Below are 288,358 nucleotides of genomic sequence, written 5' to 3' on the forward strand. Positions count from 1 at the left end.
TTCAGGGAATTCTGTATACGTTTATGATGTGCCTAAGGGCTCGAAGGTCACCCTTGGGGTCATAACATAAGAAATAGGAGCAGGAGTAGGCCATAAGGCCCCTCGAGCCTGCTCCGCCATTTAATACGATCATGGCTGATCTGATCATGGACTCAGCTCCACTTCCCCACCCGCTCCCCATAACCCCCTTATCCCCTTATCGTTAAAGAAACTGTCTATTTCTGTCTTAAATTTATTCAATGTCCCAGCTTCCACAGCTCTCTGAGGCAGTGAATTCCATATATTTACAACTCTCTGAGAAAAGAAATTTCTCCTCATCTCTGTTTTAAATGGGCGGCCCCTTATTGTAAGATCATGCCCTCTAGTCTCCTCCATCAGTGGAAACATCCTCTCTGCATCCACCTTGTCAAACCCCCTCATAATCTTATACGTTTCGATAAGATCACCTCTCATTCTTCTGAATTCCAACGAGGCCCAACCTACTCAACCTTTCCTCATAAGACAACCCACTCATCCCTGGAATCAACCTAGTGAACCTTCTCTGAACTGCCTCCAAAGCAAGTTTATCCTTTCGTAAATATGAAAACCAAAACTACACGCAGTATTCCAGGTGTGGTCTCAGCAATACCTTGTATAGCTGTAGCAAGACTTCCCTGCTTTTGTACTCCATCCCCTTTGCAATAAAGGCCGAGATACCATTGGCCTTCCTGATCACCTGCTGTACCTGTATACTATCCTTTTGTGTGTCAAATCCAGGCACCATGAGACTACCTCCACCTGGAGGGCCTTGCACTGTTTCTTCAAGGGTCAGGTTGAGGCCTGCCTCTCAGGGCAAATTTTCCTCTGCCCTGCTCCCAGAGAGTACCTGGAAAAATAAGAACAGGTGCAATGTAGAGGATAACTGGACCCAGCCTTTTTTTTCTCAATCAATGCCTGAACTGTACTGGCCCCCAAACTTCTTTCCCACCTTTCCTGGTGCCTGAACCTGACTGTGCCAGAAGAGGGTGAAGGAATGGTTATCAAATGGCTCACTCTACACACAGAATTCCTCTAATAATGCAGATCAGGAACAGAGTGCTCACATAAACACTTGCCACTACTGATCCCTGAGCAGCTGAGTTGGTGCTTTCTGTCTTAAAGGGACAGGCTGGTATGGTCAATAAAGGTCATTTGTTTTGGCTTTAGGCATTCAAAGTGGTGTTGCAGTGTCAGAACATGTTGTGGAATCATTTTACACTCTGCTCAGTGCAGTTCCACTACCTATTTGGCAGTAAACGGGGTTTCTGCTGAAGGTACGAGAATATTCACCTCCATAGATTATATTTTCCCTTTCCCCCCCAATAAGCCACTCTTCATAATTTGGATCCTAAATCCCAATATCATCCCTGTCACTTTTTTTTGAATTCTTTCCAATGTGTCACAGTCATTTTGGATAAAAAAATGAATGCCTGGGGTGACCTGGAACATTACACGTGTGACTTCACCAGAGCTCTGCCATGGATCGCCTCCCTTTTAAAACCCACCTCTTTGGCCAAGCTTTTGATCACTCCTTTTAATCTCTCTTGTTTTGGCTTGGCATCTGTTTTTCCTTGTGCCTTTTGAAGTGCTTGTAAATGTTTTTCTAAGTTAAAGGGCACTACAGCACATACATAGAAACATAGAAATTAGGTGCAGGAGCAGGCCATTCAGCCCTTCGAGCCTGCACTGCCATTCAATAAGATCATGACATCATTCAACCTCAGTACCCCTTTCCTGCTTTCTCTCCATACCCTTTGATCCCTTTGGCCATAAGGGCCATATCTAACTCCCTTTTTAATATATCTAACGAACTGGCCTCAACAACTTTCTGCGGCAGAGAATTCCACAGGTTCACCACTCTCTGAGTGAAGAAGTTTCTCCTCATCTCGATCCTAAATGGCTTACCCCTTATTCTTAGACTGTGACCCCTGGTTCTGGAACTCCCCAGCAACGGGAACATTCTTCCTGCCTCTAACCTGTCCAATCCCATCAGAATTTTATATGTTTCTATGAGATCGCCTGTCATTCTTCTAAACTCCAGTGGATACAAGCCCAGTTGATCCAGTCTCTCCTCATATGTCAGTCCTGCCATCCCGGGAATCAATCTAGTGAACCTTTGCTGTACTCCCTCAATAGCAAGAACGTCCTTCCTCAGTTTAGGGGACCAAAACTCAACACAATATTCCAGGTGTGGTCTCACCAGGGCTCTGTACAACTGAAGTAAGACCTCCCTGCTCCTATACTCAAATCCTCTAGCCATGAAGGCCAACATGCCATTTGCCTTCTTCACCGCCTGCTGTACCTGCATGCCAAACTTCAATGGCTGATGTACCATGACACCCAGGTCTCATTGTACCTCCCCTTTTCCTAATCTGCCACCATTCAGATAATATGCTGTCTTCCTGCTTTTGCCACCGAAGTGGATAACCTCACATTTATCCACATTATACTGCATCTGCCATGCATTTGCCCACTCACCTAACCTGTCCAAGTCACCCTGCAGTCTCTTAGCATCCTCCTCACAGCTCACACTGCCACCCAGCTTAGTGTCATCTGCAAACTTGGAGATATTACATTCAATTCCTTCATCTAAATCATTGATGTGTATTGTAAAGAGCTGGGGTCCCAGCACTGAGCCCTGCGGCACTCCACTGGTCATTGCCTGCCATTCTGAAAAGGATCTGTTTATTCTAACTCTCTGCTTCCTGTCTGCCAACCAGTTCTCTATCCACGTCAATACATTACCCCCAATACCATGTGCTTTAATTTTGCACACTAATCTCTTGTGTGGGACCTTGTCTAAGGCCTTTTGAAAGTCCAAATACACCACATCCACTGGTTCTCCCTTGTCCACTCTGCTAGTTACATCCTCAAAAAATTCTAGAAGATTTGTTAAGCACGATTTCCCTTTCATAAATCCATGCTGACTTGGACCGATCTTGTCACTGCTTTCCAAATGCACTGCTATTTCATCTTTAATAATTGATTCCAACATTTTCTCCACCACCGATGTCAGGCTAACCAGTCTATAATTCCCTGTTTTCTCTCTCCCTTCTTTTTTTAAAAGTGGTGTTACATAGCTATCCTCCAGTCCATAGGAACTGATCCAGAGTCAATAGAATGATGTAAAATGATCACCAATGCATCCACTATTTCTAGGGCCACTTTCTTAAGTACTCTGGGATGCAGCCTATCAGGCTCTGGGGATTTATCATGTGTGGTTGGTGTGTTTTTTCAAATCTATTTTGACACACATCCTTGTATTCTGTTGACTGTATTGAGTACGTTCTTAGAATTTTGAATTAAGTTAGCAAACAAACTTGAGAGTGGTGTGTGTATTTCTATAAACTGTAGTTTTGGAGGAAGCCAAGAATGCAATATAGCAGCTTCAAGGGATTAAAGGGTTATGGGGAGTGGGGAGGAAAGTGGAGCCATGATTTTATTGAATGGCGGAGCAGGCTCGAGGGGCCAAATGGCCTACTCCTGCTCCTAATATGTATGTTCTTATGTTCAGCTAGATTTGATTAGCTTAGTTCATAATAGCTTCACGGTGGCTGGAAACTTGAAAACAATGCTAAATAACCATACCCAATCTGCCTTCCCCCACTTTGGCTGCTGGACATCCATTCATTGCGTACACTTGTCTGTTGTTCCTGTTCCAACGTGCTTTACTTTATACATATTGACATTAAAAGGTAGGTTCTGATGAAGAAGGCTTTTAGAGCTTATAGTTTTCATCCTGCCTGAATACCAACCTGTCCATTTCCCCATTACAGTATCTAGCTGTGTCTTCAGTGATCTGCATTAACTTTCCCTGATTTACTGAGATCAATCTCAGATATTCCGCAGCCTATCCACTCAATTATTCCAGATCACTTTCAGAGGCTATCATCTCCTTTATGTTTGTCAGCTGGCTGCATATCTTCACGCCAACATTAGATTTAATGATATTAAAAGAAGTGTCCAAATAGTGTCTGCAGCATACCCACACCCCTAACAGCTACAGTATGAAGAGATAAGTTAGCTGCCTCTCCTTGGGCCTGACCAATCCTCTGCCTATTTCTCCCATGCTGCAGTTCTGACAATGAACTTGCCCCAAGTTCTTTGCCTTAGTCAGGGCGGACCGATTGCCAGACCTTGCAGGCTAATGGCCTTCTTGCACTTTGCAGTCACTGAAATCAGTTTGTTCAGACGTTGCATGGCCCACTCAATCCTTAGTGAGTCACAATGGATGTCTGGAGTGAGGAGGGTTTGAGCCTGCTGATTTCAAGGTGGCTGCAAGGACAAGAACGCTTGGAAGCTCTGGGAACATTTCACCGCACTTTTAGCGAGGCAAAGACGAGTTGGGAGCAGGTTTAATGCTGGAATTGCAGGACAGGAGACGTGGGCAGGGAGAAGCAGGCATGGATCGGGAGTCAGCTGGTGTGGCGAGAGGTAAGCGGGGCACAGGCAATCAGCTGAGGAGAGGGAGAGAGACCTTCAAGCAAAGGTAGACAGAGAGAGGTGCCATTAACCACTGCCATGCCACAGATTGATGAGATTCTAATTGTCTGCATTGAGGCAAAGTGAACCAAAAGCCCTTTGGACAGGGAAGATTAATAGATTTAAAAGTATTGTGAGATGGGTAATATCATGTAAGGTTCTATGAGGGTCCTTCCTAAATTTGGGGTAGGCCCATGAATGGTGTAAACAGCTGTGAACCCAGAATTTAGCTAGTCATTGCCTGCCAGGCAGATATTTTTTGCCATTTAATATAACTTTCTTGCTTTCTATTTTGAATCCTGCTAAATCTCCTTAATTTAATGAGCCTAGTCTTCTGTAAAAGCCTCACATGTGGGACTTTATCGTATGCCTTCTGAAAATTCAAATAAATTATATTTACTTTCCTCTTTGACATTAGTAACCACCACAGAGAGATAGTGAGACATAATGTACTGCATCTAAATCCACATCGCCTACTTCTCGTCTCTGTACTCTAGCCTGAGCTAAAATTTATATCCCGCTCTTTTTTTCTCAATGCTGTGGTTGGTGCTGTTTTTGTCTCTTTGGACTTCCCTTGGAGAATAGTGTGGAGTAGTGGAAGGATTCACAGTCTGACAGGCTGTGACGTGAATGCTTATACCATGGCCATAACCGTGATTCTACCAGTCCATAGGGTGGTTAGTCCCATACAGTGGGAGGGGTTTATGGGCTCCCACAAACCATTTGATGGAGCAGGAGGTTCACCAAAGGCAAGTATCCCACTGGATGTCAGCCCAGCATTCAGAGCCGGAGGTCCATTCACCAGATCTGTCCGGAGTGGGGTTTGAACCCTGCACCTTCTCATTCAAGAAATGTGAATGCTACTATTGTGTCTGTAAGCACTCTAGCGATGACTCCACGAGGTAAGGTATTGCACTTGAACTGTTGTGACCTTAGTCCATTTATTGCAGCTCCTGAATGAGGGTACAGTAAGTTGAGCTCCCTTTTATACTTGGTTATCTGCAGTGTACAGATAACCCCTAGGTCTCCACCAGTTGCACCCTCTGGTGGTACAGGCATAGTGTATACAGTGTGAAGATACATTCAGTGGTCTTATGTAACTGTACATTGAGTGTACAGGGTATATACTTATATTATACATACACAACAGCTACCACTAAGCGAAAGGCTCACTCTGACACAGTGATGATACTTTATGGGCTGGATTTTTGGCTTTTAGGATTTCCGGGTGTTAGTGATGACGGGGCGGTCCTGGAAAATGTTTGCGCCTCAGTCAGCAATAGTCGGCAGCTGTGCCCTGAGCGTGGGGTGGAGCGCTAAGGGGGCATTGCACACCTCTCTTAGGTCGCTAGGCCGGTGAGCATGCAAAAATCCTCAGCTAAGCAGCTTACCTTGGAGCACTCTAAGAGAGTGTGGGGAGAAAAACAAAATCTGAAAAAAAACACCAAAAACATTCCCAATAAATAACTATTGCCACCACACCATAAATTGCAAAAAAAAACAATCACACTTACCTGAGCTGGACATCATCATCATCGTAGGCAGTCCCTCGGAATCGAGGAAGACTTGCTTCCACTCCTGAAGTGAGTTCTTTGGTGGCTGAACAGTCCAATACGAGAGCCACAGTCTCTGTCACAGGTGGGACAGACAGTCGTTGAGGGAAGGGGTGGGTGGGACTGGTTTGCCGCGCGCTCCTTCCGCTGCCTGCGCTTGACCTCTTCACGCTCTCGGCGTTGAGATTCGAAGAGCTCAACGCCCTCCCGGATGCACTTCCTCCACTTAGGGCGGTCTTTGGCCAGGGACTCCCAGGTATCAGTGGTGATGTTGCACTTCATCAGGGAGGCTTTGAGGGTGTCCTGGTAACGTTTCCACTGCCCTCCTTTGGTTCGTTTGCCATGAAGGAGCTCCATATAAAGCATTTGCTTAGGGAGTCTCGTGTCTGGCATGCGAACCATGTGACCTGCCCAGCGAAGCTGATCGAGTGTGGTCAGTGCTTCAATGCTGGGCAGACATTACTTACCTCACTGCAGCCGGTGTAGCTCGGGCCACTAGCTTTCACAGGCGGTCCCAGAACGGCGCTCTACAGAGTGCCAAGGGTCGGGCAGGAGCCACAAATCGAGCCGGTGTCGCAACCAGGGACGTTGCACACCGACCCACCTCTGCCGGGCCGCTGAAACCGGCCCCGAAACCCCCAGCAGGGCGCTGGAAGCTGGTCGCCCACTCAGGAGAGCTTACTGCTGCCATTGCCGCCCCAAACCCGGGGCAAAAACAGAGGCGGAAACGAACCGCGAATCCAGCCCAGTGCATCGAGTCCCCAGGTAGAGATTATGGCCCTGAGTGTCCACAGGATTCACCAGATCTTTGATATAGCTTTGGCAGAAGCCCTGGAGAAATGGTGCAAATGATCATTGTTAGCCATTTACACCATTTCTCTGGGGCTTCTACTGATCTTCGGCGGGATAGCCCGTGCAATTTTAGATGAGGTGAGTTTTACGGAGGGTGGAGTATAGGAGGCTGGGCGGGAGAGCATTAGAATAGTTGAGTCTGTCGATGACAAAGACATGGTCGAGGGTTTCGGGTGAAGTTACAGAGGTGGAAATAGGCAGTTTTTCTTTTAGAGAGGGTGTGGGGGCAAAAGCTGAACTTGGGGTCAAATAGGATCCAAGGTTTACATAAGAACATAAGAAATAAGAGCAGGAGTAGCCATTTGGTCCCTCGAGCCTGCTCCGCCACTTAATAAGATCATGGCTGATCTAATCATGGACTCAGCTCCACTTCCCTGTCAGCTCCCCATAACCCTTTATTCCATTATCACACAAAAATCTGTTTATCTCCACCTTAAATATATTCAATGACCCAGCCTCCACAACTCTCTGGAGCAGAGAATTCCACAGATTTACCACTCTCTGAGAGAAGAAATTCCTCGGCCCCTTATTATATAAGAACATAAAAAATAGGAGCAGGAGTAGGCCATACGGCCCCTCGAGCCTACTCCACCATTCAATAAGTTCATGGCTGATCCGATCATGGACTCAGCTTCTTTTCACTGCCCGCTCCCCATAATCCCTTATTCCTTTATCGTTTAAGAAACTCTCTATTTCTGAGTTAAATTTATTCAATGACCCAGCTTCCACAGCTCTCCGAGGCAACGAATTCCACAGATTTACAACCCTCTGAGAGAAGAAATTTTTCCTCATCTCCGTCTTAAATGGGTGGCCCCTTATTCTAAGATCATGCCCTCTAGTTTTAGTCTCCCCAATCAGTGGCAACATCCTCTCTGCATTCACCTTGTCAAGCCCCCTTATAATCTTATACGTTTCAGTAAGATCACCTCTCATTCTTCTGAATTCCAATGAGTAGAGGCCCAACCTACTCAACTTTTCCTCATAAGTCAACCCCTTCATCTCCGGAATCAATCTAGTGAACCTTCTATAGTCCTTACTACTAGGGGGATCAAGGGGTATGGTGAGAAAGCAGGAATGGGGTACTGAAGTTGCATGTTCAGCCATGAACTCATTGAATGGCCTACTCCTGCACCTATTTTCTATGTTTCTATGTTTCTATGTTTCTATGTTTCTCTGAACAGCCTCCAATGCAAATACAGAGACCAAAACTGCATGCAGTACTCTAGGTGTGGCCTCACCAATACCCTGTACAGTTGTAGCAGGACTTCTCTGCTTTTATACTTTATCCCCCTTGCAATAAAGGCCAACATTCCATTTGCCTTCCTGATTATTTGCTGTACCTGCATACTAACTTTTTGTGTTTCATGCACAAGGACCCCCAGGTCCCTCTGTACTGCAGCACTTTGCAATTTTTCTCCATTTAAATTATAATTTGCTGTTCTATTTTTTCTGCCAAAGTGGATAATCTCATATTTTCCCAAATTATACTCCATCTGCCAAAGATTTACCCATTCACTTAGCCTGTCTATATCCCTTTGCAGATTTTTTGTGTCCTCCTCAGAATTTGCTTTCCCACCCATCTTTGTATCATCAGCAAACTTGGCGACATTACACTCGGTCCCTTCATCCAAGTCATTAATATAGATTGTAAATAGTTGAGGCTCCAGCACTGATCCCTGCGGCACCCCACTAGTCACTGTTTGCCAATGAAAAACGACCCATTTATCCTGACTCTCTGTTTTCTGTTAGTTAGCCAATCTTCTATGCATGCTAATGGCCCAGAAATCTGGCCTTCCCAAGTCCGTACAGAGTGTGTACGGACCCGGGAAGGCATCGCAAAAACTGATTTTTAGCGCACAATGCACATCCGCTGAAAACCGGCTTTTCCGATCTGTCAAGCTCCAGCTTGACAGATCCTCCGCATCTCAGGAGCGAGGACATTTGCATGTGCAAGATTGAGGTATTTACCTATATCTTACCCAGCAAATGTCCTCAAAACTCTTGCGCCTGATAAAAGCAGATGCAGAGCTTATTTTTACAGGCGTAAGAGTTTTAAGACACACATAACATAAAAAATAAAATTAAAAACACACATTTTATTTTTTAAGACCCTGCCCACTACGTTAAATTTATTTTAAACCATAATTTAAAAAACTTTTTAAAAACTCGGAAAGCATTTTTTTCTCGAAGATATTTATTAACTTTAATTTTAATTATGTGAGGTGTGTTTTTTATTTTTTATTTGGCGTTTTAAAGCGGTATTGCTCCAACTGAGTCTTAAATTTAGAATCAACTCGTTGTGCAACCACAGGCCCATTTGTTGCCCATCAAGAATGGACATGCGTTGTGGCTGGACTGTCTATATCATGGCCTCACCCCACTGGAAGGCAGACACATGTGGTGGCAAGCCTCCGAGATCTTGCCCAAGTGACCACTTCTCATGTTTGAGCCCAGACCATGTCACCAAGTCACTCGGCGGAGCACCACAGCCGAGCCCAATCCTGTCCATGTGACAGCTACGGGCGCAATTTTCCTGGCCGCTATTTCCCCCCCCCAACCACACGGATGTTGGAGCCAATTGTACCACGTCTCATCATTAACCCTGGTGAGATCATCACAAACTAAAGCTTAAACACAGGGCCTTTTCAGTGTCCATGGCTCAGTGCCATCCAATCATTTCTTCCCAAAGTGTCTTCTTTAAAGTTTGTCCTTTGGGGTCAAAGAAGATTTTCTTGTTAAAAATGACCTAGCCTTCAGTATGACAAGGAGTTATTGACTAGTATTAACAATACAATAAGAATGTGATGTAATGGGCTAGTGAATTGCTCTCACATCTAGGGTCAGGTGCACTTTGACCTTCGGTTCGTAATGAAATCCGTTGGGCCAGCCTCATCAAACCGGCTACGGTAGCATAGTAGTTATTATCACTGGGCTAGAAATCCTGAAGCCTGGGCTAATACTCCAGAGACGTGATCCGGAAACGTGAGTTCAACTCCCACCATGCAGCCTGGGAAATTTAAATTCATATAATTAAATAAAAATCTGGAATTAAAAAGCTAGTGTCAGTAATGGTGACCATGAAACTGCCAGATTGTCGTAAAAGACCCATCTGGTTCACTAATGTCCTTTAGGGAAGGAAATCTGCCGCCCTTACCCGGTCTGGCCTATATGTGACTCCAGACCCACAGCAATGTGGTTGACTCAGCCCTCTGAAATGGGGGCTCACTACCTCCTTCTGTAGGGTAATTAGGGATGGGCAATAAATGCTGGCCTTGCCAGCAACTCCCACATCCCATGAACTAAAAAATGTAAAAATAAAAAGTTCTTATCAGACACAGTTAAACAACAAAAAAAGTGGCACAATTCAAGTACAAGTAAACCCAATATTTGTGCTGATAATACCTTATTTACAGCACATCTTCTACATTGTTGGTATGACTGTCAGTTTGCAAAAGATTATAAAGTAATAATAGATCTGAAATAGCGGAGGCCGCAATTAGGCTTGGGCGATAGTGGGTGAGGCTCCTATAGTATGAAAGTAAACAGAGCATAGAGTGGCTTTAAACAGAGTGCACTTAAGCAAGGAGTGGGAATTCGGAGAAGAGTTGCTGCTTTTTGCCTACAAAAGAACATAAGAACATAAGAAAAATGAGCAGGATTGGCCTTACGGCCCTTCGAGCCTGTTCCGTCATGGCTGATCCGATCATGGACTCAGGTCCACTTCCCTGCCATTCCTCATAACCCCTTATTCCCTTATCGGTTAAGAAGCTATTTGTAGTGCTTTGTGTTACAGGTAGATATTTAATTTCATTACCCATGACTTAATCTAGATCAAAGTAAGTAGTCAAGAAATTAAACTGAAACTGCGTTACTTAAATACAAATGTAATTAAATTTAATTAAATAGAAAAAGGCCATGTACGGATGGCAGTGCAGGTGGTGTGCCACAACTGCAGCATGTGGGAGTTTGTGGAGAGCATCATGATCCTGGACAACCACGTCTGTCGTAAGTGCTTGCATCTTGAGAAACTTAAGCTCAGAGTTGTTGAGCTGCAGTCCGAGCTGCAGACATTGCGGGGCATCAGGGAGGGGGAGAATTACCTGGACACTTTGATCCAGGAGGCAGTCACACCCCTTAGGTTAGGTAGTGGTACAGGTCTGGTTAGTGGTCAGCGACATGTGAGCATGACTGCAACTCAGGCAGGTAAAAGGGACCCCAGTTGCAGTGCTGGAGGGGCCTCGGCACTTGTTCTTATCCAACAAGATTGTTGCTGCCTGTGTGGATGAGGGGAAAGCCTGCAGGTCGGATGAGCAAACTGACCATGGCACCACGGTGCAGGAGGCCATTCAAGTGGGGAGGAGTGAAAGGGAATGTAGTTGTGGTAGGGGACAATATAGTCAGAGGGATAGATACTATTCTCTGCAGCCGTGACCGGGAGTTCCAAAGGTTGTGTTGCCTGACTCCTGCCAGGGTTAAAGACATCTCCTCATGGCTGGAGAAGAACATGGAGTGGGAGGGGAAGGATCTAGTTATCATGGTCCATATAGGAAGTAATGAAATAGGTAGAACTAGGAATTAGGTCGGCTGAGAGAGTTTGAGGAGTTGGAGGCCAAATTAAAAAGCAGAACCTCAAAAGGTAATAATCTCTGGATTGTTACCTGAGCCACGCGCCAATTGGCATTGGGATAAGCGGATTAGAAGGTTAAATGCGTGGCTCAAAGAGTGGTGTGGGAGGCAGGGGTTTTGGTTTGTGGGGCACTGGCACCAGTACTGGGGAAATAGGGCACTGTTCCATTGGAACCCGTGTCTTGGCGAATCGAGTAACTAGGGCGTTAGACAGGGCTTTAAACTAATGATGGGGCTGTGGGAGGATTCAGGAAAGAGTAAATTTAAAAGCAGCAAGAGAAATGTCAAGGCTCTAGAGCAGAGCAAAGTTTGGGGTAAAAATAAGCAGAGTGGGTCAGGAAGGGACAGAGAGAGCAACAAAGGTAATTGGGCATCAGTGACTAATGTGACATCAGGAAAACAAAAGTCAAAGGTAAAGACACTGGGGCTGAGATTGGCCATCTCCCTAAGGCCTGTTACCACCGCAAATCGGCAGCCATGCTGCGGAGTGGAGTGGCCGGTGACTTTTCGTCGAATGGCCGCTGATTGCCCAATTGCCCTTCCGAGGTTTCTCGGCGGTGCCCCGATTCCCCACCCCCCCACCGCTTCGCTGCTGCCGAACCATGTTAAAGTACGTCGTCACCATGCGCACCGCCGATCTACCCCATCCCCGATGGCGAAATTCCGCTCTGAAAACCTTCTGTCCGTCTGGCGGTGCCAAAACCTGTTTTTGCCCGGTGGTCCAGTGAGGCTGTGGCCTTCTGCAACGGCGGTGCGGCTTTCCTTAAAGGGGAGGGCGCACGGCTGCTGCCGCCATGTTTTTTTTTGTTGGCCGACTGTCATGTTGGCCCAACAATTATACCCCCGGGTTCGGCCGGGCCGCCAACAGGCAACCTGGCACCCCCTCTTGGGTGCCAGGCCGCTGGCCCGGCCGAAACCTTCCCTGGTGGCCCAGTGGAGCGAAGTTTTTAAATTGCGAAGGCTCTCCCCTTTAACTGAATGGGAGAGCCGTGGTGACGTGGCGCCGTGATAACGTCATCGCGGCGGTCACTCCGCACCGCTCCCAACTTCTGCCCCTCTCCTTTAGTCACCACCCACATTAAGAGCGACTTCCGGATCTGAATTAAAAAAATTACCAGAAAGAGCGGAATTTCGCTCAAGAAGCGATCTCAACCACAGCTATGGTAAAAAAAACATTGAAACGGGGTGCGTGCGCCCCCTTTCGGGCGGGGGCAAGTTTAGCCCCACTATATCTGAATGCATGAAGCATTCGCACAAAATAGATGAATTAATAGCGCAGATGGAAATGAATAGGTTTGATCTAATAGTCATTACGGAGACGTGGTTGCAAAGTGGCTACGGTTGGGAACTAAATATTCCAGGATATTTAACTTTTAGAAGAGACAGGCAAATGGAAAAGGAGGAGAGGTAGCCCTGATATTAAAGGATGGGATAAAGACAGTAGAGAGAAAGGATCTTAGCTCCGAAAATCAAGGACTAGAATCAGTTTGGGTGGAGGCAGAAAACATTGGTGGGAGTTGTTTATAGGCCACAAACAGTAGTTGTGATTTAGGGCAGAGTATAAATCAAGAAATTAGAGGCGCATGTAACAAGGATAATACAGTAAACATGGGGGACTTTAATCTACATATAGACTGGGCAAAACAAATTTGCAGTAATAGTGTGGAGGACAAATTCATGGAACGTATACAATATAGTTTTCTAGATCAGTTTGTTAAGGAACCAACTTGGGAACAGGCTATTTTAGATCTAGTATTGTGCAATGAGAAAAGGTTAATTAATAACCTTGGAGTAAAGGGGCCCTTCGGGAAGAGTCACTATAATATGATAAAATTTTATATTAAGTTTGAAAGTGATTTAGTTAAAGCCAAAACAAGGGTCTTAAATCTAAGCACAGCAAACTACGTAGGTATGAGGGGCAAGTTGGCTAAGGTATATTGGGAAAATACATTAAAAGGTATGATGATAGACAAGCAATGGCTAGCATTTAAAGAATGAATGCATAATTTACAACAAACATACATTCCTTTAAGGCACAAAACCCCACAGGAAAAGTGGTCCAACTGTGGCTAACAAGAGAAGTTAAAGATAATAAACGGGTCATTTTCAGGTTAACAGGCTGTAATTAGTGGGGTACCACAAGGATAAGTGATTGAGCCCCAGCTATTCATAATCTATATCAATGATTTTGTTGAGAGAATCAAATGTAATATATGGATTGGGGTGGAGAAAAATCTTCAGAAATGGTAGATATGCCTACTTTCAGTCTGGGGCAATTTCGGCCCCAAGATGTCTTACTGAAATGAAAAAGAGCACTGCTGAGACCGCACCTGGAGTATTGTGTACAATTTTGGTCTCCTTACCTAAGGAAGGATATACTTGCCATAGAGGGAGTACAATCAAGGTTCACCAGACTGATTCCTGGGATGGGGGGATTGTCCTATGAGGAGAGATTGAGTAGACTAGACCTATATTCTCTGGAGTTTAGAAGAATGAGAGGTGATCTCATTGAAACATACAACATTCTTACAGGGCTTGACAGGATAGATGCAGGGAGGATGTTTCCCCAGTCACAGAATAAGAGGTCAGCCATTTAGGACTGAGATGAGAAGAAATTTCTTCACTCAGAGGTTGGTGAATCTTTGGAATTCTCTACCCCAGAGGGCTGTAGATGCTCAGTCTTTGAGTATATTCAAGACAGAGATTGATAGATTTTGGATATTAAGGGAATCAAGGAATATGGGGATAGTGCAGGAAAGTGGAGTTGAGGTAGAAGATCAGCCATGATCTCATTAAATGGCAGAGCAGGTTCGAGAGGCCGAATGGCCTACTCCTGCTCCTGTTCCTTATGTTCTTACGTTAACTGAAGATAGAGAAATGTCCGTCTGTTTTACACGCGCCTGCTCCTTTACCTTTGTGGAAATGAAAATTGGGCAAGGTACAAAAACTATTTCGCTGTCACCCATTGTCTGCTGTTGACTGAGGCCAACTTCACCTCCATTTGTCTTATATATCCTGCTTTTAATGGAGAAATGCATGATTGGAAGGTGTAACACCATGCACTGCTGTACTGCTGATATCTGGAAAAGAACTTCACTAATACAGAGGAACAGGAGTAGGCCGTTCAGCCCCTTGAGCCTGTTTTGCCATTCAATTAGATCATGGCTGATCTGTATCTCAACTCCATTTCGCCGCCCTTGCTCCATATCCCTTGTCGCCCTTACCCCACAATTTTGAAAGCACTGATTGTTCTAGAATCCACAGCCCTTTTTTTGTGTGGTGGCGTTGAGGGGGGAAGAGAGTTCAGATTTTAAATACCCTTTGTGTGAAAAGTGCTTCCTGTTTACATAGGATTACATAGGATTTACAGCACAGAAACAGGACATTCGGCCCAACCAGTTCATGCCGGAGTTTATGATCCAGCCGAGCCTCCTCCCGTCTTTCCTCATCTAAATCTATCAGCATAACCCTCTATTCCCATCTCCCTCATATGCTTGTCCAGCCTCCCCTTAAATGCATCGATACTATTCGCTTCAACCACTCCCTGTGGGAGCGAGTTCCACATTCTCTGGGTAAAGTCATGAAAGGGATGGACAAGATAGAGGCAGAGAGGTTGTTTCCATTGGTGGGGGAGACTAGAACTAGGGGGCACAGCCTCAAAATACGGAGGAGCCAATTTAAAACCGAGTTGAGAAAGAATTTCTTCTCCCAGAGGGTTGTGAATCTGTGGAATTCTCTGCCCAAGGAAGCAGTTGAGGCTGGCTCATTGAATGTTTTCAAGTCAAAGATAGATAGATTTTTAAGCAATAAGGGAATTAAGGGTTACGGGGAGAGGGCGGGTAAGTGGAGCTGAGTCCACGACCAGATCAGCCATGATCTTATTGAATGGCGGAGCAGGCTCGAGGGGTTTGATGGCCTACTCCTGTTCCTAATTCTTATGTTCTTATTAAAGAAGTTTCTTCTGAATTCCCTATTGGATGTCTTGGTGACTATCTTATATTGATGGCCTCTAGTTATGCTCTGCCCCACAAGTAGAAACATTCTCTGTATCCACTGTATCAAAACCTTTCAGAATTTTCAAGAAAAAAGAGACCCAGCCTGTTCATCCTTTCCTGTTATGTATACCTTCGCATTTCTAGGATTATCCTTGTAAATCTTCTCTGCGCTCTCTCCAGTGCCTCTATATCCCAACACGGTGGGACCCTGACCTGCATGAGGACACCTCCGCAGGTCGGGGCTACAAAAAGAGCTGGAGCAGCATACCAGTTCAACTTCCAGCACGAGCTGCTCCAAGTGTGTGACAGCTTCGAGGTGGGTGACTGGATAATGTCATCAGGACCCAGGTCACCGTTTGGAGCATGGGCAGGAGCATCGGCGGGGCCCTCGTAAAGCAGAAGAGTGGGAAGGACGTGGCGGAGGTGCGGTGAGTGATCGAGACGGAGGAACGATGAGGGATCATGGCTGAGATTCGATGGGTGATCGTGGCGGAGGTCCGACGAATGTTTGGTGCGGAGATGTGGCGGGAGATCGTAGCGGAGGTGCGGCAAACAAGGGTACGGGGCCCAGAAGAGCCGAGGGCACGCACTGGGTCCGTGCAGCAGAGCAGGTCTCCAGTCATCCTGGTTAACCCTTACCACTGGATAAAGGCTTAGCTCTGTTAAGCCCGTGTGGTGGCTGATGTGCAACGGTCACCACACGTTAAAAAATTCCACGCACAGGCATCTTCCATCCCTTCAATTGGACTTCAGGACTGGAACATCGGGTCCTTCATTGAAACATCTGTGAACTCATGTGGAAGCAAGTCATCCTCGTTCAAGGCACCGCCTATGATGATGATATCCTTTTTTAATAATATGGCGACCAGAACTGTACGCAGTACTCCAAATGTGGTTCAACCAAGGTTTGATACAGGTCGAGCATAACTTCCCTACTTTTCGGTGGTTTCGCTTCTGAATGCCCTGGTTCTAATATTAAGATTGGGCTGCCTTGTTCTGTATTCCCCCACCAGAGGAAGTAGATTCTCTGGATTTGCCCTAGCACATCGTTTCAACATTTTAAACACCTCGATCAGATCACCCCCTCAATCTTCTATACTAAAGGGAATATAAGCCATGTTTATGCAACCTGTCCTCATAATTTAACTCTCAAAGCCCAATGTTCAAGTCAGTGCTGAAGATAATCCCCACAATAGTATTGATTCCAGGGATGAGGGACTTCAGTTACATGGATAGACTGGAGAAGCTGAGATTGTCTGCCTTGGAGCAGAGAAGGTTGAGAGGAGATTTGCTAGAGGAGTTTAAAATCATGAGGGGTCTGGACAGGGAAAATAGAGAGAAACTGTTCCAATTGGCAGAAGGGTCATGAATCAGAGGACACAGATTTAAGGGGATTGGCAAAAGAACCAAAGGCGACGCAAGGATAAACTTTATTAAGCAGTGAGTGATTAAGATCTGGAATGCACGACCTGAAAAAGGGTAGTGGAGGTAGACTTAATATTATCTTTCAAAAGGGAGTTGGATAAGTAACTGAATGAAAATGAATTGCGGGGCTACAGGGAAAGGGCGGGGGAGTGGGACTAGCCGAGAGTCAGCATGGACTCGATGGGTCGAATGGCTTTCTTTCGTGTTGTAACCATTCTAAGATAATATGATTTTTAACAGTCATCTCAGAGCTTTTTTTTGTGCACTAAATTTAGAATGAAATCTAATATGAATGTGTCAGTTCAGTTCTTGTGTCAATTAATTATCCAATTTCTATTACAGTAAGATTATCTCTCAGCAACGGTGCAAATTCGAATGGTAGAGGTCCATTTTATAGCCATTAAAGAGCAATGGAATAGACCTGAGAGATGAAGGGTAACTGCTCCATGAAGTACCTATTCTCTTTGCACAAACAATTCATTCAAGTTCAGCCGCATGAAGGAGCCGGTTTCTGATCAGGGGAGTTGCTCTGAATCAGTTCGCCCTGAAAGCTCGCAACCTTGAAATTGATGGACGTGACTTTGAATTTTTTTTTCCCCTCGGTTCCAACTTAACCTTCTTATTCTAAAAGATAGAAAACTCCCTGATGTCCTGACATTGGACCTCGCCAAATGAGAGTGCGGGGTTGCGATGTGAACGGTTCTGTGCATTAGGCAAGGGTATGGAAGTCGGCAAAACACCAACTGCAGAATGAGTTGGATAAAGAAACACATCAATCAATGCCTGTGTCTGATATGAAATGGTTTAATGTTCTTAAAAAAAAGTAACTTCACAAATGAAAATCATAATGGAATATTTGAACTTGTGTTAAGTACATTCTTGTTCCTAGTCCACTGGTTGCAAGTGCAGCCTTCAGCTGAAGCTATGTATAAACTTGCAGGGTTTTATTCTTTTAACCTTGTGTAAAGAAACCCACATCGAGATCAAAAATGAAAATGCATCAAGATGTTTTGCAATTTGCACATACTGGATTTGCTGCATCTAACAATTAGATGCGGATTATACTCTTTTCACAAGAAAGATATAGATAGCCTTTATACTTGACAATAAATTATTTTTTATACCTTTTTTAATTTTTTTTTAAAAAACAAAAAAATTCAGGAAAAAAAATGTGAAACATATAGAACATATATATTTTTCAGAGGTTATTTTACAAACAACAAGAAACTAAAATTCACTGAATATCAGAAAGCTGTGATATAAATAATAAAAGTACTGCCATGATATTCACAGAGCGACATGGGAGAGTTTTCACAGGAATGCTTATTATTAATAACAGTTACAGGGACCGGCAGATACCAAAGGAAATGTTTGGGTCCATACATAGTCTCTCTCTCCCCACACACATACAAAAAAAAACAAAATAAAAATAATAGAGGAGAACCAAAAAAAATATACAGACAAATTGTCGCGGACATGAAGCATTGTCTGGCTTGAACGCAAAGTCTGGTCTTACTCTTGTAACTTATAGCTGCAGCAGGTTTGCTATGTGTAAACCAATCTGTTGGAAAGGACCAGTCGACGATTAACAAGATGCATTTGGGGAATCAGAATACAAGCTTCTTTTGCTTTTTAGTATAAATCTGCTTCTATTTTCCCCAAAATCTCTCCCCTCCCTCCACCCACCCTTTTATAGTTTCCTCTGCTTTTAGTTGTAAGTCAGGTCGCGCGGATCTTTACGAAGGGGCCTTTTACCCGTGTTTATCTCAAAACGGTCTCGTCTGTTTAAACACCACCCGTTATAAAAACAGTCTGTCCACAGTATCAGCACTTTGACATGCCCCAGCGGCCTAACTTAACATATCACTGTGTGCCTCCAAATAATATAGAATGTAACTAGCCAGCAGGTACAAGATTTAAAGGATATTATGGGTTTAAAAAAACGCCAAGTCAGTTATGAAGAAATATCAGAATACTGTTGAAAACCGTAGGGGGTGCAGTCAAAAACATTGTCTGAACCAACAACTGATTACTCCTCATTGTTCACATCACATGCACATTTAAAAAGGACAATTATATCACATGCATGTTTTCCTGGCAGATTAGGATGTATACCATGCTCATTGTATACCATAACAGTTAATACTTATTGTGATCATTCATACCTCAGTCGTGCTTCAACATTTGCAGATTGAAAACAGCGTAAACAGTGACGAGGAGCACCTCAACGAAACGATCATCTAATTCCATAGCAGATTGGTTTCCCCCCCACCCACCCCGCCCAAAGGAAAACCGGAATTTGAATGCACCCCTACTGTTTTCAGTTTGTGTAACCCACTGGAAACTACTGCTTGTGTCGGCCTCAAGTGGTGGATGTGACGTTCATTTTTATAATGTCGGCTAAGGAAGGTGCAGAATGGGTTGGGTCTTAAAATCCTCTCCAGAGAGGATCATTTGTCAGAGAGCTGTGAGGACTCTGGCTGGGCTGAGATGGTCAATTTTTGTATGAATTGCTAGACATCTGTGGTTGTCCGGTTTGGGTTATGGGGCAAAACTGGAAATGAGAGAATCCGATTGCCTACATCAAAAGTCCAAAGCTAAGCCAATTTGCCTGAATTCTGACACTTCCGGCCTCTGTATAACCCTTCAAGAACCAACTGTCATGTTGCCACTTGAAAAGATGCAGCAAATATTTCACCATCTGAAGTTTCTAGACGGGGAATGACCCTGGATGTAACTGTCAGATACTTCTACCCTGCTCATTACAAAGCTGCAGAAATTCCATTGGAGTCACAAGAGAGTTAACATTGCACAATCCTGCTTCTGTATAATTAACATGCACACAATGATTTAAAAAGACACAGCATTAAAAGTAATGAAAACACAGGGTTGACAGCTAGAAGTGAGAAGACACTTGAAGTTTCTGACACATCTCTGTTGTAGTGACAGAAGGAACTAGTGCTGATTTAAGCATTCTATTGCAATTTTGCATAATTCAAATCTTCGGTAAGTTCAAAGAACTGGTTCCATCACTTTTGACAGCGACATAACCCTCTGGCTTGCCTTGATTTTTTTTAACAGTAGAACTTGTGTGATGTCTTAAAAAGTAGAGGGTTATGGATCGAGAGTTCAGGTGGCACTCAGCGTTCTTTTTATTGCGAAAGAGGAACTGAAATTGTCTGCAGCTACATTGACTGGATTGATAATGAAGTACACGATTAAACAGAAAAAAAACAAAGAGTTTATTTGAAAGAGGTTTTAAATGCGTCTGTTTCACAAACACAGGAAGATATCAGAAACTTTGACCTTTTGCAGGTTCAATGCTGTGTATTTCGAACATGTATGTATGGTAATCTGCATCTCCAACCGCTTCTAAATGTTGTTACCCCAAAAGATTAACATTGCCACATCATGTTTCCAATACAAGTGTCAATTCAGTGAAGGTAAGAATTGTACAACATAGAGGCTTGGTGTCACTGCAGCTTATGGCACTAAGTAAGATGATGACAAGAATATATAACCCTGTTCCAAATGGTCAGAAACCATTACAGAATCCTAAAGTAGAGAACAACGGAATCCTTCCATTGAAGGCTTTCGGCCTACTCCAGTCTGCCTGCTATCAGCCTGGACCCTATGCCCTGTGAATAGCCAACGGAAGGCACAGCTCAAGTTGAGTAACTCACTCCCCACCCCCCTCCGCCTTTCCTTGCCAAAATCGGTCACCTTGCTTCCAAGCAATCACTCCTCCAAATGTGCAGCTCAAAATTGACCCCAATTCCCTCCAAATGAGGCAGAAAGATTCAGACGAGAGCTATACTGAATGGGACGCCTGGTGCCTGGTCGAAAGGGGGAAATACTATGTTGCTTTCCCGAAGAGGTCGCTTTGCAGTATTTACAGAATACAATGTGGACCTACAAAAGCGGCAAGAAAAGTGATACTGCTCCTTTAAAGCCAGCAGTTTCATTGAACCACGTTGACCTAACTCAGTGAATAACCTTCCTGTTCCTCCACACATACGAAATACACTCCCTTTCGCAGTATTCTCACACAAGTTCACCTTCAAAATCAGCTACATAACTTGCTCGTTATAGATTTCCTCGAAAGACCGGAGGTGACAGCAGGTGCTTTATTTTTCTCCATTTAGTCCTTCTTTTGGTCTCTTTATAGAGGAAGGTTTGTTGAATCTTATAACCTATTGGGTCCCGTTGGAAACCACAGCGGTGAAACATTACTGAACAAGCAGCTCAACCCCCAAGAGTGATACATCTCCTTCATTCCCTCGTGTGAGCGTGTGTGGGGAGGGGGAATTCCACTTCTCCTGACCGACACTGAGTCTGCTGCATCCCACTCTGAATTCCGCAGGAACCCAAACTCCACCCCCCCCAGGAAAAATACCCTTGTATCTCGGACATTCTGAAGGAAAACCCTTATCTTATCAGGTGGTTTGGGTAGAAGTACTGTGAAACGGCAACTGGTGTACTAACTCCGTTTTCAGCATAAAGTAACATAAAGGCACCATTGATATCTTTCTGTGTTGAAATACTGTAGAAACGCTACATATGGCACATTAGTATTGTGAATGCTAACATTTTTTTTTACATATATATATTTTAATCTATAAAAACTTGTAGACTTTCTACCAGCTGCAAGATTCTTCTGCTAAAATAAAATAAAATGTTTAATTTAAAGTAAAGTATCCGGAGTACTTCATTATATAAAATAAAGTTTTACTGGTGCATCTATGTGTTTTTAGACAGCGATTGGGTCCTGGTTAGCAATTACATTGGACAGCCTGACTTGCAACTCCTCCTGTGTAGAGTACCTATTGGTGGAGTTAGTCCTGTTTTCAGCCAATCGGTATGCAGGAGCTGACTCTACACTCGTTGCCGTGGGGTTCTGTATGCTCAGAAATGGCGTCTCTTCCCCTATTCGCTCATCTTCAGTCTCACTGTCAGAGCTACTGCTCTCTGAGCTTGTATTGCTCTCGCTCTCCATTCTGTGGGAAATGTGGCCGTTAGCCTTTGTTCTTTTCCCCCTCCGGTTGCCGGCCCCTTTCTTGGGGGGCTCGAGCGCCGGCTCGTACTCCTGCGTGGTCTCGTACTCGTCGTCCTCAGCCACCCTCAGCGGGCTGGCCGGGGTGCCGGCGCTGTCCCTGGCGGGGCCGCGGTACTGCCGGTGAGGGTCTTGCCTCCTCTCCCGCTGCCGGGGCGGGGTCACCAGAAGCAGCGGCCTCTCCTCCTCGATCAGGGGGCTGATAGCCACTGACGGCATGGATATCGTCAGGCTAGAGACCGGCGGCGACATCTCCGAATCCGGCGACTTTGGGGACATTGAGGTTCTGAAGTCCACCGGCGACATTCTGGCTGGAGTGGTCATGGCAGAGACGAACCTGCAATGTAATTAACAGTGCCAATGAAGATGACAAAACAAAACCACACAAGGCCTGAGTTCATAAACATCTCTGTTGCTTGACAACAACAACAACTTGTATTTATATAGCGCCTTTAACATAGTGAAACGTCCCAAGGCGCTTCACAGAAGTATCATGAGATAAAAATTTGACACCGAGCCGCATAAGTAGAAATTAGCGCAAGTGACCAAAAGCTTGGTCAAAGAGGTATGTTTTAAGGAGCATCTTGAAGGAGGAAAGAGTGGTTCAGGCAGGGAGTTCCAGAGCTTAGGGCCTAAGCAACAGAAGGCACGGCCACCAATGGTTGAGCGATTATAATCAGGGATGCTCAAGAGGACAGAATTAGAGGAGCGTAGACATCTCTGGCGGGGGGTGGGGGAGGAGTTGTGGGGTGTGGGGCTGGAGGAGATTACATAGATGGGGGGGGGGGGCGCCATGGAGGGGTTTGAAAACAAGGATGAGAATTTTGATATCGAGGCATAGCTTAACCGGAAGCCAATGTAGGTCAGCGAGCACAGGGGTGCTGGATGAGTGGGACTTGGTGTGAGTTAGGACATGGGCAGCCGAGTTTTGGATCACCTCTAGTTTACGTAGGGTAGAATGTGGCAAGACCCATTTACAGGAGATACGATCCATTTTGTTGGTTAGCATGAGCCAAATTGTGGGATCAGAAATCAAGTCTTCAGTTAATTCTTTCTTGATCAGTGGATAGCTTCTGGGGAATGGTGGCACTCCTGGCTGTCACGTGGATTTAAATCCATTACATACTGATGGAATGAAACAGTGAAATGAGTCGCAAAGCTCCAACCCAGTTCCTGATATGCACTGTGCTTTCAGTGCTAATTAGTGAACTCAAAGAGGTCACAAGGATGGCTGGTGTGAGAAGTGTAACACTGGGCTGCAAGGGAAGGGACTCTTCTGAGGTTGGAGAAGAGTAAAAGGAGCATTGTGGGTGCAATTATTTATTTTACATCCACCCGAGAGGACAGACGGGGCCTAGTTTAACGACTAATCCGAAACACGTCATCTCCCTCAGTACTGCACTGAAGTATCAGCCACGACCCACGACCTTCCGACTCAGGAAGGAAGGGAGCTACCATGAGCCAAGGCTGACGCAAGTCAGTGCCGTGCCCTCAGTCCCGACAATTACAGTCAGACTTCCCCTTACAGTCGGAGCTACGCGCTCTCTCTTTACAGTTACAGTCAGACTTCCACTTTCAGTCTGAGTTGTGGCCTCAATCCCTACAGTTAGTCAGGCCTCCCCCTACAGTCTAAGCCAGATCTCCCCCTACAGTCAGAAACATAGAAACATCGAAAATAGGTGCAGGAGTTGGCCATTCGGCCCCTCGAGCCTGCACCACCATTCAATGTGATCACGGCTGATCATGCAACTTCAGTACCCCGTTCCTGCTTTCTCTCCACACCCCTTGATCCCTTTAGCCATAAGGGCCACATTTAACTCCCTCTTGAATATATCTAACGAACTGGCCTTAACAGCTTTCTGTGGTAGAGAATTGCACAATTCTCTGAGTGAAGAAGTTTCTCCTCATCTCAGTCCTAAATGGCTTACCCCTTATCCTTACACTGTGACCCCTGGTTCTGGACTTCCCCCACATCGGGAACATTCTTCCTGCATCTAACCTGTCCGATCCTGTCAGAATTTTATATGTTTCTCTGAGATCCCCTCTCATTCTTCTAAATTCCAGTGAATATAAGCCTAGTCAATCCAGTCTTTCTTCATATGTCAGTCCTGCCATCCCTGGAATCAGTCTGGTGAACCTTCGCTGCACTCCCTCAATAGCAAGAAAGTCCTTCCTCAGATTAGGAGACCAAAACTGTACAAATATTCAAGGTGTGGCCTCACCAAGGCCCTGTATAACTGCAGTAAGACCTCCCTGCTCCTATACTCAAATCCTCTCGTTGTGAAGCCCAACATGCCATTTGCCTTCTTCACCGCCTGCTGTACCTGCATGCCAACTTTCAATGACTGATGTACCATGACACCCAGATTTCGTTGCACCTCCCCTTTTCCTAATCCATCACCATTCAGATAATATTCTGCCTTCCTGTTTTTGCCACCAAAGTGGATAACCTCACATTTATCTACATTATATTGCTGTGCCCTCTGACCCTACAATTACTGACCTCCCCTACAGTCAGAGCTGTGCCCTCTGTGCATACAGTTACTGACCTCCCCTACAGTCAGACCTGTGCTCTCAGTTCCTACAGTTACAGTCTACACTACACATATAAATGACTGCAGATTCTACCTTTCACTATGCGGCGAATCTCGGAGAGAGTCCGGAGTGTCTCTGGAGTTCCTCACGCACGTAAGCATCTCTCGTTGGCCTGCCACACCATTGAGACGACCTCGGTGATTGATGGGGCTGGTCTGCCTGCTGGTTTCTATTGATGACGTCGCAAGCACAGAGCGGCTGTCTGAGATGACACTTTCTGTCTGGCCTGTACTCCAACTGTGGCCAATACAAAGAGAAACAATTTTAAAACCTGTAGTCAGGCGGCCTTTGTGAAGCACACAGCCAAAGTCATTATATTCACGAGGGAAATCTTCAGCAACTTTCCTGATACAAGTGGCATCAGACATTTGACATGATTTAATTTTTAAGAGAATAAATGTCCTATTGTCTACTTCATTGCGACACAGTGAGGGAGGTCAAGGAAGGTGCCTCACAATTACTTCCTGTGGGTGACAGGAAGTCCTCTCTGTATGATGCCCGTCACAGATTTAAATGGTTATGCTCAATGCCGTAGAATGGAAAGTAAAAAATGAACTTGCATTTATATAGCGCCTTTCACTATCTCAAGATATCCTAAAGTGCTTTACACCTAATGAAGAACTTTTGAAGTGGAATCACTGTTGTAATGTAGGAAACGCGGCAGCCAATTTGCGCACAGCAAGGTCCCACGAACAGCAATGAGATAATGACCAGATAATGTGTATTAGTGATGTTGTTTGAGGGATAAATATTGGGCCGGTTTCCCCTCAAATAGTGCCATGGGAGTTTATACATCCACCCGAAAGGTTATATGTCTCGGTTTAACGTCTCATCTGAAATACGGCAGTACAGCACTCCCTCAGCACTGTGGTGCCGGAGCGTCAGTCTAGATTTTATGCTCAAGTCTCTGGAGTGAGGCTTGAAGCTACAACCTTTTGACTCACAGCATGGGGGGGGGGGGCTTAGGCTGTGATCATGGCCTGGACCCCCTGAAGATCTGGCCAGGAACATTTTTTTCACATGGAGGTGCACTGACCGAGGAATTTTAGAGCTGTTGTCTATGACTGATAGATCCCTTTGTATCATATGTGCTACCCCATCTGTTCATTGCAAATCTCTGTCAGTTGATTCTTGTTATACGCTATTTGAGCCAAGAATGCGGTTTGATCCAGATGCCTTTACCTGTGGCTGGGTGTGTGAGTAACTGTCGTAGAGTGATGGGTTGTCGATGTGTAGTGACTTGTTGAGAATGAGGTTTCTGTTTCCCGCTCAATGACGTGCTCAGTGGATCCAGGGTTTTTCATTATATATTGCTGAAAACCAACAATACACAGTTAGAATACAAGAAAGGTCAGAACAAGAAAAGGTCATCGGGCCCATTAAGCCAACTCCTTCCACAGGCCATGCAAGTCTATCACCATCATGGACATCACCTTCCAACCAAGATCTCCCTCCTCTTTCCCAAACCTCAGGTTAGATCTGTTGAAATGGCAGCAACACAGAGCTCCAGTGATGGTTAAATGACAGGAGTCCATAGACGGGCAGCGTTTTAAAGACAAAATTAAGAGTTTCTGTACACTTAGTAAAAACTATGCCTTTCTTTATTGCGATGCACTGACCAGTTTAGTGTGCTGGTCGACATATACTGTTCACTGGCTATCAATACGCTCCAGGTGTAAAAGAAAATCAGACACACAAAAACTACTAGTCTGAATAATTAAGAAATGTCATTTTTTGCTACATCTTATGTCCTTGTTAAAGCCCCAGGCAGACTTTTCAATGAATACTAAACATGGAGCGAGACAATTACTAATTGCACGTCTCAGTAGTGAAAGGCTCAGAAACAAAACAGCTTCGCCTTTCAATGTGAATTGTATAACATGCAATATTTTGGCAAAATAATAAGACGTGAACAGTGACTTCACTTCCGCATGCTGAGTGACATGCTGAGAAGTGTCTGGCAATATTACAGGGCCTGAATTTTTTGGCTCATCATTGTGCATGTATCTATCAATTAATGAACCATTTGGATTGCGCTAATATTGGCCATATTATCCCCACCATTACTACTGACCTTTGTGGCCAATTATCTAACAATTCTTCCCGACAATATTGTCTCAAGTTACACAGTGCCGCACATTAACTTCATACCTATTGGAACAACATGGTGCCTTATGACCTACGTTATACCAAGTCCTGGCTCCTTATTTTGGTCTCAATAGTTGAAGCTGCCGTGTTGGTTCAGCAAAAGTTTAAATTACTGCTTCTCATTGGCAAACAGCTCCACCACCTCGGAGATAAGCTGCATGTGATGGTGTCCAGTCAAGAAGAGGTGGGACATTTTGACTGGCTCCATGTTGGCCAATGTACTTTAAGGGACCTCAGTATAGGGTAGGCATAAATCTACCACTGACGGCTCTTACTACACTGGTTGAAAATAAATGAGTTACAGCCACCTGGAGGTCAGGTTTTGTAAGGTGCTGGTGCGCTATGATCGTCAATAACTGGAACACGACAAACTTCTCTTCCAAGGTACTAAAATGGCACCTGTTATCTACAGCAGTGTCACACCTTGACAGGGATGTTGAAGGAAATGAGACATGACCAACCAGATTAATCATTACAGAAATATGCTGCTCTTTTTATGTCCATTTATTTAGTATACAATATAGTACTTGTTAAAGACTAAAAATATGGAAATGCAATGGAAACACCTTCAAGTCAGGATTGCGTAGTAGTAATGGGCTCCATGCACACTGTCTTACCAAATCGAGGGCAGGCTGGAAGATTGGTGAACCTTGACCTACAGCCTATTCCCACTTTGTAAAGCCACTCTGTGGGTTTTTACTTCAACCTCAATCAGTTCACTGAAGAAAACACCAAACATTCTCTTCAGGAATAAAACCTCCATCTGCTGACTCACGCCCACAATGATATAAATTCCTATATTGTATCTACTGACACAACACTGCTAATTCAACATTGTATCTACTGAAACTAATACAGTGCTGTTAATTATATATTGTATTATGCTGACACACTAACACAATGCAGCTAATTATATATTCTATTATACCGAAGCTAACACAATGTTGTTAATTATGTATTATATTATACCAAAACTAACACAATGCTGTTAATTATATGCTGTATCTATTGATACTGACTCAATGATGTTTGTCCAATATATCTACTAACACACTAAAAGAATGCTGTTAATCCTATGCTGTATCTGCCAACAACTAATTCTGCATTGTATCTGCTGAAACTAACCCAACGCTATTAATTTAAAATTGTATCTATTGATGCTGACACAATGATGTATGTCCAATATTGTACCTAGTAACCCACTAAACAATGCTGTTAATCCTATATTGTATCTATCGACAAACTAACAGAATTATAATTATATATTATATCTTAAAAAATCATTAATTTGTGGCAAACAAGAGATACGCCACGAGTTCCAATTGTCCACAAATTGCTAGACGATTATATTTTTAATCTTAATTTCTGTCTCCTATTCTCGTTCTTAATTTAAGCTCTTTATTGCTCTGTCGCTAATTTGACTGTAATTTATTCCATTTCCATCTCTGTTGATCGTTCTGTTTCTTTCTCTAGCCTCTTGTTTCATTGGTTAAGGAGAAAAACCGTTGAGGCCAACGTTCATGCTTCCCTGATGCCCCGTTGACCTGTTATCAAATCGAATTTCCAGCAACTCGTAGCGCAAAAATGATATGATCTGAAGGGTGAGGTAAAAGATCCAATTCGAGGCATTCACTGTGAGATGCCCTGCTCCAGCAATGCCTGGGCCATTAACACAATGCTATTCATCCCATGGTGTATCTACCAACACAAAGCTGTTAACTCTACACTGTATCTAATGATACTATTACCCCTATATTGTATTTTACTAACACAATGTTGTTAATTCTTTATTGTATCTGTGGACACAAAAACAATGCTGCTAACTCTACATTTTGTCCACTGGAATTTACTTAATGCTATTAATCCTATATTGTATTATATTGACACAGTAACACAATGCTGTTAATTGTATTATGGATTTATCAACACACTAACACAATGCTGTTAATCCTATTATGGGTTTATTGACACACTAACACAATACTGTTATTTCTATATTTGTATCTACTGATACAATGCTATTAATCCCATGTTGTATCTATTGACACATTAACACGGTGCTATAAATGTTATATTCCATCTAATAACACAATGCTGTTAATCCTATACTGCATCCACTATTTCTAACACAATCCTATATTGTATCTGGTGTTTTTGCCAACACAACTGTTAAAGCCACAGCACATCTACTAGTGACACTGATGGCCTCTGTCTATTACAGTGATGCCACCGATGGCAGTCTGAATTCAGCTGCTGTACATCTGGTCCAAAAGATTCTGCGGCCCAACCAAAGGGATTGATTGTTCTCAGAACCTCTGTCGTCAGCGATCATTTCTTCTGCACGAGAGCACTCATGCCGGTGTGCGCAGGCTGGTGAGGTCGTTGCTGTAGCAATATCTCTTATGGCCCTTCTGAAGAAAGGTGTAATGTGTGCAAACTGAAGCGCCAAACATTACTTCCAATGATCATGTGGGTGCAAACTTGCTCAGGCACACTTGCTGGTCAATTCTTGTGGTTTGAAATCTGCTTGACAATTCCACAGCAGGAGCAGCAAGGCTTCTACAGAATCACATCTATCTGGGGAATTTCTGTAACACACAGGAGGCATCACACAGACAACCCCCCAGTGGAACTAGCTGAATGCTGGTAAACTTATATTGTATCTCACAGTCATAGCGATACAATGCAGTTCATCATAGGCGGTCCCTCGAACGAGGGTGACTTCCACGAGTTCACAAGTGTTTCGATGAAGGACCCGATGTTCCAGTCCTGAACTCCAATTGAGGGGGTGGAAGATGCCTGTGCGTGGATTTTTTTTTTAAGCATCTGGTGGCCGTTGCACACCAGCCACCACGCGGGCTTGACAGAGCTAGGTCTTGGTCCAGTGGCAAGGGTTACCCAAGCCGACTGGAGACCTGCTCTGCTGCATGGACCTAGCGCGTACACATATCGCAGTGTGGGCTGGCCCGTGCTGCCCCTGGGCCCTCAGCTCTTCTGGGCCCCGTACCCTCATCTGTCGAACCTCCACCACAAACACTCGCCGCTACTTCGCCCCGACCTTAATGCTGCATTGGATATCGACGCTGTAATGTAATTGCTTCATGGGTTCTTTTCTTAAGAATTCATAACAACATATTGCTAATAAAAATTACTTGGTTTATTAACAAAGGTTTAACAATCACACTCCAAATTACCATTTCATCCACTAGGCTCTCAACTGCATACCTCGTCGTGGATAGTCTAGACTCAACTGACTGGGGTTTTATTGAGTCTTGTGAACACCACGTGACTGGCTAAGCCACTTATAATGCAACAGCTGTACAAACCTGTGAGCATACTCACAGGTGCATACATTACAGATGCCAACTCAACTTACATTTGCCAATTGAACATTGTCTGCCGGGGGATTTGTGTGGTGAGGTCCATTTACAAGGTTTACCATGTTGTTTCGCTCGGAGCGCAGACTCTGTCTTAGTCGGTCGTGCAGCTTTTTTCTCTGTTTTCTGTAACGGATGGCAGAAGCAATGCGATCAGAGACAAAAATAAACATCAATTATGTGACACGGTTTTCTGTACATTAAAAAGAAGTAAAATTCCAGGGATGAATTTTTCACACTCATTTCCTTCAGCACCAGCGTAGCATTCAGCCTGAACGCCCAACCCTTTAAATATGGCTCACATATTGGCCTTATTTTATCCTTCCTCTGCATCCTGTCCAAACCGAGTGTTTCTAAAAATAAATATAGGAAAGAACTAACTGAATGGAGGGTTGTACTGACTGAAAACATATTACCGTTTACAGCCATTTCTACATGGCACCGATTGTGTAATATATTTGCAAGCAAGATTGTCCAAAAGCAATTTCAACCCAATTATTTTACATAGAATTACATAATTACAGCACAGAAACAGGCCATTTGGTCCAGCTGGTGTTTATGTTCCACAGGAGACCGCTCCCACCCTACTTCATCTAATCCTATCAGCACATCTTTCTATTCCTCCTCCCTCATGTACTTATATTGCTGCCCCTTAAATACTATTTGCCTCAACTATTCCCTGTGGGAGCAAGTTCCACATTCTCACTATTCTCTGGGTAAAGAAGTTGCTCCTGAACTCCGTATTGGATCTATTCGTAACTATCTTATATATCTGTCCATTTGGACTCCCCACAAGTGGAAACATCTTCTATTTACTGAAAAGCATTCCTTTTCTCCCCTTAAGTAAACACTATGCTTTGAATACTAAATATGAATATTCAACGTCAGAATTTTGCAGAAATATGCTAGGTTGAACATAATGCACAATGAAAGTTGAAAGTCACACCATGATTTTTGGGGTAGATACCATCCAGGTTTTTTATTTCCACCTCCAGTCATTGCCCACACACAAGCTGCTGCTGAGAAGTTGGACAGGCAGCCTATTGCCGGACTATTGTGAAGTGGACAAACAATGTCCCCCGGATCCCCTTCTAATTCTCATCCCTGTCCTCTGGGGTGGAGCATGCCCTCTGCACTAGGTCTCTCCACGGTGATAGCTGAGATTGGGAACTCATTGAGGTGGAGGAAGGGTTACTACAAAGTAATATATGTGATGGGGACTGTCGCTGTTTTTAACAATGAGGTTTAATTCATTTGTGCAACTTTAAATTTAGAATGTTGTAAAACCTCATTCCTTCTGGTGCTGGTTGACACACGCCGGTGAAATTTGACTTTGGTGATGGCATGAAATGGGCTGGTGTGGATCGGCTGCCTGTTGTACAACCCGCCTGATTTTTATTTTCCATGGACTTCAATGGGCAACCAATCCGCTACCACCATTTTGTGCCCTCGCCAATGTCAGCCCCATTAACTTTCTATAGCAACAGCTTTTGTTCAGATTTCAAACTGCAATGATCTAAAGAAAGAAAAAATACACTCATTATCAAATTGCTGTCAAAAGTATTCCCCCCTCTGCCCCATGGGGCCTATGTGGCTACAAATCATTCACTGTCGGGGAGGGAGGCTGGATGCATTGAGCAGGAGACCTGCTCCCAGACTCTGCCAATGCCACTCTGAAAGAGTTTGGCCTAGAAATTCGTCTCAGGCGGTAACACAAAAGGGGCGATATGGGATTGGCCGCCGGTTATACACAGCGCCTGCTATTCAGTTCCATTGCAGTCAAATGAATTGAACATCAAGCGCCGCATATAACGGCCAATCCGATATCGCCTGTTTTGCTCCAGAGCCCGAGATGCATTTCTAGGCCATGGTCTCCTCTAGTAAACTCCAATTTATAGCATTCAGTCCCAGTTTTGCTTCTGTTAAAAAATATTAAAGTCATCGAATGTTGTGATCTTCTGGATAAAGGGTACCAGAACTTGGGAATGGAGCACATCCTGACTTGGACCACTCATGGTCAGCATCCAGCTCCCAGATCAGAGACAGCACAATTAGTTGCAGAGTCGAATTCCCTTTACTTTCTAAACAAGATGCTTCAGCCCAAACTCAGGAAAACCTGCCAGCACGTGTTTTTAAAAAAAATTCCATCTCCTACACTAGCATCCTTATAGCCTTTCTGAATCACACTATCAATTAATACCAGATTTTGGGCAGTTTTGAGCTCACTCGCAACTGGTGACTGCATATAGGACCTCTCCAGCTAACAAAGAGAAATCCCCATCCTTGGGTCCCATCAATAGAGGAGACATTATGCTGTCCAACTCCATCTCCTATCTTTTCAATTAAGCATTGCATTTTACCCTTTCGGTTGAGACGTTAAACCAAGGCCCTGTCTGCCCTCACAGGTGGAAGTAAAAGACCCAATGGCATTAATTTGAAGAAGAGCAGGGGAGTTTTCCCTGAATGTTCTGGTCAATATTAATCCCTCAATCAACATGACAAAAAACAGATTATCTGGTCATTATCACAGTGCTGTTTGTGGGAGCTTGCTGTGCGCAAATTGGCTGCTACGCTTCCCACATTACAACAGTGACCCCACTCCAAAAGTACTTCATTGGCTGTAAAGCGCTTTGAGATGTCCGGTGCTCGTGAAAGGCGCTATATAAATGCAAGTTTTTCTTTCTTCTTCGACTTTAACAAGTGACTCGACCCAAATTACAGGGAAATAGTTATTTAACAACTTAAGGCAGCCTTAATTTGCCGACTGCTTGGTTTTACCTAAATATCGTTCTAAGGAAAGGCTGGTGTTTAAAAAAAAGGCTGGTACTCAAACACAAGAAAAATTCACTTTGAGAGAGGAAAGAAACTAACAGACGAATTAGTGTTGATCAGATTGTACTGTATCTTGGATTTGAAAGAATGAAACTTTGGATTACTTTGTTTTGCAGTACGCCACCACACACATGATGCCAACCACTAGGAGGGCAATACAGATGCCCGTTATCGTCAGCACTCGCTTCTGGTACAGCTCCTCAGCTTCTGAAGAGGGAAGCAGAAAACAGCAGGTTATAGCCTGAGGCTAGCCGTGTAGCCAGCATGCCATGAAAAAGCAATCATTTAAGCTCCGTGGATGAGGAGAAATTGCTCGTACAGTTTCCATTTTCCACCTGCCGCGTGCTTGCAACGGAAATTAAAACGCACAAAATGGAAACTCACTGCAAGGTTTTTTTTTAAAAAAAAGGCAATTCTCAGCTTACACTAAGCTTCCTGTTTCATTTACGTTTCTTTGGATTCACACCGTGCCCGAGTAGAAGTGTAGAACCAATGTGGTTTTCTATCTTAAGCTGTTTTTTTCTTTAAACTGTAGCCACGGTATCTGCGCTGATGACCACAGGCGTCGATGACCAAACAGAAACATGCCAAGACGCATGTTGAGAGCCGTCAAGTACCAGCCAATCCAAATGACAAATGTGTGACCTCTTGCGAGATCTGCCTGTCTTTTAAAAATGTGCACAGCTTCATGCATTTAAATACATGCCAATCTTCTCGGTCGTAAATGTCACTCCAAGTAATAACCATGTGTGCCTTTTCCAATCAAGAAACACAGCCATGTTCCACTTGTTTCAAGCTTTCTACTCAAGCACAGGATTGAACTAATTAATAGAAAACTAATAAGTATTATATAAGCCAAACATTGCCTTTTTGAACTCCTGCAGTGCAACTTTAAAAAACAAGTCTTGACAATTATACATAAAACTGGAGTTAAATTGTTATTGGAGTTATTACTCATTGATGTTTCCTGCAGCATAAATAATGCCCTATATTAGATATATTTATAACCCGTTGCTCTATGTTCCAAGAAATATGCAAATGCTTGAAAAGATTCACGTGCCAAAATTTTGGAGCATTTTACTCATACTTCCTCACCTCCTCCTTGAAGCTGACTTCACGAGCCTTTGATCAGCCAAGAGGGATGGGCAGCAGTTGTTAAAGAAACAACCTTTTTAAACCTTGTTCAATGGGAGGTTTCCCTTTGAGTTAACATCACTGACAGAGAAACATCACTGAGTAAAGCACCTTTGAGGTAAATATCAGAATAGAGGCCAGCTGACAGGATTAGGGATGTTTTCCTCCTTACATTTAAAATAGAAATTGATTTTTGTTGTTGTTGCAAAGGTCTGTTATTATAATGATTATGGAAAATCAGTACAAAAATCTGAAGTTTCTCCCAAGCCAGATCGACTTCCTTTAAAGAAAAATAAAACAGATGTATAATGTGCTACTTGTAGCACATCATGGGAAATAAGATGCATGACGTTCAGTCAAGGTTCGAGCTAGACTGTGTGACAGAATTTCGATGATTGGCAGGCACTTTGGACCTTAAGCATGGCAGACTTGTGTCTTTTGCAAGGCGGGCCTTCAGGAGCTCAGTGAGATGTCCATCTAATGCCTGAAGTTTCTTGCGCAGGTCACATTAAGTCTCCCGGATTAGCCAGATTTGTTCTGCATTTATTCTTTCTTTTTGACAATAGATATAATTTGGGAGGGGGAGGAGAATTTTTTTTTAAAAAAGAGTAGCAAACAAGGCTGGGGAGCCAATCACGAGCGAGACTCCACTAAAATCTGCAGCATAGGTATGCGGAACAATTTAGCGGGTACAGGAATGGTGCGAAAACTTCAAATTCTTCCTGATTTTCACTCGTACAAAAGGAGCAACATTTTCTCAACAGCTGGCCATGATGTTTTTGTTTGTGTTATCAGCGTGATTTGCACCTTCTCCTGTACAGCCGGCCAGTGGCCACCCTGCTATTTACAATTACAACATGGGAGAGTCACAACAGATAGGTCAACACCAAGTCCATACAAGACCAAACATCAATTCAACTGGGATTGTTCTGGGAAACTAGTTTCGCCAAAGCAGCGAAAGGGATGTGTTTATATATATTTTTTTTTTACAAAAAGGAAGAGAAAGAGGATGCCAGAAGGGTAGAGAATTTTGATTTTTAAAAAGTAGTTTCAGGTTAACGAGTCAACTGTAGGCCTGGCGTAGCATGCTTGATAGTGGAAAATAAGAGAGAGAAACACTTGGAAGAAAGGGTGACTGAAGCAACGTGTGAAGGGATGCCCCACACAACATAACCACCGACTGACTGAACCAGCACAAGAATTCATCACAAGCTGCTTGGGTACTTTTGAAATGATAAAAAAAATAAAGATAAAAATGAAGATGATTTCAATCGAATTGGAGTTCAAGCATTTGTTTCCTTACTTCACTCGCAGTCAGACTACGGGCTAGTTGTGAATAGTAAGATTTTGGTTTAGATTAATATAGTGAATCTTTCCACATTATGAGTGCAGACAGCCTTACCAGAATTATGTACAAAGTACTGGTTTAAGTTAAAATGGCTGCACATTTTCCCCAATATCTTCTTAATTATCATGTCATTTTTTTGTAACTTTTTCATAATGGTGCAGCTAATAATAGTATATTTCCCATAGAAACCCCTTCCCCAATTAAATCAGTTCAAATCTGTGCAGATTTTGAAAGTCTCTGAGTGAATGCTTTCTTTCAAATTGTTGTGCTTACACATCCAAGAGTTGGGCTTCCCCCCACCCCTCGTAGCCTATGGACTTGTAGGCAAATCAATTAATTTACTTCCTGAAGATCAATTACAGGCCCATCACTATAGCCATAAGGTTGTGCTTAAAATGTCTTCAATTAAAACACAGCATTCGATAAATTTCCCGAGGCCTTCTGGACCTGATGGCTTCTATGTGAAAGAAGAAGCAATCTGTATCATTTATCTGTTGTTTCTCCACTGTTGGCTGTTCCAGATTTTATTTTGAGGGGGGGGGGGGGGGAATTATTGGAAGGACGTGCTTTGATGGCCTTGTCCAGTACATCAACACTGATCAAGGCCAGTTCATGTGGGAACACAGTGTTCCTCCCTTGACAGCAAAATGGGAATCCAGCAGAGGATTGCCATCATGTGCTAGGGGCTTACTACAGCCCTGAAAGGGGTCAAAAAAAATATGAACAGACATTAATTAGGTTCAGGATTCATATAGTGATCAATGGGAGTACAGGTCATTTAATTGCAAGATGGTTTTATTTTCAAAGTGGGATCAAATTGACCCAAACAAGTGGCCGTTAGTTTGAGCTAGCAATAAATGTTATAACTTATATTTAAGTTACACGAGGGGGGCGGGGGGGGGGGGAAACCTTTTGAATTCTCCAGAGCAGCAATCATTTGGTCAACCAACAAAAGCTAGAGATTTGAACATATGAAAGAACTCTCTGTCTCAAGAATCCTGCCAGCCAGTAAAGATCGCTTTCTATTATCACAATCTCCAGCCAGAAAGATTATTTACTTTTTAACAGGAATACTTATTATGCCTATAAATTGAGCCCAATTCCATCTGTAGCATTGTTAGACCACTCTCACTGGCAGGCCACATGTTCTACTCCCCGATTTGGAGGCTTTTAGCGTCTAACTTGTTTGTTCTGGATTCAAGTGGTTTGAAAGACCAGCTAAATTGCAAAGAGTTTACAAAATGTAAGCAGTATTCAGCCAAAAGGGAAAGGGGAGGTTCAACATTTGATGTCACGTTAGGTATTGTTGGGTGCTTTAAATTTTTTGTTAGATCACTTTGGGAGCTGGTACAGTGAATGCACATTGGAATGAAGGCAGCCAGGATTTATATTCTGGGTATAAAATCAATCTTGAAATCATTTTCTATTACAGTGTCTGCCATTTTAGAAGCCCCGCCTTTGCAGTGTACTCCTTGCTTTGCGACACTGAAGAATGTGACTGTGTGAAGTAAATGGCAGAAATATGTGTGCTTCCAAGATAGAGAACATGTTAGAATTTTACTGTAACTCATTCAGGAAAGATTTCTCCTTTAATAACTTCACTAGCTATTGCCATTCTCTTATTCAAACCTTTACATTCAATTAAAGTATTGGCCTTGGATTTATTAAAAGAATGCATAAGAAATAATCAACCTACGTCATATAAAGCTAGCATTCAAATGCACTTATCAAACAATTAGCGGACTATTTTGTAGCAGCCTGTTAAAAGTTATGGTGTGGAGGTTTGTTTTGAATTGATTTTAAAAAATATTCTAAGGAGGTTGACACTAAAGGTGATAGAAGCCAAATCCAAATTTAGGCTGTGCAATGGAGTTGAAGTTCAAATCAGCCATGATCTAATTGAAAGTTGGAGCAGGCTCGAGGGGGCTGAACGGCCTACTCCTGTTCTACAAATGGTTGCGGCTTGGAAGAGGTAAGAAGTCTATCCCCTTTTTCTCATTTTCTACTTGCTATCCACAAAAGGTACGGCCAAGTGGCAGACAGGTTGTTATGGCTGGATCATCCCTTCCAAAAGCAACAGGAGTGGAGAGGGGGGGAGAGAGAAACTGAGTTAGGAATTGAAGGCAGGTCATAGCTGTCGGGTTTTATTCTGCAGATTAAAAGGAATGATTTGTCCATACCCATAAATTCAATTCCAAGATGCTCTGCCAATGCAGAAAGTTGACAAAAAAAGAAAGAAAAAAAAAAGGGAAAAAAGTTTCAGAGAAGAGCAGTACAACATACTGGGAGAAAAAAAATCACACGAGTAACATGATTAGCCTGTGCTTGCACACGAGAGACAATGATGAGTAACAACATTCCAGAGGAGACAGTGCTCACACAAGCTGCTTTATCGTGGTGCAAAGAGCATGCTTTGCAAAGAGAGACAACGCATCTATACAAGCACGAGGAGAAAAAAAAACTGAAGGTTTGAAAATACAGAAGGCAATTAGCTGGAGGAATAAAACATAAGCAACCTTTCTGGTAATGATGCAAGGACATTTTGGGGATATTACGCTAAACTATCAACCCTTTTTTGAGGGGAGGCATTGAGTTAGCTTTCGTTTCATGAGGTAAAATGGCACCTTTCATGGTTTCATCTGAACTTCACAAAATAGCTCACTGGCTTGGTATCTGATCTTGTTCCGATGGGTTCAGACACAGTTTTAAAAAAATTTAAAAATTGAGAGTATTTATGGCCATGGCTCCGAATTGTCAATAACAGCGAAATTTTAAGGAGTGAGATTTATGATCAGAAAAGAAGTTCTGCACCGCACGATATTTATTTTCAGTGAGATACATCAAAAGATGTGGCTTTGTTTGCAATTGAAAGGTAGTCGCCTGCCCCTGTCCAAATAATGAAGCTTTAAAATTTAGTGTGTTTGCCATAGCTGAATATTTTTGGCACACGTCATTTAAATATCCTGAAAATCCAGCTTGGGTGATCAGCCACAATGAGCCGAAACTATCAGCATGTGGAGTTCAGATAACTTCAGAGAGGCACCGTCCAAACCTATTATTATTTGAGATTGAAAATTGATGATCTTGGTGAGAATTTCCTTTCAAAGCAAAATATTACGCCAGCAGGAAAAAAAAATTACCGCACCAAAAAAAAGTGATTTCAAAATGTCAGTGCTCGCCTAGTTTTTGCCTTAAGGGATAAATCTGATGGATTGAACTTCAGTTCCCTCAGATGGAACTGGTACTGCAGTCCTGCATGAGCACCGCTAACAATATACATTAGTCATATGGGAAATAGAGAAACAAAGCAAGGGTTAAATAGCAGACATGCTCATGCATATTGCTACACTAATATGGGTGAATTACACTTCTACAAATGTTAGGTGGGACTACAATCACGGGGGAGGAAAATTCATTCGTATTAGCGTTTGGGAGAGAGGCTTCAGAAATGGGGAAACATGTTTAGTAAATTCACAAACTTTCGAATGGGGAATACCATATTAAGGAAGCATGCTGACAACACAAGAGCTTACAGTGTCAGCATGCATCACTCATTCCGCAGACATGTGAACCCTTCACTGAACCCCACCAAGCTATACCATTCACCCAACTCACCGAATACAGACAGTTGCATTAAAGAACTGGCTACAGCTATTAAAGTTGTCTGGTTCCTGTCAGGCTACCACTTAAAATATTTTCTACCTTGTAAACTCCTAGAAATTGGCTTTCTAACTGAGATATGAAGGCAACATGACAGTAACGATGCCCAGTACTAGAGAGGCAATTCAGTTTGCTGTCATTTTTTTTAAATCTTAAAAACAGCAAAATGTTTAATTCTCTATTGCAGACATTAGCTTAACCAGCAGAGCAATCCTGGCAGTGATGAAAGGGGGCAGAACATCAGCTGGAATCGACACACCGAAGGAGAATGCTGCCTGTCGATGACCACTGCTTAAAGCTCCGATCAGGTTGACCTGGGCACCAGATTTCAGAGCGAATGATACTAAAATCTATAGAATCTGCAATTTAACAAAACCATGCTCTTCAGCTATTTGCAAAATGTGAAACCTTACAGTACACTGCGGAGTTATTAAATGGGAGGGGTGCATTGATATTCAGTACAGTGGTATTCCACACAGGCAGTCCAGACCGTGTGTAGGCTTCAGGTGAAAGGAGGTTAAAGATGGGGGGGATAATTAGACCAGGATGTGCAACAAAATTCTGTCCTTATTTTTATATTACCATTATATGTTCTTACGGTCATATGTATAATGGGAACGGTCCATGTAAAAGTCATTACACGTAATGGCACCCTCCGACCAGTGAAATACTGCCTACACTGGCAGGAGGGTGCAATTACAGTACAACAGGTTTGCATAAGCAGTTCCCATCATAAATGTGGATGTAAGAATTTATAGTGGCATACGTTGATAAGTGCATGCAGATGCAAGACTTTTAACATATTAATAAGATAAATGGCTTAATGGGAGCTGCGCTGGGCCAGGATAAAGTTACGTAATGAAACATGAGTGAAAAAAACCCTTTAATGCTATCAAAAGGAGCAGTGGGGTAGATGGCCATGCAGAGCTCTGCAATAATTCCTTTGTGTGTGTCCCCGTCAAAAACAATTGGACCAGAGCTTTATCTGTTAGAAAGGTTTGTTTGGAAAAATAAATAAACACAGGTTCGGAGCTCTGGAATGTGCAATATAGGAATTATCAGCAGCATTTGGCTGAAACTAGTGGACTCTTATCATATCCTCTTCCCTTTGTTTTTTATAATAACACACTGGTTGGGCACTCGATTCAATGCATATTGCCTGAGGCCGTGCCATAGCAGCACAACGTTCTGTCTACGAGGCTACAGGAAGATTGGAGCTACAGTATCGTGCTTTCGGAAGGCGAGATGTCTGAGCTGTTGTTTCCTTCATGACACTATCAGCATTCCTTAATGTTTCCTCAGTGTGTTATTCAGATACTGGCCAGCCTGCAGCATTGAGCCTGATGTGCAGCTTCATGTGGGCCAACCATCCATTTGGCGTTTGTTATGGTGGCACTCTTGACTCAGCGCTGTGGTGGAGACACCATCACCACACATATTGCAGCGGTTCAAGGAGAGAGCCCACCTTCTCAGGGCAACTAGGGATGGACAATAAATCTTTCCAGCAGGGTAGGGGAGCGATTGAAAGGTGTTTATAGTGAGTAGTGTAAAGTTTCACATTGATACAGTGATTTACCAATAGCCGAGAGACCAAATATGAAATAGTTTCCCTTTGCGTTTTTTCGCTTTCCCACCAAAAATGTAAATTGACACAATAATGCATCAATCACTTTTTAACCACCAATCACTTTCATATTTGTGATGAAGCTCAGAACTAAGGGAATGACAGAAGATCTTAAGCATAATGGAAAGTTGAAAATGTTCTTGCAAAAGGGCTGTACTGACCTTTCCAACCGATTCTCCCCTGGAGGGGGCTATCTTCTGTTCTAAGTAATATTATAGATTTGGAATTCTGTGAAGGCCCAGGGACAGTCTGTGGTAAATGCTTCAGTTCAATCTTATTCCACTTCATATCCTGATCTGTAGGTAGCTATGACTGAGTTTCCAAACACTATAATTTGTCTCCACCTCATGCTAACATATGCACTCTTCACTTACATGGATAATCTGCTTGTGATGCTCACCTCGGGATTGATTTCTGCGCACTCATCTCAAGGAACGTTCTCTCGGGCCCACTCCTCACCCAAATCCTACTGTTTCTTTCCCTCTCTCCACCTCCCCACCCCCTTTCCCTCTACATCTCCCGTTCTCTGTCTTTTTCTCGCTCTCTCCCCCCCCCCCCCCCCCACCATCCCAGTACTTATCTCTCTCTTTCCCTTTGTCTCTTGATCGTTTTCTGTTTCTCTCTTCTTCCCCAGTGGGTCTGTCGAATCCCCTTTCCCTGCCATCCTTTATCTCTCTCTGTGCACCCCCCCCCCCCCGACTCCCATCTCATGCCATATGCGCAGCAAGAACTCTTTCATTGGAAAACTTCTGCCAAAACAGCAGTGAAGCATTAGCTTTTACATTTGCCTCCTTCCTTTGGACCAGGCGGGACCCACAATATAAAACAGCGTGAGCATTAGGAGTATAAATGATTCAGTTGCGTGTCAGACCACTGACTGGCGAGAGGATCCTTTTAAATAAGTGACATGCCTCTCCAATCCCAGGTCAGACAAAGATCCATCAGTTTGGATCAGTGGGAGCCATTTACAAATCCCGATAAGGATTCCGCTGTCCATTATTTCACAATCTCGCTGTCTATTCTGCTAATCTAAACACCGAAATATCACTGCAAGAAATCGTGGCGCAAGGGAGCCTGTTTTTCTTTAAACTGTCAAAACACTGCCTATTCTCCTGCCTTGTTTGTATTTCTCAGTCGCTGAAGGTCCGGATCATGCTGCCAAGTCTGCTACTGTTAGAACAGAGCTGTGGACATATATCTTGTTCCTCGGTCATCGATTCCAAAAAGGATCGGATACATCCGTTAGGGAACCCGATTGCAATCGCCTTTGAACGGAGCGCTGTGCATATATCTCGGGGCATTGTGTGATGAGAGTTAGACACCTTCACTCTGTGATCCTTTCACAGGTCACAATCTCTCTCGTTGCCCCTCTGTGAGAAATCTCTGACACAGGGGTGACTGGACTGCAAAATCACTGGCTCCCAGACTCCGCCCTACAATTTACCCCAGCAGCATCAAAGGTACTACCCGTTATGAATATTTACCCCTTTTCCTGGACTCCTGAGACTGTTACTAAAGGACTGACTTTCCATTTTCAGCAGTGACAGGGAACGGGCGATAATGGGTCGACTGCCCGTTTAACACCCTGCCTGGTTTTCCTGTCCATCGAGCGGCCAGACCGAGCCGCTCCCACTCATTTTACCGCCTCGCTGAAGTTGAATTTCACCTAAATGACTTCATTGCATTGGTGACATTAATGCTTCTTTGGGTCGGGAGGAAGGTAACTGGTGGCGGGTTGTATTAATTATGTTACTGGGAAAACTGCAATACTAAGACATATGAATTTGGAACATCTGCATAAAATTGGTGCTGGCCATTCTACTTCTCCAAATACCACAGTCCCTGCTTCTGAACATCCTCGTAATACAGTACATTAACCCTGCACAGTCCCACTTCCTCATGTCGTTCAGGTCAAGACTGCCACTCTCTGGGTCAGAAAATACTGCTCTTCATTGAATCATAGAATATTACCACACAAACACAGACTGTCCTGCCCATAAACTCCACCCCAGTGTTTGTCTCCATGTGAACAACCTAGTCTATTGGCATTCTCCTTCTTGCTCCCCATGCCCTTATTATCCCACTCGGTCTAATCCCATTCTCCTTCTTGCCCCCACCCATACCCTTTGATATCCCACCCAGTCAAATCCCATTCATCCTCTTGCTCCCCATAACCTTTGATATCCCACCCAGTCTAATCCCATTCTCCCTCTTGCTCCCCATACCCTTTGATATCCCACCCAGTCTAATCCCATTCTCCCCCTCACTCCCCATACCCTTTGATATCCCACCCAGTCTAATCCAATATTCTTGCTCACTTCCCATATCCTTTAATATCCACCCCCTCTAATCCCACACTCCTGCTTACTTCCCATACCCTGTAATAAGCCTCTTTTTTAAGTAACCATCCAGTTCACACTTAGAACAATTTATGGATTCTGCTTTGACGCCAGTTTGTGGCGGAGAATGCCATAATCTCCTCACCCGTTGCTTGGAGATATTTTTTCTAACCTCCCCTTTCATTCATTTTGTGATTATCTTGCAGTTGTGCCCTCTCGTTACCATCTCGCCATTCCAGCAGAAAGAACCCATCACTGTGCACTTTATATCATAACCCTTCATAATCTCGAAGGCTTTTATCAGGTTGCCCCTCACTCAGTAGTAGTGAAAAGAGCCTCAATTTCCCATTGCCCTGTCTAGAACTATAGCTCATTATCCTTTTCCCGTTGCTTTTACACCCTCCCTTAAAATGGACCACCCAGAACGGGTTTTCTAATTCCTTTGACATCAGTCACATCACTCCATACCTGCAAGCCTTTGAACTTCAGGAAACATCCACTTTTCTAATGTCGCGAAAATGCGCGCAATCTTTCTTCTTGTGCCTCTCCTCAGTGCATCATCAGTGACACCTCCCATCTCTCCTCTGGCCAGGGGAAGGGGCAAGCAGGCTGCAGGATGCTTGGCGGCTTCTTGCTTGGTGGACTGATTGATGCGGGTCAGAAGGAGCACAGGAAATGGAATGAGATGGACAAGACATCGGGGGTTCCGAATGCACAGGGTGGGGGGGGGGGGGGCAAATACCCCCCCAAAAAGGGTCTAACAGAGAAATAAAGGAATCCCACAATGAGAAGTGCGATGGATTCCTTGGGCCCCTAGTTGAATTTGACCATAAATCTTGAAATGTCATTTGTTCCAATTCTCTTTTCCTACCAATACTTGGATATGGGAAACATTAGGAAGGCAGCATTTAAGGATGGGTGCTCAGTTTCCGTGAGGACTGGGGCCGCATGCCGGCCAGACCAGGTAAGGATGGCAGATTTCCTTTCCTGAAGGACATTAGTGAACCAGTTGTTTTTTTTTAACTGCAATCTGGGCACATTCATGATCATCTTCTGGTGCCAGCCCACATATGAGCATATATCAGAGTATTATCGCGAATGGTGAATTGTTTTCAGGGACTGGAAGAGTACGCTTGCTTACCGCCGATCTCGGCACTCAAAGTGTTAACTCCGCCCCTGGCGTTTCCCGGACTCTCGCATATTAAAGTGGCATCCTTCCCCTAACTCCTGTCTGTGCAACCTATAATGATTCACAGTTACGACAATAAATTGGAGGAATCACTTCCTTGCTTACTCTTCCAATCTCCTTCTTTGGCCCCCTCTCTTTGTATCTCTGCCCTGCAGGACTCCAGCCCTCAACTGCAGAATGTGACGGTGACAAAAGCAAAAGGCCGCTAGCACGGTGTCTCTCTTTGATCCCGACCGTTCCCCCATCTTGGCACATCCTTCATTCTTCTGCAACGCATTCTTAGCTTTTATTGATTCAGCTAGCACTAAACAAGAGGCCCGAGGTGATTTGTAATGCCACAGAAAATGGTCTTTCACTCTTCCATCAGTCACCATTGTGTTTGTCTCATGTAGAGGCACAGATCCTTAGCTAAGCTGCTGTGTCGGCACTGCAGAGCAAGGCAACATCATTTATCTTGCCATCACTATCGGATACCCATTGTACTTTGAGCCATTTTTGTCGGCGTCTTTACAGTGGTTTTATATTCCCTGTGGGTCTTTAATGCTACAGTCCCTCACTTTCTGTTGCAATTTTGTGACCGTACAGTAACCCCCCCCCACCCTTCCCTCAACTCCCTTCCTTCCAACTAACACCGATAATGGAAGTCCTACAGAACAGGCGTGTTCATATGGGTGCTCTATTTGTGAAGGAGTCATAAAGTGACTTATATCTGAAGTTGTGATATTTTATAAGGAGCTGTAAAGAGGGTTATCTCTCTGGGCTGGTACATGAAATCTCGGCTTCCTGCTGTTCATTTGTTTTCTCCAACCATTTGGCTCCTCCACTCCTCTCCTGAAGGCACCGTCTCCTTGCTTGGATAACGTCCCGCGTGCACAAGGGCCCACTCCAGTGCCTCACCCAAGGGGACAATTATGATTGTGTGTGTGGTGGGATATTCGCCCATGGAAGGCATCACAGCCCTGCCCAGACACGTCTTCATCCAACGTTCACACAGCAGGGACTGTTGGGCAGTGAGCAGGAATGGGATCCCTCTCTAATTCCTCCCCCCCCCCTCTCTCCACCCCCGGCTGGCTAGCTCAGGGGAACCGGAGGCCAATTGTTCTGCTCCTGTCTGGGCGCTGGCTGACATCAGCAGACTCAGCACAGGCCGGGGTCTGAGTGCGTATCCGTACTGGATAAACACACTGGGGTTGTAGCTTAACTTTTGGCACTGCTATAAGATGGTGATTTGAATATAAAGTAAAATCTGGCGTGTGTACAATGTGCAGCTAATTCGATATCGCCCACCTTACACCATCACCGAATGTTAAGAGTACCCTTGATGAGCTATTAAGGGAACATTAAATAATTTCACTCATAGGGCTGCAAGCTATGAGGTAACTGTATATACTAAGGAGAGTTCTCAGATAATGTTTTTCTCCAAGAGCTACATATTTTTCTTTTTATTCGTTCGTGGGATGTGGGCGTTGCCGGCAAGGCCAGCATTTATTGCCCATGCCTAATTGCCTTTGAGAAGGCAGTGGTAAGCCTCCTTTTTGAACCGCTGCAGTCCATGTGGTGAAGGTGCTCCCACAGTGTTGTTAGGGAGGGGGTTCCGGGATTTTGACCGCGAGACGATGAAGGACCGCCGATATATTTCCAAGTCGGGATGGTGGGAAATTTGGAGGGGAACTTGCAGGTGGTGGTGTTCCCATGCGCCTGCTGCCCTTGTCCTTCTAGGTGGTAGAAGTCGCGGATTTGGGAGGTGCTGCCAAAGAAGCCTTGGCGAGTTGCTGCAGTGCATCTTGTAGATGGTACACACTGCAGCCACGGTGCGCCGATGGTGGAGGGAGTGAATGCTTAAGGTGGTAGATGGGGTGCCAATCAAGCGGGTTGCTTTGTCCTGGCTAGCTGCTGATTTCCTTTTGTTTCTGTCTCTAACCATCCTGGGTTTGTGACTTTTAATATTGAACACCGTCAGCTATCTCCTAGTCATTTCTCTTTTGACCTACCTGTATCTCCAATCCTTCTGAGTATCATCATCTATGCCAGCTGTCAGCCCCCTGGGAATGTTCGCAAATCAGTGCTTATTGCTAACCACCGTCATCTTTCTCCTTGTCATCTCCCTGTGACCCTTCTGAATCTACAGTCCTCATTACTGAGTAGAACTATCTTTCATCCCATCATCCTGCATCAGCACTCAATCTGCAATCCATATCACTGAACATTATTGTCACAGAACCATCACTTGTTACTTACAATGTGTCAATCTAACCCCCCGCCTTTCACCTTGATGCTTCCAGAAAACACCTAGAGCCCACACCTGGAGTACTGCATACAGATTCAGTCTCCCTATTTAAGGAAGGATATACTTGCATTGGAGGCTGTTCAGAGAAGGTTCACTAGGTTGATTCCGAAGATGAGGGGGTTGACTTATGAAGATAGGTTGAGTAGTTTGGGCCTCTACTCATTGGAGTTCAGAAGAATGAGAGGTGATCTTATCGAAACATATAAGATAATGAGGGGGCTCGACAAGGTGGATTCAGAGAAGATATTTCTACTTATAGGGGAAACTAAAACTAGGGGACATAGTCTCAGAATAAGGGGCAGCCCATTTAAAACTGAGATGAGGAGGAATTTCTTCGCTCGGAGGGTTGCAAATCTGTGGAATTCTCAGCCCCAGAGAGCTGTGGAGGCTGGGACATTGAATATATTTAAGGCAGGGATAGATAGATTTTTTTGAGCGATACGGGAGTGAAGGGTTATGGGGAGCGGGCAGGAGGCCATGATCAGATCAGCCATGAGCTTATTAAATGGCGAAGCAGGCTCGAGGGGTCAAATGGACTACTTCTGCTCCTATTTCTTATGTTTCTTATGTTCTCCGCCCCCTTCCTCCCCCATCTCCCTTTTGCCTCTGATTCTGCTATCCAGGTCAACGAATCCTACACTAAACACAGGCCGGCAGGAACAGCCATTGGCCACATGCCGCAGGTGAGCGCAATGGCTTCAGTCAGTTTCTGCTTTTTGTTCTCTTTCGCGGGGAAAGGGTACCGTCTGAGTGAAGATGGAAATTCTGGATTGAGGTGAAGCAGCAGTAGCAACAACAATAACAGCAGCAGCAGCAGCAGCAGTAGCAGGAATCAACAGTGTGACTAAAGCATGCTTTCATTCAGGGAGAGACAGAAGAAGTGGACGTACTGTAGAAACTGGCCATTACGTAGTTTTGGCAGCGATCACCAGTAAATTCATTTGGACACCTGACAAGACAAATAAAATGAGAGAGAAAGAGAGGAGAGAGAAGATAAGTAACTGTCAGGATAGAGTCACCTTCGGCACTAGGCCTCATTACCTTGGTGTGGTCACTGAGTAATCCATTTTACCTGGAAATTATCTTCACCATGCTCAATAATTGCTGCCGTAAGACAGCAGAAAAAACATATTTTTTTTAAAAAATTCAGCGGGTGCATTTACAAGCCATGAAAATTCACCTCTTTCAAGTCCATCTGGAGTAGTAATCTGAACCAAGTTAAAGTTAAACAAGACAGTACATGTTTACAAATTTAAAGGGAGCAAGATTTTATCCCGGATTCTAGAATTGTCTTGTTCGGAAATGCCAAATTTCCACCAATTCATCGGTGCCCTTTTCCAAGTGACCACTTGCAAGGACTAGGAGACTAGAAGTAGGGGGCATAATCTTAGAATAAGGGGCCGCCCATTTAAAACTGAGATGAGGAGGAATTTCTTCTCTCAGAGGGTTGTAAATCTGTGGAATTCGCTGCCTCAGTGGAAGCTGGGTCATTGAATAAATTTAAGACAGAAATAGATGGTTTCTTAACCGATAAGGGATTAAGGGGATTATGGGGGGCGGGCGGGGAAGTGGAGCTGAGTCCATGATCGGATCAGCCATGATCATATTAAATGGCGGAGCAGGCTCGAAGGGCCGCATGGCCTACTCCTGCTCCTATTTCTTATGTTTTTATTCTGCTTCCTAGAACCGACCATCCTCTCCTCTCCCCTTCCGCACCCTACAATTCTTCAACGGTTTGAAACATTTTGGGCCCAATAACTGTGAAAAGGGTGAGGAGTGGAAAAGACGGAGAGGATTTTAATGGCAGTAAATATGACCTGGGGTGGCGAGCAACTGAATCTGCACTGTTTCTCAAAGTAAAAGACAGTGTGCAAAAAAACCGTTCAGAACAGCAAACAGTACGAGATTGTTGAGGGCCCCGGTTCCATTTTCAGAAGTTGGCCGAATCAAAAAAAAAAATTAGACATGTGAAAACATATCTTTCTTTCTGAGCAGTGACGACACCAAGGATTTTTTTTTTTCGATTGAGCTGCAGGGGAGAGGAAAAAAAAAACCCAGACATGATTATATCTTCACATACGTTCAGGAGTAAAGACCCTCATGGGTACAGTCTCTGTACATCTTTCTCCGGTGAATCCGGGTTCGCACCTGGAGGGTAGAAATGGGACATAAACAAACAGAACAAATGCACCAGGCCGGGCTACGCACAGGACGACTAAAGGCAACAACTTCATTGGCATTCACGGGGCGAACCCACATCGTGGAGAGCTGCGCGGTAAAACTGGGCTGCTTGGCAGGCGGTATTTAATGGGCAACTATTACTCCTTCTGTGTGATTGCCTCTCCTTTGAAGATAATGGAAGTTTTCACAGGGTTACGTGTTTACAAGCGAGAGCACAGGGAAATTGCTATGTGGGTGCAACAGATGTTCACATCTCCAGTTTGGGACTTCAGCGCAATAATAACAGTCATTAGGAACCGTTCAATAACCAAGCCTTTTCAAACAAGCTTTCAGACATAAATGACACATTGAACAAAGGTATGTGTAATGTGTGATTACCGAGTTTGTTGGTTTTAAATTTCCTCGGTTATACAGTGGCTACTGGTCCAAGCTCTTGAATTAAATTTTAAAATCTTTTAGCAAAAAGTGCGCGATAGGGTTTTGGTAAAGTTAAAAAAAAAAGGTATTCCATAGTGTCTCTGCTACTTTGTACATTATTTACAAGCACAAGGTTCCGATAGTTCCAATTCTAACTGTCACCACAAACACTTTGGCCAAATTTATCTGTTAACAAATATTCGGTCAGACAGCCATTAAATCAAAATGATATCAGCTATCAATTGGCTGTCGCAAAATGCCTGATAAAGCAAAGAAGCAAACTGCTTAGTGTGAACCAGACACTTGGAGGCAGAGGTCTTGGCATCAATGAGCTGCTAACCCAAATACCTTTTTTAAATATTCAAGAAAACACAGCTGTATGGGAACCTGTGCTCATTTTGGCAGTCTCTGACATCACTTAATAAGATGTTTCAATGGCGAAATGTTCCTCAGGATGCAAATAGTTTGGCCCGTCCAGGAGTTGAGGTCCTGACAGTATACATAAAACTTCCGTTCAGCCCGTAAGCATGACCCCGAGCTTCCAATCATCTGTCACTTTAATTCCCCACTCCACTCCCACTCTGATCTCTCCGTCCTCAGCCTCCTACACTGTTCCAACGCAAGCTCGAGGAACAGCACCTCATCTATCGTTTAGGCACTTTACAGCCTTCTGGACTCAACATCGAGTTCAACAATTTCAGACCATAACCTCTGCCCATATTTTGCTCCTTTTCTCCTATTTTTAACCCCCCCCGCCCCCCGATCTTATGTATATTTTCTCTGTTGCCCATGGCAGCTGGTAATTATTCCGCCATTCACACCCTATCTGGACTAATTTTTTTCTAACTTCTGCCATCACCATCTCAAGCCGGCCCATCATCCCCTTTGTCTCTCAAATCTCTCCTGCCTGCCACCTGATCACAGACCTTCCCTTTTATCCTTTCCTCCCCTCCCCCTTTCAGTGCTCCTGAAGAATCTGTTCTTTCGAACATTTGCCAGTTCTGACGAAGGGTCATCGACCTGAAACGTTAACTCGGTTTCTCTTTCCACAGATGCTGCCTGACCCGCTGAGATTTCCAGCATGTTCTGCTCTTAATTTCAGATTCCAGCATGCGCAGTATTCAGCTTTGATAATTACTCGCTGCTGTGTGTGGATCTGCAGAAGAAACAAGCTTGATGGTCTTTCCTCCATCCATGCTCTATGTGCCGCACTTCATTATCAAACATCTTTTTTTAAAGGGGCTCGATTAGACTGCGCACAGATCGTCGAGATCATTTCTGTGCCATTATCTTTGGAAGGCAACTTCTTGTGATACCAAAACCTACTGCAGCCGAGTGTAGAAAAATGCACTTCTGATCCAAGCAGAATCTTAATCCAAGCATAACATTTCTTGGCAACGCATGTGTGTATTTAGGAGGATCCAACTCCATTATAACATGTGTCAGTGTGGCAGTAACACCCCATTCCACCATACCAGAGATAAGATTATGTCATTGTGCGCTCTTTGTTAATCTGAGGAACCGAACATTTTTTTGTTTCCCCTTCTGAATGCAGTGATAGGATCACAACTTCCTGATTCAGGTAGAGGGCAGGTTCAAGGCAGTGCAACGCTCTTTCCCTGCACGACCCCAACAAATGTGGCTGCACATCATGCATTGGTGTAGCATTTGCCTTTTTTTCTTCAAGTCAGCCAGGGGGCATGGATTTAAAATAATTGGTAGGAGGTTTAGAGCAGTTTTGAGGGGAATTGTTTTTCACCCAGAGGGTGGTGGGAGTCTGGAACCCACTGCCTGAAAGGGTGATAGAGGCAGAAACCCTCACCACTTTAAAAAGTACTTGGATGTGTACTTGAAGTGCCGTAACCTACAGGGCTACGGACCTAGAGCTGGACAGTGGGATTAGGCTGGATAGCTCTTTGTCGGCTGACACGGACACGATGGGCCGAAATGGCCTCCTTCCGTGCTGTAAATTTCTATGATTCTATGATTTCATGACTGTGGCCCTGATGAGTGAGCTGTTCAGACATTCACTCATACTTGCGACACTCAGACCTTCAGAGTGGCATATGTCCAAAGTATTATTAAGCCCCGACACCAGCAAGATGCTCTCCATTTAAATGATAACGAATGAGGTATAATTCTTTGGCTGCAATATCTTTGATGTGTGTGTTTTGAGTTTGCGTGTGACTATTTAAACTCTCCCTGTCCAGTAACAACTTGCTTATGTAAATCAGAGTGGAGAAGAATTGTTTAGACCGACAGCATTGTTACTTTTCTGTCCATTATTATTGCTATTACGGCGGGTTGCTATGTCGATAGAACACATTCATTATAATTTGGTGAATTCCAAGCTGATTGATGGAGGTGCCTGTGAATATTGCTTCATCGGAGCCTGAAGCCAAACAGTACATCTGTATCCGATTTTATTTCAAATGCTTGTACCAGCCATGGAGGTTAACTGCTGTTGTGCAATTTGCGTTAAAAGCAGTGACTGGGGACGCATAGTTCGAGAAACGTATAGAATGATGCAGGTTTAAAATCTGGATATGGGTCCAATTTCTGAAGTCTATTTATTACACATTTCAAACGTTACACCAGGTTAAGAAAGGATCAAATAGCAGTAATGAATGTGAAGGTTCTGTGCCAAATAATCACTGATCTGGTAAGCAACCCACCCCCAGCACACATTTCCCCTCATTCTCTGCTCAGTTACACATGAGTTGTACCATTTACTTTCAAATGGCCTCATTGCCTTTTCACAGTTTTGTTGGAGTTCCCAATCTATTTCATGTAATAGCACACTGACTTCAATTAGTCACGGAGACATTGCCTGGGCGAAGAGAATTTAAGATTGAGCTTCATAATAGGAAGGCTCTGAAATAGAAGGCGGAACCTAATGTGGGGAAGGGGCAATCAGGTCCGCTCACAGAGCAGATGATTGAGGAGGTACTTTAAAAGCTGATCTTTTATTTTAATTGTTTCTTTAGCCTCCTTCTTGTGTTGGGGTGTGTGTGTGTGTGTGTTGGGGTGTGTGTGTGTGTGTGTGTTGGGGTGTGTGTGTGTGTGTGTGTTGGGGTATGTGTGTGTGTGTGTGTGTGTGTGTGTGAGGTGTGTGTGTGTTGGGGTGTGTGTGTGTGTGTTGGGGTGTGTTGTTGTTGGGGTGTGTTGTTGTTGGGGTGTGTTGTTGTTGGGGTGTGTTGTTGTTGGGGTGTGTTGGTGTTGGGGTGTGTTGGTGTTGGGGTGTGTTGGTGTTGGGGTGTGTTGGTGTTGGGGTGTGTTGGTGTTGGGGTGTGTTGGTGTTGGGGTGTGTTGGTGTTGGGGTGTGTTGGTGTTGGGGTGTGTTGGTGTTGGGGTGTGTTGGTGTTGGGATGTGTTGGTGTTGGGGTGTGTGTGTGTTGGGATGTGTTGGTGTTTGTGTTGGGGTGTGTGTGTGTGTTGGGGTGTGTGTGTGTTGGGGTGTGTGTGTGTGTGTTGGGGTGTGTGTGTGTGTGTGTGTGTGTTGGTGTGTGTGGTGTGTGTGTGTGAGGTGTGTGTGAGTTGTATGTGTGGTGGGGTGCGTGTGGTGTGTGAGTGTGTGTGAGTGTGTGAGGTGTGTGTGAGTGTGTGAGGTGTGTGTGAGTGTGTGAGGTGTGTGAGGTGTGTGCGGTGGGGTGTGTGTGTGTGGTGAGGTGTGTGCATGCGTGCGTACATGCATGCGTGCATGCGGTGGGATGTGTGTATGTCTGTGTGTTGGGGTGTGTGTGTGTTGGGGTGTGTGTGTGTGTGTTGGGGTGTTTGTGTGTGTTGGGGTGTGTGTGTATGTTGGGGTGCGTGTGTGTGTGTGTGTGTGTGTTGGGGTGCGTGTGTGTTGGGGTGCGTGTGTGTTGGGGTGTGTGTATGGGGGTTGTGTGTGCGAGGGGTGTGTGTGCATATGGTGGAGTACGCGTGTGGTGGGGTACGCGTGTGGTGGGCTGTGCGTGTGGTGGGCTGCGCGTTGGGCTGCGCGTGTGGTGGGCTGCGTGTGTGGTGGGCTGCGCATGTGGTGGGGTGCGCGTGTGGTGGGCTGCGTGTGTGGTGGGCTGCGCATGTGGTGGGGTGCGCGTGTGGTGGGCTGCGCGTGTGGTGGGCTGCGCGTGTGGTGTGGTGCGCGTGTGGTGGGGTGCACGTGTGCGTGTGCGCGCAGTGGATTTAATGCGTTCTTTGCTTAAGAACACATTGCTATGAAGAACTAGTTGGTTTATTAGCAAAGATTGAACAATCACACTACACATTACCAGTTCATCCACCAGGCTCACAACCACCTGCGTCGTCGTGGATCCCCCCGAATGAAACTGGCTGGGGTTTTATTGAGTCTTGTGAATATCATGTGACTGGCTAAGCCACTCCTAACTCAACAGCTCAACAAATCTGTGAGCATACTCACCGGTGCACACATTACAGAGGGGTGTGTGTGTGTGGTGTGTGTGCTTGGATTGTGTGTGTGTGCATGTGGTTGGGAGTGTGTGTGTATGTATGTGGAAGGTGTGTGCAAGTAAGGTTCAAATGTAAATAACAATGCAAATAAAATTTTACAACAGACTGGTACTGGGACACTAAAACAGAACTACAATCGGAGGTGCCACTTTTTTCCTGGGAGTCAGTATGACGTCTGTGATCGTCTTATTTTACATTATTGGCTCTTTAACTACAGAAATGCAATTTATGCACTGCTTTTGCATATATCAAGGCAGAAAATCAGGCTAGTTTTTGAGTTAACAAGAATGGTTAGAATTAATCGACATCATCTAGCCTTCTTTATTTAGCAAAGTAAAATAGGAGACCGACTGTAATAGACTACCTATTTAATCATTAGAAGTTATAGATTAGGCTTAATTTGAAGCCAGAAATGGCCGATCACTAGCCACTTTTATATTTTGTACCAGGTTAAGCCCTGCAATTGAGTCGTCTGCTCCTTCTGTGCATTGTGTACAGTTTTGGTCTCCTTACCTAAGGAAGGATATACTTGCCATAGAGGGAGTGCAACAAAGGTTCACCAGACTGATTCCTGGGATGGGGGGATTGTCCTATGAGGAGAGATTGAGGAGACTAGCTCTATATTCTCCAGAGTTTAGAAGAATGAGAGATGATCTCATTGAAACATACAAAATTCCTACAGGGCTTGACAGGGTAGATACAGGGAGGATGTTTCCTCTGGCTGAAGGGTCTCGAACCAGGGGTCACAGTCTCAGAATAAGGGGTCGGCCATTTAGGACTGAGATGAGGAGAAACTTTTTCACTCAGAGGGTGGTGAACATTTGGAATTCTCCACCTCAGAGGGCTGTGGATGATCAGTCTTTGAATATATTCAAGACAGAGATCGATAGATTTTTGGATATTAAGGGATATGGGGACAGTGCAGGAAAGTGGAGTTGAGGTAGAAGACCAGCCGTGGTCTTATTGAATGATGGAGCAGGCTTGAGGGGCCGAATGGCCTACTCCTGCTCCTAATTCTTATGTTATGTCCATGATCGGTGGAAACCTTACAGTGAACTTGCTGGATTCACAAAGGCCAGATACCAGGAAAACCTGGTAAGCAAAGAGGTCTTGCGCAGGAGGAGCGTAGCTATGGTCTAGTCGGGCCAGCGGCAGATTCAACCCTCCATTAAATCTGTTGCATTATCTGCAAGTCTGCCCCTTTCACCGCCTCCATCTGAGACATGTACAAAGAGCTTTGTCGATGCAGAGAAAGACCCCAGGCTCAGTGTTCAGCACTTTGAACAGCAATAAAGATCTGCCCAGAACCTAATGGGGAAACTATTCTCCCTGCAGTCATGGAATCACTGAGCTTTCCTGAAGCAAATGCTTTCAAAGTTAAGCTCAGGATTTCGTTTACAGCTCTCTCCATAGAATAGTGATGGGCAATGTGCCAATTCAGTGCTGGGCACGGCTACATTTCAGCAGCCCAAGTACTGTTTGTTGCCCTGTGTCCAAGCCATGTGTTCATGAAAGTGTGACTCCCACCGTTACTGCCAAACACATGTGCACAAACACACGCATGCAAACACATGCGTACAAAGACACGCACATGTGTACACAAATACATGCATACAAACACACATACATATGCATACAAACACATGCACATACAAATGCACACACATGTACACATGCACAGAAACACATCTGCACATACACACACACACACACAAAGACACACATACAAACACATGCACACAAACACATGTACACACGCACTTCTTTCTTGCATTTCAAAATTAGTAAGGCATCAAATCAGCCTCGAATTGCCTTCCATTATTGATATTCCAGGGGAGATTTTCCTGGGTCTATACCTGGGTGCAGCCAATGACGGAATACCGAGGGGGTGGAGAACCCGTCTGATTTCCCGATATTCACTGCACCCGGTGAGCGCAGGCAGAAACCCGGGAAAAATCTCCCGCTGTAAACGAAGCCAAAGCTCGCTGCGGTTTATACAGCGAGTGTTGCGCCATTCCTGCGGGTAACAGGTGGAGCTCGGGCACCAGCCTGAGCACAGCCCGCCATCCTGGTTCTGCACCAATGGCTGGCCAGGGTACTCGAGCCCGGCTGATCACATCGCACTGCGACCTCAGCGATGATAGGCAGTTGGGAGCCGATTGTCTTGCCAGGATTGTGGTCGATTGCGGCCTGCTGTGGTACGACTAATGCGTCCACTCCTGTTCCGGCACCAGCTCAGGTGACATGTGCTGTAAACTGGCCGGGTTCTGCTGACCACAGCAGAGACAGATGTGTAAAAGTGGGATGAGCCACACGGGTGATGGGAGGACCCTGCCTGGTAACCGCTTCTCTGCACGGAGCAGCCATGGAAATGGGGCCATGCCTCCGGTGGAAACGGCTTGCGGCTCCCACAAGATCCGCAGGCGATACATGCCAGCTACATAAGCGGGGGTTACTTTAGGCACCATAGCATTCAAATTGGTGAGATTGCAAAAGGGACGGCAGCGAATGGGCAGCCTGCATTACACTCTGCAACATTTTAATCGTCGAAATCGTTGCGTATACTCAAGGCTGAGATCGATAGATTTTTTGGACTCTCGGGGAATCAAGGGATATGGAGATAGGACAGGAAAGTGTTGAGGTCGATGATCAGCCATGATCTTATTGAATGGCGGAGCAGGCTCGAGGGGCCGTAGGGCCTACTCCTGCTCCTATTTCCTATGTTCTTATAAGGGGCTGCTGATTCACGATCGTCCCTTTTCATCTTGTGTGTGTCCCATGTGTAGGGTGTGCAGAACAAGCTGCCACTTGCATAGCTGCTCTGCCCGTCTGAGATGATGGGCAGACACAAATTAAGCAGCGCTGTTCCTAACGAAGCTCATCCCTCTCTCATCGTGCAGCTTCTCGACTGCACCCGGCATCCAGCCCACCCATCTTTTACCGTTAATACACTGAGTCAGGGGCATGACGGGGAGATACACGCTCAATGTGCGCTACATAGATACACGATGCGGTCCCTGTCCCAAATTCACACTTGCACATTTTCAGGTGTCGCTGGACATTGATTGGCAGTGCGGAACGCAAGCTGGCTTTCCCCTCCCTGGCCCGTGGCTCGATGAAGCAAAGGTCAGCTGCAGCAGCGCAGCCCAGGAACGGAACCACAGACCTCCCTGCTCTTTGGCCTGACCTGTGCTTCTGTGGCAGTGGGGCATGAGGAACGTCGCATTTCAGTCATAGCCACACCAGATTTCACGGCACAAATTCTAGTTTTACCCGCAGGCTTTGGTCCTAATCTTGTGGCAAACTGAAATGTGTGTGTTTGCGCAGATGTGAGAGTGTGAGGATAATTTTCCACATAACCTGCCCAGTGGGAAACCGATGCGATCTGATCGACCACCACTTTTACTTTCCATTAAACTCAGTGTGTGTGTGGGTGAGAGAGTGAGTGTGCAACAGACAAAGAGAGGGAGAGAGAATGCATGTGTGTATGTGTGTGTGTGTGTGTGTGTGTGTATGTGTGGGTGAGTGTGTATAAGTGTGTACGAGAGTGAGAGAGAGAGAGAATGCATGTGTGTGTGGGTGAGTTTGAGAGTGTGTGAGAGTGAGAGTGTGTGAGAGTGAGTGTGAGAGTGTGAGAGAGTGTGTGCGAGAGTGAGAGAGAGAGAGAATGCATGAGTGCGAAGGTAAGTGCGTGAGAGTGAGAGTGTGAGAGTGAGCGTGAGTGAGAGAGAGAGAATGCATGTGTGTGTGGGTGAGTGTGTGAGATTGAGAGTGAGAGTGTGAGTGTGAGAGTGTGCGAGAGTGAGAGTGTGAGAGTGTGAGACAAAGCTTGAGTGTGCGAGAGTGAAAGTGAGTGTGTGAGAGCAAGAGAGCAAGAGTGTGCGCGAGCGAGCGAGAGAGGCAGAGAGAGGGAGAGAGAATGCACGTGTGTGTGTGTGTGTATGTGAGTGTGTGTGAGAGGCAGAGGGAGAGAGAATGCACATGTGAGAGTGAGTTTGTGAGAGTGAGTCTATGAAGCAGAGTGAGAGAGAATGCATGTGTGTGAGAGAGTGTGAGAATGTGTGAGTGTGGGGTGTGAGAATGTGTGGGTGTGTGAGTGTGTGAGTGAGAGTGTGTGTGAGAGAGAGAGAGAGAGTGTGTGTGTGAGAGTGAGAGGAAAAGAGAGTGAATGCACGTGTGTTTGTGTGTGTGTGAGTGTGTGTGTGTGTATATATATATGAGTGTGTGGGAAAGTGAATAAGCGGGGAATGTGAGAGGCAGAGAGAGGGAGAGAGAATGCTTGTGTGTGTGTATGTGAATGTGTGTGAGAGATTGTGAGGGAAGGGAGAGAGCATGTGTGTATGTGTGTAGGTATGTGAATGCGTGTGTGAAAGGCAGTTTAAGAGAGAGTATGTATGTGAATGTATGAGTGTGTGCATGTATGTGGGTCAGCGTGTGCGAGTGTGAGTTTGCGTGCATGCATGTACACATGAGAGTGTGAGTGCACGTGAGTGTGTGAGTGCAAGAGAGTGAATGTTGAGTGAACATTGACCATTTACAGCAGGTAGCTGATGATCTGTTGAACCAGCACCAATGGATGTGCTGAGTGGGACAGGGAAACACTTAATAAAGCAAGGCTCCTAGGCTTCCTTAAAACCAAAAATAATTAATTTCTATTTCATCAATTAGTATTTTAGTCAAAGGCAGCGCCCTGGGGAAGGTACTAACCCTGTACATTGTAGTTCAGGAGAGCAGGCTCCAATGCTTTTCAAGTGGATGCTTCGAAAGTATATAACAGGACAATCAGAGGGAGTTCAAAGGGAGGAATGCAAGTGTCTGGGCCATGCATATTTTGGCCAACAAATCAGCTAATTTAGAGCCTTCATACAAAAGGACCAGGCTTGGTTTTGATTTGACAATTGGGAGAGTGGTCACTTTAATCCTGAACCACTAGTGAGACGCCAATCTCCACCATCGCGATCGCTTTTATTTTTAAAACAGTATGAACTTGCTACCAGCTTAAACCATTTTTGTTTTGAAAGGATTTTTAAGTGTATGGATGAATTTTACCGAATTAAAACCTATTCACAGGCTTTAGTGTTACAATGTAATGTAATAAGAAATGCGATATTTTGTAAGTACTGCAATAACAGCTATATAAATAATGCAATGTTATATGATTCAAGTAGCGGTTGAATGCTGAGGTAATTCTATGTTTGGTTTAAAGAGAGGATGGTGGTTTTGAAGAACAATCTCCAAGAACCCTTCAAATCCTTATGTTAAACTTGAAGCTGTGACATCAATCTGGTTGTGTATAAGGGCCAGTTAGTAGGAGTAATTTGAGACATGAGGTGTGGTGAGTGAAGCATGTTTGGGACGAACAGGTGACCTTGGACCCATGGTTCACCACTGGGGGCTTTCCTTGACTTACAATGAAAGGTAGAGTAGGTTGGGCCTCTACTCATTGGAATTCAGAAGAATGAGAGGTGATCTTATCGAAACGTATAAGATTATGAAGGGGGCTTGACAAGGTGGATGCAGAGAGGATGTTTCCACTGATGGGGGAAGATTAGAATTAGGGGGCATAATCTTAGAATAAGGGGCCGCCCATTTAAAACTGAGATGAGGAGGAATTTCTTCTCTCAGAGGGTTGTAAATCTATGGAATTCACTGCCTCAGAGAGCTGTGGAAGCTGGGACATTGAATAAATTTAAGACAGAGATAGACAATTTCTTAACCGATAAGAGAATAAGGGGCTATGGGGAGCAGGGGGGGAAGTGGAGCTGAGTCCATGATCAGATCAGCCATGATCTTATTAAATGGCGAAGCAGGCTCGAGGGGCCGTATGGCCTATTTCTGCTCCTATTTCTTATGTTTTTACGTTGTATCTGGGTCTGTTGTCGACTAATTGATAGAGATTGATTGCCAAGAACTGTTGACAGCTCCAGTATTGTTGTGTCATGTGACTGCCGGGAAGTTAGTAGGCGAACTAGACGGACCTTGGTCTAGCAATCCAGATGTTCTCAACACTCTAGTGGTCTGGGTACAAGAGCTAGGTTCCAGTAACACTCTAAAACTGCAGTTCAACAGAGATCATTAACAACCGACCAGCAATGCTGGTAGTAAAATGTAAAGCCATAATACTCCCCACGGCGACAATCGAGCAGGCATGCGGAAAGAAGAGTGTGAAGGAAAGGCTGGATTCACTTACTGACAGGAGAGCTTATTAATACCATTGATAACGAAACACTGTCCTCCATTCACACAATAGTGGCGTTCGCTCTCGTTGCATGCCCTTGCGTGGCCAGACCAAGGCGTAGGTGAAGTGGTAACTGCAGATGGGAAGAACAGCAACATTAAAGAGACGATTAGTACCATTTCAACTACAGCACGTCAACAAGGCACAAAGTCCAATGTCTTCATTTGTAGTCACAGCATATTAGTACTGAACCGGTTATTTTGTAGCTGTGATTGTCAAGATACAATTGGGAGAGTGAATGTGAGCGAGTGAGTGTGCGACAGGCAGAGAGAAGGAGAAGGAATGCACGTGTGTATGTGTGTGTGTGTGTGTGTGTATGTGAGTGTGGGTGAAGTGTGCGAGATTGAATGTATGAGAGAGAGCATGTGAAAGTGAGTGTGAGAGGCAGAGAGAGAGAGAATGCACATGTGTGTGTATGTGAATGTGTGTGAGTGAGTGAGGGGAAGGAGAGAGAGCACTGCGTGTGGATGTACGCGAGTGAGTGTGTGAGAGAGGGAGAGAGATTAGGAGAGAGAATGTATACATTCTCATCCTTATGTACAACTCCCTCTGTGGCTCTTCCCTGTCTCTGTAACCTCCTGCTGCCCTACAACTCAGATAAAAAAACCCCCAGAAAATGCTGGAAATACAGAGCAGGTCAGGGAGCATCTGTGGAGAGAGAAACAGAATGAAGGTTTCAGGTCGATGACCCTTCCTCAGAACTCTGAGAACTCTACGGTGCTCCAAATCTTACACATCCTTCACCTATGTTCTCCCACCATTGGCAGCCGTGCCTTTGGCCATTTAGGCCCCAAGCTTTGGAATTGCCTCCCTAAGCCTTTGTGTTTCTCCGCCTCTCTCTCCTCCTCGACCCTCCTTAAAACCTACTTCTTTGCCCAGGCTTTTCAGTCACCAATCCAAAGATCTCCTTCTTTGGCTCGGTGTCAGTGTTTGCCTAATTACGCTCTTGTGAAGGGCCTTGGGACGTTTTACTAGATTAAAGGAGCGAAAGAAATGCAAGTTCTTTCTTTACCCGGATCATTCGTATCAGGGAAAAGCAGATTTCTTTACGCACTATTCATAGGCCTTTGACTTGCGGTGATATTTGGTGTCAGAAAGGAACAGGTGGGATAGTCAGCCCCTGTCAACCATTCAGTTCATTGGGCTGCCTGAACTCAAACATTAAAGTAAGAGCTTGCGCCCTCTACCTTGAGGCAGGCCTGATGCCCAGTGCCATAGAACCACCTCCTCCAGATGCGGTACCTATCGCGCTGTGCACTGGTACGGCCCAGATATTCACACCACACTAACACTAAACATGTGGTCACATTGGTGGAAAGGGGAAATATGACATAAGGTGGGCTATACACATATCGGGGAGCAATTTGTGCCCAGTCCACATGATTCTCCATCCATGGCTTGGAAACGTTGCCCAATCGGATGCACTGAATTCTGTGTCTGGATTCCTGCTAACTGCTCCCACCCCACTAGGTTCAGCACCCCGAACAGTGGATCGTAGCATTTACCCTCGGCCGCACGGATTCTAATTTTAAAAACTGAACCCAGAAACTATTTGACCATTGAGCACACTCGCCTCCGAGTCAGAAGGTTGTGGGTTCAAGTCCCACTCTAGGGAGGGGGCGGGGAAGTGGAGCTGAGTCCATGATCAGATCAGCCATGATCTTATTAAATGGCAGAGCAGGCTCGAGGAGCCAGGTGGTCTACTCCTGATCCTATTTCTTATGTTCTTATGAATCTAGGCTGACACTCCAGTGCAGTTCTGAGGGAGTGCTGCACTGTCGGAGGGGCTGTCTTTTGGATGAGACGTTAAACCGAGGCCCCGCCAGCCCTCTCAGGTGGACGTAAAAGATCCCATGGCACTATTTCGAAGAAGAGCAGGGGAGTTATCCCTGGTATCCTGGCCAATATTTATCCCTCAATCAGCTTAATAAAAACAGATTATTTGGTTATCACATTGCTGTTTGTGGGAGCTTGCTGTGCGCAAATTGGCTGCTGTGTTTCCCACATTACAACAGTGACTATGCTCCAAATGTAATTAATTGGGCTGTAAAGTGCTTTGAAACGTCCAGTGGCTGTGAAAGGCGCTATATAAATGTATGTCTTTCTTTTTTGAAAGCAGCAATAGAACGGTATGTTTGATGCAAAGCAATCAGACTAGAATGGACATGCAGGATATCAGCATTTTTTTTTTATTATTATTTTATTTTATTTTATTTTTAAATTCGTAGCCAATCTTTCCAATTGGAGTTCTTAACACTCGTAAGCACATTGATACCAATAACAAGTCAATGCCTTGTTTGGTGTAGGTGGCTAACGTACTTGTCTTCTAAAACGCAACTGTCAGTTTTATGCTCCATTACCTGGAGAACGCGAGCAATTCCCGGTTATCAGAAATAGTTCGCATTACCGAATACGTGGCTTTTGTTTTTAGCTCTGCTGGTACAACCTATCTCGGCGTGGTACGGACTGTTTCGTCAAGGTAAAAATAGATGTCAGAAATGTACCAGAGGCCGATCAGTATCGGACAGGAGTTTCACGTGGGTCTTTCCCACCTGCTATTGGCTGAGCCACCGATTTTCTAGCACTCTCTACGTTTCTTATTTCAGATTTCCAGCTATGCATGGTGTAGGGAGGGGCGGGGCGGTGTTAAGAGGCAGTTTATTTTGTTTGTTTGCATAAAATGATTTGACAGCAATTTTATTTTAAAGTAATTACTGTCAACAATACTGAGCAGAGAGAGATTTCCTTTGCTGGGAATTTGAAACAAAAACTCTCTCCATCGTATGAATTTGAGATGTCTTTATATCAGCTGGTCCCATAAAATCAATTTTAATCAGCTTAAGAACGAAAGCCAGCCTCTCATCCCCCTGCCTCCCTTCCATGTTCCAAAGCCCCCTTGCTCCAAAGAGCTCCTGTGCTCAAAACTCCCTTCATTTTCCTAATTGAACTGGCGCCTCAGTTATAAGCATTTGCTTTGAGCTCTGTAGTACTCCTGTCAGCCACTGCAGTCTCGATAAATAGACTTCAAGCTCACATTAGCAAAAGCAAAGTAAACCAAGCATTGAGAGTCAGTAGTGGGCTCAGGGATATAAAACACAAGAAGTTATATTAAAGCAATATAATTGCCTTTGACAACCTCTCATCTTCTCCCAGTCACCCCTCATACATAGCAAGTGCACACACACACACACTCACACACACAGACACATACTACAGAAACAGACACTACACACTCACACACATACAGACACTATACACACACACTTACACACAGACACTACACACACACAATCACTCACCCCCCATACATAGCAAGTGCACACTCACACACACACAGACACACACACACAGAATCACTCACCCCCCATACATAGCAAGTGCACACTCACACACAGACACTACACACACACTCACACACAGACACTACACACACAGACACAGAATCACTCACCCCCCATACATAGCAAGTGCACACTCACACACAGACACTACACACACACACACAGACACTACACACACAGACAGACACTACACACACAGACACAGAATCACTCACCCCCTATACATAGAAAGTGCACACACTCTCACACAGACACACTACACACTCTCACATACACACACACAGAATCACTCACCCCCCATACATAGCAAGTGCACACTCACACACACACACACTACACACATACACACTCTCACACACAGACACAGAATCACTCAACCCCATTCATAGCAAGTGCACACACTCTCTCATACACTCTCACACACGCACTATACACACACACACACACTCTCTCACACACAGACACTACACACACAGACACAGAATCACTCACCCCCCATACATAGCAAGTGCACATACTCACACACACACACACACAGACACTACACCCACAGAATCACACAAACACTCACACACACAGGCACTACAGACACAGACACTACACAGACAGAATCACACACACTCACACAGACACAGATACTAAACACACAGAATCTCACACACACAAAGAGACACAGACACAGACAGAATCACACACACACAGGAGACACAGACACAGACAGAATCACACACAGACACTACACACACACAGAATCAATCACTCACACAGAATCAATCACTCACACACACAAACTCACACACACACACACACACACACACAGACACACACACAGAATCACACACACACACAGACACTCACACACACACACAGACACTCACACACACACAGAGACACTCACACACACACAGAGACACTCACGCATATAGACACACTCACAGTCATCCCATCTCATGCAAGAACAGGTTAATGTATAAAAGCGTCAGAACTGGCTACGAATGTTGACAAACCTCAGCTTAACCCTCCACAAAGGATTGACTTTAACCCATTGTAAATAAAAATCTTCCATTTGAACAGCCAGCATTGAGAGGAGAGAAAGAGGAGCACTTGAAGGCTTGAAAAGAGCGGTTTACAGTGAACAGCACACAGATTGCAATCAATCCAGCCCATAGACTAAAAAGGAGCACTGTACAGTTGGGCGATATACTGAACATCAGTGTTGTACAGGAGCAATAGCACATAGCAATGTCCATACCAAAGCAGCAGGAGCTTTACGACTTAGATTCACACTCTTCTTTGGTTCTTTTGTTACACTCTGAAAATCGATACCAAAACAAAATGAAATAATAAAGCAGAGCTTTCACGTGATTTGAAATCCTTATTTTCTTTTTCCGTCTTTTTACAAATATTGATTTTCAAACTCTTGGACGCCCAGAAAAGGGATAAATTGTGAAAAGTCACTCACTTTCCATCGTGTGAAAATGAAAATGTCTGGGTGGGAGAGGGGACACTGTGCGAACATTCGATTTCTGCACCTGGGATGTCAGCTGCAGTTCAGAAACAGCTGCACATTACAACAACAACTTGCATTTATATAGTGCCTTTGACGCAGTAAACTGTGCCAGGGCACTTCACAGGTGCGTCATTGGACAAAATTCACTAACACTGCGGATGAGCTGCACTCAGACCACTGTAACCTGCTCCATAACAACCCCCATATCAAAGCACAGTAATTGCAGCGACTGGTGTTACAGACTGTTGCTCAAGTCAAAGACTAAACCTACTGTAAGTCAACAATTTGGATTATAATTGTAATTAACTCACTGTTGTACAAAAAGTCTTTCAGATGAGACGTTAAACCAAGGCCCCGTCTGCCCTCACAGGAGGACGTAAAAGATCCCATGGAAGAAGAGCAGGGGACTTATCCCTGGTGTCCTGACCAATATTTATCCCTCAATCAACATAACAAAAACAGATTATCTGGTCGTTATCACATTGTTGTTCGTGGGAGCTTGCTGTGCGCAAATTGGCTGCCGCGTTTCCCACATTACAACAGTGACTACACTCCAAAAAGTACAGGTACTTCATTGACTGTAAAGGGCTTTGAGATGCCCGGTGGTCATGCAAGGTGCTATACAAATGCAAGTCTTTGTTATTGGAAGGAATAGTCCTTCGTGCATTTTTAAAGAAACATGCTAAGGCTGCAAAACACACCAGTAGTGTGCTCCAACAAAAGACAACTTTTATCATTTTCATTTTCACGGCTAACAGCGACTTCAACCAATGGGTTTCCACTCTTGGAAAGCTTCATTTAAATAAATTAAAACCCACGATATAAAATAACCACTGCCACACTGCATAAGCCCTTTAAAGCACTCTAAATAATAAATAAAATGATGAAATCTCGATTGAGGGTATAAAATCAGCTTCTCAGCCTGTGTTCGTAAATCTCTTTGCAAGACAACTTATTTTCCGGCCAACTACCTCTCGACCAGGATTTTAACCCTCGCGCTGCCAACACATGAAAACCCCCACAGGTTTGGACGGAGTGGCTTCAGAACAATGCAAAGCTAACCAGAGCCTTGGTGCTCTTATAATTGTTAAACGGAATACACGGCGGAAGTGTTCTCGGCTCTGCACCCGTAATCAGTGAGGAAAGGAATAGCAACGGGGCAGAGAATCAGCTCTGCGAACTTTAACCATCACAGCAAGGACTTAAAATAACACTCTCCCGCAACAACTGGTTTAGATAGTTGAGGCTGTGGATGGACGGGAAATTGCAGCTCTAAAAAGGCATTTATTGGAGATCAGGTCAGCGAGGGAAAGAGATAAACTGAGCAAAGCACACTGCATTGTTCAGAGAGATGTCAAACAACCAGCGTTGTACTAAAGCCAAATGATTCAACAACACCACCAACAACAAATTGCATTTATATCACTCCAAAAGCACTCTGAAGAGTGATAACTGACTCACTGGCATTACTATGTTTGAGGTACATACACACACACACACACGTGCATGCTTACATGACCAGGGCACACACACGCACTACTTGGGTGAGCTCCACAAATAAAATACTCCTTTCAAAAAAAACTCGATGTTAAAAAGCCCCGCGACCCCAGACAAGTCCGACTGAATCGGTGACTCATTTCTCATGCAGCATCAGCACCAGGCCGGCGCCAGGCGGCCCCAACAAAACCGCAACTCATCCACAGCGAGAAAGGCGTTAACATTTCAGAGCTATTAAGACTTCTTTTCAGTTGACAACAAGATGCCCTCACGCCCCCTCTTTACTTTAACCCTCTTACCTTGGAAGAAACGCATTTTTATAAGCCTTGAAGAAGTCTTGTCCCGAGAACCCGAGACCTCGCACTAACTTTACCGCATTCAGCTCAAGCTAGCAGCTGCTCCTGTGGGGCCTGAAACGATCTCGGAACTCCTGCTCTTTTTTTGGGGGGGTGGAGTGGGGGGGGGGGGGAACGAGTTTAAATATACTTGTTTGCCCACGTCACTGCACCGTCAAATGCCCGATTTACATTGGCTCTGGTCGACAGGCAATACGTCAGCCCACACAGTGACTCGAGAGGTGCAGGGGAGAGCACCAAAATTAATGCCTTTGTCACCGAATGAATCTCGGGTCCCGATGCCTATCAGCTGCGTCAGAACACTCGTCCTGCCATCGACCCCAGGCGGGCCGCGGATTTTGAGAACGAGAATCAGCTCACACAAAATGTTAGCGCAAATGAATCGATGCAGCCATCAAACCAAGCCGACAAGCCCTTCAACTCAAATGAAAGAATGCAGAGTGTGATGGCTCATAGTAATTGCTCCATTTTCTACAAGCAGAGAAATGTAATCAGTTCCGAGCCGCCTGGTTTCACCCCCACCCCGAAGCCACCCCACCCTTGCACACGGATACTGTGGCGGGCAATGTGCCCACGGGCACCTTTAACCCCGCGTTAGCCGTGACTCCCACACACAGCGCTTTTGAATCCTGGCTCGCGCAACGCACTTATCTGGAATCCTCGTGCCATCTCGGATGAGGGCAACTTAGCTGCTCCTTGCGTGCGCTATTTAAACAGTGCGATACGGTCCGGAGGCTTGGTCAACCTAACAGCATCCTGTGTAAGACCAGACTATTTATCATCGATCCCGAAACAGATCAGCACATTTCTATTTGTCGAAAAGAAGCTCGGTGGAGTGAGGGGGTTGGGAGGGGGTGTGAAAGGAGACGGTGACCTTTCTGGTTACATTATCTTCCACTATGTCAACCTTCATTCTAGACCAAACTGATTTAGCTCCCACAGCTCGACTCTGGTGTAGACCATGTAGTTACGGGGTGAAGTAATATTGTGGCCGGTATCAATTGCAGGTAAATTGAGACCAAGGTTGTGTGATTCCATTAATACCCCTTCCACCTGCATCACACAATGCCCACTGTGCTTAGTCCATACCTTACATAATGACAAGATTACTTTCTCAAAAAAATAAACAAATAAAAACATGCTTTAATGGGGAGAGCTGTGTTTTCACACGTGTCGCATTCTACATCATGACCCTAATCATGCCACAGGCAAACAATGAGCCCCTGCTAGCAGTGGATCGTGAGAACGCATCATCATCGACAAAGCAATTATTAGCAATTTTCGAATGGCCATTTAGACGTTGCTCGTCTCACCGGACAGGAGTGATAGATAAATGACGCAAAACGATAAGTGTTTTTTTTAAATAACAACTTACTCATAAATCTACATTTCAACCTTCTTTCTCCACACAGAGAGGAGTAATAATCTGGAATTCTCACCTCCGAAAGGCTGTGGATGCTGGCACAGCTGCAACATTGCGGGCTTATGAGGAAAAATCTGGCGTGTGAGACTAAATTGGATCGCTCTTTCAAAGAGCCGGCACAGGCACTATGGGCCAAGTGGCCTTCTTCTGTGCTGTAAGATACTGCGGGGGGCGAAATTCCGGAGCGGCAACCTTCGTCAGGCAGGACTTCCTGCGCCCAGCGTAGAGTCCCACCCCGCAACCTAAATTGGGGTCACCGCCCCTGACAGGAAGTCGAGCGCAATGTCGGGCACTCCACTTCCTGTCGGGGCCGGAGCGGGGACGTTACCCGGGTGATAGTCGGACCGGGAATGTGGGGTTCTGTGGCCGCACGATCATGGCATGGACCCGCCGAGATGATGTCATCTCCGGAGCTGCGGCGGCCCTGGGCGGTTTTGCACCTCCGCTAACTCCCACGCAACTCCGCGGGAGCCAGTACTGCCCCCGCCCCCCCAAAAACACTTGTGAACCATTAGCGCCCTCCGGAGGTGCCAATGGGAGGTGCACAGCAGGGGACTTTTGCCCCCTATGATTCCATGAAAGGGTATCAAGGGACATGGATCAAAGCCAGGTAAATGCAGTTGGGGCACAGATAAGCAATAGTGGAGAAAGCTCGAGGGGCTGAATGGCCTACCCATGTTCAACAGGTTTACTCATTCTGAATTACCTTGGTGCTAATTTAACTTTAGTTTTGGATCCTATACCACAAGGGATCAATAGCTTCTTGATTCTTGCTATACCCTGTGTGGTCATTTCCTCCTCATATAATGGTTATGTTACTGGACTAGTAATCCAGAGGCCTGGGCTAATGATCCGGAGAAATTAGTTCAAATCCCACCATAGCAGCCGGGGAATTTACAGCTGACCATGAAACTACCGGATTGTCATAAAAACCCATCTGGTTCACTAATGTCCTTTAGGGAAGGAAATCTGCCGCCCTGACCCGGTCTGACCTATATGTGACTCCAGACCCACAGCAAGGTGGTTGACTCTTAATTGCCCCTCTGAAATGGCGGCTCATGGGCAATTAGGGACGGGCAATAAATGCTGGCCTTGCCAGCATCGCCCACATCCCACGAACGAATTTGCAAATAAAAGCATAATCCTATTACACATCCAAAAAGGGGCTGGCAGAAACTCCGCAGAATGTGTGGCAGAAAGGGCAGTTGGGGAGCTGATAAATCGGTTCCAGGAATACTTAACTCAGCAGAGCGAGACTGTGCCAAACAAAATGCCGCCTTGTCACAACTGGCGGAGTCAGCATGGATGTACTAAAAAAAATAGTGCCATGTCCATCAGATAGAGTAACAAATGGCTGGCATAGGACGAGGCTCCCCTCTCAGAATTCTGCTGACATTCCACAAGCTTCGGCTTTGATCTTTCATGACTCGATTAAATTACTGCCGGTACCTCACTGTCAGCCATTTATTATACCACACTGCTCTTCTGCTGAATCATTGCCTGTGTTAGCAGAAGGAGATTACATTAATAATAGAAACATGTAAAATGCGCAGCAGAATATTGAAGTGACCTGAACAGAAAGATTCCTTCAACCTGCCTTTAATACTGAACAAGTAATTCTGCAACATTTGGTGACGATTTTATGCCAGCAGTTTGAATCATTTCTAAAATCGGTAGTAACTATAAAAGACAAAGATGTCTTACACTCCCGCACGCACACCGATTTATATAAAACAGGTGATCTTTCATGGCTTTACTCACAGGCCAAATTCAAATAAATACATTTTTAGGGAATTAAATAGGCCTCAACCACATCCTGACTCCTGACTAATCCAGTTTCCGAGCATCAGAAAAATTACGAGATGGCTTACAAGTCCAGGCCTAGGCCCCTCACACCACCCTTTCGCCGCTTGTCAATGAATCTCCCATTTAGAACTTTAACATATAGCTCTTTTCAGCTCATTAAACGTACGCACAATCACAACCACTAAATGGTAAGAGTTATTTCCGCTTACTTACTTAGACTTTCAGTTTTTGGTTTTGAACCACTACAGCATATTTATTGTGGCATGTGATTCTTGGTTGCGATTCGCCACTGTTCACCCAGAGGGTGGTGGGGGTCTGGAACTCACTGCCTGAAAGGATGGTAGAGGCACAAACCCTCATCACATTTGAAAAGAATTTGGGTGTGCACTTGAAGCACCATGACCTACAGGGCTACGGACCAAGAGCTGGAAAGTGGGATGAGGCTGGATAGCTCTTTGTCGGCCGGCGCGGACACGATGGGCCGAATGGCCTCCTTCTGTGCTGTAAATTTCTATGGTGCTATAACTGTGATTTACATGTTGGCACAGTTCAATTAGATAGCAAGCAGGGACTGAAATGGTACACTCATCTATGCCCAAAACTATAAATACATAATAATGTGTCTTTAAAGATGTAAAATATGTCTACTATGTAGTTTCCCATTTAGCAAATATGGATTTTCACTGGATACATTTGCAGTGACTCATCATATTGACCAATCAATGCATTGTTGGCAAAAGGAAGAATAGTGGGGCCCAAAACAGAACACATTAGCTAAAAAAAGATAGATACTGAAGCGATTTCAGAGTTATAATCTCTTCAGGGTTTGATGACTATTCTACACAGCTTCAGCAGCATAGTCACAGTGTATTATATTATCTGAGCTCCTCAGTGAAATGATTTATTTATCACACATTGAACTCTAAACCCAGTTCAGGTCGTCAAGGAGATATTAATGCGTTGGAAGCAGTGCAGAGAAGAGCCATGAGGCTGACCCCTGGTATCAGAGATCAGAGTAATGAGGAAAGACTTGGGCTTCTCAGCTTCAAAGAAAGCATCCGAGATGTTCGCAACCTTGGTGTCATGTTTGACCCCGAGATGAGCTTCCGACCACATATCTGCGCTATCACCAAGATCGCCTATTTCCACCTCCATAACATCGCCCGACTCCGCCTCAGCTTATCCGCTGCTGAAAACCTCATCCATGCCTTGTTTAACTTCTAGACGCTATCACCAAGATCGCCTATTTCCACCTCCATAACATCGCCCGACTCCGCCTCAGCTTATCCGCTGCTGAAAACCTCATCCATGCCTTGTTTAACTTCTAGACGTGACTATTCCAACACACTCCTAGCTGGCCTCCCACATTCTACCCTACGTAAACTTAAGGTCATCCAAAGCTCGGCAGCCCATGTCCTAACTCGCACCAAGTCCCGCTCACCCATCACCCCTGTGCTCGCTGACCTACATTGGGTCCCGGTTAAGCAGCGCATCAATTTCAAAATTCTCATCCTTGTTTTCAAATCCTTCCATGGCCTCGCCCCTTTCAATCTCTGTCATGTCCTCCAGCCCAACAACTCCTCCGAGATCTCTCCTCTCATCCAATTCTGGCCTCTTGGGCATTCCTGGTTATAACTGCTCCACCACTGGCGACTGTGCATTCAGCTGCTTGAGCCCCAAGCTCTGGAATCCTTCCCTAAACCTCTCTGCCTCTCTGCCTCTCTTTCCTCCTTTAAGGTGCTCCTTAAAACCTACCTCTTTGACCAAGCTTTTGGTCATGTGCCCAAATATCTCCTTAAAGGCTTGGTGTCAAGTTTTGTTTGATAACGCTCCTGTGAAGCGCCTTGGGACATTTTACTACGTTAAAGGCGCTATATAAATACAAGTTGTTGTTGTTGTTGCTGAGGTGATCTTACAGAGAGATACAAGGTCCCTCAGAAAATGGAGATCTGTGCAATGGGAGGAGTTTGGCATTTTCAGAATGGATGCATTAAGATGTGCTGATTCTCTATGTACAATATGTAAGCATATATGGTTTGCAGTGACCATATCTAATCTATACACACATACTATACATGCAATTTATAAATGTATACACTATCAGATATTGTCAACTGTGAATATCATCGGTGACAATGTTCTTTAATCTTCTTAGCTTATGGATAAGTTTACTCCTGCAGGTATTATTGGGTAGTGAGGGGTGTCGGGTATACTCTCTCGTGGCTGTCCTTCCCAATCTTGATGACTAAAAACATATGTGATTGGCTGGTCACATTGCAAAGGTAACCATACCAACCCTTGTATTCCGAGCCATCTAATTCCCAGCAACAGCCAATGAAAACCTTGTTTGGAAGAACGTGCACAATGGAGGATGGGAGCCAGAAAAATAAAACCGGCAAGTAAGAAGGTTTTAAAATTCTCTTGTTTTAAGAGCAAAAACGGGTTAGAAAAGATCAGATATTTTTGATTTGACAGATAGAAAGTGACATTAAAGCTACAAAATAAATTGAGATAAAAACAGGGAAGAGGGCACCGGAGACAAAAAAAGGAAAGAAAGGCAAGCACGGTTAATTGTTAATTTTTTACGTAAAATTGTGCTTTAAGTGTTTAATTTAATAGTTGGGTAAGAATGTTATTCCTGATTTTGGGGTAACTTTATCATGGTGATACCAGTATTATATTCAACACCACATTGCTGGAATTGAAAACTTACAGTTGGTCGGCCTAGGAAGAAGGGTTTTTACTGGACCTGCTGGCAGTCTAAGGGTTAACTAAACTGAAATTATGTCAGTGCTAGGCTCTAAACTTTTATATCACTGTGAGCTTGATGTTCACCAGTGACTGGACCAAACACGGACTGTGAAGTGGCCCACGCTTTAACACAAAGGCCTGTTCATTTAGTTTGAGATTTCAGCACCAAGGACAACGTTTGCCTTTTATTTGGGCCTGTCTCTAAGCTCTGATCTCCGAGGGGTGTCCCTTCACTGTTAAATGAGCCAATGTTTGGGCGTCAGTTCGAAGCACGAAGCAGTGACGAGCTGCCGGCTGGCCGTTTTTTTGGAAGCATCATCTCTGTAAACTGTGCCACCTCCCCGGCCCTGGCAGATAGTATCACCAACATCATTGCACGAAGCACTTTAAACGACATTTTAGCTACGAGAAAAGATCGGATAGGCTGGGGTTTGTTTTCTTTTGGAACAGAGGAGGCTGAGGGGAAACCTTATTGAGGTGTATAAAATTATGAGGGGCCTAGTTGGAGTGGATAGGAAGGACCTATTTCCCTTAGCAGAGAGGTCAACAACCAGGGGGCATAGATTTAAAGTAATTGGTAGGAGGTTTAGAGAGGATTTGAAGGGGAAATATTTTCACCCAGAGGGTGGTGGGGGTCTGGAACTCGCTGCCTGAAAGGGTGGTAGAGGCAGAAACTCTCACCACATTTAAAGGACACTTGGAAGTGCTGTAACCTACAGGGCTACGGACCAAGAGCAGGGAAGTGGAATTAGATTGGATAGCTCTTTTTGACCGAAATAGCCTCCTTCCGTGCTGTAAATTTATATGATTCTATGAATGTTAAACACAATGATGTGGCCACAATGTGTATTTTCATATGGGTGAATGTCAAAAAGAGAGCGAGTACTTGAAGCAATCCCTTGACGGCGGGGTAGGGGGAGTGCAGGGGTGGGGGGGAAATATTTTCCAACTTTCTAGGATGGGAGACAGTGTTCGTTCTGCTGACGATATGGAGCCACTTTCCAGTCACACGGAACACTCATTCAGCACAGAGGCCCAAGGTCAAATCTGCTCTCTCTGATGCGGCGGTCGAAAGATGGACAGACTGATAAAAGGCACAAACAGCAACCGGATTTATACTTTGTAAGTGCTACTGTTTGCATCCGACAGGAAAATATCTATGTCGGATGAACAGATGGTGGGGTTTAATTGGGAGTTAAGGATCATTAAAATTATACAATTCCTCTTTACTGCGTGATTTTTTTTTTTAGCTCACTGACCTAATTCCGGTCAAAATTTAAAAGGAAACAGTCGCTCTTTGAAACTGCGCTCCATGCAGGGCCTGTGCTACTAAAGTACGTGGCTATATATAACCCCCCCCCCCCCCCCACCGCTCCAACAAAATCTGTGACAGTGCCGGTAAGAAACAGCACACTGGGGAAATAGAGTCTGCAGATCCTTCACAAGGACGACACACTTACAAGGAAGTCATTAGAGTCTATTACACAAATGAGACATCAGTTGCATTGAGATGTAACAACAGGATTAAATATGTCATATCAATAATCGGAGACGTCAAAAGGCCGAGGTAGGAACGCAAGTGACAGGAGTAGGCCATTCAGCCCCTCCAGCCTGTTTGGATGAGACGTTAAAGCGAGGCCCCGTCTGCTCTCTCAGGTGGATGTAAAAGATCCCAAGACACTATTTCGAAGAAGAGCAGGGGAGTTATCCCCAGTGTCCTGGACAATATTTATCTCTCAATCAACATAAGAAAAACAGATTCTCTGGCCATTATCACGTTGCTGTTTGTGGGAGCTTGCTGTGTACAAATTGGCTACATTACAAGAGTGACTACACTTCAAAAAAGCACTTCATTGGCTGTAAAGTGCTTTGAGATGTCTTGTGGGCGTGAAAGGTGCTATATAAATGCAAGTCTTTCATTATTTCTGCCATTCATTGGCTGATCTGGAAATGTTGCAATGCGCAGTGCTGTTAGTACAGGTAGATTTTGTTTTGGAAAATCCAGGTATTGGGTCAACTAAAAATCTTTGAACATTCTTTAAATCAGTTCTGATTAAATTGAAAGCTTTGCCAAACATTTGTCTTGAAGACAGTGCTCCTTTAAGATGGAATTTTTTTTTAAAGTAGTTGTTTATTAATTACTCAGATGAAGGTTTCTGACGGTTAGATTAGTGTCAATATGTACTATGTCAACCAATGATTTCAGGCGCTTATATTAAACTGCACCAAAGGCTGTAAACAAAGAGTTTATTCTAATAATTTTAGCTTCATTCATTTTACTTTACCCCTTCCACTCATTTTCATTCCGTCGAATTTGCCCCTTGCCCACTTCATGTACTATTGCCTGACAAGTTGTTGTTGAAACTAGGGGTTGGCGGGGGGGGGGCAATTGGTCTCCCCTGAGGCACCTGCCAACCACCAACAATTGTATGAGAGCTTCAGGTTTGATCTCGCCACACCACCCCTCCCCCACCAACCCCCAGGAAGTGTCTCTGCCCATCACACCCCCTGGAAAACTGGCCAAGATTGGGAACTTACAGAAAGACTTGCATTTATATAGCACCTCTCACGACAACCGGATGTCCCACAGCGCTGTACAGCCAATGAAGTACTTTTGGAGTGTAGTCACTATTGTAATGTAGGCAAAGCGACAGTCAATGTGTGCACAGCAAGCTCCCACAAGCAGCGATGTGATAAATGATCAGATCATTTTATTTTGTGATGTTGACTGAGCGAGAAATATTGGCCAGGACACTGGGAATAACTCCTCTGTGCTTCTTCAAAATAGTGCCATGGAATCTTTCACATCCAGCTGCGAGAGCAGATGGAGCCTCGGTATGAGGTCTCACCTGAAAGACGGCACCTCTGACAGCGCAGCGCTCCCTCAGCACTACACTGGAGTGTTAGCCTAGATTTGTGTGCTCAAGTCTCTGGAGTGGGACTTGGATGCACAATCTTCTGAGGCGAGAATGCGACCACTGAGCTAAGGCAGACCCCATAGTCTAGTCCTTCTATTTGCAGCATCAGTGGATCCTTCCTTTCTATTATTCACTGTGGCTCCTCAATGGGTTGTACCCTCCCGTGGATATCTCCCTACAGGCCTCCTGGCCTCTTTAAGATCCAACACCCTTATTCCCTACCTAATGGACCATATTAGATCTTGTCCTCACAGGTCTTGAGAGCAGCCTATGCTGGTCTAACATAGTTCTTCATTATGCTTTTCAATGAGAAGAAGCCAATGCAGAACTACTTCATTATAAGATAGATGCAGTACCACTGGATCATTCAAAGCCGAATGCATCTTTTATTATAGTTATTGATCATCTGGTAGCTAGTATTGACAGTCCAGTTTAGACCATTCGTCGCATCCCAAACCTAGTTTATATTCACTTCACTATATGCATCTAACCCCTCACCCTTCAACAAATGGCTCAGTGGGTAGCACTCTTGTCTCTAAGTCAGAAGGTTGTGGGTTCAAGTCCCATTCAGACGACTCGAGCACAAAAATCTAGGCTGATACTCCAGTGCAGTACTGAGGGAGCGCTGCACTGTTGGATGAGATGTTAAACCGAGGCTCCGTCTGCTTTCTCAGGTGGATGTAAAAGATGACATGGCATTATTTTGAAGAAGAGCATGGGAGTTATTCCTGCTGTCCTGGCCAATTTTTATCCCACAATCAACATCACTACAAACAGATGATCCAGTCATTATCACATTGCTGTTTGTGGGAGCTTGCTGTGCACAAATTGGCTGTCGCGTTTCCTCCATTACAACAGTGACTACACTCCAAAAGTACTTCATTGGCTGTAAAGCGCTTCTGGACATCTGGTGATCGTGAAAGGCGCTATAGAAATGCAAGTCTTTCTTTCATGTACATGCATTATAATTAACAATCTCCAGCAGAACAAAAAAAACATTATATTCACTGCACACCAGCCTACTGAAAAATGACGCACTCCGGGTACCCTGCGCTGCTTTGAAGGATGCCTGCTATTACTAGTCACATTGGGGCGAAGTCTGTAATGGCTTGACCCGAAGCCTCATTTAAAAGCTTTATAGATAGTGCTTGCTGTATGGGTTTTGTACTCCCGGAGTTACGCTGATACTCTCCACAAGTTGCGGCTGAAAAATCAGTTTTGAAAGGAAGAGCAATGTAACAAACTATTGCGTGGGCTGTGACTTTCACGGGGCACACCCCAGGCGCTGTAGTTGCAGTGCGAACACGGTGAGATATTGTCTTGGCAACAAAATTATATATATATTTTTTTTTTAAAAGGGCTGTCCGGAGCTTAGCCACAACTTTATCTCAGGGTATGAGTATTGTTTTCGAAAGAAATTGCTGATGACAGAGAAGGATTATCATTCATCGGTCTCAAACCGCACTGCAGCTTCTTTGAGGTGACGTTTAACTCTCGCACAATAGCCACATCAGAGGAGCAGCGAGTGGAGGAACCTTTTAGAGCTCGGCAGATGATTTCAACTCACCACCGAAACATCATGATTCAATTCAAAGAGGAATCTTTTGGCTCTGGTACAAATGCAATATGTATGGATTGCCTGCAATGCTGCCTCAGACTGGGGACGGCACAGTGAATACCAATGGAGCCAATTTAAAACAAATCTATTCAAATCACATTGGAAAAGGTAGCTATTTCAGCCTTTTTTTTTTTAAAATAGAGTGTTAACGTATAAGGTGTCCATATCGATAGGCCTACTGAGGGATTAAAACTTGAAGAGTCGAGTCTTATCACCAACTGCAAGGTATGGCGTTGGTGCTGTCTGGAATGCAAGATAGCCCATAATTACTCATATCCTTTTGGCTCCGAAATGATCTAATTTTAAGACTTCAACATGAACGTTCAAATTGTGAAGGGAAAAAAATATATCATTCGGTTACACAGACAGTCTCATCAGAGAATTATGGAGAGCCAATGCTATCCAATTGGTGTTGGGGTGGTGTCTGCTTGGTGAATTTATGAATACCTAAGCTTTGAATGGAGCTGTCTTCGTGTTAAACCGTCACACAATAAATATAGAACACACCTTACTCACTACACATACTGAACAACACAATGTTCCGGAGATATCGTGGGAAAAGTGCATCTTGGGCGGAGGCGGGTGATGGTGAATTGCCATCGAAGTCAATGGAAAAGAAAGTAGGGCAGGGCGTGAACTGGGAGCCCGCACTAGGTCCAATGGTCAAAAAATCGAACGAAACAAGTGATTAAAATTGACCTGAGAAACGTGCGCTCATACCCGATGAAAGGTATTGGGGGCTGAATTTGCAGCCCCTACGGGCGTGTACGAGGTGCGCATGTGCCCCGAGGGACCCCGCAAGTTCCGGGTTTAGGCATTCACCGCGAATGCGCCGAAACCTTGGAACTTGCCATCTGTCAGAAATGCTCAATCCTCTTGACAGATCGCACGCATCCGGAAGACAAGGGCCTCCGCAGGCGGAGAGTTCGGCTATATGCCCGACTTCTGCCCAGCGAATGCCTGTGAAATTCTTACACCTGCGCAAGGCCTGCTTTTAGCAGCGTAAGATTTTTTAAATATAGAAAAATAACATGTTATCACTCATTTATACATTAAAAACCCCGTCCAATAAGGTAAGCTTATTTTTAGCCCTGTTAAAACAAATACATTTTTTTAAGAAGTATTACATTTTTGTTTAAATTATTTAATTAAATGCGTTTTAATTCATTTTAAATATGTAATGTTTTTTATTTATTTACTCCATGTGATCGTGTATTTTTTTTAAAAAGCGATCCCCATTCATACTTTATGGGTGTTCCGTACAAACGGAAACCCCATAAAGTATGAATGGAGTTTCCCTTCTTTTATTGGTTGGGCTGGCCCATGTGATCCCAGGGGCACTTGCGAACCGCCTGCACTCCTGGGATACATGGGCCTCTACATATGGGTGCCCGGAGAGGACCAGGACCACGAATCTATGAACCTGCAGCTGATAAATTCGTAGATTTTTTACAGGTTGGTGGTGAGCGCCTGTGGGAGGACTCCGACCGCAATTTCTACACCCATTTTCCCCTCCCGAATGACAATTACCTACTAATTGTACGAATGAACGCTCCAGTGTTTGAGGGCTGGACTCAGAGCTGATTGAAGCATTGAATTTTCAAATCAGCACAAGGCATGCCCATGTTGTCATCCCCCCCACCCCCCGCCCTCTCCCTGCACAAATACATTGGAGCCTTTAGTCTTTAGGCCACATGGGGGTCAAAGTTGAGTCAAGCTCAGTTTAGTATATGGAACATCCAATATATAATTGTCTATTATCAAGCACTCTACCTTTGAGCTCAATCTTTTGTCAGCTGTAGCTCAGTGGGTAACACCCTCGCCTCTGAGTCAGAAGGTTGTGGGTTCAAGTCCCGCTCCAGGGACTCGAGCACATAAATCTAGGCTGACACTCCAGTACAGTGCAGAGGGAATGCTGCACTGTTAGAGGTGTCATCTTTTGGATGAGACGTTAAACGGAGGCCCCGTCAGCTCTCTTGGATGGATGTAAAAGATCCCATGGCGCTATTTCTAAGAGGAGCAAGGGAATCCTCCCCGGTGTCCTGGCTAATATTTATCCCTCAATCAGCATAACAAAAACAGTTTATCTGGTCTTTATCACAGTGCTGTTTGTGGGAGCTTGTGTGCAAATTGGCTGCTGCATTTCCCACATTACAACAGTAACTACACTCCAAAAGTGCTTCATTAGCTGTAAAATGCTTTGAGACATCCGGTGGTCGTGAAAGGCGCTATAAAAATCTAAGTTGTTCTTTCTTTCCTTCATGTGCAGTGCATCTTAATAAATGCGTCTCCTTTGCTCTCAGTATTATGTCAATGTTGCCATTTTCTAACGGGAGCTGTGGATGAAGGATTGTCGCCCACATTCCTGTTGGCAAGTGACTCCGAAGCAGGGTTCAATGTCACTTACACTGAACCCAAGAACAGTGTTTAAAAAAAAGTGCTGCGTGTGATCGGAAGGGTTATTTATCTAAATGTGCTGCACATGAAGATACGCGATCAGCTCCATTTGGGCAACGGGGGTCATTTGCTGAGCTGCACGGTAATATATTACAATAGGCGAGTCAACAGATCGTCCTTCCGATAGTGGACCACAGAGTCAGCAAGATTGCAGCTTCTTTGTTTACCTGCCACCCCACCAGCTCCCCTCCCCGTCCTCCGATAAACTGCAAATGATCTTGAGAAGCAATTGGCTTCTCGATTTCTGACTGCGCCAGACTATTATATTACAGCTCGGATGAGCTGACTGTGACCTTTCCAGTTCTGTTTTTGGATGAAAGTAAATGCAAATCAATAGATGGAGAATGTATGCGCATCCATGAAAAGCAACACGGGGCATCGTGACACTGCAGATATCCTTGTGCAGTAAGACGAGATGCAGTCTGTACAGAAGCAGGGGCTGGTCACTTGGATCAGATGGCCTGGCGGTTGGCTGGAGGTGTCTCGGTCACTGGTAGCCCAAATCAAAGAACACCGGAATCTCGCCAGCTGGCTCAACTGAGATTTAAGCAGTCCAAGCAAAACAAGTCAAATCAGAGGCTTTTCTGGTTCAGATTTGGCTCATTGAAAATTAAATACCATGGCACTACATCAGAGAACTCTCGTATACAATCTGTAAAAGAAGAGAATTGTCCGAAATCCTCCTGCTCTCAAACAGGGCTCCACCTATGAAAGAGTGGGATGGAGCCAGTGCACAATTAACTGAACCATTCCGGCCAACAATTAGACCCAGTCAGTCAAGTGTCTCCATTACTGCTTGCTTACACGGATCTGTTTTTCAACCTTTAAACAGGATGGCGACGGAAGTAAGGAGGAGGAAAGCAGGAAGAGAGGGAGGTTATGAGTAGATTTTAACGGCCAATTAATAACTGATGGATCTGCACAATCATCTCATTACTGTTTCCCAGCTCCCAGCATTGAAAAATCGGACTGAATGAAGTTAATGAAAGCGCAAGGGGAGTGGAGCACCAAACACACGAGCACAGTGAATGAATGGGCTATTTTAACACTACGTGCTCTGGTAAAGCCAACTTTACCCAGAGAGCTTCATATTTTAAAATTGATTTGATGCATCTACATTACCCGCTGAGCATTCAAGCGCAGGCTGAGAGTACAATTAAATAAAAGAAAGAACAGAGTTCCCCCTACATCACCCGACTGTAATAAAAGCATCATTAGTTTGAATGCTTTGGTAGCAATTTTCACACTATATATTGTAACATCATGCTGGGCCTGAAGGAAATGAGCAGCTATTTCTATTATGTACTTCACATCACTGTAAACAGAGATCTGCTGACTGAAAGGGCTGCTGTCACCCCACCATGATGGAAAATACATCCTACAGCATAGAATAGAATCAGACAGGACAGAAGGAGGCCATTCGGCCCATCATTCCTGTGCCGGCTCTCTGAAGGAGCTATCCAATTAGTCCCACTCCCACTGCTCTGTCCCCATAGCCCTGCAAATCTTTCCTTTTTAAGTAGAGATCCAATTCCATTTTGAAAGTTACTATTGAATCTGCTTCCACCACCCTTTCAGACCGTGCATTCCAGATCACAACAACTCGCTGCATTTAAAAAACACAATCTCCTCATCTCCCCCTTGGCCAATAACACAAATTATTCTCATCATCAGCGTTTAAACATTGACATTCCTCTTCTGCTTCTAGTAAGAATGTAAGGACATAAGAAATAGGAGCAGGAGTAGGCCACCTGGCCTCTCGAGCCTGCTCTGCCATTCAATAAGGTCGTGGCTGATCTGATTTTGGCCTCAACTCCACTTCTCTGCCCGCTCCCCATAACCCTCGACTCCCTAGTAACCAATGCATCGCAGAGTTAATTTTTTTATGGTTGTTTCTAGGGTCAGTTTGGCGTTTTTCTCAAAGTTTTTGATGAACTTTGTGTTCATTAAAGTTACTGGTAAATTGAACACTTCTCATTTCAGGCACCCTGTGTCAGCATCAGGGACTCTGAGGTACAGCAAGGCTAGATGTCGAATAAGCATCTCTCTTCTCTGTCCTGATAACGTGCCTCGATCCCAACCTCAGAAGAGCATTCCCCACTGCACCAATGTAGCATTTTCCCCCATTTCCCGTATCAGCCACCCTGTGGCTTGTGTTGGATTGCTAACTTGTGGGAGGCATTGTGCTGAGGTTCCCACGCTCAGGAGGAACTGGAATTAGACGGACCAAACTCAATTCAGATTTAGGACCTTTCCAGCCAGTAGTCTTGGCAAAGAACCTGTTCAAGTCAGGGTGGTACCCTGGTTTAGGTCCATCGAGTGATTGGAATATGGGTTTGGGCCTGTAAGCTCAACTAGGTGAATGATGCTAACCGATTCTGATGCTTCTGATATTGCGATCAAGGTACAATGTTGGGACAAACCAGAAGGAGCTTTCACACAGTCAGCAACGTTCTCCACATGGGGAGGGGCAAAAATAGTCAGCTTTGGCTAGTCTCACAGCTCCGAGAGGATAGTCACAGAGTAGCATTACTTAATATCAGGCAGGAGATGGTCTGTCTTCCTGGCTCAAGAACAGGACAGGCAGCAAAAAAGAAAATGGGAGAACGAGTATAAAATTGAAGAGCAATGAAGGTTATGGGCTCTGAAATGACGGTGCATACTTTATACATTCATCTGAAATTCCTCTGTGCTAATTGGGCACGTGTGTTTACAATAAACAGGTTAACAAATCACTACAATAGCAGAGAGAGGAACTTGAGTTGAACACATTGACCATCTGCACACCCATTTCCCACTGTGCCATTTCAGGGTTGCTCTCATCAAGTCAATTGTAAGAATGAAAGAAAGACTTGGATTTATATAGCGCCTTTCACGACCACCGGACGTCTCTAAGCCCTTTACAGCCAATAAAGTACTTTTGGAGTGTAGTAATGTAGGCTCGAAGGTCCGAATGGCCTACTCCTGCATCTATTTTCTATGTAACACAGCAGCCGATTTGCACACAAGCAAGCTCCCACAAACAGCAATGTGATAATGACCAGATAAATCTGTTTTAGTGATGTTGATTGAGGAATGTTGATTGAGGGATAAATATTGGCCAGAACACTGGGGATAACTCCCAATAGTGCTATAGGATCTTTTACGTCCACTTGAGAGAGCAGACGCGAGCCCGGTTTAACGTCTCATCCGAAAGATGGCACCTCCAACAGTGCAGCGCTCCCTCAGTACTGCACTGGAGTGTCAGCTTAGATTTTTCATGCTCAAGTCTCTGTGCTATCCACTGAGCCATAGCTGACAATGTTGTAAACACCTGTCTAAAAATGTCACTGCAAAGAGTGAACAGAGCAAATCTTCCTCCTTTAAGAAATAAATGTTCAGTGATTTTTTTTTCCAATTGTTTTTGGGATGTTCGCAATACAAGCAAAGCTGTATTAATAGGCCAGCCCCAATAGCCTTAGGCCATTATGAGTCAACGACATAGCTGGGAAGAGGTGGCAAAGTTCCCTTTCCTGAACGACATTAGGGAACGAGTTGTGTTGTCATGACAATCAAGCAGCTTTCATGGCCATTTTCTTGGTGCTAGCCCACCTGATTTTTGAGTTCAATCTCACAACGGGCTAGTCCAGTACCATAAGCACTGGGCGAACATACTCATGGAAGCTGATAAATCTATTGATTTACATGTTGATACAGTTGTTGTACAATTTGCTTACATTGTATTTGCAGGGGAACACACTAATGCAGTAAATCTGAGGGCATAGTCACACATGTGGATATAATGGAGAGAAATCGGGCGGGCCCTTTACCAGCATGCTCTCGGACACGCCCGATTTCATAATATTTGCTGTGCCCAAGCAATCCAGTGTGCCTGGCACAGGCCCGGCAACATCTCCCATCAGATTCACTCCTCTACAGCTGAAATGAAATAGCAAAGACTCTGCTTACTCATTTCACCCTTGGGCTTTCCCGATAAAGATTAAAACGAAAAAAAAATACACCCTTATGCATCAAATAACTGCTTGAAGAAAGGTTCTCAATGAGATGCATGACTCATTGAACCTCACACAGTCTGTAGATGTCTTTTCAGATCTCTTTAAGATTCCGAAGGTTACAGCCCATATAGTGTCGGCTGCAGGAGGGGCTCTCCATAGGTCACTCAATCTAGAGACAGAGGTAAAGGTTTATAGTCAGCTTCTTGCTCTCTCTCTCTCTCTCGTAACTTTTAGCAGCAGAGCCCAGAGGCACTCGTCACCTCTGAGCATCTTTAACAGATTGTAGCCACCGGCAGTATGTCAGCCCTCTGTTGGCGAGGTAGGGACATGCTAGTTAATCTGGTAGTCAGATCGGGAAAGTCTAATGTCTTCTTCTTCTTCTCTTCCATGCCTATCAGCACACGAGAAAACCCATGTCTTCCACTGTTTTACATCCGGCACATTCAGCTCTGGGCTCTTTCTGCAATTAAGTCCCTTATTATGGGAACAGGTCGTTAACTTTGACAGGCACAGATAGCCACCAATTGGAAAATCCACTTCCATTTTACTGGCAATGCCAGTTCAATAGCAGTGCCAGGCTTCAAGCTAGATAAGCAATGATAAATGTTTGTGCCACTTGTAATTGGGTATTCCCACTGGTATCAGGCTCGCACAGAGCCTTATACATGCAGTACAGATATCGCTGGATGGCTCTAAGTGGAAGTAGATTCAGCGTTTGATTCAGCAGTTGTACCACAGCAACCCCTTAGACACAGTCGCACTGGAAGCGTGAGCAGGCATGACTATTGAACCTCACACAGTCTGTAGACGTCTTTGCAGATCTCTAAGATTCCAGCCCATTTAGTGTTGGCTGCAGGAAGGGCTCTCCATCGGTCACTCAACCCAGAGACAGAGACATTGGAGTTTCGAAGAATGAGAGGTGATCTTATTGAAATGTATAAGATTCTGAGGGGGCTAGACAGGGTAGATGCAGAGAGGATGTTTTCCCTCGTGGGGGAATCTAGAACTAGGGGACATAGTTTCAGAATAAGCAGTCGCCCATTTAAAATGGAAATGAGGAGGAATTTCTTCTCTCAGGGAGCCGTGAATCTACCCCAGAGACTGGTAGAGGCTGGGTCATTGAATATATTTAAGGTGGATTTGGACAGATTTTTGAACGATAAGGGTTATGGGGAGCGGGCAGGGAAGTGGAGTTGAGGCCAAAATCAGATCAGCCATGATCTTATTGAATGGCGGAGCAGGCTCAGGGGCCAAATGGCCTACTCCTGCTCCTATTTCTTATGTTCTTATGTTGGAAAGCATGCCAAGGAGTTGGAGATGGTGTTAAGGTCACTATAGCGCCTATTTGGTATTTGGCTTTGCAATAGCATCGAGCCAACACTGCTCCAAAACAGGTGATCTAACAGGTAAGAGTACTGCAGAGGCAAGACCCTTCGTTTTTGTGCTGCGTTGGAAGTAGGGGAGCTCACACCAACCGTTCGATTGTGCTTCAGCAGTGAAAACAGCGTGTGCCACATGTACTGGGCTTTCTCAGTCAAGAATCAAGCTGTCTCCGGGGAAGGCCTGCTTGAGAAACATATTGGATGGTGAACTGGAATGACTGAGCTTCGAGTCTCATGCCACATCAGCAGGTCGGGGCCATTAGGGGGAGCAGTGTGCGGCAGCATACCACTGCAGGAAGCAGCGCGTGCTGTTGCAGGAGGGCGACGGCTGACTGCAGTGCGGGCAGGTACAGCAGGAGCGGCGAGGTCAGGGCGAAGGAGCGGCACGAGTTCATAGAGGGATGTGATCGGGGCCCAGAAGAGGCGAGGGCCCAGGGCCAGCACGGGCCAGCCCACACTGCGATAGCTCCATGCAGCAGAGCTGGTCTCCAGCCGTCCTGGTTAACCCTTGCCACTGGACCAAGACCTAGCTCTGTCAAGCCCGCGTGGTGGCTGGTGTGCAACGGCCACCACACGTTAAAAAAATCTACGCACGGGCATCTTCTAGCCTTCAACATGTAGTTCGGGACTGGAATATTAGGTCCTTCATTGAAACATCTGTGAACTCATCCTTTTTAAGCATGGAAGCAAGTCATCCTCGTTTCAAGGGACTGCCTATGATGATGCCACATCTGGTGTCCCATCTCGGCTGCAGAACCACCTCCAACAGATGTCGGCATTGGGAAAGAGTCCGTACAGATTAGCGATTGACAACTGAATTGTGGGTCGGCATGGGCAGATTGCAGAGTCGCTGCTGCCAGGGGTGATGAGTCACATTTACCGCTGGTGTTGGTTTGTTCCCTGAGATGGGTACACTGTCTGTCTCATTGAGTTAATAGTACTGTCTCTGAAGGTCTGCATCCAGGGGCCTTGTTGTAATATGAATTGAGTGAGAGTGCCAGACTGTCAAGTGCTGTAACCAATTCCAGCTATACATGCTCGTGTTCAATTAGTTGATGGTAATTGTGTTTGTTTTTTTAATTTTACCATGTTGGTAGGAGGTTTATTTTTCTAATTATTGGCCAATCACTTTTTTTCCCCCCAAACTGACCATGTGACCTTTTAGTGAGATGCTATCAAATGCCGTGATCATTTCAGAAACGACTGTGTGAATAATCACTTGGCAACGGCAATTGTAACTGGACTGATTATTCATGACAGTAATTGTGCCAGGATTAAAAGTTAATAGGTAGGTAGGAACTGGGCAGCACACTGGGAATCTCGGTCAGATACAAACCAGAAGCGCTTCAGGATCAGAAGAGGTCTTGGACTGGAACGTGAAGGTATCTCGAGGGAGCTGCTCCTAACATTCAGTTGGAATACGTGGCCAGAAAAAACCCAATGGCTACAACAAGGCTCTCTGCCTAGCCTCAACTACTGTGCCCGTCTATTTCTGGGAACAGTAGCTGTTTGTACCATCTGCAGAAATACACAGAACCTCTCTCAAAATGGAGAATGTTTCCCTCACAGAACCAGCCACCAAAAGAAACATTTTCCGCAGTCATTTCATGACACTGGGGAGGAGTTTTATTTGTAAAGGAAATGTTAACCTGACCTGATTGTCTCAGAAATAGTGCCAATTATACACAATGTTAAACAGAAAACCTCCTTATTGAAAACCTAAAGAACAAAAGCTCAGCTCGGGCCATCTGCTGACCTTTAGAATCGTCTGGTTCGCTATCAGCAGAAACATAAGAACATAAGAAATAGGAGCAGGAGTCGGCCAATCACCCCTCAAGCCTGCTCTGCCATTCAATAAGATCATGGCTGATCTTCTACCTCAACTCCACTTTCCTGCACTATCCCCATATTCCTTGATTCCCTTAATATCCAAAAATCTATCGATCTCTGTCTTGAATATACTCAACGACTGAACCTCTACAGCCCTCTGGGGTAGAGAATTCCAAAGATTCACCACCCTCTGAGTGAAGACATTTCTCCTTCTCTCAGTCCTAAATGGCCGCCCCCTTATTCTGAGACTGTGACCCTCTGGTTCTCGACTCGCCAGCCAGCAGAAACATCCTCCTTGCATCTACCCTGTCAAGCCCTGTAAGAATTGTATATGTTTCAATGAGATCACCTCTAGCGAATATAGGCCTAGTCTGCTCAATCTTTCCTCATAGGACAATCCCTTCATCCCAGGAATCAGTCTGGTGAACCTTCGTTGCACTCCCTCAATGGCAAGTATATCCTTTCTTAGGTAAGGAGACTCACGTTTGCGGTTCTCCAGTCCATGTTGTCATGGCAATATGTTTATTCAAGCAATGGGACTTGGCAAGTAGCGAAGCACACAGGGCTTGTGTTGGAAGGGAGACAGTTCAAGTCACATGCACATCGTTGTCAAGATCACAAGTCTAAGTTGGTAGAGAGGGAGGTGGGGTTTCAGGTCAGTGGAACCGTTTATCTCCAGTTGCTGATTTTGCCAAGACTCGGTAAACAAATGCAAGATGGTCTTGTACATCATCATCATAGGCAGTCCCTCGGAATCGAGGAAGACTTGCTTCCACTCTAAAAATGAGTTCTTAGGTGACTGAACAGAAAGCCACAGTCCCTGTCACAGGTGGGACAGACAGTCGTTGAGGGAAAGGGTGGGTGGGACTGGTTTGCTACATGCTCCTTCCGCTGCCTGCGCTTGTTTTCTGCATGCTCTCGGCGACGAGACTCGAGGTGCTGAGCACCCTCCCGGATACTCTTCCTCCAGTTAGGGCAGTCTTTGGCCAGGGACTCCCAGGTGTCGGTGGGGATGTTGCAATTTATCAAGGAGGCTTTGAGGGTGTCCTTGAAACGTTTCCTCTGGGGCTCATTTGCCGTGAAGGTCTTGTACAGAATGGCCCCGGAGGCAAGGGTCTTTGACTGTTACAACCGCCAGCACAGGAGGAGATTGTTACAGCTCAGCCTGGGAGGGGACATCTGTGGCAGTGAAGGCCAGGCACACACACAATCCGCCTAACATTGTGTTTTGAACAATGAAAGAGGACCGAACAGAATCAACAACTTTATTTTTCACCGCCCGCCCCTTTCCATTGAAAAAGTGATTGATTACTCAATCACCTAAAAACGTTCACAGCAGCCTGGGACTGCTGAGTTCTAGCAGCTGTAAGACACCAAATCCACAGGGGCTTAGAAACGTGCAAGTGGTGTGGGAGTTCATATTATTAACCTCTGTAGACATTCTCTGTCATAGGCTGGGACAGGAGTTCCAGGATTTAAAATGAGTGTTCCACAGGATTGATTTTTTCGACTGTAAGCTTTAAGCTTCATTACAGGTTGATGTGGATTTCTCAGTTCATTTAGCCCGACACTGAGGAAACCTTCCTTTATTTTTCCCGACGTACAGAACATATCTAACTTCATGTGTCCTCCTGCCTGCTTTCAGTGGCGATGAGAGAAGGAAGAGACAGGACAGACGGGATGGAGTAGGGGCTCCTAAATTTCCTCGCACCCCCCTTCCCCTCTGTTGCCCCCTCCCCACACTCTGTGACTGGGGGCAGCGCTGTTCGGTGCATGCCACGACTAATTCCCGACGGAGGTGGGGCCTGCTGGTTTGTTCTGGATTGGCTGTGCTCCCCGCAGTAGCCAATCACTGGGGAAAGGATGAGGTGGGGCCTGCTGGTTTGTTGTGGATTGGCTGTGCTCCCCGCAGTAGCCAATCGCTGGGGAAAGGATGAGGTGGGGCCTGCTGGTTTGTTGTGGATTGGCTGTGCTCCCCGCAGTAGCCAATCGCTGGGGAAAGGATGAGGTGGGGCCTGCTGGTTTGTTGTGGATTGGCTGTGCTCCCCGCAGTAGCCAATCGCTGGGGAAAGGATGAGGTGGGGCCTGCTGGTTTGTTCTGGATTGGCTGTGCTCCCCGCAGTAGCCAATCGCTGGGGAAAGGGTGAGGTGGGGAGGAAAATGGCAAATTTGAATTCTGGACTTTCCAGCTCAGCTTCCTTCAAACGTCGTCCAGCTTGTCTGATTTCCTGCAGCAAGGCACTGCAGTGAAGTTCCTCCATCTCCCTGTCCGGGAAATGTGTAACGTCGTGTTCGGAGATGGACAACTTTGAGGTCACTTAACTAAAGGAATTGCAGTGGTACAACGGCCCTCCAAGCATTTGGGGGCTTCGGCTTTAAACGTAGTTATGAATTCCTTATCCTGTCATTGTTCCAATTTGTTTTAATGTTGCCTCATGCCCAAGAATAGAGGGGTACAGTAGCATAATGGTTATGTTACTGGACCAGTAATCTCGAGGCCTGGACTAATAATCCAAAGACATGAGTTCAACTCCCACCATGGCATCTGGGGGAATTTAAATTCAATTAATTAAATCAATTTGGAATTAAAAAGTTAGTATCAACAATGGTGACCATGAAACCACCAGATTGTTGGAAAAGCCCATCTGGTTCACTAATATCCTTTAGGGAAGGAAATCTGCTGCCTTTACCCGGTCTGGTCTATATGTGACTCCAGACCCACAGCAATGTGGTTGACTCTTAACTGCCCTCTGAAATGGCCGAACAAGCCACTCAGTTGTAACAAACTGCTACGACAAAGTCAGCACTGTGGGAGTACCGTAACCACATGGACTGCAGCGGTTCAAGAAGGTGGCTCACCACCACCTTCTCAAGGGCAATTAGGGATGGGCAATAAATGCTGACCTTGCCAGCGATGCCCATATCCCCTCAACGAATAAATAAATAAAACATTCTGAGCATCTATCATTTGGCTGATGACATCACTTCCCTATCATTAGCCAACTCATCAGCAGGACACACTGTGCATGTACACAAGTTCGGCACCATTCTGTTTCTGATCAGAGCTGCCCGCTGGGGGCCATTGTGTAAACTGCACAGGCAACGCACGTGGCAGCCCACAGGTTACACACAAGAGGTAGCTCGACACAGTGACAAACAGCATAAAATCGCCAACTCACTAACATTTCCCTCCTGACAAAATAAATTATATAATGCCTTTCATCTGTCAGCTGGAGTGTCAGCCGTGGCTCAGTGGGCAACACTCTCACCTCTGAGTCAGAAGGTTGTGGGTTCAAGTCTCACTTCTGGAACTTGAGCACAAAAATCTTGGCTGACACTCCGATTCAATACTGAGCAAGTGCTGCACTGCCGGAGGTGTCGTCTTTTGGATGAGACGTTAAACTGAGGCCCCCTCTGTTCTCTCAAGTGGACATAAAAGATCCCATGGCAATTTTGAAGACGAGCAGGGGAGTTATCCCCGGTGTCCTGGCCAATATTTATCCCTCAATCAACATAACAACAAAAACATTATCTGGTCATCATCACATTGCTGTATTTGGGAGACTGCTCTGCGCAAATTGGCTTCTGCGTTTCCCACATTACAACAGTGACTACACTCAAAGTCCTTCATTGGCTGTAAAGCGCTGAGACACGTCCGGTGGTTATGAAAGGTGCAATATAAATTAAAATCTTTTTGTTTCCAAAGTGCTTGTTTTTGATGTATTCATTGTTGTAACACAAGAAACGCGGCAACCAATGGATGCGCAGCAAGACCTCAGAAACATCACTGTGATAATCACCAGCTAATCTGCTTTACCGATGTTGGTCAAGGGATAAATGTTGGCAGGGCACTGGGGACAACTGGCCTTGCTCTTCTTCGGAAAGGAGCCGCGGGAACTTTTCACACGCCACCTGAGAGAGGACAAGCGAGCCCTCAATTTAACGTCACATCCGAAAGATGACACCTCCGACAGTGCAGCACTCCCTCCAGATTGATCGGAGTGTCAGCCTGGATATTTGTGCTCAAGTCCCTGGAGTGGGACTTGAACCCACGATCTTCTGACTCCGAGGCAAGAGTGCTACCCACTGAGCCACGGCTGGCACTAAAATGGGTGATTATAAAAGCTGTTGCTAATGCTCGCATATGATGATCCAACCGCCCCACATTTCAGAGGACGAGTTCTGGTGTCCAGTGAGGAAGATGCAGAAATGACCAGATGGAAGAATAAAGGCCAACGAGGAGTTTTTAATTTTGTAAATGTGCTTTGTGGCATGTCAGAATGACTCATGGATTGAATGAAAGGCTCGGATTGTGCAGCAACTCTCGGGATGAGATTAAACCTTTCCGGCAAATAGTGCTTGCAGGGTTGCATGGAACAGGTGGCAGTGGGCGATTGATTTCCGAGAAGAAAAATAAATAAGTGCCGGTATTTTTCTGTACTGATGGGAGGAGGAGAGATCAAAACACACAACCTGGACGTGGAGCAGTGACACCAGAGCTGCTTTCCTGTTGTGGATCGCCACCGACACACTTGGCCTCGCAACATTCACGATCAGAAGATAAGAGCACGTCAGCTGTGATCATCTGCAAGCTGTGGCTCAGTGGGTGGCACACTGGCCTCTGGTCAGAAGGTCGTGAGTTCAAGTCCCACTCCAGCTACTCGAGCACAAATATCCAGGCTGGACTCCGATCAATACGGAGGGAGTGCTGCACTGTTGGAGGTGCCGTCTTTCGGATGAGCCGTTAAACCGAGGCCCTGTCTGCTCTCTCGGGTGGATGTAAAAGATCCCATGGCACTAATTCGAAAAGCAGGGGAGTTATCCCTGGTGTCCTGGCCAATATTTATCCCTCAATCCACATTTATCCACTTCACAAAAAAGCAGATTATCTGGTCATTATCACACTGCTGTTTGTGGGAGCTTGCTTGTGCGCAAATTGGCTGCTGCGTTTCCCACATTACAACAGTGACTACAGTCCAAAAGTACTTCATTGGTTGTCAAGCGCTTTGGGATGTCTATTGGTCATGAAAGGCGCTATGTAAATGCAAGTCTTTCTATAACTGGAAGTTTTTTTATTATTCTTTTTTCTTTCAAACGGTACATAAATCTTGCATGGAGTGTGCTGCAGTTCTGTACTGTGAGGGAGGAGCCAAGACTGCATTAGCGATGTGGATGTATTAAATCAGTGCACATCACTTCCAATGGTTGCTGCCGCTGTACTCAATCAATCTAAACACAGAGCCAGCAACACCAGCAGAGCCGGAGCAAGTGCCCGTTTCAATTAGAACATGGCCACTCGAGAGAGTTGGATAAATTACTCAACAGCTGGTCCTCAACACTTTTCACCCAAAAAGATAACCGCAGCTAACGGTCTCAACACTTTGGGTAATATTAAAATTAGAGCAGCTACTAATGTGAGGACTCTGGGCTTCTGAGTCTCCCAATAACCTAACCAAATTCATTGTTCAAATACTTAATTTGAAGAAAAACAATCAATTAAACCCCCACCCCTCCAATGAAATAATATTGCATTCTTTCCAATTCCTTTACGAATCAAGTTGAAATTATTCCATGTATTGGGAGAATGTGAGTGAGAAATAAAACAGAGAGGGGGGGGCAGGGGGGAGAGACGGCGAGAATGCTGGAGAAAAGTAAAGGGGATAAGAGAGCACGAGAGATAATGAGCAGGAGCAATGAACCAAGAGAGCAACGTTTAATGTACTGTTGATGAGATATGATTGGAGATCGGAGGGTGAACTTTACCAGTTCGCGCTCCCAGGATGGAGCAGGAGCATTGCCCGCTGGGAGTGTATAGCGGGATTCCAGGCGTGGTGGACCAGAAGGTTTTCATTTGACATATTGCCCTTTACCCAGCGCTTCACCTGGGAGAGCAAATCCTGAACATTCTGTGACTCTCTCTGGAAGGGTTACCAGGAGCAGAAAGGTTGTGAAAGTACACGTTCTTTCTTTCAGCGGTGACACAGCCTTCAACTGCCTATCGATAGATTTTTGAATATCAAGGGATATGGGGATAGTGCAGGAAAGTGGAGTTGAGATCTTATTGAATGGCGGAACAGGCTCGAGGGGCCAAATGGCCTACTCCTGCTCCTAATTCTTATGTTCTTATGTTCTCCGTGCTTTGGAATTCTCGCCCTAAGTCCCTCCACCTCCCTCTGCTCCTGTAAGACCCTCCTTAAAGCCCAATTCTTCGGCTAACTTTATCTTCTTCTTCAGCTTGGCGTTCATTTTTCGATTCAGCCTCTACGAAGGGCTTTGGGATGTTTTCCTACAGTAAAAGGTACTAAATAAGAACATAAGAAATAGGAGCAGGAGTAGGCCATTCGGCCCCTCGAGTTTGCTTTGCCATTTAATACGATCGTGGCTGATCTGATCATGGACTCAGGTCCACTTCCCTGCCTGCTCCCCATCAGCCCTTTATTCCCTTATTGCTCAAATTTCTGTCTATCTCTGACTTCAATGTCTCAGCTTCCACAGCTCTCTGAGGCAGCGAATTCCACAGATTTACAACCCTCTGAGAGAAGACATTCCTCCTCATCTCAGTTTTAAATGGGTGGCCCCTTATTCTAAGATTATGCCCCCTAGTTCTAGTCTCCCCTTTCAGTGGAAACATCCTCTGCATCCACCTTGTCAAGCCCCCTCATAATCGTATACATTTCGATAAGATCACCTCTCATTCTTCTGAATTCCAATGAGTAGAGGCACAACCTACTCAACCTTTCCTCATAAGTCAACCCCCTCATCTCTGGAATCAACCTAGTGAACCTCCTCCGAACTGCCTCTAAAGCAAGTATATCCTTCCTTAAATATGGAAACCAAAACTGCACGCAGCATTCCAGGTGTGGCCTCACCAATACCCTGTATAACTTGTAGCATGACTTCCCTGCTTTTATACTCCATCCCCTTTGCAATAAAGGCCAAGATTCCATTGGCCTTCCTGATCATCTCCTGTACCTGCATACTAACCTTTTGTGTTTCATGCACCAGGACCCCCAGGTCCTGCTGTACTGCAGCACTTTGCAATCTTTCTCCATTTAAATAACTTGCTCTTCGATTCTTTTCTGCCAAAGTGCATGACCTCACACTTTCCAATATTATACTCCATCTGCCAAATTTTTGCCCACTCACTTAGCCTGTCTATGTCCTTTTGCAAGTTGTGGTTTATATATCTTCACAATTCACATTTTCTCCAATGACGCTGCGTAAAAACTCACCGCAGCCCAGTGTATTTCCTAATATGGTGAAGACTAAATAAAAATGCCATTGATTGAAGGACTGTCATATGTAGCTCGTGGCCTCAAGTCTGCCACGCATTACTGAACTCCGATCGATGTAGGTACCTTTCAGCTTGTTCAGAGAATCCAGAGAACTGTGGGGCTGACTAACACAACCCATCTTCCAAATAATGGAGACGATGAATAAGTGAAACCAAACATCATTCGAAATTCAGTGTCAAATTTGTTGCCTTGTAACTCTGCTGTGAAGCACCTTGGGACATTTTACGATGTTAAAGGCACGATATAAATACAAGTTTTTGTTGTTGTTATTGTTGAAGTAGAAGGATCTGTTGAAAGGGGAGACACACACACACACACACACACACACACACACACACACACACACACACACACACACACACTTTCACCTGACGTCTTAAAGTGTTTTACAACCATGTACTTTTGGAGAATAATCACTGTTGTAACGTGGGAAACGCCGCAGCAAATTTCCGCACAGCAAGCTCCCACAAACAGCAATGTAATAATGAGCAGGATGGAGGGGAAGTCAGCATCACCCTCCCAGAGCTCCTCATTTTGCACGGTTCTGCAGCCTGTTCCACAGGAGCAGATGTCCAAGACCAGGAGCTCTGCCTGGCTCTCAGCTGCAGGTGTGGAGAGAAAAAAAAAAGAACCATAATATTTATATTCCTTAAACCTCATGCCCAGGCCAACTTCAACAGAGTTAGATGCCACCAAACGCTATGCAGAGATTCAAATTGTTGAATATTCAATGTTACTGATAATCGTTGTAAGTAGATGGTCTGTTCATAAATCGATGAGTCGTTGTATTGATACATTTCAGCAGTAATTTCCGTGAAATAACCAACTGTCTTGATTCTGAAGCTCGGTGTTTCTTGGCAGCTCTGAGCCTTTGGGTTGAAAGGTTTGATTTGTGATTAAGTGAGCCTGTGTTGGCCTTCGGGCTGGTTTTAATAGGTTGTTTGCTAAATATAGAAACTGTGATATGTACACAGGTCTGCTCACTCCCTGGCCATCACCAATACCACCAGATGTTTCACAAAAAAGCAGGCAGGTTACAAATTTAAATGGCTCTTTACTCTTTTCCTCACTTCAGTCAGGGTTGCAGAAGGTCAGTCAGCTCCATAAGCCATGGATGACTTTGCAAGGACTGTGCCCTTTGTTGCTCACTCAATTTATTCAAAAGCCTTTGAGTATATAGTGAACTAAGTCAGTTTGCAGGAGATGGTTTTGGAACACAGTCCCAGTTGGTCCTCTGCAGTCACTGAATGGAATTCTGTTCTTGATGCAAGTTAGCAAGGGCACTTTCAGCCGCCGTCTCCCTTTACTGTATTCAGTGATGTGCTATTTATTTATCTTGCCCGGGTTTTCTTGTCCCCGCCACCTCGCTCGCCTGGGAGTGAGAGAGGTGAGTAGGTGTTCTCGTTGCAGGCTTCATAAGAACATAAGAACATAAGAATTAGGAACAGGAGTAGGCCATCTAGCCCCTAGAGCCTGCTCTGCCATTCAACAAGATCATGGCTGATCTGGCCGTGGACTCAGCTCCACTTACCTGCCCGCTCCCCATAACCCTTAATTCCCTTATTGGTTAAAAATCTATCTATCTGTGATTTGAATACATTCAATGAGCTAGCCTCAACTGCTTCCTTGGGCAGAGAATTCCACAGATTCACAACCCTCTGGGAGAAGAAATTCCTTTTCAACTCGGTTTTAAATTGGCTCCCCCGTATTTTGAGGCTGTGCCCCCTAGTTCTAGTCTCCCCGACCAGTGGAAACAACCTCTCTGCCTCTATCTTGTCTATCCCTTTCATGATTTTAAATGTTTCTATAAGATCACCTTCATCCTTCTGAACTCCAATGAGTAAAGACCCAGTCTACTCAATCTATCATCATAAGGTAACCCCCTCATCTCCGGAATCAGCCTAGTGAATCGTCTCTGTAGCCCCTCCAAAGCTAGTATATCCTTCCTTAAGTAAGGTGACCAAAACTGCACGCAGTACTCCAGGTGCAGCCTCACCAATACCCTATACAGTTGCAGCAGGACCTCCCTGCTTTTGTACTCCATCCCTCTCACAATGAAGGCCAACATTCCATTTGCCTTCCTGATTACCTGCTGCACCTGCAAACTAACTTTTTGGGATTCATGCACAAGGACCCCCAGGTCCCTCTGCACCGCAGCATGTTGCAATTTCTAAACTTCGGTCAGTGTTGCTCCACCACCAGGCTCCAGGAGATGCAGGAGACAGGCTGGGAACATGGCATGCTTTCCAATCAATGTCATTACGTTTCCTCTCTGCGAGGTAAACTGCTGTTTCCACCCGACATGGCTGAATTTAGTATGTTGCAACACCACACTCGACTGCTTCATGATGTTGCTCTCGAATTCCGCCTTGTGCTAAGGCTTGCGAGGTGCAGAAACCCTGGTGTGACCCCTTCCTATAAATGTCAAATGATCACTTGATTTGTGATTTGCTATCCCTTACTATTTTTGATTCTGATTCCAATACAATATAATCTGAAAATTTAGATTAGAGTGAAGCAGGTTTTGTGAAGAACATTGGTTTGAAAGGAGTCATATAGTTTTGCTGATGGTAGAATCACAAAGATTGTGATTCTACTGATAAGCATATGTCAAACTTTCTTTTTTGATATTTTCTCTTTTTTAAAATGGAAAGCAGATAAACACTAATCTGGGACCATCATTGATGTGAAAAGTGGAACATCGTGGGTGAAAATGAGGGTATGGGGCCCAGAAGAGCCGAGGGCCCAGGGGCAGCACGGACCAGCCCACACTGCGGTATGTGCGCGCACTAGGTCCGTGTAGCAGAGCAGGTCTCCAGTCATCCTGGTTAACCCTTGCCACTGGATAAAGGCCTAGCTCTGTCAAGCCCGTGTGGTGGCTGATGTGCAACGGTCACCACACGTTAAAAAAATCCACGCACAGGCATCTTCCACCCTTGCAACTGGAGTTCAGGACTGGAACATCGGGTCCTTCATTGAAACATCTGTGAATTTTTGTGGAAGCAAGTCATCCTCGTTTGAGGGACCGCCTATGATGATGATGATATTCACTGGAATTTAGAAGAATGAGGGGGGGATCTCATAGAAACAAATACATTTCTGACGGTATTGGATAGGTTAGATGCAGGAAGAATGTTCCCGATGTTGGGGAAGTCCAGAACCAGGGGTCGCAGTCTAAATATAAGGGGTAAGCCATTGAGGACTGAGATGAGGAGAAACTTCTTCACTCAAGAGAATTGTGAACCTGTGGAATTCTCTACCACAGAAAGTTGTTGAGGCGAGTTTGTTAGATATATTCAAAAGGGAGTTAGATGTGACCCTTACGGCTAAAGGGATCAAGGGGTATGGAGAAAAGGCAGGAATGGGGTATTGAGGTGAATGATCAGCCATGATCATATTGAATGGTGATGCAGGCTCGAAGGGCCGAATGGCCTACTCCTGCACCTATTTTCTATGTTTCCATGTTTCCTCTCGAGATCAAAAATAAAGGACATTTTTTTTTAAGAAAGGGATTGTTTCAATTACTGGGGTAGTTTCTTTTTGATAAATTCGTTTTCGTTATGACTGGTAGAGGAAAAGGAGGTAAGGGGCTAGGGAAAGGAGGAGCCAAGCGACCGCGCAAAGTCCTTTATGACAACATCCAGGGCATTACCAAGCCTGCCATTCACCGTTTAGCTCGCCGAGGCGGCGTCTAGCGTATCTCCCGTCTCATTTACGAGGAGACCCGAGGAGTGCTTACCGTCTTCCTGGAGAACATCATCAGGGACTCTGTTACATACAGGAACATGTCCTGGTGTATGTGGTGTATGCTCTGAAACGTCAGGGGTGGACACTCTACGAATTTGGTGGCTGGAAAATATCAATAAAATTAAGGGGACTGTTCCTACATAATCCATTGGGTTAATGATGCACTTTATTTTGGTGCAATTGAAGGCAATCGAAAGATTTGCATCTCTGATACAAGAGCCTTGCATCAATAAGCTTTTAGTACTGTGTTCACAACTCATGCACCAACTGGTCATTAGAATATTGCTGTATTCACCCTTCCTTCGCAGTGCGGTGAAACATTGATGAGGCATGGCAAGCAAGGACAGAACATAGGAACAGGAGTAGGCCATTCAGCCCCTCGAGTCTGTTCCGTCATTCAATCAGATCACGGCTGATCTGCACCTCAACTCCATTTACCCACCTTTGCTCGATATCCTTTGATACCATTACCCAACAAAAATCTATCCATCTCAACAACAACTTGCATTTTTATAGCACCTTTAACATAGTAAAACATTCCAAGGCGCTTCACAGGTGCATGGCCCAACAAAATTTGATACCGAGCTACATAAGGAGATATTAGGACAGATGAAGAAAAGCTTGGACAAATCTTAAAAGTAGGAACGAGAGGCAGAGAGGTTGAGGGAGGCAATTCCAGAGCTTAGGCCCGAAGCAGCTGAAGAGATGGTCTCCAATGGTGGAGTGATTAAAACCAGGGCTGCACAAGGGGCCAGAATTTGATAAGCGCAGAGATCTCAGAGGCTTGTGGGGCTGGATGAGGCGACAGAGTTAAGGGGGGGCGGGGGGGGGGCGGCGAGGCCAGGCCAGGGATGGATTTGAAAACAAGGCTGAGAATTTTAAAATGGAGGTGTTGCCAGACCGGGAGCCAATGTAGGTCAGCAAGTACAGGGGTGATGGGTGAATGCGACTTGGATCTCAAGTCTTAAAAGCTTCAATTGACCCCTGGTATCGACAGCTTTTGGGGAGAGAGTTCCAGATTTCCACTACGCTTTGCATGAAAAAGTGCTTGCGCATTTCGCTCCTGAACGGCCTAGCTCTAATTTTAAGATAATCCCCACTTCTTCTAGATTTCCCCAACAGAGGAAATTGCGCCTCCATATCTGCAGGGTATTGGTGAGGCCACACCTGGAGTACTGCGTGCAGTTTTGGTCTCCGTATTTAAGGAAGGATATACTTGCATTGGAGGCTGTTCAGAGAAGGTTCACCAGGTTGATTCCGGAGATGAGGGGGTTGACTTATGAGGATAGGTTGAGTAGGTTGGGCCTATACACTTGGAGTTCAGAAGAATGAGAGGTGATCTTATCGAAACATACATGATAATGAGGGGGCTCGACAAGATGGATGCAGAGAGGATATTTCTACTCATAGGGGAAATTAAAACTAGGGGACATAGTCTTAGAATAAAACTGAGAAGAGGAGAAATTTCTTCCCTGAGGGTTGTAAATCTATGGAATTCTCTGCCCCAGAGAGCTGTGGAGGCTGGGTCACTGAATCTATTTAAGGTGGAGATAGACAGATTTTTGAATGATAAGGGAGTAAAGGATTATGGGGAGCGGGCAGAGAGGTGGAGCTGAGTCCATGATCAGTTCAGCCATGATCTTATTAGATGGCGGTGCAGGCTCGAGGGGCCAAATGGCCGACTCCTGCTCCTATTTCTTATCTTCTTATACCCTATGAAATTCCTTTATCATTTTAAACACTTTGATTAGATCACCACTCAACCTTCTAAACTCAAGGGAATACAAGGCACGCTTACCCAACCTGGCCGCGAAGTTTAACCTTCAGTGTCCTGGTGCCGTTCTGGTGATTCTGTGCTGCACCCGCTCTCCAAGACCAATATACCTTTCCTGCCCAAACCCAGTCAATGTATTTCCTTCATGGCAAAATGCAACTCAAAAGACATTTTTTGCCACGATCCAAATGAAATATATAAATTTCAGCCACTTGTGTGGTTGCGCTGGCAGGAACTGCCGGTGCCTGGGTTGCTCCTGGGAATGTGGTCGGTCACGAAGAGACCACCAGCACTCTACCCATCAACACAGCGGCAGCCAGTCGGCACCCTTGCCAAAATAACTCTCCAAGACATCCGATTCCAAAAAATTCCTGCAGCTCTGGCCTCAAATCCTGTGCAATCCTGCAGGATATTGGTTTATTGCTGGCTGATCTCCTTGGATACTGCAATTTCAAACTCCATTTGCGATGGATGCACAGATGCACTGCAAGAGGGAACACACTTTCCCTCGGACAGTCCAGTGCCGCGTAATGCCGGTGCCGTCGAGATCAGTATCCGTCTGTTTCAATCAATTGTGGGAATTATTCTCTGTCTGCAGTTGAGATTCAGTTTTGTTCTTTAAAGATTGTGGTTACATAAATTTAAATGATGGAATAAATCTGTTCAAGATCTAAACGGTGAAAGAGAATATTGTACAAGCAAACTAATTAAGCTGGCAATACGTATCATGGTATCGCACTATAATACCAGCCATAAATTCGGAAAACGCACTCGCACAGCAAAATAAATAAACCGCAGACACAGCAAATCCCCTCAATCATTCTCTTTGCGTGTAGCAATATGTGTTCTACGAGTACTAATGCTCCACATTACAATGCGGTCATGAATGATGAGGGGAATCAAAAACGCGAATGCTTCAAGTGGGTTTGGGGGTCAACGGTACTGGCGTACGAATAGGCACCCAATCGCGGTAAGACCCTGTTAGGGCTCTGTAATGCCACCACACGATTAATTTTTCCCCTCTTTGCTTCGATTCCATGAAATTGGGGGTCAACCAAATTCACAATTGAGGCTGCCGTTGGTTGGAACTAAGATCACTGAATGAATGATGTCAGAGATCGAGGGCTGGATTTTTAGTCTTCTGCCAACCCCGACAGCGCCCGGGAGGAGAGGCAATGGCAGCAGGAATGGTCTCCAGTGCCCTGCCGGGAAATTTGTTGCCGGTTTTGCGTGGGCGCGAAGCAGCACCGCCCGGGAGCATCGAGTCGGCATGCAACGTCTCCGGTTTCAACTGCACTTCGATTTTGAATTGACGCTGAGCCTCTAGCGCTCTGTAGCGTTCCCTGGAAAAGCAGCTGTCCCGGCGGCAGCGAGTGCAGTCAGTAATGAATGAGGTAAGTGAGATTGTTCTGTTTATATTTGCGATTTTTCCTAGTGTGGGATGGACAAGGTATTGGGAATGTTTTTTGTGCTGATTTATTTTTTCTTCAAACAAGCCTCTCTATAGGGCGCGCCCGAGGCCGGCTGTTTAGCTCGGGATTTTCAGTTGGTCAGCCGGCCTAGTGCCCTACAAGAGGTGTGCAATGCCTCCCTTAGCTCTCCGCCCCACACTCGAGGCCCAGCTGATGAATTTTGCTGACTGAGGCGCAAACTGTCCGGGTGCAAACTTTACCGCCCCACCGCCATTACCGCCCCGAAATGACCAGAACTGAAAATCCAGTTCCAATATAATAACAGACATCCAGAGTTGAACTCTATCTGTTCCTGTGTATATACAGCATACATTGAGGTGCGAGTGAGTTTTAGTTCCACACTGCAGATTTGTTATGGTCTGTAAAAACGCACAGCAGAAGCAAACCTAACTCATCTATTATATATTAAATTTAGTACTGTATGAGCAATGCGCGTTTCATTGATAACTCATTGTAAGTACCTGATACTCCTGCAGGTGTTGTAAAATTGTCTCAGAATCTTACAGTGCAGAAAGAGGCCGTTCGGCCCATTGTGTCTGTGCCGGCTCTTTGAAAGCTCTATCCAGTTAGACCCAATCCCCTGCTCTTTCTGCATAGCCCTGAATTTTTTCTTTTGTAAGTATATATACAATTCGCTTTTGAAAGTTACAATTGAATCAGCTCCCACCACCCTCTCAGGCAGTGCATTCTAGATAATAACTTGCTGCGTGAAAAGATTTCTTCTCATCACCCCTCTGGTTTTTCTGCTAATTATCTTAAATCTGTGTCCTCTGGTTACCGGCCCTCCTGTCAGTTTCTCCTTATCTCCTCTATCAAAAGCCTTCACAATTTTGAACATCTTGATTAAATCTCCCCTTGACCTTCTCTGCTGTAAGGAGAACAATCCCAGTTTCAGTACTTAACTGAATTCGCTCATCCCTGATGCAATTGTGGTAACTCTCCTCTGCAAGGACTTGACATAGAAACATAGAAAATAGGTGAAGGAGCAGGCCATTCGGCCCTTCGAGCTTGCACCACCATTCAATAAAATCATGGCTGATCAGGCAACCTCAGTACCCCACGCCCGCTTTCTCTCCAAACCCCCTGATCCCGTTAGCCTAAGGGTCACATCTAATTCCCTCTTGAATATATCCAACGAACTGGACGCCACAACTTTCTGTGGTAGAGAATTCCACAAGTTCACCACTTTCTGGGTGAAAAAGTTTCTCCTCATCTCGGTCCTATATGGCTTACATATTATCCTTAGACTGTGACCCCTGGTTCTGGACTTCTCCAACATCAGGAACATTCTTCCTGCATCTAACCTGTCCAGTCCCGTCATAACTTTATATGTTTCTATGAGATCCCCTCTCATTCTTCTAAATTCCAGTGAGTATAAGTCTAGCCAATCCAGTCTTTCTTCATATGTCTGTCCTGCCATCCCGGGAATCAGTCTGGTGAACCTTCGCTGCACTCCCTCAATAGCAAGAACGTCCTTCCTCAGATTAGGAGACCAAAACTGCACACAATGACTTAAGGTGAGGCCTCACCAAGGCCCTGTTCAACTGCAGTAAGACCTCCCTGCTCCTATACTCAAATCCTCTATCAAAAGCCTTCAGAAATTTGAACACCTCCTTCTTAAAGTATGGTGCCCAGAATTGGACACAATATTGCAGCTAAGGATTAATATAATCTGCACGGCCTCACATTTATATGTACTCATTCCAAGTTTATATTATTTCTGCAAAGTGGAGGACTTGTAAAGGGACGTGTGATTAAAAAACCAACAGGAATCAGCTGACAGCCATTCGATTAACTGATGCTCATCATTTTGACAAGTACGTAAATCATTTGATATTTTGTTTGTCGAAAAAGCAACCTTTTCTGAAAAGAGCTGGGCCAATAAACGACTAGATTCTCTTAGGAAAGTAAGTGCATATTCTCATCCCATGCCGTCATTCAGTATCAGTGCCAAATGTCTATTAAAATGTGTTTGGATTCCATCTATAATGCATTCATTCAAATAATCACAGTGCAACAAAGATCCCTCGCAGAAATGGTGAAGGAATACAAGAAATGTGCTCCAAAACTGCACAGCAAATCCTGCACGGAATCAATGGCTTCCTGCTTTTATTAGAGACTGCACTGCAAGGTTAAAGCTGCTTTCAGAAGATGCAACACCGTTGCTGAGAACCGGTGGAAGCAAAATTCTTGGAGGAATTCGAAAATGGCGTGTTTCGAGCACCCTCCATTGTGTAGAGTCTGCAATGTGACCTGTTCCGACCTGAATTCTGATCCAGTCCACCTGTGACAAGAATGCTACTTTCAAACAGACTAAACGAGAGGGGCTTGTGAGCAAAGGTTGGCAAGCAGGTCCTTGGGCAAGTACTGTTGGCTTTGACAACACATTCCTCTCGGGAATCAGCTGTGGCTCTCGCTGCGGCTGTGGAGTTTCCGGCCCTTTTGATTCTTCCTACCCTTGAGCAAAGTTCCCACCAGGAAATATGGAAGAAGCAAGAGACAAGCCACTGAAACACGAGGCACAAATAAACAAGAGAACAGGAGGCAGGGAGCACATCTCCCTACTCTGGCTTTGATGCACTTTCAAAGCATTTTGTTTGACCCAAGGCAGAATGGATTTCAAAAACAACCAAAAAGAAAAGGAAATGTTGCTTTATTACCTCTACCTTTATTACCCAGACTGTCATCCAATAAAATGCAATAGTCAAATAGAAGAGGAATGAAAAGAAAGAGAGTAAGAAAGCTAGAGAGAGAGAGCAAGAGAGAGAGAAAGGAAGGAAAGAAAAAGAAAGAAAAGAAAGAGAGAAAGAGAAACATAGAAATTAGGTGGAAGAAAGGAAAGAAAGAAAGAAAATAAAAGTGTGGGAGGGAAGGGAAGGCAGGAAGGAAAGACTTGCATTTATATAGCATCTTTCATGACCAGCGGATGTCTCAAAGTGCTTTACAGCCAATGAAGTATTTTTGGAGTGTAGTCACTGTTCTGCAGCTATCCTGATATTCCTTTTCAGATGAAAATCAGGAGATGTATATAACGGGAGGGCAATCTCATACCGCCTGTTTTACAGTTCAAATCGCCCCATTGTAACTTCAACCTTGAGTGACATTAAATTCTCAGAAAGAAAAAGCATGAAAGGGATCTTGTTAGGATAGATTAATTTTATTTTTTAAATGAACGTGTTTCTGTACCACATAAAAGTGGGCACTGTTACTGGAGGAGGTTCATGCACCAATGCCCTTGGTTGTGAAGTGAAGAGACATGGGCCCTTTCCTGCCAAATGTTCCTGTGTGCGGAATTCTAGACCTCGGCTGGGCGATGATCGGGAGGCACTGAGGGAACGCCTGGTGCTTCTCTTATGGGGAGATGGGAAAAGAACTGGAGGGCCAGATCATTTAAGCGACTCTCTCTTATGTACCAGCAACTAGCTTAAAAAGAATGTCTGACGAAGCCCAGGGCTAGTTGTCTAGGTAACCTTCTCAGCAGAGTGATAGATTGGAGGCAGCACCAAAAGGAAGGAAGAAACCGGTATTAGCAGGTTGTTAAAGCACACATTTTTGACGTTAGAGTTTCTGAAAGCAGCGTTTTATTCACAGCGAGCGACAAGACTTGCAGATCCATTTAAACATTGCTTGTCAAGCTTCCCATAGAGAACTGTGAATTTACTGAAAAGGTGTTGTTCGATGAGCTCATTTGAAGCCTTCCCACCACCTTGTGGGCGTCAGGTGAGAACAAAACCATTCACCATCTGGAAGGTGAAGCTTCCAGGAGATTTGCAATGTTTCTGGCAAAGGGCTCTCTCCGACACAGCTCATCCGTGGGTAAAACAGCAACAATGTGCATTTAGATAGTGCCTTTTACGTAGCAAAATATCTCAAGTCACTGCAAAGGACATGTATCAGAAAAACACAACAACAAGCCAACAACAGCCTATTTATATAACGCCTTTAACGTATGCGCTTCACAGGAGTATTAGAAGGCAAAACATTTGACATCGAGCCACATAAGGAGAAATTAAGGCAGGTAACCAAATGCTTGATCAAAGAGGTAGGTTTTAAAAGAGTCTTAAAAGGAGGAAAGAGTGGTAGAGAGGCGGAGAGGTTTAGGCAGGGAATTCTAGGGTCCAGGCAACAGAAGGCACGGCCACCAATGGTTGAGCGATTAGAATCAGGGATGCTCAAGAGGGCAGAATTAGAGGAGTGCGGATATCTTGGGGAGGCTGTGGGGCTGAAGGAGATTACAGAGATAGGGAGGGACGAGGCCATGGAGGGATTTGAAAACAAGGATGAGAATTTTGAAATCGAGGCATTGCTTAACTAAAAGCCAATGTAGGTCAGCGAGCACAGGGGTGATGGGTGAGCGGGACTTGGTGCGGGTTAGGACACGGGCAGCTGAGTTTACATAGGGTAGAATGTGGGAGGCAGTCAGAAGTGCAAGTCTAGAGGTAACAAAGGCGTGGATGAGGGTTTCAGCAGCGGATGAGCTGAGGCAAGGGCGGAGACGGGCGATGTTACAGAGGTGGAAATAGGCGGTCTTAGTTATGCCGCAGATATGTAGTCGAGAGCTCATTTCAGAGTCAAACATGACACCAAGTTTACTGTAATGTATTTGCTTCATGGGTTCTTTGCTTAAGAATTCATAGCAACACATTGTTATTGAGAACTAGTTGGTTTATTAGCAAAGGTTTAACAACTATACTACACATTACCAGTTAATCCACCAGGCTCTCAATCATCTGCTCCATCGTGGATCCCCTGAACCCGACTGGCTGGGGTTTTATATTGAATCTTGTGAACATAGAAACATAGAAAATAGGTGCAGGAGTAGGCCATTTGGCCCTTCGAGCCTGCACCGCCATTCAATGAGTTCATGGCTGAACATGCAACTTCAGTACCCCATTCCTGCTTTCTCGCCATACCCCTTGATCCCCCTAGCAGTAAGGACTACATCTAACTCCTTTTTGAATATATTTAGTGAATTGACCTCAACAACTTCCTGTGGCAGAGAATTTCACAGGTTCACCACTCTCTGGCTGAAGAAGTTTCTCCTCATCTCGGTCCTAAATGGCTTAACCCTTATCCTTAGACTGTGACCCCTGGTTCTGGACTTCCCTAACATCGGGAACATTCTTCCTGCATCTAAACCCGTCAGAATTTTAAACGTTTCTATGAGATCCCCTCATGGGACAGAAGTGCAACCAGAATTTGAGGAACAGCCCCTTCAAATATTGGAACCTCGTACATTCAATATATACATGGAACACGGACTTCAACAGCTCTACAACTCTTTTTGTTGTGAACATAAAATAAACATTGAATCAAGTGCCCTCTGATTAAAGGGGGACACACACCAAACACTTTTCAAGTGCCCTTTTTTTGGTTTTTTTGGGCACTAAAACCACAGTGCCCCCTGGCTAAAAGGGGAGTGGGACACTAAAACCTGGCACAATAAACCAATTAAACTTAAAACAAATAAATTAAAATTAAAATTTGGTTGCCGGGGGTGATGATGGACTCCAGTCCCTCCGGCGCCAACCCCTCAGGGAAGGCCGTGAGTGTACCGGTGGACACCACGTGCTCCATCTCCAGGGACACCCTGGCTCGGATGTAACCGTGGAAGAGAGGCAGGCAGTCAGGCTGAACGGCGCCCTCGATCGCCCGTTGCCTGGACCAGGTGATGGCCCCCTTGGCCGTGCCCAGGAGCAGCCCTACGAGGAGGCCCTCGGACCTACCCGCTCCCCTCCTCACAGGGTGCCTAAAGATCAGGAGTGTGGGACTGAAGTGCAACCAGAATTTGAGGAACAGCCCCTTCAAATATTGGAACCTTGCACATTCAATACATACATGGAACGTGCACTTCAACAGCTCTACAACTCTTTTGGTTGTAAACAAAATTAAACAGTTAAATCAAGTGCCCCCTGAAACCTATGAGCATACTCACAGGTGCATACATTTCAGTTACGAACAGTGTGGTTGAACCTCAGACAGATGTTGGGGAGAGGAATGGAGTTTGTGACGGGGACCGAAGACAATGGCTTTGGTCTTCGCAATATTTAATTGGATATTAGGACAGTCGCTCAAAAGCTTGGTCAAAGAGATAGGTCTTAAGGAGAAGCTGTGGTAATTACCGAGTTTCCTGTTCTTTTTGCAGAAGCTCCAAAGGTTCAAGAACATTACTTGGGAGAACTGTGGCATTCCAAGTTCTGCTGCCTTCACCAGTTCCTTTTTCTTCTGCTCATTATCTCTCTCCCAATTTGTATCTAATTTTCTTTCATATTAAAATAATAGCGATCAACTGACACTTGCTCCACAGCACGCCAGGCCAATACCATCCAATGCAAAGATCTTTTTATGATTTAGTTTATTGCAGAATTGTAGGCTATAATAGTCATTCAAAGAGATCCAATTAAGGAACATAGGAACATAGAAAATAGGTGCAGGAGTAGGCCATTCGGCCCTTCGAGCCTGCACCACCATTCGATAAGATCCTTCCCTCAGTACCCCTTTCCTACTTTCTCTCCATACCCCTTGATCCCTTTAGCCGTAAGGGCCATATCTAATTCCCTCTTGAATGTATCCAATGAACTGGCATCAACAACTCTCTGCGGCAGAGAATTCCACAGGTTAACAACTCTCTGAGTGAAGAAGTTTCTCCTCATCTCAGTCCTAAATGGCCGACCCCTTATCCTAAGACTGTGTCCCCTGGTTCTGGACTTCCCCAACATCGGGAACAATCTACCCACATCTAACCTGTCCCGTCCCATCAGAATCTTGTATGTTTCTATGAGATCCCCTCTCATTCTTCTAAACTCCAATGTATAAAGGCCCAGTTGATCCAGTCTCTCCTCATATGTCAGTCCTGCCATCCCGGGAATCAGTCTGGTGAACCTTCGCTGCACTCCCTCAATAGCAAGCACGCCCTTCCTCAGATTAGGAGACCAAAACTGAACACAATATTCCAGGTGGGGCCTCACTAAGGCCCTGTACAACTGCAGTAAGACCTTCCTGCTCCTATACTCAAATCCTCTAACTATGAAGGCGAACATATCATTTGCCTTCTTTACCGCCTGCTGTACCTGAATGCCAACTTTCAATGACTGATGAACCATAACACCCAGGTCTCGTTGCACCTCCCCTTTTCCTAATCTGCCACCATTCAGATAATATTCTGTCTTCGCGTTTTTGCCCCCAAAGTGGATAACTTCACATTTATCCACATTATACTGCATCTGCCATGCATTTGCCCACTCACTTAACCTGTCTAAGTCACCCTGCAGCCTCTTAGCGTCCCCCTCACAGCTCACACCACCACCCAGTTTAGTGTCATCTGCAAACTTGGGAGATATTCACGTAAAGAACATTGATAACAGGGACTCTTTGATGTGTCTCATACAGGTGTATTTTGAAATGTGAAATGTCGGGAAACGTTGAGAGATAACTGCAGAAAAAATAAAAGTAAAACTCGCTGTATGATCTGCATCACTGGACATACTCCAGAATGTACTCCAGCCGTACAATAACGGCAACATCAAAGAATCATAGCTCTCTCATGGGTGCCTTTCATTCATTTCCTTGAGCTCAGGAATATAATTTATCTGGGATTTTGCACCCCTGCAGCTTGACCCCACTTACATAACGGAGATTGGTACTCGGGTATGTCCGATACACACACCACATCTTGCAGGAAAGCTGCATTTCATTAAATGCTATCGTTCTCGGTTTTTACATAATTATCTATGCAGGTTGCACGGTAAGGTGACCATTGTACATGGTTCTGTCTACGGGGCGCATGGGATGGTGAATGGCATGGTATGGTTTGGTGCGTACAAGATATAATGTGCAGGGCACATGGTAAGGTGTGGTACAGCGCATGGCACTGTATGCAGGGTGCATGTTATGGTATACAGGGCACATGGTACGGTACACGGCGCATGGTATGGTATGGGGATAGAGTATAAAAGCAGAGAAGTCCTGCTACAACTGTACAGGGTATTGGTGAGGCTATACCTGGAGAACTGTGTACAATTTTGGTCTCCGTATTTAAGGAAGGATATACTTGCATTAGAGGCTGTTCAGAGAAGGTTGATTCCGGAGATGAGGGGGTAGACTTATGAAGATAGGTTGAGTAGGTTGTGCCTATACACATTGGAGTTCAGAAGAATGAGAAGTGATCTTATTGAAACATACAAGATAATGAGGGGGTTCAACAAGTTGGATGTCGAGAAAATATTTCCTCTCATAGGGGAAACTAAAACTAGGGGACATAGTCTCAGTATAAAGGGCCCCATTTATAACTGAGATGAGGAGGAATGTCTTCTCTCAAAGGGTTGTAAATCTATGGAGTTCTCTACCCCAGAGAGCAGTGGAGGCTGGGTCATTGAATATATTTAAGGCGGAGATAGACACATTTTTGAGCAATAAGGGAATAAGGGGTTACGGGCAGAGAAGTGGAGCTGAGTCCATGATCAGATCAGCCACGATCTTATTGATGGTGGAGCAAGCTCGAGGAGCCAGGTGGCCTACTCCTGCTCCTATTTCTTATGTTCTTATGGAACAAGGGCGCATGGTATGGTACGCAGGGTGCATAGCACAGTGCGCTGTATATAAGAGTGGAGATGCTGGGACTATTTCCATTGGAGCAAAAAAGGGTAAGCAAAGGTTTACTCAAAGATTTTAAAAAGAAGACTTGGATTTATATTGTGCCTTTCACGACCACCGGACATCTCAATGCGCTTTACAGCCAATGAAGTACTTTTGGAGTGTAGTCAGTGTTGTAATGTGGGAAACGCAGCAGCCAATTTGCGCACAGCAAGCTCCCACAACCAGCAATGTGATAATGACCAGGTAATCTGTTTTTGTTGTGTTGATTGAGGGATAAATATTGGCCAGGACACCGGGGATAACTCTCCTGCTCTTCTTCGAAATAGTGCCATGGGATCTTTTACGTCCACTTGAGGGAGCAGACGGGACCTCGGTTTAATGTCTGATCTGAAAGACGGATTACAAAGGATTTTGAAAGGGTTAATATGGTAAGGTTATTTTATCTGGTTGTGAATGAGTAATGGGGGCTCCATCAGTTGAAAATTGCCACTCGGAGAGCAAGGAAAGAGGTTAGGAGAAATATCTTCACATGGAAGGTTGTTGGAGGATAGAATGCTTTGCACAAGGACTGGTTGAAACAGAGATCATTGCAAATTTAAAGGGAAAATTGGGCCAATATTTGAAACCGAGGAAGGTACATGGCTATGAGAGCGGGGCAGTGGGATTAGCTTTGGATTGCTTCAGCAAAGAATTGCATAGCCACGATGGACCAAATAGCCACCTTCTGTGCTGTAAACCTCTGGCTCTACTGTGGCGTTCCCTCACTCCTGAGAGCCATGTGAGTTTTGGTTGTGACACTGGGGCTCATCAATCTTGTTAGATGCTTTATTTTTTTTAACTTAGCAAAAGGAGTGGCTGTTGAAACTTTGACCTCTGGGTTTTTCTAACACAAATAAATGTCTGTCAGTCTGAGTTTAATCTGAAGATTGTTGGTGGACAGAATGCTTTACACAAGGACTGGTTGAAACAGGGACTATTGCAAATTTCAAATCTGGCATCAAGCTCATGGTCTACAGGGCTGTAGTGATACCCGCCCTCCTGTATGGCTCAGAGACATGGACCATGTACAGTAGACACCTCAAATCGCTGGAGAAATACCACCAACGCTGTCTCCGCAAGATCCTGCAAATCTCCTGGGAGGACAGACGCACCGACATCAGTGTTCTCGATCAGGCTACATCCCCAGCATCGAAGCACTGACCACACTCAACCAGCTCCGTTGGGCAGGCCATATTGTCCACATGCCCAACACAAGACTCCCAAAGCAAGCACTCTATTCAGAACTCCTACATGGCAAACGAGCCCCAGGTGGGCAGAGGAAACATTTCAAGGACACCCTCAAAGCCTCCTTGATAAAGTGCAACATCCCCACTGACACCTGGGAGTCCCTGGCCAAAGACCGCCCTGAGTGGAGGAAGAGCATCTGGGAGGGCGCTGAGCATTTTGAGTCTCGTCGCCGAGAGCATGCAGAAAACAAGCGCAGGCAGCAGAAGGAGCGTGCGGCAAACCAGACTCCCCTTCCACCCTTTCCTCCAACCACTGTCTGTCCCCTCTGTGACAGAGATTGTAATTCCCGTATTGGACAGCCACCAAGAGCTATAGAGGAAGCAAGTCTTCTTTGATTTCGAGGGACTGCCCATGATGATGATGAACCTGAACATGGAACGTCGATGAAAGTTCTCTCTCGGCGCTGGTGGCACGGACCTCGCCAGTGAGTAATCTTGGGGAGTTGCGATCCAGTTCCTCTGTGTGGCGAGAGTGGGGGGGAGGGGCGTGGGGGGGAGAAGAGTTCAAAGCATGAAACCGTCCACAATGCAGTGAAATGTTGACACTGATTGGCAGTTCCACCGAGAGGATGGCCCGTGTGTGAAATGGATCTCATCACAATGGAACGGCAGATATAAGTCACAATGGGACACCAGGAATAGCCCCTTTGAGGTTTGGGATTAAGGGACGTTGTTGGGAGCTTTGATCGACATCGGGCCATGCTTTACCCAAGTGTGGTCGGTCCTTATGCCGAGTGACAGAGATGGTCAATCACCCAGTGTCGACGTTTTTCATTGTGAGGAAAAAGATACATTTTCAAGTCTGCTCCAAACAATTAGCGACCAGTCACAACCCCATAGGACAAATTTCCAGCTTTGTGTGTGTGTGAGCAATGATCCGTCTACATCACTGACCCATCGCAATATACAATTCCCAACTGCCTACTTATCTCAGCAGTTCTGACAAAAAGTCACCAACCTGAAACGTTACCCCTGCCTTCCTCCCTCCACAGATGCTGCCTGACATGCTGATATAATTTAAAAAAATTATTCGCTCAAAGATTGTGGGCGTCGCTGGCAATAGAAACATAGAAACATTGAAAATAGGTGCAGGAGCAGGCCATTCAGCCCTTCTAGCCTGCACCGCCATTCAATGAGTTCATGGCTGAACATGAAACTTCAGTACCCCCTTCCTGCTTTCACGCCATACCCCTTGATCCCCCTGAGTAGTAAGGACTTCATCTAACTCCCTTTTGAATATATTTAGTGAATTGGCCTCAACTACTTTCTGTGCTAGAGAATTCCACAGGTTCACCACTCTCTGGGTGAAGAAGTTTCTCCTTATCTCGGTCCTAAATGGCTTACCCCTTATCCTTAGACTGTGACCCCTGGTTCTGGACTTCCCCAACATTGGGAACATTCTTCCTGCATCCAACCTGTCCAAACCCGTCAGAATTTTAAACGTTTCTATGAGGTCCCCTCTCACTCTTCTGAACTCCAGTGAATACAAGCCCAGTTGATCCAGTCTTGCCGGCATTTATTGCCCATCGCTAATTGCCCTCAAGAATGTGGTGGTGAGCTGCCTTCTTGAACCGCTACAGTCCGAGTGGTGAAGCTACTCCCACAGTAACCTTGTCATTGCAGTTTGGTACAACTGAATAGCTTGCTAGGCCATTTCAGAGGGCAGTTAAAGAGTCAATCACATTGCTAGGCCAGACCGGGTAAGGGCGGCAGATTTCCTTCGCTAAAAAGGACATTAGTGAACCAGGGGGTTTTTACGAAAATCCGGTAGTTTTATGGTCATCATTATTGATACTAGCTTTTAATTTTGTGTAATTAACTTAATTTAAATTCCCCAGTTGCCATTGTGGGATTTGAACTCATGGCTCTGGATTACTAGTCCAGTAACAATACCACTCTGCGTCCGTACCCGTATAAATGTTTCCAGCATTTTCTGCTTTGATTTCAGATTTCAAGCATCAGCAGTATTGTGCTGTGTGTCTACATGAGTGGGATTATTCTCCTTGGAGCAGAGGAAGATAGGGGGAGATTTCATAGAGGTTTTGAAACTTATGAGAGGTTTTGACAAGAGCAAATAGGGAGAAGCTGGTTCCATTTGTTGGAGGGTCGGTAATCAGAGGACACACATCTAAAATAATTGTCAATAAAGCCGGTGGTGGGTGAGGGAAAAGAGATGAGGAGAATTAAATTTTTTTATATAAACACAGCGCATTGATCTGGACTGCACTGCCCGAATGAAAGCAGATTCAATAGTTGTTATGTATGTAACTATGTAATACTTGCCACCAGAGGGCGCGACTGTTGGAGTCCTAATGGTCACCTGCACACACGTGCAGGGTCAGTATAAAAGGTTGGCTGCCATGTTGTTTAGGCACTGTGGAGTTGTAATAAAGAAGACTCAGGTCACACTCAGTTTAGCTCACAGTACTCAGCCTTGTGGAGTTCTTCTATACACAATAATAGTAATTTTCAAAAGGGAATTGGGTCTCTACTCAAAAAGTAAACATTTGCAGGGCCATGGGAAAAGAGCACAGGAGTGGGACTAGTTCGGTAGCTCTATCAAACGGTAGGACGATGGGCCGAATGGCCGCCTTCTGTGCTGTATGATTCTACTTACCCATGCATGGGCAGAAGGGGGAGTATTCACCGACTATACACTCCAACTTTGACAACAGTTTCAGCAAATGGTCTCACAATAGCATTAGGTGCGTTCTTTAAAAACAAAAGTTGGATTTTTGTAAGTAAGAAAGAAAGACTTGGATTTATATAGCGCCTTTCACGACCACCGGATGTCTCAAAGCGCTTTACAGCTTTGGAGTGTAGTCACTGTTGTAAGGGAGGAGCAGGAGGAAGATACAATCAAATAGACAGCAAACTGCTGTGATATAAATACTTTCAGTACATGTTCGCAACACTGAAGGATGGTTTGCTCTGAAGTGTGATACATGGACAGGATCTGAAAAGGATGGCAGTTGACTGAAAAATTTAAAGGAGAAAAGGCAGCTAACCCACAGAAACACTGGGTGGGGGAAGCCTTGGGGGGGGGCGGGGGGGGGAAACTGTTTCAAAATGAGACCCGAGATCAAAAGCAAAAGCAAAAGTGTTGCCCTCATAGGGCTCTGTCGTTGTGTGTTTCTGGGATGTAGATAAGCTGGCTCTTTACTTGTGATGTGACTTTGAACAAAGGTCTTATAACCCTTCGATCTGCATCTACGTGTGCTGTAAACCTATACTGGCCAATTCTTACTGAAGGCTGTGATATTTGGTTTTAAAAACTGGCTGTCGTCAGCATGTCTAATTGACTGTACGATGCACTTAATTCAAAATGAATAATGAGGCCCCTTCTCACATCCCCTCGGTGCAAGGGCCCACAGTGGAAATGACGCCAGATGGGAACTTCAGTAGCGAGTGAGTTACCTTCCCTTTATCCCTCTCCCCAACTTCTGTCTGAGGCTGAACCACACTGTTTGCAACCTTGGTGTCATTTTTGATCCTGAAATGAGCTTTCGACCACATATCCACAGCATAACTAGGACCGCCTATTTCCACCTCCGTTAACATCGCCCGTCTCTGCCCTTGCCTCAGCTCATCCACTGCTGAAGCCCTCATCCATGCCATTGTTACCTCTAGATTTGACTATTCCAACGTACTCCTGCTGGCCTCCCACATTCTACCCTATGTAAACTAGAGGTGATCCAAAACTCGGCTGCCCATGTCCCAACTCACACCAAGTCCCACTCACCCATCACCCCTGTGCTACATTGGCTTCCGGTTAAGCAATGCCTCAATTTCAAAATTCTCATCCTCATGTTCAAATCCCTCCTTGGCCGCACCCTCCCTATCTCTGTAATCTCCTCCAGCCCCACAACCTCCCCCCCCGCCCGAGATGTCTGCTCTCCTCTAATTCTGCCCTCTTGAGCATCCCTGATTATAATCGCTCAACCATTGGTGGCCATGCCTTCTGTTGCCTAGGCCCCAAGCTCTGGAACTCCCTCCCTAAACCTCTCCGCCTCTCCGTACCTCTCTTTCCTCCTTCAAGACGCTCCTTAAAACCTAGCTCTTTGACAACGTCACCTGCGCTAATTTGTACTTATGCAGCTCAGTGTCAAATTTTTATCTCATAATACTCCTGTGAAGCGCCTTGGGACGTTTCACGACATCAAGGGCGCTATATAAATCCAAGTTAATGTTGTTGTCAGTAAAGATACTGTACAGAAGGATTTCTTTCGATGATATACATTTTTCCCCCGGGAGAGGGGGGGAGGGAGGGAATGAGTAGCAGGAGGGTGGAAGCAGTGGGGAAATGAAAGCGTTAAAGGATAAGTGACATCAGGTATTTTGTACATTCAAGCCGGGAATTCTGGCCGACTCTGTCAGTGGACAACATGTTAACCTTGTCCTTTCGTCTTTAAATCAAAAATTAAAAGACTGCAGGCCACGAATGTCTTTGCACGCAAGGTTCGTCGTGACGTGTGAAAAGGTCACGGGGGCTCGGCTGGTCGACCATTAATGCCCAACTTGTGCCTGCTCTGATCAGTTGCCATTAAAAAAAATCCTTACGTCTACCGCCCTCTGAATCGGCAGCAGTGCAGTCCCTTAATTGCATTGCAAGTCACATCCAGTAATCATTATCACACAAGGCATGGCAATGTGCTGATCCATAGCTGCTTGGCTGGCAGGGGGGTGTGTAATAATTGACCAATATAGGCGAGCGAGCGCCGTGTTTGGAAATAAAAAAAAATGTGAGGCATGAATAAAAATATTTTTAATATCTCCAGGGAACATGATGGAATCAGCACGGAGGGATGATAGGCGAGACTTTTTTCTCAATTACGCCGTGCCACTAAATGGTCCTCTTAGTTAATGGCAAGCCCTGAACTGCTGCCTCCTACTTAAGCACTCAGCTCAAATAAGATCAAGATGAAAATGGCTGCGTCGCAAAGCAGCCATACATCTCTCCTAGATGTCAACCAAGCAAGTGCTTAAACGAGCAAAAGTCCTTCTTTTCTCATTTCCTTAATTGATTTTCTGATTTATTTTAAAATCCATCCTCCGCTCCGTCTCACTTCCGTTAGGGAAATGTACCAGGGCTCCGTGTCATCCTGCTCAATACCAGGATCACATTCCTTTGCAGTCAATTTGTAACCTGGAAGGATTCATTAAACTGCCTTTGGCAAGAGATTGCAGCGAAATCGATGAGACCCATGAACGCTGTGGGGGTGAGCTGCCACATGCAGCAGCAATCCGCAGATGTCTGCAATAGGTACAATTACTGTAAAGGATAAAAAAAATCCTTACTCTGCTGCTTTCTGGTTGGCTGAGAGCCAGCTGTGCTAAAGTCAAGGGGTCAACGCACTGCATGAAATGCAAAGCCCTGGGTGAGCAAAACTGCAAACGTCTGTTCGCCCACTTGTGACCACCACGGACAAGTTGCGTGCGCACACCGCCCCTCTGCATCACTCTCCGCCCCCCCCAAAAACAAGTACTCTATCCAGAGAGTGGTCAGAATGTGGATTGGTTGAGGTGAATAGGATTTAAGGGGAAGCTAGATATGTACATGAGGGAGGAAGGAATAGAATGTATGGTAACAGGGCGAGGTGAAGTAAGGTGGGAGCAGGAGAAAGGGCTCACGTGGAGCATAAATACCGGCATAGACCAGTTAGGCCAAATGGTCTGTTTCTGTGCTATAAAATTCTATGTAAACCCCATACAGTAGCGGCACATTGCGAGGATTAAGAACCTTTAATGTCCTTCATCCAAAATCTGAATCTGAAAAGAACTATGGAAATGTTCACAAACTCGGCATCTGTTTAATATAGAGCCTTTCACACACCATTCCAGTCACACACCAGTGATCAGCATAACCTCGACTTACTTGCTAATGGTTACCATATCCCACTGGGGTTACTTATATTACTATAATGTCAATGACAAAGGCTTTCCTTGCATAACTCGAACGACCGTTGGTGATACCGGTTCTGCACAGTCTATTCCATCTGAAGGTAACATAAACATTTTTTAAATTTTTTCTCTTCTCCTGAAGACACCAACTCCATGCTGGTTCCACAAACACCAGCTGCCATCTTGGCCTTGCCCACCAGATCATTCCTCACAGGTGTGGGCCTAATTCGTGACTGGACAGCAGGCGGTTTGACTACATGGGACACCCTTGGAGCAGAGAAGATTGCGAGGAGATTTGATAGACGTGCTCAAAATCATGAGGGGTCTGGACAGAGCAGATAGAGAGAAACTGTTCCCATTGGCGGAAGGGTCGAGAACCAGAGGACACAGATTTAAGGTGATTGGCAAAAGGTGATGTGAGGAAAAACAATTTTACGTAGCGAGTTGCCTGAATGCGTTGCCTGAAAGGGTGGTGGAAGATTCAATCATGGCTTTCAAACGGGAATTGGATAAGTACCTGAAGGGAAAAAATATTTGCAAGGCTGCAGAGAAAAGGGCGGGGGAGTGGGACTAGCTGAAGTGCTCTCGCAGAGAGCCGGCACAGGCTCGCCAGGCCGAATGACCTCCTGCTGGGCTGTAACCACTCTCTGATTATAACCACAGCCGGCTCGATCCTGGCCTGATTTCCGTGTGGCGATCAGGAGCTGGAGTGCACGAAGATTTCGCAGCACCCTTCTTCCCCGTGTCGCTGACACTGGCTCCCATCGGCTCTCTTCGCCAACACTGGTGCCTGATCTTGTGGCTCTGTACTCAGTTGCTCACTGACATGCCCCGCCACTGGGAAGTTCTAATCTTTAAATTTTCCAGTGAGCTTCTCCACCTTCCTGCGCATCAGTAAACGCAGATAGGTAGAAGAAGAATATAAGAATTAGGAGCGGGAGTAGGCCATGAGGCCCCTCGAGCCTGCTCCGCCATTCAATCAGATCATGGCTGATCTTCTACCTCAACTCCACTTGCCTGCACTATCCCCATAATCCCTTGATTCCCTTAATACTCAAAAATATACTCAACGACTGAGCCTCTGGGGTAGAGAATTCCAAAGATTCACCACCCTCTGAGTGAAGAAGTTTCTCCTCATCTCAGTCCTAAATGGCCAACCCCTTATTCTGAGACTGTGACCCCTGGTTCCAGACTCCCCAGCCAGAGGAAACATCCTCCCTGCATCTACCCTGTGCAAGTAACCCTTATTTCCAAGTAACAAAATTAACCAGCATGGAGTGCAGCAGAAAAAAAAACCCGTGGTCACATTTAATCAATAAATCATTCGAGGAGGACATTGATATTTGCTGCTTAATGGCATCTCTTCCTGAATAACTTCCCTCCCCCGCCCCCCGCCCGCCCCCCGCCCCCCCCCCGTTCGTTCGTCCACCAAAATGAATACAAATTGGCCTTCTGCTGAACCATTACTGGGACGCTACATTTGCAAGCAATGCCTCAGTCAATAATACACGGAGGGAATCATTCACCTCACCCAATATCCTTCTGCCCCTTTCAAGGCAAACCTGCCCATTTCTACCACTTCCTCTCCACATATTGTTAGTAAACATGACGTTTGTGTTGACGGGAAACCTGGAAGTTAATGAGAGCAGAAGGTAGGCCCAATCCATCATTCTGTGGCAGGATGTAATCTCTCGTCCCGCTCCTGCATCCGAAGGATAGGGGGAGGGGTGCGCACAGTCATTGACCTATGACCTGCAGGTGTTGGCCAGCCCATTAGGCCCCATTCAGACTTACAAGGATGTAGCCTTCAGGCACAAATTGCAAGAATACACTGACAGCTTGACCTTTCAGGTTAACTTGAAGAAAAGACTTTTAAAAATACGATTGGAAAGGTCCAAGGCAAATTTCATTTGCAGTCACTTAATAGGAAAAAAAAATCGATAAACCCCTGTCCATAATTTCTTTCTTCCTTCCTTGTTTCTGACTTTTAAAAGAAAAATCATGAATTTAGTCATGTGGTTATCTGGATGAGAATCAACAGGTCACGCACGCATTTAACAGGTAACCGAAACAGGTTGCTTCAGAATAAGTGGGCAAGAGAGCAACTGTGCCCAAAATAGTTCATAGGAAGATATTATAATGATAAAATTTTTAAGTATATGTCTCAAAGTCAATTTGCATCAGGATAAACTCACTGATTTGGGGGGATTTACCGGATTATGTGCTATGATGAAAAATACATTAATTTCTAGCTGTGCACCATAGATAATACCCCAAAGCAAAGGGTCACAGTAAATGTTCCGTCTAATTTGTTTTTTTGTGTGAGGCACATTCAAATTTTCGCACAAGCGCGTTTTCTTCCATGTATAAGGGGTCGGCCATTTAGGACTGAGATGAGGAGAAATTTCTTCACTCAGAGGGTGGTGAATCTTTGGAATTCTCTACCCCAGGGGACTGTGGAGGCTCAGTCTTTGAGTATATTCAAGACAGAGATCGATAAATTTTGGGATATTAAGGGAATCAAGAGATATGGGGGCAGTGCAGGAAAGTGGAGTTGAGGTAGATCAGCCATGATCTTATTAAATGGCGGAGCAGGCTCGAGGGGCCGAATGGCCTACTCCTGCTCCTAATTCTTATGTTCTCATGTAAAGGCCTGTGAGTGCCCTGCGCGGGACCTCCAGACCACTGCTCGGCCACACAGCTTAGCAGCAAAATTGGTTTTTACCTCCCCCCCCCCCCCCCACCACACAAAACAAGTAATTGTATTCTCGTTCGTTTACGTCGCGCAGTATCCCCACATCGGAGAATGTTATTGGGCAATAGCCGAAGCAACTCTGCAACCGTGCTGACAGTGAGGCGCAAGAGAATGTAATTACTGCGATTTAATGTAAATCAAGCATTATGTGCTCAGATCGTGCCACACAGCTACACGTGGGAAATAAATGCTCAGATTTGATGGAAGCAAGCAGATTTCAGTTTGTTGACTGGTGCATGGTAATTAGAGTTGCCAGCCCTTCAGGATTGTGAACAGACTAAGATTGGAGAAGCTGGGTTTGTTTTCTTTGGAACAGAGGAGGCTGAGGGAAGACCTTATTGAAATGTATAAAATTATGAGGGGCCGAGATAGAATGGATAGGAAGGACCCATTTCCCTTAGCAGAGGGGTCAACAACCAGGGGGAATAGATTTAAAGTAATTACTAGGTGGGTTAGAGGGAATTTGAGGGCACATTCCTTCACCCAGAGGGTGGTGGGGGTATGGAACACACTGCCTGAAAGGGTGGTAGAGGCAGAAACCCTCACCACATTTAATATACACTTGACATGCCTACAGGGCTACGGACCAAGAGCTGGAAGGTGGAATTAGGCTGGATAGCTCTTTGTCGGCCGACACATACACGTGGGCCGAAATGGCCTCATACCGTGCTGTAAATTTCTATGATAGGATAGGATTGTCCCGGGGTCTTCAGGAATTAAAAGTTAATTTCCCCAACACTGCTGTGAGCAACACCCATTCAACAAGTCATAAAAAAATGTGGGTGAACACTTTTGTTCGTTGGTTATAAAATATTATTGGGGGGGGTGGAAAGGCTTTTTGACTGACAGTCGGGTCTTGTCCAATCAAATGATGAAGAGTCTGTTCGTTTTCCATTTGGCATGGGAGGTGATGCGTGGTGAGGATGGAAGACCAATGACAGGAGTGCGGGGGAGGGCGTAGTTGGAGGCCGGAGTCCGTGCGACAAAACCTCCAGGAATAGGTCCAGTCAAAGTTGGCCACCCGTAAATTCACAATAGGTGGAATCTGAACCTGGAGCAAGGGGTTGAAACATGGGCAAAGCCTCTCGCTCAGTAGTGAAGCAAAGCCGACTGTTCTCGATAGGCCATCGTGCTGCGAGCATCAGTATTGTATTAGTGGACCAGGCAGTCAAATCTGCCACCAAGCTCATGGTCTACAGGGCTGTAGTAATACCTGCCCTCCTGTATGGCTCAGAGACATGGACCATGTACAGTAGACACCTCAAGTCACTGGAGAAATACCACCAACAATGTCGCCGCAAGATCCTACAAATCCCCTGGGAGGACAGACGCACCAACATTAGCGTCCTCGACCAGGTCAACATCCCCAGCATTGAAGCACTGACCACACCTGATCAGCTCCGCTGGGCAGGCCACATTGTTCGCATGTCAGACACGAGACTCCCAAAGCAAGCGCTCTGCTCGGAACTCCTTCACGGCAAACGAGCCAAAGGTGGGCAGAGGAAACGTTACAAGGACACCCTCAAAGTCTCCCTGATAAAGTGCGACATCCCCACCGACACCTGGGAGTCCCTGGCCAAAGACTGCCCTAAGTGGAGAAAGTGCATCCGGGAGGGCGCTGAGTACCTCGAGTCTCATCGCCGAGAGCATGCAGACATCAAGCGCAGGCAGCGGAAAGAGCATACGGCAAACCAGTCCCGCCCACCCCTTCCCTCAAGGACTGTCTGTCCCACCTGTGGCAGAGACTGTGGCTCTCGTATTGGACTGTTCAGCCACCGAAAGACTCATTTTTCAAGTGGAAGCAAGTCTTCCTCGATTCCAAGGGACTGCCGATGATGATGATGGTGTTAGTGGAGCAGATGGAGCCACTTAGGTACAAGCAGATGACTTGCGTGTCAGGGCTGCAGAAGTCTCGTTTTTTATTAACACAAACCCTAGTCTATCAATCGCAGTGAAGCTCTGGCCAGTCGCATTGCCCACATTGCTTTATTGCACACACGAGGCCGACAACGACCAAGGCCCTTCAAGCAAGGTACTCGCGCTGAACGTGAAGCTCACCATTTTCTTAATCTTGTGCACTCAATCTCTGCCCAAGGTGACCATATTGATTCCAACCGCATGCCTCTATGGAGACTGGAGAGTCCATCGTTTGAATTCACTGAATCCCGACATAAAAAGGGTAGGAACAGGGGTGGGGAGCAGATGACCAGGGACCTTGGATTTGTAGCGTCCCATCTAGGCACCGCGGCATAGACCTGACACTGTACCGCCACAATGGAGGCAGGGATAAAATTAACACTCCTCCCTTCCCCCACCAGTGCCAGCCCTGAAGTGCACTCCCACCGCTGGCCCCATGGTTTACATAGAATTGCATAGGGCTAGAAACTGCAGGGGCTTACCGTCAGGTTTCTCGGTGGTATTGGCCATTTTGGGGCGATAACCGGGTCAGCGAGGAATTGCCCAGCTGAGATACACCGGTGGTTTCGAAGTACCGCTGGGGAGCAGACCGCCAGCGTGCACCTTCCTCCGGTCGCCCTGGCGTGATATTAGGCTCAGCCTAATAGGTAAGTATTAAAAAAAAGGTCCACGTGACTCAGCGGAGCAGGGCGGTAGGTGAGTAGCCCTGCAAGTAAAAGGTCAGTAATTGGGTTTCTTACTAATTATTTTAAAATTCTGTCGTGGTGATTTAGGTTAAAAGGGTCCCGAAAATGTTTTAATGATTTTTCATGTTGTGTTTTTTGAAAAAATATTTGGAGTGTTTTACTCCTCCTAGGCCCAACCCGCAGCCTCGGGGTAAATTTTTAGTAAATTTATTAATTATCGCCTATTTTCTTTAAGAACTGCCCAATTGACCCAAAATTCACCTTTTTTGCCGAGAATCGGGATGCAAAGCCCATTTTCTTTTCCGCTGGTCGGATTTTTTTCATTTTTTGGTGAAGTTTTCGCCGGCGATAATCTTAGCGGTCTATTGGACGGCAATCAGGCGCTGGCGGGTTGAGAGGAAATTCTAGCCATGAGTATTTTACAGCACAGAAACAGGCCATTCGGCCCAACTGGTCCACGCCGGTGTTTATGCTCCACACGGGCCTCCTCCCACCTCTCTTCATCTAACCCCATCAGCGTATCCTTCTAATCCTTTCTTCCAGCCACACTCTGAACTGAAGGAGACTGTAGAGAAGCAGGCAGCCCCGTGACCGAGCACAACGGAGCAGAAATTAAGGAAAAACTTTTAAGTGACTGCAACTGAACTATTAAGACGCACAAAGAGAATCATTTTGGATGGGGAGGGGGCTGCTGGGGGGAAGAAGTGGAGACATGGCAAATAAGCGTTGACTGATAAACTTCCTTCACATTCAGATGCGTAACTCCCCAGTCCTCCGAGGTCCCCAGGATCTGACGAGCACGCAGAGCATCTGCTAACACGTTTAAGGAAGCAAACTCCAAAGCATTTCAGTTGAAACACTGAGGCCACACAAAAGATGAGTAAGATTAACTAAGCTTTCAAAAGGGAGCTGAATAAGTACCTGAAGGAAAAAAAAATGCAGGGCTACAGGGAAAGGGCAGTGGATCGGACTCGCTGAAGTGCTCGACGGGCCGAATGGCCTCCTTCTGTGCTGTAACCGTTCTATCATTCTAATTAACGTGAAGCAGTTCTGAATTTCCTGCGGGTCTCAAGGTTGTTTGTTGAGGGTTGGGTGATCATGGCCTAAAATTAGCCCCAATAAAAGCTTTGTTGAATTCACCAGCAATCTTTTTTTGTTTAAGGATTCCACCTCCCCAATAACAACTGCCATTAAGTAGCACCAGCTTGCCCTTACTGGTGAGGAAAAATCCTAAACCTTGCAATCAATGCATAGCGACATAGCTCATAGTCATGATCGGGACCCAGGAGAGGCGTGAGTTCGGGGCCCAGAAGAGGCGAGGGCCCAGGGACAGCACGGGCCAGTCCACACTGCGATATGTGTGCGCACTAGGTCCGTGCAGCAGAGCTGGTCTCCAGTCATCTTGGTTGAACCTTGCCACTGGACCAAGGCCTAGCTCTGCCAAGCCCGTGTGGTGGCTGGTGTGCAATGGTCACCACACGTTAAAAAAATCAATGCACAGGTATCTTCCACCCTTCAAGATTTAGTTCGGACCTGGAATTTTAGGTCCATCATTAAAACACCTGAGAACTTTTTGACGTGGAAGCAAGTCATCCTCGATTCGAGGGACTGCTTATGATGATGAATTTGGAATGAAAAACAAAAAGGGCCTCTCTTCCTTTACTTAGAGAATGTGAATATTCATTTTGAATGTTCTTTTAAAAATGTGCTTCTAATCGGCCGCACTGCCCAAATGTAAGCCAGAGGAGCTTTTAATATTTAGACGAAGGTTGTTCCACATTTTCACCGACAGGATTTCATGCTCCAGGGCAGCTGATGTCACCTGTTTTATAACAACTCCCTAACTTGTATTACTGATGGCACCCCCACTGTTCAAACTTTACGTGGGAATTGTACTCGTTTGGCACTCAAGTGCTTGTTCCCACAGCGACCGTCAGTGGAGAGACGGGCTGTCCGTCTATTCGACATCACTGATGAATGAAGAGATCCACACTGCAGCAGTAAACATCTCAACATCGGGTAAAGATTCCTTGTTGTACAAAAACAACAACTTGTATTTATATAGCAGCTTTAATGTCATGAAACGTCCCAAGGCGCTTCTCAGGCGTATTATTAGATGTAAATTTGACACTGAGCCGCATAAGTAGAAATTAGCATGCTTTAAGGAGCATCTTGAAGGAGGAAAGAGAGGTAGAGAGGCAGAGAGGTTTAGGCAGGGAGTTCCAGAGCTTGGGGCCTAGGCAACAGAAGGCATGGCCACCGATGGTTGAGCGATTATAATCAGGGATGCTCAAGAGGGCAGAATTAGAGGAGCGCAGACATCTCGGGGGGGGGGGGGGGGGGGGGTTGTGGGGTTGGAGGAGATTACAGAGATAGGGAGGGGCGAGGCCATGGAGGGATTTGAAAATAAGGATGAGAATTTTGAGATCGAGGCATTGCTTACAGATTAGAACCTTTCGGGTGAGTGTTAAGGCCGGAAATGCAATGATATTGTATATTGGAGTTCCTCTCTATTAAGTGCAGTGTGCACAATCAGCCTTCCTTGGGAGAGATGATGAGACTGCAGACTGCAGCACTCGTCCTGTGATTGAGAACACAAGAGTGGCAGGAGGGCTGACTGCGGGGACCCTTTACGTTGCTCAGCAGTCCGAGACTCCTCCAAATAACCAAGAGCATTCTTCAAGGGCACAGCACAAATTAATAGTTCATCAACCATCTGTTCACAGAGAAGGTTAAGGGGAGATCTAATGTTCAAAATGTTGAGGGCTTTTGATAGAGCAAGCAGGAAGAAACCATTTCCTCTGGCAAATGGGCCAGTAACCAGAGATTATAGATTTAAAATCATTAGTGAAAGAACGAGAGGGGAAATGAGGAGAAATGTCTTCACACAGGAGGGTTGTTAAGATCTGAAACGCACTACCTGAAAGGGTGGTGGAAGCAGATTTGACAGGAACGTACTCGAAGAGGATTCATGTGCAGGGTTATGGGGAAAAAGCTGGGGTGTGGGACTAAATTGGACAGCTCTTTCAAAGAGCCAGCACATGCATGATGGGCCGAATGGCCTCCTTCTGCGCTGTAAGAGTCTCATTCATTGCTTTCACTCTAAAAGTGAGTCCTCAGGTGACTGAACAGTCCAATACTGGAATTACAGTCTCTGTCACAGGTGGGACAGACAGTGGTTGGAAGAGAGGGTGGCTGGGGAGTCTGGTTTGCCGCACGCTCCTTCCGCTGCCTGCATTTGTTTTCTGCATGCTCTCAGCAACCAGACTCGAGGTGCTCAGCGCCCTCCCGGATGCACTTCCTCCACTTAGGGCGGTCTTTGGCCAGGGACTCCCAGGTGTCGGTGGGGATGTTGCATTTTATCAGGGAGGATTTGAGGATTCTATGATTCACAAGACCCCATTGCAGGCACATGCTGCACGGACTTTAATCTACTGGCACTGTACATTGTACAACATTGTTCAATAAGCTAATTGACGTTGAAAAAAAAGATATAGTTTAACTCAAATGCTGCTTCATTTTTTTCTCCCCTCTACGGTGCAGGAGCAGTTTTGAAAGCACTTGTCTGCATACTGCTGGGAGAATCTTACAAATGAAAGTAAATTGTATGCTGTCTGACTTATTGACTTTGCTAAGAGACTGCATGAAAAAAAAACTCTCTCACGATCCATTAAGTATCTGGCCAGAGTCCAGCCCTTCGTAAATTTAACTTTACAAAAGCAGGCTGACAAGACCAGTGCCAGTTTAATGCAGAGCCTGCAGCACAAGGCACTTACAGCAATGTTCCTACTGGGGATGGCCGCGATGCGCTGAAGCTCACAAGTTTTTCCACGCTCAGCGCGCTTGTTAAACCCTGAAGGTGCAATACGCAGATGCCAGCAGGACGGGAGGGAAGCCATTCTTCATCATCATCATCATAGGCAGTCCCTCGGAATCGAGGAAGACTTGCTTCCACTCTAAAAATGAATCCTTAGGTGGCTGAACAGTCCAATAAGAGAACCACGGTCTCTGTCACAGATAGGACAGACATTCCTTGAGGGAAAGGGAGGGTGGGACTGGTTTGCCGCACGCTCCTTCCGCTGCCTGCGCTTGATTTCTGCATGCGTTCGGCGACGTGACTCGAGGTGCTTAGCGCCCTCCCAGATACACTTCCTCCACTTAGGGCGGTCTTTGGTCAGGGACTCCCAGGTGTCGGTGGGGATGTTGCATTTTATCAGGGAGGCTTTGAGGGTGTCCTTGTAACGTTTCCTCTGCCCACCTTTGGCTCGGTTGCCGTGAAGCAGTTCCGAGCCGAGCGCTTGCTTTGGGAGTCTCGTGTCGGACAATGTGGCCTGCCCAGCGGAGCATATCAAGTGTGGTCAGTGCTTCAATGCTGGGGAAGTTGGCCTGGTCGTGGCTGCCGATGGTAGCCACAAGATGCTGCATTCCGCTCACACAACACTCGGGGAAATAAGTATTAAGCACCGTGACTGATCAGGTGTCAATTCTAGGGGCAGTTCGGTGATTGAAAAACAGACCATGTGTGGGGAAAAAATATTTTGCACACAGTGTTTTTATTACCGACCAAAGTCCCCTTCTTTTCTTGAGACGGTTGCGAGAAAAAACTAAGCTAGCCCCCTTCTCGCCACATGTGTAATACAGGGCAGGGGCTCGTCGAGTTATACCAGGGGCCTCGGTATACCTCAGTATTGCTGAAACCAGTGTTCCACAGGTTCCACAGCATATCAGGGCTGGGACGCTGTTAATGACCTTTGTTGTTGTGGTTTAAAAAAAAAATAATCACAGGAGGCCACTGATCATCGAATCATAGAAGTTTACAGCACGGAAGGCGGCCATTCCGGCCCATTGTGTCCGCGCCGGCCAACAAGGGGCTATCCAGCCTAATCCCACTTTCCAGCTCTTGGTCCGTAACCCTGCAGGTTACAGCACTTCAAGTGCCCATCCAAGTACTTTCTAAATGTGGTGAGGGTTTCTGCCTCTACCACCCTTTCAGGCAGTGAGTTCCAGACCCCCACAAACCCCTGCGTGAAGAAATTTCCCCTCATCTCCCACCAATTACTTTAAATCTATGCCCACTGGTTGTTGACCCCTCTGCTAAGGGAAATAGATCCTTCCTGTCCATTCCATCTAGGCCTCTCATAATTTCATACACCTCAATGAGGTCTCCACTCAGCCTCCTCTGATCCAAGGAAAGCAAACCCAGCCTATCTAATCTGTCCTCATTGCTCAGATTCTCCACTCACAGCAACATCCTCGTAAATCTCCTCTGTACCCTCTCCAGTGCAATCACGTCCTTCCTGTAATACGGTGACCATAACTGGCCTAACCAGTGTTTTATACAGTTCAAGCATAACCGTCCTGCTCTTATATTCTATGCCTTGGCTAATAAAGCCAAGCATCCTGTATGTCTTCTTAACCACCTTATCGATCTGGCCTGCTACCTTCAAGGATCTGAGGACATGCACTCCAGGGTCCCTTTGTTCCTCTACATTTCTCAGTGACCTGCCATTTAATGTGTATTTCCTTTCCTTGTTAGCCCTCCCCAAATGCATTACCTCACATTTCTCTGGATTACATTCCATTTGCCACTGTTCCACCCACCTGACCAGTTGATTGATATCCTCCTGCAGTCCGCAGCTTTCTCCTTCATTATCAACCACGCAGTCGATTTTAGGATCATCTGCAAACTTGTACATCATACGCCCTATATTCAAGTCTAGATCATTGATGCATATCACAAAAACAAGGGACCTAGCACCGAACCCTGTGGAACCCCACTGGACACATCCTACAATCCCAAAAACACCCATCAACCATTACCCTTTGCTTCCTGCCTCTGAGCCAATTTTGGATCCAACTTGCCACTTTTCCCTGGATTCCATGGGCTTTTACTTTCGTGACCAGTCTGCCATGTGGAACCTTATCAAAAGCCTTGCTAAAATCCATGTACACTACATCATACGCACTAACCTCATCGACCCTCCTGGTTACCTCCTCGAAAAATTTAATCAAGTTAGTCAGACATGACCTTCCCTTAACAAATCAGTGCTGACTGTCCTCGATTAATCTGTGTCTTTCTAAATGAAGGTTTATCCTATCCTTCAGGACTTTTTCCAATAATTTTCCCACCACTGAAGTGACGCGCTCCTGATGCCCTTTCACTCTGCTTTCATTCCTGACGAGGAGTGTTTTATTTTTTACGCAGCGAGTTATGATGATCTGGAACGCACAGCCTGAAAGAGCAGTGGAAGCAGATTCAATAGGGAATTGGATAAATACTTGAAGGGACTCATTTGCAGGGTTACGGGGAAAGGGCAGGAGAGTGGGACTAACTGCATCGCTCTTTCAAAAGAGCCAGGACAGGAACGATGGGCCGAATGGCCTACTCCTGTTCCTAATTCTTATGTTCTTATTTCTTATGTTCTTATGTATCATTCTATGATTCTACAATTCGATATACAGCAACCACTGGTGCACAGGTGGTTCTGTAAAAATCTGTGACTCACACCATCACACTGCTCCAAGCCACGGCACAAAGTAGCAGTGACCTAGATAGTCTGGTGGAGCGGGAAAGCAGAAGGATAGTCAGTACTGAAAGGGGAAAGCATGATCTGCCTCTCACAGCTTACACTGAGCTATTGTCACCTTAAATATACATGTTCCTCATGCTAGAACGCCCTCTATTTTCGATTTTCGCCTCACCAGGACGTACAGGTCCTGAGATTGAGAGGGTAAGCAGGAGATCTGCTCTCTCAGGTCTCTGCCAGTCCTGCTCTTTGGCCAGCACACGGGCCTCTACTCCAACGCAATATGCCACCCAAAACTAGACGCTTCTCAGCAAAATATCGCACGTTATCCATCTCGGCACACCTTTGCCATGATTCAACCAGCAAAGCCGAATGCAGAATAAATTATCTGTTACATTCCACCACTTCTGTCCAATATAACAACGACCCCACTTCAAAGCAACCCATTGTCATCACCATAGGCAGTCCCTTGAAACGAGGATGACTTGCTTCCACACCAAAAAAGGGATGAGTTGCTGCCCCCCTGGGCCCTCGCCTCTCCTGGGCCCCGTTCACATCCCTCTCCGAACTCTTGCCACTCCTGCGCCCCCGACCTTGCCGCTCCTGCCCGCACTGCAGTCAGCCGTCGCCCTCCTGTAGCAGCACGCGCTGCTCCCTGCAGTGGTATGCCACCACACGCTGCTCCCTCCAATGGCCCCGGGCCTGCTGATGGTCTTGCAGGCTGGGACCGCGCCGATTTCCAGGCCGAGCCGCCACACGCTGCTCCCTCTACCCATTGTACGCAAAGTGAATCGGGACTTTTCTGGAAGGTGCGAGAAGGCTCTGTCTAAACGCTTGTAATTTCTCTCTGCTTGTACAACAGATGAGACTTTCATTCTCTGCTGGCAACACCTGAAATATCTTCCTCTCACCCACCCCCACCCCTCATTATAGCTTTCTTCATTATCCTAATAAGAGTGTTTACGCTCTGCACATGATTGTGCAGTTTACCCTCGGCAGAAGCTTTGGAATAGGTCACCTGCTCTCTGGGTCAGGGAATGATGGATGATGGAGAAGGAGGGGGGGGGGGTTAGCTATGCAACAGTAGATGTGTACAGAAATGATGACCTCATTGTCAAGCACTGCATAAATTTATACTCTTCAATACACTGAGATTCCTTGGCTTATTCGGAAACCAAATAAGCATTATGGTGTGTTCAAAATATCCACTCATTGTGAAAACACCTCCCATCCCAGGGAGGGGCAGCAGTTGACAAACCTTCTTTATTCTTCGCATCCCCTTCATAATAAAATTAAGTTGCAACACTGCGATATTTTTGCCAAAAGATGTTAATAAAAAAAGTCCTCAAAAAGAAATACAATGCTCCGCTCCTTCTTCCTGACCCAAGTTTCATGCACTATGAACTAAAAGCTGCTCTCAAAATCTCCAACCTGGTTCTGCCTCCATGGACCTCAGCTTGTTTGAACAATGTGGGATGGGAGGTGTTTTCACAATGAGTGGATATTTTGAACACACCATAATGCTTATTTGGTTTCCGAATAAGCCAAGGAATCTCTCAGTGTATTGAAGAGTATAAATTTATGCAGTGCTTGACAATGAGGTCATCATTTCTGTACACATCTACTGTTGCATAGCTTATAAATATATACACAGAGTTAGCCCAGAGCAGCAATGGATTGTTAGCAGTGACTATATTAACTACGCAATTAGAGTAATACCGAGTGGTGATCGATCACATGGACTAATTTCCAAGCATTCTTACACCCGCATCTGAACCGAGATAACTTGAGCATGTAGTAAAGCACTCCATTCACACGTGACCCTCAATGCACCACGGTTGTTACTGACCAAAAGTGCTCAATTTGCCACACGTTCAGATGTATTGTAATCATTACACGCCAATTCCAGAAAATTAGCTCAACAGCTACGGCACTTGAACGGTCTCCAAGTTAAAAACCCGCTTGTTTTTTGTTTAAAAAAACTTTATATAAAAAAAAGATCACTGCTAATTTGCATGCCCGCAAATCTGACACGAAGTCAGCGGTTTAAATAAAAGACAGTTTCAAAGTAAAAAGTAATTTCTCTGTTGAGAAATGCTTTTATCAGCTCCCACCACTCCCCCGCCTCACAGTAAACACAACACTGTGAAATTATACATCGAATACTTTTTTCCTCGCTCCCTGTATCGCTGTTGGCCAAAAATGTCTCCGAATCCCCCAAAGATTTTCGCCTGCAGCTGTTTCTCAGTCATAACAATTTCCAACATTTTCCAAGCTTTTTTTTTTATTCTCTGGGTGCTGCAATGTTTTCATTCAAGGACGACTGGTGTCCAAAGTGCACGGTTAAGAAGCAGCACAATTGTTGCTTTTCAAAATGGTATCAACGGTCAGGGGTATTCAGCACGCCTTGAAAATATAATCAAGGCTCTCCGGTATTCAGTAGCACACTGGCTTCAGTAACCCTTCAAGCACAAGTCGCGGGCTCGGTGTGCCAGTTTTATTTTATAGTGCTCAGCCCTCACCAGAACCGTTCCTGTACAACATGGTTCGAGACCAGAGCCCGACTCCACAAATATCAGTCTCCAACACCCTGGGCCTGCAGATTATAGGGCCTGGATTTCTTGGGGTCTACTCTGGGCGCTAAACCTAAAACTGCATCCAAAGTGTGTTTTTAAAAAATTCGTTCCTGGGATGTGGTCGTCGCTGGCAAAGCCAGCATTTATTGCCCATCCCTAATTGCCCTTGAGAAGGTGGTGGTGAGCCACCTTCTTGAACCTCTACAGTCAGTGTATACTTCTTTGTAGTGGTTTGCTCAGCCATTTCAGAGGCAGTTAAGAGTCAACCACATTGCTATGGATCTGGAGTCACATGTAGGCCAGACCAGATAAGGATGGCAGATTTCCTTCCCTAAAGGACAAGAGTGAACTAAATGGGTTTTCACAACAATCCGGTAGTTTCATGACCACCATTACTGATACTACTGTTTTAATTCCAGATTTATTTAATTAACTGAATTTAAATTCCCCAGCTGCCATGGTGGGATTCTGAACTCACATCTCCGGGTCCTTAGTCCAGGCCTCTGGATCATACGTCCAGTACCATAACCACTATGCCACTGCACCCTTATGCTGCACCTGTCCAGCACAGGGGAACCTGAATTTCCTGTTTAAATGGCCTGGGTACAGCTTCAGCACCAGCCTTGCCCCCTGCCTTCAGCCCCGAGGCAGGGCCAAGCACTGGCAGTGGTGACATGAAGACCAGGAGCAGCTGCAGCCCAGAGATTGGAAGCTCCTCACAGGCTGGTGGAGATCAGCAGCCAGACCGATGCATGGCAGGGGTTAAAAACAAATGTAATGCGGCACTCACGTGTAATTCTTCAGTCTTCCCCGAGGACAACTACAGGCCCTCCGATGATCAGTTTGGGAACAGGCCACTGTGCCAGCTTTGTCATGGGTGTAATGTATGCACCTGTGAGTATGCGCACAGGTTTGTAGGGCTGTTGAACTACGGCCATACTAGTCTGTAAAAGTGTGATCTCTGATACGAAGCAGAGTAAGGCCTGGTTCGTACTTGGAAGGGAGACCGACTGGGAATACCAGGTTCTGTAGACTTTTACTACGGACACACTAGTTTGAAAACGTCTGATCTCAGAAGCTAAGCCTGATTAGTACTTGGAGGGAAGACTGCCTGGGAATACCAGGTGCAGTAGTCTTTAACAAAAGAGCTGTTGAGTTTAGCCTGACTGCCTGCCTCTCTTCTACAGTTACATTCGAGCCAGGGTGTCTCTGGAGATGGAGTACGCGGTGTCCACCGGTACGCTCGTGGCCTTCCGCGAGAGGTGGACACCGGAGGGACTGGAATGCGTCATCACCCCCAGCAACCAAATTTTAATTTGAATTAAGTTTACTGCCAAAAGTTAATTTGTTTATTGCGTCGGTTTTAGTGCCCCCTCCTTTAATAAGGGGGCACTTTTATTAATGTTGCAACAAAATAGTTGGAGAGCTGTTGAGTTGTGAGTGGCTTAGCCAGTCATGTGATGTGCACAAGACTCAATAAAACCCCAGCCAGTTGGGTTCAGGGGATCCTCGATGAGGCAGGTGCTTGTGAGCCTGGTGGATGAACTGGTAATGTGTGGTGTGATTGTTAAACCTTTGCTAATAAACCAACTAGTTCTTAATAGCAATGTGTTGCTATGAATTCTTAAGCAAAAAAAACCATGAAGCAAATACATTACAATAGGCAAGCAGCAGACATTTCCAGGAGGGAAATGAGGCCAGAAGCGAGCGACAACCACCGCACCCCCCCCGCCACACCCCCCTCATTTAAATGGTATCGTCTGACTTATATCATCTGTAGGTAGGTTCAGATTCTGCCCTCCCAGGAAAGCCCCAGGGAGTGCTAAAGGGGCAGAAACCCAGTGATCTGGGTCACTGGCCCTTGTGCCCAAGGAACGCTTCAGTTCCTGGGAGGAAAAAGGCCGGCAAAACTGGTTCTTAATAGCTTTTGACAGCTTCGGTTTGGATAAAAAAGGAAAGTGAATGAATGAACGCTTTGTAATGCATCTGGGTTTCGTGTGGTTTGGAGTTTAACAGCAAGTTCTGCCGTGTTACAGTTCTTTCTAGAAATGTCTTGAACTCCCCAAAGTGTTCTCGGTTTCACTCCATTGCCGTTAGTAGTTCTACTTCCCTCCCCTCTCCTCCCCCACCCCCCTCCACTTTCAACTCAATGGAGTCAGCACTTGCATGGGTTCTGTAAATATCTCAGCGCTGACTCACAATTGGAATGCTAAAGATGGCATTGGCCAGTTATCTATCTCTGACTGTACTGTAATAGCAAACCAACTCAGGATGACTGATATTCACTTGCCCGGGAAGTTAGCTGACCTGGCTTTCCCCACACTCTCTGAACGATGATCACGCACACTGCAGAGCTACAGGTTTGGCTTAGAACTGACACTTAGACTAGTGAAAGAAAATAGTAACTCTCCGAGCGCTAAAAGTAGACTAGAAAAAGTTATAAAGCTGACCAGCAAAGAGCTTCAGGAGGTAAACTAAACCAATACCATGTATATCATTTTTTTTTAAATAGAGTTTTTAAAAAAACCTTTACTTGTAAGCCTCAATTCCATTAAAAATTGTAACTGTGCTTTTTTTTAAGTACAAGTATTGGCTTTGCTCAGTGATAGTCCAATGCAAGGTTATGATGCTTGGGTTTGTTGTGTTCTTGGGATCTGAGTGGCATGTGTGGGCAAGGCAGTAAGGCCTTAGAGTCTGGAGTCACATGTGGGTCAAACAAGATAGGAGCACCAGGTTCCTTTCTCTGAAGGACATCAGTCAATCGGTTGGGTTTTTACAACCAACTGCCGATTTTTTAAGGTCATATTCCCGCCCTCGTAGCAACCTACACATCACCAGACTCATTGAAAATAACCTCGCCATGATTGGATTTGAACTGATCACTTCTGTGGTTGCTAGTTGAAGTACATAACAGTGATATATTCTTACGGCATCACTAACATAGCACACACACACACACACACACACACACACACACACGATGGTACTTAACCAGAAACTATCATGTGATCTTGCCACATGACCCTTTTATTATTTACATCAGTAGTTGCATTACATTGGTCGTCCACTAGGTGGAGTTGTCCACGAGAGGGAGCTCTATTACAATAACCACTCGGCTACCCCTTTAAGGCTGCTGCTTAGGAACTCCGCATGAGGAAATGGTCTTAAATAGGTGCAGCTTGAGGTCAATTATACACAGAGGTTTACTTGCCACCAGCCTGTACTTGGAAAATTGCTGCCAATTGTTGGGGAAATCGTAATCTGCTGCCCTTGTGGAGTACTGTGGCTATCAATGGTCAGAAAAACTGGCAGGAAATGTAATACTTTTGGTTATTTCAAGACTGATGCATGGTGGCTGTGCACTTGATACACGACATTTAGGATTGGATTCGGCACCGAGATAAATAACCTTCTCGCTTGCTGGAAAATGTATAATCAGAACAGTATTTTATTTTTATTTTCATTTTTAACAAAATCTTAATTCTGCCACATTTCACCACAGTTGATGCTGATGAATAAAAGAAGAAAGCGGTGCAGATGGGGAGATACAGTCGGCCCACATAGCAGTTCTCTACTTAGGGGATTAAGGGAGGAAAAGCAGAAAGCACAAACTATCTGAAATTTTAAGTATTAGCCACAGGAGACACACGCAGTTTCTTAAAAGCCAGCGATAAATACAAAATCAGACTTGCACAGATACATACACACACATTTACATGTACACACACAGACATGTGTGCGCACACACACACAGACGCAGATATAGATACACACACACTTCTCTACTCCTCCTGCTTCAAACTATCTTTTGATAAAAAAATGTTTCGCAATGTTAGAAAACAGAGGTGTGTGCAATGATGTGATGAGTGCCAAATCAAGAAGAAAAACAAACAACTTATATATATTTTTCTAGTAGCCTTTAATGTAGTGAAATGTCCCAATGAGATTTTTAAAAATGACACCGAGCCATACAAGGAGAAATTAGGGCAGGTGACCAAAAGCTTGGCTAAAAAGTTAGTTTTAAGGAGCGTCTTGAATGAGAAAAGAGAGGTAGAGAGGCAGAGAGCTTTAGGCAGGGAGTTCCAGAGCTTGGGGCCTAGGCAACAGAAGGCATGGCCACCAATGGTTGAGCGATTATAATTAAGGATGCTCAAGGGGGCAAAATTAAAGAAGCGCAGGCATCTCGGGGGGGTGTGGGGCTGAAGGAGATTACAGAGATAGGGAGGGGCGAGGCCATGGAGGGATTTGAAAATAAGGATGAGAATTTTGAAATCGAGGAGTTGCTTAACCGGAAGCCAATGTAGATCAGCGAGCACAGTGGTGATGGGTGAGCGGGACTTGGTGCGAGTTAGGACATGGGCAGCTGAGTTTTGGATCACGTCTAGTTTACGTAGGGTAGAATGTGGGAGACCAGCCAGGAGTGTGTTGGAATAGTCAAGTATTTCAACATATTTTAACAGGTCATACAGCAGTAGAGTCTGGCTTGTTTTCTTGTTCAATTAAGTTTTCCACTCAGTTTCCCTTCAGAGTTTAAGGAGAATTGTCACAGCTTTTCCTTATTGGAAGTTTCACCTGCGATTATTCACCTACCCTCAGGAGATTAAATAATTTGTGGGCAGTGGAGATGTACCGTCCTATAGGGCTTTGTGCTCCATCTTCAATGTACACTCCTGCGTTCTTAGATTGAGATGTCAGGGTTTCAATTGATTCACTAATGCAGTTTGATTTGAGAGGACTTTGAAGGCAGATAATTTACATCAATTACTTAGTACAAGAGAGGCTGGGAGGTGGGATTAGCATCTAGTCAAGTTCGAGCATGTTAGATATTCAGAGTAATGTTCAGGGAGACCTGCTCCTGGAAAGTGAAAATTTCTCAAAATGGCAAAATTGGCCTTTTACTCTACTATAATTTAAATCAATGATAAAGAGAAGATAACTCTAACATTCATCCACTTTAACCTTCAGCACCATTTAGGGGTGAGGTTTGAAGCCTCAGCATCTTGACAACGAACTTCTTTGTTGTGGTTTATTAACACAGAGAATGTCATATTTGATTACTGCAGCATGTGAGATGTAACATTTTAATGAAATGCCATATTAGTTTGGGCCAAATTTCAATTAATCCCACCTCCCAGTCTCGCTTCTACTGAGTAATTGATGTAAATTAGCTGCCTTCAAAAACCGCTCAAGTGAATCAGCATTAATTAATCAATTGAAATCCTGACATCTCAATTTAACCTGCTTTATGGTTATGGAAATAGTCAGAGTTAAAACTAATCAGTTGTCTTCAACAAAGGACACTTCTTGGGACTGTGTTTACTTCAGGTACTTAACTTGGTTGGTGCTTTGGAGGGAAACCTGCACCAGGTGGGTTTTGGCTGAGTGGCCGCATTCTCCGCCCTCTGAGTCAGAATGTCATAGGTTCAAGCCCCACTCCAGAGACTTGTGCATACAATCCAGGCTGACATTTTAGTGCAGTACTGAGGGAGTACCACACTGGAGGTGGTGCCAGTTTTTTGGACGAGATGTCCAACAGAGCTATCTGCTCTCTCAGATGATACCATTTCAAGAGGAGGTGTGTTCTTCCAATGTCCTGGTCAATGTCTTCAAACACCACCACTAAAACAAATCTGCTCCTCTAACTCCTTGGTGTTTGTGGTACCTTGCTGTGCACATATTGGTTGGTATGTTTCTCTACGTTACAACTTCACTGCACATCAAAGTACTTCATTGGCTGTGAAGCGCTTTGGGATCTCTTGAGGATGAGAAAGGTGCTATATAAATGCAACCTCTTTCTTTGGTGAAACTCACTGCTCGACAGGGACTGCACTCTGGCTCTCTATTTTTGAAACAAAATTGCTGGCATTTTATTCTGTTCTTCAGATGGAACATTTTGGATTCTGCCTAAAAATTCTCCCTGCAATCACATCGCCTTAACGAGAGGAAAGCCAGTACACTTAGTGGAAAAAAATGCCCTACATAAGAAGGTTAGTTGGCCTATCAATCTACTTCTTGCACAGACAATGTACAATCGCTCGATCATAGACTTCAGTCTGCACATTCCACCTGTTGAGGGATGGCTCTACCAAGTTTATTCCTGCACTCCAAACAAAATTGCAAAATATCCATCAATCTTGCATCCTGCAGCTTAGCCCATCTTTCCGTGACATGCCATTTTCATAGTCCCTTCAGCTCAGGACACCATGATGCTTCGTTCAACCATTGTTAGCAGTGCTCATCTTTGTAACCTTTAATCCAGTTCCTAACCAGATATTCACCCAGCTCTCTTTTTCCAAAGGTCTTAATAAACATAGCATTAGCTCATTAACTCGGGTAGTTTATCCAGTTGGCAATAACAGCTGACTTTGTAGTTGCTGGTGATGCTTTAAAACACTGGGGCTTTGAGATTGACCACCTCATGCAATCATTTGATGACAGTGCATAGAAACATAGAAAATAGGAGCATTCCTATTCTGCCCTTCGAGTCTGCACCGCCATTCAATATGATCATGGCTGATCCTCTATCTCAACACCATATTCCCGCTTTTCCCCCCTATCCCCCGATGCCTTTTGTTTCTAGAAATCTATCCATCTCCCTCTTAAATATATTCAGTGACTTGGCCTCCACAGCTTTCTGTGGTAGAGAATTCCACAGGGTCACCACCCTCTGAGTGAAAAAATTTCTCCTCATTTCGGTCCTAAATTTCCTACCCCGTATCCTGAGACTGTGACCCCTTGTTCTAGACTTCCCAGCCAGGGGAAACATCCTCCCCGCATCCAGTCAGTCCAACCCCGTCAGAATTTTATATGTTTCAATGAGATCCCCTCTCATTCTAGTGAATACAGGCCTAGTCGACCCAATCTCTCCTCATACGACAGTCCTGCCATCCCAGAAATCAGTCTGGTGAACCTTCGCCGCACTCCCTCTATGGCAAGTATATCCTCTCTCAGGTAAGGAGACCAAAGCTGCACACAATACTCCAGGTGCGGTCTCACCAAGGCCCTGTATAACTGGAGTAGGGGTGCAGTCAGCATTGGGGAGGAGGTAAGTCAGATGCCTTTTGTAATTAGACCGGTAAAGATGGCGCTGGGTCCCCCCAATGTCACGAGACAGAGAATCAAGACGCAAGTGTTATCTTTAAGAGGGTGGCACTAAATCCTTTTTAAAGAAAACGCTAAAAGCCTTTTTCTTCCCCTCAAGAGAACAGATGAGCTTCGGAACCGAAAGAAGGTCACTGCGATACTTGAAGTCCAATGAATGGATATTTGCAGGTTTAAAACAGGCAGGGAAAATAATTACAATTCAACAGTAGCAGGTTGACTAGATGTGATCAGTGTTCTATAACACCCATCCTTGTAGCTTTGAGTGAAATGACCAACCTTAGAATGGTTCTGTACTGTAGAGTTGTTGCCGCGAGGCACTGGAACCAGTCTTCCAAACCTATTTTATATAGAATACTTGCAGGCAATATTGACTTTCATCTCATCTGGATTTGAACCTAAAGTCTAACGAGGCGAAGGGATCCATTTCTCCACACAGTCTTTAAGTGTGAACAAGAGCTGCTATTCCCACTGAGTTGGATTGCTCCTGCTCAACTCTGCTTGAACTGTCTGATTTAATCGAATGGTTACAGCACAGAAGGAGGCCATTCGGCCCTTCGAGCCTCTGCCGGCTCTCTGCAAGAGCACCTCAGCTCGTGCCACTCTCCTGTCCTTTCCCCGTAGCCCTGCAATTTTATTTCCTTCAGGTACTTATCCAATTCCCTTTTGAAAGCCGTGATTGAATCTGCCTCCACCACCCTTTCAGGCCGTGCATTCCAGATCCTAACCGCTCGCTGCGTAAAAAAGTTTTTCCTCATGTCGCCTCTGGTTCTTTTGCCAATCACCTTAAATCTGTGTCCTCTGGTTCTCGACCCTTCTGCCAATTGGAACAGTTTCTCTCTATCTACTCTGTCTTGACCCCTCATGATTTTGAACACCTCTATCAAATCTCCTCTCAACCTTCTCTAAGGAGAACAACCCCATCTTCTCCAGTCTATCCATGTAACCAAAGTCCCTCATCCCTGGAGTCATTCTCGTGAATCTTTTCTGCACCCTCTCGAAGGCCTTCACATCCTTCCTACAGTGCGGTGCCCAGAATTGGACACGATACTCCAGTTGAGGCCGAAACAATCTTTTATAAAGGTTCATCATAACTTCTTTGCTTTTATACTCCATGCCTCTATTTATGAAGCCCAGGATCCCGTATGCTTTTTTACCCGCTTTCTCAACCTGCCCTGCCACCTTCAACAATTTGTAAACATATACCCCCAGGTCTCTCTGTTCCTGCACTCCCTTTTGAATTGCACCCTTTAGTTTATATTGCCTCTCCTTGTTCTTCCGAACAAAATGTATCACTTTGCACTTTTGTGTGTAAAATTTCATCTGCCCACCCATTCCACCCACATGTCTATGACTTCTTGAAGTCTATAAATATCCTCCTCACTGTTCGCTACACTTCCCAAGTTTTGTGTCATCTGCAAATTTTGAAATGGTGGCCTGTACACCCAAGTCCAAGTCATTAATATATATCAAGAAATATATATATTAAGACTGATTTACTTACGAATTAATGGAGAGGCGAATCAGGTGGGCAATCTAATAGCGGCGTTTTTTGGCAACTGCTGAATTGGAAGCTATGCCTGGGGTTCCTGCCGAGCTTACGGCGACAGAACGGGAGAACCCACGGCCAATGTTCACTGGCATGTTCGGGTCTGCGGAGATCTTGGGTTTGGTCCTGCTGCTCCGTAGCGAGGTGCAGAGTGGAGGCCGGATGCTTCCCCACAGGAAGAGGGAAATCCTCAGGCTGCTCTTGGGCACCTCCTGGTGGCTTATCTCAAATGGCCTCGGTGGAGGCCTGGGACTGTACAGCCTAGCCTACTGGAAAGGGGAGGTGTGGAGATCGACAGTAGGGGCAGAAGAAATAAATAAGAAACGGTAAGAATGATGCAAATTGGACATCTGAAACTTGAGGTCATCCAAAACTGGGCTGCCTGTGTTCTAACTCGCACCAAGTCCCGCTCACACATCACCCCTGTGCTCGCTGACCTACATTGGCTCATGGTTAAGCAACGCCTTAATTTCTAAATTCTCATCCTTGTTTACAAATCCCTCCATAGCCTCGTCCCCCCCATCTCTAATCTCCTTCAGCCTCATGACCCCCTCCGAGATGTCTGCGCTCCTCAAATTCTGCTCTCCGCCTGAGCATCCCGGGTTATAAATCGCTCAACCATTGGCCATGCCTTTAGCTGCCTGGGCCCCAAGCTAAACACACTCCCCTAAACCTCTCCGCCTCTCTATCTCCCTTTCCTCCTTCAAGACGCTCCTTAAAACCTATCTCTTTCACCATCTTCCGTAATTTCTTCTAATGTGGCTCGGTGTTAAATTTATTTGTTTTGTCTTATATCACTCCCGTGAAGCACCTTGGGATGTTTTACTACGTTAAAGGCGCTATATAAATATAGGTTGTTGTTGCTGGCTGTTCACTTCAGAATAATTGTACACACAAAGATGTGCACCCGTGCATGCATGGCACACGGCACACATCCACTCTGTGATTGCTGCACCTTCAAAGGAAGAGCCCCCTGGATCTATCAAAGATTGTGTCTTGCTTCATCTTACAGCCACCTAGAAACGACCTCCATAGCACCATCGCGTTGCAGCTCAGGGAACAGTGAGCAATACAGCACAGGCCTCGAAGGACCAACGTCACAGTGGGATCTGAATCACGCTCCCAATTTGTCCAGACTCGGAGACCATTAGTCGTCCTAAACTGGGTTATTTCCCAGACGCTGGCCAGACTGCACTATTTCACTGCCAGCATCCAGCACAATAAATCTGAGCAGGAGCTGTGCAGGCAATAATCAATCAGGTGATCAATTGCAAAGGGCTGAAAGAAAGAAAAGACAACCTGCTGGATATACTTGCAACTGGCTTGCGTTAGAAGAAGTGCAGCATCACTGCAGAGTCAGAGTACAGTCATGTCTGACTGAGTGCATTAAATATTTATATTACTCAAAATCGGAGTGATCCATCAAGGTCAATCGCAGCGAGTGCCGGTTAAGTTCCAGGAAACATATTTGAATTTGCAAAGGTACTGAGGAAGAGAGGAGTGAGGAAGGGGAAGAGAGAAGCGGTGCAGAGGAGATGAGAAAGAGGAGGAGAGGGGAGGAGAGAGAGAGAGGGGGAGGAAAAGAGAGGAAGAGAGGAGGAAAGAGAGAGGAGGGGAGGAGGACAGAAGAGAAGGGGAGGGGAGGAGGAGGCAAAGGTGATTGGAGAGGAGGATTAGAATGGAGGAGAAGGAGAGGAGGGCAGGAGGAGGGGAGGAGGAGAGAGAGATGAGGGGAGGAAGAGAGGAAGGAGGAGAGTGAGGAGAGGGAGGAGGGGAGGAGGAGAGGAGAGGGAGGTAGAGGAGAATAAGGGGAGGAGGATTAGAATAGTGGAGGAGGAGCGGGGAAGCAGAGGAGAGGAGGACCATAAGAACATAAGAATTAGGAACAGGAGTAGGCCATCTAGCCCCTCGAGCCTGCTCCGCCATTCAACAAGATCATGGCTGATCTGGCCGTGGACTCAGCTCCACTTACCCGCCCACTCCCCGTAACCCTTAATTCCCTTATTGTGGTTAAAAATCTATCTCTCTGTGACTTGAATACATTCAATGAGCTTGCCTCAACTGCTTCCTTGGGCAGAGAATTCCACAGATTCACAACCCTCTGGGAGAAGAAATTCCTTCTCAACTCGGTTTTAAATTGGGTCCCCCGTATTTTGAGGCTGTGCTAGTCTCCCCGGCCAGTGGAGACAACCTCTCTGCCTCTATCTTGTCTATCCCTTTCATTATTTTAAATGTTTCTATAAGATCACCCCTCCTCTTTCTGAACTCCAACGAGTAAAGACCCAGTCTACTCAATCTATCATCATAAGGTAACCCCCTCATCTCCGGAATCACCCAGAGATGGGAGGAGGAGGAGGAGAGAGTGGAGGAGGAGAGAGTGGAGGAGGAGGGGATGAGGAGGAGGATTAGAATGGTGGAGGAGGAGAGGGGAGGCAGAGGAGAGGGGAGGAGGAGAGGGGAGGAGCATTAGCGAGGAGGCTCTCTGCATTTTCTCCCAGGATTTTTACCCCGAGAAACAGCTTAATGAAAAGAAGTGTACCAAGCTTGGAAGTACAGCTCACTCTGTTTGCACTTACTCTTGGCTCAGGCTGAGGTCCGAGTCAGCATTCTTCTGAATTAAAACCAAAGCAGATCTTCAGTTTGCTTTCCCTTTCCTTTTTAAATAACCTCTCTTTATAGTTTTTGGTTTCTGTTTTGTAAAGAAATCTGTGGTGGTCCCTCTCTGTAGTCTCCCTGCCCACTTTGCCTGACAGTAAGTTAATCAATTCCCCCAGGGCCGTCGGGCATTAAGCTTCCTCATTTCCGGCCCTTCCCCATTACAAATCGCTTCGATTCCTCAGGCCTTCCCAAGAGCACCAAGCTCATCAGCGAAAGGAAAATCAAGTATTGATCAGCAGCAGGATAGTGGGAGATGGGGGAGTGGGGAGGTGGCTGGAAATCCGAGCCTTAACAAAATCAAAAACCAGAATATACACAAGCAGATAGCAGCAGCTGTGAGCTAAATCATTTAAAACACACAAGCTGCATTTCTGTTCCACTTGTATTGTTCCGGTATTATTTTCTGGGTGGATGTATTCGTTGCCTCTGGGTGGCAAACCAGCATCTGCTGCTTTATCCGCACCAGTATCCTTTTGTTAGAGTGACAGCTGAGTGAAGGGATCACTTTTACATGTGGTAGGACTTCCTCACCAGACAGGCTAGTGACTGCAACACCACTAACCATTCCCTAACCCTACTCTCATCGCCCTCTCTACTCTACAAACTGCCCTTTCCACACACGCGCAAACAGACAAAAGACTTGCATTTATATAGCGCCTTTCAAAACCTCAGGACGCCCTGAAGCGCTTTGCAGCCAATGAAGTACTTTTGAAGTGCAGTCAGTGTTGCAATGTACAAACACACACGCCTGCACATACACACACGCACAGACACACACACGCATGCGCGCACACACACGCGCGTACATATGCATAGACATGCGCACGCGCACACGTGTACAAACACACGCCTGCATGCATTTTAATGCATAGACACACATGCATGTACACTCATGCATGTACACATGAGCATCCACACACACTCACACCAATGTTCCCTGTAAGCTGCACTTCAGGAACCTGCGCAGCTGACTTGTCAACACAAAAACTGCACACGAGCGGTATTCTGAATGGCCCATGCAGCTCCTTAAAGGGGCCACGCAGTACCCCAACAAATAAGAGGAAACATTGACTCGCACACATATTTAGACTTCAACATGCAGGCAGAAAATGCTGATTGGCAGATCAGTCAGCCTCTGAAAGGGAAAGACTGTTTAACATTTCAAAGTAATAAGGGTAAGACCCTTATGTCAACCTTGGTTTCCTTTTCACTTGCTTTGTTTTTTAAATTTCCAGCATTTTATTTTTAAACGTCACAAGTTTCAACAATTTATTTCCCCCATTAAATCTTAACTATTTTTGGGTTTGTTTTCGCAATCTCAGTAAATAAAAATCTTAAATCTGCTGATGGTTTAAAATGCGGAGCTATTTCATGTGTGAATAATATGTGGCATTCTGTCGCAACTCATTTCTTTTAACACCTTTTATTAAAAGGATTATCAATTTTAGAAATTTCATCATTGACACTTCCAACTGAAAAAAGACTTGCATTTATATAGCGCCTTTCACGACCACTGGACGCCTCAAAGTGCTTTACAGGCAATTGAGTATTTTTGGAGTGTAGTCACTGTTGTAATGTGGGAAATGCAGCAGCCAACTTGTGCACAGCAAGCTCCCACAAACAGAAATGTGATTATGACCAGATTATCTGTTTTAGTGATTTTGATTGTGGGATAAATATTGGCCCCAGAACAGCCAAGCAAAAGGCAATCTTAGCAGCCGGTGCCTGTACATGGTCGGGACATCAAAGAGCCTGGCCAGACACTGGCTATACGGAAAGCCTCAGTGAAACCAATCTCTGACATTAGATGTGGAGGATCAGTGGAGAGGAGATATTTAACTGGAGTGACGACAGTACAGCAGCTCACAGTTCTGGCCATAGACACCTGCCAATTACAGGCAAACTCTTCTGATACACTCCAAGGTGAATTGAGCCTTCAGTCACTGTTGGGTTTCAGCAGTTCACGGGTCTGAACAGCACTGCTCAGAGCTACAATGTTTTGTAAATCCTCCGGGTTTGCCCCCTGCGTAAACTTGAGCGCATCCAAAACTCTGCCACCCGTATCTTACCCCACACCAAGTCCCGCTCACCCATTACCCAAGTGCTCGCTGACCTACATTGGCTCCTAGTCTAGCAATGCCTCGATTTTAAAACTCTCATCCTGGTTTTCAAATCCCTCCATGGCCTCGCCCCTCCTTTCCTCTCTAACCTCCTCCAGCCCTACAACCCTCCGAGATCTCTGCGCTCCTCCAATTCTGGCCTCTTGCACATCTCCGATTATAATAGCTCCACCATTGGCGGCCGTGCCTTCAGCTACTTGGCCCCAAGCTCTGGAATTCCCCCTCTAAACATCGCCACCTCTCTACCTTTCCCTTTAAGATGCTCCTTAAAACCGACCTTTTTGACCAAGCTTTGGTCATCTGTCCTAATATCTCCTAATGTGGCCCGGTGTCAAATTTTGTTTGATAGTGCCTAAGAAGTGCCTTGGGACATTTTACTATGTTCAAGGCGCTATATAAATACAAGTTGCTGTTAGTTTGTTGGTGCTCCATGGATGCCCCCCTTGTTTTTTTAGCCTCTCTCAAGGCTGACTGTCACGTTTACTGACCACACTCTTTGGCGTCCTGTTGCGTACTTGCGATGGAGCGCAGCACACAAATCAATTTATCATCATTATGAAGCAATTTCTTAAATTGCCACTGGAGAACAGATGATGACTCATCTACTGCAGCATCTGGTAACGGTGTTGTCACCTCGATGCAGGCTGCATGAAAAGAATGTTCATCTGCGAAAAACTTTGGAGTCGTTTTAATTGGAGCGCCAACTCATTGCATCGTTTGTGGAAGGGATTGGTCATTTGCAGTGGTCTGACCAGCAATTATTCAGAAGCTTTGTTCTGGAGCTGGTCAACTCTCTGGGTGTTATTTATAGCGTACCTGTTAACTCCCTTGTTGGAACACCAGCGTTCCTGGGTTAAAGTAGCAGAGCAGAAAAGTATGTGATTGAGTTAACCAGGTTCGCTAAAAATAGCACGCAGTGGGAATTAAAACCATCAGAGAGTTATTTCACAGATGCCTCTATTTGATTCTTCTGGATGCACTCCTGACAAATCAAAGCCCTGTGTTCTGCAGACATGTCAGTAGGTCGACCATATGCTCGACTGACAAGTTCCACTGACGTTTGCAGCACAGGAGGCCATTCAATCCATCGCGTCAGTGCTGACTCTCAGCTGGAGCAATCCAACAGTAATTCTATTGCCCTGTTCTTTTCCCATAGCGTTAAAATCTTCCTCCGCTTCAAATGTGGATCCAATTTTCCCTTAAAAAGACGCAATGGTCTCTACCTCAACCCCACTCCCTGCAGTAAAGCATTCCATGCACCAACGACCCTCTGTGGAAAGATATTTCTCATAAATATGAAACTTTTTGCAGAATGAGAAACTCTGGCTTCACAAAGGAGAAGAATAGTGTCTACTGTACTTTCAAATTCACCATGCGAAGTATAAAAGCATTAATATATTAGATCACTGGTGGCCGAGAGTGACAAGCCAGTAATTTTTTGAGGCTGATAAGTTGCTAAATTGCACAGATTCAGCTCGAGAGGTGTCGGCAGAACCCATAGTCTGACATACTACCTCAAACCTGCTCTTAGATGTTTGCTTCCTTTATAATACATAATGTATTAAAAATCTCATTATTGTATTACTTGTGTTAGAGTCACACTGTGCTGTGCTCAGTGAGGTAACGACACAGAACAGAAAGGTATGTGGCATCATGTGACCAGCACCAGTGGCGAGAGGGGGCTAGGGTTAGGGAATAGAATATTATATTATCTCTCTGTCTCATAACTCGGGCTGTTTCCTGTGGTTGAGAGGCCATAGATACAAGATTAAGTGTGAGAAATTTAGAAACCTTTCCCACACAGAGTTGCGAGGTTATGAAATTCACTTCCAATGATTGAGGTAGAAAAAATGTCAACTTTCAAGATTCGATTGGATGAGGGAAAATGGGTTGAAGGAAGATGGGAATAAGGTGGATAAATGTGATTGGGTCTGCTTGCTCCCTTGAAGGTAAACACCAACATGGATTGGTTGGGTCAAATGGCCTCTTTCCGTGTTACAACGTCCATGTATTTCTATGTATAATTGTTTGTCTACTAATAGTATGTTTTCTGTATGACAGTTGCACTATTGTTTCCTATCAAACAATGATGACTATTTATAAATAGAGTGTAACTTCCCAGGAATGCTGCCTTTAGGAGACATATAAATAGCTTTTTATCCAACAATTTGTCTTCTGCACCTCTCATTTCCCCGTATCAGGGTATCGTTCCAAGGTACTGCTTACAGGCCTCTATTATCTTGGCCAAGTGGTCAATCATTATAAATGAGCCTAGACAGTGAGTGCTGGTAGTCTATTTGACTGTGAAAGGCATCACACCCAAGGTCCCCACACCCCACTTTCCAACAGGAGTCACTGAAAGACGGAGGAACAAGAAATTAGGCTGATTGGTTTGTTTGTCCTCCTTAGTCCAAGGGGTGCTGAGGCCAACCAATGCGTCCCAACTGCAGCTCAGGATGAGGTCAATAATCTCTACATAAATTGGGAATTGAACCTTGGATCTGTGTAGTTTGCTGCTATACCAGGGTTTGTTCTTATACCCAAGACATGGGAGGGGAGCTCAAATCTGATATCTTCAGTCATGGGTCGTGCATTATGGAGCTTCTGAGGCAAACAGAGGTGTACCATAAAGTCTCGGGGGGGGGGGGGGGCATGGGTGCATCCATACATACTGGCATGGGGTCCATCGGGGGGTATTTGCCGATGGTGGGATTTAAGTGAGCACTCCTTCTTCCCGACCCCGAATACTCTGGCGGAGTCATGAGAGGAGGTTGGCAGATTGGGACTGAGGATTTTCGTCTTCTGTGATGATTCTCAGCTGGATAAACCTTAAATCTTAACTCACTCGCTATAAAACTGCAGTAACCCAGCAAACAGATTCACGAGCCGCTTTACTCCTCGGCCCCAAAGTGTTTTACAAATGACACCCTGCTGATATTAATCAGTATGTTGTCGCTGAGTCACAGAAGGAATTCATTGATTCCATGGATTTCAAAGCTTTGTTGGCTCAATAAGTACAGTGCAGCGATAGGCTATTAAGGAGTTCAACCTCATGCAAATAGACAGCATCACTGAACTCGCTGGGACAGAGCTTATATTATAGAATCATAGAAGTTTACAGCACGGAAGGAGGCCATTTCGGCCCATCGTGTCCATGCCGGCCAACAAGAGGCTATCCAGCCTAATCCCACTTTCCAGCTCCAGGTCCGTTACCCTTTGGCTACTGCACTTCAGGTGCATATCCAATTACTTTTTAAATGTGGTGAGGGTTTCTGCCTCTACTACCCTTTCAAGTGGTGAGTTCCAGACCCCCACCACCCTCTGCGTGAAGAAATTTCCCCTCAAATCCCCTCTAAACCTCCTTCTATTATGAGGTACAAACTGAAATAACTGCCAGAAGGAGAGAGTTGCACCATCAGAACCCCTTTCTAATCGCTCTTAAATGTACAAGGAATTAATAAAGTCAATTTTCAGTCAACTTGTCTTTTCTTTTGAACATTGTTCTTTCAACGGTGAGCTCTAATGGCTCTGAAAAAGGTAGAGAGTCTGGCAGTAGGAAGGAGCTGAATGAACATAATTAATTGAGCCATTAACATGGTCATAACTACTTTCAACTGCACACATCTATGCCGTTCACACAACATTAGGCTCAGTAACTCTGCTACGTCATGGAATTGCATAGAATTTTACAGCACGGAAACAGGCCATTCATCCCAACTGCTCCGTGCCGGTGATTATGCTCCACACCAGCCTGCTCCCACCAGACTTCATCTCACCCCAATTCCATATCCTGCTATTCCTCTCTCCCTCGTGTACTTAACTAGCTTACCCTCAAATGCCTCTCTGCTATTTGGCCTCACTACTCCATGTGGGCATCTGCCATATTATCACTACTCTGCGATCATCGGTGATCACTGCCTCAAGAAGAAAAAAATTAAACCTGAGGATGCTTGTTTAAACCCGATTTATTTTAAAAGGGCCTATCGACTGAGGAGTGTGGAGGATCAAACTGTGATCTACTGGAAGGGGAGGGATTCAACTGGAGTGGGAAGGGAATTACATTGGGATCTAGTGGAGGGGAGGGGATAAACTTGTGATCCACTGGAGGGGGGTGGAATCAAACTGTGATTCAATGGGGCAAGAGGGAAGTTAACTGATCTAATGGAGAGGGAGGGTGGGAGGGAATCAAAAAAACCCTAGCATTTATATAGTGCCTTTCACAACCTCAGGACATCCCAAAACGCTTTACAGCCAATGAAGTACTTTTCTAACGTAGGCACTCAGATTGCCCTCACAGCAAGGTACCATAGACTGCAATGAAATAAATGACGAATTCACTGATTTTGAATAGTGGCTGTGGGAGCTTTTTACATCCACCTGAGGGGGCAGACGGGGCCTCGGTTTAACGTCTCGTCCGATAGACGGCACCTCCGACAGTGCAGAACTCCTCTGGAGTGTCAGCTTAGATTAATGCTCAAGTCTTTGGAGTGGGACTTGAACCCAGGACCTTCTGACTCTGGCGAGGGTGCTACCCACTGAGCCACGGCTGAAAGCTGATGTACTGAGGGGCGGGGGAAGGCAGGGAAACTCTGCTTATCCTGTAGGCTTCAGGAGAAAGATTGCGTGTTGCTTCTGTGCTGCCACACGTTTGGGGCTACCAACAATGATGGTTGCCGGTTTGCGAGGCACTTACGCCATCTTCTTTGAAAGCATGTTGTACCTCTCTAGTCCGGGACTCTTTCATCTGGAAATATCCATGGTTCGGCATTAGTTGGGCCTGCGGGACAGGAGCGTTTATTTTTTTTTAAGCTTCGATCGGCTGCAATGGCTGATCGGTCAGTGTGTTCGGCGATCGGTTGAGCGTCTGTCAGTCAGTGAGAGCGTGCAAGGGTGCTGAGGGAGCCACCCACAGGCTGCCAGCACACACTCACACACACAGGAGCCCGCACACTGTCCACCAGTACTAGTAAGCGACACCTCCCATGGTTCTGGAAATTCTCTGTTCCGGCACCGGTCAGGTCACGAGGGTGCCGGTCTGGAGAGGTCCAACCTGTACTAAGAATTATGTGTGCATACTTAAAACAAGAACATAAGAAATAGGAGCAGAATAGGCCATTCGGCCTCTCGAGCCTGCTCCGCCATTTAATACGATCATGGCTGATCCGATCATGGACTCAGGTCCACTTCCCATAACCCCTTATTCCCTTATCGGTTAAGAATCTCTCTCATAAATGTATTCAATGACCCAGCTTCCACAGCTCTCTGAGGCAGCAAAATATGTTCCTCTCGTCTCCCCTGGAGACACTGACTCATGGTGTGATGAGGTTGCCAACTCTGGTTGGACAGATTCTTGGAGGTGCCATCACATGTCCTCTTGCCTCCAAGTGCCCTGCCCCCACACTCCCACCATTGGTTGCCCAACATGTCCGTCTTCGCAGTGCGCCACCTTCCCACGCCAATCGGAAAGCAAACAGACTCTTCATTACCCGATTGGATGATTCTTGATCGTCAGTCAAATAGTCTTTTGTCTCACCTGCCAATAATTTTATAATTTAATGGAAAGCGTTCAAATACATTATTTTTTAAAAAACATCATTTTTTTTAATGCCCCTATGATTTTCTCTTGGGGTTTTGGTTGGCGTGTCCTGGAGATTCCTCTTTTAATCCCTGGAGGTTCCAGGGCAATCTTGTGAGCCATTGCCCTCCCAGACCTTACCCAGGTGCAATCTCTTCAAGTTGGAGCAGATCAATGGAAGGTACCACAGGCCGATACATATACGAACAATGGCGGACAGGTAAAGACCCTCTGGTCCATCGAGCCTGTCCCACACCATTGCAATACCTTGTGTATCACAACATACACACTCTGCCCCACCCCAAACCATGTGGTCTCCTGGGAGAGGCAAAAAAAAACAGATAAAAAGCCCAGGCCAATTTGGGAAAAATAAATCTGGGAAATCCTCTTGACCCATCCAGACGATCGAAACTAGTCCAGATCACCACTCTGGCCATTAAATTCCCTGCAGTACCTACCTTCTCTAGGGTTAATCATCTTTTATCCAAGCTTGTCTGAAACCAGATCAACTATTATCTAGTTACATTGACATTAACACTAACTAAAAACCCTTCATGAATACACTTACAAATGGACAATTTTGGCAAATAGTTGAGCCAATAGGATACGCAAAAGCTGCTTGGTTTTAACAGCTTCTAAACTCAGTGCCTTCTGCTGCATTTCTCGATGGAAGCACCTAAAAGCTAAGATGTAATTTGCTTTTATATACCATGAAACAATGAATAAAAAGACTTGAAAGACTTGCATTTATATGGCGCCTTTCACGACTATCGGACGTCTCAAAGCACTTTACAGCCAATGAAGTACTTTTGAAGTGTAGTCACTGTTGTAATGCGGAAAACATGCAGCCAATTTACACACAGCAAGCTCCCACAAACAGCAATATGATAATGACCAGATCATCTGTTTTTTTTTTGTTATGTTAATTTGAAGGATAAATATTGGCCAGGACACTGAGGAGAACTCCCCTGCTCTTCTTCAAAAAAGTGCCGTGGGATCATTTACATCTACTTGAGACGGCAGACAGGCCCTCAGTTTAACGTCCAATCCGAAAGACGGCACCTCTGACAGTGCAGCACTCCTTCAGCACTGCACTGGAGTGTCAGCCTAAATTTATGTGCTCGAGTTCCTGGATTGGGGCTTGAACCCACAACCTTCTAACTTAAAGGCAAATGTACTACCCACTGAGCCACCAGCCTCAGCTGCCTTTACACTGTCCTTGGCATTCTCGTCCTCTCCTTAACCCTAATTATTCTCGATTAATTTTGCCTTCAAATTTCCAGAGAAAAAGAGCATCACAACCATGTGTCATTTGATTTTCCAGCAAACAGTGAAAACGATTTGCTCAGGCATTGATTAATCTCACATATTCCCATTAAAAGTGTGTGCACGCATAAGGTCCAAAAAACACAGTTAATAAAACTATTGGAAAAGTACCGTTGCAACAAGTAGATATTGCTGAAATATCAAACAAATGGCAGGCAGCCAAGAACTAATAGAAAAAAAAATCTTGCAAAGTCATTGTACATGTGGGTAACCTACAAGGCAACATTAACAGGATTGTCTTTCCAGAAGTCTCCGGAATGGACAAGAATCAATTAGCTCACAGCAGTGAATGACCTTGAAATTCATCTCAGAATCAGGCAAGAAATCAGAGGGAAAGGACACACACACTCTCAGACAGACATTCACACACTCTCACACAGACACACTCTCACACAGACACTCAAGGTCCATTTGAAAAAAAGGGAAAATATTGATTATGAAAAAAATATATATATATAGACCATCTTGTTAATTTATCTGCAGTGTTTCTGACTAAATTCCCTGTCGTTTGTGATGAAACACAATTGTATAATTGAAACACAGAATATAATTGTTAAACACAGTGGATTCTATTCATGGAAGGACCAGAATATGAGTTAACAAAACATTTTCTTTTGAACATCACAATTTTCATCAATCAGCCTGCAGGCTAAGCATAGCAAGCCCTGTTGGAACATTATGCTTGATGGTAAATCAGACGAACTACTAACAAGGACTCACGGGGTTATAAAACACTCTACCAACAGCCCAGCTACAGTCCTGTAATGACATTAAGCACAAAGCACGGGCTCCTGTGAATGGGGGGCAGTGATTGAAGTACTTTTCTACAATTGTTTCTGGGTTTTTTTCCCCTGACAGGCATTTTCTTTGGAGGAGATTTTTCTCAGCTTCCTTTTAAAAGGTCGACATTTGTAGGGACTCCCTTGACACAAAAATCTAAACCCAAGTAAAAAGCAATGAATCCCTCACTCCACCCAACAGAGCTGTGAATCAAAAGAGAATGTAAATAAAGGCTTTGTGCTGTCAACAATGCTCAATTAAAGGAAAAACACAATCAAATGCAGTCCAAAAATCACCTTTTATAAATGAATTCCTCTTATAAAACAGGTCAGACAATCAGACACATATAAAGCATGCCTGTCTTAGCTTTCTCTGCTGGACAGACAGGCTTTTAACCTCAAAGTAAAAAAGGCAGCCGGAATTTGCCCCTGAGCAACCGTTAAGAATGAAAAGAGCAAGTTACTTACTAAACGCCGGTGCGATAATGAGGCTTGTATCGGTCATTTGGGGAAGGGTTACAGACGCCGATTCCGTCACTTCACGACTTTTGGTGGCGACTGGTTCTGGGGAGAAAGATTCAAGGAGGACAGAGGACAGGAAGGAGGGAGACGAGGTAGGGGGATGTGTGGATGGGCTAGTAAAGGGAGTCGAGGTGAGCACCAGAGGGTCGTCAGGATCGTTCGCAGTCTGGCTCAAATCAGATATGGGAATAGTGGTGGTAAAGGCAGCTGAAGGCGGCCATTCGGCCACTGTCGCTTGGTCAGCAGGAATCGGGCCCTGCCCCACACGCTTGGGATCGAGGTGCGTCAGAGGCTCGTACTCAAATATCTTGTCCACAAAAACCCACTTGAGGCCAGCGATGCAGAGACCCAGGCTCACCAGGCAGGCCATGATGGGCACGATGCAAATCTTCTCCGAGCTCAGGCAGGTCCGCACGCGCTCCACCTCCATGCAGATGCAGCAGGTCGCGATGAGGCCGGTCAGTCCCAGCGCCCCGTTCCCGTCCGCCGGGGCAGCCGATGAGCTGTCCTCTGCCGTCCCTTCGGCGGACGGGGTCAGGCACGGAGGGGTGGAGGGGTCGGGAGAGGTCTCGCTGGCGTCCTCGGACATGCTCTCAACGCATCGAGCTGGGCTGCGCGCTGAAGGCTTGCAAACACTGAGCGAGAGCGAGGAGGAGCAGGGTGCAGAGGCATCAGACGGACGACGACATCATTATCAGCATTCGTCAGGAGGGGGGGGGGGTGAGAGGCGGGGGAGGAGGGTGGAGGGGTGAGGGGGGGGGGGAAAGGAGGACAAGAAGCCCGATAAGCTCTTCACTGTTGCAGTCTCTCTCCGGCGAAGGTAGGGGAGTTCTGCACGGAAAAGCTCCAAGTCATCCCTGGGTTCAGCAGCCCGTTCCTGGCGTCAGACGGGATGCCATTTATTCTAACTTGAAGAAAAGCAAGTCTTTTTGGCTGTCGCTCCCGATCGCTCACCTGCAGAGCTGGGGTGGACCCCGCACCTTCACCAGAAGCACACACGAGCCGGCAGCAGCAGGGGCAAAGGCAGCATCCTGTTGTTCTCCGTGCGGCTGCTCGGCTCCCCACAAGAGAAAAGCTGGAGTGGTTAGAGGAGCAGCAGGTGCCTGTCCTCTGAGCACAGTGGAAGCGGTATCATTAGTGACAGGGATACCAGAAAACTGAGGAGGGTGGGAGGAAGGGAAGGGGTGTGGGGAGGGGGGGGGGGGCAGAGAGAGAGAGAGAGGGAGAGAGAGAGAGAGAGAGAGAGAGAAGGGAGAGGACAAGCAAAACTTCCTCCTCCTGCTTCACACACATGCACAAACACAGAGCCACCACACACACACACACACACACACACTGCAGGGTAGGTCTTCCTGGAAACACGCGCACCATTCAGAACTGCACAGACTGCCGTCAACTTCCTACTTGATCCAATTAGGAGGAATGAACCATCAAATCAGAAAGAGGCAGGCAGCAAGAGCTTTTTCTCCAGCTTCATCCCCACCCTCTGCATCAGTATAGACGAGTCAGCAATTGATTATGCTAATGTTCGGGAGCTGGATGTGATGGGGGCAGAGCAGGGCTGGTGAAACTGGCAGACGCCGTGTCCCAGGGGAACGGGGTATTTCCTCCAGTAATTTCACTTGCGTGCTCCTGTCGAGATCGAATTTCACCCCAGCATCGTGCCCCCCTTGCAAACGGCAAAAGGGACCAGAAAGGGTTTAAGCCCAGCAAGTAGGTAGATGGAGAGAGGTTGGGGGCAGTTCACAACTTAAGAGGCTGCTGGGGTTTAACGTTTGTTTTTTTTTGTTGCTTTGTTTAAGCGGCAGGCTTGGCAGTGGGCTACCAGAAAGCGAGGCTTAGAGTGGCAGGTCCAGGGAGGATTGACAGTTTTGAAGGATACACTCTTAATCCACTCCAGTGTTGTAAAGGCTCCAATCCAGTCTCGGCCTACTAATTAACCTGCTCAGGACAACCCCAGCATGCAAAAATATCAAGAGCAACAAACAAAGCAGAGAGAGAGAGAGAGAGTGTGAAAGAGAGAGAGAGAGAGGGAAAGGCAATTCCTCCTGATGAGCTACTTCTGAGGAAAATAGAGAGAGAGAGCGCGAGAGAGAGAGAGCGCGAGAGAGAGAGAGCGCGAGAGAGAGAGAGCGCGAGAGAGGGAGCACGAGAGAGAGTGCGTGCGAGAGAGCACGAGAGAGAGAGAGAGAGAGCACAAGAGAGAGAGCGAATGAAAGGCAATTCCTCCTGACGAGCTACTACTGAGGAAAAGAGAGAGAGAGAGAGAGAGAGAGCGAGAAAGTGAAAGCATTTAAGGACAGGACATGTGTTATAAGAATGAGCACTTAGGGACTGTCATCAGTACACATTGCCGGCAAGTCTATTATTCATCTAGTTCTATCGGCAGACCATCCAGCCCCAGCAATAATTGGAGTCTGCCACTATCGAGGACAGTAAGCTGTGAAAGATGGAGTTGTATGCACAGTGGAATCCATCTATAAATAGTGCAGCAATTTACCACATGGATACCCTAACTCTCTCCTCACCACCGCAAATTAATAAAAGAAATCATGTTCCTCGTCCTTCATAAACAGTCGTGTGCTGGAAGCAGCGTCATTAAAGTAGGTCAGGAAAGAATGACTCCTCCAGAAGAAGACTTCTAACCGAAGCAACGTACGAATGCTGTGCTGAGGGCTGGGTGGCTTCTAAAATCAAAATAAAGACACACAAAAAAGGCATCGTAACGAAATCTGCACATCAGAACAGAAGTTCAGGAAAACACCCATGTCGGTTCATTTAACTGAATTCACTTTAAATAAATGTTTGTGTGTAGGATGTAGCGTTTTGTACAAATAAGAGCTGCTTGTGACATCGACAGTACCATAACTGTGAACCACATGTGGGTTCAAATCCCACCATGGCAGCTTTGAGAATTTGAATTCCAATGTAAAAAAAAAATTTAAAATTCAAAAGCTGGCATCACTCGGAGTGAGCACAGAGCTATTGAGATTGTCGGAAAATTCAAACTGGGCAAGGAAACCTGCCATCCTTACCCGGTCTGGGTCTACACGTGACTCCAATCCCACACCCACGCGGGTGACTCTTAATTGCCCTGTGAAGGAGCTTGGAGAACCATTCTGTTCTCAAACCACTACCAGCGGTTCAAGGCGGCCTATCACTGCCTTCTAGGGGTAACTAGGGATGGGCAATAAATGCCGGCCTTCCCAGCCTTGCCCACATCCCGAGAATGAATTTTTTTTTAACATTAATTTGAAAAAAAGTTCATATACAAGTGTTTTCTAGAGTTTGGTTGACTGTAGTGAACCGGTACAGAAATCTTATGTTACATAAACACAGACACCTGTAGTCAACTCCCTCGCTAGAATATTGCTCTTTGGGTTACATGTGGAAAGCTTGCTTTAAATAGGGGCTGTTTCAGCGAGGGAGTCCACAAAGTATGTGCTACACCTGCATAAGAGCACACGGTGCCTTGGAGAGTGCCACATACAGTGGAAATCGAAATCGGGGCCCAGAAGAGGCGAGGGCCCAGGGACAGCACGGGCCAGCCCACACTGCGATAAGTGTGTGCGCACTACGCCCGTGCAGCAGAGCTGGTCTCCAATCGTCTTGGTTAACCCTTGCCACTTGATCAAGACCTAGCCTCTGTCAAGCCCGTGTGGTGGCTGCTGTGCAACGGCCACCACACGTTAAAAAAATCCACGCGCAGCCATCTTCCACCCTTCAACACGTAGTTCGGAACCTGTCCCGGCCCAACATTCCACTTTTCAGGTAAAATGGCTGCTAGCCTGCCTATTTGGGCAATAGATGGACGATAGCCCAGCGATCTTCAGTGGAAAGTCCAGCCCCTAGAGTTTTTGTAAAGTTTAGCAACGAGGAAGGAGAGAGTCAGCCTGTAAATCTGCCGTGGACATGCTTTTTATGTACTTCCCGTCGCAACCCCGCTGGTGGCCATTACTGGCGCGACGTTTCCAATTGGCATTGCGGTTAGCTTTGACGAAACGTTGATGTCAGCCACCCCCTGAACAGAGGTAGAAAGCGAAGCTTTGTACAGCTCCTCCCTCGCACCGCGATCAGACGCACACCGACGGAAGAGCGGGTCTCCACAGGTGGTTTATCAGCAATGGCCCATTCCATCCCGACACTGAGGCTGATGGTTAGCAAACACAGAACGATCAATCACCACCTCAAATAAACTGGTCGAAGGCCTCGCTAATTGAATTTCACACATTTCTCAGTGGAAGACTAAGGACCTGCAAAGGGCTATCTGACATTTTTACACTCGTTGGTTCGCACAACAATGTAATGAGCGGAATCTTTAATAAACGGCTCCTATAAAGACTTGCATTTCTATAGCGCTTTTCACAACCTCAGGGTGTCCCAAAGCGCTTTACACCCAATGAAGTACATTTGAAGCGCAGTCACTGTTGTAATGTGGGAAACGCGGCAGTCAATTTTGCACACAGCAAGCTCCCACAAACAACATTGAGATAAATGAGCTGATAATCTGTTTCAGTATTTCATTGGCTGTAAAGCGCTTTGAGATGTTCGGCAGTCATGAAAGGTGCTATATAAATGCAAGTCTTTCTTTTTCTTTTTAGTGATGTTGATTGAAGGATAAGTATTGGCCAGGACACCAGGATGAACTCTGCTGCTCTTCTTCGAAATTGTGCCATGGGATCTTTTACATCCACCTGAGAGAGCATACGGGGCGTGGGTTTTAACGTCTGATCCGAAAGATGACACCTCCGACAGTGCAGCACTGCACTCGGTGTAACAGCCTAGAATTTGTGCTCAGGTCTCTGGAGTGGGACTTGAACCCACAACCTTCTGACTTCTTTGCTCTCCCCACTCGCCACAAGTAGCAGCTCCTTCCGGCCTTTCCAGATCGGGATATGAGCATAATGTAATTCTTTAATGGGGGAAAATATAAAATAATAGGAAACGTGAAGATTGATTTCTTTATAAGTGGTTCGGCTGCGCACACCGTGAGAGGAGAGATTCTCCCCGTGTATTGTTTCTCTGCCTCGATAGAATATTCGACAGCAAGGACGTTATGCTGTCTTAACAGGGACCGTTCCTTTCGTTGCTGCACTAATGTTTCTGACTGAGGGAGCTTGCAGTTCATACCCCACCTGATTGGTTCTGAGGTCCTTTGGTGTTTGACAACCTGAAAGTGTCGCACGTCTTACCTCAGACGGCATTTCGAGATTTAATATATAACGCTGCTTTACTTCTGATTGGAGGTGCCAGGAGACTGGTATCCATAGGTTGTCCCAGCCTCCAGGAATCTCCGGGACACTGCTGCAAGCAACCTGGGAGAAAAATCATAGTGGACATTAAAATAAATGTTCTTTGAAAATGTGAGAGTGGAGGGGTTGAGTGTGAGATTGGGGGGGGGGATGGTGAGAGAGGGTTGTGTGAGAGGGGGATGGGTGTGAGAGTGAGGGGGTGGGTGTGAGAGCGGGGGTGGTGGGCGTGAGAGCAGGGATGTTGTGAGTAGGGGGGGTGAGAGGGGGGTTTGAGAGGGGGGATGTGAAGACGTGAGAGTGGGGGGGGTTTGGTGAGAGTGGGGGGGAAGAGTGGGGGAGGGAGAGAGTGGGGGGGAGGGAGTGGGGGGGGAGAGAGTGGAGGAGAGAGTGGGGGGGGGAGAGAGTGGGGGGGAGAGTGGGGAGGGAGAGAGTGGGGGGGGGGAAGAGAGTGGGGTGGGAGAGAGTGGGGGGGGAGAGTGTGGGGGGGGTGGTGGTGAGAGTGGGGGGGTGAGAGTGGGTGGGGGGAGAGTGGGGGGGAGAGAGTGGGGGGGGAGAGAGTGGGGGGGGAGAGAATGGGGGGGAGAGAGTGGGGGGGAGAGAGTGGGGGGGGTGGTCGTGAGAGTGGGGTGTGAGAGTGGGGGGGAAAGAGAGTGGGGGGGGAAGAGAGTGGGGGGGGAAAGAGAGTGGGGGGGAGAGGAGGGAGAGAGTGGGGGGGGGTGGTGGTGAGAGTGGGGTGTGAGAGTGGGGTGGTGAGAGTGGGGGGGGGGGGAGAGTGGGGGGGAGAGAGTGGGGGGGAGAGAGTGGGGGGGAGAGAGTTGGGGGGGGAGAGTGGGGTGGGGGGGTGAGAATGGGGGGGTGAGAATGGGGGTGAGAGTGGGGGGGGTGAGAGTGGGGGGGGTGAGAGTGGGGGGGGTGAGAGTGGGGGTGGGTGAGAGTGGGGGGGTGGGCGTGAGAGTGGGGGTGGGTGTGAGGGTGGGGGGGTGTGAGAGTGGGGGTGGTGTGAGAGTGGGGGGGTTGTGTGAGAGTGGTGGGTGTGAGAGTGGGGGTGGGTGTGAGAGTGGGGGCGGGTGTGAGAGTGGGGGGGGGGGCGAGATTGGGGGGGGGCGAGATTGGGGGTGGGTGAGAGTGGGAGTGGGTGTGAGAGTGGGAGTGGGTGTGAGAGTGGGGGTGGGTGTGAGAGTGGGGGTGGGTGTGAGAGTGGGGGTGGGTGTGAGGGTGGGGGTGGGTGTGAGGGTGGGGGGGTGTGAGAGTGGGGGTGATGTGAGAGTGGGGGGGTTGTGTGAGAGTGGGGTGGGGGGGGATGAGAAAATGCAATTCAATGTTCTTTGAACATTTATTAGTTAGAAAAATATTGAAGGTGCTTTAAAATGTCCGAGTCAAATGTCACCCAATTCGTTAAGAGCCCATTTGCTTTCCAATCGGTGCGGGAAGGCAGTGCACTGCGAGAGTCGTTGTATCAGGCAAACAATGGCGGGGTGGGGGAACTCCGGGAATACGTCCATACCAGTGCTGGCAACCCATGTGTTGGTCCGTCCCCTTTTCGTGCCGCACTCTTGCCCCGAGGCAGCCTCGGTTGAGCCAGCCCTTCTCCTCTACCATCGATGGGTGATTAGGTTATTGGCAGGTCCGTCCAAGCAGGTGACAGCTGCAAGAGGCAGGCCTGGGGCACCCAGCAATCTGTAAATTGAAATGCTGCTTCAGCCCCCATTGTAGTCAGTGATGGGGCCTCCCGGGTGTGTCGTATCACTTATTGCTGCACAGCTGGGTCAAACACCGCACATCAGTCATCAGTTACAGACTTAGGGAGAAAATATTTTCAAAACCTGTGTCGAATGAGCTGCATTTTTGCTGCTGTGCTAAACATGGGACGCCAAGCAAAAATAATGACTCGAACTTTTGGACACAACTGTAAAATTCAGACTACAAAGGAAAGGGAATTACAAGAAATAATCTTACTTCAGCTTCTGTCCAGAACAACAATTCTTCCACAGAAAATGTTAAATTAAGAAGAGGTGCCGGTTTACGGGCCCTGAGAGTGCGCTAGATTTATTCCATGTGTAAGTGCTAGCCTGGCTCAGTGGGTAGCCTTCTGACCGCCGAGTCAAAAGGTGGTGGGTTCAAGCCCCACAGCCAAGACCGGAGCACATAATTCAGGCCAATACTTCGGTGCAGGACTGAGGGGAGTGCTGCAGTGTCGGAGGTGCAGGCTTTTGGATGAGACGTTAAACCCAGGCCTATTCGGATCAATGTAACATATCCCATTAGTTGAGGAGGAGCAGTTCTCTCTGGCCAGCATTTACACCTTGACCAACACCACCAAAAATAGATCATTCATCTCACTGCTGTTTAGGGGAACTTGCTGTGTGCAAATTAGCGACCCTGTTTTGCAACAACCGTGACACCACTTCAAAAAGTAATTCATTGGCAATGAAGCACCAAGTGGACCTCCCGAGGCTGTGAGAGGCATTTTATAAACTTTTAGTGCACCATTAATGCAGATTTTATAGAGAAATAAAACACTTGTCTCAATACCCACAATCTTCTTATCTTAAGTACTTTTTAAAGATGGGAGACTTTATTGGAATTGCCCATATGAGCAGTTTTGCTTCGAAATCAGCCCAATTGCATAATGAGCACTGCTTAACTCACTTTCCTTCATTAATGCATCAATTGATCAGTTAATTAATGGATTCATTTGAAAGGGGTGAGAGAGACAGCAAAGAAAAGCTGCACACGTTGCTGACAGCGATCATAGTTTTTGGCAGGCGGTCGTGTGGTGAATGAGGCGGCAGCACTGCCGAGAGAAGTTGCGCAGGCCTCCAGGTCCCTCCGAAGGAAGTCGGACCCAGCAGCACCTTTGAGGGCAGTGCCGCCTGTCCCCTAGGTGGGATGTGCAGATACTGTCAGCCAAGGTGCAGGCAGGTACTTTCTCTGGCTGCCTGGGGAGGGTGGGGTAGAGGGTGGTGGAGTGGTGGGGATGGGTAGGGGTGGTGAGGATGGGTAGGGAGGGTGGTGAGGATGGGTAGGGGGGGTGGTGAGGATGGGTAGGGGGGGTGGTGAGGATGGGTAGGGGGGGTGGTGGGGATGGGTCGGGAGGGTGGTGGGGATGGGTCGGGAGGGTGGTGTGGATGGGGAGGGGGTAGTGGGGATGGGCAGTGGGTGGTGGGGATGGGGAGGGGGTGGTGTGAATGGGTCGGGGGTGGTGGGGATGGGTGGGGATGGGTAGAGGGGGTGGTGGGGATGGGTAGAGGGGGTGGTGGGGATGGGTAGGGATGGTGGGGATGGGGGGGTTGGTGAGGATGGGTAGGGGTGGTGAGGATGGGTAGGGGGTAGTGGAGATGGGGGGGTGGTGAGGATGGGGGGGTGGTGGTGGGGATGGGGAGGGGGTGGTGAGGATGGGTAGGGAGGGTGGTGAGGATGGGTAGAGGGGTTGGTGAGGATTGGTAGGGGGTGGTGAGGATGGGTAGGGGGTGGTGAGGATGGGTAGGGGGTGGTGGGGATGGGTAGGGGTGGTGGGGATGGGTAGAGGGGTTGGTGAGGATGGGTAGAGGGGGTGAGGATGGGTAGGGGGTGGTGAGGATGGGTAGGGGGTGGTGGGGATGGGTAGAGGGGTTGGTGAGGATGGGTAGAGGGGGTGAGGATGGGGAGGGGGTGGTGAGGATGGGTAGAGGCGGTGGTGAGGATGGGTAGAGGCGGTGGTGAGGATGGGTAGAGGGGTTGGTGAGGATGGGTAGGGAGGGTGGTGGGGATGGGTAGGGGTGGTGTGGATGGGTAGGGGTTGGTGTCTATGTGCACCAAATGCAAAGAATAAGGGTAAAAGTGAACCTGTGTGAACAATACCTTCAATCGCAGTAAACCCAATCACAGTGCTGTGATTGGCCCCTCCCATTACCCGATATCGTTTCCCTGTTGTAACGTGCCACCCTGTAGCCCCAGTTAACGGGATCTTTGCAGATTGTAGCCTCCCAGCGCTAAATAAAAGATGAAGCAGGATCCTAATCACAGACAATTACTCCTAACAGATGTTTTTAAATTGAATAGATGTGACATAAATCACTCCTTAAATGTATGGTTAAACGGAGCCATATGTATTATTTATATTGATGAAAATCTATAACATTTTGCAGTGTTGCTTAGGGAAGCAGCTCGAACTCCAGCTATTGGCTGAAGGAAGTTTGCCAGTCCATTAGGAAATGAGCTTTTAATCCTGCCCGCAGAACTGCTTGGCAATAACATTTATTAGCAGAAAAGCCTGAGGCCTTGGAGACAGGCCTGAACGCTGTAGAAGCAAATTAGTCACAATTGAAATTCAGTTCAAATGGAGTGGCCGTCTGTTGCCTTTCTCTTCCCCTTCCTGACAGCTCGGTGCCTGTAGCCGCTTGCCTGTCTGGCATAGGGCGCCGACTCCTGGACACACTGGACCTGGGAGTGCAGCAATCTCACATACTGCCAGGCCCCAAGACACACACACACACACACACACACACACACACGAGCTCAGTGCCGGAGGAGTTGCAGCCTTCCACTGGTGTAGGCAGGCTCGCTCTCACCGCTAGGCCCGTCAATCAGCCGGGCCATCACCGTCACCAATGACAACCAAGTACAAGCACTCTGCGCCAACGTGACATAAGCTACAGATCAGCCACCCCGCCTCCCCACCCCCGGTTGCGCGTTAGAACAGAACTAGATGCAAGGGGTCTGTCTGCACTTAATTAGTCCAGCTCTCAAAACACCCGCTGATCAAAAAAAAATATGAAAGACGTTCTCTATAAAATCCAATTATTTTTCTTAGAAAGGCTGCTAACTCTCACAGGGGAGCACGGACACTGGCTACTTTCTCTTCTCTTAGGCAGCTCCTCGGAGTCGAGGATGACTTGCTTCCACACGAACATGAGTTCTCAGGTGGCTGATGAGTCCAATGCGGGATCTACAGACTCTGTCACAGGTGGGGCCAATGGTGGTTGGAGGGACGGGTGGGTAGGATGCTTGGGTTGTCGTGCGCTCCTTCCGCTGTTTGCGCTTGGCTTCCGTGATCCCAGCGAAGAGACTCGAGGCGTTCGGTGCCCTCTCGGATGCTCTTCCTCTACTTTGAGCAGCCTTGGGCCAGGGATTCCCGGGAGTCGGTGGGGATGTTGCATTTTTTCAAGGAGGCTTTGAGGGTGTCCTTGAAGTGCTTTCTCTGCCCTCCTGGGACTCGCTTGCCGTGTCGGAGCTCGGAGTACAGCGCCTATTTCGCGAGTCTTTTATCAGGCATGCGGGCAATGTGGTCCGCCCGTCGGAGCTGGTCGAGCGTGGTCAATGCCTCGATGCTGGGGATGCTGGCGACTAGTGGTGCTGCCTTAAATCTGCTGCATCACGAAAACTATGTCAAATTATTATTTTTTTATATTGATGCAAAAATGAAGCTGTCCTTTTAGAACGTGCGCTGACTAGTGTGATGCTGACCCATCGTGAGCTGCCCCGACCTGTGTGAGAACACCACCGCGGGTCGGGGCTATAAGTAGAGCTGGAGCGCCGGGACTTGGAACATCATGGGCCGCACCGACCTGTGTGGGACCACCACCGCAGGTCGGGGCTATAAATAGAGCTGGAGCGCTGGGCCCTGGAACATTGTGGCGGAGGTGCAGTGAATGAGGGTACGGGGCCCAGAAGAGCCGAGGGCCCAGGGGCAGCACGGGCCAGCCTACACTGCGATATGTGCGCACACTAGGTCCGTGCAGCAGAGCAGATCTCCAGTCATCCTGGTTAACCCTTGCCACTGGATAAAGGCCGAGCTCTGTCGAGCCCGTGTGGTGGCTGATGTGCAACGGTCACCACACGTTAAAAAAATCCACACACAGGCATCTTCCACCCCCTCAACTGGAGTTTAGGACTGGAGCATCGGGTCCTTCATTGAAACATCTGTGACCTCTCGTGGAAGCAGGTCATCCTCGTTCGAGGGACTGCCTAAGATGATTCTTGACCCAAATAGAACAACTACTATCATTTATACAGCGCCTTTAACACAGTACAACGTCAGAAGGCACTTCACAGGTATGTTATCAGATAAAATTTGACACCGGGCCACATAAGGAGATAATGGGACAGTTGACCAAAAGCTTGTCAAAGGGGCAAGTTTTAAGGATGATCTTAAAAAGGAGGGAGAGTTGGAGAGTTTTAGGGAGGAAATTCCAGACCTTCGGGCTTCGGCAGCTCAAGACACAGCTGCCAATGGAGGGGCACAGGGAATCGAGGATGAGTAAGAGGCCAGAATTGGAGGGGCGCAGAGAGCTCGGATAGCTGGAGGAGGTTATAGAGATACAGATTTGATCTAAGGGCTCTGATGATCTCAGCCAGTCCACGCGCCTACAGTTGGCCTCAGTGCCCATCGGCTAAGCGGGGAGGGGTTGGTGGGGAAGAGTCGTCCAGTGTTCCTGATTGGTATTCAGTGATCCGCTACTGCAGAATGCTCGGTGAGGACAAGACTGGGTTTGACTATAAAACTCTTCATGGTAAAATAGCCTGCTCACACTCACTGTCAGGGCCGACACATCAAAAGAAGCCACTTGGGTGAAGTGGCAGAGATGGCACTCAAGGAACTGTGCCCCTTGAATGAGTTGGCACAGGACCAGTAGGAGTAGGCCATTCGGCCCCTCGAGCCTGTTCCGCCATTCAATGAGATCATGGCTGATCTGTACCTCAATCATATTTACCTGCCATTGACCCATTTCCCTTTACCTCAGCAGCTTTGGCAGAGGAGAATATGGGGGGCGTGGGGGTCAACTGAAGAGAAAGGTAATGATGGTATCAGCCAATACAATCCGTGGCACAATAGGATGAATATGTGCAGTCGCAGGGGAGCTGTATTCAAACAGAAGAAAGGGTCTTTGGTGGCACAGACTCCTGAGGTTAATAGCTTCAGATCTGTGAATCCTGCTGAAGGCGGGAGAGTCTCATGTCTGTGGCCATTAAATATTAAAGTACCCAACAATGTCACTGCACAGTCCCTTTCCTTATAAACAAAACAACGCATCTTGCAAGACAAGCCATCTCCGTCCACCACAGTATACTCTTCTCCATCCCATCTTGTTCTTCAAAGTTGTTTACTTTCATTCACTAGCTAGTAAGTCAGGCACCAGGCTACTGTAAACCTCCCACTACCAGTACCGACCACAGAATGTTCCAGGACAGACACAGGCCATTCGGCCCATCAAGTCTGTGCCGGTGTCTTTCTCCACACGAGCCACTCAGTCTAATCCCACTCTCCTGCTCACTCCCCATACCCTTTAATATCCCACCCAGTCTAAATCCACTCTCTTGCTCACTCCCGATAGCCTTTAATATCCCACCCAGTCTAATCCCATTCCCCATACCCTTTAATACCTCACAGTTTGATCCCACTCTCATGTAATGTTCCTCTTTTTCATATACATGACATGTTCTTTGGACACTTAGCATGGGTCAGTTACACCGGAGGAGGCCATGGTGAGGAAAGCAGCAACTTGCATTAATAAAGCACCTTTAACACCTCAGCGTACGTCACAGAGGCATAATCAGAAGAAGGAAATATACAATCTATGTAGCCTGATAAATTAAAGTAAAAAACTGCAGATGTTGGAATCTGGAATAAAAACAGAAAATGCTGGAAATACTCAGCAGGTCAGGCAGCATCTGTGGAGAGGAAGCAGAGTTAACATTTCGGGTCGAGGACCCTTCGTCAGAACTGGAGAGTGTTCGAAAAGAACAGATTCTTAACCAGCACTGAGAGGGGGAGGGGAAGAATAAATGTTAAGTAAGATAAAAAAAAAAGGAAAGTGAATAATTGCTGAATACGGGACGGGCACTGGGGATTAGGACTACTGCTCACATGGATGACCAGCAAATGGGACTAGTTGGGCCTAAAAGCCTGCTCCTGTGCAATTCTCCAGGGAATTCTATGCATTCCCGCTGCCGAATAAATGCTGATGGAATGTGATTAGCTGTCAAAGGCGAACAGGGGTTAACGAGAATCTGCACAAGCAAACCGATCTGCAGAAAAGACACCTTTCAAAACAAACTCCATCCTGTGGAAAGGACCATTAAGTTGCATTCCATTAAAGTCGGCAGGTAGAGTCGGCAGGCACATGTCACTGGGTTGCAAGGAGCTGATTACACACGAGTCACAGCAGGTTCTCGGGCAACTGATAACCATCGGTTCCTTTGAAGCAATAAAAAGTATTTTTCTCATTCTCACACAACATCCGGGCTGATTATCTTGTGGGACTCACATCACTTTAACCAGCCTTTTCAAAAACAAATTAAGTAAGTAATCCAAACTGAAAAAGAAATCAAACGTAACAAAAGGGGCTTAAACTCAGGATCATCACGAGAAGGTCGAAAAAAATGTTTTCATGCACAGGGCTATCAGAACATGGACTGCTTTACCACAAGTTTCCCCAGGAGTTGCTCCTTTTTTTTGGAACAACTTGATTTTTCTGGACTATCTATTGTAGTTGCAATTCTGGCCATTTCATTTGCACCAGTGTAAGTGAGTTAGTTAGGTTTTTTCTGAGTTCAGTTTTTTTTCCCCAAAAGGGGGCGTTCCCAGCCACTTACCCCTGTTTTAGGCGTTTGGCCAGCAAATAGTTGCTCCAAACTAACTTAGGCCAGCGTATGTGTCCACTTCTGTCCGCACAGAAAAACCTTCCCTTGAGTTCAGGAATCGGCGCAAGTAACTACATTTAAAGCACCACCAAGCACCAAACAAAGCACAAAAAGTAATAAGCAATTAATTAACACATAAAATAGAAGGAACCCTGCACCTAAAGCACCAAGACCAAAGTAATAAGCAATCAATAAATAAAAAAATAAAAAAATAGAAGGAACCCTGCACCCAAAGCCCCAAAATCAATTAGTAAATAACAAATAAAAAATACAAGTCCTACCTTAGGGAATGCAGCGGGCCGCCGATGAGAGAGCCCATTCGGGCAGGGCTAGGGGCGCCGTGCTTCGGGCCCCTCCCACACACAGCCTGCAGCGCGCGTTTGCAGAAACGGCCTGCCAGGAGCTACTGCACATGCGCGCAGACTCCAGCGCGCATGTGCAGAGGTCCCGGCCCTGTTTTCAGCGCCGGGACCTGGCTCCGCCCCCAATCCATTGGGCCACGCTGCGCCACGACCGAAGAGAGGCTGGGGAGCGGCTAGAATACTGACATCTTTTTTCGGCGCGCTTGGAGGCAGACAAAAACGGCGCACGTCAGGTCAGGGCGCGAGAAAAACAGGTTAGGGAAACTCTTGCCCTATAACATCACTTACAAGGGAACTGGATGGTTATTTGAAAGGGAGCGCAGAAAGGAGGTGTTTGATCGTAGAGAGGTTTAAAAGATAGTGGGTTAGATCGTATCTTCACTGCATGGGTGGTAATCTGGTGGAGCAGATCACCCCCCAGTTACAGAACAAGGCCGATTTTCATTCCACTGATTTTGATGGGGTGGAAATTGAACAGGTTCTACAATGGACTGGTGATCTGATCCACCAAGTTACTGCCCAGGCACTGGAGATGAAATCTACCCCACTATCTTCCCTCTACCTTCTCCAGATGTTTTGAATTTGGTCTTGGGATGTGAGCAACACTGCCAAGGTGACATTTATTACCCATCGCCGACTGCCCTCGAGAAGGTGGCAGTGGGCCTTATCCTTGAACCGCTGTAGCCATGTGCTGAAAGTGCTCCAGTGCTGTTACATGGGATTTTGATTGTGTTCCCAGGACGATACTGCTCTTGTCCTTCTCAGTAGTTAAGCAACGCCTCGATTTCAAAATTCTCATCCTGGTTTACAAATCCCTCCATTGCCTCGCCCCTCCCTGTCTCTGTAATCTCCTCCAGCCCCACAACCCTCCCCCCCGCCCCCCACACCCCTCTCCCCCATGCCCCCCCACAACCCTCCCCATGCCCCCCCCAACACCCCTCCATGCCCCCCACATGCCCCCCCCACAACCCTCCCCTACAACCTCCCCATGCCCCTCCCCCCCCCCCCCCTCCGCCCCTGCCTAAACCTCTCCGTCTCTCTATCCTCCTTTAAGACGCTCCTTAAAACCTACCTCTTTGACCAAGCTTTTGGTCACCAGCCGTAATTTCTTCTTATATGGCTCGGTGTCGAATTCATTTGTTTTGTCTTATAACACTCCTGTGAAGCGCCTTGGGATGGTTTACTACGTTAAAGGCGCTATATAAATACAAGTTGTTGTTGTTGTTGTGGAGGTCACGAGGGAAGGGACCGGCTACTGAAGTGACCTTCTGACATACACTGGCAGAATCCATCCTGTGGTGAAGCCCATGTGCCAATAATACCGGTCATTACCTGGATCGACCAGCAGGGCCCCGAGTCAGGAACACGAAAAGATGCTACTTGCCAGTGTTCAGTTCTTATTGATGAGTTCACTTATGTAATTATGGTTGGGGTTTTTTTGCAGTGTAAAAAATCCAATTGGAAAAGAAAGAGAAGAACATAAAAAGTGTTTAGGTATAACTGATAAGGGAGTGACACTAACATTTGTATAGTGCCTTTTACATCAAAACATCTTTCACACAATGAATACTTTTTGAAGTGTAGTGATTTATGATGTTGTCAAAATGTCACAATAGCAAAATCAGCTGTTCCCTTTCAGCACTTTAGGTAGAAAAAAAAAACTGAAGACAGATGTGAACAAAACCCCTCAGAATGGTATTAAATGGTGTTACCATGGAGACGAGTACGGACATGCACCTCCCAAACCATGACCTCCACCATGTAGAAGGCCAAGGGCAGCAGGTGCATGGGAGCACCATCACCCCCAAGTTCCCCTCCTAGTCACACGCCATCCTGACTGGGATACATATCACTGTTCCTTCATAGTCGCTGGGTAGAAATCCTGCAACTCCCTAACAGCATTGTGGGAGCACCTTCACCACATGGACTGCAGCGGTTCAAGGCGGCGGCTCACCAACACGTTCTCAAAGGCAACGAGGGATGGGCTACCAGAATATCTATATTTGTAATTAAAATTGAAATTATGTTGACATATTGCAAGGTACTTGAGGGTTGGCCATTAAGGTGTTTTATCAGCATGCTGCCTTACCAGCGACGCCCATATCCTGAGAATACATCATATAAAAAAAAACACAAAGGCATGCACCATGATGCAATGATTCCACTTAGATCATTATCTGAAACATTGAATCAAAGTGTTCATGCTCCTGCAGTTAGAATGTTTATTACTGTAATGTATTTGCTTCATGGGTTCTTTGTTTAAGAATTCATAGTAACACATTGCTATTAAGAACTAGTTGGTTTATTAACAAAGGTTGAACAATCACACGACACATTACTAGTTCACCCACCAGGCTCACAACCACCTGCCTCATCGTGAATCGCCTAAACCCAACTGGCTGGGGTTTTATTGAGTCTTGTGAACATCACGTGACAGGCTGAGCCGCTCACAACTCAACAGCTCAACCAACCTGTGAGCATACCAACAGGTACATACATTACAATTACATTGCAGAGTTTTTCCAGTAACCACCATAGCTGTGTTCGAGAGGAGATTTAAGATTCAACTTGGCCGGAGACTAAAACTCTGTGAACCTCTCCACGATTCATCACTCTGTCTTAGTTTGCGCATTGCCATACCTACAGTCACTGAAACGTCTGTATAATTTGTAGCCTCTGGATGTCAGTGTCTGAAAGGGGGAGGAAGGATTGGGGATTGAGGGATAAAGACCTGGAGTAATCAGAGCTAAAATTCTGACACTCTTAAGTTAATGTCCACAGTGCACCATGCAGTGTGGTAGTACACGGTTTCCGCCATTCGTGGACACGAGCGCATGAGTGCACCTCCCAGCAGCCTCCAGTGGCAATAATTAATTACTTTGAATGAAGACAAACATCAATTCATTTTATCAGTCACGTCGCTAAACGTTTTTCCCGACACAGACATGGTAAAGGATGCCTCCATCAATGCTACGTGAAAGCATTGGGTTTCTTCGACATGGTCTAACCAAGATGTCTGTGAGACTTAAATGTTCTCCGAAACTTTGGAGTGAGTTCTAGTTTGCAGAAGTAATTGACAGATACTACATAACTGCTAGACTAGTTGTTTTTCTGGAATCCAAACAAGTTAAACCACAATAATCATGGATTTCTTTTTAACTGCCTGTTGCCCCACGGTAAATGTATTTATTTTGGAACGGAATTTGCCGTTTTTACCTAGGATTACATACTATGCTGGTATTTATACTGCACACAGTCCTCCTCCCACCTTATTTCATCTCACATATCAACAAATCCCTTCATTCCTTTCTCCCTCATCACTAAAACAGATTATCTGGTCATTATCAAATTGCTGTTTGTGGGAGTTTACTGTGTGCAATGTGGCTGCCGCTAATTTACAAGAGTGACTACACTTCAAAAAGTACTTCATTGGCTGTAAAGAAATTCATGATTATTGTGGTTTAACTTGTTTGGATTCCAGAAAAACAACTAGTCTAGCAGTTATGTAGTATCTGTCAATTACTTCTGCAAACTAGAACTCACTCCAAAGTTTAGGAGAACCATTTAAGTCTCACGGACATCTTGGTTAGGCCGTGCCGAAGAAACCCAGTGTTTTCACGTAGCATTGATGGAGGTCGTGAAAGGCGCTATATAAATGCAAGTCTTTCTTTCTTTCTTTCATGTGCCTTTGAAACTTCCCCTTAAATGTATCTGTGCTATTCACCTCAACTACTCCTTGTGGTAATGAGTTCCACATTCTCATCACTCTTTGGGTAAAGAAGTTTCTCCTGAATTTCCTATTGGATTTATTAGTGACCATCATATTTATGACTCCTCGCTCTGGTCTAACCCGCAAGTGGAAATGTCTTCTCTACGTCTACCCTTTCAAACCCTTTCATAATCTTAAAGACCCCCAACAGGTCACCCCCTCAGTCTTCTCTATTCTAGAGAACAGAGGGAAAAATGGAACCATCTTCTCTACATGTGAAACAACTTCTTTGCTTCTTCTACGCTGTTGTGCAATGGGGCAGAAAGCAGAGCCGGTTAAACATTACAGGATCGAACATTTATACCTCAAACAATTTGCCGCTTTTCGGCCATCGTACAGATTGAAAAGAAGAGCACACACAGTACAAAACACTCATCAAACGGACAATGAATTGTGACTGTAATAAATACAGTAGAGGCCTCATTAATCGACTGCACGTCACAATCTATCAGACATGCTCAGGCAGAAAGACACTGGCAATTTTCAATCTAAAGTAAATTTTTTTGGATCAATTTCAGAATGACTCAGGGAAATAAAAACAAATGAAAAGGGAGCAGCACTGTTCGGAATCCACACAACCTCAATCTTCTCTTCCCCCGATGCCCCCTCCAGCCATTTTTCTCCTTCCGTTCCTATTTCTGGGACCCTCCCTGGTTCCCACGCTACAGTTTGTGAGCACCTGCCCTGAACCATCTGCTATTCCTTAACTGCTTGCAGGCAGGTCTGACTGAGATTGGGACGGTGAGGCATCAGGACACTGGGGAATTGACCCAGGCCAGGCCACTCAGTGGTAGAGTTTCATTGCTGCTTGGGACTGCTGACCTCCCATACATCGAGGCTGACACTGCAGTGCAATGCTGAGGGAGCGCTGCAGTCTCGGAGATGCCTTCTTCAGGATGAGACGTTAAACCGAGTCCCCCTTCTGCCATCTCAGTTAGATGTAAAAGATCCCACGGCACTTTTTCGAAGAAAAGTAGTGGAGCTCTCCCTGGTGTCCTGGACAATATTGAGTCCTCAACCAACACCGAAAACATATTTTCTGGTCAATTATATCATTTTTTGTTGATTGTGGGACCTTGCTGTGGGCAAATTGGCTGCGGTGTTTCCTACATTACAGCAGTGACTACACTTCAAAAAGTACTTCATTGGCTGTAAAGCGCTTTGGGACATCCTGAGGTCATGACAGGCGGAGTATAAATATAAGTCTTTCTTTTCTTCCTTTTCACCCTAATTACATGTACTTTTCCAGTCATTGCAGCAATTTTAGAAAGATCAATCTTTCATTGATGTTGCGGAACTCCCTTTTTTCTAGTGGTGTAATAGGTACACCTGTTTTTCATAGTTATGTAATAGTTAAAGGCGCTTTTAAAGCTTAGCCTGAGGGAGTAGCTACCTCCCCTGTCCAAACTCACAGGCTTTCGGGCACAGACATCCTGGGTACAGCACATCATTGGCAGGACCGAGAAGCTGGCCAATGAGGAAAGGGATTGCAAGTGCATGAAGCCCTAACAGCCAATGAGTAAACTTCTCAATTGCTGGTTCCTCTCCGGCTATGCAAATCATTAGGCATTAGCCGTGGCTCAGTTAGTATCACCCTCGCCTCTGAGTCAGAAGGTTGTGGGTTCAAGTCCCACTCCAGAGACTTGAGTACATAATTTAGCCTGTTACTCCAGTGCAGTATTGAGAGCGCGCGCAGCACTGTTGGTGGTGTAATTTAGATGAGATGTTAAGCCAAGTCTGCCCTCTCAGGTGGACATAAAAGATCCCATGGCACTATTTCGAAGAAGAGCAGGGGAGTTCTCCCCGGTGTCTTGGCCAATATTTATCCCTCAATGAACATAACAAAAACAGATTATCTGGTCATTATCATATTGCAGTTTGTGGGAGCTTGCTGTGTGCAAATTGGCTTCCGCCTTCCCACATTACAACAGCGACTACACTCCAAAAGTACTTAATTGGCTGTAAAGCGCTTTGAGATATCTGGTGGTCGTGAAAGGCGCTATACAAATGCAAGTCTTTCCTTCTTTCTCAACCAACACTGAAGAAACCGATGATCTGGTCATTTAATTCTTTGCTGTTTGTGGGAGCTTGCTGTGCGCAAATTGGCTGCTGCGTTCCCTACATTACAGCCGCGACAACACTTCAAAAGTGTACCATTGGCTGTGAAGCGCGTTGGGGGTCCATAGAAATGCAAGACCTAGCTGCAGTCACCCATGCTTCACAAGTGAGACCAATCAGAACAAATGGAAGATGAAAAGGGGTTTTTGGGCATGACGTCCACTCCTTCGACCACACAGCATTTGTGCCGCGCCGATTCTCCAGAGTTTCAAGTTGCTGTTGGAGGCATATGTCGGCAGTAAAACCTTCAAGGAAAGGTCGCAGAAACTAAAAACTTAACTGAGTGAAAATCCCACATCGTCAGTCTGATATTATAATGCGTGTTATTATTCAACCCTCAACAGCTGCGGTCACAGGTGGCATTTCCTTGTTAAAAGCAGGACCTCAGCCAAACCTGCTGTGTACAGTATTTCACATCCACATCTGCACTTATCCTTGCTGCCTTCAATCCTCTTCGTAGTCGGAGATTCATTTCCCTCTTTCTAAAAGGTGACGGGCAAGGCGTTAACTGCCTTTGATGAGAATCTATGCCACAAATCCAGCACTCCATGGGGAGAATATTCCCTTCAATTTTTAAACACACCCAAGGCTTGCCAACTTTGTGCTGTACTTCCTGGACCTGTGGTCACTGTTTAAATGAAGGAACCTTTTAAACCCACATCATCTTTTGCCTTTTGACGTAGATCACAGCAACATCAGAGGAGTTTTAAGGCCCCAAAAAGCCCATCCATTTTTGACAATTCAACCCCAACTACCCGTCGTCTCGCCATATCCTTCTCTCTTCATCATCATCATCATCATAGGCAGTCCCTCGGAATCGAGGAAGACTTGCTTCCACTCAAAAAATGAGTTCTTAGGTGGTTGAACAGTCCAATACGAGAGCCACAGACTCTGTCACAGGTGGGGCAGATAGTTGTTGAGGGAAGGGGTAGGTGGGATTGGTTTGCCGCACGCTCTTTTCCGCTGCCTGCGCTTGATTTCTGCATACTCTCGGCGATGAGACTCGAGATGCTTAGCGCCCTCCCGGATGCACTTCCTCCACTTAGGGCGTCTTTGGCCAGGGACTCCCAGGTGTCAGTGGGGATGTTGCACTTTATCAGGGAGGCTTTGAGGGTGTCCTTGTAATGCTTCCGCTGCCCACCTTTGGCTCGTTTGCCGTGAAGGAGTTCCGAGTAGAACGCTTGCTTTGGGAGTCTCGTGTCTGGCATGAGAACACATGCAAATCTCCCTTGCACTCACCTATACTTTCAGCCTCAATAGTTTCCCCTGTTAACTTATTCTGTGAGCCTATTAAAAGACTTGTATTTATATAGCGCCTTTCATGACCACCGGACGTCTCAAAGCGCTTTACTGCCAACGAAGTGCTTTTTGAAGTGTAGTCACTGTTGTAATGTAGGAAATGACAACAATGACTACTTTTATTTATATAGCACCTTTAACGTAGCAAAATGTCCTAAGGCGCTTCACAACAGTGTTACAAGACAAAACAAATAAATTTTACACCGAGCCACAAAAGAAGAAATTAAGGCAAATGACCAAAAGCTTGTTTAAAGAGGTAAGTTTTAAGGAGCGTCTTAAAGAAGGAAAGAGAGGTAGAAGGGCGGAGAGGTTAAGGGAGGGAGTTTCAGAGTTTAGGGCCCAAACAGCTGAAGGCACGACCACCGATGGTTGGGCAGTTATGGTGAGGGATGTTCAAGAGGGCAGATTTTGAGAAGCGCAGACAATTGTGGGATTGTGAGGCTTGAAAAAGATTACAGAGATAGGGAGGGGCAAAGCCATGGAGTGATTTGTAAGCAAGGATGAGAATTTTGAAATCAAGGCATTTTTTAACCGGGAGCCAATGTAGGTCAGCGAGCACAGGTGATCGTGACTACTGAGTTTTGGATGACCTCAAGTTTTCATAGTGTAGTATGTGGGAGGCCAGCCAAGAGTAGTCAAATTAGGGTGAAAACATCTCCCCTCACTCCTAAATTCATCACAGTTCCCAATAGTGTTTCTCATCATGGTGCCTCTCTGAGAATTAGCAATCGTTAGATGAGAGAGGAGATGAGAAGGTGTTTTTTTATGCAGCGAGTTGTTATGATCTGGAATGCACTGGTGAAAGCAGATTCAATAGCAACTTTCAAAAGGGAATTGGATAAATATTTGAAAAGGGAACACTTGCAGGGCTATGGGAAAACAGCGGAGGAATGGCACTAAGTAGATATCTCTTTTCAAAGACCCGGCACAATAGGTTGAATGGCTTTCTTCTGTTCTGTATGTATATTGGGCGGGGGATGTATATTGGGCGGGGGTTATATGTTGGGCAGGGGTTGTATTGCGGGCGGTGGGTATATGGCGGGCGGGCGGGGTGGGGGGTGTAAGACGGGGGGGTGCATGGCAGGTAGGGATTGTATATTGGGCAGGGGGTGTATATCGGGCAGGGGGTGCATATCGGGCAGGGGGTACATATCGGGCAGGGGGTGTCACGGGCTGTCGCGCTTCCTACATTACAACAGTGACTGCACTTCAAAAGCACTTCATTGGCTGTAAAGCGCATTGGGACTTCCTGAGATCATGAAGGACACTATATAAATGCAGGTCTTTCCATCTTTCTTTCTTTAATGTTTTTAACTCTTATTTATATTATACATCCAAACATGTATAAACATAGGGTTCTATCTCCACGAACTACGCTGACTGAATATTTGTGGAGCGATGAGGTTACCAGCATCAAGAGCGGAAACCTAACCAACATGATGATGTACGTCAGGGTGCATGCTCCATCTGTACTGTACACACACACACAGTTAGCATATATCTAGGAAGCAGGAAAACTTGTCTACCATCCTCTCTGGCGCGCTACGACACAGAAGAAATAAGTTGAATTTCACTCATTGATGATAACCAATAACCAAATGTGTCCAGGCTGACACCAGTGAGCAAATTATTATAAACTCATCCAGCCTGACAACTGCTTTCATTGCGAAATGGAATTCAATAAATCTGGTAATTAGCACCATCAAAATAATGACCGTGAAAAGATGCCAGATTATGGCAGAAACCCAACTGATTCGATACTGTCCTTCAGGCAAGGGAACCTGCCACACCGACCCATCCTGGGCCCCCAGGTGACTTTATCCCCAGGCTATTTGCGTGACATCTGAATGCTCTCTGCGCAACTCGGGATGGGCAATAAACACCATTTCCAGTGCTGCCCACGTAACAAGAATAGATAATATTAAAAAGAATCCACACATATACAACGGACATTTAAACAGCACGTTTAACGTGAGGTGCTTCACAGCGGCGTAATCGGATCAAACCAGGTGCTGAAGCAAAGGAGGAGCTATTAGGAGGGGGAACCAAAAGCTTGGTCCAAGAGATGAGTTCTAAGAAAGGTCTTTGGAGAGGTGAAGGGATTTAGGGAGGAAATTCCGGAATACAAAAGCAAGGAAGTTATGAGGAACCCGTATAAAACACTGGTTTGGTGTCCAATTCTGGGCACCGCACTTTAGGAAGGATGTGAAGGCCTTAGAGAGGGTACAGAAAAGATTTATAAGATTGGTTCCGGGATGAGGGACTTCAGTTAGGTGGATAGACTGGAGAAGCTGGGGTTGTTCTCCTTCGAGCAGAGAATGTTGAGAGGAGATTGGATAGAGGTGTTCAAAATCATGAGGGGTCTAGATAGAGTAGATACATAGAAACTGTTCCCATTGGCAGAGGGGTCGAGAACCAGAGGACACAGACTTAAGGTGATTGGCAGAAGAACCCAAGACGACATAAGGAAAAATGTTTTTGACGCAGCGAGTGGCTAGGATCTGGAACACACTGCCTGAAAGGGTGGTGGAGGCAGACTCAATTGTGGCCTTCAAATGGGAATTGGATGAGTACCTGAAGGAAAAAATAATGCAGGGCTAAGGAGAAAGGGCGGGGGAATGGGACTAGCTGAAGTGCTCTCGCAGAGAGCTAGCATGAGCTCGATGGGCCCGAATGGCCTCCTCCGTGCTGTAACCATGCTATGATTGTGTGGGACCTAGATGGCTAAAGGCACGGTTGTCAATGGTGGGGTCGGTGGGATGGAGAGGGAGGGCACAAATAGTGCAAGAAGAAGCCAGACTGCTGGGTTGTAGGGCTGGACGAGGTTACAGAGATTGGGATGGGCAAGGCCATGACAGGATTTTTGAAGTATTTACATCGTTGGTGGATTTATTGCGATCACCAGAGATGTAGGTAATTGGCAGAAGAGTACAATATGTGTAGGCTGAATTTGCGTGCATAACTGCAGTCACTGCACTTAAAAGTAATTGAATTTACTTGAAGTTTGGGATGATTCTCAGTGTGGTAAAACACTATATTAAATGCAAGACATTCTTTCTCCCCAACCTGGACTTCTGTTTCAGATTTTGGCCATCAGTATTTAAAGTAATTCAGAATCCAAGCTCTGAATCATAAGAATTTAAGAAATAAGAGCAGGAGTAGGCCATTTGGCCCCTCGAGCCTGCTCCACCATTCAATAAGATTATGGCTGATCCGATCATGGACTCAGTTCCACTTCCCTGACTGCTCTCCATAACCCTTTATTCCCTTATCGTTCAAACATCTGTCGATCTCCGCCTTAAATATATTCAATGATTCAGCCTCCACAGCTCCTTGGGGCAGAAAATTCCATAGATTTATAACCCTCAGAGAAGAAATTCCTCCTCATTGCAGTTTTAAATGGGCAACCCCTTATTCGGAGACTATGTCCCCTAATTTTAGTTTCCCCTATGAGTGGAAATATCCTCTCTGCATCCACTTTGTCGAGCCCCCTCATTATCTTATTTGTTTCAATAAGATCACCTTTCATTCTTCTAAATTCCAATGAGTACAGGCCCAACCTACTCAACCTATCTTCATAAGTCAACCCCCTCATCTCCGGAATCAACCTAGTGAACCTTCTCTGAACAGCCTCCAATGCATGTATATCCTTCCTTAAATATGGAGATCAAAACTGTACGCAGTACTCCAGGTGTGGCCTCACCAATACTCTGTACAGTTGTTGCAGGACTTCTCTGCTTTTATACTCTATCCCCCTTGCAATAAAGTCCAACATTCCATTTGCCTTCCTGATTACTTGCTGTATGTATCTGCATACTAACTTTTTGTGTTCCATGCACAAGGACCCCCAGGTCCCTCTGTACTGCAGCACTTTGCAATTTTTCTCCATTTAAATTATAATTTGTTTTTCTATTTTTTTTCCGCCAAAGTGGATAACCTCACATTTTCCCACATTATACTCCATCTGCCAAATTTTTGCCCACTCACTTAGCCTGTCTATATCCCTTTGCAGATTCTTTGTGTCCTCCTCACAATTTGCTTTTCCACTCATCTTTGTATCATCAGCAAACTTGGCTACATTACACTCGGTCCCTTCATCCAAGTCATTAATAGAGATTGTAAATAGTTGAGGACCCAGCACAGATTCCTGCAGCACCCCACTAGTTACTGTTTGCCAACAGGAAAATGACCCATTTATCCCGACTCTCTGTTTTCTGTTAGTTAACCAATCCTCTACCCATGCTAATATATGTTATCTCCAACCCCGTGAGCTTTTATCTTGTGCAGTAACCTCTTGTGGCACTTTATCGATTGCCTTCTGGAAATCCAAATACACCACATCCACTGGCTCCCCCTTATCCACCCTGCTCATTACATCCTCAAAGAACTCCAGCAAATTCGATTTCCCTTTCATAAAACCATGCTGACTCTGCTTGATTGAATCATGCTTTTCCAAATGTCCCGCTACTGCTTCCTTAATAATTGACTTCAGCATTTTCCCAACGACAGAAGTTTGACGAACTGATCTATAGTTTCCTGCTTTTTGTCTGCCTCCTTTTTCAATTTGAAGGTTTCTTTCAATGACCTTCTCACTCATTTAATCCACTTGACATGACGCACCAGCAGCCATTAAGTGACAGAGCATCATACATCATGCACAATAGCCAATGTTGAAGGAATAGGGATGAGAAGGGAGGGAGGGAGTCCTTTATTGGTTTCGCCCATGTGCATTTTGGCCCCGGATTAATGGCAGATTGCAACCCATCCCTACACCTTACTGCTGGCCGTCTATCACTCCATATTTGTACCTCACTGTAGACCCGTAGTAAAATAAAATCAGCATTCAGCTCAAACAGGCAGATGGTGCTTTTTAAACACACCGATAGATCAGTTCCACTTGCATCATGTTGCGTCCTGTACTGCAGCGCACTGGCCTTTTCCAACTGATGGAAGTAGGTCACTCGCACATGGTATTTCGATAAATGGGACACCAATCCAGTCGGTAAACCGCAGGACTGTGCACCAATGTGCCGATCCCACAACAAATTCTGCAGCACACAGTCAGCACTGAATGGAGTGGAGGTAACACAGAATTAGCATTGGCACCCTATGGTGACAGCTGTACTTAATACAGAGAGAAAAAAAAACGCCAACAAATTGACAAGAGTTTGGCTGTTTCCTCCTTAATCCCACAGGATTGAAGAGGGACCTCAAAAGGTCGGGAATCAGATGCTCAGCACGGTTTCAAAGATTATAAGGTAATTGTAGATTACAAGTTGAGGACTACCATTTGATCGGGCTTAGTTCAGATGATAAAATCACTACATTGCAGTATGCAAGTGCTTCTTAAATTATTCTAGTGCGTTTGCTTCCAGTAGCCTAACTGGGAACCCATTCCATGTGTGTTCGACAATATTATACTTCAAGTATCTATCGGTGTTGTCTTGGGGCGGGGCGGGGGAGGGTGAGTGGTTGAGGCTTTTGCGAGGGAATTGGATGCATACTTGGGGGGGGGGGGGGAGAGGGTTGCACGGCTGTGGGAAAGGAACGGGTGGGTGGGGTGTTACTGGTTGGATGTCTCTTTCAAGGGGCTGGCGCGGACACGATGGGCCGAATGGCTTCCTTCTGCGATTGTACGATTCTAAAACACCAGCGAAACTAGTTACAAAATGGTGCCATTTTGACCAAAAGACCACACTGGAATCCAACTGCGTCTTAGCTTCACTGTTTGTGACCGTTTGCACTTTGCTGTTACCAAAATCTCTGACCTTCCCCATTGGATGCCTTTCAGCTGGGAAGAAGGAGGAACCACATTTTAGCTTTGGGACAAAGGATTCCTATTTTCCTGCAGTTTGATAAAGGCTATTCTAACATCACACAAAGTTGCGGCTTTGAATTTCAAGCCACATCAGCGCACCGATGTAGAAAAATAGCTTAACCGCAAACAACACTACAAGGAACTGATATACAAGTATTCATTTCTTTGAGTATTTGTGGAATTTATACTTCAGGGGCGAGGTTCACAATCTGTTTTAGCAACAGCACCAATACCAGCATTTTAAGGAACAGCTTTCCAACGAGCTCGACTGCACATTATTAATGGAGTGCATTATGGATGTTAATCAGCAAGACACGGCAGCTGAACAGCAAAATGAAAATATCAGAGAAAATGACTTTATTACAGGAGAGCAGCAAAGCATGCAGGACAAATAAATGTGGCACAAAAGGACAGAGCCTTGTTCGAAATCCTCCTCCTAACTCACTGCCTTTCGTTGTAAAGGGCACTGCGGTTACCTTGAGAGTATAAGAACATAAGGAGCAGGAGTAGGCCATGCGGTTCCTCGAGCCTGCTCCACCATTCAACAAGATCACGGCTGATCTGATCATGAACTCAGCTCCATTTCCCCGCCTGCTCCCCATAACCCTTTATCGCTTAAGAAACTGTCTATTTCTGTCTTAAATTTATTCAATGTCTCAGCTTCCACAGCTCTCTGCGGCAGCGAATTCCACAGATTAACAACCCTCTTAGAGAAGAAATTCCTCCTCATTTCAGAATAAGGGGCCGTCCATTTAAAACTAAGATTTTGGTCTCTAGTTCTAGTCTCCCCCATCAGTGGAAACATCCTCTCTGCATCCACCTTGTCAAGCCCCCTCATAATCTTATACGTTTTGATAAGATCGCCTCTCATTCTTCTGAATTCCAAAGAGTAGAGGCTCAACCTTTCCTCATAAGTCAACCCTTTCATCCCCGGAATCAACCTAGTGAATCTTCTCTGAACTGCCTCCAAAGCAAGTATATCCTTTCGTAAATATGGAAACCAAAACTGCACGCAGTACTCCAGGTGTGGCTTCACCAATACCCTGTATAGCTGTAGCAAGACTTCCCTGCTTTTATACTCGATCCCCTTTGCAAAAGGCCAAGATTCCATTGGCCTTCCTGATCATTTGCTGTACCTGCATACTATCCTTTTGTGTTTCCTGCACAAGTACCCCCAGGTCCCGCTGTACTGCGGCACTTTGCAATCTTTCTCCATTGAAATAATATTTTTCTGCCAAAGTGCATGACCTCACACTTTCCCACATTATACTCCATCTGCCAAATTTTTGCCCACTCACTTAGCCTGCCAATGTCCTTTTGCAGATTTTGTGTGTCCTCCTCACATATTGCTTTTCCTTCCATCTTTGTATCGTCAGCAAACTTGGCTACTTTACACTCAGTCCCTTCTTTCAAGTTGTTAATATAGATTGTAAATAGTTGGGGTCCCAGCACTGATCCCTGTGGTATCCCACTAGTTACTGTTTGCCAACCAGAGAATGAACCATTTATCCCGACTCTCTGTTTTCTGTTAGTTAGCCAATTCTCTATCCATACTAATATATTACCCCCAACCCCGTGAACTTTTATCTTGTGCAGTAATCTTTTATGTGGCACCTTGTCAAATGCCTTCTGGAAGTCCAAATACACCACATCTGGAAGTATCTGGGCTGCATTATACTTCTTCTTAGGCAGTTCCTCGGAGTCAAGGATGACTTGCTTCCACATTAATATGAGTGCTTAGGTGACTGATGAGACCAATACGGGATCGACAGTCTCTGTCACAGGTGGGGCAGGTGGTGGTTGGAGGGACGGGTGGGTGGGGTGCTTGGGTTCCCGTGCGCTCCTTCCGCTGTTTGTGCTTGGCTTCCGCGTGTTCCCGGCGAAGAGACTCGTGGTATTCGGCACCTTCCCGGATGCTTCTCCTCCATTTTGAGCAGTCTTGGGGCCAGGGATTCCCAGGTGTCGGTGGGGATGTTTCACTTTATCAAGGAAGCTTTCAGGGTATCCTTGAAGCATGTCCTCTGCCCACCTGGGGCTCGCTTGCCGTGTCGGAGCTCCGAGTAGAGCGCTTGTTTTGGGAGTGTAGTATCGGGCCTGCGGATGGTGTGGCCCATCCATCGGAGCTGATCGAGCGTGGTCAGTGCTTCAATCTGGGGATGTTGGCCTGAGCGAGAACACTGATGTTGGTGCGCATTATGCTGAGGAACTATTATACTGAGGAACACCGTGTGTCTTTCTTCCAAGTGGGACAAGACACTGACTGGAAATGAACGCCGAGTTCACACTCTGCCAGGACGAGGGAGTGGAGTGAGGGGAAATGATCCGATCTCTGGCCTTCAAGTAGGGGGACCGTGAGCCCCTAATGGTTGCATGGGCTAATCCTCAACGAGTCTCATGATGGTACGGCCTCTTCTTCACCTTCATGTAGATCCACAGCTACGTTGTCTTGTAACTTTTCTTTTTCTTGCCAAAGTTGCCCCCATTCCCTTCCGGACGGGTTTGTCTATGTGCTGGAGTACAGGTCAAGGGACACCATGTGTCCTCCAGAACCTCCCCCATTCGGGCATTATTGATCGGCAAGCCTGGACAATGGAGCAGGCTATTTGGTGTCACCAGATGCCGACAGATGTGCACTTCCATCAGAATCTCTCTGAATAATAATCGGGAAGCCTGGCCGACTGTCCCAACGCTAAATGTGGCAGGTCTACCCTTGGCCCAGCTGCGATCAGCTGACTCTGCACGGATTGGGGAGCAACCGATTGAAACTCAAGTCCAAAATTCCAAAATAATCCCAAACTCTCCTTCCCGTAAATGACTCGAAGCGTGACTAGTCACATTACCGACTCAAATGAATCGTGTGGGTCAGGAAGAAGGAAACGAGGCCCTTTTGGAATTTGGCTCATGGATACAAAACGTGGTGTTATTAGCTAGTCGGATGCTTGTCAGACTATGTAAGTTCAGGTCACAGATTTCTGGAACGGAGGGAGAACATAATTTCCTCTTGCTCAATAGCTTAGACATGCTTCGACACAGCTTCTGTGCTTTAGTTGATAACAAGAAGGGGGTCTCCAGTTACTGCAGAGATGTTTCTGAGCCTCACATTTCAGGCAGGAAACTTCTTGCCAAGAAAAACACGAGCAAAGAAAGAGTCTGTGCAAACGACACCCCATGTGCAAGCACAGCAAGTGGAGCCGAGCTTCCAGATTCATGTCTACTTTTTAAAAGGGCGTTCATGACATTTGCTTTAAATCGGGAACGTTTCCCCCCTGCTCAGTTAAACTTTTTGGATTTAGCCATTAAGATAAGGCACACAAAACATTGTATTTCATAGGTGAATGACCTCACATATGCTCAAAATCGGCCATCCAACATGCACATAATGCATTCTTAACTGCGTCGCATCTCATTATATTTTTGCAACAGAATGGGTTCCAACAAGTCTTGAAAAGTGTTAGTCGCTTTCCTGGTTATGGTCATTGTACTTCACACTTCTGAATGTAAAAAAAAAATATAGCATTCTCGAATGGGATTGAAAGTCTATGTAAACAATGCAACGTAACCTACAAAAGGAGAGAGATGTCCAGCATAACTCCAAGTGCCAGACTGGCTAGACCCTCACTTAACACTGCCCATGTTTGAGCTATCCCAGGACATAGGACATGTTTCTTGAACGCAAGCATCAGTGGATTTATACAAGGACTTCAATACGCCAAAAGCACAGATACAACAACTTTGCCCAACATATACTTAGCGCTGTGAAATTAGAAACGGTTAAATCAGATCCTCTTTCAGACGTGCTAACACAGGCCAAACACCTGCTGCCAAGCTCAATAAATGTTATTTAATCTGAGTGTTAAAAAATGGCTTTCAAAAGTATGAGCACCAAATATATGATTCTCTGCAGATCACTTGAATTCATAACAAACATTTGTCTTTGGCATCAGGCAAAGCGTCACTTCAAATTCTTCAAACGATGTTAAGAGCCCTACTGATTTCCTCCAAGCAAGTCACACCCTACTTCATATATTCAATGGAAAATCCAGGATTGGAAAAAGTGCTGAGATCTGCTTGTGGCTTTGCATTTGGTGTGCACCTTCAATCACGTTAGGGTGCAAGTCAATGGCCAAAGAGCATAAAGGTGTTTACACTGGGAATAAAGAGCATCGGGGGGTCATCAGCAGACAGTCTTTCTACTGAAGGGGCCCAGCTGATGTCATAAACTGCGAGAGCAAAACTCAAAATGATTGTCGCCGATGACAACCTTCCAATCAGTGCTCGCTGTTCATTATTTAGAACATGTCCCAGCAGTTTTATTCTGCCCAGTTTTTCTGCCTTTCGTGAAAGTTAGAGCCTGCGGCCATCAAAGCACGATGATTATGATACCGTGACAACAGGATTTTTGAAAACAATATAGGGTTAACTGAGAATGAAATTTGCTTTAATGGTGATATATTGTACTGTGCATGGTCTCAAGTTACCATTTTATTTGTGCTGAAATTTGCTCATTTTCACGATTTGATGTTGCACTTTTTCATTGGTGGAGGTGCAAGAGAGAGAGAGGGTGGGGGGCATCAGGAAGAAAGTGATCTTGCACAGCATAGCATAACACAACATTACTACTGAGTACTGAGGCCAATTGCCACAGCAAAAATAGGAACATCACTTTAAACAAACAATCATGTACAAAGGCAGATGACTCATCTGTATAGAAGCTTTTAGTTTTTGCTGGTTGATCTCCCATGGCTTTCCATAAGGGGAGGCACCAAGTGCAATCTTCAGGTGTAGCGAGATTAAAGGCCAGGGGGTAATTGGACCAGGGAGCACAGAGATAATTCAGCCCCCATTTTAAAATCGCACATTCTGCACTTTAAAAAAAAATTGCCATTCTAACTCCCCTTGCCCGCATTTATAATGGGAGCTCCCCATGTGAACTGGTCACAGTGTAATTACTGCCTCCTGCCATTGGCGGCACTGCAGTGCCTCCACTCAGGGCACGGTGACGTTCGAGTGAGACAAGTTTACATAGCCAGTTCCCCATTTATAATGAAAACAGTGGACAGGAAATGCGTGTAGGCATAAAGAGGGTGAAATTGGTCTTTGGCTGCAGCACGAAATGGACGGTAGCGAATGGGCAGCCCCTTTTATGCCCCGCCCAATTTTCGATTCCCCAGTAAAGAAACTCCGATGGGGAGTAAAATAGGTGGCCGATTCACTATTGTCCGTTTTGCACTATCCCTCAAGACCAACTTCACCCCCAAGATTTTGAATATATTATATTTAGGCGCATATGCATTGGCAGCACTCCATCTCTCTTTGAAACATCATTTCGTAATTGCTGACATAGATAATTCAGTTTAGCAGCCCTATTCTTTACGACGCATCACAAAGATTGGTGAGGCCAAAAAATTATAATCCATCTCTACAACCCGCACTGCGTTGCAAAATACAACACTACATTTTTGCCACTCGGCAAAACTACAAGTGGCTTGGCTTTTACGTCTCATATACATTATACTGTTAGGCATAAAAATCTGATTTGTTTGATGTTCTTTCATTGTTCTATGCAGAAATGCTAATAACTCAGTTCCAGTATAAGAGGTTGCATTGTACAAGTCGTTACTATTGAATAAACCCCTCTCATCAACATTAGGCACTGCGCCAACTTATAACCTCGGACAAGCCACTAAATTCTCTCTCTTGCTGCACATCTACTCTTACTTCCTCCACAGGCAACTGCAAAACGGTTACTCCTGTCGACCTCTCGCTAGCACAGGAACCTATGGTGTGTTGAGCCAACATGGCGTAACCAATCAGCATAAAGGCAAGCATCAAAAATAATAGTGCGTTTTAAGCCTCGTGATTGTGAGTTGGTACACACACACACACTTCCATCGCCGTGAATCAATGCAATCACTCTTACCGGGTGTGACCGCTATGTTGCTTATGGACCGGTCTTCGCCCTGCTGATTGATAGCTTCACACGTGTATTCTCCGGCATGTGATGGCTTTACTTTCCTGATCAGAAGTTCGGATTCCTTCCTGTAAAAATAGGCAAAAGAAGATAACGGGAGGAAGATAAAGCTAATAGTTGTCCCTGCAGTAGAGGTGAATGGGTGTCCCTGCAATAGGGAGGTGAATGGCTATCGCTGCAGTGGTTACAGGAATACTTTATTTTGCAGTTTCAGCAGTGGTAACTTTTGTGTACACGTAAATAACTGACAAACTGAGCCAGGAGTAATGTAACTTAACTTAACTGTGCTTTTATACAACCCAAAATGGTGTCCCCAAACCGGCATGAACCAGCATGAGTACAGCAACTGTGAATAGCTCCCGCAGGGTCCTGATGCTCGTCCTGTGAGCTGTAACAAACTGAGTATGAACACAACAGTAACATTTATAAGTGGCGCACAGCCAAAAAAATCCCCCAATGTAGGAATGTTACACTACTGCAGGTCGTTTTGGTAACAGCTACTGTATTTCAGCAATATAAAAAGATAATTAAGTCTTACATACTAGAAATACAGTTTAGTTCAATTCCAGGAACAGATGAATGTTGGAAGATTACTTTTGGGAGATGCCACAGCTTGCAATGATACTCGAACCTTGCAACCCAGACGCCCTTTACAAATGGGGTCTCACCAAGACACATCTCCCAAGAGGGACTCTCGCCAATCAGAAGCATCTCCTTGGGGGAAGCAAGGATGCTGTTCTGAGTTTGGGCTCAAGAACCTTGTTGGGGTAGAGTGAAGAGAATTAATTCCACATCTAACTGAGTGATGGTTGCTTGATGTGCCAAAGGCAGAGAAATGTTCCGCTCCCCAGCTCCGACATCCTTCACTTCTGCTTTCTCGCTAATATTGGCAAATGCAGAATCACAAATGTTTTTTTAAAAAGCTCTGGAGCAGCCCAATTTTACTGAAGTGGCTTGATGGCAAGGGCTTCGGCTCACGTCTGTCTTGATTTAAGCATGCTTAAGCTTACTCTGCTCTCCAATTTGCCTTCTCCCTCTGCCCGGGGGGGAGGGGGGGGGAAGAGATCTCAACCTCACAATACCGGCACCCACCTTCCATCCCCCTCCCTCCAGCAACAGCTCAGTAGAGATGAAGAACTCACTGCGCACGCACACATTGTGTGCATCGGTGTGCGTGAAAAATTAAAATATAAATACTAACTAATTGCAGGAACAAAACAACATCCTGCTACTCAGTAGCAGAGCATGCTGGGCACTAACTCAACGATGGAGAAAGACTGTCTGGAACCTCTCTGTGAGACACATTAAGGGCCGCGTGCAACATGAAATATTAATATAATTCTTTTTGTGAATCATTTATCAATTCGTGTGTGTTTGGTACTTTTAGTCAACAGAATGGATGACACAGAAAAATACATTCTCTAAACTTTCAGCAATGGGAAAAGGCTGGAGCAGGATTTCACTGGTATTACATTTTTGATGCTTAATATTTAACAGAAGGCAATGAGTGAAATCCACAATGCATTCCAAGCTTGTCGCACACACTTTTCACATGCTCTCTCTCACCGAGTGTGGGAACCTTTGAATTGTGGTGATGTCACAGTTGGGTGCCGACCACGTTACCTGTCAAACCTCAGCGTAGGTGGACTACTGGATACAGTGGAGCCGATATTCAATACACAACCGCTGTGAGGTGGGACTTCCTGTGCCCAGCGCAGAAGTCCCGCCCCAAGAGGAAGTGGAGCGCAATGTCGCGCGCTTCACTTCCTCCAGGGGGCGGGACTGGGGCGCTAACCTTCGGGAATTTTCCAGCCCTCCATGGAGAGCCACGTAGGGTTGGTGAGAGCACCGGGCCCTCCCCTCCCGGATTCTGCTTCAGGGAGAAGGGGCCTCACTACACCACTGGGGAGCGGGTTGCCATGGCAGCGGCTTGGCACAGAAGGGGAGTGCCGGGCTGCAACACCGCGGCACGGATCCCGCGAATTGGAAAAGGCAAGGCTGCAGCCGGTAAATTGGCCATTTTTTTTTTTAAAGCGCGTGCCACACTTCCCCTTTAATTTTCGCCCCCGTGAGCGGGCTGAGGCCCGGTTCGAGACCTGCGAGGCTGCTGCGGGCAATGCCCGGGCCAACCTCACGGGACGCTACCGAATTTGCGCTCTGGGGCGAAAGAGTCGCTGCGCATGGTGATGATGTCACCGCCAGTGCAGCGGCCCGGGGCGCCATTGGTTAGCACCTCCGCCTTCTCCCGCCGAATTTTACGGGGGTCGGCAGCGGCCCCGTGCCACAGGCGAGAAGCCGTTAGCGCCCCGTTAGCACCAATGGGAGGTGCAACCGACCCGAATTTCTCCCCCAATTTTTCTCGGCACGGTTCTTGCAACAGCCTCCACAGTGGGCCTCAGGATCTTGCAAGAAACTCGACATGGTCACCACACATAATGGGTGTGCACAGGCGCCGCGAGTATGAAAGGTACGAGATAGTGTAAAAGGTGCGCTAACGAATCAGCCGCCCTTTAATCATTTCTTCCAATTTTCATGTCCACAGAGAGATGAATAATGAGCGGCTGAATCGATTATGTCAACTTTACACTCTCGCCCGCAAACAAAATGACCCCATGTGTGTGTGTTTAAAGAGAGAAGGAAAACTCGATGGCTACTGTGGCAACAAATTACTGCTCACTCAGGTTGCCCGGGAAGAGACATCAATCCCCATCACTCTCCAATTCAGCCGACTGGGAATTGGGGAGTGTACCTGATCCAAGGCATTGGCTCTCCTTCGGTGGTGCGAAGCAAGGCTGCAATTCTGCAACTCTCTGAACAATTATCAACCTTCAAGTGGCAAAGATAAAAGAGGGAAGTGCTTTACTTTGACAGCACCTCACGTGGTATCCCTGTTCCCCACAGAGAGCTGGAGCAACAATATCACAGCTTTCTTGGAGTTCGATAGAACAAACGCCCCATCACAGGTTCGGGCATTGTAGCACATTAAAGTGCCCATTTGAAATGATCGAAAATAAGAGAATGTCGCCTCTGCGTCAGAAAGTCGTGGGTTCGAGTCCCACTCCAGAGACTTGAGCACATAATCGAGACTCACATTCCAGTGCAGTACTGAGGGAGTGCTGCACTGACGGAGATGCCATCTTTTGGATGAGGTCAGGGAGAAGAAGCGGCGAGAGATTGTAGAAGGATGTGATCGGGGCCCAGGAGAGGCGTGAGTTCGGGGCCCAGAAGAGGCGTGGGCCCAGGGGCAGCACGGGCCAGCCCATACTGCGATATGTGCGTGCAGTAGGTCCATGCAGCAGAACTGGTCTCCAGTCGTCCTGGTTAATCCTTGCCACTGGACTAAGACCTAGCTCTGTCAAACCCGTGTGGTGGCTGGTGTGCAACGGTCACCACACGTTAAAAAAAATCCAAGCACAGGCATCTTCCAACCTTCAAGATTTAGTTCGGACCTGGAATTTTTGGTCCTTCATTGAAACACCTGTGAAATTTTTGACGGAGAAGCAAGTCATCCTTGGTTCGAGGGACTGCCTTTGATGATGATAATGATGACGTTAAACAGAGGCCCGGTCTGCCCTCTCATAAAAGATGTCCTGCTACTATTCTTGCCTTTCATGACCCAAGGACTTCCCAAAGCGATTTACAGCCAACGTAAAGTACTTTTAAATTGTAGTCACTGTTGTAATGTAGGGAATATGGCAGCCAATTTCCACACAGCAAACTCCCACAAACAGAAATGTGATTATCAGCAGATAATCTGCTTTAATGATATACGTCGAAGGATAAATATTGACCCGGCCACCAGGAAGAACTCCCCTGCTCTTCTTCAAAATAGCTCCATGGGATCTTTATGTTCACCTGAGACAGGGCCTCAGTTTAACGTCTCATCCGAAAGACGGCACCTCCAACAGTGCAGCACTCCCTCAGCACTGCACTGGAGCATCAGCCTAGATTTTTGTGCTCAGATTTCTGGAGTGGGACTTGAACCCACAACCTTCTGACTCAGAGAATAAGGGAAAAGTCAGCTGGGGTTATCATTCCTAATCACGATCCAGTGACGCCGGACAGGAAGTGCGCGCGAGTCTGTGTGGATGTCGGCGGAGAATAAAATGGCTCTCCTCTACTGTTGACGTACAGGTATAGTATAAACCACTTGAGGGTGTATGAGAAAATTTCAGGAAAGAAAATTGGAACAATTGAAGATCAGCTTTATTCATTGACTGCATTGGGCGGATTAATTCAGCTTCTCATACTGTCAAGCTGAGAAATATCTCAGAGCTACCCTCCCCCATTGCTCCGGCAATGATGATATCAGCATTCACTGTTCAAACAAACACATTCCAAAATCAATAGCACGGCAGATTTTTTTTTAAGAAAAGGATGTTAATATTAATGACTTTTTATAAGGTAGTGAATGTTCCTGTAATTCAATGCAAAGGAACAAAATAGCCGACTGGTACTGGCAGTCCTTCATCGCAAATCAATAGCCCTTTAGCTCCAACATGCACCATCTTCAGACAGAACGGACAATGGAACTAACAACACTGCATTATTAAACAAAGTTCCCTTTTATGGGCATGCATTAGTGAGTTTAAGAGAGTGACTTGATCTTGGGGTTCAGATCACAGTGAAACTTCACAGATATTATTCTCTGCAGCCTCAACCAGGGGTTTGGAAGGTTGTGTTGCCTGCCCGGTGCCAGGGTTAATGATGTCTCCTCGCGACTGGGGAAGAACTTGGAGTGGGATGGGGAGGATCCAGTTGTCGTGGTCCACGTGGGAGCCAATGACATAGGTAGAACTAGGAATGAGGTTCTGCTGAGAGAGTTTGAGGAGTTGGGGTCCAAATTAAAAAGCAGAACCTCAAAGGTAATAATCTTTGGATTGTTATCTGATCCACGCGCCAATTGGCATTGGGATAAGCGGATTAGAAGGTTAAATGCGTGGCTCAAAGAGTGGTGTGGCAGGCAGGGTTTTTGCTTCGTGGGGCACTGGGGAAAGAGGGAGCTGTTCCGTTGGGATGGGCTCCGCTTGAACCGGGCTGGAACCAGTGTCCTGGAGAATCAAATAACTAGGGCAGTAGACAAGGCTTTAAACTAATGAAGTGGGGGGTGGGGGGGGTGGAGGATTCAGGAAAGAGTAAATTTAAAAGCAGCAAGAGAAATGTCAAGGCTCTAGAACAGAGCAGACTTTTGGGTAAAAATAAGCAGAGTGGGTCAGGAAGGGACAGAGAGAGTAACAAAGGTAATAGGGTATGTGTGACTAAGCTGACATGAGGGAAAAATAGAAAAAAGCCAAAGCTAAAGGTACTGTATCTGAATGCGCGAAGCATTCGCAATTAAATACATGAATTAATAGTGCAGATAGAAATTAATAGGTTTGATCTAATAGCCATTACGAAGATGTGGTTGCAAAGTGACCAAGGTTGGGAACTAAGGACAGGAGAAATTATAATGGGGAATAAGGAAATGGCAGAGAAATTAAACAAACATTTTGTGTCTGTCTTCATGGAAGAAGACGCAAAATCCTCCCAGAAATAGTGGAGAACCAACGGTCTAGCGAGAATGAGGAACTGAAAGAAATTAGTATAAGTGCTTGTAAAAAAAAAAAAGTACTGGAGAAATTAATGGGACTCAAAGCCGATAAATCCCCTGGACCTGACGGCCTACATCCTAGGGTTTTGGAAGAGGTGGCTAGAGAGATAGTGGATGCATTGGTTGTCATCTTCCAAAATTCCATAGATCTAGAACGGTTCCCGCAGATTGAAAGGTAGCTAATACAACCCTGCTATTTAAGAAAGGAGGGAAAGAGAAAACAGGGAACTACAGACCAGTTAGACGGACATCAGTAGGAGGGAAAATGTTAGGATCTATTATTAAGGGCATGGTAACAGGGCACTTGGAAAATAATAATCGGATTAGGCAGAGTCAACACGGATTTATGGAAGGGAAATCATGTTTAACAATTCTGTTAGAGCTTTTTGAGGTTGTAACTAGCAGGATAAGGGGGAACCAGTGGATGTGGTGTATTTGGATTTTCAGAAGGCAATCGATAAGGTGCCACACAAGGGATTATGAAACAAAATTAGGACCCATGGTATTAGGAATGATATATTAGCATAGATTGAGGATTGATTAACAAACAGAAAACAGAGAATAAGAATAAACGGGTCATTCTTGGGTTGGCAGACTATAATTAGTGGGGTATCACAAGGATCGGTGCTTGGGCCTCAGCTATTCACAATGTATTTCAATGATTTGGATGAGGGGACCAAATGTAAACAGTGTATGTCCAAGTTTGCTTGATGATACAAAGCTAAGTGGAAAGGTAAGTTGTGAGGAAGATGCAAAGAGGCTTCAAGGGTATATAGACAGGCTAAGCGAGTGGGCAAGAGCATGTCAAATGGAATATAATGTGGAGAAATGTGAAGTTATCCACTTTGGAAGGGAAAATAGAAAAGCAGAGTATTTTTTTTAAACAGTGAGAGATTGGGAAATGTTAGTGTTCAGAGCGACCTGGGTGTCCTTGTACACGGATCACTGAACGTTAACATGCAGGTACAGCAAGCAATTAAGAAAGCAAATGATATGTTGGCTTTTATTACAAGAGGATTTGAGTATAAGAGTAAAGATGTCTTACTGCAATTATTTAGGATCCTGTTGAGACCACACCTGAGTATTGGTTTACTTACCTAAGGAAGGATATACTTGCCATAGAGGGAGTGCAACAAAGGTTCACCAGATTGATTCCTGGGATGGGGTATTGTCCTATGAGGAGAGATTGAGTAGACTAGGCCTATATTATCTAGAGTTGAGAAGAATGAGAGGTGATCTTATTGAAACATACAAAATTCTTACAGGACTTGACAGGATAATGTTTCCTCTGGCTGGGGAGTCTAGAACCAGGGTCACAGTCTCAGACTAAGGATTCGGCCATTTAGGACTGAGATGAGGAGAAATTTCTTCACTCAGAGGGTGGTGAATCTTTGGAATTTTCTATCCCGAGGGCTGTGGATGCTCAGTTGTTGAGTATATTCAAGTAAGAGATTGATAGATTTTTGGATATTAACGGAATCAAGGGATATGGGGACAGTGCAGGAAAGTGGAGTTGAGGTAGAAGATCAGCCATGATCTTATTGAATGGCGGAGCAGGCTCGAGGGGCCGCATGGCCTACTGCTGCTCATTTCTTATGTTCTTACTCGTTATTTACAACTTCAGCTGTCCTCTCAACTATCTTCGATTTGGTTTCTTTATTTCTTTTATTTGTTTATACGCCCAACTCTGCCTATGCCTCAACCTAGCTGCTGCTGAAACCCTCATCCAGGTGTTACCTCCACACATGATTTTCCCAATGCTCTCCTAGCCAGCCTCCCATCTACCACTCTCCATAAACTTGAACTCAATCAAAACTCTGCTATCCATATCCGAACCAATCATCCTGTGCTCACTGACCTCGCTTCCCGGTCTACCAATACCTCGATTTTGACATTTTCTTTCTCATGTTTGAAATTCCTCACTCCTCCCAAGCTTTGTAAGTTCCTCCAGCCCTACAATCCTCCAAGAACTCTGCGCTCCTCCAATCCTGGTCTCTCCTGCATCCCCCGCTCCTTTTGCCCCACCATTGGTGGCCGTGCCTTCAGCCCTAAGCTCTGGATTTCCCTCCCTGAACCGCTCTGATCTCCTTTAAGTCCTTCCTTAAAATCTATCTCTTTGACCTAGCTTTTGATCACCCCTCCAATGCAGGGATTGTGGGGTATGAGGGGTTGGAGGGATTTGCAAATGAGAGCTTTGAAATCCATTTGCTAGGGGGTAGAGAGTTAGTGGAGATTGGTGGCCCCACCTTTGAAACGTTGTCTATCTCCATCCCTACTTCACCACTACTGAAGCACTCACCCACATCATAGCCGACTGGAGGCCAATCTCTATCTTACTCAAGCTGCTACCCATCCAGGACTCTGCCATCTGCCTCTTGCCATCACTCCAGGCCTTGCCAGCCTTTCAAGGGTAAGTGGGAGAAGGTGGGGTGCCAAAGGAAACTAAAGGGGTCAGATTGAGATGAAATCCGGAGAGGAGAAGGGTAAACTTAACTAACTCACGCAATGGGAAAGCTACAGGATTGAAATCGACTGCCCGTTTTGCATCCTGCCCAATTTCGATGTCAATGGAAAATAAAATTGAACGGGCTGCAAAATTGACACCAAACCCCCAGTTTCCCCTCGGGCTGGTTCGGTTAAAATTGCCCTCTACAACAATTTAAAGAAAGGAGCACAGGACACTCCAACTTTTGACTGAACAGAATAGCCCGCAGTGTGTTTCTAAAGCTTTTTCTTTAATCTGAAGGATAGTTTAGAGGGTTTTAAAGGAGCAGAAAGGAAATGTGGCGAGCAAGCCATTTACAGTGATTGGACACAAGGGAATTCTCCAGGGAACATTCATAAAAGTTGCATTTATGAGTCTAGCCCCAGTAACTGCAGGAGATCAAGCTGGGAGCGCAATGTTAAATCATCATCCGGCTCAGTGTTGAAGTCAGGGAGAGAGAGCGAGAGAGCGAGAGAGAGAGAGCGAGAACCGAGATGGTGGAAGAGTATTTGAGAGAATATATCTCTCTCCTCCTTCAAGATGGTCCTTAAAACCTACCTCTTTGTCCAAGATTTTTGTCAGCCGTATTAATATCTCCGTATGGGCTTGGTGTCAAACCTTGTTTGGTAACACTCCTGTGAAGCATCTTGGGATGTTTCACTATGTTAAAAGGCATTATATAAATGTAAGTTGTTGTTGATGGGCTCTGAAAATCTACTAAACAGGGGGCACTTGGAGGTGGAGCAGATAAAATATTGTTGTAGTGGGATTACTCATTTGGAAGGGCATGTTATTATTAAAAGGTACCACCCATAAGTTACAAGAGATGCATTCAGCCCCAACTGTGTGAAAGAGAAACAATTAACTTAAAGCAATGTAACACCATAATCTGACAGTAGCACAAGCTACCAGCGAGCGCAGAGACCTTTGGCTAGCCGCCATTAAAGGGCTATTATTGCCAAGGTTTGGGATAGAGATGAGCCACACAGTATTTCCGTTGTGGCGTTGAGGTCCTTACTACTAGGGGGATCAACGGCTATGGCGAGAAAGCAGGAATGGGGTACTGAAGTTGAATGTTCAGCCATGAACTCATTGAATGGCGGTGCAGGCTAGAAGGGCCGAATGGCCTACTCCTGCACCTATTTTCTATGTTTCTAAGCGACACAATTCAGTTCATGTTTTTATTTATTCCCATCATACGGACAGTACCGGCAGGGGCCATATTTATTGCACATCCCTTGTTGTCTCTGGGACATCTACATAAAGCACGGCTGGATTTGAGTGTCGAACAGGGTTTCCTCAGTAACGGACATTAGTGAAGCAGTTGGCTTTTCACCTCAAATCTGCGGCCTTCCAGGTACCAGCCCACAAACGAGAACGTTTACTGAATTCAATGATGCGATTTGCCACGGTGGGAATTGAATTTATAACCACCAGGCTATTATTTCAGCATCATACTACTGTACCCAAGAGATGTAAATCATAGTAATTTGCAGCACAGAAGGAGAGGTCATTTTGGCCCATCGTGTCCACGCTATCCAGCCTTACCCCACTTTCCAGCTCTTGGTCCGTAGCCCTGTAGGTTACGGCACTTCAAGTGCACATCCAACTACTTTTTAAATATGGTGAGGGTTTCTGCCTCTACCACCCTTTCATCAATGAGTTCCAGACCCCCACCACCCTCTGAGTGAAGAAATTTCCTCTCATATCTCCTCTAAACCTCCCCCCAATTACTTTAAATCTATGTCCCCTGGTTGTTGACCCCGCTACTAAGGGAAACAGGTCCTTCCTATCCACTCTATTTAGGGCCCTCATAATTTGATACACCTCAATAAGGTCTCCCCTCAGCCTCCTCTGTTCCAAAGAACACAACCCCAGCCTATCCAATCTTTCTGCATAGCTAAAATTCTCCAGTCACGGCAACATCCTCGTAAATTCCCTCTCTAGTGCAATCACATCTTTCCTGTAAAGTACTACACGGTGTATTTATAGTCAAATGAGAAAAGATTGGTTAGAATAGCCAATATGAAGACACTGCCCCTTTTGCACCAGAGATAAATCTGATGAAATAACGGCTGAGCCAGCAGATATCCCAGAAAGGTTATCAACTTTAAAACTGGACATACCTTTTCTTTTTCTTAATTCTGATTTCTTTGGATTTTTTATTGCCGATCAGCTCTTTGCCGTCCTTGTACCATTTGAAAGTGGGCTGCGGATATCCTGAAATGGCTTCACATCTCAATACGAGCTTCTTCCCCTCATTCACCACCACATCACTCGTCAGTGGTTTTAGCTTTGGAGCTGAAGCTGTGAGGTAAAATGGAGAGGACCACCAGTTAATCAGCTGTTTCCAGAGAGCAAAAGTAATAACATGCCTATCATAGAAGCAGGGGTAGGCCATTCTGTCCCTCAAGCCTGCTCATTACATTGGAAAACTTGCCTTTATTAGCCGAGGCATAGAATACAAGAGCAGGGAGGTTATGCTTGAACTGTACAAAACACTAGTTAGGTCGCAGCTGGAGTACTGCGTACAGTTCTGGTCACCACATTACAGGAAAGATGTGATTGCACTAGAGAGGGTACAGAGGAGATTTACGAGGATGTTGCCTGGACTGGAGAATTTTAACTATGAGGAAAGATTGGATAGGCTGTGTTTGTTTTCTTTGGAACAGAGGCGGCTGAGGGGAGACCTTATTGAGGTGTATAAAATTATGAGGGGCCTGGATAGAATGGATAGGAAGGATCGAGTTCCCTTAGCAGAGGGGTCAACAACCAGGGGGCATAGATTTAAAATAATTGGTAGGAGGTTTAGAGGGGATTTGAGGGGAAATGGCCTCCTTACTTAAGCTGGCTGGAGTAATACAAGTCCCATGGTAGGGTCTGTACATCAGCCTAACAGCTTCTCATCCTGCATGGATGTTACCCATTGGGGTGGATTTTCATCTCATCATCCAGGCTTAAAAGCGGAATTGCAGTGTCCGTCCTGGCAGCTCATTCTGCATGGATGTGTTTTATTTTATTCGTTCATGGGATGTAGGCATCACTGGCAAGGCCAGCATTTATTGCCCATCCCTAAATGCCCTCGAGAAGGTGGTGGTGAGCTGCCTTCTTGAACCGCTGCAGTCCGTGTGGTGAAGGTGCTCCCACAGTGCTGTTCAGGAGGGAGTGCCAGGATTTTGACCTAGTGACGATGAAGCAATGGTGATCTACTTCCAAGTCAGGATGGTGTGTGACTTGGAGGAGAACTCAGAGGTGATGGCACCTGCTGCCCTTGTCCTTCTCGATGGTAGAAGTCGCAGGTTTGGGAGGTGCTGCCGAAGAAGCCTTGGCGGGTTGCTGCACGTGCATCTTGTAGATGGTGCACACTGCAACCACGGTGCGCCGGTGGTGGAGGGAGTGAATGTTTAAGGTGGTGGATGGGGTGGATTTTCAACGTCATCCAGGTGTAAAACCGGCAAAGCAGTGTCAGCTGTGGGCTCAGCTGGTAGCAGCTCGCCTCGGAGTCAGAAGGTTGTGGGTTCAAGCCCTACTCCAGAGACTTGAGCACACAGTACTGAGGGAATGCTGCACTGTCGGAGGTGCTATCTTGTGGATGGGACATTAAACCGAGGCCCCGTCTGGTCTCCCAGGTAGACGCAAAAGATCCCATGGCACTATTTCGAAGAAGAGCAGGGCATTTCTCCCTGGTGTCCTGGCCAATGTCTATCCCTCAATCAACATAACAAAAACAGATTAACTGGTCATGTCACATTGCAGTTTTTGGGAGCTTGCTGTGCGCAAATTGGCTGCCACGTTTTCTACATTACAACAGTGGCTACATTTCAAAAAGTACTTCAATGGCTGTGAAGCACTTTGGGATGTCCTGAGGTCATGGAAGGGGCTATATAAATGCAAGTCTTTCTTTATCCCTCAGATTGTCCACCGTTACAGAGACCATTTCATATCCATTGATTTGGAAATAACATCAAATCCCTGGGTGGCAATTGGCTCTGGGAGGTAGCTCAGAAAGGACAGTCGCGAATCAGCTGTCTGTTTTACACTCTGCCTGATTTTCTTTTCCATTGACCTCATCGGGCGGGGTGAAAAACGGGCAGCCAATTCGGCATCGCCCGCTTTGCACTGCCATCTAACACTAACCACTCCCACTGAAGTCCAAATTTAAGAAAGATACCATGAGTGAAAATGGTATCAAAGAGATAAAACCAGCAAAAGAAAGAGGGTTGGTACAGTTTAGAGAGTTTCCAAGCACTTGTGACAATATTATGAATTGAAATCAGTTTCTTTACCCACATTTAACATGACATTGTACAAGCCAAGCACTGTCCATCACTTGGACCCCATTAATGACTCCACGTTCTTGGAAGAAACCACTGATTTTGACAAAAGTGATTAAGAAAGAGAGGCTCATGAAAACGTAGTAATGAATTGAGCTATTGTTATAGTAATTATGATACTGTGATAAGATGTTAACCACTTGTGGGAAAGACCAAAACTAGGGGCCATAGTCACTAATAAATCCAATAAGGAATTCGGAGAAACCTCTTTATACAGAGAGTAGATAGAATGTGGAACTCCCTACCACCAGGAGTGGTTGAGGCGAGTAGCATTGATGTATTTAAGGAGAAGCTAGATAAACACATGAGGGAGATAGGAATAGAAGGATATGCTAATAGGGTTAGATGAAAAGGGATGTGAGCCATTTAGGACCGAGATGAGGAGAAACATCTTTACTCAGAGTTGTGAGCATGTGGAATTCTCTACCACAGAAAGTTGTTGAGGCCAGTTCGTTAGATATATTCAAAAGGGAGTTAGATATGGCCCGTATGGTTAAAGCGATCAAGGGGTATGGAGAGAAAGCAGGAATGGGGTACTGAAGTTGCATGATCAGCCATGGTCTTATTGAATGGTGGTGCAGGCTCGAAGTGCCGAATGGCCTACTCCTGCACCTATTTTCTAAGTTTCTATGTTTCTAGGAGACTCATTTGGAGCATAAACACCGGTATTGAACAGTTGGGCCGAATGGCCTGTTTCTGTGCTGTACTTCTATGTAATACTGCAGATCTTTATGAATTTGAACATGTGTTTATGAACACAATTTGGACAGGGAGGATTTATTTAGAGCGTTGTATAAGACCGATATAAAAGCACTTTAACGATTGGGAGGAAAAAAATCAGGATCAGATTGATTTGAGCTTTCATGAAGTCAATATTTAGAACCTTTACAAACCCAACGCACAACTTTCATTAATTGCTTTAATTATGAAGACACCTGGAAGCCAATTATATGCATCGTCCTCATTACAGTCGTCACTGGCCCAGCTGTCAGGAGGTCCCGCAACATCTGCGCAATAATATCCCACACACTCCTCATTAACGAGCAGTTCAAATGTGTGGCACTGAAGTGTGGTGCTCATTTAAATTCAATTATTATTTTTTTAAATGTTCAAATAAAATGTTTTCTTTGAAAAAAAAAAGGTATCTTGGAAAGTGTTCAAAATGGCTGAAGCCCAACAGCATCGTTTTTGTAATCAGGATGAATTAGAACGGGGGACCTTGAAATTACACTGTGGGATATCAATGCACAAACTCGAGTTCAGCTGCAATTCCTCTCTCTGCTGTTTTCTCAGAGGCATTGGCACATTGTTTGTCTCGATTTTTAAAACTCTCATCCGCGTCTTCAAAGCCCTCCGTGGCCTCGCCCCATCTCCGTAATGTTCCCCAGCCCTACAAGATCTCTGCGCTCCTCCGATTCTGGCCTCTTACGCATCCCCGATTTTAACCGCTCCACCATTGGCGGCCGTGTCTTCAGCTGCCTCAGCCCTAAGCTCCAAAATTCCCTCCCTAAACCTCTCCGCTTCTCTACCTCTGTCTCCTTCTTTAAGACTCTCCTTAAAAGCTACCATCTTTGTGGAAGCTTTTGGTCACCTGTACGAATATCTCCTCGTGTGGCTCAGTGTCAAATTTCTTTTGATAACGCTGTGAAGCGCCTTGGGATGTTTTACTATGTTAAAGCCGCTATATAAATGCAAATTAATATTGTTGTTGTATACTGGTATCCCAGGGTGTATTGCAAAAAATTGTGTTTTGTTCCTCCCCCCATCAGTGCAAATATGTCCTCCCAATTTCCTAATCTGACGATTTTAAGTTATTTTTCATGGATAAGTCCTCTTTTTAACAACGTTCGTCCCCTTCTTGTGATTTCATTGCACATGTGCATTCTTTTATCATGTAGGAAAACATCCCGCGGTTTGAAAGGTGTGTGGCCTAGGGTGATACTACCCATATTTCGCTTCCTTTCTGGGGAGGAAATGTCTGACATTCACCCAATGCTATCCTGTGACAGGGACTTGAGCACATGGTCCAGGCTAACATTTCAGTACAGTACTGAGGGAGTGCTACACTGTCGGAGGTGCCATCTTTTAGATAGAATGTTAAACCTCCTGGGCCAGATCATGAAAATTTTTCATTTCGATTTCCATTCACTGCACTGTAACATTGTAACATGCACAGAAATCTCCCCGTGTTTAACCAATCATTCTTAAACTGAGCCAATGGGATCTTTAAAATGTCTCACTTAATGAAGCACAATCTTCATCAAATAATATTGATCAAACCCTTTCTTAATTCACTTGCAAACAGGCAACGTAGCAACATAGAAACATAGAAAATAGGTGCAGGAGTAGGCCATTCGGCCCTTCGAACCTGCACCACCATTCGATAACATAAATTTTATGGATTGGGGGGGGAATGGGGGTTTGGGAGGGGAGGTTGTTGGGTTGTGGAGGGGGTTGTGGAGGTTGGAGGGTTGGGGTTGGCCAAGACAGGCGATAGCGGATCAGCTGCCCTTATACACCCTGCCCAGTCTTACTTTCCATTGAAGTCAGATCATCATCATCATAGGCAGCCCCTCGAAATCGAGGAAGACTTGCTTCCGTTCTAAAAGTGAGTTCTCAGGTGGCTGAACATTCCAATATGGGAATTACAGTCTCTGTCACAGGTGGGACAGGCAGTGGTTGGAGGAAAGGGTGGGTGGGGAGTCTGGTTTGCTGCATGTTCCTTCTGCTGCCTGCGCTTGTTTTCTGCATGGTCTCGGCGACGAGACTCAAGGTGCTCAGCGCCCTCCCGGATGCACTTCCTCCACTTAGGTCAGTCTTTGGCCAGGGATTCCCAGGTGTCAGTGGGGATTTTGCACTTTACCAGGGAGGCTTTGAGGGTGTCCTTGAAACGTTTCCTCTGCCCACCTGGGGATCCTAGGGATCAACATACAACATCCAACACCTTCGAAAAGCCTCCTTTATAGAGTGGAGAGAGTAAAGACTGTCGGTCGGTGAGCTCATTTGTGAGCAGGCAGTCTGTGTGGGTCTGAATCTCCGGACGCATAGATGCGCGATGTTAACCAGGGGTTATATCTGTTTGCAGACAGCACCGCACAGAACCTTGCAGAGAAACTAGCAAACATTATTCGGGGGGGCTGTGGGTTATTTTTGAAATTGTAACAGCTTGTAGAGTGGCAAATGGCACATTAACATGCACTTTCTACGTGTCAGAATTTTAAATGAGTTAAATGATAATTAAAACAATTGTGCCACACATAATTAAGCAAATTTCCACTCGGTTTGGAGTTCTGCATCCTTAGTGCAAGCGTGAGATTTACTATCAGGGTAAACAAGGAGAGGGTCCCTCAGACAGTCCAGTGGGCATTGGGAGGAATTCGATTCCTGGCATGGCATGGCTGGTTCACAATGACTTCAGCTCTACCTCACGGAAGAAGTCATCGCTGCTAATTCAGCTCTCAGTCAATCCCACATGGAAAGGAATGGAACAGGAGAGCTGTGGTGTTAAACTCCTTCAAGTGTCGGTCTTGGTTCAGTTGGCAGCACTCTTGGCTCGGAGCTAGAAGGTCGTGACTTCAAACCCTACACCAGGACTTGATGAGCAAATAATCCAGGCTGACATTTTTTGGTGGCACTGAGGGAGGCGCAGTCTTTCAACAATAACTTGTATTTATATAGCGCCTTTAACGTAGTGATACCTCCCAAGGTGCTTCACAGGAGTATTATGAGATTTTAAAAATTTGACACCGAGCCACATAAGGAGAAACTGAAGTCCCATCTATCTGCTCAGGTGGATGGTAAAGATCCCACAACACTATTCGAAGAGGAGCAAGGGAGTTCTCCCAATGTCCTGGCCAACATTCATTCTTCAATCAACCACAGCAAAAGCATATTAACCGGCCAATTATCTCAGTGCTTTTGTGGGATCTTGCTGTACATAAATTGGCTGTCGCATCTCCCTGCATCGCAACAGTACTGCACTTCAAAAGTGATTCATTGACTGAAGTGCCCCAATGTGTGAAGAGTGCACACCTGTAAAGGAACCCGCCCAGTTACTGATATTCACAGTGCCAGAAGCTCTTGTGTCCCTGGGCACAGATAAAGAGTAATCTGCCCTACTGGGTACAAAAAGTTAAAAAGGGTTCTATTCCCCAACAATACTAACTTGTATTTATATAGTGCCTTTAATGTAGTGAAACTTCCCAGGGCATTTCAGAGGAGTATTATGAGATTATAAAGGATTTGACACCGAGATGCATAAGGAGAAATTAGGGCAGGTGACCAAAAGTTTGGTCAAAGAGGTATGTTTTAAGGAGCGTCTTAAAGGAGGAAAGAGAAGTAGAGAGTCGGAGAGGTTTAGGCAAGTAGTTAGAGAGCTTGGGGCTTAAGCAACAGAAGGTACGACCACCAATGGTTGAGCGATTATAATCAGGGATGCTCAAGAGGGCAGAATTAGAGGAGCACAGACATCTCGGGGGAGTTGTGGGGCTGGAGGAGATTACAGAGATAGGGAGGGGCGAAGCCATGGAGGGATTTGAAAACAAGGATGAGAATTTTGAAATCGAGGCATTGATTAACCAGAAGCCAATATAGGTCAGCGAGCACAAGGGTGATGGATGAGTGGGACTTGGTGCGAATTAGGACACGGGCAGCTGAGTTTTGGATCACCTCTAGTTTACGTAGGATAAAATGTGGGAGGCCAGCCAGGAATGGGTTGGAATAGTCAAATCTAGAGGTAACAAAGGCATGGATGAGGGCTTCAGCAGCGGACGAGCTGAGGCAAGCGGCGAAGGCGGGCGATGCTATGGAGGTGGAAATAGGCGGTTTTAGTTAGGCTGCGGATCTAAAGCTCATTTCAGGGTCAAATAACCAAGGTTGCATGCACATCTTCCCAGCAATGCACACCTTCCCCTGTGATGAGCGCAAACCCACGCCCCCTTCCGCGCCCCCAAAAAATCACCGAAAGATATCCGTAAAAAAAATTAAAATGAAGCATTCAACACAGATACGGTCAGTCACATACTGGTTGCTCGACAAGATCCCCGAGATTAGCGGGTCTTGCAAGACACATTAAATTGGTGATTGGTGATAACAAGAGGGAACACAACAGCATGCTTCTCAATGTTGTTATGCCAGCGCCTTGTCAATTGTGTCTGTCGTCAAAGACTTCGCAAAACAGCTTGTACTTCAGCAGATGGGTTGAGAGCAGGGTACGCGCAGGAGCACAGATTGCTTGAACGTTCCCCCACTTGGCCTTTCGGAAGCAGACCAAAGATCCGCAAACGACCCACGACGTTCTCTTAGGACCAGCCGTCCAGACACGTGGCCGGATGCCATTCTGCAACCCAGATAAGCCTCTCGGCAGAACATGGATGGGCGACTGGTCCTGCCAAGGTAAATACTTTGGGAACCGCTCACAATTGCATCGCAACCAGCCACATTTTCCGCCCATTCATTCCATGTGAGGAAGTCCGGTGACCTCGTCTGCGACACACAGAGTGCTGCCCTGCTCTTGACTGGAACGGGTCATCATGTAGATGAGCGACTGCTTTCAAAAGTCGGAGTGCACCAGAGAGGTGCAAACATCGACTGAGCTGAAGAGGCAGAACAGAAAAATAAAAAAGAATGACAGCCAGAGATTAATGCACAGTGAGTCACTGCCGCTTATTATAGTCTCTTGAGTAAATCACTGATAAGGCAACAGGAACTGAATTGTACTGTGGTGTGTGGATACAGGTGTCAGAAGCTGGCAAGAGGCTGCAAGGAAACTCGTACAAGTGCCGATAGTCTTTCCAGTCAGTGCTTTAAGAGCCATCATTATCCCTTTGGTTTGCCCGCTGTCAATATAACGACCAGCTCTGGAAAATAGTTGCTGTGCAATGCTGTGCTTTACTTTAATTTATTGGTATGTTCCGCCAACAGAAAGCTCTGTCTGAGACAGCATAACTCAGCCCTGAATACAGAGTCAGCCGTGGCTCAGTGGTAATACTCGCGCCTCGGAGTCAGAAGATTGAGAGTTCAAGTCCCACTCCAGAGACCCGAGCACAAAATTCTAGGCTGACACTCCCAGTGCAGTGCTGGGGGAGTGCAGCACTGTTGGAGGTGCCGTCTTTCAGATGTGATGTTAAACTGAGGCCCCGTCTGCTCTCTCAGCTGGACGTAAACGATCCCATGGCATTATTTGGAAGAGGAGCAGGGGAGTTATCCCCAGCGTCCTGGCCAATATTTATCCCTCAATCAACATAACAAAAAAACAGATTATCTGGTCATTATCACATTGCTGGATGTGGGAGCTTGCTGTGCGTGTATTGTCTGCTGCGTTTCCCACATTACAACAGTGACTACACTTCAAAAGTAATTCATTGGCTGTAAAGTGCATTGAGACACTCGGTGGTCATGAAAGGCGCTGTATAAATCCAAGTCTTTAAATAAGACAACTAACCACATGGTGTACTAGATGGCAAAGTGGGTGAGCACGTTGGTCTCTCCACTTGGAGACCTGGGATGGAAGTATCCTCGCTCTGTTGGGCTGCGACAGTCCAATGCGAAATGAGTCTGGGCCCACTGCTTCCAAATTTGTACATCCTGTGAACAAAACTGTGCCGAGTCCTATTGCATTCAGAGCTTGGCTTGGTCCTCATCCCGACCTTGGTTAGAACCTGCCAACAGCCCCCAGTTTGGTTAGGCACTGACCCTGGCAATCCCGCACCGGGTGGTTACAGTGGGGAATGCTACACCGGTGCAGGAGAGAGTTTGGAAGATGTTGCCGAGTAGTTGGAGCTTTACTCTGCATTTAGTCATACTCTATCTGGCCTATACGGAAGTCTGCAATTAAAAAAAAACACAATAACATCTCTCAGCTTAATGAGCACAAAAATCACCAAACTATAGTCAGCAAAACAACTGACTGAATAAATAAATCAACTATTACCCATTTACCGATGATTCAATAATGGATATCCAACTGCGATTGGGATTTCACTTTTAGCCCAGATAATTCGAGAATGTGAGGAGAGTGGGAGGAGTGAGGCGGGATGGGGTTGGAGGTCAAGGAATATACTGCTGGGAAAGCCATAAATTAATTTGGTAGTTTTTACCCATCCATGCTAGCAGAGGTGAAGGGGAAAGTTCCATCTACACTAAGATTATGGATAGCAAAGGTGTTTTGTATGTAAACATTGTAACTGTGTAAGACTTGCCACCAGAGGGCGCAACTGTTGGAGGCCTGCAGGGTCACCTTCACACCTCATGCAAGGGAGTATAAAAGGTTGTCTGCCATGCTGCTTAGGCACTCTGGAGTTGTATTAAAGAGACTAAGGTCACATCAGTTTTAGCTCACAGAACTCAGTCTTGTGGAGCTCTTCCACACTTAACAAAAGGCTTCCCTTTTCTATTTTGGTGGCCATTGTATAGGGAGTTACCATTAGTGAGCAATGGATTTTACAGTGCAAGCACAGTATATCAGCCAAGTATGATATACATTTCTCTAACTTCCTGTACTTCCCCTATTCCATTTTCCCCACCACTGGCAGCCGTGCCTTCAGCTGACCAGGCCCAAAGCTCTGGAATTCCCTCCCTAAACGGCTCCGCCTCTGTGTCACCCTCTCTTCCTTCAAGACACTCCTTAAAACCTACCTCTTTGACTGAGCTTTTAGTCACACCTCTTAATATCTTCTTTGGCTCAGTGTCATTGTTGCCTGATTATGCTTCCGCAGATGTTTTTCTACATTAAAGGCGCTGTATAAATATAAGGCAAGTGGGTGTTGTTATGTGATTTAGGTTTACGCGACCAGTAGATTAGAGGACAGAAATAGAACGATGAAACAGTTTCAACAGAGATCATGGCCACCGGGGTCTTCATTATGGAAACATTGATCCATTATTCAACGAGTGTTTCTCTTTTCATTTGATGCATTTTGACTGACAACAATATCTAATGCATACTGCTTCAGGCAGATTGTGTGGATTGTGGTTCCAGATTGCTTAGCTCTGTTTAACACATTTCATTCGTCCTTTCCTTGTTCAAAATGAATGAAGGACTTGTGCAGTGCGCAATCATTTTGTGGCGTCCGGTAGTTGACCTTTGACTTGTTCCAGACACCAACCTGTGTGCATGATGGGCTGTACCTGTCCTGTTTTTGTTGCCCCCATGGACGCACGATTGGAAGCCTCGTTTGGTTCTGTTTTTCGAGAAACACTTGTGCTGCTAAAAGGACTCACGTGCTGGAAGTAGAGAGGTTCACTGATATGATGATGCCCTCATGCTGCCAATCTAATCTGTCACTTAAAACCTTCATTGAAAAAAATCATTTAAAAAACAAATAAACAAACACTCCATGATGGCTGCTTGGCAACAGATTGCTGCAGCGTACAGCTTCTCAATAGCCAATATTGCATCTCTAAAGTGGACTCTTCAGACAGACCTGTTCCGGGAACAAAACCGGCCTAAAAGCTCCTCACAAACCGTGACAGCAACCTATTACATTTGCCTAACACTGTTATTTTGGTCATTACCATATTACTACAGTGACTCCACTTCAAAATAAGCACTTCATTGGCTGTAAAGCACTTTGAGATGTCCGGTGGTGATGAAAGGGGCTATATAAATGCAAGTCTTTCTTTTCTTCTTATTATCGAAACATTGACCAAAGTAATGCGCTGAAGGTCACCGTCACGTCCAAAATTTCCGTAATGAGGTTTTCTCCGCCCACCTCCCTTTAACTTTCTTCTGCTCTTTCCCAGCCAGGTGCTGACTAGGGCTAGGCTGTGGATCCATAAACAGCGCCATCCAATAGCTCTCGCACTTACCATTTTTTCCACAGCTTGTGTCAGCAGACGGTTTGACTAGAGTGTGGGACTGCTGTCCTCAGACTCACTGCCCAGCAAGGATTTATGAGATAGAAAGAAAAAGAAAGATTTGCATTTATATAGCGCCTTTCACGACCACCGGACAGCTCAAAGCACTTTACAGCCAATGAAGTACTTTTGGAGTGTAGTCACTGTTGTAATGTGGGAAACACGGCAGCCAATTTGCGCCCAGCAAGCTCCCACAAACAGATGGTGATAACGACCAGATAATCTGTTTTTGAATTGAGGATGAATGTTGGCCAGGACACTGGGGATCACTCCCCTGCGCTTCTTCAAAACAGTGCCATGGGATCTTTTATGTCCACCTGAGAGAGCCTTGGTTTAACGTCTCATCCAAAAGACACCCACAGTGCAGCACTCCCTCAGCACTGCACTGGGAGTGTCAGCCTAGATTTATGTGTTCAAGTTCCTGGAGTGGAGCTTGAACCTAAAACCCTTTGACTCAGAGAGCGAGTGTGCTACCCACTGAGCCACAGTTGACACTGCAGCCGAGCAGGAAAACCACGCCCTATTTTTCTTTCTGGGGTGCAGAGGACAAGTGAACTCAGCACTGGTTTTTCAAAGGCGTTAAGTAAATTGTCTGATGCAACAATTCATTGTTAAGAATTTCAAGGTGAAGGCACATTGTTAAAACATCACGCAGTTGACCGCCTGGTGGAAATGCACATGTGCAAACATCAGCTGAGGACAGGCTATGGTCTTGGTTGTATGTTTTCCACAGTTGAGTATCTTGCCGACACTCACTGTCAAGACTCACAAGCGAAGAATAGCTGCTTGCGTAGGGCACCCAGCAACTGGACAATTGTATCTTAACAGGGAGTCAACCAACCTGGAGAGTAAATTGGAGAGGTGGAACACAGAAAGAACACTTGGAAAACAGACATACGAGGTCAACAGAAGGAATCTGTGCCAATGGGTTGATGTGCTTCACCAGAGATCAATAAATACTGCTACTGACATTAACAGAATGTCTTGAAACCTTAAATAAGTGATGAGTCCATTTCTGTTGACAATGACAAGTATTGACTAAAACCAGATGGCATTGGGAGAGAGAACAAAACGAACCAAGTTAGGAACTAGCCAGGTGGTGGGTTAGTGCACCACCCTCTGACCTCTGGGAACTGGCCTTTGAATTCAGCCCAGGCTGACGGAATGAAGGTAGGTTATCAGACGGCTGAGATCAATTTGCTTTAGTGCTGCGTTCATGCTGCGCGCAAATCCGCACCACTCATAAGAAAGACCTGCATTTATATAGCGCCTTTCATGACTTCAGGATGTCCCAAAGTGCTTTACAGCCAATGAAGTACTTTTGAAGTGTAGTCTCTGTTGTAATGTGGGAAACACAGCAGCCAATTGCGCAAGCTCCCACAATCAGCAATGTGATAACGACCGGATAATCTGTTTTTGTGTTATGTTGATTGAGGGATAAACACCGGGAATAACTCCCCTGCTCTTCTTCTAAATAGTGCCACGAGACCATTTACATCCACATGAGGGGGCTCAGTTTAACGTCTCATCCGAAAGATGGCACCTCCAACAGTGCAGCACTCCCTCAGCACTGCACGGGAGCACCAGCCTAGATTTGTGTGCTCAAGTCCCTGGAGTGGGACTCGAACCCACGACCTTCTGACTCAAAGGTGAGTCATCCACTGAGCCACAGCCGACACTGCCATCTCGCTTGGTGGAGCCACGCGTCTCGCTGGTGTTGGAATGTAAAAGGTCACGTAAATGCTGGGGAGAACTCGAGGTTTTTGGGGTGAGTTACATTGCTGGGGCAAAACACGGGGAGCTCCCTTCTACACAACCTGAGGGAGCTCGGTACTGACAAGGGTGCAGAAAGCACATCTTCTGTTTTCACCTCAATGAAGACATTTTCTGTTTCCACCTCATAGAAGACAGAACGAATACTTCGAACAATCGAGTTAAAATACTGGTGCGGGTTATCTCTTCAACACAAGTTGCAGCAATGAAGGAAGTCCTGAGAGTGGTAAGTGTTGTGTATGTATAATATAAGTATACACCCTGTACACCCAATGTACAGTTACATAAAACTACTGGATGTACCTTCACACTGTGTACACTATGCCTGTACCACCAGAGGGTGCAACTGGTGGAGACCTAGGGGTCACCTGTACACGACAGGTAACCAGGTATAAAAGGGAGCTCACCATACTGTACCCTCACTCAGGAGCTGTAATAAATGGACGAAGGTCACCACAGTTCAAGTACAATACCTTGCCTCGTGGAGTCATTACTAGAGTGCTTACAGACACAATAGTAAGCTCTCAAATCAATTGATATTTAGCAAAGTCATGTACAAAGCTCAATTGTGCCAAGGATGTAATGGATAAACATAATAAATAGTGATCAGGTACTAAGTATTCTGGTCAGATATCATGTCCTTCATCATGACGTCTGTAATAAGCAGATTACCGAGCGGAGCATTGACTTTCAGCTCCCAGGGAAGCCGCACATTCAGACCTGTCTGCCTCAGTTGGGTGAGCTCGTCAGGTTGTCTGGAAGATGAGATTGCAACACGGTAAGAAGCCCATTATAATCTGGGGAACGGAAACAGCAGCAGCATCAGTCCTGCACAGTTTGGAAAGGAAAATACCACTTGGCCGTTGACAAAGGCACGTCTTGTTGGGTGAACTTGAAGTTGCAATGATGGCAGGGGAGCAGAATTCAAGTCTGCCACCCGCCTACCCGCCCCCCACCCCCTCAGCAGGAACGCACTCAGAACAAACAATAGCGGGGAGGCATACATCGATGTTTTGGGCCTCAGGTACTACACAACCGAAGCCTCCGCCATTGCACTGCCAAAGAACATCCCATGGCTTTTTAAATATGTATTAGTTCACAGGATGTGGGCGTCGTTGGCAAGGTCGGCATTTATTGCCCATCCCTAATTGCCCTTGAGAAGGTGGTGGTGAGCCGTCTTCTTGAACCGCTGCAGTTTGTGTGGTGAAGGTGCTCCCACAGTGCTGACTTTGTTGTCGAGGTTTGATTTGCTAGGCTGCTCTCCCTGGGTCCCAGCTGGAGATTAGCAACATGTTTTTAATCTGAACTGGGATTAAATGCACATTCCTTCTGTTAGCAGTAACGTGCAGCGGGATTTCAGCATCTAACCCTCCCGCAATGTGTAAAGTCCAGACTCACTCAATGGCACCTGAAGGGGCCGATAAGATGGGGGTGCAATTCAACTGCAGTAGCAGCGCAAAACAGGCAGAAGACGATCGTCTGCCCCTTAGATAGCCTGCTCGATTTTCCTCTTCATTGACTTCCAGTGAGTTTTATTCGCAGTATGTAGGAGAGGAGGCCCTAATAAACAGAAGCCTGCCCACGGATTCTAGCTCAATGCTGGGAAGTGAGCCTGTTACTTGTCCTGTACTTGGTGTCCTTGATAATGGCATCACCACAACAATTAAGTAAATAGCTTGCGTTCAGCCTCATTCTGCAAGTTTAGATAATGGTCTGGGCCAAAGTGCTGTCTAATGTTTGCCAATCTTTGCATTAAGCAGAGTGTGCCCTCTTGGGTGCCAAGCCACTGGCCCGGCCGAAACCCTCCCTGGTGGCCTAGTGGACCCAACTAAAATATATGCAGAGTTCAAAGCGGCCTGCCCCTTTAACTGAAGGGGAGGGACGTTGTGACGCGTCAGTATGGCGCTGATGACCGCAAGCGGCGGGTGACCCGACAGAACGGCATTTCCACCCAGCAGCTGCCCACAACACCGTCCCGCTGCAAAAAAATAATAAAACGCTCAATATCGGTCGAGTCTCCGCCCAAAATTTCAGCCCCAAATTGTCTTAATCGTTTTGAACATCATTTCTTTAAATACGTAAGTTTTGACAAGTTATTTTCTTTCTTTTCTCTTTAGAGCTTTCCCCATGCCATAGGCCATTAGAGAAGAAACAGGTTGAAGACTGGTCCAATTCCCCCATCAATGCTGGACTATAATCAACCGTTAGATCAGAGTTAGCCCATAGAAATCGCTGACTAGCCACAGGTGAGGCTACATTGACACTGCTTTAGTAGAAAACGCCATACAATCCAGGTAAATGTACTTCATGTGTGTATATTTACTTAAACATCCACCACCATTCAGTAAGCCAGGAAGTAAAGCAATCACAATGATTAAAAAACTCATATACTCTGCTTTTTATCACCATTCTACCAACAAATGCACAGAAAGGTTAAAGTTCACATGCAGATGTGCGAATATGAGCTTTGAGGCCACATGCCCAACAACACCATCTAATCAGAAATGCAATTAGCCACCTCTGGATTCCCAATTAGCCAGATGTGGCTAACGTATTGGACCACACGGAGCTAAATCAGAGAATCTCAAGTCATCTTCTGAGAGGGATAAAGAATGATATCATCCTTGTTAATACTGAGATAGAGACAAGATCTTCCATACAGATGCATCAATCAAGAGTGGTGAGATGGAGGTCATAAGACTATCTGCCTGAGTCACTACAGAGCTTTTGGAAGGGAAATGCTGAAATTAGCTATTTCACAGCAACAGCCACAGTTACAGCAGTAACACAGCCAACCAATCCCAATTATGAGAAATTAGACGCAGGACAAAAAAATGGCACCACCTTAAGCAATGAAAAATTTGTATCTATATAACACCTTTTACAACCTCAGGACATCTCAAAGTGCTTTTCAGCCACTGAAGTACTTTTGGAGTGTAGTCACTGTTGCAATGTGGGAAACGTGACAGCCAACTTGTGCACAGCAAGCTCCCACAAACAGCAATGTGATAATGACCAGATAATCTGTTTTTGTTATGTTGATTGAAGGATAAATATTGGCCAGGAGCCTGTTCTTCTTTAAAATAGTGCCATGGGATCTTTTATGTCCACCAGAGAGAGCAGACAGGGCCTCGGTTTAACGTCTCATCTGAAAGAGGACACCTCCGACAGTGTGGCACTCCCTCAGCACTGCACTGGAGTGTCAGCCTAGATTTTTGTGCTAGAGTCCCTAGAGTGGGATTTGAACCCACAATCTTCTGACTCAGAGATGAAAGTGCTTGTTCACTGAGCCATAGCTGCCACCGTAAGCAACTTCTTACAGCACCGTCACCAAAGAATGACAAGGTTCAAATATTGTGCTGTACACAATGCACAGAATGCAATGTTTTCAGCTTCTCGGAGCTGCAATTAAATACTTCCTGCACATGAGGTGGAGCAAAACATGAGATAAATGTTCTCCCACTTGTGATCCATTTTGACATTATTACTTTTTTTCCCGCCCCAGGAGAAGCCATATTGGGCCTTGTTGTGCTGGCCTATGCTCCTCACCCTCACCCCTGAATCTCATCAATCATCCGCATTGGAAAAAACTTAAACACAAACACGGGTCATGCCTAGAATGACATTCCTTTGTAAAGATGTTTCTATAGGCCACTACAGATGCATTATGGGGCACTGCAATTTAATTACATACAGTGCTTTGAGCATCTACTTATTGATTCATCCATGTGGCTTCAAGATGATCTTTAGAGTAGGGGGAAATTACAAAGAGAATGATGTTCAGTGTAGAGGCAAGTACTGAGGATGATGTGCGTTCACTCCTGTCTTCGTCCTTCAATGCAGGGCAAGTACAGGATATGCAGTCAATCCTATATCAGCCCTATAGTGTAGGGATATGTATAGGGATGTAGGTGCACATCCGGTCCGACTTCAATTATGGAAAATTAAATTTTTATTCTCTTCATTATGGATTTTTTTTAAAACCTGTTTATCCCTATGGAGTCATATATTAATCTATTCTATTAAAGCACAGACCCTGGGTTGATGTATTGCAAAGAGAAAGGGATTTCGCAGCATGTCTACACCGCAGTGCTGTGGCAGTGTGCTTATTATGTTCATGTCTGACTGATTACCTGAGCACGCCTGGCACCTCCTCCCCCCCCCACTCAGTCCCAACCGAGTCCCTGCACAATGTAAACCTTCCCCGAGGCAGACCACCTCCAGCCGTTTCCAAACTCCATCACCTCTTGCAGCACTCACGATCTGGGACGGCTTTCCTCCTGGCCACCTCAGGGTCCTGGAAATGACTCCTGCTGCAGCAACTGGTGGGTGACCCACCCACGTCCCGCCCCTACTGCGCCCCACCTGTTACAATCCACTTGCACTGGAGGATTGCACAGGGCAGTCGACTCAGGCACTTGGGTTTTTGCCTCTCCTCGGAGATCACATGGCTCCGGTTGAGGTGGAGTGTAGAAGGTTTCAGTGTAAGGGGTGTCGCAGTTGTGTGAGGCGGACTGGTTGGGCTGGGTGCTCTTTGCCTTTCCGCCATTGTTCGTAGGTTTATATGCAACCTTCAGGGCTGCTGGCCGAGGGCCGAGCGGTTCTTTGTCGGCTGGCGCGGACACGATGGGCCGAAATGGCCTCCTACCTGCGTTGTAAATTTCTATGTTTGTATGTTGAAATCCCTCTTACCCCCTCCATTTGGGAGGCAAGAGGGCAGCAGCAAGCCATTGAACTCAGAAGTTACACAGATTGAATGCTAGGAAGCTCAACTGCTGTGCACGCAATCCTGTGACATTACATTACCAGCATCTCTCCTGTGGCATTGCTCTTGTGGAGTTGGAGGATATACAGTGTTACAGCAGCTGTGAATAAAATACTAATACCGACGCCGTTTCGAAGACTTTGCATCGCAGTCCTAATTCTCAGAGATATGGGACACTGGAGTATTCAGGACAGCAGCCCATGCCCAGCCCAGTGGGAATTCCCGCCACTCCAAGCAGGACCGCTGGACTGGAATCAAGGTAACAATTATTTACGCGTGTGCTGCATTGGCCCAGCTATGGATTATGCACAATATACTATTCTGCTGCAAATGTGACGCTGTGTGTAACTTATTTAAGGCAACAAGCTGTAGCTGCTGCACCTCAGACAATTTGAGAATTTGCAGCAATTCGAGACAAGAGTATCGCACTGTGCAATGCCTCAGTGTGGGGGTGAATAGGGAATTTATTGCAGCGGGGGAGGGAAATGGGAATGTATCGTGGGGGGGTGGGGAAGGAGGGAGCAGAAAGATTCCAATTTAATTCATTTAAAGAGACCATGTTTTTTTTTTTAAGTAATCAGTTCCAAATTTTAGAACATCAATATAATCCAATTTCGAAAATAAATAATGGGATTCTTTATTTTAAAAGATCAATAAGCTTCAATTTTTAAAAAGCATTAATAGCCTCAATTTCTTAAAATCAGTCCCAAGATTTGAAACATTAATAGACCCTAGATTTTAAAACCATTTATTAACCCTTATTTTTAGAAAATCAGCAAGTTCCCAATTTTAATTTTTTTTTATTAAAACCCAATTTTAAAAAAATGAATAGTCTCTGATGTTTACCTTACTGTGCATCCCAGAGGGCAAGCACACTTGGTGTTCAGTCCAGGCACCGGGATATATGCTGGGGTGATGGGGAGTCACTAATGTTAGTAACACTTTACATTGAAAACACCTATCACAGCACCACCTATAGGTGTAACAGATATCGCATAGAATTGGGTGACCAATTTTAATGTATTCGTGGTTTATCGTTAAACAGAATAAAAGTCATTTGTAAAGCAGAGAAATAGGGTTGATTTGCATTTACGGGGTTGTCTGCAATCCAGGCCGGTAGGTTGGGAAATAAAAAACTGAGGCACTACAGCGCCACCACTGGTGGGAGGGTATAAAAAAGCATGACACGTTTACATGGACAGTTTCCAATATAAATTGGTACATAGGAATTTCTAATGGGAAAAATTGACATTAAATATTTCTAATATGGTACAGATAAATTAGCCAAGGGTCAGTTGGTAGCACCCTTGCCTCCGAGTCAGAAGGTTGTGGGTTCAAGTCCCACTCCAGTACTGCACTGTCGGAGGTGCCATCTTTCAGATGAGACTTTAAACCAAGACCTCATCTGCCCTCTCAGGTGGATGTAAAAGATCCCATGGCACTATTTCAAAGAAAAGCAGGGGAGTTATCCCCGGTGTCCTGGACAATATTTATCCCTCAATCAACATAACAAATGCAGGTCATCTGATCATTATCACATTGCTGTTTGTGGGAGTTTGCTGAGCTCAAATTGGCTGCTGCATTTCTCACATTACAACAGTGACTACACTTCAAAAGTACTTCATTGACTGTGAAGCGCTTTGGGACGTCCAGTGGTCGTGAAAGGCGCTATATAAATGCAAGTCTTTCTTTCAGAGCAAATGATAAGGATAGCATTTCATGAGGTGGAATTAGCTTGTGTTTTGAGAAATAGTACGAATTTAGCCTTCAATTCTTGACTAGCAAAATAACAGGTTTTCTAGATATATTTTTATATATATATATCTCTTTTTATATATCATGCACATTATATTTTTAATATTTTTGACACTATGAAAACAAAAGCGCTCGACCTCAAAAAATACCTCCGACTGCCTCGAACTGTACATGTTCAGCCTGAGTGCATTTCACGCCTCGATTTGCTTGAATGACTTTTATAATCATACTTTGCTGCCTTGGATTTTGTCTCTAACCAGTGCCCTATTTCACATACACTTCACCTTTCCAAAAGGCACACCTGGAAATTGCACTGATCGCTACTGCCTCACAGCCCACTGCCCTTCACTGCCCCAAGCGAACCTGTGTGCAACAAAGATGTGACCGAGCAGAGTGCAATTTCGGTTCTTATTTTCAATCATCACAGTTATTGCTCGTGGGCTGTCAAGACAGTCTTCAGACCTTTGAAGAATATCTCATTTTGAATCACAGCTCGGTCCCCTGTGTAAATCCCACTGATATTCTCCTGGGCAAAATGACTATGATGGATTAAGTAATGGCACAATTACAAAAATGTGAAGGATAGAAAAGTAGGTTAGCCAGATGCAGCAAGTTTGCTTATTTGTTGCTATTTTTGATGGGCTGTCAAGCTGACTGCTTGTGCCCAGAACACCACATCTGGAAACAAACTAAAATTGAAGGGGTGATTCTGCAATCTGTGGTTTTCTATCCATTTGTTTTAAAGGCTGGGAATTCGTGAGATTTGCCCAAGGTGCCGTCCTTGTGAGCACCCCTTCTCAAATTGGATAATCGCAGATCGGGAAATCACTGTGTCAATTGACATTGCCCGCGTCGGTCACCTCCTGTGCCGCTCCCCACCTTCCATGGAGCTGCTGTGTGTTAGTGTTATGACACATTGCCCTCCAGCATGTAAAGCACTGAGGTTCTCATTCATTGGGGTGGGGGGGCCGGGGGGGGGGGGGGGGGGGGGAAAGGAAGGAATAATTGAATACTGACCCAAAGAATTCATTTCCCCCTCCAGTCCCAACCTCCTCATCCTTGCTTCTCTTATCAGAAGGTTGTGGGTTCAAGTCACACTCCAGAGGCATGAGCACAAAAATACAGGCCGGCACTCCAGTGCAGTGCTGAGAGAGTGCCGCACTGTCAGAGGTGCTGTCGTTCAAATGAGACGTTAAACTGAGGCCCCGTCTGTCCTCGTAAAAGATCCCATGGCACTATTTCGAAGGCGATCAGGGAAGTTATCCCCAGTGTCCTGGCCAATATTCATCCCTTAAAAAACAGAATATCTGATCATTATCACATTCCTGTTTGTGGGACCTTGCTGTGCACAAATTGGCTGCCTCATTTCCTATGTTACAACAATGATTACAATTCAAAAGTACTTCCCATGGCAGCTGTTGATGATTCTCCCATTCACATCTATTTTAGACTTATCTTTTGTTTCTTTCCTTGTCCCATTACCATTTCCATTTGTTTTGTACTATCATATCTTTTGTTATTTTGTAATGTATTTGCTTCATGGACTCTTTGCTTAAGAATTCATAGCAACACATTGCTATTGAGAACTAGTTGGTTTATTAACAAAAGTTTAACAATCACACGACACATTACCAGTTCATCCACTAGGCTCACAACTGCATACCTCGTCGTGGATGACCTAGACCCAACTGACTGGAGTTTTATTGAGTCTTGTGAACATCACGTGACTGGCTAAGCCAGTCAAAATACAACAGCTCTACAACTATTTTGTGTCGGAACATTACTACAAGTGCCCCCTGATTAAAGGGGCGGGCACACTCCAAAAAATTTTCAAGTGCCCCCTTGTTTTTTTTTTTGAGGGCACTAAAACACAAATTATACAAGTGCCCCCTGGCTAAAAGGGGGGGGGGGGGCACCAAAACCGGCAAATTAAACAAATTAACATTTAGACATAAAATCAAATTAAAATTTGGTTGCCGGTGGTGATGATGCACTCCAGTCCCTCCGGCGCCCACCTCTCGGGAAATGTTGCCACTCGATTTCGAACCGGGGACCTTTCACGTGTTCGGCGAACGTGATAACCACTACACTACGGAAACGCTGTAAACCTGTGAGCATACTCACAGGTGCATACATTACACATTTAATCTCTACTGCCTTCCACCCTTTCACACACCTTCCATTTTGTTCTATCCTCCCCTTCCCCTACACTTGCTTAAAAACTGTTACAGCTCTAACTTTTTCCAGTTCTGATGAAAGATCAACGACCTGATACGTTAACTCTGTTTCTCTCTCCACAGGTGCTGTCTGACCCGCTGAGTATATCCAGCATTTTCTGTTTTTAGTTCAAAAGCACTTCATTGGCTGTACAGCGCTTTGGGACATCCTGAGATTGTGAAAGGCGCTATATTAATGGCAGTCTTTCTTTGGCTCAGGAGCAGTTCCAGCTGCCCTATAGCAACTCACCCAAAGTGCCTCAGCCGAGATAGTCGGGATTAGCAGGGTATTCAACCGTGGGGAGCAGCGTGGAGCTGGGCCTGAACCCTTCCCTGACCCGAAGGCCACAGTTGGGCACCACCCAGCAGGAGTCCTGGAGTCAGGAATCAGAAGCAGATACCCTGACAGAATTCCCTCCCGAGCCCAGGGGTGCAGGTTCCTTGCAGCACCCCAGTTGCTGAAATCAGCTGACTGAGCGAGCGAGGCTCAGGGTAATTAATAGAAAAGTAAACGGCACTTACAGAGCAGCTTATATAATAGCAATGCAGAAGGATTGCATATTTTAGTTTATTTACAAAGGTTATTGTGTTTCTGTCACGCAGGGGAGTCGATAATTGCTATTTGTTTCATCATCAATCTTTTTACATAAGAACTAGAACAGCTTAGTCAGATTAAGTCTTGCTATACGAGGGGAAGTTCTGAACCACATTGAACACAGCGAGTGATTTAAAATCTCTACGGATGTGTTTTCTGGCATTTCGCTAAACGCAACCCCCCCCTTCTCTGGCCACTCATTCCATCCCCTTCCTTGCCACCATCCCTGGCAATACCTCGCCGTCCTGTTTGACCCTGAGCTGAGCTTCCTCTCCATCACCAAGTCCGCCTGCATCCACCTCCGTGACATCCCCTATCTCTGCCCCTGCCCATCTGCTGCAAAAACCCTTATCCGTGCTTTTGTTCCTTCCATACTCGACTGTTCCAAAGCTTTCCTGGCTAGCCTCCCATCCTCCATAAACTCAAGCTTATCCAAAACTCTCCTGCCCCTATCCTAACTCACAACGAGTTCTATTCACGCATCACCTCTGTGCGTGTGGACCTACATAGGCTCCCAGCCAACCAACGCCTCCATTTAAAAAATTCCCATACTTCTGCTCAAATCCCTCCATGGCCTTGCTCTCATCTCTGTAACCTCCTGCAGCCCTACAACCTTTCAGGGACTCTAATGTCCCTCCAACTCTGGCCTCTTGTGCATCGCCCACCATTGGTGTCACATAGACCAAGGAGGTCTCGGCTTTGCTTCCCGGTCTGTACTGAGCTGGCAGATCTTACCTATGGACGTGGCAATGAGTGTCTGTGTTATGTATGTAAACATTGTAACTGTGTAAGACTTGCCACCAGAGGGTGTAACTGTTGGCGGCCCAAGGGTCACCTGCACACCTCGTGCAAGGGAGTATAAAAGGTTGTCTGCCAGGCTGCTTAGGCACTCTGGAGTTGTATTAAAGAGACTAAGGTCACATTAGTTTTAGCTCACGGTACTCAGTCTTGTGGAGTTCTTCCACACTGAACAGTCTACATACCTAGGTGAGGGATGGGCAAATCAGCCAGGCTTTCCACTCCCGATCACCAAACACTGATCCCTGTTGGAAGTTGTGTGGACAGCGGTGGAGGACAACACCAGGCTTGGCTGTGAAACGCTCCTCGCTACAATCAAATGGCACTCAAGTGTCTAGACCGACACAAAGAATGGTCACTTGAGTGAGATACTGGAAGGTGGCTATCACCTACTGGTAGAGCTATAAAGAGGAGAGAGTAGTGAGAATGTGGAACTCGCTACCACACAAAGTGGTTGAGGCAAATATCTTTTAGATGGAAACTAAATGAGTACACGACAACAAAAGGAATAGAACGATAGGCTGAAAAACGGAGATAAGCTAGATAGACTGGGAGGAGACTGGTGTGGAGTATAAACACTGGCACAGACTCGTTGTGCCGAAATGGACTGTTTCTGTGCTGTATATTCAATGTAATTCTGTGTAAGCCTGAGAGTGAAGAGGAGCTTGAGGGAATAGAAAGTTCCCGAAACAACTTTGCCTTCTAAAAATAACCTCTGCTAAAACACAACCATTTCCACGTGGCAAGAGAGGTGTGCACTTCAGTATTCACTGTAGCTGCTGCAGGTTTAACATTTGCAAAGTATTTTTAATGTTACAATTAAAAAACATGGCTCCTGGCAGATGTAGCAGTGATGTGTTGAGTATATGCTAATGCCTGTGCATCTCTTTACAAAAGCCTTTCCTTTGACAAGTCACCAAAAACAGTGGGTTTGAAATGAGGAGGACACTCTGTAAGATCAGTTCTGTGAAATGAAATGTGTTTTTCTAATTTGATAGTCAATGGCATATCTGCACCAAGCACTCCTAGATCAGGCATAGCACAGTTGGCTGCAGAGTAAAGTATCTTCAACTCTAACAATACACCCTAAACCCTATGTCAAAAGAGCACCCCTCCTAATGCATCATGTAGATGTTTCCATTTCGTACCCCAATCATTCTAAAGGTTGCCCTTTAAACCGCTGATTTGTATCATTCAGCTCAAGCTGTGGATTTGCACTCACTTGGAACTGTGATGGAACTGCCCAAGCTCCGACAACAACAACAACTTGCATTGATATACTGCTTTCAACATACTAAAACATCCCAGACGGAGGTGATTTCATTCCTGCAGCACGAGGTGAATCCAAGTGGTAGAGGAGAAAGCACTCAGTGCCTTCACAGTCCCTGCAATTTTGAGAGACCCTTTGGCTTGGTAAATAAAAGTTCAGTTGCAAAATGATCACGACCTATTGTATTCTGTAGCACTGTGGTGATAATGTGTTGACTTGCCAATCATCACTTTGAGGAGCGATTACCGGAAGTCAATGGATAGTAGGAGCAGGTCCGTGCAGCAGAGCTGGTCTCCAGTCGTCCTGGTTAACCCTTGCCACTGGATCAAGACCTAGCTCTGTCAAGCCCGTGTGGTGGCTGGTGTGCAACGGCCATCCCACGTTAAAAAAATCCACGCACAGGCATCTTCCATCCTTCAACATGTAGTTCGGGACCTGGAATGTCAGGTCTCTCATTGAAACACCTGTGAACTCATCCCTTTTTGGTGTGGAAGTGGGTCATCCTTGATACGAGAGACTGCCTAATACTAATACCGGAAGTCATGTAGCTCTGCTGTGCCCCAGATCTACGTGGACTGTGTCACAGATCTACGTGGACTGTGTCACAGATCTACGTGGACTGTGTCACAGATCTACGTGGGCTGTGTCACAGATCTACGTGGACTGTGTCACAGATCTACGTGGACTGTGTCACAGATCTAGGTAGACTGTGCCACAGACCTACGTGGACTGTACCACAGATCTACGTGGACTGTGCCATTTCCACGTCAGACTGCAACTCGTGAAATGAACAAGCAGCAAAGAATCAACAAAACCTTTGCTTACTTTTAAAGAGATTTGATGGGATGGCGATTTAACCTTTATACTGATCTCCCCAAGAGTAACCATTTACATGCAAGTCACATTGTTAATATATAAAAACAGCAACAACTTGAATTTATATAGCGCCTTTAAATGTAGTAAAACGTCCCAAGGCGCTTCACAAAAGCGTCATCAGACGGGTGACCAAAAGCTTGGTCAAAGAGGCAGGTTTTAAGGATCATCTTAAAGAAAGAAAAGACTTGGATTTATTTTGTGCCTTTCACTGGACGTCCCAAAGCGCTTTACAGCCAATGAAGTGCTTTTGAAGTGTAGTCGCTGCTGTAATGTGGGAAACGCAGCAGCCGATTTGCGCACAGCAAGCTCCTACAAACAGCAATGTGATAACGACCAGACAATCTGCTTTTGTTCTGCTGACTGAGGGATAAATATTGGGCAGGATATCGGGGATAACTCCCCTGCACTTCTTCAAAATAGTGCCATGGGATCTTTTACATCCACCCGAGGGGACAGCCAGGGCCAGAGCTCGAGGCTTAAGCAGCTGAAGGTACGACTGCCAATGGCGGTGCGATGAAATCAGGAATGTGCAAGAGGACAGGATTGTAGGGACGCAGAGATCTAGGGCTGGAGGAGGTTACAGAGATAGGGAGGGGCGAGGCCATGGAGGGATTTGAAAACAAGGATGAAAATTTTAAAATCGAGGCGTTACCGGACCGGGAGCCAATGTAGGCCATAAATTCAGTGTAATCTTTCTTTGGTCGCGAGGTTGATTTATGCTAGATAGGAGAGGTTTGGTGCTCGTGGCCTGTGCTATGAGGCAATGTTTCACACAAGGTTCTGTCCTGTAACATCTTTGGCAAATATTTGGGAGTGTCAAAAAAAATACAATTATTGGATATTATCCAATTAATAGTAGTTAAAAAGATATTCTATATTTCTACATGACCTTTGTGCATGGTAAGCAACACTGGCACCATTAAAAGTGTTGAAATAGTCAAGGATGAAGCTAAAAGAGACCTAGGATGTCTTAGTAGTTGAAACGTATCCGGCTGCCTATATCCTAACTCGCACCCCGCTCACCCATCACCCCTGTGCTCGCTGACCTACATTGGCTCCCGGTTAAGCAATGCCTAGATTTCAAAATTCTCATCCTTGTTTTCAAATTCCTCCATGGCCCTCGCCCCTCCCTATCTCTGTAACCTCCTCCAGACCCACAGCCCGCCCCCAGAGATGTCTGCGCTCCTCTAATTCTGCCCTCTTCAGCATCTCTGGTTATAATCGCTCAACCATCAGTGATCGTGCCTTCTGTTGACTAGGCCCCAAACTCTGGCACTCCTTGCCTAAACCTCTCTACCTCTCTTTCCTCCTTCAAGATGCTCCTTAAAACCTACTCGTCACCTGCCCGAGTTTCTACTTAAGCAGCTCGGTGTCAAATATTTTATCTCATAATACTCCTGTGATGCACCTTGGGATGTTCCACTACATTAAAGGTGCTATATAAATATAAGTTGTTGTTGTATCCAACCACTGCAGTGCAGTAGTCAACAATGCCGATAAGATGTGGACGTATAATAGACCAAAACGGTAGAATACAAGTCTGTGGAGGCCATGATCAAACTGTACGGTGCTCTGGTCAGATCACACCTGCGTTCAGTTCCAGTCACTGAGACACAAGGGCTGGAAAAGTGCAGATAGATCCTCAGCGTCAAGAGGTCGGAGTTATGGGGAAAGATGGGCGAGACGTGAGCTTTTCAAGCCTGGAAAGAAGGCGTCTGAGAGATGATCTTATTGAGGGATACAAGTTAGTAACGGGAATGGAAAAATAAATCCAGAATATTACTTTAAAGTAAATTGCAAGAGAAGGGTAAGGGCTCACAGGTTCAATCTAGCAAAGAGTACATTTAGAACAGATAATCATAAGTTCTTCTGCACACAAAGAGTGATCAATGCATAGAATGGACTCTCGGATAGAATCGTGGAGGCAACTATCCTGGAATCCTTTAAGAAACTGCAATGGAGTTGGGTTCTTCTGGAAGGATATATTGATGGGCCGAATGGCTGTCCTGAACCTTAATTCTCATGTAATTTTATGAACTGCAAAAGTGCAAATACAAAGGGCAAAAAGAGAAAAAAAAACACTGCAGTGACATAGATTGTGTGCTGCTAATCTCCAGAAGCCTCGAGGGACTTGCAGAGGAGCCTATGAACAGCTCTGCAGAGTATATATGCTGGCGGGCAAACAAGGTTAGAATCATAGAATGGATACAGCACAGAAAAAGGCCATTTGGCCCGTCGAGCCCGTGTCGACTCTCAGCTAGTCCCACTCGCCTGCCCTTTCCCCATAGCCCTGCAATTCTTTTTTCCTTCAGATACTTATCCAACTCCCTTTTGAAAGATAAACTTGAATCTTCCTCCACCTCCCTCTCAGGCAGTGCATTCCAGATCTTAACCACTCGCTGCGTAAAAACATTTTTTTCTTACGGTTATATATGTGAACTTGTATTTACTCTGTACAGCCACCAGGGGGCTCATCCCCTGGAGTTCCAAGGGATCCCATAATCCCTTGGGAGCACAGGAATTTAAGGAGGCTTCACAGGTTGGAGAGGCACTCTGGAGACCTGCAATAAAAAACTAAGGTCACACTCTACTTTGAGCTCTCAGTGTTCAGTCTGACTCTTTCTCCATACATAACAATTACCTTAAATCTGAGGGAATAGTTTCTCTCTATCTATTCTGTCCAGACCCCTCATGATTTTGAATGCCTCTATCCTCTTAATCTTCTCTGCTCCAAGGAGAACAACCCCAGCTCCTCCAGTCTCTCCATGTAACTGAAGCCCCTCATTCCGGGAATCATTCTCGTAAATCTTTTCTGCACTCTCTCTAAGGCCTTAACATCCTTCCTAAAGTGCGGTGCCCAGAATTGGACATACTACTCCAGTTGGGGCCGAACCAATGCTTTATACAGGTTCATCATAATTTCCACACATTTGCACTCTTATACCTCTATTTATGAAGAAGGTTCTGTTGCTACCAATAGTCTTATCATCAATAACCATGACAGCGTGTCAAAAAATGTGACAGTACTTTGTGTTAAAGGGATATGCACAAGCACTTAATCCAGATGCGACTGCACTGTGGGGTTAATTATTAACCCATTATCATTACAATTGTCAACTCTGCCGTTACAGGACGTTAAATATTAGTGTCATCATTTGTAATATAACACTAACAACCAAGCGGCATCTTCTAAGGTTAAAAGCATATTTACATTGAAAAGAAAAGGTTGGAATTCCAGTTGTGACACATCATGGGTCTGAATGCCATCATAAATCACAAGGTGCTTTTGGACTTACTGTGTGTATTTTATCCTGGCCTTAGAGTAGCACTGCTGTCCTGAGTTTAGATTACTCGTGGGACGCTGGTGTCTGTGGGACTATTTAGCTCTGCCAGAGACCTGACTGGGGAGGAATGAGGCCCCACGGATGTGTTCCCTCTGTTTAGTTTGCACCCCTGTGATCGCTGACCGACATTGGCTCCCGGTTAAGCAACGCCTCGATTTCAAAATTCTGATCCTTGTTTACAAATCCCTCCATGGCCTTGCCCCTCCCTATCTCTGTAATCTCCTCCAGCCCCACAACCCCCCCACTGAGATGCCTGCACTCCTCTAATTCTGCCCTCCTGAGCATCCCTGATTATAATCGCTCACCATTGGTGGCCGTGCCTTTTGTTACCGAGGCCCCAAGCTCTGGAATTCCCTGCCTAAACCTTTCCACCTCTCTACCTCTTTCCTTCTTCAAGCCGCTCCTTAAAACACACCTCTTTGACCAAGCTTTTGGTCACCTGCGCTAATTTCTACTTATGCGGCTCAGTGTCAAATTTTGTATCTCATAATATTCCTGTGAAGTGCCTTGAGATGGATAAATGTGAGGTTATCCACTCTGGTGGCAAAAACAGGAAGCAGATTATTATCTGAATGGTGACAAATTAGGAAAAGGGGAGGTGCAACGAGATCTGGGTGTCATGGTACATCAGTCACTGAAGGTAGGCATGCATGTACAGCAGGCAGTAAAGAAAGCAAACGGTATGCTGGCCTTCATAGCGAGAGGATTTGAGTATAGGAGCAGGGAGATCTTACTACAGTTGTACAGTGCCTTGATGAGACCACACCTTGAGTATTGTGTGCAATTTTGATCTCCTATTCTGAGGAAGGATGTGCTTGCTATTGAGGAAGTGCAGCGAATGTTCACCAGACTAATTCCCGGAATGGCAGGACTGACATATGAAGAAAGACTGGATCGGCTAGGCTTATACTCACTGGAATTTAGAAGAATGAGAGAGGATCTCATAGAAACATGTAAAATTATGACAGGATTGAACAGGTTAGATGCAGGAAGAATGTTCCTGATGTTGGGGAAGTCCAGAACCAGGGGTCACAGTCCACAGTCTAAGGATAAGGGGTAAGCCATATAGGACCGAGATGAAGAGAAACCTTTTCACCCAGAGAGTGGTGAACCTGTGGAATTCTCTACCACAGAAAGTTGTTGAGTCCAGTTCGTTGGATATATTCAAGAGGGAGTTAGATGTGGCCCGTATGGCTAAAGGGATCAGGAGGTATGGAGAGAAGGCGGGAGTGGGATACTGAAGTTGCATGATCAGCCATGGTCATATTGAATGGCAGTGCAGGCTTGAAGGGCCGAATGGCCTACTCCTGCACCTATTTTCTATGTTTCTATGTTTCACTACGTTAAAGGCGCTATATAAACGTTGTTGTTGTTGCAGGTCCACTGCCACTTGTCCCAGCAGCAGCATCATGCGAGTCTACGAACCAGGTTGTTTATACAGTGGATGATGGTAGAATCACATATCCACACTCCTCAAATAGAGAAGCAGCTTGAGCGAACGTGCCGAGTCACCTCAAACACACTCCCATGTAATGGTTTTCTGGTCATTTTCTCATTGCTGTTTGCGGCAGCTTGCTTGTGCACAAATTGGCTGCCGCGGTTCCTACATTACAGCAGTGACTACACTTCAAAAATGCTTCACTGGCTGTGAAGGGCTTTGCAACACCCAGTGGTCATGCAAGTCTTTCTTTCTTTCTAATGTTCAGACCGTGGCATTATTCTGTGTCCACGTAAGATAGCCAAATAAAGAATTTAGGAGACATTTCTTTACACAGTCAGTGGTGAGAATGTGGAAGTTGCTGTCATGGAGGTGGGGTGGGGGGGTGGCGGGGGGGAGGGGGAGGTGGTGGGCAGTTGAAGCAGAGAGCATCGATGCATTTGAAGGGGAGGCTTGATGCATCCATGAGGGAGAAGGGAATGGAAGGATATGGCAGCAGGTTGGGAAGTGGTGATGAGAGTGGGCGGATGCTCGTGTGGAGTATGAACACTGGCACAGACCACTTGGGTTGAATGGCCTATTCTGCGATGTAGATTCTGTGTAATTCTAGGTCTGGGTCTCCAGGCTTGCATTTTTGCGAGCTGCATAGGTGTGCGCCACGGAACCTCAAGGACCAATGAATGATAAAGCTTAAATCCACATTCCCATTAATTAGCTGATATGAACAGAGCTTGATGCTCTTGATTTAAGATTTATTCACCAACCTCCAGGCCCATGAAATCCGACCAGCGCAAGCCAGTGAATGAGAAATACGAGCACGACTAGGGCGGAGTTCCCTGGGTCAGATTACAAGAGCTCAGGGCTCAGGGCCGCATGTTAGATACCCGTGGTGTGGTTATAACTGACAGGAAGAATAGATTTTACTTTTTTTTAAAAAGTCTGCGAGGCAAAGAAACACAGAGATACAAGAGAGCGTCAATATTGGAACTATAGATTGCCAGATTGTCGTCAGTTATCTGTTCAAGTGACGCACAAATATGTCTGACTCCTTAAAACTAACAGTTACTGAAAAGTTTGCTGCTGTTCAGTATAAGCAAAGAGAGTTTGTGCTAATGATGCAGTAAGAAAACACCCCCATTAACATGTAAAAGAAACTTTCTTGGAGCAGCAGGTTACCTATGAAAATTGCCGATTTTAAATTTGCTCTTTCACAGCCAACTTGTTTACATATGCTAATAATATTAATATGACATCTCATTAGCAGGTCACTGAACAATTTTGAAGAGAATGAAACATTTGACATTTATCCTTATACAGTGAAAGTTCTGCTGCATAAACCGAGACTCCATTTTGAAGTTTATTGTCCACATTTGAAACACATTTATGTAGGGAATCCCCCCAAGCTTAATAGGAATTACCCAAAAAATATATGTGCACAAACCTTGATATAAAATAATAATTAGGGCACGGATACAATGGGCTGAATGGCCTCCTACTGTGTGGTCATTTTTCTATGATTCTATGATTACTTCTGTAAAATTAATTAAAATACCATTTCATTAAACATTTAAAACAAAATTTTAATTTTTCGAAAAATAAATTTAAATGTTTTAAAGGGGCTAAAAATAACCTATAACTAATTTTAATGTTTTTTTTAATGTTTAAATAATTTAAAAATATATATTTTAATATTTATTTAAACTCACACTGGTAAAAGAAGGCCCTATGCCAGCTTTCAACAGGCGTAAGAGTTTCACAGACATTCGTTGGGCAGTAATTGGGGAAAATTGCCCAACTCTCCGACAGCAAATATCCATTTCCCGGGGATGCGGAGGATCTGTCAAGAATCGCACACGGAAACCCGGAACTTGCGAGGCACTAACGGCCGTCTACGCACCGCGTACACGGTCATGGGCCCTGGAAAATCCGGGACATTTAATTTTTATGCTTTGTGGTTCAATCTGCTGTCTCTCTGCAAATCACAATAACCCCAATCTCGCAATGTGTGTTATTCCCAATCTCAGAACTAACCAAGCACAACTCCAATTTGGTAAGGCAAGAGATTGAAATATTAACAATTGTTAGAAAAATCAAAATCACTAAAATTAAAGAAGAAAAGTAATGAATGACATTATTTGTTAAAATCAGCTCTTTTGTAAAAAAAAGAGCTCACAGTGAGGTATTTTCTTTTTAAGAAAGTTGAAAAATTTCAGAACTAATTGTATTTATTTGCATTCAACAAACTTGTGATCCCTGCTTGTGCAGACATATTTTAGTGCGGCTAAAGAGATTACTGACTCGGCGGAACAATCTAAACCTATAATAACTAATAAGCCATTTAATTATAAAAACACCTTTAAAAGGCACAGACTGCCCGCATAAGAGCTGGGGTTGCGATACAGCTCTTCAATGGCATGGAGACACAGCAAAACATTTTTAACCATTTGCAAGTTATTTTAGATTAATTTTACTCCAATTTAATATATAAAGAGACACACAACCACTTAATTATTTTTCACCGACATGTTAAACTGAACAGCCTGGGAGCTAAGGAGACAACCACATTTCTGATCTCACAAGAGCAAATCTGTTTAAAACTTATTTATTTTAAAGGGTAGACATTCCAATCAGTGATGCATTGCTACGCACAGTAAACATGTTCGCACCATATTCCTATGTGTGCTCCTTTTACGCATAGAATCATAGAATAGAATCGTTACATCACAATAGGAGGCCATTCGGTCAGTCGAGCCCGTGCCGGCTCTCTGCAAGAGCACTTCAGCTAGTCCCACTCCCCCGCCCTTTCCCCGTAACCTTGCAAATGGTTTTCCTTCAGGTACTTTTGAAAGCAGTGATTGAATCTGCCTCCACCACCCTTTCAGGCAGTGCATTCCAGACCCTAATGCAAATGTTAATTGTTCAAAATTAAAATAGTGCACACCGACCTGCACTACGAGTGTGTTAAGCAGCTGCATGTGAATTTTACCGATTGAAGTTTCTACCATCGTATAGCACTCACGGTATTAATCAGAACAACAACTTGTAGTTATATAGCGCCTTTAACGTGGTAAAATGTCTCAAGTGCTAGAACAGCTAGTCACCGAGTATAGGGTGAATCATTTCTTCCACTTGAGACTGGCTATAACCCACTTACTATACTTTGTTGCTTGTGTGCTATCTGCCTCTCACTTGTGGAAATAGTCATCACAGTTTCCTGCCTGCTGTGATCTATCTATGTCCAAGCACATGGTTGGTATTAAAATGACAGATTTAATTTTGAGACTTTAGCACGAGGCCCCGTTTGCCCTCTCGAGTTGGACGTAAAAGATCCCGAAGAAGAGCAGGGGAGTTCTTCCCGGTGTCCTGGCCAATATTTATTATAATTACAAAAGGGATATCGACAGATGAAGTGACTGGGCAAAACTGCAGCAAATGGATTTCAATGTGGGCAAATGTGAGGTCATCCACTTTGGACCTAAAAAGAATAGAGCAGGGTACTTTCTAAATGGTGAGAAACTAAAAACAGTGGTGGTCCAAAGAGACCTAGGGGTCCAGGTACATAGATCATTAATATGTCATGAACAGGTACAGAACATAATCAAAAAGGCTAATGGAATGCTGGCCTTTATATCTGGAGGACTAGAATACAAGGGGGTAAAAGTTATGTTGCAGCTGTACAAAACTCTGGTTAGACCACACCTGGAGCACTGGGAGCAGTTCAGGGCACCACACCTTAGGAAGGATATACTGGCCTTGGAGGGAGCGCAGTGTAAGTTTACCAGAATGATACTCGGACTTCAAGGATTAAGTTACGGGGAGAGATTACACCAATTAAGGATGTATTCCCTGAAATTTAGAAGGTTAAGAGGTGATATGATCGACGTTTTCAGGATATTAAAGGGAACAGAGAGAGTAGATAGAGAGAACCTATTTCTGCTGGTTGGGGATTCTAGGACTAGGGGCATAGTTTAAAAATTAGAGCCAGACTTTTCAGGAATGAAATTAGGAAACACTTCTACACACAAAGGGCCAAAATTTGGCCCACCCGTTTTTTCAGCACACTCATGTGAGATGTACCGACTTCCTGCGATCCAAACGGTGCCAAAAAGATATCCCCGGATTCTAGCCCCTCTGCTGACTCTCCCGCGGCGTGATGCAGCATGGAGAGTCCATTGGGGGGTGGAGCTAGGGCCCTGCGCCGAAAAGAGTGCCGGCAGCTGTCCGCATGTGCAGTAGAGTGTTCGCGCATGTGCAGTAGCTCCGTCCATGATTGTGATGATGCGTGCCTGCAGCATGGGACCCAACGCGTTCCGGCCCTATCCCGCACTGAGAGCCACTGCCTTCCCGCGCTAAGAGCCACAAGAAACAGATTGGTGTGGGGAGACTTTTGATCCGGGGGGGGGGCGAGGAGCGAGGAGAGTTTTGATGGGGCAGGGGCGGAAGGAGGAGAGTTTTGATCGGGGGGGAAGCAGAGAGGAGAATTTTGATGGGGGCATGGGGTGTGGGGGGGGGGGGGGGGTTGATAACTGTGTAGCCACCAATTTTAATGAGCTTACTCAAGACTTTCCTTAACCCTGTTGATGAAAATACTTTCCTACGAGCAGGAGGTACTTCTATTTTTTATCTGGATATTTTGAAAAAAGTATGTAAATATATTTTGTCTCTTTACTTCTTTTATTTTTGTAGTTTAAGCTTCCATGAATGCTTCTGTTGTATAGTAGATTAACTTTGCGAAGTTTGTCAGTCCTGATCCTAATCACATTCTTTAGTCAAGTCATTAAGTACCTACCTGCGCTGATTTCTTAACTCTCCGCAAGGGTTTTCTGTGCGACCACAAGTGGCCACACACGCTGGCCTAAGTTAGTTTGGAGTAACTATTAGCTGTCCAAACTGGCTTAAGTGGCCAAAACGGGCGTAGGTGGCTGGTAACGCCCCCTTTTGAACAAAACTAAACTATACTAAAAAAAATCCTAACTAACTCACTTATACTGACACAAATTGAATGTGCAAAATGGGGATTTTTAAGATACTCCAGAAAAATCAAGTCGCTCAAAAAAACTGGGGCAACTCCTGGGCAATTGTGAGCCCAAAGAGTGGTAAAAGTTTGGAACTCTCTTCTGCAAACGGTAATTGATGCGAGATCAATTGTTAATTTTAATTCTGAGATTGATAGCTTTTTGTTAACCAAAGGTATTAAAGAGATACGGGCCAAAGGCAGATATTATGGAGTTAGATCGCAGATCAGATATGATCTCATTGAATGCCGGAACAGGCTTGAGCGGCTGAACTCCTGTTCCTATGTTGCTATCCCACAACCAACATCACTAAAACATATTATCTGAGCAGTATAACATTGCTGTCTGTGAGACCCTTGCTGTGTGCAAATTGGCTGCAGCGCTGCCTACATTATAACAGTTGCTACGCATCAAAACGTGCTGTAAAGCACTTTGGGACATTGTGAAGCCGTGAAAGGCGCTATGTAAAGACAAGTCCTTTCCTTTCTCTTTAACATGGCCAATGGCTAAAAGAACATTGCTTTAAACCGATAATTCCACTGTCCTCGTCAGTGCTAATTTGCAGCAGCCAGACTGGAAAGAACAAGGCGGGCGAGTGTGTCATCACTGTCCGTACCCCAGACAATGTTCTGGGATCATTTTAGACGTAGCTCAGGGATCGCTAATACAGAACTGAAGGAGAGTTGAGCCTCCTCAAACTTAAGCAGCTTTCAACACATCCCATAATGTGACAACGAGCCCAGTTAGCAGAAATCAGAAAATATTCAGCTCAGCAAACACTGGTGATAATTTCCCCCCCCCCCCCGACGCCCCCCCCAAAAAAATCAACCATGACAAGATTTAAAACCATTCAGCGTTCCAGCTTCATGCCTTAACAGCATTGCGGCTCAAGGAAAAATAAAAGAGAACCACCATCTGCTGATTGTCCACGCTTACACATACACCGTTACAGATTTTCTTTTTCCATTTATATAAAAAGAGGGTTCACAAATAGTTCAAATCAGGGAAGGAAGCCATTCGGCCATCATGCCCATGCTGGCTCTTTGAAAGAGCCATCCGATTAGTCCCACTCCCCTGCTCTATATCCAGATAGCCCTGCAATTTGTTTTCTCCTACATTTATCCAATTCTCTTTTGAAAGTTACTATTGAATCAGCTTCCAACACCCTTTCAGATTAGAACAACCCGCAAAATAACAACTGTGACCTGTGTCCTGCAAATACTTTTGTCCCCCCCCCCCCCCGCCCCCTTCCTTTGAGGTTGATCGTAGAACTTTACACCACAAAAGGGACGCCATTCGGCCCATCGAGCCAGCTCTCTCAAAGAGCCCCCTCCTCCGTCCCATTCGGCTCAGTCAGCCCATTCTGCAGATGCCAGCTCTCTGAAAGAGCAACCCCCTCAGCCCCATTTGCCCGGCCTCCCGCCCAACCCTTTCAAAGTGTTCTTTCAATGCCCAGGCCTTTTCCAATCCAATTTTTTCCCAAGCAGAGCAATGAGATCACCAACATGAATTGTCTTGCCAAACTGCAATGGACAATGATTCTGCAGGTCCCACGCGAATTCCACTTCAACACCGTGGCAAGACATGTATTGTACCAGGTGTACCTCTTGCCTAATATTTGGAACAAAGCCTCAACAATCATTTGGTGAAATGATTAAGTTAGCCATGGCATCCTGAGCTTCTCCTGGTCGGGCGCTTGGAGCACAGGAGGCAAGTGTGCCAGCAGCGAGGCAGGGAGAGATGGCAGGAGCCAGGAGGAGGGTGAAAAGTGAAGGCGAGGAGAGAGGAGAGGGGGTGTCAGGGTCCAGCAGAGGGAGCCATCGAGACGTCTTAAAGGCGAGTGACAGACGCCGAGAGAAATTCCAGGTACAAGTGCTCACCGCCGGCCGGCTTCAGGGCACGATATCCTCGCACCCTCACTACCGGGAAGAGTTTAAACCCACCCGGCTGTGCCCCACCTCCCTCTTTCACAGCACCATTGAGCGGACCATCAGATTAAAAAAGGAATAAAACTCGAAACAGAAAGTCAGTTCGACTCAGAACCCGAGGAAAAGCCCCGGTCAAAATAGTTCGATGGCAACGAAAAAGAATTCAAACTTTCGGAAAAGTTTTGCCACTCAAGAATAGGTGGAAGAGGGTCTCCTCACGTCAAGAAACCGCAGGGGCTGAAACTTTCTCAATGACAGCCCCGGATTCAGTAAAGAGGAAAAACGTTTCCCAAAAGTTTTCAAACTTTTTTTTTACCTGTCGCAACTTCTTCTTTGGTTTTCGCTTCTTTTCTGCCCTTCTTCCCTCTGCCTTTCCCTTTCCCTTTCCCTCTCTCTCTCTTTTCGGGCATTTCTCTTCGTTAAGGAAAAAAAAACAAGAATAATCCCGTAGAACACTCGTGCAAGGTGGGCGTGAGCCTGGAGCCGGGTTAGATGCCGTGCCGTGCTGCCCTGGGCTCTCCCCGAACTTGTCCTGGTCCAGAACGTGATCCTGCTCTCCTCTGGAACTCGCCCTGCAGCCGAGCGGACTGAATGAAGTTTTTTTTTCCCAACTCATGCTGTTTAAGCGGAGATTCACCGCCCACACAGATTTGCCCCTCCCTTGATACTAAAGATCCGTAGTGCTGCTACTTGTGCTAATGTTTGTCTTAAAACAGAGGGGTGGACGTTTGGGGAGGGAGTTCATCTCCAACCTTCTAGGGAGAGGGTGTGTGTGTGTGTGTGTGTGTTAAAAATGTACCATATCCTTTCTTTTAATGATTAAAAGTTTTCACGAGAGAGGGAAAGATGTGCAGTGACTCATATGTACTCGCCCCTGTGATTCTGACAAAAAGTGAAGACTCACCTAATATATCTTCTAGCAGACTCGGGCTGGTATTAAGACAGTTACACTCACTCAAACCCTTGCTAATGGAACAGGGCTCCCTATCCCCGCAACAGTTGTTCTTTAAAGATGAGAAAAGATAAAACAAAACAAAAACAAAAACAAAACAAGAAAGTGATTTTGAAAGTGTCCTATCTGACCCCCTTGTCGGGATGAAGTATTTGCCCAGACTTGATGGTCAAACTGAGGGCAGCAATAACACTCAAATCAATCTGTTTAAGATTAACTTTGCTCTTCAATATGCAAACCACAAGGACTACCTGCGACTGTGTTCACCTTTGAGGCTGAGAAACATTGGATATTGATCAGTCTGTGTCCAATGTTGTTCCATATTCCACTGTAATGAGTTGTCCTATCTGGCCCGTGCAGACAGACAGTGCTTGGTCAGTTTACATGGACCAAAGGTGTTTTTTTTTAAATGGCCATTTATTTATTGCACTCAGCCGGCACTTAAATTTGATTTTCTTGAACGGTTAGAAGTGTTGGTTTGAGAGGTGGTTGAAAATACCTCATTTAAATGTGGATTTTAAGCTTTGGACTCGGTATTTACATTGACACACAAGAGACGGACTTGCTTTGTGCAACGGTATACACAAACATATCTGAAGATACTCCACCAAAAATAGCTCAATTTGCAACTAAAAACAAACCCAATCTCTGTCAGACTGACAACATGTGTAGTTACATCATTCGTGCCTGCTCTGGAAAGCAATTTACCTTACAGCCCCCACACTGCATCCGTTGTTTTTTTTTTAATTGTTGTTATTAGTTTGGCGTTGATAGCAGAAAACAGGAAAACTAATAACTATTGATAAACTCTCATGCCCACTCACTGGCTTAGAATCTTTCCTGGTTATAAACAACTCACGCCATCAGAATCTTTTCCACTCGGATCCCCACATGTGCCTGGAGAACAGTGATCCCAATTACACACACAGTAGAGCTATTTCCAGCCTGCCTGGGCGTCTTAAAGTTCAGGGTGGGGGTCCACTGGGTAGGGTGACCATACGTCCCCGTTTTCGCCGGACACTCCCCGGATGAGGGACTCTGTCCCCGGGCAAACAATGTCCCGGGCAGGGTCCCCGGTTCATGAAACTTGTTATGTATTTAACCCCTTACAACCTGTATCACACCACCACCAGAGAGCCTATCTGTTGGAGTCCCAAAGGATCCCCAAAGGATCCCAGCATCCCTTGGGAGCACTGCATGTAAGCAGGCCACCCTCGAGGTACCTGCACTCTGGAGTCTAATTAAAGGAGCTAAGGTCACATTTGCTCATTGTTCACAGTACTCAGTTTCATCCTTTATTATGAGTGCATCAAAACTTGTCCCCGAAAAGACAAGAGCCATATTCATTGGAATATATGCGTGTCATACCGTTAGACATAATCACCGTTTCAGGTCAACGGACTGAACAGTGTTATTCTGTTATTTATAAACGGTGTCTGAATGCGCTTCAATAGTGTGACGTATAAGATTGTGAGGGGGCTTGACAAGGTGGATGCAGAGAGGATGTTTCCACTGATGGGGGAGACTAGAACTAGTGGGCATGATCCTAGAATAAGGGGCCGCCTATTTAAAACTGAGATGAGGAGAAATTTCTTCTCTCAGTGGGTTGTAAATCTGTGGAATTTGCTGCCTCAGAGAGCTGTGGAAGCTGGGATATTGAATAAATTTAAGACAGAAATAGACAGTTTCTTAAACGATAAGAGGATAAGGGGTTATGGGGAGCGGGCGGGGAAATGGAGCTGAGTCCATGATCAGATCAGCCATGATCTTATTGAATGGCAGACCAGGCTTGAGGGGCCGTATGACCTACTCCTGCTCCTATTTCTTATGTATTTATGTTCTTATGTCACATCTGCGGTAATTATATGCACAATTGTTTTGCATTTGTAGTGTATCTGTGCAACTGTTAAATTATAGACTGCTATAAAATGTTGCCTCTCGATACTGTACAACCTACATTTTCCATCCTGACTACCTTGCTATTCTCCCACCTTGTGTGTCCCTGGATTTGGTTTAGAAAATATGGTCATCCTATCACTGGCTCTTGAACCACACACAAGCAATTGGTACCAGGCTCTCTCTGGTCCCTACAGTCCCACTGGAAAGATTTTAGATGGCAACTTTATCATGGTTTTGTCTCAGTTCTGCAGATTCTGGTTTCATGTGGATTTATCTGGGGGAGGGGGGTGAACCACCTGAAAGCTTCCCTACAATCCCACCAATAGGCTTGTGACCTCCTCCTTCATCGACTGACTGAAGCCCTTGGATGTCTGAACGTAGGTGTCCGTGTTTCAGTGGAGAGACACCTGCCCAACACACGCACTTCTCATCATCCACTTTAAGCCCTCCACATGCTTCACAGGTGAAGAGTGAAATAACCACAAGGGAAATAATCACAATATCTCCAGAAATGGCGACAAACAGAAGTGAGTGAATAGGAAGTCCTATTAAAATCCTTACACAAGGTGCACACACTCTACACCACTATCCCATAGGGGATGTGGAAAACTAGGCAGGTACCTTTCTTTCAGAAGCCCTCCATCCCTTTAATACTTGTGACTTGGGCCACTCCTTGGAGTTGGTTTTGAATGTTCCACTGCCAAAGTTAATTAGCGTTGCTTGTCTGCACAACCGACAGGTATTGAGAATCAATGTTCCTACAAGGAAATTTGAGACATTTCCCATAAGGTTCAACTGAGATCACACGTCCAAAACAGTGTCTATTTTATTTACTAATCAGAAATTTAATTAGCCACATCTGGATTCCCAATCAGCCACATTTGGATAGTGGCTAATATTTTGGACAATTCACCAGGGTCCCTTTCCTCCAAACTTCTGATGCCATCATTGAACTCATTGTACATACCATGGCCAGCCGTCTTCTTATTTCCCTCCTTCATGTACTACAACTGAATATAATACACTACTTGCTTAGGATAGTGGTTCATAAGGCCACTTTATACAGACCATAGCAGCTTGGGTGCCAACATTTTATATTGACATAATTTACTGGCGGTTGTCAGTCATAGTTGTCAATTAGCGGTCAATGGAGAGGACATAGCACTGACCCTTAGCAACTCAACAATCAGATGAAAGAATAATTCTCAGATACTGTATACCAAGGTCTGTCTGACCAGAACACCTGGTCCAAGAAATTTGAAGGTGCTTGTCCCTTTTATAATCTGTTAACACGAGCACTATGTGTGACCTGGCTGGAGCAGAGGGTTAGATTTATATCTTTTACAGTCTTGCATCTGGGACCTGGTTTGTGCTCAGTGCAGTCAGATGGGATGGAAATCTACTCCTTGCACTGTGTCTAGCTGTCTTAAATCCAATAAATGTGGCAGCCTCAATCTATTTGACTTAACACGGCTTACCAACCCAATAGGAAGTAGAAATACATTCCATTCCTCAACATTTATATTCTGCATCTTAATGAGAATGAATTTCACCCACCCCAATAAATAAAATTACTCATTAAAATGTGACATTATGGAAGGTGTTACATGAAGTGTTACCCACCTATATTTCACTTTTTTCCCCAAAGGGTTGTTTGCTTTTGTTTCTTAATGAAAGGAAACTATAGATTTTTTTATGGCGGGTACAAATTTTGTGCTCATCAAGATGAAGGAAGCCAATGACGAGCAATGGGACATTCTACCAAATTTACGGCCTAGTGTCAACATCAAGCAATCGCCGGTCAGTTGTAGCATAGCCAACTGCAAAGTAAAACTCCCTCTCAGTTACCCTAAGACCCAGCCATCCTTGTTAATTATCATGCAGAGTTTTGCTCTACGGGCCAACCTGAGACTCAAAGTCATTTAAGGTGGCATTCTTACAGCAACAATTGGAGATGACATTCATTCAATCAGTCTGGATTTAAACCTAGGTCTCACATGTGTAAAACTTACCTGCTGCATCATCCAGCACTCCAGAAGCGGCTGGATTGATCGTGATTTGTTGACATAACAAACAGGACTTACCCTGAGCACTCAACCTCAAATCAAAATTCATCAGTTGCTAATGTTTTACCATACTAAAAATAGCAATTATTAATAATAATAAAATTTGTCTTTTTTCATTATTTTAGTGATAGACCTCTGGCAATGCAGGGCAGTAGGATTAGCATGTGCCATTGAGAGGAAGGATGTAGGTGGGTCCTCACTGTTTCCAGTCTGCGAGCTAGGTGATGCCATTAAAGAAAAAGACTTGCATTTATATAGCGCCTTTCACGACCTCGGGACGTCCTGAAGTGCTTTACAGCCAATGAAGTACTTTTGAAGTGGAGTCACTGTTGTAATGTGGGAAATGCGGCAGCCAATTTGCGCACAACAAGCTCTCACAAACAGTAATGTGATAATGACCAGATAATCTGTTTTAGTGATGTTGATTGAGGGATAAATATTGGCCACGAGACCGGGGATAACGCCCCTGCTCTTCTTCGAAATAGTGCCATGGGATCTTTTACATCTATCTGAGAAAGCAGACAGGGCCAGGGTTTTATGCCTTATCCGAAAGATGGCACAGCACTCCCTCAGCACTGCACTGGGGTATCAGCCTAGAATTTTGTGCTTAATTGTGGGTTCAAGTGGGACTTGAACCCACAACCTTCTGACTCAGAGGTAAGGGTGCTACCCACTGAGTTGCGGTTGACACTTTTGGGTGGGATGGGGAGGGAATTTATCAACCAAAGATAAAGCATTTCTCTTCTCCGTAGGGAGTGGAGGGTTATTGCAGACCACACTTGCACCCACTCAGTGGCTGGTCGCTCCCTTGGCCGATACCTATGGGGCGGGGAAATGAAGTACTATTATATAACCTAGAGTTTAACAATGTATTAATAATGGACAATACGTCCTTATGTCAAAATGGATTAGTGAATGGAGAAAAGCGTACAGACTTAAAACCATTATACAATCAGAAGGTGATATAATTGGACGTGAAAACAGAACCTTTTTTAAAGAGGACATCATTTTTCCGTCCCTACATTTTACTATCGGGGCAGAATTTGTTCTTAAATTCTTGCTCATTTTTCAATTGCTTCTACTTTTTTGAAATTTAATTTGAATGATATATTCTTTACTTAGTTACTTTACTTAGCTCCTGCAGATACAGCAGGAGCGGCGAGTCCGGGAGAAGGAGTGGCGAGAGATTGTAGCGGGACGTGATCAGGACCCAGGAGAGGCGTGAGTTCGGGGCCAGAAGAGGCGAGGGCCCAGGGGCAGCACGGTCCAGCCCACAATTCAATATGTGTGCGCACTAGGTCCATGCAGCAGAGCAGATCTCCAGTCGTCTTGGTTAATCCTTGCCACTGGACCAAGACCTAGCTCTGTCAAGCCCGTGTGGTGGCTGGTGTGCAACGGCCACCACACGTTAAAAAAATGTCACGCACAGGCATCTTCCACCATTCAGGATGTAGTTCAAGACCTGGAATATTAGGTCCTTCATTGAAACACCTGTGAACTCATCCTCTTTTGGCGTAGAAGCAAGTCATCCTCGTTTCGAGGGACTGACTATGAGAGAGACAACAGTGACTACACTCCAAAAGTACTTCATTGGCTGTAAAGTGCTTTGAGACATCCGGTGGTCGTGAAAAATGCTATGTAAATTCAAGTCAGTTAGTCTGTCTGTCTGTCTGTCTTTCTAGCATTTACTATATTATTATTAGAATATTATACAGACTAGTATTAAATACGCAACTTATCGGCATCAGACCAAGTGGTACACCTCAGACATACGCAGCCACCCGATGACCTCATCATGCACCAATCCTGTATCATTCCCATGACTCGGCCACAGTACATCCCTTCTGATGATCTGCGTGTCAGGCACTTCCTTCGCCTCTCCTGCTTCTTGTGCAATGCACTGCTCTCTTCTGTCAGAGCCGCAGTGACATTACGAATCGTGCCCCTTGTCCAGCTGACTAACACCAGATCTGAGGTGAAGTTCAAGCCTCATTTTTTTTGCTGTTGACATCCCTCCCTGTTTCATACTGTAATTCCACCTGCACACCACTGATGGCGCCGTAGGACCTCAATTGAAGGTATGATCACAGCGTGACAAGTTTACATAGGAAGTTTCCATTTTAAATGTGGACATAGAAATTGATAATGGGAAAAAGTTGACAAGAATTGCGTGCAGATGCAAGATTTATAATATATTGTAACAGATTGGGAAAATACCCCCTCCTACCCTCCATAAATTATCTTAAACATCGGCCTCAGCTGTACTTTACCTACAAGAACAGAAACAGCTAAGAAATATCAGTTATTCAACTGTTGCTGTCGCACTATCAAAGACTATAATGTCTAGTGTATACAATTGAGGAGTGCACACAGAATAATCCACAGCGTGGAAGATGAGCCTGTCGTCCATCTACTTTGCTACGTTTCCCATCTAAAGCTCAAAATTATTGTGAATAAAGCTATCACATGAGTCCTTAGTGTGTTTGTACCAAATTCTTGTGTTGCATTTTAAATAGAGATATTAATTCCTGTAAGATAGAGGTTAATGCCTATTTCCGTGAGAATTTGATACTAGCATTTTAAGTATTTAGACAATCACACTACTCACACTAATACCAAGACTATAGATTTACGTAGGATTACATAGGATATACGGCACAGAAACAGGCCATTTGGCCCAATCAGACCATTCCGGCGTTTAAAGCTCCACTCGAGCCTTCTCCCGTCTTTCCTCATCTAAGTCTATCAGCATAACCCTCTATTCCCTTCTCCCTCATAAGTTTATCTAATCGCCCCTTAAATACATCTAGACTATTCGCTTCAACCACTCTCTGTGGTAGGGAATGTGCCTGGTTGTAACTTAAGCAATGACCTAAAAATCGTAACCCTTTTTGGATCAAATGTTAAGAAACATACCTTTGAACATTCATTTTACTGTCCAAAAGTTTTATTTTGAAAAATAAGTTTCCTACATTTGTAAAAAAAAATTCAAGATTTGAAAATTGGTTCCTCTGGAATTATATTTGTAGAATCGTAGAATAATTCCGACACAGAAGTAGGCCATTTGATCCCATCTTGTCTGTGCCAGTAGTTTAGGTTCAGTTATGCTACAGCCTCTTTTAAATAAAATGGTAAATTATAATAATGTTTTATACTGACTTGTGTGAGTCAAGAGAATGTGGACTGTTTGGAAAAGGAATACAAGTTTGTGGAAGTTGATTATATACAAACTTCAATAAAACTGACTAAAAGTTACATTTTAAAGAGCAATGCCATGGTAACCATGATGTAAAGCGATTATGATGACGTTGCTGCTTTATGAAGGTTTTGACCTTTTGTCTGTTTGTGTGTATGACTGCAGCAGGATCTGACTGCGGCAGAAAAGAGAGGCATTTTTTAGGGGTGTGTATGTGGGGAGAGAGAAAAAAAAAGGAAATAATGTACTTACATTTCACCTTGAGGATCCAAAAGGGGGCAGCGATCAGTCACAGAAGAGTGGGTTTGACAATACTGCAACGTGGGACTATCTGTCTGTTTCAGTAACGCTGGGAAAGGGCTCTGGGAAGATCCATGTCAAAATAAATTCTAATCAGACTATGGATAGGTTTGGAAAAGAGTTTTTCACTGGATTAGGAAGGTTGTCGAAATGTGTACAAGTGTTGTGGCTTTTTTCAGCCTCTGACATGTCATTGTTCTAACTACTGCCAGAGCTGCTTATGTGAACTTAAAAGCATAAGATATAGGAGCAGGAGTAGGCCATTCGGCCCCTTGAGCCTGCTCTGCCATTCAATGAGATCATGGCTGATCTTCTACTTCAACTCCACTTTCCTGCACTATCCCCATGTCCACTGATTCCCTTAATATCCAAAAATCTATCGATCTTTGTCTTGTATATACTCAGCGACTGAGCCTCCATAGCCCTCTGAGGTAGAGAATTCCAAAGATTCACCACCCTCTGAGTGAAGAAATTTCTCTTCACCTCAGTCCTAAATGGCCGACCCCTTATTCTGAGACTGTGACCCCTGGTTCTAGGCTCTCCAGTCAAAGGAAACATCCTCCCTGCATCTACCCTGTCAAGCCCTGTAAGAATTTTGTATGTTTCAATGAGATCCCCTCTCATTCTTCTAAACTCTAGAGAATATTGGCCTAGTCTACTCAATGTGTAGCCATGTCGCATTGAAGAGCACACAATTTGTGAGCATTTTATTTTAGATGATGCACAGTTTTATAATCCAGTCCCTGTATAATGAATGAGAATTTGTGCTTTCAACTAGTTTACAGCACAGATATCCCTTACGGCATTAGGTTTTTATTTTGATGTCAAAGTAACTGCAGATATGGCAAAATCCTGTAGCAAACATCTGACCTATTGTTCACTATTGCCTAAATAGAGTGGTAAACAACTTGAATCCTTTAATAATCAATGGTGCTAATTTTGTCATGTGTTAACCAAAAGCTTCAGACATCTTTCCCAAAACTTTAGTACTTGACCATCCAGGAAGTGAAGTTGACAATTAGCCGCAATGTGTTTCTTCACTCCATACATTACAGTTCTGGTTCTCATTAAACAGAGAAACTCCTGAACCTCTTTACTGGATTTGTTTCACAATGGTGTCAGCTCATATTTTTCAACAGTGTTTCACTTGGAGGTTCTGCTCTCCAGTCCTGTACTCCCTGTAACCCACGTATTTCCTCATGGTGAACAGAACAAGAATCTGTTCCTTACTTAGTAGCTGCTGCAGTATGTTTTTTTCTTTGAGTGTTAGGTACTCCATCTGAAGTGCTTCCTCCAGCAATCTGCACTGGAAGACTCAACCCTCCAAAAACCTGGGGGACTGTTCTGCTGACACAAGTGCCACAAGATTAGTGGCATCCCCTCCAATTTGCCCATGTAGACTGCGTACAGTTTTGGTCTCCATATTTAAGAAAGTATATACTTGCATTGGAGGCTGTTCAGAGAAGGTTCAATAGGTTGATTCCGGAGATGAGGGGGTTGTCTTATAGGTTGGGTAGGTTGGGCCGATACACATTGGAGTTCAGAAGAATGAGAGGTGATCTTATCGAAACATATAAGATAATGAGGGGGCTCGACAAGGTAGATGCAGAGAGGATATTTCCACTCATAGGGGAAACTAATACTAGGGGACATAGTCTTAGAATAAGGAGCTGCCAATTTAAAACTGAGATGAGGAGGAATTTCTTCTCTCAGAAGGTTGTAAATCTGTGAAATTCTCTGCCCAGAGAGCTGTGGAGGCTGGATCATTAAGGCGGAGATACCGATTTTTGAGCGTTAAGGGAGTAAAGGGTTATGGGGAATGGGCAGAGAAGTGGAATTGAGTCCATGATTGGATCAGCCATGATCTTATTAAATGGCGGAGCAGGCTCGATGGGCCAAATGGCCTATTCCTGCTCCTATAATCTTATGTTCTCATATTCTTATTAGTGCTAGCTACATCCACTCTGCCTGCAGTCCCAACTGGGCTGATAAAATAGGAGAATGTTTTGCAACCCTTGGCCTCCAAAGGATCCATTTTAGCCTCCAAACAAGATAATTGAGGTAAGGTGTGGGCCTTTTAGAAAGCCTAAAATCGACCCATACCAACTCTCAGGATAAGTTACCATGAGAGCCCCTGAGGTCTTTCTAAGGCGCAAAGCGTAGAAGTCCCAAGGAAGCCTGGGAACTCCGCCTGACACACCTTGACCTGGAAGAGTGGCAAGAATCAGACTTCCCGCCCGCTTCACAACCAATAATCTTGCAGCTTTATGCAGATATTTCACACAGATCTTCCCGTGAGTCCCTCAATCAGAGTCCTCTAATTCATTGACAGTCCTACACGCATTCACGTCGCATTATCTTTACACAGAGCGTTATCTGTGGGAGCTCGGTTGCGTTCTCAGCGGATTGACCATCAAACTCATTTCCTCCACAATGCTTAGACATTTCTTTTCTAATAAGGATGCTACCCAACCTCCTCAAACTCCTGAGGGAGACAATCATGCACAGATAAATCGCAGTGAACTGCCCAACCAAGTGAATCAACTGAAATTCCAGGATATGAATCCAATTTTACAATCCCACATTATTCAATTGACCATTCAATGTCCAAGAAAGATCATTTTCCATACACCATCTGTAAAGGTCTCCGCCTGTCCTTATAAGAAAGCAGAAATAAAGAAAGATTTGCATTTATATAGCGCCTTTCACAACCACTGGACATCTCAAAGCACTTTACAGCCAATGAAGTACTTTTTGGAGTGTAGTCACTGTTGTAATGTGGGAAACGCGGCAGCCAACTTGCACACAGCAAACTCCCACAAACAGCAATGTGATAATGACCAGGTAATCTGTTTTTGTTCTGTTGATTGAGGGATAAATATTGGCCATAACACCGGGGATAACTCCCCTGCTCTTCTTCGAAATAGTGCCATGGGATCTTTTATGCCCACGTGAGAGGGCAAACGGGGCCTCGGTTTAATATCTCATCTGGAAGATGGCAGCTCCCTCAGCACTGCACTGGGGTGTCAACCTCAATTTGTTTGAGCTCACGTTCCTGGAGTGGGACGTGAACCCACATTCATCTGACTCAGAGGTGAGTGTGCTACCCACGAGCCACAGCCGACACTATATTCATTAATCCCCATCTTTTTTCCCCAGTTTTTCCCCCTTCTTTCCTAAAGGTCTTGTTGGGGTATAGTGCACACCCCTCATGTGCGAGCCTAAAGAGTGAACATTGACAGGTTATTCAATTACAAGAAGCATCGCATTGGTGCCTCACCTTAACTCTAACTCAATGGCCAGACATGCACACTTTCCCTCAGGCATCACTGTATATCATTCAAGATTTGGTACTTTGGCTGATTTTTTTCCTCCTCACTAGCCCTGGGGAACTGAGTCTAGCTGCTTCCCTGGTTGAGGTCAGCTCATCATCATCATCATCATTATCATAGGCAGTCCCTCGAAATTGAGGAAGACTTGCTTCCACTCCAAAAGTGAGTTCTCAGGTGACTGAACAGTCCAATACGGGAATTGCATCTCTGTCACAGATGGGACAGACAGTGGTTGAGGGAAAGGGTGGGTGGGGAGTCTGGTTTGCCGCACACTCCTTCCGCTGCCTGCGCTTGCTTTCTGCATGCTCTCGGCGATGAGACTGGAGGTACTCAGTGCCCTCCCAGATGCTTTTCCTCCACTTAAGACGGTCTTGGGCCAGGGACTCCCAGGTGTCGGTGGGGATGTTGCACTTTATCAAGGAGGCTTTGAGGGTGTCTTTGAAATGTTTCCTTTGCTCACCTGGGGCTCGCTTGCCGTGTAAGAGTTCCGAGTAGAGCGCTTGCTTTGGGAGTCTCATGTCGGGCATGCAAACAATGTGGTCTGTCCAACGGAGCTGCTCGAGTGTGGTCAGTTATTCGATGCTGGGGATGTTGGCCTGATCGAGAACACTGACGTTGATACGTCTATCCTCTCAGAGGTCAGCTAACTAACCACTGACTGGAGATTGTACTTAGGACCTCCCGGTCAGAATGGCTTCATAGTATTGCCATCCAGTGCGTTTACCCATCAGTAGGCCTCATCAATCTCATTCTTAACTAAATATTTATCTGGCTCTTATTATTTGATGCAGCAATAACTGCTTTTTCTGAGAGGTGATTCCACACATAAACCATTCCGTGGGATCAACAAAAAAGTTTCCTCTACCCTCTGGTCTTCCTAATTTTATCATCCTGTATATCCGTGATTTGAGTCTGTTAGTTAACCCGCTTACCCCAGTATTACGCAGTCCCCGAAGAACTTTAAAACCTGTATCGTGCCTCCTCGTTTTCAGTGAAAAATTAAGTTTGCGTCTTCATAACTTAGAGCCTCATACCCCAGCATTGTCCTTGTCATCCTGCTGTGAATTCTTCCCAATATATCAATGTCGAACTGAAGGCAGAGTGCCAGAATTCGACATCTTATTCAAAATAAATGAGTTGCACAGGGCTAAAATATCTTATTTCAATTTACTATCAAATGTCCTTGAGATACATCCCAGGACAAGTTTAACCTTGTTGGTAACAGCTTCCAATTGATGAGATACTTTCCACAACGTATCATTAAAATCCATCTGCTATTTTTGCCCAATATTTGAAATTTTCAGGCATGCCACTCACTTAATCTGATCCAAAAATTCTGGGTTCACCATATTTTGTTCCTAACTCTTTCTTTAGTGAGAATAACAGGCACCAGAGCTATCCTCATAGTTCAAAAGATGACTGGACAATGTATGTGGTACTGAGCCATACAGATCAACAAGGTCTCCAGATCCAATGTCGAGTCTGTGCTGCAATATATAATCTCAATTGGTATCTGCCCCTCGAGCCTGCTCCACCATTTAATACGATCATGGCTGATCTGATCATGGACTCCGCTCCACTTCCCCCCCTGCTCCCCATAGCCCCTTAATCCCTTATCGGTTAAGAAACTGCCTATCTCTGTCTTAAATTTATTCAATGACCCAGCTTCCACAGCTCTCTGAGGCAGTGAATGCCACAGATTTACATCCCTCTGAGAGAAGAAATTCCTCTTCATCTCAGTTTTAAATGGGCGGCCCCTTATTTTAAGATTATGCCCCCTAGTTCTAGTTTCCCCTATCAGTGGAAACATCCTCCCTGCATCCACCTTGTCAAGCCCCCTCATAATCTTATACATTTCGATAAGATCACCTCTCATTCTTCTGAATTCCAACCTATTCAACCTTTCCTCATAAGTCAACCCCTTCATCTCTGGAATCAACCTAGTGAACCTTCTCTGAACTGCCTCCAAAGCAAGTATATCCTTTCTTAAATATGGAAACCAAAACTGTACGCAGTATTTCAGGTGTGGCCTCATCAATACCCTGTATAACTGTAGCAAGACTTTCCTGCTTTTATACTCCATCCCCTTTGCAATAAAGGCCAAGATTACATTGGCCTTCCTGATCACTTGCTGTACCTGCATACTAACCTTTTGTGTTTCATGCACCAAGAGCCCCAGGTCCCGCTGTACTGCAGCACTTTTCAGCACAAAGCCAGGGTTCCTGCTTCTGATCACTAACCATTGATCTATGATGGAAATTCATGCATGTGGAGGTTGGGTACCTTAGAGGGGGTGCAACAAAGGTTCACGACATTGATTCCTGGGATGAGAGGATTGTCCTATGAGGAGAGATTGAGTAGAATGGGCCTATACTCTCTGGAATTTAGAAGAATGAGATGTGATCTAATTGAAACATATAAGAGTCTGAGAGGGCTCGACAGGGTAGAGGCTACTCATAATGATTATCCAGGCACAGATATGAAGAATAGTCACTGGCATAAGGTACCAATGCATTGGCTAATGCCACGGCATTAGAGAAAGGGAAGAAAACCAAAGGAGTAAAGTTAATCACAGTACCTAGAAGATTTACAGGAAACTCATTTATACCTTCCCTTTTGAGCAATATGACTTATGTTGAACTCAACGAAAAATATATTGGCAATTTGTATTTGGGTCGTGGTTATGTTACTGGACTCATAATCCAAAGGCCTGGACTAATAATTCAGAGAAACTGACTTCAAATCCCACCATGGCAGATTGGGAATTTTAATTCAGTTAAGAGAATCTGGAAATAAAATGTTAGTATCAGTAAAAGTAACCATGAAGCTGTTTGTCGTAAAAAGCCAAATGGTTCACCAACGCCCTTAGGGAAGGAAACCTGCTGTCCATGCAGCTTATATGTGACTCTAGTCCTCGGAAGTGGCCTAGCAAGCCGTTCAGTTGCATCAAATCGCTATTTGCAGGAGTTCGACAAGATGGTCCACCAATACTTTCTCAAGGGCAACCGGGGATGGGCAATAAATGTCGCCCTTGCCAACGACACCCACATCCTGAGAATGGACAAAAAGAAACACCTCCATTCCTAATCATAGAACATTTCTGCTTGTACCTTATCATTACGTATAATTACAACCAGACAAGCCAAACCCTCAATGAAAGCTGACAAACACAAAGAGCAAGGCACTATGGTGGTCGACTCCACAAGTCCATAGGTCACGGCGATGAATCTCCGAAGGGCGGCTTCAACTTGCCGGGTGGCTCCTGTGATGTGCTGCCCAGTTTCTGAGTAGGCTTCCAACATTTCGTTGAAACTCCTTTACTTCCCCCTCCCTGATAACTATCAGTTTGCGCTGAAAGAAATTATACTGTTCTCAAACCCTCGGGGCACGGATGTTTCCTTTTAAGCATTTTTTCCTTCCTGATAACATCAGCTATGCAAAGAAAACCCCTCCTGTATTATACTACATATCTTACCAGAAAAGCTTACAATATTCAAGTTATTCAATACTTTGTTCTGCATTTAGGTTCTTGAAATACTTCTTTGCCAGACTAATGCAGGATATGAAAAAGCAGTATTGTGTTTGTTTCAGTTTTAATACGATAGACATAAAAATACATATTAATTACTAGAAAGGTAGAAAAGTGGAATAATAAATCGATGGTTTTGTGAGTGTAATGATCCTATATGATTGGGCTGTGGAAGGATAGCGTTGTGGCTCCTCCTACTCCCGGAGAAGGGGAGAGGGCATGTGATATATAAGAAGAAAACCTAGAACATTCTGCGAAGGAAGAGAGGGAGAGCAAGCAGAAGGTTACAGTCGCTGGTGCATCATTTTTACAGCTTACACCCTGTTCTATATACAGGTTGAACCTCCCTTATCCAGAACTCCCTTATCCGGAACCACCCCTCGTCTAGAACTGTTCTCGGCCACCGGGTGGCGCATGCGCAGAACTCCGACATGAACAAATTGAAATCCTTCCTCGCTGCCGACTCCCGCAATCTCTGGCCTGATCCCACAATCCACCACCCCCCACCCCCCCCGCCCCCATGATCTCTCAGCCGCACTCCCAGCCCCAAGCCAGCCAGCCCCAATATCCCCTTACTCAGTACCTGTACCATCCAAACCACCCCTCGTCCGAAAAAATCCCTTATCCAGAACAGGCCAGGTCCCGAGGGCTCCAGATAAAGGAGGTTCAACCTGCACCTAAATTGTGTTTGCGACTATTTTTGCAAGAAGATAAAGACCCTGTTATCCAAGGCTTATGGACATCATTGCAGGTTATTAAATTCAAGCTTCATAATGTCTGTACGTTAATCCATTTTTATGCTCTACAAGTCAGAATAAGCAGGTGGCTTGGTGGTACTACCACGTAGTAATGGAATAAGGTTGGCACACACTTCCCTCAATTCCACACATAGTACGAACTTTTTTTTAACAGATTTTAGTGCACGTGTGAACCTGTTTATTTGAAACAGATTAGCGCCTTCACACGGAAGGGTGCACAAAAGTATCTTGCACCAATGTGCTAACTATTAGCTTGCAAAGAGACTAATTTCAAGCCGCAAGTCTCGGATTTCAGTCTGGGAGTGGTGGCGTTCAGGGGCAAAGTACCTTCTCTCAAAGGGAGGAAGAAAACACAAATAGAGAGCAAGTTATTCATGCAAGTCATCTTGGTTGAAGACAGACATAGACATAAGCCAGGGATGTGGAAGCATGACAATTGCTCAATTCTCTGGAGTGAGCGGCCTTTATCTGTAAATTCTGATCACTACTCTTAGATGTGTAAATCTTTTTATTTAAAAGTGTTGTTTTAAAACTGGTGGCTTCTGCCCCTGCCACAGTACCGAAACGGCTCTCATCAAAGTGACATCCTTTGCGACTGTGACAAAGGTAAACTATCCCTCCTCGTCCTCCTCGACCTGTCTGTAGCCTTTGACACGGTTGACCACTCCATCCTCCTCCAACATCTCTCCACCATTGTCCAGCTGGGTGGGACTGACTCGCCTAGTTCCATTCTTATCTATCTAATCGTAGCCAGAAAATCTCCTGTAATGGCTTCTCTTTCCATTCCTGCATCGTTACCTCAGGTGTCCCCCAAGGATCTATCCTTGGCCCCCTCCTATTTTTCATCTATATGCTGCCCCTTGGCGATATCATCCGAAAACACCTCTCCACCACCACTTCTCTCGACCCCTCCATGATCTCTAAATTGTCAGACTGCTTGTCCGACATCCAGTAACTGGATGAGCAGAAATTTTCTCCAATTAAATATTGGGAAGACCGAAGCCATTGTCTTTGGTCCCCGCCACAAGCTCCGTTCCCTAACCACCGACTCCATCCCTCTCCCTAGCATCTATCTGAGGCTAAGTTAGACCGTTCGCAACCTAGGGGTCGTATTTGCCACAGATCCGCTGCATAATTAAAACCTCCTATTTCCATCTCCGTAACATTGCCTGCCTCCGCCCCTGCCTCAGCTCATCTGCTGCTGAAGCCCTCATCTATGCCTTTGTTACCTCTAGACTTGACTACTCCAACACACTCCTGGCTGGCCTCCCACATTCTACCCTACGTAAACTTGAGGTCATCCAAAAATCGGCAGCCCATGTCCTAACTCGCACCAAGTCCCGCTCACCCATCACCCCTGTACTCGCCGACCTACATTGGCTCCCGGTTAAGCAACGCCTCGATTTCAAAATTCTCATCCTTGTTTACAAATCCCTCCATGGCCTCGCCCCTCCCTATCTCTGTAACCTCTTACAGCCTCACAACATCCCCCCGAGATATCTGCACTCCTCCAATTCTGCCCTCCTGAGAATCCCTGATTATAATCCCTCAACCATTGGTGGCCATGCTTTCAGCTGCCTGAGCCCTAAGCTCTGGAACTCCCTCTCTAAATCTCTCCCTCTCTAAAGTCTCTAACTCTCTTTCCTCCTTTGAGATGTTCCTTAAAACCTATCTCTTTGACCAAGCTTTTGGTCATCTGCCTTAATTTCTTCTTATATGGCTCGGTGTCAAATATATCTGTTTTGTCTTACAACACTGCTGTGACGCACCTTAGGATGTTCTACTACGTTAAAGGCGCTAGATAAATAAAAGTTGTTGTTGTATAAATGCAAGTCTTTCTTTCTTTACTAATGCTATTGGTTTTGCTCCCTCCTATGCTGTGGGAAGGATGAATTCTCGCTCAGTAGCTTTAGTTGGAGGCAGTAAAGTTTACTATTTCTTTGCAATCCAGTGTGGCATTTTCTGTTGCAATATATTTTCTCAAAGGCAAATAAGAAGCATTAGGCGTTTAGACACGGCCTGTTCTTTCACCTCAAGAGGAAAAGTGGCACAAAACATGAACCTAAATGATAACATTTAACGTTTTTTACAGGAAGCAGCCAACGTGTCAGGACAGGCACCTCAACAGGTAAATTATGCACTCTCTTCGAAACTAAGATGAAAAGCCATTGATGAGTCGATTGTGCTCTTGAAATACATGTGGGTGGCTTGTTCTTTTGCTTTCGTGACATACCCCGCAGTTTCTGACCAGGTTTTAGACGGTGTTACTTTAAACTATGTTTCCCCTCCCTGATAAACATCGGTTTTGTTGGAGACAACAAATGAGATTGTCCTTTACGCCCTCTGAAACCACCAGCATTCAGCGGATGTGGCAACTCTAATGCGCTCATGAGCTGCACATTGTGCTGCGCATCAAAGGAGACTCAGGTCGCCTGATAAAAAAAATCTTTTCAGAAAAGAATAAATTAAATAGATTAAGCTTCTAGCACAAGACACCTGGACACCTGCACTTAGATAGGACTTCTGTAGCACTATGGGAGCGTTCACAGATTGAATAGACTGTTAAGGTTCATGTCCTCAGAAGTGGGAGAAAATTAGTCACAATGGCCCAGAAATCCCGGCCTCCCCGGGTCCATACAGCGTGTGTACGGAGTGTGTACAGAGTGTGTACAGAGTGTGTACAGAGTGTGTACAGAGTGTGTACAGAGTGTGTACGGAGTGTGTACAGAGTGTGTACAGAGTGTGTACAGAGTGTGTACAGACCCGGGAAGGCATCGCAAAAGCCGGTTTTCAGCGCACAATGCGCATGCACTGAAAACCGGCTTTTTCGATCTGTCAAGCTCCAACTTGACACATCCTCCACATCTCGGGACGTGGACATTTGCAAGGGCAAGATTGTGGGATTTACCCATATCTTGCCAGCAAATGTCCTCAAAACTCTTGCGCCTGATAAAAGCAGGCACATAGCCTACTCTTACAGGCGTAAGAGTCTTAAAACACACTTAAAACATAAAGAATAAAATTAAAAATACACATTTTATTTTTAAAAACCCTGCCCACTACGTTAAATTTATTTTAAACCATAATTGAAAAAATGTTTTAAAAACTCAGAAAACATTTTTTTTCTAAGATATTTATTAACTTTAATTTCAATGAATTTTAATTATGAGGTGTGTTTTTTATTTTTTATTTGGTGTTGTGTTTGGTATTTTTTCTCAATTATTAGCAATGAGAACTCATAGATACGGAGTTTATATACTTTTCCTTATCACGTTGCAAGCTCTCGAGGTTCTTCCCACAATGAATGACCCTTTTGAACTTAGGTAGACAATCAATCACCAATTGTGCAGGAATGCAGTCTCTCACCTGTGATATCAGACAGAATTATTTTAAAGGGGTCTACTATACACCTTCCCATGGGAGCAGTGTCCCTTTAAGATCAGATCCCACTAGACCTAAACACAGTCCAGTACTGTAAATACTCAAGTGTAGTTGTAAAGATTGAAGGGTCGATGAGATCCATCTTATATTGTATGGTATTTTACTCTTTAGTGCTTATTGAAGGGTTATGGCCACATTTCAGCCTGTTTTGCTGAACTTACCGTTAAGCTGTCCTCCATTTTTCCTGATAAAATTAGCAAACATAGCTTACCCCAGCCAGACCAGACTGCAGTTTCCCATCTTTGTATTCAAATCCCTCCATGGCCTCGCCCCTCCCTAGCTCTCTAACTTCCTCCAGCCCTCTGAGATCTTGGCGCTCCTCCAATTCTGCCCTCTTGCGTATCCCCAATTTCCACTGCTCCACCATTGTTAACCGTGCCTTCAAATGCCTAGGCCCGAGGCTCTGAAATTCCTCCCTAAACCTCTTCGCCTTTCTACCTCTCTCTAATTCTTTAAGATGCTCCTGAAAACCTACCTCTGTGACCAAACTTTTGTCCACCTAATATACCCTTGTGTGGTTCAGTGTCAATTTTTGTCTGATTACAAGCCTGGGAAGCACCTTGGGATGTTTTACCACGATAAACCCTATAAAAATGCAAGTTGTTGATGTAGACAGCTGATAAGGCAGTGGTACAACTTACTACCCAAATTTCCCTTCATTCTCCAGTGCAGTTCCACCTTATTTCTGTGGGATTGTAGAGGAGAATTCCCTCCTTGGTCTGAACTCCCCATGGGCAATCAACTAGTATTGATTAAAACAAACTTCCAATCACAACGCATGCTTTGGTGAATGATTTATGCTAATTGGTTCAAACACCATGTCCAAATGATAACTCATGCCCCGTCCTGCACTGCGCCCCCTAGCTATCCAGCCTCATACTGCATCCTCCTAAATTACACCTCTTGTCTTGGATCACGTTCCCCTAACTGGTATCCTGTAACCATCAACCCTGTTGTCATTTAATCACTCCTGCCCTCCACCCTATCACAGACCATTCCCTTTGTTCTTGCCTCCGCCCTCCCCATTCTCCTTGGCTCTGCACTTGCAAATTGTTACATCTCTAACTTCTTCCAGTTCTGATGAAAGGTCACCGAGTTGAAACGTTAACTCTGTTCCTCTCTCCAGAGATGCTGCCTGACCTGCAGAGTGTTTCCAGTATTTTACTGTTTTCATTTTGTCTGCTCTCACTCATGTGGAGATGAGGGGGTTGACATAGGATGAAAGGTTGAGTAGGTTGGGCCTATACTCATTGGTGTTCAGAGGAATGAGAGGTGATCTTATTGAAACATATAAGATAATGAGGGGTCTCGACAAGGTGGGTGCAGAGAGGATATTTCCACTCACAGGGGAAACTAAAACTAGGGGACATAGTCTCAGTATAAAGGGCCACCCATTTAAAACTGAGATGAGGAGGAATTTCTTTTCTCAGAGGGTTGTAAATCTGTGGAATTCTCTGCCCCAGAGAGCTGTGGAGGTTGGGTCATTGAATATATTTAAGGTGGGGATCGACAGATTTTTGAGCGACAAGGGGATAAAGGATTATGGGAGGCGGGCAGAGAAGTGGAGCTGAGTCCATGATCAGATCAGCCATGATCTTATAAAATGGCGGAGCAGGCTCGAGAGGCCAAATGGCCTCCTCCTGCTCCTATTTCTTATGTTCATATGTGGAGGAACATCGGGCTCAACTTTCCCCAAAGCATTGTTTTGGCGTAATTGAAGCGTTATACCTGATTTTTTGGGGCCCCAAGTACGCCAAAAAAAAATATTCTAAGTTTCCCCGTTGGATTTTTTTCATTTTGGTGTGGCGTAACCCGACCTTTAGTTTTGAGGGTGGAGCCTTGATCTGCGCCAAAAAGTTCGGGCTGCCATAGTAACCAGGGACACAATGAGAGCTGAGGCTGCAAAGTGAAGCATACAGCCAGCTCCCAGTGCATTAAAAGAATTGAAAAATATATAGCACCAACTTACCTCCAACCCCGCCCAGAGTGCGCGCACGCGCGTGTGTTCTCTCTCTCTCTCTCTTTCTCTGCCTCTCTCTCTGTCTCTCTCTCTGTGTTTGTGTGAACCCCCTGAGAATGGGATCGGACAGCCTTCGGGCGGGGTTGGAGGTAAGTTGCTGCTATGTGTTTTTCAATTCTTTTAGTGTGTCTGGGCATCTGCTGCGCCGATTTCCTTACCTGCGCCCATTTCCTTAACTCTAGGGAAGGTTTATCTGGAGAGGCCATAGACGCTGGCCTAAGCAGAATTGGAGTAACTCTCAGCTGGCCAAAGTTCCCTAAATGGCCAGAATTGGCGTAGGTAGCTGGTTACACCCTCCTTGGCTGAAAAAAAACTGACCTGAAAAATTGTAACTAACTGAGTTACACTGGTGCAAATTGATTGGGGAAACTGTGGTTTTTCAACTTGGGCCAAAAAGAGTAGCCTGCTCCAAAAAAACGGCGCAAATCAGTGGGGGAAATTTGAGGCCTTAATCATTCCGGTTTAACATTGTGCCATATTTTGATTTTAAAAATCACTCCAGCACACCTCCGTGTGGTTTAAATTGGTTTGCCAGGTGCCTCGCTCCCTTTGAGCATAAATTGAACACCAAACGTTCCCCCAAAGTGGACAGGTTTGCTTGAGCCCGACCTTCTGCTTTGTCTTTGTAACTGGCAACTCATTTCCCATCGCACACTACATGGCCTTACTCATGCTGTCCTTTCTAACTTGCCTAATTGGAAAGCTTTTACTTTAACTGGCTGCAGTTATTTATAAATAAGTTAACTTGCGGTATCAGTCAGTGCGTGGCGTAAACATGATAAACCACAGAGTTGTGTGACTTACGGAAAAAGAAGCCACTAAATGCCTTGCGTAACTCCCTCATTACTTTGGGCTCTTGCATTATGTCTCACGTCATTGAGTGATTTGTTTTCTTTCTGGGATGGACTAAGCCCTGTGGTTCGTCTCCTATGCAGGCAATCTGACATTTGCTGCTCTTATCTTCTACTCTCCTTTTCAAATTTTTATCTGTCATTTATTTTAGCATTGCAGGCCTAGAAACTGAAGTGAAGCATACGTTACAACAAAGGTTGATGAGTTCTTCGCATGCTCCATTACAGGGTTTGCGCATTGAAATTATGTTCCGTCTTTTATACATCTTAAAGATTCAATACGGAGCGCCAACCAGATGGCTTGGAGGGCCTGTGCAGACCAGGATGTTTTCATGTTTGACCCCTGGACTGTCCTGATCTAGTTGACCTCAGCTGGCAAAGTGGTGGAACACCATTCTTGGCTACAGTATCCCTGAGATATGGGGGAGGAGCAGGGGGGAGAATAAAATCATCCCAAGTTCCTGCACCTGATCACTTCCAATGAGCCCTTCCTGTGGGTGTCAAGTAATGACTGGGTTGGGTTCAGTTATGTTGCCTGTAAGCACATATTGGCTTATTAAGATTCAGCATTGTTCGAGCGAAGCAGGCCTTACTCATAAACCTGGGTCCAACAACTCCCCCATCAAGTCCACAAGAAGGACAATGCACCCTGCCAAGCCTCTGACCATATTGGACTTCAGTTATACCTTTCCCTCAGCAAACAACTGGGCAAAACTCGACATAACTCGAAGATTTGCACGATGTCTGTAGGGCCTCACATCCCAAGTGTGCGTCACACCACACCGCAGCTGTTTCTGTAGGGCAAAAAATAACAATTGGTGCAAATATTATATAGAATATATTCAGCCTCTTTCATTGATGTAGTACTTTTACATAGGACAAGGTTCCCAAGGTGCTTCACAAAGATGTGAGGAAGAAGTAGACCAAAGCTTGGTCAAAGAGGTGCTTTTCTACGGAGGGTTTGAAAGGAGCAATGCGAGGTGGCGAGGCAAGGGGTCGGACTGAGGTGACTGAGAGCATGGTACAAATGGTGTGGCGAAGGGCGTGGGTATTGAACAAGAGACCAGAACAGAGGAATAGCAAATTCATGGGTGAGGTGCTGGAGATGGAGGAGATTACCAAAATAGGAAGCGGCAAAGACATAAAGGAATTGAAACACAAGGATGAGAATTTTAAATTTGAGGTACGAGCCAATGTAGGTCGGTGAACCTGGGTGTGAGAAGGAGAAGGCATCAGTGGGAGAAGGTATGGGATTTGGATGAGTTGAAGTTAGGGAATTGAAATGAATGATCAGAAAATTGAGTGAGACACAATCGGAGCACTCAGCACATGATCGAATCTCTGATCCATGCCTCTATTGCTGAGAGAAAGGTTCCCAAAAATGCACCCCGAAGAAAGAGGCACATTTTGTATAGCGCCAATAAAATTATTTCTAACAAGAATGTCTCATTCAGCAACAGTGGCAGAAATGAAAAAAAAACAATTAAATGCATTTGAGGCCACTCCAAATAAACAGAAAGGATATATTTATGGAGGTAATCAGTGGCTCATTGGATACAACTCAATCCAATGAGTGGATCTCCCCGAATTGAACATGAACAATGCAGCTCAGGATTGCTGCATGGGAGAAAATTGGATCATGATAAACAAAGATAAGTACTTGCTTTTTAAGAGTAATAGGACTTTTAGACAAGGCTGGTAGAGAAAATTAATGTATAAATCAATAAGTGACAGGAAAAATCTATACCCTTCAGCGAAAATGGAAGAGTACAAGAAATTCACAACTTAATGTAAAACTTTCCATCAACTGCTAGTTGTAGTTCTTGAGTTGGTCCCTCCATCCCTCTGCGATTTTTATCGTTACTGTATACCTCATATTCAGACTAACAGTTCAGTGCAGTACTAAGGGAGTGCTGCACTGTCGGAGGTGCCGCCTTTTGGATGAGACATTAAACTGAGATCCTGCCTGCCCTCTCAGGTGGACGTAAAAGATTCCACGGCACTAATTCAAAGAAGAGCAGGAGAGTTCTGCCCGGTTGTTCCGGCCAATATTTAGCCCTCAATCGACATCACTAAAAAAAAACAGATGATCTGGTCATGTATTTCAATGCTGTTTGTGGGATCCTTCTATGCTCAAAATGACTGCCGCATTTCCAACATTGGAACAGTTCAAAAGATTTTCCTTGGCTGTAAAGCGCATTGCAACGTCCTGAAGTTGTGAAAGGCACTATATGAATGGAAGTGTTTCCAGCTGTCACAGTAGGGCAATGGATTTCGCCATGGCTACTAGCCGAGTTGCTGATGAGAAATTCACTTACTCACGGTAGGAGAGCTGTCAGGTTCAGTTTTCCCGTCCTAATGACACTGGTGTCCTTCACTCGGTGTCCTCAGCATGCACTGTCTGGATTGAAATGAAGAATGACAGAAAATCCTGGACTCAAACACACAACCAGCTTGTTAGGAGGCAGACAGGCCACTGTGCTGGTGGATATCAATGTGTTATTTTTATTTGCTTCTCTTTTGAAAGTGATTCCCCACCTCCCCAGGTCTCCGCAGGCCACAAAATATTGTTCACTTGGTAGGAGTCCTAGGTGATCTGTTACTTGACCTTTGCCAGTTGTTTAATTGACTTGAGACATGGGATTAGTTCCACTGAGGCAGAGAAGACTGAGACGGGATTTAATAGAGGCGTTTTAACATTATAATGAGTGAATGGGGAAAGACTGTTTCCCCTGGTTGAGGAGTCAGTGATGAGGGGTGATCACCAAGTTATAATCGTCACTGGAGCAGCATGGCGGCCCCGACCTGTGAGAGACCATCAGCGGCAGGTCGGAGCCATGAAAGGAGCGGCGAGCGGCCCAGGGAGCAGTGTGGTGGCATACCACTGCAAGGTACAGCGCGAGCTGGCGCAGGAGGGCGACGGCAGTGAAGAGGGTGACCGGATTGGACGTCATCAAGGTCCAGGTCAGTGATTGGAGCGTGGGCAGTTACAGCAGGAGCGACGAGGTTGGGGCGCAGGAGCTGCAAGTGATCGTGGAGTGACGCGATCGGGGCCCAGGAGAGGCGAGGGCCCAGGGGTAGCACGGGCCAGCCCACACTGCGATATGTGTGCGCACTAGGTCCATGCAGCAGCGCTGGTCTCCAGTCGTCTTGGTTAATCCTTGCCACTGAACCAAGACCGAGCTCCGTCAAGCCCGTGTGGTGGCTGGTGTGCAACAGCCACCACGTTAAAAAAATACACGCACAGGCATCTTCCATCCTTCAACATGTAGTTTGAGGCCTGGAATATTAGGTCCTTCATTGAAACACCTGTGAATTCATTGAACTCATCCCTTTTTGGCATGGAAGCAAGTCATCCTCGATACGAGGAACCGCCTATGATGATAACCGTCACTAAGGGCCTTTAATTTCCCTCCCCCGGCACTTTATTAGTGCAAGGGCACATTGTCCCATTGATGCTCTGAGGGTGTCCTGACCGGATTTTACATGGAACCCTCTTGAGCTGGGCTCCGAGTACACTGTGAGTGGCTCACTAGCAGTGCAGAGATTTAGAGGGTTTCCCTCCGGAGCACAGTGCAGATGCAGCATTTGTACTTCCTGTTGGGCTGGAAAAGGTTGGTCTGGAGAGCAGCTTTGGTGAAAGTGTCGGGAAAATAGTACAAACTCTGACAATCCTTAAGTTGCAGGCAAGGAGGGGACATCTTCATAGGAACAGGAGTAGGTCATTCAGCCCATCAAACCTGGTCTGGCATTCAATTTAGATTATGGTTGATCTGTAACTCAACACCATTTACTTCCCTTTGCCCTATATCCTTTGGTCTCCTCACCCAACAAAAATCGATCACTCTTGGTCTTGAAAATTTTAATTGACCCAGCATCCGCAGACTTCTGGGGAGAGAGTTCCAGATTTCTATTACAATTTGTATGGAAAAAGTACTTCTATATTTCACTCCGAAATGGCTTAGCTCTAATTTTATTTCCCTTTGTTCAGCATTCTCCCAATTATCATCTTAAAGACCTTAATTAGATCACCCCTCATCCTTTTAAATTCAAGGAATACAACTCAGATTTATGTCACACTACTCCACAATTTAATATTTTAAACCCTGGTACCATTCTGGTGAATCTGCACTGTACCCACTCCAAGCATGAGATATCTTTCCTGAGGTTCAGTGCCCAAAACTGAACACAGTACTCCAGGGTATGACGGCCACCATCCTCAACAAAATGTGGTCAGACTTGGGAAGGTCAATGCAATCTTTGAAGTTAGGAGGGCTATGTATCTGATAAGGAAGAGAGATGTTCTCTCCAAGCATGTGAGCTGTCTACTTACCTGTTCATCCTAACACAAAAGCAAAATACTGCGGATGCTGGAAATCTGAAATAAAAACAGAAAATGCTGGAAACACTCAGCAGGTCGGGCAGTATCTGTAGTGAGAGAAACAGAGTTAACGTTTCAGGTTGATGGCCCTTCGTCAGAACTGGAAACGGTTAGAGATGTACAGGTTTTTAAGCAAATGTAGGGGCAGGGAAAGGGGGGAGGGGAGGGAAGAACAAAAGGGAAGGTCTGTGATTAAGAGATTCAGAGACAAAAGGGACGATAGTGCAAAGCAAAAGGAGATGGTAATGGGACAAGTTAAGAAACAAAAGATGAGCTAGATAGGGTGTGAATAGAGATGGCAGAGTTTTCAACAACTGCTATGGGAAAGAGAAATAAAAACCAGAAAAAACGAAAATACAAAATAGGGGCAGGGGTTACGGTCTTAAATTGTTGAACTCAATGTTGAGTCCGGAAAGCTATAAAGTGCATAAACCGAAAGATGAGGTGCTGCTCCTTGAGCTTACCTTGAGCTACATTGGAACAGTGTAAGAGGCCGAGGACGGGGCGATCAGAGTGGGAGTGGAGCGGAGAATTAAAGTGACAGGTGACCGGTTGCTCGGGGTCATGCTTAGGGACTGAACCTTTTCCAGTTCTGACAGAGGGTCATTGACCTGAAAGGTTAACTCTGTTTCTCGCTCCACAGATGCTGCCTGACCTGCTGAGTATTTCTAGCATGTTCTGTGTTTATTACCTGGTGTGTAATGTCATATCCGTAATATACACACATACACTTTCACCCACATGATTATAGTTGATCTGTACCGAAACTCCATTTACCTGTCATTGCTCCATATCCTTTGATCTCCTTGTACAACAAAAATCTCTGTTTTGCAAATTGCCCACCATGTGTTGTACCTGTACAACACAAACGTGCAACATTGTCAGGCAGGAAATTATCAGCTGGTCCTTCAAACCTTGCCCAATATAGTTCAGATTTTTATTTAAATGACAATTTTCCTGACCATAATTAAAATGATTCCATGTCATTGTGCAATCCAGTCTCAGCTAGTTAAATCCACCTGACACTAGGCTTTACTCATTGATAACTTGTACCAAACTTTAGTTAAACTGTGCCCTCCTTTTAGATACACCGACATTTGCCTTGTACAAGACACAAGTTATTTGTAATTTCTTTAAAATAAAAACTGCATATTTACAAGTTTGATTTTCTGTTGGGCTCAGTTATAAATACACGTAAACTGATGCGGGCACCTGCAACGTGGCTTATTCACTGACAGGGCAACCCTTCCACAGTCCCAAACCTCAGCCAAATCCTGGTGTCATTGGACGTCGTCATAGGTGTTGTGTATGCATGCCTGTTTACTGTGTGATGTCTGTAACACTGTTATGCAACACTGAATGTACCCTTACACTGTACACACCTTGTTGTACACCAGAGGGTGCTGCTGCTGGAGACCTAAGGGTTACCTGCATACTTCAGGTAACCCAGTATATAAAGGAACACACAGCTTGTTGTCCTCACTCAGGAGCTGCAAATAAAGGACTACAGGTCTACACAGTTTAAGTATCATACCCTGCCTCGTGGTGTCATTACTAAAGGTGCCTACATATACTACAATAGGCAACTGTCATCATATTCCAATGTTATATTCAGAGACAATGGTTCTTCAGCAATAGGCAGAAATAGAGAGTAACTACAAATTGATGAAAAACTGACTTCAACTTTGTCATGTTTATGCCTTTCCCTTCACCGGGGGCCTCATCAGGCTAATCTCAACTTGCTGAGGTGAGATTGGATCAGAAGAGATGAGTCAGTATTGGTCATAAAACAGAAAACAGCTCATACAGCAATGGATTTCCACAACTAGATGTAACTATTGGTTCTCGAGGTTGATTCCTGAGATGAAGGGGTTGTCTTATGAGGAAAGGTTGAGCACTTTGGGCCTATACTCATTGGAATTTAGAAGACTGAGAGGTGATCTTATTGAAACGGTATAAGATTCTGAACGGGCTTGACAGGGTAAATGCAGAGAGGATATTTCCCCTCATGGGGGAATCTATAACTAGGGGTCATGGTTTCAGAAGAAGGGGTCGCCCATTTAAAATAGAAATGAAGAGGAATTTCTTCTCTCAGAAGGTCGTGAATCTTTGTAATTCTCTACCCCAGAGAGCTGTGGAGGCTGAGTAATTGAATGCATTTAAGATAGAGATAGACAGATTTTTGAATGATAGGGGAGTCAAGGGTTATGGGGAGTGGGCGGGGAAGTGGAGTTGAAGCCAAGATCAGATCAGCCATGATCTTATTGAATGGCGGAGCAGGCTCGAGGGGTTGTATGGCCAACTCCTGCTCCTATTTCTTATGTTCTTATGTTCTGTAAGTACGCATTCTATTTACAAAATGCAATGTCCTAGAGACCTCTAGAGGTGGGAGAAGGAAATTCCACTCAACTAACCAGGATCTGTCTGGACATTTATCCATGATTACCAGGTGAAGAGAACATTCTGAACTGGCAAAGCAGAGTCCCAGTGTAATACTCATCAAAAGAGGTGTACTATTATGAGCAGTTGCTATGGAACTGGAATGCTGTTTACTGCTTGTGGCTTAGCACCTTGAGAGTTGTGAACCAAGTTTCCGACAGCTTTAATGACCGTAAAATCATGACAGGAAAACACCCGTAAAAGGTACAAAACCTCAAGGCACAAACAAAAGTCAACAGGAATCCAGGGTAGAAACAACATAGTCTTTTTTTTGTTGCAATTAATGACATTGCATGCTGGTCAACACGAGCAGTTGGCTTGGGGCCAACAAAAATTGGTAAACGGCAGCAATGTGGAGGACAATGAATTGCTACCCAAAGCACTTCACGTTTGTTCAAGCAACGTTATTAGGAAGCATCTTGCTGACTGAAGTGAATCAACTCAACACCTCTGTGGAGAAATCAAACATTGCGACCAGATGGAGAATAACTACCACAGCATGTTAAGTAAAGCACATTACTGTATTTTAAGTAGGCCCATGTCAAAAGCAGACGTGGAGTTTGCATCAACTATGCGATGGGGTGGAGATCTATAATGCATGATGTGTTTTATATTGCACCAGAGGGCACTTTCAGAGTTAACGAATTAGCCTTTCCCTCAGGAAACACAATTTTTACAAAGCCAACGATTTTGGCTTGACGCAAAATCTAAAAGAGAAAAAAACTGCCGCACTTATGCACCATTACAGATTATATGTCAAGCAACAAAAATAGAGTGAATAGCTGGCATCCTTTTAGCCATATGGTTACAACAATAATCATAACATGATTGGTAACCAGGAAATAAGAGCTGATTGTACACGAAGCAGATGTGATTATGTTCCAACTCGCACAGTGTTGCCCACAATGGAGTCAGTAGATTGGATATAAGTTTTTTTTTGCTCGGCGTTGGAAACTGTTGGGCTTGCTCTGTATTCTAGATCTTTGGCTAGCGTGTTTTCTATGGATTCTTTGGTATAGATTTCTCGCTCGTTCTGTATCCAGGTTGCAGACGCTATATACGAAAAAACTTACTTCAACTTTGTCAGCTTTATGACTCTTTTTACTGGAGACGACATAAGACCAATCTCAATTTGCTGAAGCAACATGTATCTGATAAAGCCCCATTAAGGAGACATTTACAGCGTTTAAGGCCTGCAGTAGTGAAGGTAAAGTCAGGCAAGGATAGAAAACAGAAAGTGAAGCAATTGTAAATCTGCATAGATAGGAAAACAAACGGAGAATGGAAGTATATCTAGGCAAGGAAATTCGCAAGGAGGTGAGGATGAAAAAAGCCATTAGTTAGGTTACAGTTAGAAAGAAAGACTTGCATTTATATAGCGCCTTTCACGACCACCGGACGTCTCAAAGCGCTTTACAGCCAATAAAGTACTTTTGGAGCGTAGTCACTGTTGTAATGTGGGAAATGTGGTAGCCAATTTGCGCACAGCAAGCCCCACAGACTGCAATGTGATAATGACCAGATAATCTGTTTTGTTGGAGTACAATGTATGGCAGTGTAAGAGCTGTGGTATGAGCAGGCCAGAGTGTGTGAGTTCAAATCCCACCATGGCAAGTTGGGATATTAAATTCAACAAAGCTGAACATTTGTGGGCTAGCACCAGGAAAAGGTTCAGGCAAGGTGGCACCATCTCAACTGGTTCACTAATGACTTTCAGTGAAGGGAGCCTGCCATTCCTACCTGGTCTGGGCCTACACGTGAGCCTAATGCATACGATGTGGTTGACTCTGAATGCCCTGTGAAGTGGCCTAGCAAGCAACCCTTGTGTAAAATATGCAACTGATAAGAAGGCCGACCTCCATCTTCACAGGGGAAACTGCAGATAGGCCGTAAATTTGGCCTTGCCAGCACTGTCCACATCACGACAACAGATTACAAAAGAAGTTTTGGGCATCCCATAGTGGAAGAGATATCAGAGCCATGGAAACGGTGCAATGTAGCTTTGCTAGGATAACAGGGTTAAGAGGATTCTGTTAGGCCATGAGCCTTGGAAACTTAGGCATGTATTCACTGGAGCCGGAAAGGTTACATAATGTGGGAAGTGGGAGATAAAGAAAAAAAAAAGAAAGGAAAGACTTGCATTTATATCATGCCTTTCAGGACATCCCAAAGTGCTTTAAAGCCAATTAAGTACTTTTGAAGTGTAGTCACTGTTGTAATATAGGAAACAGATTCAATAGATGTGTTCAAAATTCTGAAAGGGTCTGGGAGGGTAACCAGTGAAAGATTAGTGAAAGCAAGGGGCGTAAATTTAAAATTGGAACTGGAAACAAAAATGGGAGTCAGAAGAATGTTTCTCATGCAAAGGAATGTGAGAATGTGAAATGGACGACTGGAAAATTAGACAGTTCTGATGTGGAGCTCGCACCAGCACAGACACAGTGGGCCAAATGCCCTCCTCCTGTACCAAGTTTCTAACATTCTACAAAAGCAATATGTTATCATGCTCTGTTCGTTAGGCAGTTCCACACGCTCTCTCTACAGGTGAAGGGTACAAAAGTCTAATCACTGCTGTAATGTATTTGCTTCATGGGTTCTTTGCTTAAGAATTCATAGCAACAATTGCTATTAAGAACTAGTTGGTTTATTAGCAAAGGCTTAACAATCACACGACACATTACCAGTTCATCCACCAGGCTCACAACCACCTGCCTCATCATGGATCCCCCAAACCCAACTGGCTGGGGTTTTATTGAGTCTTGTGAACATCACGTGACTGGCTAAGCCACTCACAATGCAACAGCTCTACTACTATTTTGTGAAAACTATAAATCAAGTGCCCCCTTATTAAAGGGGCACTAAAGCTGACAAATTAACAAATAAAACTTTTGAAAAACTACAGTCAAATTAAAATGTGGTTGCCGGGGGTGATGACGTACTCCAGTACCTCCGGTGCCCACCTCTCGCGGAAGGCTGCGTGCGTGCCAGTGGACACCGCATGCTCCATCTCCAGGGACATTCTGGCGTGAACGTAACATAGAAACATAGAAACATAGAAATTTACAGCGCAGAAGGAGGCCATTTCAGCGCATCATGTCCGCGTCGGCCGACAAAGAGCCGCACAGCCCTTGGTCAGCAGCCCTAAAGGTTATATATAAACCTATGAACAATGATGGAAAGGCAAAGAGCACCCAGCCCAACCAGTCCGCCTCACACAACTGTGACACCACTTATACTGAAACATTCTACATTCCACCCCCACTGGAGCCATGTGATCTCCTGGGAGAGGCAAAAACCAGATAAAAACCCAGGCCAATTTAGGGAGAAACAAATCTGGGAAAATTCCTCTCCGACCCATCCAGGCGATCGAAACTAGTCCAAGAGATCACCCTGGCTGTATTCTATTCCCTGCAGTACTTACCATTATATCTGCGCCGTCCAACAAAAGGTCATCCAGTCTAATCCCAATTACCGTAACCCTACAGGCTGCTGCACTTTAAGTGCCCACCCAACCATCTCTTAAAAGTGGTGAGGGTTTCTACATCCACCACTCTTCGAGGCAATGAGTTCCAGATCCCCACAACCCTCTGCGTAAAGAAGCCTCCCCTCAATCCCCTCTAAACCTTCCACCAACCACCTTAAAACTATGCCCCCTCATAATAGACCCCTCCACCAATGGAAATAGACCCTTACTATCCACTATGTTCAGGCCTCTCAATATTTTGTACACCTCAATGAGGTCTCCTCTCAACCTTCTCTGTTCTAATGAGAACAAACCCAGCCTATCCATTCTGTCCTCAAAACTAAGATTCTCCATTCCAGGCAGCATCCTAGTAAATCTCCTCTGCACCCTCTCTACTGCAATCACGTCCTTCCTATAATAATGCGACCAAAACTGCATGCAGTACTCCAGCTGTGGCCTAACCAAAGTATTATACAATTTAAGCATAACCTCCCTGCTCTTATATTCTATTTTTTTTTTATTCGTTGCCAATCTTTCCAATTCTTTGTCAGATCACAAACGCCAAAGGTCACCTTGCACCAGTCAAGGATCACTCTGCGCCAATGCTCTTAGCCAAAAGGCCTAGAGCCCAAGCACCGTTCCTGGAAGTACTGCAATACCAGGTTCGTGCCATGGAGGTGGATGGGTCAAGCCCCCCCACCCACCTCCTATTTCTGCTCTTATTCTATGCCTCAGCCAACAAAGGCAAGCATTCTGTATGCCTTCTTAACCACCTTATCCACCTAGCCTGCTACTTTCAAGGATCTGTGATCATCCACACTGTTAAGTGGCCTACGGTTTAATGTGTATATTCTTTCCCTATTAGCCCTCCCAAAGTGCATCATCTCACATTTCTCTGAATTAAATTCCATTTGCCACTGCTCTGCCCATCTGACCAGTAGATTGATATCCTCCTGCAGCCCATGACTTTCCTCTTCATTATCAACCACACAGCCAATTTTAGTGTCATCTGCAAACTTCTTAATCAAACTTCGTAACCACGGAAGAGAGGCAGACAGTCGGGCTGAACGACCTCCTCAACCGCCCTCTGCCTGGACCTGTTAATGGCCACCATGGCCATGCCCAGGAGCAGGCCCACGAGGAGGCCCTCCGACCTGCCCACTCCCCTCCGCACAGGGTGCCCATCAACAGCTCTACAACTATTTTGTGTAGAAACAATCAAGTGCCCCCTGATTAAAGGGGAGGTCACACTCCAAGTGCCCCCCTGTTTTTTGTTTTTTGGGGTTTTTTTTTTTGAGGGCACCAAAAAACACAAGTTACACAAGTGCCCCCTGGCTAAAAGAGGGGGGAGGGGCACTAAAAGTGACAAACTTAACAAATTAAACTTTAGATGTGGTTCAAATTAAAATTTGGTTGCCGGGGGTGATGATGCACTCCAGTCCCTCCGGTGCCCACCTCTCGCAGAAGGCCACAAGCATACCGGTGGACACCACGTGCTCCATCTCCAGGGACACCCTGGCTCGGATGTAACCGCAGAAGAGAGGCAGGCAGTCGGGCTGAACGATCCCCTCAACCGCCCTCTGCCTGGACCTGTTAATGGCCATGAGGAAGCCCTCCACCCTGCCCACTCCCCTCCACACCGGGTGCCCATCAACAGCTCTACAAACCTGTAAGCATACTCACAGGTGCATACATTACAACTGGCACCTCAGAAGAGCAACAACACCAGTAAGAGGAGCTTTTCACTTTGACACATTTCAGCAGGACGCGTCATTCATTTCATGTGTTAGGATACGGCTGGATTCACCTAGTGAAGGGAACAGCGCTATTGGCGAGGGATGGTGTCATCGGGAAAGTCTTCTGCAAGGCTTGGGGTGCTGAGGGGAAATGCAGCCAGACTGAAAGTAGGCCTCTCTCGCTGCACCCCTTTGAGCTGAGGATGCTGGACCATTTCCACGATGCACCCACATCAATGGGAAGCTCTTATCGACAAGGTCATACGCCCTGAATGGGTCTGTAGCCTACCTTTTTGGAAACTTTGTTCCATTTGACAGGACTGCAGAGAATCCGCTGTTAGAGTGAATGTAACTGGCTCAAGGGACAGAGAATATTTCGATTATTAAAATGAATGACTGGAAAATTGGCAGTGCCTCAAAACTCACCCAATTTTATCATCCTTATTTTCATCTTGCATGATTTCATTGTGATGTACAGCTCACACTGAGTCTTCCCTCACCTTGGATTGACTTGTATGAATCATGATTTCTCCAGAATAAGTGGGCGTGAAGATGTTTAATCTTAAACAGGTACCAGCGGAAGATAGGAACAGCAGTTTGCCATTCAGTCTCTCAAGCCTGTTCCACCGTTCAATTAGACCTGGGCTTCAACTCCACTGACCTGCCCTTTAATCCATCATCCCTCGATACCTTTACATAATCATAATATATCGGTCTCAGTCTTGAACATTTCGATTGACCCAGCATCCACAGCCTTTTGGGGGAAGAGAGTTCCACATTTCCCACTACACTTTATATGAATTTAACTCCTGGATGGCCTGGCTCGAATTCTAAGATTTTGCCCTCTTGTTCTGGATTATACCACCAGAGGAAATAACTTCTCTGCATCGACTCTATTGAATCCCTTTATCATTATAAAGACCTTCATTAGATCATCCCTCAACCATATAAAGTCAAGGGAGTACAAGCCAAGATTATGCAACCAGCCCTCACAATTTAACCCTTTAAGCCCTGGTATAATTCTGGTGAATTTGCACTCTCCCCTCTCCAAGGCCAATCTATCTTTCCTGTCGTTCGGTGCCCAAACTGAATGGGAATTAGGGGTCTTTTGATGTACATTCGAACAACGAACCAGAGGGTCACAGTCTCAGAATAAGGGGTCGGCCATTCAGGACTGAGATGAGGAGAAACTTCTTCACTCAGAGGGTGGTGAATCTTTGGACTTCTCTACCCCAGAGGGCTGTGAAGGCTCAGTCGTTGAGTATTTTCAAGGCAGAGATTTTTGGAAATTAAGGGAATCAAGGGATATAGGGACAGTGCAAGAAAGTGGAGTTGAAGTAGAAGATCAGCCATGATCTCATTGAATGGTGGAGGAGGCTCGAGGGGCTGAATGGCCTACTCCTGCTCCTAATTCTTATGTTCTTATGTAATGATGGGCAGGGAAAGACCCTCTGGGTCCATCAAACCTGTCCCACACAATTGCGATACCTTGTGTATCACATTGTTTTCCTTCGGACAAAAGCCTCTGACCCGAGAATTTTTTACACAAGTACCTGGTGGTCCCAGAGCCACCTGAGATTCCGGTGGGAGGCCTTCTCTTTCTGCGCTTCGGAGCGCGCCCCCGTCCTCGAGGTTCGCACGTAGAAGGCGGAGTCACGTGTGAAAGGAGGGAGGTCAGCCAGTTGTCGTGGTGCACATTGGTACCAACGACATAGGTAAAAAAAGGGATGAGGTCCTACGATACGAATTTAAGGAGCTAGGAGCTAAATTAAAAAGGAGGACCTCAAAAGTAGTCATCTCGGGATTGCTACCAGTGCCACGTGATAGTCAGAGTAGGAATCGCAGGATAGCGCAGATGAATACGTGGCTTGAGCAGTGGTGCAGCAGGGAGGGATTCAAATTCCTGGGGCATTGGAACCGGTTCTGGGGGAGGTGGGACCAGTACAAACCGGACAGTCTGCACCTGGGCAGGACCGGAACCAATGTCCTAGGGGGAGTGTTTGCTAGTGCTGTTGGGGAGGAGTTAAACTAATATGGCAGGGGGATGGGAACCAATGCAGGGAGACAGAGGGAAACAAAAAGGAGGCAAAAGCAAAAGACAGAAAGGAGATGAGGAAAAGTGGAGCGCAGAGAAACCCAAGGCAAAGAACAAAAAGGGCCATTGTACAGCAAAATTCTAAAAGGACAAAGGGTGTTAAAAAAACAAGCCTGAAGGCTTTGTGTCTTAATGCAAGGAGTATCTGCAATAAGGTGGATGAATTAACTGTGCAAATAGATGTTAACAAATATGATGTGATTGGGATTACGGAGACGTGGCTCCAGGATGATCAGGGCTGAGAACTCAACATCCAGGGGTATTCAACATTCAGGAAAGATAGAAGAAAAGGAAAAGGAGGTGGGGTAGCATTGCTGGTTAAGGAGCAAATTAATGCAATAGTTCGGAAGGACATTAGCTTGGATGATGTGGAATCTATATGGGTAGAGCTGCAGAACACCAAAGGGCAAAAAACGTTAGTGGGAGTTGTGTACAGACCTTCAAACAGTAGTAGTGATGTTGGGGAGGGCATCAAACATGAAATTAGGGGTGCGTGCAATAAAGGTGCAGCAGTTATAATGGGTGACTTTAATATGCACATAGATTGGGCTAACCAAACTGGAAGCAATACTGTGGAGGAGGATTTCCTGGAGTGCATAAGGGATGGTTTTTTAGACCAATATGTCGAGGAACCAACTAGGGGGGAGGCCATCTTAGACTGGGTGTTTTGTAATGAGAGAGGATTAATTAGCAATCTCGTTGTGCGAGGCCCCTTGGGGAAGAGTGACCATAATATGGTAGAATTCTGCATTAGGATGGAGAATGAAACAGTTAATTCAGAGACCATGGTCCAGAACTTAAAGAAGGGTAACTTTGAAGGTATGAGGCGTGAATTGGCTAGGATAGATTGGCGAAGGATACTGAAGGGGTTGACTGTGGATGGGCAATGGCAGACATTTAGAGACCACATGGATGAACTACAACAATTGTACATTCCTGTCTGGTATAAAAATAAAAAAGGGAAGGTGGCTCAACCATGACTATCAAGGGAAATCAGGGACAGTATTAAAGCCAAGGAAGTGGCATACAAATTGGCCAAAAATAGCAGCGAACCCGGGGACTGGGAGAAATTTAGAACTCAGCAGAGGAGGACAAAGGGTTTGATTAGGGCAGGGAAAATGGAGTACGAGAAGAAGCTTGCAGGGAACATTAAGACGGATTGCAAAAGTTTCTACAGATAGGTAAAGAGAAAAAGGTTAGTAAAGACAAATGTAGGTCCCCTGCAGTCAGAATCAGGGGAAGTCATAACGGGGAACAAAGAAATGGCAGACCAATTGAACAAGTACTTTGGTTCGGTATTCACTAAGGAGGACACAAACAACCTTCCGGATATAAAAGGGGTCAGAGGGTTTTAGTAAGGAGGAGGAACTGAGGGAAATCCTTATTAGTCGGGAAATTGTGTTGGGGAAATTGATGGGATTGAAGGCCGATAAATCCCCAGGGCCTGATGGACTGCATCCCAGAGTACTTAAGGAGGTGGCCTTGGAAATAGTGGATGCATTGACAGTCATTTTCCAACATTCTATTGACTCTGGATCAGTTCCTATGGAGTGGAGGGTAGCCAATGTAACCCCACTTTTTAAAAAAGGAGGGAAAGATATAACAGGGAACTATCGACCGGTCAGTCTGACATCGGTAGTGGGTAAAATGATGGAATCAATTATTAAGGATGTCATAGCAGTGCATTTGGAAAGAGGTGATATGATAGGTCCAAGTCAGCATGGATTTGTGAAAGGGAAATCATGCTTGACAAATCTTCTGGAATTTTTTGAGGATGTTTCCAGTAGAGTGGACAAGGGAGAACCAGTTGATGTGGTATACTTAGACTTTCAGAAGGCTTTCGACAAGGTCCCACACAAGAGATTAATGTGCAAAGTTAAAGCACATGGGATTGGGGGTAGTGTGCTGACATGGATTAAGAACTGGTTGTCAGACAGGAAGCAAAGAGTAGGAGTAAATGGGGACTTTTCAGAATAGCAGGCAGTGACTAGTGGGGTACCGCAAGGTTCTGTGCTGGGGCTCCAGCTGTTTACACTGTACATTAATGATTTAGACGAGGGGATTAAATGTAGTATCTCCAAATTTGCGGATGACACTAAGTTGGGTGGCAGTGTGAGCTGCGAGGAGGATGCTATGAGGCTGCAGAGCGACTTGGATAGGTTAGGTGAGTGGGCAAATGCATGGCAGATGAAGTATAATGTGGATAAATGTGAGGTTATCCACTTTGGTGGTAAAAACAGAGAGACAGACTATTATCTGAATGGTGACAGATTAGGAAAAGGGGAGGTGCAACAAGACCTGGGTGTCATGGTACATCAGTCATTGAAGGTTGGCATGCAGGTACAGCAGGCGGTTAAGAAAGCAAATGGCATGTTGGCCTTCATAGCGAGGGGATTTGAGTACAGGGGCAGGGAGGTGTTTCTACAGTTGTATAGGGCCTTGGTGAGGCCACACCTGGAGTATTGTGTACAGTTTTGGTCTCCTAACCTGAGGAAGGACATTCTTGCTATTGAGGGAGTGCAGCGAAGATTCACCAGACTGATTCCCGGGATGGCGGGACTGACCTATCAAGAAAGACTGGATCAACTGGGATTGTATTCACTGGAGTTCAGAAGAATGAGTGGGGACCTCATAGAAACGTTTAACATTCTGACGGGGTTAGACAGGTTAGATGCAGGAAGAATGTTCCCAATGTTGGGAAAGTCCAGAACCAGGGGATACAGTCTAAGGATAAGGGGTAAGCCATTTAGGACCGAGATGAGGAGGAATTTCGTCACCCAGAGAGTGGTGAACCTGTGGAATTCTCTACCACAGAAAGTTGTTGAGGCCAATTCACTAAATATATTCAAAAAGGAGTTAGATGAAGTCCTTACTACTAGGGGGATCAAGGGGTATGGTGAGAAAGCAGGAATGGGGTACTGAAGTTGCATGTTCAGCCATGAACTCATTGAATGGCGGTGCAGGCTAGAAGGGCCGAATGGCCTACTCCTGCACCTATTTTCTATGTTTCTATGTTTCTATGTGACTGGACAACCAATCGCAGTACAGTATTCTCATTGATAGCAATTGGAACTCAGTATCTTCAAGTTCTTATAGCTATCAATGAGGAAAAAAAACGCATTAAACACAACATAAAAATTTTTTAAAAACACCTCATATATTTAAAATTAATTGAAATTAAAGTTAATTAAATGTTTTAGAAAAAAAATATATTTTTTGGATTTTTTTTGAAGTGTTTTAATTGGGTTTAAAATAAACTTACCTTAGTGGACAGGGTTTTTAACATAAAAATGTGTATTTAAGTTTTATTTTTATATGTTTTAAAACTTTTACGCTGGTAAAAGTACACTATGCGCCTGTTTTTACCAGGCACAAGAGTTTTAAGGACATTCGCTGGGCAAGAGTTGGGCAAATAGCCCAATCTCGCCCGTGCGAATGTTCTGGCTCTGGGGATGCGGAGGATCTGTCAAAACAAATCTTGACAGATCGAAAAAGCTGGCTTTTGGCGCATGCGCATTGTGCGCTGAAAAATCGGTATTTATGGGGCCTTCCTGGGTCCATACATATGCGGTATGGACCCGGTGAGGCCGGAATTTCATCCCAAATATATACTCTCCACGCCACCCGAAGCCATGTGATCTCCTGGGAGTGGCACAAATACAACAACAACTTGTACTTATATAGTGCCTTTAAGGTAATAAAACTTCCCACGGTGCTTCACAGGAGTGTTATAAGACAAAAAAATTGCCACCAAGCAATATAAGGAGAAATTAGGGCAAGTGACCAAAAGCTTGGTCAAAGAGGTAACATAGAAACATAGAAACATAGAAAATAGATGCAGGAGTAGGCCATTCGGCCCTTCAAGCCTGCACCACCATTCAATAAGACCATGGCTGATCATCACCTCAGTACCCCTTTCCTGCTTTCTCTCCATACCCCTTGATCCCTTTAGCCATAAGGGCCATATCTAACTCCCTCTTGAATATATCCAATGAACTGGCATCAACAACTCTCTGTGGTAGAGAATTCCACAGGTTCACAACTCTCTAAGTGAAGAAGTTTCTCCTCAGCTCGGTCCTAAATGGCTTCCCCTTTATCCTTAGGCTGTGTCCCCTGGTTCTGGTCTTCCCCAACGTCAGGAACATTCTTACTGCATCTAACCTGTCCAGTCCCGTCAGAATTTTATACGTTTCTATGAGATCCCCTCTCATCCTTCTAAACTCCACTTTAAGGTTTTAAGGAGCATCTTAAAGACGGAGAGAGAGATAGAGAGGCGGAGGGTTTTACATAATGAATTCCAGAGCTTAGGGCCTAGGCAACAGAAGGTACGGGCACCAATGGTTGAGCAATTATAATCAGAGATGTTCAAGAGGGCAGAATTAGAAGAGCGCAGATATCTCGGGGGGGTTGAGGGGCTGGAGGAGATTACAGAGAACATAAGAACAGGAGTAGGCCATTTGACTCATCCAGCCTACTCTGCTATTTAATAAGATCATGGCTGATCTGATCATGGACTCAGCTCCTCTTCCCTGCCCGTTCCCCATAACCCGTTATTCCCTTATTGCTCAAAAATCTGTCCATCTCTGCCTTAAATATATTCAATGACCCAGCCGCCACAGCTCTCTGGGGCAGAGAACTCCACAGATTTACAACCCTCTGAAAGAAGAAATTCCTCCTCATCGCAGTTTTAAATGGGCGGCGCCTAATTCTGAGACTATGTCCCCTAGTTTTACTTTTCCCCTATGACTGGAAATATCCTCTCTGCATCCACCTTGTCGAGCCCCCTCATTATCTTGTATGTTTCGATAAGATCACCTCTAATTCTTCTAAACTCCAATGAGTATAGGCCCAATCTACTCAACCTATGTTCATAAGTCAACCCCCTCAGCTCTGGAATCCATAAATACGGAGACCAAAACTGTACAAAACAGAGATAGGGAGGGGTGATGCCGTGGAGGGATTTGAAAACAAGGATGAGAGTTTTGAAATTGAAAACATTTCAAAAACAGATGAAAAAACCCAGGCCAATTTGGGGGTAAAAAATCTGGAAAATTCCTCTCCGACTCAACTAGGCGATCGAAACTGGTCTGGGAGATCACTCTTGCCCTGAATTCTCTGAAGTACCTACCTTCTGGAAGTGGTAATCTCTGCCCCAGCCAGAAACAGGCCTAGCTCTCACCTGAAGGAATTCAGCAGATCAGCATCCACGGCACGAAAGGACCGTCTGTTCCAGAGGTCGACTATTCTCTGGGAGAGAATTGTCTATAGAGCTGGAGTGCCGGGACCTGGAACATCATGGGCCGCACCGACCTGTGTGAGAACACCACCACAGGTCGGGGCTATAAATAGAGCTGGAGCGCCGGGCCCTGGAACATCGTGGTGGAGGTGCGGTGAATGAGGGTATGGGGCCCAGAAGAGTCGAGGGCCCAGGGGCAGCACGGACCTGCCCACACTGTTATATGTGCGCACATTAGGTCCATGCAGCAGAGCAGGTCTCCAGTCGTCTGGTTAACCCTTGCCACTGGATAAAGGCCGAGCTCTGTCAAGCCCGTGTGGTGGCTGATGTGCAACGGTCACCACACGTTAAAAAAATCCACGCACAGGCATCTTCCACCCCTTCAATTGGAGTTCAGGATTGGAACATCGGGTCCTTCATTGAAACATCTATGAACGCATGTGGAAGCAGGTGATCCTTGTTCAAGGGACAACCTATGATGATGATGATGTACAAGGACAAAACAGTACGCCTCATCTTGTATTCAATTGTCCGATGGATACACCCCAACACGATATTTGCTCAGCTATCGCTGCACGACATTGCTCGTGTACTTTTAAAAATGTATACACTAGAATGCCCAAATCTCTTTCTATCTTTACCTTCTTTAATGCTATTCCCTGAAAGATGTATGAATGTTGAGCATTTGACCTGCCCGCATGCATAACACTGCACTTATCTACGTGATACATCATTTGCCAGCCATGAGCCCAGTCTCCCAACACATTATGATCTGCCTGAAGCAGATGAATGTCAACCACAGTCCCAATAATTGCACCGATCTTGGTATCATCTACAAATTTGCAGATCGTGCTCCCAAAAGCTGTATCCAGAAGGTCCCACACGGATCCCTGCAGGACACCACTGGTGACCGGTCTCCAAACAGATCCAAGTCCATCTAGGACTACTTTGTGCCCACATCCTTCCAGCCAGTTCTCAATCCAGCTCAATATATTACCACTAATACCAGAGGCTTCGATCTTACAGAGAAGCTTTTTGTGCAGTACGTTATTAAAAGCTTTTTGGCAGTTTATGTAGACAATGTCTAAGGACATCCCTCATCCAACTTTGTAACTTCTTCACAAAATACATTTAGATTTGTAAGACATGACCTTTTTAATGCAGCCATGTGTCCTAATATGTCCTTTCTATCCAAGCATTCATATTGCATCCCTAACGATTCCCTGAAGCATCTTACCTAGTATTGATGTTAAACGGAAGGGCCGATAGTTACCCGAGTCTGTCTTGTCACCTTTTTTAAGATGGGGACTAAATTAGCCTCCTTCCAGTCCATAGCCCCAAATTGCCCTTCGTCCCGATTGGGGGCGGTAACCTTCCAGGGATGGGACTTCCTGCGCCCAGCCCTGAAGTCCTGCCCCTGACGCGGAATTGGGCCGTGCCCCCTCAAAGGCAGTGGAGCGCTGTCACCGGTGCTCCGTCCCTTTGAGGGCGCTCCTGGGGTGGCAGCATGACACTCAGTCCAGCGCTGCACGGATGCTCCATCTCGCGCACAATGCCCTCTTCCCTTCAATTAAAGGGGAGGGCTGCTGAGCACTCTGATGGCCACCCGGGAGACGATCAACCGAGCCAGTAGCCTGGCACCAAAACGGAGTGCCAGGCTGCACGATGGTGACCCAATCGATGCGAGGCCCGCCATTGTCGGGCTGACGCAAGAGCGGACTGAAAAGTAAACATGGCGACCGGGGCACTTCGGCGGCAGATGTCCGCCAGCTTCACGGCCCGCGAAGCTGGCATTGACATCCGCCCGCACCAGCCTTGCGGCCCATGGGGCGGTTTCCTCCGCGGGGCAGATAGGAGTCATCGCGGGCAGTGAGGGGTTGGCGCAGGGCAATTATGCCATCGGCCGGTTACGCGCTGGCCCGGGGCACAAATCGCGGGGCGCGGAACTGCTGGTACAGCGCCCCCCAAAGCTCCAGGGCAATTTCCCTGCCCCCTCTCCCCCGGGCGAAAACACCATTGCGCCCCGGAGACGTTAACGGGGCTATAAAAAGGTGCAATTTCACCCCCTATGTGCCGACGCAGTATCTGAATAACCGCTTGGATACAATCAATTATTTGCTGAACAAGGGAAACTAGCGTACCAGATCAACTACAGAAAGAAGCAGACTCCAATTAAGAGTGGGGGTAATATCCACCTTCCTTCAGACTCTGAATTCAAGATCTTCCCTTTAACTCTCTCCGAGGCGCAAGCCTATATTTAAATTTGAAGGAGCTTCCACTCCAGATATCATTAACCCAGATTTCTGTTTCCACATGCAGCTCAAATATTTTTCTCAAACTGTCACATCATAACTATTTTGCTGTTTTCCTCAATGAAACGGATGCAGTTCAATCAAGATTCTAATTTCAAGATAATTGCCAGTGATTAACAAAGTAAAGCGCCGTTCCAAGATCATTCACAGCAAGTGCGCTTTGCAGATAATCCGTTTGACCAGTGAAAGGATTCATTCCACAAGGAAAATCTTCAAAGGAAGGTCAGAGGCTGCTTTAAGAAAAGGATTAATGCATCCTTCAAAGATAATGTATAGGCCAGTTCCCAAAATAACTGCATCGATTCAGCATTTGACTATACACTGTAGCAGTTGCTCACCTAACTCATTACATTAGTAGATGGATTAATCAGATTGAGCAATCAAATTGGCTGAGGCAGTGGACATTAATCTACTGAAAAAGGCCACATTCACAATGGTTCAAAGCCCACTTGGATGCACTATTACATTTAGTGCCAAGGCTGCTCCTTGCCTCCGTAGGACCTGCATAAATATTCAGCAACTTTTCGCAGTACAAGTGTGATTTATGCAGGTCCGCGTTCCTGTGACTGTCAATGTAGAAAGTGTTCCTCACCTCCTCCAAACCTCTCTCCTGCGGTTAATTCCCTGCCTGATGGTCTGTGAAGGTCGTGTATCTAATTATGAAAAATGTGAACCTTATTTGCCATCCTCATTTTTATTTTTAGTTTATTTAATGGTGATAATGAAGGCGCTGATACAAGAATGTAAGACCTTGAGAAGAAAGGAAAGGAAAGGAAAGGAAAGGAAAGAGGAAAGGAAAAAAGGAAAGGAAAGAAGGGAAGGAAGGGAAGGAAAAAGGGAAGGAAGGGAAGGAAAAAGGGAAGGAAGGGAAGGAAATAGGGAAGGAAGGGAAGGAAAAAGGGAAGGAAAGGAAGGAAAAAGGGAAGGAAGGGAAGGAAAAAGGGAAGGAAGGGAAGGAAAAAGGGAAGGAAGGAAGGAAGGAAGGAAGGAAGGAAGGAAGGAAGGAAGGAAGGAAGGAAAGAAATGACGTACTTTTGAAATGTACTCACTGTAGGAAGTACCACTCTGAAGCTCCTGTATTGATCTGCTGCAGGAGGGGCTCTCAGTCTATGAGCTGGAGCATAAATATAGCTCAATTTGCACCATGACCATATGACAGTCTTCTATTGCATTGTTGACAATCCTTCGCTTTACCGTGCTGGCATTGGACTTGACAGTTTCTCAAATTTCAGCTAAGATTTCAGCACCGATTTTAATCCCGCCCGCGGAGAACAAGGTGGGTTTAAAATGACAGTCGGGCACTATCCGTTGCATTCCCACAGTGTTCGTGCCCCCTGCAGCTTTAAACTCCCGGATCTACAGGAGGGTCAAGGATGCCCGCCATAGGCAAGGAGGGGGCTCATTAATTCTTCATTTTCATTTTCTCTCGTTCTCTCATTAGTTCTTCCATTTTATGCTGTCAGAGAAGAGTTGGGAACCATGAAGGAGGGTACGGTAGCATAGTGGTTATGTTACTGGTCTAGTAATCCAGAGGCCTGGAATAATAATCTGCTGACGCAAGGTCAAATCACACCACAGCAGCTGGTTTATAATTCAGTTAATTAAATAAATCTGGAACTCAAAAGCTCGTATCCGTAATGGGGATCATAAAACTTACTGGATTGTTGTAAAAATCCAACTGGTTCAGTAATGTCCTTCAGGGAAGGAGACCTGATCTGGCCCATATGTGACTCCAGCCCCACAATAGTGAACCATTTGGATTTTTACGACAATCCGGTAGTTTCATGGTCACCATTACACTCAACAGCACTCTGAAATGGCTAGCAAGCCACTCTGTTGTCCCAAAGTCGGCACTGTGGGAGCACCTTCACCACGTGGACTGCTGCAGTTCAAGAAGGCGGCTCACCCACCATCACCTTCTCGAGGGCAATCAACCCCAATTTTCAGACGTTGGCCCCATTTCCCTGGGGATTCTGCCGCTCTCTCGCCAAGGTTACAGTGGACTTTCAGAGCCCAGATACTTACTGTGCACTCAATGATGATTTCTTACAAGTGTTCACAGAAAAGACGTCAATGACACACCAGCAGAATCCAAGATAGCCCACGCGGATTTTAGCTGGGCAAGATTTGTGAGTTAGCAGTCCAGGAAAATGACAAGAATTGAGTAGGGGTTGTGTCTGGCAAATTGTGAGGCTGAAACGTGGCCTCACTGACTTCTGTGAATGACTGTCTGATCTGGCCTCATGCTGAGTGTCTTTTTTTGAGGAAGCTTCTTCAAAAGTGAACTGTGGTAAGCCCTATGACGTGATGTACTTAGACTTCCAGGAATCCTTTGATAACATTCTACATGAAGGGCTCCAACATTAGCTTAAAGGAGCAAGAATTTAAGGTCTTCAAAGCTGGAAATGGATAAGGAATTGACTGATTGAAGTGCCCGGGAGGGGGTCAATGAGGCTTAGATTTCCCGGCGCTGTGCGATTACTGCGCGCCCGAACTGAAAGGCCTGAGGACCGGTGGAAATTATCCCTTGGGCATGATCAGCATACTCGGCGCGAGCTGTCGGTGCTGGTCGCGCCTCCATCGTCAGCTCACGCGAGTGAAGAGATCGGTGTTGGGTCACCTACTTTGCTGGCAGCGGCCTGCAGGTAAGTAACGTAGGTGGGCAGCCGTGGGGTCCACTGAAAAATCCTGACCGAGGTAGGTCCGAAGCCTGCCCTGCACTAATCTCAGCACGGGGTCCTTCAACAGGCATTAGGTCCCTTAATTATTGTAATTAGTGGGCGAGCGGCTGTTTTAAGGGACCTAACACAGATTAGGCATAGCCAGTCCCACTGCTAAATTAGCATACTCTGCCACCGTTTTAAGCCCTATCGGGTGCAAAGCATACCCATTTCTATCCCTAAATGTGGCATACTAGTATCGCCCATATCCGAATGTCAATTTTTTATTTTTAAACTTGGATTTAGAAACTCAATGCAAACTGCTCAAATTCCAAGATGGTCTTAAACACAGTGGGTGGGGGAGGGAGTGGGGGGGCTTAGTCAAGTCTGATCAGGCAGCCAATGATCTACAAAATGAGCCAGATAAAATCTGTATGTGAGTCCAACAATGCCACATGAATACAGATACGTGTAAGGTACTGCAGACCGGATGGAACAATGGTCAGCATACATCTTTGTAAATGGTCTACGAACCAGATAAGGTTGACGTTGAAAGAGATCTGCGGATGTTAGCAAACTTGGCACTTAACAGGTCCAGTCACTGTGAAGAAGCATACCAGCATCAAAACTGGAAATGTTAAACTATCTTGCCGGATTAGTAGAGTCTAAATCAAAGGTCGTCATACTTAAACTGTACAGGTCTATAGTCAAACTGCATCTCGAGTACTGTGTAAAGATTTGGCCACTGAGATACCAGGTAGACTGAGAGTGACCACACAGATTATATAATAATAAACAGTATAGGAAATGTAATTCCACATTATTTCAAGTTACACATTCATGGTAGGACAAGGGGGTACAGGTTCAAATCGGTGAAAGGCAAATTCTGGTCTGCTGTCAGGAAGCACTTCAGGCAATGAGTGATCAGCTCTGGGTAAGGCACTGAAGGTTAAAACTCTGGAATCAGGTACAGACATACGGGTACTGTGATCGGGAGGAATGTACATCTTCCTGAATGGATGAGATAAAATGGATGGATTTTTTTTTCAAATGTATTCATTCATGGGATGTGGGCGTTGCTGGCAAGGCCGGCATTTATTGCCCGTTCCTAATTGCCCTGGAGAAGATGGTGGTGAGCTGCCTTCTTGAACCGCTGCAGACCGTGTGGTGAAGGTGCTCCCATAATGAGGTTAGGGAGTGAGTTCCAGGATTTTGACCCAGCGACGATGAAGGAACGGCCGATATTCTTCCAAGTCAGGATGGTGTGTGAGGTGGAGGGGAACGTGGAGGTGGTGGTGTCCCCATGCGCCTGCTGCCCTTGTCCTTCTAGTATGGACCTCCATACTTGTGATCTCCTACTGTTGACAATAGTCTTTGCTATAAGGGGGACCTCTGTGGAGCTGCCACCATCAGTGACCCCCAGTTCATGTACATTCTGCAAACTGCTGTTGGAAATGTGCAGGTTTTAGGCGTGACAACAGGAATGAGAGTAAAGGGAGAGTGGCTATTAGGCCACTCAAACAACACAAAGCGAGAAGTAACCAAATGCTGATAGCCCTAGTGTGAGCTAGACTTTTTAAATACTAAATGTAGGAAAGTACCAGATTCTCCACTTCAAAATCTGGATTAATCCCCCACAGCCACTCCTGTAGAGTTTCGATAAATGCTTCATGTTGTAAAAAAGTATTTGTTTTTTCCTGTTTTTAGGACGAAAAAAGACTTGGATTTATATAGCGCCTCTCAATACCACCGGATGTCTCAAAGTGCTTGACAGCCAATTAAGTACTTTTGGAGTGTAGTCACTGTTGTAATGTGGCAGCCAATTTGCGCACAGCAAGTTCCCACAAACAGCAATGTGATAATGACCAGATAATCTGTTTTCGTTATGTTGACTGAGGAATAAATATTGACCTGGACACCGGGGATAACTCCTCTGCTCTTCTTCAAAATAGTGCCACGGGATCTTTTACATCCACCTGAGAGAGCAGACAGGGCCTCAGTTTAATATCTCATCCGAAAGACGGCACCTCCAACAGTGCAGCACTTCCTACAGTTTCAGCCTAGATTTTTATGCTCGAGTCACTTGCGTGGGACTTGAACCCACAACTTTATGACTCAGAGGCAAGAGTGTTACCCACTGAGCCACTGTGATGGTTACTCCTTGATAAATTAAATGTCACAGATTGTTCTCGACATTGGGGCACATCTTGCAGACTGGGTGAGATACATTCAAACTCCTGTGACCGACCTCACTGTAACCCACCTCATTAACATTAAGCAAGTTTAAAAGCCGACAACTTAAAGAAGGAAGGGTTTGTGAAGGTGCAATTTACAGTGCAGTAATACAGAAGGTGGGACAGGCTGAAGACATGGCCAAGGGCCTTCTATAGAAGACAGAAAATGCTAGAAGCACTTGGCCAGTCAGTCACTAACTGTGGAGAGCAGACAAGTTAATGTTTGAAGGGTCCACACCCAAAATGTCACCATGTCTGTTTTCTGCTACCTGATGTGCTGAGCATTTCCAGTCCCCGCAAGGTTTTGGTCCCATAGAGGAGTTGCTCAAAGCGAGAGGGGGAGGTGGCATTGGTGGAAGAGGAGTGGGTGAGTCCATGGGCACAGTATCTCCCAAAGGACATGGCTTCAAGTGCCCAAGAAGTTTGGAGAGCTCATCAGGTTTGCTAAGGTTGGTTCATGCACCAGCACTTTCCAATAAGTAGGTCACCAAAGTATGCCTGACACATTGTGCTCTTTCACTCAGTTCTAAGCTTACCACGCATGACCATTTTGTCGCAGGCCGCCTTTGATATTTTCAATAGTCATCATAGGCGGCCCCTCGAATGAGGATGACTTGCTTCCACGAGTTCACAGATGTTTCAATGAAGGACCCGATGTTCCAGTCCTGAACTCCAATTGAGGGGATGGAAGATGCCTGTGTGTGGATTTTTTTAACGTGGGGTGGCCGTTGCACACCAGCCACCACACGGGCTTGACTGAGCTCGGTCTTGATCCAGTGGCAAGGGTTAACCAAGACGACTGGAGATCTGCTCTGCTGCACGGACTAGCACGCACACATATCACAGTGTGGGCTGGTCCGTGCTGCCCCTGGGCCCTCGGCTCTTCTGGGCCCCGTACCCTCATCGTAGCCCCCCAACTTGCAAGAGAACAGCCCCGTAGGTCGGGCTATAAAAGAGCTGGAGCAGCATACCACTTCAACCTCCAGCGCGAGCTGCTCCAAGGATTTTGAGATGGGCGACTGGGTGACGTCATCAAAACCCTGGTCGCCATTTTGGAGCATAGGCAGGAACATCGGCAGGGCCCAGGTACAGAGGAGTGGGAAAGTCAAGGCGGAGGACTGGCGAATGTTTGTGGAGGAGGTGCGCCAGATGAGGGGACTTTAATAGTAATGCTGCTTTCACTCGCAAGATTCCCAGAGAACGGGGCTCCATTTTCCAACCTTACAATGTAGCTGCAGGATACACGTCTAAATAAGCAGATCCACTGTTGCCTGAACATACTGAACACTCCCGCAACAATGTGAGCATCTTCCCTCTGCTTATCCCTTTGGAGGATCAGCTGCTGCACAACCGCAGAGAACGATCACACGACTAACTGCTGCCCCGTTAGCTTTTTTCAGAGAGGTGGCACTCACGCTAGGTGACACTGCGGCTGTAAAAGGGGTGGGGGATGGGGGAAGCTGCAAGGCATCCCTCCCTGCTCCCTCCCCCATCATCATCATCATAGGCAGTCCCTCGAAATCGGGGAAGACTTGCTTCCATTACATAAGTGAGTCCTCAGGTGACTGAACAGTCCAATGCGGGAATTACAGTCTCTGTCGCAGGTGGGGCAGGTTGGAGGAAGGGATGGGTGGGACTGGTTTGCCGCATGCTCCTTCCGCTGCCTGTGCTTGTTTTCTGCATGCTCTCGGCGACTAGACTCGAGATGCTCAGCGCCCTCCTGGATGCTCTTCCTTCAGTTAGGACAGTCTTTGGCCAGGGACTCCCAGGTGTCGGTGGGGATGTTGCATCTTATCAGGGAGGCTTTGAGGGTGTCCTTGAAATGTTTCCTCTGCCCACCTGGGGCTCGCTTGCTGTGTAGGAGTTCCAAGTTGAGCGCTTGCTTTGGGAGTCTTCTGTCCGGCATGCGGACAATGTGGCCCACCCCACGGAGCTGGTTAAGTGTGGTCAGTGCTTCGATGCAGGGGATGTTGGCCTGATCGAGAACACTGACATTGGTACGTTTGTCCTCCCAGGGGATTTGCAGGATCTTGTGGAGGCATCATTGGTGGTATTTCTCCAGCGATTTGAGGTGCCTACTGTATATGGTCCATGTTTCTGAGCCATACAGGAGGGCGGGTATCACTGCAGCTCTGTAGACCATAAGCTTGGTGCCAGATTTGAGGGCCTGATCTTCGAACACTCTCTACCTCAGGCGGCCGAAGGTTGGCTGGGGCACTGGAGGCTGTTATGTCTGTAATGCACTTATGAATGACTCCACGAGGCGATGTGTTGTACTCAAACTGTAGTGACCTTGGTCCTTTATTTGTAACTCCAGAGTGAGGCACAAGCATGGTGGGCAGCCTTTTATACTGGGCCCTGCACACCAACGCAGGTGACCCTCAGGTCTCCCACCGAAGTGCCCTCTGGTGGACAGCCTTGGCCACAGGAGCAGGAAACCCCGATCTCCACCAGTTGCACCCTCTAGTGGTGCCAGCATGCCATATACACAGTGTAAACCTTATTGAAAGTACATCAGGTGACAAGTCTCCATCTATACAGTAACTACACAGAGAGTATATCTATAGTCTGCAATATAACAGAGGCGGTGTTGAACCTCGTCATTGATGTCTGCCCTTGCTGATAATAGGCCCCAAGGGCCACACCGTAGACCTTAATGACTTCCCTCCCTGCTCCCTCACCCACCCCACCACCGGCCAGTAACATTTTTATCATTCCCTTTATTGTCACGCTAGAAGTGATTTTTCAGGTTCTTGCTACCAGTAGATAGCTTCAAACATTAGGCGTGCATGTCGGGAAGTTGCAGATACACTGCCCACCCAAGTTCTGCCCATTAAAATGAATTGATAGAAGATAGGCTGGGGTTTGTTTTCTTTGGAACAAAGGAGGCTGAGGGGAGACCTTATTGAGGTGTATAAAATTATGAGGGGCCTAGATAGACTGGATAGGAAACCCTATTTCCCTTAGCAGAGGGGTTAACAACTAGGGGGCATAGATTTAAAGTAATTGGTAGGAGGTTTAGAGGGGATTTGAGGGGAAGTTTCTTCACTCAGAGGGTGGTGGGGGTCTGGAACTCACTGCCTGAAAGGATGGTAGAAGCAGAAACCCTCACCACATTTAAAAAGTACTTGGATGTGCACTTGAAGTGCCGTAACCTACAGGGCTATGGACCAAGAGCTAGACAGTGGGATTAGGATGGATAGCACTTTGTTGGCTGGTGCGGACACGATGGGTCGAAATGGACCTGGAGAGGCCAGGATTTCTGCCCCAATAAAAATTTACCTTTTGTGCGGCAGTCTCCAGTGGTCACTTTAAGGACCCGCTGGCTTGGCTGCCAAGCACCTGAGAATACTGACCACAGCGAATGCTCCCTTACGAATGCTGTTGTCAGTCGCTAAAGTATTTTGGAAAGGGAGCCTCAAACTGGCATTAGGTCCTCTGTTTGGATATTTAAAGGCCTCATGCCTGTTTCAGGCGCGGGGCTTGGGCATCAATACAGGAGCCTTTACCAATATGGCGGGCAGTTCTACGCCTGCAAAATGGGCATAGTGTCAATGTATTTCTAGATTATAGAATTTTACAGCACAGAAAGAGGCCATTTGGCCCATTTTGCCTGTGGTTGCATTCTGAAACCCTGCCCTTTCCACACACCCTCCTGAATTTTTCTGATTTAAATATTTACCAACAACAACAACTTGTATTTATATAGTGCCTTTAACATAGTAAAACATCCCAAGGCGCTTTACAGAAGTGTTATCAAACAAAACTTGACACCGAGCCACATAAGGCGATATTAGGGCAGGTGACCAAAAGCTTGGTTAAAGAGGTTGGTTTTAAGGAGCGTCTTAAAGGAGGAAAGAGAGGTGGAGAGATTGAGGGACAAAATTTGTGAACTTAAGGCCGAGGCAGCTGAAGGCATGGCCGTCAGCGATGGAGCCATTAAAATCAGGAGCTTCCCTGCATAAAGGTTTTATGGGATCTGCTTCCCACGCAGTTTCTGCCCAGGCATTCCATATCCATTGTGTGAAACACATCCTCTAACCTCTCCCTTTCTTCTTTTTGGCAATGATATATTTATGCCCTCTAGTTACTTACTCACCGACTAGAATCAGGATAGAATTCCCATTCCAGTCTTTGACTCGAGGCAATTTTCTATGTGACTCATTCATTTGCTCAACTCCCACAGAGGAAATGCTAAATACAAGCAACGAAGCAGTCTTACCAGCAATACACCCTTCGATGAGGGGGTTGACTTATGAGGATAGGTTGAATAGGTTGGGCCTATACACATTGGAGTTCAGAAGAATGTGAGGTGATCTTATTGAAACATAAGATAATGAGGGGGCTCGACAAGATGGATGCAGAGAGGATATTTCCACTCATAGGGGAAACTAAAACTGGGGGACATGGTCTTAGAATAAGGGGCCGCCCATTTAAAACAGATGAGGAGAAATTTCTTCTCACAGAGGATTGTAAATCTATGGAATTCTCTGCTTGGAGGCTGGGTCATTGAATTTATTTAAGGCGGAGATAGACAGATTTTTGAACAATAAGGAAGTAAAGGGTTATGGGGAGCGGGCAGGGAAGTGGAGCTGAGTCCATGATCAGATCAGTCATGATCTTATTGAATGGCGGAGCAGGCTCGAGGGGCCAAATGGCCTACTCCTATTTCTTATGTTCTTATGATTCCTGTATGTTCAATATTTTTGTTTTAACAGTGGATATCAGTGAACATCACCCCTGTGCTCGCTAACCTACGTTGGCTTTCGGTTAAGCAATGCCTCGATTTCAAAATTCTCATCCTTATTTTCAAATCCCTCCATGGCCTCTCCCCTCCCTATCTCTGTAATCTCCTCCAGCCCCACCACCGCCCCCCTCCCCGCTGAGATGTCTGCGCTCCTCTAATTCTGCCCTCTTGTGCATCCCTGATTATAATCACTCAACCATCGGTGGCCGTGCCTTCTGTTGCCTAGGCCCCAAGCTCTGGAACTCCCTCCCTAAACCTCTCCACCTCGCTCCCTCTCTTTTCTCCTTCAAGAGGCTCCTTAAAACCTACCTCACCTGCCTTAATTTCTACTTAGGTGGCTCGGTGTCAAATTTTTATCTCATAATACTCCTGTGAAGCGCCTTGGGACTTTTCACTAGGTTAAAGTTGCTATATAAATACAAGTTGTTATTAAATACTGATGATACAACCAGGGGAAACTGTCTTGCTGGAGTTTCCGAGCCCAACTCCAGCGGAGCTAAATCAGCAGGAACTGCTTGTCACCAATTTAAATCCTCAAACTCTCGGGAATAGCAAATTGTCCAAGACTGCTCCCCATATTGTATCATCAGGAGAACAAAACTATTAAGGCCACACAGAGAATTGGTGAAGGAGTAAACAATATTGTGACATTTAAAGAGATTGTGATAGTGAGACTCCCTCTTGTGGTTTGGTAAAAATAAAATCCCTATGTTTATGGTGAGGCAGGCAATTGATCTTTTGCTTCAGCATCTCATTGAAGCAGGTGCCAGTGTCTGATGTACACTCCGTGCCACTGCAGCAAGGAAATAATTCAGTGAGGGATGTAGTAGAATTTAGGCAATCTAATCACTGCGCGCAGGAAATGACATAAAGCAGCTTCCTGGTAACTGTGGCGAAGAAACGAGAGGGGCGTTTTTCACTACAAGCGGGTTTCGGGTGGGATCGCAGACCAAACGCGCTCGCGGGCCTACATTTCAGGCCTGCCGGATTTTAACTCCCAGAGCCTCATCTACATCCAGCCGACCGCTACCTGGTGTAGAGGGCGGAAAGAGGCAGCTGGCCAGCGGGGAGCGGGGATGTTCATGTGGCCAGAGGCCCTCCGCCAGAGGAAGGCTCATCTGCAAGCCTTAACGAAGGGGGATTCGGGGGTGTCTCGTGGGAGGGCAGGGAATGATTCAGGGCTGGGGAGGTTACAGGTCTTCTTGTGGGGCTCGGTGGAGCGCTGCTGCATCTCCTGGCCCCAAAATGGATAATTTTGCACCTACCTTAGAGGGCCTCTTCTGTCTTCAGACAAGAGACAGAACTTCAACATCATTAAAAAAAAACAGATTATATGGTCAATATCACATTGCTGTTTGTGGGAGCTTGCTGTGCGCAAATTGCCTGCTGCGTTTCCTACATTACAATGGTACAACAAAAGTACTTCATTGACTGTAAAGGGCTCTGAGGTTCCGAAAGGCACTATATAAATGCATGTCTTTCTTCTTTAAGCCTGGTGAGAAAACCACGCCAGCTTCGCCACGCACTGCCATCTGCGGCCAACTGATGGAACGGGGCCCCAAATTGCTTTCGGTGGCCGCCTCATCCGCCTG

General features: G+C 45.6%; 1 protein-coding gene across 2 annotated transcripts; it reads right to left on the bottom strand.

The window, feature by feature from the left end:
- Positions 1-21,654: 21,654 nt before the first annotated feature.
- On the bottom strand, positions 21,655-233,659 carry nrg1 (neuregulin 1). Of its 2 annotated transcripts, XM_070866035.1 has the most exons (10): positions 233,436-233,659; positions 196,283-196,463; positions 186,031-186,149; positions 59,778-59,898; positions 48,618-48,685; positions 33,061-33,163; positions 30,124-30,250; positions 25,782-25,912; positions 24,633-24,836; positions 21,655-22,341 (listed from the first exon to the last, which is right to left on the bottom strand). In XM_070866035.1, the coding sequence occupies exons 1-10, from the start codon at positions 233,527-233,529 to the stop codon at positions 21,702-21,704; spliced, it is 1,788 nt and encodes a 595-aa protein (XP_070722136.1). In that variant the 5' UTR covers positions 233,530-233,659; the 3' UTR covers positions 21,655-21,701. The 2 variants fall into 2 exon arrangements, with proteins under 2 accessions (XP_070722136.1, XP_070722130.1); XM_070866029.1 differs by lacking the exons at positions 48,618-48,685; positions 186,031-186,149; positions 196,283-196,463; positions 233,436-233,659 and adding exons at positions 37,619-37,642; positions 47,428-47,486; positions 152,817-153,459.
- Between the last annotated feature and the right edge of the window lie 54,699 nt (positions 233,660-288,358).

This window comes from Pristiophorus japonicus, chromosome 2 (genome assembly GCF_044704955.1).
Source record: "Pristiophorus japonicus isolate sPriJap1 chromosome 2, sPriJap1.hap1, whole genome shotgun sequence".
Lineage (NCBI taxonomy): Eukaryota > Metazoa > Chordata > Chondrichthyes > Pristiophoridae > Pristiophorus > Pristiophorus japonicus.

Excerpts from the sequence above, each read along its gene's own strand:
- nrg1 (XM_070866029.1), bottom strand. The coding sequence starts at position 153,459 with ATGTCCGAGGACGCCAGCGAGACCTCTCCCGACCCCTCCACCCCTCCG. Across the intron at positions 47,487-59,777 it reads ATTAATAAGCTCTCCTGTCA|GTGTCCAAATGAATTTACTG; the intron begins GTAAGTGAATCC and ends TTGTCTTGTCAG. Across the intron at positions 30,251-33,060 it reads GTGGCGTACTGCAAAACAAA|AAAACAGAGAAAAAAGCTGC; the intron begins GTAATCCAAAGT and ends CATCCGTTACAG.